This window comes from Canis lupus, chromosome 12, assembly GCF_048164855.1.
Source record: "Canis lupus baileyi chromosome 12, mCanLup2.hap1, whole genome shotgun sequence".
Taxonomy (NCBI): Eukaryota; Metazoa; Chordata; class Mammalia; order Carnivora; family Canidae; genus Canis; species Canis lupus.
The window spans coordinates 15,056,421-15,328,186 of record NC_132849.1 but is presented as its reverse complement, the minus strand read 5'-3'; the positions used below and the strand labels follow the sequence as shown (position 1 = coordinate 15,328,186).

Here is a 271,766-nt window from a genome sequence, read left to right as displayed (position 1 = left end):
ATTACAAAAACAATTCCGTTTACAAAAGCATTAAAAGGAATAAAAATACTTAGGAGTTAACCAAGGAGGTGAAAGACTTGTATAATGAAAACTACAAAACATTGCTGAAAGAAGTAGGGAAGACACAAATGGAAACATATTCTATGTTCACAAATTGGAAGACTTATTATTATTAAAATATCACTGCTACCCAAAGTGATGTATAGATTCATTGCAATCCCTATTAAAATCCCAGTGGCATTTTTCACAGAAATAGAAAAACCCATCCTAAAATTCATATGGAATTTCACCCCTGCATAGCCAAAACCATCTTGAAAAAGAAAAAAACAAAACAAAACAAAACAAAAAACTGAACGACTCACACTTCCTGCTTCAAAGCTACAGTAATGAAAACAGTGCTATTGGCTAAGGTAGACATATAGACCAATAGAATAGAATAGAGAGCCCAGAAATAAACTGTCACTTACATGGTCAAATGATTTTTGACAAGGACTTCAAGACCATTAAATGGGAAAAAGACAGTCTTTTCAAGATTGTACTTATTTATGAGAGAGAGAGAACCCGCACAAGCAGGGGGAGGGTCAGAGAGAGGGACAAACAGACTACATGCTGAGCAGGGAGCCCGACGTGGGGGTCAATCCCAGGATCCTGGGATCATGACCTGAGCCAAAGGCAGACACTTAACAGACTGATCCACCCAGGCACCTCAAAACAGTCTTCTTTTCAACAAATGGTAGTGGGAATACTGGATATCCACCGGCAAAATAATGAAGTTAGACCCTTACCTAACACCACATACAAAAATTATAAAAATTGATCAAAGAATTAAATGTAAGACTTAACACAATAAAACTCTTACAAGAAAACATGGTTCAAAAGCTTCACAATATTGTATTTGGCAGTGATTTCCTGGATAACACTAAAGGTACAGGTAACAAAAGGAAAAACAGACAAATTAGACTTCATAAAAATTTACCTTTTTTTGTGCATCAGAAGACTCTATTAACATCCACTTGTCAGGACGAACACCTATTGTATGTTGTATGGACCATATCACTATATTTACACCTGAAACTAATATTACACTGCATGTTAACTAACAGGAATTTAAATAAAAACTTAAAGAAAGACACTATCAACACAATAAAAAGACAACTCACAGAATGGAAGAAAATATTTGCAAATCATATATCTGATAAGCCAATTATGGCTAGGATATATAAAGAACTATTATAATTTAATAATAAAAAGACAACCAAATTAAAAAATAGGCAAAGAATCTGAATAGACATTTCACCATAGATGTACAAATGGCCCATTATCAACCTCACTAAACATTAGGGAAAGCAAATCAAAACTACAATGAGATATCACCTCATACCCAGTTGAGTGGCTACTACCAAAAAAATGGAAAATAATAAGTGCTGGCAAGGATGTGGAGACTTTGGAACCCTGTGCCTTATTGATGGCAGTTCCTCAAAAAATTAAAAAAATAGAATATGACCCAGCAATTCCACTTCTGGGTTTATGCCCAAAAGAATTGACAGGAGTGTCTGGAAGAGCTATTTGTATGCCCATGTTCACAACAGCGTTATTCACAATTGCTAAAACATGGAAGCAATCCAAGCGTCCATCAAAGGATGAATGGATTAGCAAAATGTAGTATACATACACAATGGAATATTATTCAGCCTTAAAAAGGAAAGAAATTCTGAAATATACTACAATATGGGTGAATCTTGAGGACATAATGCTAAGTGAAATAAGCCAGTCACAAAATGACAAATGCCATATAATTCCACTTACATGAAATATTTACTTAAAATCATAATGAGAGAAAGTATAATGGTGGTTGCCAGGAGCAATGTGGGAAGTATGGAGAGATATTATTTAATGGGTAAGGAGTTTCAGTTTTATAAGATGAAGAGTCATGAGAATTGGTGGTATGATGGTTGTACAACCATGTGAATGTATTTATTACCACTGAACTTCACATTTAAACATGGCTAAGATGGTAATTGTTATGAATATTTTATCACAACAGAAAAAAGTGAAAAAAAAAAGACAATGAATAGATCTCTTCAATGTATTGAGAGAAATTAACTGTCCATCTAGAAATTTATATCCAATAATTTGGTTAATTATAATTATATATCATAATATAAAATATAAACATAAAATGACAATTTTATATCATTTAATATATTAAACTATCATTTAAGAGAGAGGTAAAAATAAAACATTTTCAGACATACAAAGACTAAGAGAGTTTGCTACCCAAAGACCATCCCTTATAAGAGACATATTAAAGAATAGGTTAACAAGAAAAAAACAAAATTCAGGAGGCACAAAAAATATAAGCATAAAGGTCTATTAATTTGTCAATAAAGTTTCATCAACTATCAATTATTAAGAATATAATTTTTAAATTACAAAACTAAAATTTCAACAGCAGTAATAAAATTGAGCATATTAAACAATGGCCTGTTAAGGTGAATGACTAATTTTATTTATTAGTGGGCAAAATAATAGTTAAGATAATAAAAATATATGGGGGCACCTGGGTGGCTCAGTTGGTTAAGCATCTGCCTTTGGCTCAGGTCATGATCTCAGGGTCCTGGGATGGAGCCCTGCATGGGGCTTCCTGCTCAGTGGGGAGTCTGCTTCTTTCAGTCCCTCTGCTCCTCTCCTTGTTCATGCTCTCTCTCTCTCTCTCTCTCTTTTTTTCTTTTAAAGATTTCATTTAGGGACGCCTGGGTGGCTCAGTGGTTGAGCGCCTGCCTTTGGCTCAGGTCGTGATCCCGGGGTCGTGGGATGGAGTCCCACATCCGGCTCCCTGCATGGAGCCTGCTTCTCCCTCTGCCTGTGTATCTGCCTCTCTTTCTGTGTCTTTCGTGAATAAATAAATAAACTTAAAAAAAATAAAGATTTCATTTATTTATTTGAAAGTTATTTGCATAAGCAGGGGGAACAGGAGAGAGAGAAGCAGACTCCCCACTGAGCGAGGAGCCCAATATGGGGCTTGATCCCAGGACCCTGAGATCATGACCTGAGCTGAAGGCAGATGCTTAACCACCTGAGCCAGCCAAGAGCCCTCTTTCTTAAATAAAATAAAATAAAATCCTTTAAGAAATTTATGGACAAATACTGAAAGAACAGAAATACAAACCAGCAAAGGATTTTTTTTTTTTAAGACAGGGAGGGGTAGGTAGAAGGAGAGGGAAAGAGAATCCCAAGCAGGGTGTGGAGCCTGATGCAGGGCTCCATCTCACAACCCTGAGATCATAACCCAAGCCCAAATCAAGAATCAGACACTTAACCGATTGGGGCACCCCAAAACCAGCAAAGGATTTTAAAAGGGGGAGAAGAAAATCCAAATCAAAAAGCATTAACACAGCACGGAAGACAGAGAACCTTAGCCAATGTTGAAATGAGATGAGTGTTTCTAAACCAGAAGGGGATGGCAGGCTAGGATAGCTTTCCTAACTTCTTGGTTCTTGAATTTGCTCTTTTTTTTTTTTTAATTTTTTTTTTTCATTCATTTATGATAGTCACACAGAGAGAGAGAGAGGCAGAGACACATGCAGAGGGAGAAGCAGGCTCCATGCACCGGGAGCCCGACGTGGGATTCGATCCCGGGTCTCCAGGATCGCGCCCTGGGCCAAAGGCAGGCGCTAAACCTCTGCGCCACCCAGGGATCCCTTGAATTTGCTCTTAAAGATGTTTTTGTGGGGACACCTGGGTGGCTCAGCGGTTGAGCGTCTGTCTTTGGCTCAGGGCGTGATCCCGGGTTGTGGGATCAAGTCCCATATCAGTCTCCTTGCAGGGAGTCTGCTTCTCGTGTCTCTGCCTCTCTCTCTCTCTGTGTCTCTCATGAATAAATAAATAAAATCTTAAAAAAAAAAGACTAGCAATAAATGAATTGTGTTCAATTTAAGTAGGTGGGGAAAAAACCAATAGGGGAAAAAGTTAAAGAAAATAGAAGAAAAATGCAGATAAGAACAAAAAGTAATTAAATAGAAAAAATGATACAGTTAATAGAAAAAGTATAGTTGAGAAAAATCAACAAAATCCAAAATGCTTCTTTGGAAAAGATAATAGAATAAACAAGCCACTATCAAGACTTATCAAGAGTAAAAAGAGAAAAGACATAATAAAAATTGTAAGGAATGATGACAGAGTAATAGAAAACAATATACCACTAACTGTTCATTGATAATTAACATTTTATGAACCACTTCCCCCTTCCCCAAAAAAGAATCCAGTTCCAATAATTTTATAAAACAAGAAATCCTAATCTTACCCTGTTTCAGAGTTGAAAAAAGGGAAAGCAACCCAAATAATTTTTTTTTAAGATTTATTTATTTATTCATGAGAGACACAGAGAGAAAGAGGCAGAGACACAGGCAGAGAGAGAAGCAGGCTCCCAGCAAGGAGCCTGATATGGCACTCAATCCCGGACCCCAGGATCACACCCTGCGCCAAAGGCAGACACTCAACTGCTGAATCACCCAGGTGTCCCCAACCCAAATCATTTTTAAGGCTAGTGTATGTTTGATATTCAAACCAGAAAAAGATGGTTTATAAGACAAAAATCATAAACCAATCATCCTGTGATACTAAGGTGCTAAAATGCTAAATAAAATATTAGCAATTCAAATTTGGCAGTTTATATAAAAATAATTAATCATGATCAAGTAGAGTTTATCCTGGAAAGGTAAGGAAGTTCAGCATCATCAAATCTCTTAAGGAATATACCATATTAACAGATTAGAGAAAAATATAGAATGCTTTTAATAGATACAGAAGGAAAAAAATAGATTCAGAGGGAACATTTGATCAATTTCTACAATCATTTAAAAATGTAAAGTTTTAGGGGCACCTGGGTGGCTCAGCCAGTTAAGCATCTGCCTTTGGTTCAGGTCATGAGTCCAGGCCCTGAGTTGAGCTTCCTGCTCATGCTCTCTCTCTCTCTCTCTCTCTCTCAAATAAATAATTAAAATCTTAAAAAAAAAAAAAGTTTTAGTAAACTTAAGTGTAAAAGGTAGTCATCAAAGTAGTATTCTGTATAAACAGGTTGAAGAAAAGATATAATAATAAGTACAGAAAAAATTTTATAAAATTCAACATTAATTCATTTAAAAAGTATACCTTTTACAAAACTAAAGGGTAAAGGATAGTTGTAAAAAAATCTACAGCAATGATCATATTTAAAAATGAGACTTTGGAAGCAGTGCCAATTAAAGTCAAGAATAAGACACTGTTAAAAAAAAAAAAAGAATAAGACACTGTTACCACAGTGTCTATTTATCATTGTACTGGTAATCTTAGCCCATGCAATAAGTCACAAAGCTCCCAGCAAGGAACCTGCTTCTCCCTCTCCCTATGTCTCTGCCTCTCTCTATGTGTCTCTCAAAAATAAATAAATAAAATCTTAAAAAAAAAAAAAGAAAGACCTAAGAATTGGAAAGAAAGAGACAGTAGACAGTATGATTATCTATAAAGTAATTAAGCAAATCCACAGGGAAAGATTTCTGGAAATCTGATCAATATATAAGAATTGGTAAAGGTAATTATTATTAACAAATGTAATTAAAAATATATCTCTTTTGTAAGCACATCATAAAATACATAGGAATAAACTGAAGACGTGTAAAATGCTTAAACAAGAAAATTAGAAAGCAGTAATAAGGGCATAAAATAAGATCTGAATAGAAGGATGGGAAGACTCAATGCCAAAGATGACCATTCTTTCCAAAATTATCTTAAAATTAAATTTAAGTAGAATCTTAAAAATGTATGGAATTGTACAACTTGGCAACCTGATTCAAAAGCTATGTAACAAAGCACTAAGAATATCTAAGATAGTATGAATAAAATAAACAAGATGAAGGAATGAACTCTCCTTACCCAATATCAACACTGCTTATAAAGCTAGAGTGATAAACACAGTGTGATATCAGCACAGGGATAGGTGAATGTGCCAGTGGAACAGAATGGAGAGCCCCAACCCTATAGTGACCTTCCAAGTATAAACATGGCTGCTTCACTTCTACTTTTCAAATGTCATGCAAATTTCTCCTGTGGCCATTTTGCGCCCAGAACCATAAGGAAAGGGAATTCTAGGAAGTAGGATTTCAACTTAGCTAAGTTGACACTGTACAAAGCCACCATAGTCCATCCTTGGTCAACTTGGCATCCACAAATAGCCATTTTAACTATGCTTAACTTAGAAATAAAATTTGAACGCAAACTATAGCAAACTTGCACTTCTGCTTAGCATGATGTATCTATCCCTTACACAATAAAAACATGTCAGATCAATTGATTATCCATATGGAGAAAGAAAAAGTACATTCTTAATGGTCCCAATCAAAAGAAGATACAAAGTCACTTAATTCATAGTTCGGTGATTATTTCTCTTCTAGCCGAGTCACATTTCTCTTGTGATATCCTGTAACTTAACTACTGACAATGTTAAAAACTTCTTTAGACAGTAGAGGAATGGGGAGAGAAAGGATTTTTTTTTTATGAAGACACTAAAATATTTACATTGGAAATAAGAAGAAAAGTTTCATCCTCACTTCTGCAACTGATTGTGTTGTTTCAGCTGGTATTTTGTAAATACTCTTCCACTTCCCACTTTATACTCCCTGCCTGGTGAGGTGACTTTTGTTTCTAGTCTGTGCCTTTAACACTTCTTCCTGGATTGGCTTGTAGTAGTTTTGCTATTGACTTTAATCACCGGAAATGGGAGTACCAAGAGATTCTCCATTCTCCCCTTTGGAGGTCAAGACAGTCACCCCCGGCAGTACAATAACCTTCTTCTTTGCCTGTTGTGTCACTGGCAAGAAAAGTTTAAAGTAGCCAGGGTCAGTCTCAATGTCCAGTTCGGTGGAACCACTGCTGTGTTCCCCTTGGAAATATTTCTCTTTGCAGAACTAATACTTCTAGATCAGCAGAATCCAACGTTTCAGACATAGAAAGCAGCATTTTTTTTTTTTTTTTTTTTTTTTTTTTTGCTAGAAAATCACCATGTGTTATATTGAGGGAAGCTATTCTCATTTCTAACCTTTGCTTCCTGACCCACGAATCTCTGCTTTGGGAGAAGCAGCAACATATATCAGTTGCTGATTTAAAGAATATCTTGCATCCTTTACCCAAGCCTTGCAAGATGTTGCCACCTGGGTGGTACAATAACCGAGCCTTCAAAAGGCCATTCTACTGTTCCCTCAGGTCAGCTGTTTCAGGGTGATGGGGAACATGGTAAGACCAGTAAATTCCACAAGCCTGAGCCCTTTGCTGCGAATGAAATTCTTTGGTCAGCATGGAAACTTTCAGATGCCTTAAATGGACCTTGAGATGGGAATTTAAAACCCTGACTCATCATTACTTTTCCCCAAATTCTTCAGGGCATTTTAACAATCCACCAATCTTATTCTAATTCTATCCAAGCAAATACTTGGTCAATCAAAGCACTGACTTCCATAGGCATCAAATTACGATTGTCTACAGGTGACCATTTAAAGAACATTTTTCTCCCATTCTATGACACTGAGTACCAGTGATCCCTGTACTGCTGGTAACCCTTGGTAATCCTTGGTAAGGGTCATTTAATGCCCTTAAATATAATTAGATCACAGAATCAATTCTATTATCCAGACCATATTTGGAGAACCCATCACTCACTAATGTTCTGATCTTAGTAATCATGTCTGGTAGCATATTCTGTATTAGGATCCTATCTAAGAAACAGGGCTACTGGGCAGCCCTGGTGGCGCAGCGGTTTAGCGCCGCCTGCAGCCTGGGGTGTGATCCTGGGGACCCTGAATCGAGTCCCACATCGGGCTCCCTGCACGGAGCCTGCTTCTCCTCCCTCTACCTGTTCCTCTGCCCCTCCCTCTCTCTGTGTCTCTATGAATAAATAAATAAAATCTTTAAAAAAAAAAAAAAAGAAAGAAACAGGGCTACTAGGAATGACAAAGAGCAAGAATGCTATTCTGGGCATGTGTCCCCAGTTACGGGAGCTGGTTATTTAGTCTGTATATAAGATTATTACTCAAAAAAAAAAAAAAAAGAAGAAGATTATTACTCTAGGGCTGGGGACTGAGCACAGGGGCAGGCCTTTGGGAAGGAAAGATGGATGTGACATGGGATGTGACGCAAGGACAAATTGGAACCCAGGAGGAAGAGCAAGAATAAGCTGGAAAGTGCTTCAGCCTCATGCCATTGGTAAGCCTCTAACTTTGCCCATGCAGGTGACCTGCCAAAGAATCTGGTCCTTTGTTTTAGGACTAAATCCACACATAGCTCAGGAGTTGGGGAAACTGAAAAGGCTCTGATGGAAAATAAAGGAACTTTGTGCTCTGCTGCTTTCCCCCCTCAGCCCCCATTGGCAAGGTGAGCCAGCAAATCTGTCATAATGCATGAGCCACCACAGGGCCTGCCTTACACAGTGTAAACAGGCAGCTGCTGCTTCACTTCTGTTGCCAAGTATCATGCAGATTTCCCCTGTGGCCAGCCCTAGCCCACAACCATGCAGGGAAGGAAATTCTGGGAAATGTAGTCCTAGCTTAGCTAAATTGACACAGTACAAAGCCACTACACTATTTATAAAAAGGTTTAACCTAAGGCATAAATATGTGGTACAAGCATGAAGACATTGTTAAGCAGGAAAACTATGGTAATTAAAATAAGGATTAGGGGCACGTGGGTGGCTCAGTCAGTTGGACATTTGCCTTTGGCTCAGGTCACTATCCTGGGGTCCTGGGATTGAGCCCCACATAGGGCTCCCTGCTCAGTGGGGAACCTGCTTCTCCCTTGCCCCTCCTCCTACTTGTGCTCTCTCTCTTTCTGTCTGTCTCTATCAAATAAATGAATAAAATGTTAAAAAAATAAATAAAAAATAAAATAAGGATGAGCACTGGGGAGGAAGATGGGAACAGGACTAGCTAGGAAGTGTGCATAGGCCTACCATTCTCTGTGACAGTTTATTTCTTTTCATTCTGTTTTTTTTGTAAATGGGCTCTATGCCCAGGGCAGAGCCCAAGTGCAGAGCTGAGATCAAGAATAGGACACGTAACTGATTGAGCCACCCAGGTGTCCCTGTGACATTTTATTTCTTAAAACAACTGTAGTAGAGATGTTTGATAAAGTAGGTGGTTGTGGGCATATGGGTATTCTTTTTACTATTCTTTATACTTGCCTATAGATTTGAAGTGTAGAAGGAGGTAAAGGAGGGAAAGGTGTAACAATACTAATTGCTGTTGTTTACTGACCGATAGGCTTGACCCTTGGATTATGTGACTTACGTAGAGAACAGGTTTCTTTCTCTGCATTGAGGGAAGAATCACAGCTATAGACACTAACATTTTGAGCCCTACTCAGGGTCCCAAGTTGGAGAAGATGTGGGGGTCCCTTTGCTGCCCTTTCTCTCAATAGCCTTGAGAAACCTTGTCCCTTTTTTCCTTTTTGCCCTCTCTTCTGCGGGGTGTCTCTCTATCTTTTGCTCTCTCATCTTTCCAAAGGAAGGCTTTTGCATCCAGGAGAAAGGTGCTAAGTGGGGTAAGTGCAGGTCTTTGGAGCTTCGATGAAGGACTCACACACATCAGGCTCCAAGTGAAGCCCAGCCCACAGGATGAGAGGGCCTGGGGCTACTGTGGGGAAGCCCCACACCTCCTCCCCATGCTGGGCTGCCTCAACTCCAGCCCACACCTGTTTTTCCCCTCCTCTGCCCCCTCCTGCACCTGACAGGCCAAGAGCAAACAAGGTTGTTGTTTGTTCCTCTCTCCCTGGAATGCACAGTGACACAGGGGAGGCACTATATATGCTGACAACACACATTACACTTTGCAGTTACATACTGTTTCCTAAATTTTTCTTCTGTATGCTGCTTTTAAGACTTTCTCTGAAATCCTATGCTCTTCAATCAGACTGAAGTTAACAAACATGTATTTGAGGGCTATTTTATGTGCTGGGTTTATGAGAGGTACAAAGGAATGAAGAATACAGTTTCTTCCCGTTGAAGACTCATGATCTCACGACAGGGGCAGATTCACAACTGTCAAATGAAAAGGGCAAACTCTATGGGAGTATGAAGGACAGAGATTAGTTATAACTTCAGAGATCCAGGAAGTGCTCCTTGGAGGAAACTTTTCTCTGCAGATAACCTTCAAAGAGAGGGAAGCCTAGGAAGGGAAGGGGTAGGTGACATTAGGCAGACAGAAAATGCTGTGGGAGCAGAGAGAAGGGCTACCTCACATGGACCCCTTGGGGACTCCCAGATTTAAGGTAGATGAAGACAGAGGCAGGAAGGAATGATCAGACAGGAAGGATGAGGCCTGGGGCAAACAGCTAGTATGCAGTGACACTAGTATGCAGTGACACTAGTATGTTTTCTACCCACTTAGAGCACTTTAGAGCTGGTTGGATCCTTAGCAGCAAACTAGCCAAAGCCCTTTCTTGTTCTAAAAAGGAAGGACATTAAGGCCCAACCAAGTGGAGAGTGATTTGCACAAAAGGAAACCTGGGTCCAGAACTCAGCTTCCAGCTCACCCTACACCATGCCCCTGTGACAATCCAGGACCTGAGTCAGCACCTTACTTGTCATTCTGTCCAGCAGCCATGCCTGTCACAGTGCCTGGCACATAGTAAGCACAAACCTATTTGCTCAACTGAATTCGGTTTCTTATTCCTCCAGTTTCTGAAGAAGTGGCCAAGAAAGAGGGATGGTCCTCTATTGAACCCTGTCCTACCACAGTCTCTGTTCAGGGTGCATATTGATGCTACCTTCTTGATCCCTACCGTCATGCTATGATTTCCACTTTACAGAGGAGGAAAATGTATCTTGGAGGAGGAAAATGTATCTTGGAGAGCTAGGTGCTCCATTTTATGGCTAGTGAACTGCCTGAATTCAAACTCAGGTCCATCTGACTTTAAATTCCACGATGGGGGGTCAGTGTAAATGGTTGAAATTGATTTTAAGGGCAGCCTGGGGGGCTCAGTGGTTTAGAGCTGCCTTCGGCCTAGGGTGTGATCCTGGAGACCTAGGATCGAGTTCCATGTCAGGCTCCCTGCATGGAACCTGCTTTCTCCCTCTGCCTGTGTCTGTGCCTCTCTCTCTTTCTGTCTGTCATGAATAAATAAATAAAATATTCAAAAAAAAAGAAATTGAGTTTCATTGAATTGATTTCCCCTCCATGCCCACCACCCTTGGGGCAGGGTTTTTTTTCCTTTGGGGTGAATGGGGGATGGCATTGTAGTAGAAGAGTATGTGTGAAAGAGGGTAAATCCTTTTAAGGACTACCTTGCTTTAACTGCTCATAATGGACTGAACTTCCAACACCAAACAAAAATATCGATTTTTTTTTTAAGGTCGTTGCCCATCAGTCTTTAGCACCTCTTTGTATCATGGGCATTAAAACCTAGTCTGAGGATCCAGAAACTCAGGAAATGAGTTGAAATGGAAAGACATAAAAAGAACTGGATTATAGTGTGTGACCTCTCCAAGTGTCTTGTAAGCAGATGCAGTTGGAGAGGGGAGAGGATGAAAGAAGAGGTTTCTGTGCTCAGGTGAAAGAAAAATAGAGATGATGGTGATGGTGGGTGGGGGTGGGGGTGTATGTTTCTTGCAGGTAGATGTTGGGTGGTGGTGGGCAGGGAGAAAACAGACTTGTCACAGGCTCTGCATACCAGCACAGATGTCCCCCTCAATCTCACAGGTGGGCTTCTGGGGTTGCCACCTAGTGTTTGCCACCCCCTACTGAGGCCGGGGAAGTTGAGTCCAGGGTTAGAGACCGGTTGGGAGAGAACTGGGCAGGGAGGAGCACTGGAAGTCCTGGGAAACCTCACTTTCCAGGCCAGGTGCAGAGGCTAGGCCTTCTGCCAGCTGGAGGTCTAGAAGTGGGGCAGGGGCTCTTGCTGCCTGTTTGTTCAGCACTGAACTGAGGTTCCTGTTAGGAAATGCCCTTGTTTGTGTCCAGGCTGATTTGTTTGCTGTTCACACTTACTTGGAGAGCTGTCCCTTAGAGTCCCAGTTCACACATTGGAGTAAGCGTGGGAAGGGAGAACATGGGCAGAGCCCAGAGCCTGTGGGATCCAAAGGATAATCTGAGAAGAGTGTCTACAGTTCCTGGTGAGGAGAGGGAGGCTTGGACCTCACAGGAAGCTCAGCTCTGACTTTTTGCTTTCCAGAGAAGAGCCGTGTCAGAGTTCTGGCTCAGAAATGGCTTGGAATTTGGCTTCCTCACTCCCTATGGGAACTGTCTAGTGAGGAGTAAAGTTTAATGCAATTTCCACCTTGAGATGCTGATTTAGTTGGTCTGGGTATGGCCAGGCCATTAGGACTTATAAAACCCTCCCAGGTGATTCCGACTGTGCAGCCAAGGTGAGAAAGCTTCTCAAACATTAACATGCATTGGAGTCGCCTTGGGATCTCAATAAATTGTAGATCTGACTCAGTAGGCCTGGGTTGTTTCCTTAGCTTTTGCATTTCTGACACCCCCAGGTGATGCTAGTGCTGCTGGTCTGGGAACCGTACTCTGAGTAGCAAGGCTACTACTTTGGACTCCTCATTCCAGTTGTCCTCATTGTTCAGGGGGAAGGGGGTAGAACCATGAACCCAAGCTTCCTGCACCTGTTCACCTGGCCTAACCTTTGCCCACTACCTAACTTGGTGAGTAATTGACTTACGGACTCTCTGGTCAAGGCCAGTCCCCTAGTCATTCTAAGGGTCTATGTGGATGAAACAGATTCCTGACCCTACCTAAGACAAGCCAATTCAGCTAGCTCCAGTTGGGAGTATGGCACAGGGAAGGAGAGGGCAGGAGCAAGAGCAGCAGGCACATCCTTCTCTGTCCTGTTGGGAATGTTGGCCTGATGCACAGACAGGACACAGATGTCACATGTGCTGGGTGTACTTCTAAAGATGGGTGTAATCATAATTTCTACCCACATAATGTATTACAAGGAGGCCTTGCCACTTCCCCAGCCACTCTTCTTGGATTGAGGCTAGCCCTCTGACTTGTTTTAGTCTATAGAACATGGAGAAAGTAACACTGTGGAACTTCTGAGGCTGGGCCTTATCATCTGAGGCCTCCCTTTGCCATTTGGGATGCTCACTCTTGGGATCCAACTTTCATCAAAGAAAGAAGTCCAAACCAGGCATGTGCAGAGTTTGAGAGAGGTCCCAGCCTTCCAGCCAACCCTGCCAAGACCCTAGATTTGGGAATGGAGCTATCCTGAACGCTCCAGTCCCAGGCACTTGGTAGTGACCCAGACCAGCTACACAATTTGTGAAGCCCATTGTAAAATGAAAACATAGAGTCCCTTGTTAAAAAATGATTATGAATTAAAAAAAAAAAAAAAACAACAGCAGAACATTAAATCAACTCTAGGGCCTCTCTGAACGTGGGGCCTGGTGCAACTGCCTAGGTCACATGCTTGTGAAACCAGCCTGATTATAACCTCCTAAGAAATCCTAGCTGACTCTACATGAAGCGGAACATCCCTGCTGAGTTATGCCCAAATTCCTGACCCCCAGAGTGAGCAAATAATGTAGTCATTTCAAACCACCAAGTTTGGGGGTGGTTAGCTACTCAAAATGCATGATGCAGCCTGACTCTTTCTCAGAGTGAGAGAGCCGTGGCAGGAGGCCCTGGCAAGCCAGAACTTTGGACTGAGCACAGTGACAGGTCATAATACTTGTTCACTACATGGACTAATCTTTGACAATGCAGCCAACTGCAACAGGTTACAAACTACAGCTCCGTGTTCCGAGGTGATTTTCCCGGGAATATGCTGACTGTGGGGAAGGCAAGGAGGCAAGGACAGGCCCCTGTTTGCTTTGCCTTTTCTCTAGGAAGGCAGTGTAGGGGAACAACAGAAGAAAGATCTTGTGAGTCAGACAGATCTAGGCTTACAGCGGGTAGGTGCAGAGTCATATAGTGAGCCTTTGGGGAGCCTCACACCTCCCAGATCTATTCCCATCTTGCTTCCCTTGTGGCTTTTCTCATCCCTGAAACGGCAACTTCGTCCTTCTAGCTGCTCAGGCCAAAAAACTCAGTCATCCTTGGATCAATCTTCCTCTCATCCTCACATCCAATCCATTAGTATAATTCTGATAAGACTCTACCTTCCAAACACACCCGGAATCTGACTTCATCCAGCTACCTCACCTGATACTACAGTGGGCCAAGCCTATTGTCTCTTGCTAGGATCAGTATAGTAGCTACCTATCTGTTCCCTTGCTCCTGGCCTTGCCCCTTTCCAGTCTTCAACAATAAGGTTAGAGCATGCCACTTCTTTGCTACAGTATCCTCCAGTGACTTCCCAAGTCATCCCAGGTAAGGGATGACAAGGCCCTTGACAACTCATTTCTCTAATCTCATCCATTACTCTTCAACACCCTCCTTCCCATATGCATGTGCACACTCTTCTTCAGCCACACTGGCCTCTGGCTTTCCCTGGGCCAAATATACTCCTGCCTCAGGGCCTTTGCACTTCTGTTTTCTCTGCCTGGAACACATGTCCTCCAGATATCTGTATGGCACATTCCCCATCTTCTTAAGGTCCTTGATGAGATGTCACCTTTTTTTTTTTTTTAAGATTTTATTTATTTATTCATGAGAGAGGCAGAGTCACAGGCAGAGGGAGAAGCAGGCTCCATGAAGGAAGCCCAATGTGGGACTCGATCCTGGGTCTCCAGGATCATGCCCTGGGCCAAAGACAGGCACCAAACCTCTGAGCCACCCGGGTTGCCCAGATGTCACCTTTTTAATGAGGTGTTCCCTGACCTGACCTTCTCTGCTTTGTCCCATATTCCTTGTACTGCTTAATTTTTCTTCCACCATCCAACAAATGTGTATTTTACTAACTTATTTATTTTTATTATCCCTCTATACAGGAATATGAGCTCTCCAAGGACGGAGACTATCTGCTTTGTTTACTGCTTTTTCTCTTTGTGCCTGGAACTGAGCTTGTCACAGAATAATTAGCCCACAAATATTTGTTAAGTGAATAAACCAAATTAATGAATATAATTTATATTAGCTTCACCTAATATAGCCCACTTTGTTGGATTTAGTGAAATCTAAAATAAGTAATAAAGATATAGCTCCTGGCATAGAACAGAGGCTTGTGCATACATATATATGGGTATCAGGGAGGAGACGTGAACAGGTCAGAAAATACTCACCAGCCTGATTAGCATCTTCCCCTTTGGCTAAGTGTTCCTCTCAAGGACTTTTAAGGAGCTAGGTAGAGGTGCCTGGGTGGCTCAGTTGGTTAAGCGTCTTGACTCCTGTTTTCTGCTCACATCATGATCTTGGGGTCCTGGGATCAGGCTCTGCACTCAGCACTGAGTCTGCTTGTCCCTTTCCCTCTGCTCCTCCCGCCCCTCCCCCACCCCCACTCATATTCTCTCTCTCTCTCTCAAATAACTAAATAAAATCTTTTTTTTTAAAAAAAGAGCTAAGTAGGCTGCCATGAACTTGAATTTCTGGTTCAGGATCACCAGGGCATCAGCTTTCACCAAGGGAATTCTGGGTAAGGATTGATTTGGGCCAAATACATCACATATCACTTGAAACTTGTCACTTTTCTGAGCAAAAATAAATATCTGAACTCAAGTTCTTACAAAGCTCTCCCTGCCATCTCTCTGAATCATCTTATAATTCATCATTTAATCCAATGACTCTCATTTTTTTTCTGCATTTAAGATCATTTTAAAAAATTATTTTTTTTAATGATTCTTTTTCCCTTTTAGACTTCAGAAGCAGAGAGCTGGCTCTCCTACTCCTTTATGACCATTACCCTCAGAGGTCCATACCAGAGGTCCACTCCTCTTGTTGTTTGTCTTTTCCTCTTTATCCTCATCTTCTTGCCAGTTCCTCCCTCCTCCCTTGATCAGCCTCTTTTTCATGTATTTGCAATTTTTATTGGTTATCTTATGGATCCATGTAAAACGTGTAGGGCTGTTTCATATATATGTTTTAAATTTATATAAATAGTATTCTGTATAAATTCCTTCTTTCCTTTCTTGCCTTCTTTTCTTTTTCCACTCAAAACTATTTTAAAGGTCTCTCTTTGGTGCTGTATGTGCAGGAATTTCATTGCTTCTAATAGCTATTTTCTAGAATTTCACATTGTGGATGAAAGTCTGTTGTCAGGTTAATTTTTACTTGTAGAAAACCTTCTCTGTTGTTGAAAAGCTTGGAAGATTGTTTCCTTACATCAGCGTTCAAAAGTCTCAACAAGATGCCTTGGGGTGTATATCTTCTCTCCACATGGCTTTACAGCTGGGGCAACAAGCATTTGGAGGAGGGAATTCTGGATGTCTTGAAGATGAATTGTCTGAGAAACATCCCAGTGGAGATATTAGACAAGAAGTTCGATCAGAGAAGGTGTGTGGGCTGGACATAGATTTGGGGGTCACATGCATGTGGATTCTAGTTGGAAAAGAAAAACATCAATGCATGAGATGAAAGATGGAGGAGAGCAGTCAAGTGGGGAGATGAGTAGGCTGAGCTCCTGAAAGCAGGTATCAGAGGGCCTGTTGTTAGCTAAGCAATTGTTTTCTTCCCCTTCATTTACAAAATTATGATCAAATATTTCAAACACTAAGAAAATTATAGATAAAAATATGATAGATGGGCACCTAGGTGGCTCAGTGATTGAGCATCTGCCTTCAGCTCAGGTCATGATCCCAGGATCCTGGGATCAAGTCCTGCATCAGGCTCCCCGCAGGAAGTCTGCTTCTCCCTCTGCCTATGTCTCTGCCTCTCTCTGTGTGTCTCTCATGACTAAATAAAGAAAATCTTTTAAAAAAACGATAGGGCAGCCCAGGTAGCTCAGCGATTTAGCACCGCCTTCAGCCCAGGGCATAATCCTGGAGACCTGGAATCGAGTCCCGCGTCAGGCTCCCTACATGGAGCCTGCTTCTCCCTCTGCCTGTGTCTTTGCCTCTCTCTCTCTCTGTGTCTCTCATGAATAAATAAATAAAATTTTTAAAAAAATGATAGATACCTAAGAGGCCTCCATCCAACGTCATTGACTGTGGCTTTTGCCACATTGATTTCCATTTTTCTCTTTAAAAGCACATTACAGACACGTATGCAGCCCCTTTGAGCCTCTCTCCAGTCCAATTCACTGGAGTTAACTACTATTCTAATTTGGTGTTATCATTTCCCTTCATGGTTTCATGCAATTGCTCCATGGTTACTTATCCATAAACAACATATAGCACAAGGTGTTTAGCATGCTTCTAAACTTGATATATGTGGCATCATACTAGACTTATTTTTCAGCTTGCCTCTTTCACGCAGGACTATGTTTGCATATTTTGTATATGTAGCCCTAATTTATTACTCCTTGTCGCTGTAGAGTATTCTAAATAGGAATATACTGTTATATTTATCCATTATACTGTTAAAGGATGTTTGGATTGTGTCCAGTTAGTCAGACAGTCCTGCCAAGGACAGCACCTGCTGTTCTGGGCTAATGGCCACCCTTGGGTAGTTCTGGGGACTGACTGAAGATCCTCTGAGGATGTATGGAGCATCTGCTATATGCTGGATATGGCAAAATCATAGCAGTGAATCCTCATCACAAGCTGTGAAAAGTCAATACCTCTTTACAAATAAGGAACACAAGGCTCAGAAAGGAAGGTAAGCCACTTATCCAGGTGATGCAGCTAGTCCATGGTGTAAGAGAGGGGCATTCTTTTCTCCAAGCTCCTGTGGCCCTGACCTGTCCCTCCTTCCTCAGGGAACTCACAGCTTCAGCCCTGGGGGTGGGGGTGCTTCTAGAGCTTTCCTGGTTTCTGCTGGCTGGGGCCACACGTGTACTTGGTGCTTGGGAGAGTCCTATCAGTGTTCACTGCCTGGGTAGGCTTGGCCCAGAGACAGAATAGATGGGCCCACCGTGCTGACCACTGGTCTGTGCAGACCACAGACTTAGGCCTGCACCTGCCCTGGGGCTAGACGTTTCTGGGAGGCAGGACCCAGTTTTCCCAGTCTCTGCAGAGCTCACCGTGTGAGCTCCAGGAGTGCCCTGGAGAATTTAAGCCCTCTCTTCTGGCAGTGGTTTGTAGGGGCCCGGACTTGCTGTGAGGAAACCTAAACTCTGGTCAGGTCCTATTTCTAACTTGCTGTGTGGCGAGACGCAGGAAAGTCACCGAGGCCCCTTGTGAAGTGAGATGGTAGCCTCTGGGGGTGGTGACCCCATTCCCGGAGGCACCATTCTGCTTTTTAAGCACCTGTTCCTCGTGGGCACCGCCAGGCGAGGCGGCAAGAAGGCACCACGCCCTGGGGCTGGCGGGCCTGAAGGGCGGCCCACGGAGCGCGTCGTCTCCCGCGGCGGGCGGCAGGGGGCGCGCGCAGACCGTGCGAAGCGGCCGGGAGGGCCCGGGCGGCCCGTGGCAACCGCACCCCCGGTGTCTGCGCAGCCTGGGCGGCGCGCGGGAGGCCGCAAGGCCCCGTGCACAGGAGCCCAGGCGTTAGGGGTAATCCGGCCCGCAGGCCCCTCAGGAACTCCAGGAAATGAGACCTGAGTCGGGGGGTGGGGGCTGGGGGGAGGGAGGTGGAGCGTGGGTTGGGAGAAGGGACGCCGTGTGGTTCCACCTCGGCTCTCAGGCTGGTGGGGTCAACATTTTCTAACTGCGGGGCGGGGCACGCATTTCCTACCTCTCAGGAGAAAGAGTGTAACGTCGAGTCAATTGCAGGAGATCCCCAAATGTCAAAAGGAAAAAGACCTCATTTGTCCTCTGATTCCTCTCCGACCCTGAGGGGTGAGTGACAAGGAAAGCGACCCTCCCCCTACGCAGTCCCGCTGGGAGGTGGCGATGCGCCTGTAGGAGGCCCATTTTCCTGCTCCCAGACCACGACCCTTGCCAGCCTCAAACGTCCAACAGTATAGGTTCCGTCCTGACAGTATAGATTCTTTCCTGATTCCAAAACTAATATATACATGTTGCATAAAAATAAGACAATACCAAAATTACCATTAAGAAAATGAAAGCCCTCCCATAATCCCTTAACAAAATCACCACTGTGAATGGCACTTTTCAGGTTTATTTCTATTCTGTACATACACTAACACGTTTATTACAATGATTTTTACAAAAATCTTTGACTCAAACAATAGCACTGTTCTTTAACTTGCTATATTTCTCACTTAGGATGCATTGGACATACCAAGTGTCCATATATATATATAGCTCTGCCTTATTATTTGTTTGTTTCTTTATTTATATATTTACAAGAGAGAATGAAGGGGAAGGGGAGAGAGAAGGGGAGAGAGAATGTTAAGCAGGCTCCACGCCCCGCACAAAGCCTCATTTTGAGCTCCATCTCATGACCCTGAGCTGAATCAACAGTTGGATGCTCAACCAACTGAGCCACTCAGGTGCCCCAGCTCTGCCCTGCCTTTTTTTTTTATTATTATTATTTTTTAAGATATTTATTTATTTATTCATGAGACACACAGAGAGAGGCAGAGACACAGGCAGAGGGAGAAGCAGGCTCCATGCAGGGAGCCCGATGTGGGACTCGATCCGAGGACCCCGGGACCACGACCTGAGCCAAAGGCAGACTTGCAACCACTGAGCCATCCAGGTGCCCCTCTGCCCTGCTTTTAATAAATGGTTGTAGAGTGTTCTGATATACTTACCTGAGCCAGCTCACCACTGGTTTTCCATTTCTCTTCATGACAAGTGTTCTTACAGGTGCTGTGCTACCTGCAAGTTACTCTTTAGGAGAGATTCTTAAATATGCACTTTCTGGGATGAGAGAGAGGCTTGTTGAATGTTAGCTGATGTTGCTGCACTGCCCTCCACAAGCTGATTACCTGGCTAGTATGTCCACCCGCAGTGAGGGTAAGTTCCTGGTGAGTTTAGCCACAACCTCTCTGGAGGTGAGGCTGGAACCCCTCAACTCTTGGAACTGGTAGTCGCTTGACTTGGTTACTTCTGGAGGTCCCAGCAGCCCCCTAAGGAACCTTAGGGGAGGATGAAGAGGAAGGGGGCACACAGGTCAGGGAAGGGGATTTGTTTGTTCAATTCAGAAATGTCAATGGCATGAGAAAGGACTTCATAACCTACAAGAAGAGCAGTGATTCCAAAGTGGCTTTATCTTCTAAGGAGTGGGAGTGTAGGCAGAAGAGACAGTCATTGGAGTGAGGAACCAGTGGGAGACCCTGGGAGGGAAATTGTGTTACTCTTGAGGGAAAGGGGTCCATGTGGGCACAAGTGCATCAGGGACCAGTCCACTGCCTTTTCAAACTCCAGCATCTGCCTGGAGGTGGAGGGAAATTCTCTCCCTGGCCAAACCTCCCGGTTCCAACAGAACAGATAACTTGTCTTTGAAGGAGAAGACAGATGGCTAAGGCCCCTCACAGAGGGATCCTAAGACCAAATCAGATAATAGACTGGTTCAAAGAGCCTCTGAACTGGAGAAGCCCTGGCGGGCTTTCTGGAGGAAGGGGTGGAACATACTTGTGCCTTGGTAGGTGGGCAGAATGTGGGCCCTGTGAGAAACCTGAGCACAGGCATTTGAGGGAATGACCAGTCTGTTCAGGGAATAGGAAGGAGCAGGGATTGAGGGTGAGTTGGGTGGGCAGGGCAGAAGGAGCTCTAGCTGGGGATGTGGCAGAGGCTGATGTGGGGTGTTCTATGGCTCCCGGGAGAGGATTTGCTCCGGAGTCCTAGATTGTCCTTCCAACCTCTGGAGCCCTGGAGGATGGACTCTGGATATGTCCCCTGGGGCTGCTGGGAGCCCCTCAAAGGCTGCCTTCCCAGAGCAGCGCAGGACGTAAGAGTTGGGATCAAGCAGCGCGTTCAAGGGAACACCAGGAGGGCGCCCACCCGGGACCACTGGCACTGCCGAAAAGCTGCCAGCCCCCGGCTGAGGGGCCCATCACTCTCCTCGTCACACCTCCACCTTTGGCTCTTTTCCCTTCCCCAAACCCCACATGGGGTTCCTCACCCCAGCAGGCAGACGGTGTACTAGGGGTGCGGGAGGCGGGAGGGTTAGAGCCAGCCCTGGGGGAGAGTCAAGGAGGGTCAGAGGGACTAAGGGCGACCGTCACCAGGTTTCCTCCGTCCGCCCGTCTTCCCCCTCCGCGCCCCCTTCCTGGCGCCGGGGCCCTCCGCTCCGTCCTTCGCGCCCTGACCTTTTGGGCAAGCGGGTTTTTACGCTCCACGTTCACGCTCCTTAAGGAAAGGGCGCAAAATTCTGGAGGGAAGGAGAGAATGCTCGGCTCCCCGCTGCCCCCGCCCCGTGCCTGTCTCCGCCGGGCGGCGCGGTGCTGCTGGCGGTCCCCGGGGGCGGCCGCAGAGGTGCCCCCGCCCCGGCCCGCGCTGCCGCGGGCGGAATCCACGCCGGGGGATTGAGGCGGCCGCGGCGTGTTTGCCCAGCGTCCGCCCCCGCCGCCGCCGGCCCTAATCTCCGATACACTTGCGAGTTGGTTTCCTGCCCCGCGGCCCCGACTCCCCGAGCAAACAGGCCGAGCGCGGCGCTGCATGCGAAATGTGGCATTTGAGGCGCAGGGCGGGAGGAGGGCGGGAGCGCGGCCTCTGCGGGTAATTGCCCTTCTCGGCGCCTAATCCTCCGGCCCGGCCCTCCCGCCGGCTGCGGCCCATTGATTAGCGCCGGAGCCGCGGGCTCAGCCCGGCCCCGGGAGGGGCGCCCTGCATCCCACCCCAGGCCTAGGAGGCGGCCGGGACCCCGCCCCGGCCCCCGCTCCCTTCATCCCCGAGCCCCTCTCCACGGCGCAGTCGGTACTTGGAGGCGGAGAATGTCCCTGGAAAGGGCACCAAGGTTGCCAGGGGACAGATGGGGTGGAGGGAGGAGGGGAACAGCCGCAAACTTGCCCAGGCACACCTCGGGCTGGGGGAGGTGGGGCCTCCAGACCACGCTGCCTTAAGCATGGTGAGGGAGGGGTGCAGAGGACCCGCAGGGCCTGGCTGGACCGGACATCCTGAGAGCCCAGTGTAGAGCCGGGCGTGGGGAGGTCCCTATTTACGCCAAGCACTGTCGGGTTCCCAGTACTTCTGCAGTGGCCAGGGCCGGCTTCCCGCGGTTTGCCCAGAGGGGAGCAGGCCTCACACTGGCCTCGTTCCAGCATTCACTGAGCCCGTAGTAGAGGTAGAGTGCGGAGCCCCAAGTGCTCCAAGCCGGAATACACATGGCCTGTTCTACAAGTCCTTAAGGAGAAAGGCCAGTGCAGGGCAAGAGAGAAGTAGGGTAATATGGGAAGCTTTGGGGGGCAAATCCACTGAGGCCTGAGTGGTGGCCTCACAGGGACAGAATTGTTCTCAGCTGGGGTGAGTTTTCTTCCCTTTCACTTCCCAGTTTCCCATCCAGGCCTCCAGGATGCACCTCTTCCTCTCCAGAATGGCCATCCCAGGCCGGGGAAACTGAGACTTGGCCTTCTGAGTGACTTCCTGGGCCTAAGCCCGCAGTTCAAAGCTTGGCTTCTCTGTGTAGGGACAAGTCTTGTTGTTGTAGCTCTTGGCCCCCCGAGGTGGGGGAGCAGGTGGGGAGTGTCCAGGGATCAGAGGCCTCCTCCCACACCCTGAGGCCCAGGGAAAGAAAGCTAGGGCCAGGCAGAGGGTGGGCCAGCATAAGTGAAGGGCTGCAGAAATAGACACAAGAGCCGAGCTGTAGGAGGGAAATTAGGCTAAGAGGAATGGAGAGGAAAAAAAAAAAAAAAAAGAGGAATGGAGAGGGACCTAGCACCTCATGCCTGGGTACCTCTCCTCCCATTAACATCTTTGCACAGGGCTGGGATTGGGGCAGGCTAAGGGAAGGGCACAGAGTTAAGGAGGCTCGCCCTCTTAATATTGTGCAAATGCAGGGGTAGCACCCAAGGGGGAATGCCTCACCCTGGTCTCACCCTGGTCTCCTGCCTGCCCTTATTGCCCTAAGAGAACCCTCCACTGGCCAAAGGGAGCCCCAGTCACTGTCCATGACCTGCTGATTTGCCTCCCAGCCTCGCACCACCTTGACATCATCCTTATTCTTCTCTTGGTTGGTCCGGATCCTCTGATTATCTGTCTCGGAGCTGGCGTAGAGCTGCCCAAGGCAGGGATAGTCTCACCCCTCCAAGTCAGTGCCTAGGTAGACAGTGAGTGCTGAATAAATAAAGAGCTGATGAAAAAAAAAAGAGCTGATGAATGAATAAATGACCCAGAATCTTCCACGCTCCTCACCCTCAGTCTGAATTTTTCCCTCTAGACATGGCCAGCTGCAGTGGCCACCCCGGGGTTGCTTGCTTTACCTTGAACCCTGTTTAATCCTCAGGCCTTCTGCCTGAACGTGAATTTGCACAATTGGTGTGTGTTTGTTCTCACATCCTCTCCTACTAAGCCCTGCTTCTCTCCAGCCAGACACTGACTCCCTGAGGACAGGGCGCAAGCCTGGCCCAGAATTCCTTATCTGGCCTGAAGCACTCAGCCCAGGGTGGCACTCAATGTATGCAACACGGTGAGCACCCAGGGCCCTCACACCCATCCTACTGCCTTATTTCTGGTTGACTCGAAGGTGATTCAAGTCACATGTCTCTACAGTGACAAAGCTGGGCTGAAGCCCTAGGGCCTGTGTCCCAGAAGCAGAGGAATCTCCTCCTTGTGTTTAATGATTGCATCAGGCAAATTATGAGGGTGCAGCCCTGCCTCATGTGTGTAGGTGTGGGCTGGGGCGGCGGGGAAGGGAGGAGCAGGGGGGGGCTTCTCAGCTTTGTTGTATCATACCCATTCATACCATGCTCTGTCACATTCACTGGAGTTGGTGGCCATGCATGTGCTATCTGCTGGGGGTGTGTATGTGTGGTGTCTGCTGTGTGTGGATGTGTGTGTGCCTGGGGAGGTATGTGTGTGTGGTGTCAGCGGAGGGTGTATGTGGATTCTGTTGGATATGAGTGTAGGTTCCTGTGGGGAGGGTGTTGGCTGTGTGTGTGTGTGTCTGCTGAGCGTGGGCGGGTATGTAGTATCTCTTGGGTTCTGTCTGTGTGTTTGTAGTGTTTGCTAAGGGTGAAGGTAAGTGGTATCTGTAGGGTGTATCTAGTGTGCAATGCTGGCTGGCATATATGTGCGTAATGTCTGCTCTGTGTACATGTAGGTGGCTGTAGTGCCTGTAGGCTGTATTGTGATACTGCCTTCCAGAAACTTCTGTGTAAAATGCCTAATGATATCCCCAGGCCAGTTACCCTATGCCTGGGTAGAGGCTGTTGCTCCAGTGCCTGGGCTGACCAGGGGAGACATGCATGGAGGGTCTGGGAGTCCAGTTACTTGGGAGGTCAGGAAGCCAAAGGACAGCAGTAACTGTTATGACCAGACTCATGGAAACCAGGCTGGGACAGGCACTGGCTGCAGTGAAAGGACAGAGGCAATGCCTGGAGGTCTCAAATCCTACTGAACACAGATGGCAAGGCCTCCTGCACCACACAGATCCCAGTCAGGGAAACAGACTGGACATATCAAGTCTGGATCCCAGTCCAGGCAACATATTCAGTCTTAGCACAGTTTAGAAGGAAAAGAATGCTGGGAGAAGGCTGAGCTCAGATGGTTGGGCAGGCAGGTTAGAGAAGTGAGCCAGCTCTGGACAGCTAACCCCATTGGTGTCCTTCCCGGCAGAGGCAGCTCCATGTCCTACAGGATGCAGGACTCAGTGAAGAAAGCAAAAGCTGAATCTCAGCCCCACTGCCCACCTGGGTAGGAACCTTCCCAACTGTACCCAGTGACACTGGGCCTTGGCCTGGGAACATGCAACTTCTGCTTCTTCTGGAGAAAAGAAGAGGATATCCTCCCAGGCTTTGGAGTTGGGGGAAGGCCTGACTAACTGGGGTGGGGATGGCTTTGGAGCAAGATAGCTGGAGTCCTGCTGGCTGGGCATACTATCTTCTGGGCTAGCCTTCACAGTGAAGGCAGGGCAGAAGGTACAGCAATCCAGAAACTTACTGCTCCACAGAGTGCCAGAATGGCCATTCATTGCCCACAGAAGAGCTATGACAGGGAAGAGACAACAAAAAGAAAGTAGAAAGATGGCTGACCAAAGAGAGCATTCAGGAAGGAGTCTGGGAGAGGAGAGGAGAAAAGCCTCCAAAGAGTAACCCGAGTCACCAAGATGACCCAGAGCTAGGTTTGTAACCTCTGAATGCCAACTTCTTTCTGGTCTCAGTTTTGTCATTTGATTCAGGGGATTGGGATAGAATGATTTTAAGGTTCTTTTTTCCCAGGACTTTAACCACAGACAGAATTGGCCCAGTTTTGGGCTGTCCCAGATGAGGGCCACACTAGTTCCTGTCCCCATTCATAGGAACACTGAGAGGGGGATGGAGGTGGAGAATGTGGATGGCTCAGTGCAGCCCATCCTCAGACTGAAAACCCAGCCCAGGGCCTCGTCTTGCTGTCTGGAACACAGTGCTCATGTGTGAACAAAGACTCAAAAGGGCTATTAGGGACTTTTAGCTCCGAGGAAGGCTATGACTTTCTAACTCAATTCCAGAATTAGATTTGGAGCTGACATCTATAGATTGTCAGGGCTGAGATTCTGGGAAACTCCAGCCAAACTCCAGAAGCTGATGTGAGTAGCCTGTGACCACTGTTTTGGTTACAGGGGCCTGGAGGACAGAGAAGGGCAAGAGGCAGAGAATTCAGGCCTTTGGAGGTCAGGAGAAAGTGGAGGAGGAGGAGGAGGAGTAGGAGGAGGAGGAAGAGCTGGCTGCCTCAGTGAGGAGGAGGGAGGGAGTGATGAGCAGATTTTTCATCCCTTCAGTAAAACAAACAAAAAAATTATTTCTCCTATTTCCTTCTCTGAGATTAATGATAAACTGTCTGTCCCCTAAAAGAAAATGATAAAGACTCTAATTTTACTTGGAGGCTTAGAAATGCCATTTCTACGCAAAACAGGGAGCCCATAATCAGACTTGAGCTGGGCAGAGCTTTGATAGAAAATGTTTTCCTCTCTCCCTCTATTTTTTTTCCCTCCTTTCCCTAGCAAAGCAAGATGCCCGACAGCTAAGAACAATGCTCAATAAAGTGAAATAATATTTTAGTCAAAATAGGCCGAGACTGCTCCCAGCCAACTGTAAATTAGCATTTTGAGGGCAAATATGCAGACAATTTGAGATAATGAAGCCTGATTATTCAATCCAATGAATGTTAACTAGGGAGCAGAGGCTCCACTGCCTTATCTCACTCCCTTCGATTTATTTTTTTAATCGTTTCACATTTGAACTCTTTATTTGTTTCTGTTTTATGTGCCCCCCTTCACACACACACACACACACACACACACACACACACACACACACTCATACACTCCCTTCTTTCGCCTCCTGTGCTCCCGCCTAGGCTGCTGAAGAGGACTGTGGGAGATAGCCAGTCTGTCCACCCAGGATCCCAGCCTGGCCTTCTGATTAGCTCAGCACGGAGCACCCACTGTGTGCATGGCCCTTTGTGGAGTCAGAGGAGGGTGGGGTAAGGGGGTGATATGCACTAAATAGATGGATGACACAGGCCCTGCTTTTCAGGGCTTAGAGCAAGGCTGGGGCCAGAATATGGGGAAATCACACAGGTTTACAAAGGAATATGCCTGGTATGTGAGGTGTAAGAATCAGAGACAGACATGAAATCCAAACAACAGGAGGAATTCCTTTCAAGGTCTTCAACCCACGCTCCCTGAAAGATCCAGAGGGAGCTTCATTCTAGGCAGGACTAACTTCATAGTTTGCAGGGACTGGTGCAAAATGAAAATGCAGGGCCCTGGTTAAAAAAATTATTGTGAATTTCCAGATGGTGATAGCAGAGCATTAAACCAAACATGGCAGCCTTTTTCTAAGGGATGGGGCCTGGGCAACTGTGCAGGCAACTGTGCAGCCCTGGCTCCAGGAGGACTGAGTGGAGGTAATCTAGGAAGGCTTTCTGGAGGAGGAATGAGCCAGGAACCCCTGGTTCCTGAATACCTTCACTACAGCTCTGTTTCCCCTTGATAGTGACTGTTCTCCAGCCCAGAAGTGATGTTTACTTGGTGGTGGAGAAAACAGCTCCCAGCTGGGCAAGGGACCCCCCCCCCCCTGCGAACCCCTGTGCTCTGGTGCTCACCTGAGCCTCAGCTTTATCCTTAGGCCTTGGTCCTGTTCTTTCCCTCACCAGTCCTGCCCCATTTCCCATAGGCTCCTGCCCCTGGGCCAGACCCTGCAGCTCCCCTTCCCTCTGCCTGCTGAGTGTCCCTCATGGTTTACGCATGCAGGGAGCCCCACGTGGGACTTGATCCTGGGTCTTCAGGATCCTCCTTCAGGAGGATCCTCCTTCCTCCTCAGGAAGCCTCCTCCCAAACACTGCCTCACCCTTTTCTGCCCTCCTCTTCATTAAAAAAAAAAAAAAAAAAAAAAAAAAAAATTATTGAAGTTCAATTTGCCAACATATAGCATAACACCCAGTGCTCATCCCTCCAAGTGCCTCCCTCAGTGCCCATCACCCAGTCACCCCAACCCCCTGCCCACCTCCCCTTCCACCACCCCTTGTTCATTTCCCAGAGTTAGGAGTCTCTCAGTTTTGTCACCCTCACTGATATTTTCACTCATTTTCTCTCCTTTCCCTTTATTCCCTCTCACTACTTTTTATGTTCCCCAAATGAATGAGACCATATAATGTTTGTCCTTCTCCGATTGACTTACTTCACTCAGCATAATACCCTCCAGTTCCATCCACGTCGAAGCAAATGGTGGGTATTTGTCGTTTCTAATGGCTGAGGAATATTCCATTGTATACATAAACCACATCTTCTTTATCCATTCATCTTTCGATGGACACCGAGGCTCCTTCCACAGTTTGGCTATTGTGGACATAGCTGCTAGAAACATCGGGGTGCAGGTGTCCCGGCGTTTCACTGCATCTGTATCTTTGGGGTAAATCCCCAGCAGTGCGATTGCTGGGTCATAGGGCAGGTCTATTTTTAACTGTTTGAGGAACCTCCACACAGTTTTCCAGAGTGGCTGTACCAGTTCACATTCCCACCAACAGTGCAAGAGGGTTCCCCTTTCTCCGCATCCTCTCCAACATTTGTTGTTTCCTGTCTTGTTAATTTTCCCCATTCTCACTGGTGTGAGGTGGTATCTCATTGTGGTTTTGATTTGTATTTCCCTGATGGCAAGTGATGTGGAGCATTTTCTCATGTGCTTGTTGGCCATGTCCATGTCTTCCTCTGTGAGATTTCTGTTCATGTCTTTTGCCCATTTCATGATTGGATTGTTTGTTTCTTTGCTGTTGAGTTTAAGAAGTTCTTTATAGATCTTGGAAACTAGCCCTTTATCTGATACATCATTTGCAAATATCTCTTCAGAATGCCCACGCCCCATCACACCTTCTGCTCACATCAGCCCCGTGTTCCCTATGCCCAAACCCCTCAGGGCATCTGTTCATGCTGGAGCCTCACCTGGAGGCTCTTCCTTCAGCCCTCTCCCACTCCCCGCCCCGCCCCGCCCCCATCTAACCTGTTTCCATCCCTCTCTTCACACCCAGCCAAATAACTTTATTTATTTTTTTTAAAGATTTTTATTTATTTATGAGACACACACACACACACACACACACACACACAGAGAGAGAGAGAGAGAGAGAGAGAGAGAGGCAGAGATACAGGCAGAGGGAGAAGCAGACTCCATGCAGGGAGGGAGCCTGACGTGGGACTCGATCCTGGGTCTCCAGGATCACACCCCAGGCTGCAGGCTGCACTAAACCACTGCGCCACCGCCACCGGGGCTGCCCCACAGCCAAAGAGCTTTAGTGTCAAGCAGCCTGGTTCACACCCAGCCCCGCCTTTAACTGACATGTGCTCCTGGGCAGGTTATTTCCAAGCCTCAGTTTCCCTGTGAGTAAGTGGGGATGTACTCCACCCTGTCCCCTGAGGTGCATGAGAAGGAGCACCAATATAGAATGAGCTGGTACAGGGGACCAGCCCTCCTAAATGTGCTTACGTTAGCTTACGACTCTGGGAGCCAAAGGGTGAGCTGCCTCTCTCAGAACTACTGTGCTAGTTGGAGTCTCAAAGTCTTGTGCCGTTTCTTCCACCTGGCTGAGTTCTTCCCCAGTAGTGTGATGGACAATGAAGATAGGCTCCTTCAGCCCCCTATGCCACCTCCTTTTTGGCTGGAGAGGTTGGAAAATGAAGAACTGCATTTCCCAGAATCCCTTGCAGCTAGGGTTCTGGAAGTGTGTAAGATTCCACCGGTCAGTTGCACCATGCAATCTGGAAGGTAGATATGAAGCTGAGGCTGTTTCCTGCCTCTGGTGGTTTCTGATTCTCTGTTTTCTGCAGCAGCTTTCCATGATCCATTCTCTAGCTTCTGGGTATCACAAGGCAAAGACAGTGGTGACAGTGTCAGTAGTGGCTCAATTCTGATTTTGTGATCTCTGCATTGCAGGTACAATTGTTCCAAATCCATAGTTCAAGGGATGGTTTCAGAAGTGGTAGTGCCACCAGGGTTAGTTCAGAATTCTTCTGAAAATCATTCCTGGATGTTTAGGTTAAAACCCACTATTCTGGGGCGCCTGAGTGGCTCAGCGGTTGAGCATCTGCCTTCCGCTCAGGACGTGATCCCAGGGTCCTGGGATTGAGTCCTGCGTCGGGCTCCCTACATGGAGCCTGCTTCTCCCTCTGCCTGTGTCTCTGCCTCTCTCTCTGTCTCTCATGAATAAATAAATAAAATCTTTTAAAAAATCCCACTATTCTGGGGATCCCTGGGTGGCTCAGCAGTTTGTTGCCTGCCTTTGGCCCAGGGCACGATCCTGGAGTCCCTGGATTGAGTTCCACGTCGTGCTCCCGGCATGGGGCCTGCTTCTCCCTCCTCCTATGTCTCTGCCTCTCTCTCTTTATGTCTATCATAAATAAATAAATAAATAAATAAATAAATAAATAAATAAATAAATAAATCTTAAAAAAAAAAAACAAAAAACCACTATTCTGACCCCTCCAACAATTTTGAAAGCACCTGATTCTCTGTATTAAATGTCTCCTTGGTGGGATCCCTGGGTGGTGCAGCGGTTTGGCGCCTGCCTTTGGCCCAGGGCACGATCCTGGAGACCCGGGATCGAATCCCATGTCGTGCTCTGGGTGCATGGAGCCTGCTTCTCCCTCTGCCTGTGTCTCTGCCTCTCTCTCTCTCTCTCTCTGTAACTATCATAAATAAATAAATTAAAAAAAAATATCTCCTTGGTTAAAATGCCCAGAGGGGTTTTCCACGCAGAGCCTTGGCAGGCACAGGTGCAAATCAGGCCTTCTTCTTCTCCCAGATACCCACAGCATAGCACCTAACATAGGTCTCCTTCTTAAAACAAAACAAAACAAACAAACAAAACTTCTTAATACCAGCAGCCTCAGCTCCAGGGTCAGCCTGTGAGCTGCCCAGCTCCTGTGCGGGTCATTGCCTGTTTGCATTTGCATTCACTTCCTGCCCTTCCCCTGCTCTGTTCTGCACGTAAGGAGCCAACCCTGTGAGTTGCATGTCCCAGGCTGCTCTGTCCACTGTTTTCCTATTGGGTTCAGGCAACGCAAGGCACTGGAGGTCAGGAAGAAGGAAAGGGTCAGAGCATTTCTTGTTCCCTCTCTCTCTTTCCTAGCAGGGGCATCTAATCTCTTGCAGCCAGCTTCTGCCAGACACTCCTCGCTAATGGCTCCAGCTCCCAGCTGGTGGCCCCTCCAACTTGTAGCTCTGACCTGGCAGTCCCAGCTCGGGGCTCTGGGAAACACCCTCTCCTCCATTGTCTGGCTCCAGGGGTAGTAGCAACTTCTTGCAATTGTTCATCTTGAAGTTGCCTTGCCTTCCCCTTTTCGGTTTTTCTAACATTCCTGTAACTGGATTCTCAAATGAAATCCCCTCCGGAGTGAGCTACCTGGCCAGGGAGTGGGTTTCCTGACACTGCATTCCCCATTCCTGCCTTGTCAGTAGTGGGGGGCCCCTGAGCCACAACTTCCCACTTCATGGACACAGTCTGTCTCAGACACCAGCCTGGCCAGCCTGCCCTGGCTCAGCCAGGGGAAACATCTGGGCAGAGTCCTCCAGGGTCCCATTCCCCTGCTGGGAAATGGGGGGTGGGGGAGGAGCCAGGGTGAATGGCAGCTTTCGCCAACACCTCACTTTTCTCTTCTCTTCTCGACATGTTTACTCACAGGCTGTCTGGAAAGTGAGAATCCTCCCTAATGGATGTTTCACCCAATTAAATAATTAACTCAGAGTGTTGCTAAGCATCCTTAGCAAATGTCTTCCAGTCCTGGAGGCTTCCTCATGCCAGGCCGTGGTTGCTGCCAGTCTGAGCCTGGCCAATATCGACCCAGAAGAGGCTGATGGGAGGAGCCAGGAGGCTGAGGGGTGTCCAGTGTTTCCAGGCCTGGGTGAGGGAGACAAGAGCCCTGGGAAGAGAGGGACAGGAGGGGTGCTTAGAATGTGGGGGCTGAGACTCATGGGAGGGGCAGTAGGCCATGGACTAAGGTGCCTATAGGAGAGAGGCTAAGTATGTTGGTTATGGTTCATTCATACTGTGGAATATCACTCAGCCCTTAAAAGAAATGAAACAAGTTTATGTGGAATAGACAGCGAAAGATCTCCAAGATATAAGTGGAAAAAAAACTCCACAGATACCAGTGCAGATAGTTTAACTCAATATAAGTAAAAAATAACGTGCACATGAATGCATATACCTTCACATCTATGAAAGAAGGCCAGAGGGAAACACACCAAACTGCTCCTAGTACATAGGAGTGGAGTGAGGAGAAGCGAGTGTTCTATTACTCTCTGCGCTCCTGAAATGCTAGACTCTTACAACCAGAATGTATTCTTCTATCACTTCAAAATTAAAACAAAAAAAAAAAATGTAATGAAGAATACTGTTAGAAATGTAAAGAAAGCTATGTTAAAAAAATGGCACAGTGCAGGATGTAGGAGTTATGATAAATTGAAGAAAACAGATTCTCAACCCTAGGGGATAGCTTCTTGAATCAGTATTTTCCAAACATTTTGGCCTCATGTCATGGTGAAAAATCGATTTTCAGCAGATCCTAGTACATGTATATGTATTTGAAATAGAAATTCTGCAAAATAACGATTGCATTTGGTACATATCCTGCACCTTAGTATTTTCTTTTCTTTTCTTATTTTCCTTTAAAGATACTACTTGTGATCCTCCAAAAAGGCTTCATGAGTATTAATGAGTTCTAAGCTAGTTTGGAAAACACAGCTTAAATTGGTGGGTCTCTTAGGAGAGGCTTGGCCATCAAGCTCTCAGGCACTACTACCCCTCCCACCCCCCACCCCCACCCGGCTATCCACCTAAGAAAAACAGAAAGGAAGAAGGAAGGAAGGAAGGAAGGAAGGAAGGAAGGAAGGAAGGAAGGAAGGAAGGAAGGAAGGAGGGAAGGAAGGAAGGAGGGAAGGAAAGAAGGAGAAAAAGTGAGGGAGGAAGGAAGGAAATAGGATGCGGGAGGGAGGGGAGGAGAGAGAGAGAGAGAGAGAACCAAAAAATTCCACATGAGTGAGACCTCCTCCACTGGAGTAGCCCAATCTTAAAGATGGAAACCAAATCCTACCCAAGTTCAAAACCCAGGTCCTCACTGCTAGCTGTGTGGCCTTGGGCAAGTTTCTTAATCTCATTGCCTTCAGTTTGTTCATCTGTAAAATGGGCATAGATAAAAATACCTCCTTCCCTCAAGGAGTCATAAAGATAAAATGGGTTAATACAGAGCCCTAAGAACAGTGCTAATGGTCAGTAAGGGTAAGCTTTTACTATTCTGCTTTCCCTCCTGACTGCTCCCGACACTGAGGTTTGGCAGGTGAGTGGGTGGGAAGTGCATTAGAGGTCAATTGCCTGCAGAAATGAATGAAATCTGGGAGAGCCCATTTCCACCCTCTCCCCTCAGCCAGGCCAGCTTGGGGGGAGAGGGGAGTGAGATGAGGTGTAGCGATCTCTGATGGGGCTGATAAGCCACACTCCTTCTCCCTTGTGACTGGGCCCTGGAGGCTTGGCGGCTCCCCCCCCACCCCACACACACACTCCCAGAGCCAGGCCTATCTCCATCATCACGGGTTGCCAAGCCAGCCCCACCTGCCTAGTGACTCTGAAGGGCAGGGGGTGGTGGGGTGGGGGGTGGGTGGGGAAAGAAATCTGTGGTGGATTCCAGAACTGCTCACCACACCCTCTGGACCAAACTCCCAACCCCCCCTCCCACCGCGGAAGTGGGGCGCCTTCCTCTCTCCTCCTCCACACCTAGGCCTCCTCCCCTGCAGCAGGTGCATGGCTCTGGCCAGCCTCCCTCCTTCCTTCTCCAGCCCAGCAACAAAAGCCCTTCCTGTGACCTGGGTCTCTAGGCACACCTCACCCGGAACCAGGCCTATCTCAGCCATCCCTGGGCCGCCAGCATCTTCAGCTTGGTTGCCCAAATATCAGGGCATGGTGCTGTCTATTTAAAAATTTGAAACCAGCATCCAGAAGTATTAAAAGGAACCTTCAGAACGGCCATGTCTCTTTTTTTGGACTTAGGTCAATTGAGACAAACAACAAAAGGGTGGGACAAATCCAGTATACAGTAAATTGACACTTTTTGACATACAGTTTTATGAATTTTGACCAATGCAGAGAGCCCTGAAACCACCACGAAAGCCAAGATATAGAACACTCCCATCACCCTCCAAGATTTCCTCCATCTCCTTTTTACCCTCCACCCAGCCCCTCATGTTGGCTCCTTTGCACTTCTTCCCTGAAGTTTTACCTTTTGCAGAAATGTCATGTAAATAGAAAGCTAGAGCAGGTGGCCTTTGAAGTCTGTCTTCTTGCACTCAGTATAATGCTTGGAGGCTCATTCATGTTGTTGCATATATTTGGTTTGCTCCTTTTTACTGCAGAATGGTATTCTGCTGTGTGTGTGGACCACAGCTTACATATCCCTTAGAGGCTGACAGATATCTGGACAGTGTCTGGTCCAGGGCTGTAATTTAAAAAGCTGCTATTGGCGCATTGGTGTACAGGTTTTTGCAAGAGCATGAGTTTTCTCTTCTCTTGGGTAAACTACCTAGGACTGGGGTTGCTAGGTCATATGCAATTATTTATTTAAAAATAAGAAAAGAGAGAAAATCTCCTTCCCAGTCTTCTGGCTCTCCAGGCAACCTCCCTTACCTCCCTCTTTGTGTTTTTCCAAAGGGGTGTGTGTGTGTGTGCATGTGTGTGTGTGTGCATGCAGGTACATGAGAGAGAGAGAGAGAGAAAAAAAAAGTATAATCTTCTTTAAAAACACCGATGGTGGGCAGCCTGGGTGGCTCAGCGGTTTAGCGCCACCTTCAGCCCAGGGCGTGATCCTGGAGACCAGGGATCGAGTCCCAAGTTGGGCTCCCTGCATGGAGCCTGCTTCTCCCTCTGCCTGTGTCTCTGCCTCTCTCTCTGTGTGTGTCTCTCATAAAGAAATAAAATCTTAAAAAAAAAAAAAAAGGTGAACGCTGAGCATCATCTTTAAAAAAAACCACCAATGATCAGATAATACGCATAATTTGCTTTTGTTGCCTTTTTCACTTATTGGATTCCAAAGATTATATTCTCTTAATTCGTGTACCTCTGTCTCATTCTTTTCTCTAGCTATATAGTATTCCATATATGGGTGTACTGTACTTTATTTAGCAAACACATATTGATGATTTCTGATGTTTTTGAAATTACAATATTATAATGAACATCCCTGTATATGTTTCTTGTGCCAATGTTGAGTGGAACTACAGAATAACTTACAGGTGGAGCTCTTAAAAGAATAACATACACCCCAATCACTGGTTGTTCCCCTCCTCCCCTCCTCTTTCACCCATAGCATTTTGGCCTGTGCCCCCACAGCACTAGTGAAACTGCTCTCATCAAGGCCACCAAGACTTCATCCCTCATCTTCCTGGATTCTCTGAGGCAGACAATGTTGCTGACCCTTGTCATTCTGTTTAAAATAATTCCTTTCTGGGGCTTCTCGTGTCTCTTGGTTCCTCATGTCTCTCATGTTCTCTTCCCTATTTCCACTTCCTCCCAACCCTGCTACAGACATTCAGCAGGATCCACTGAGCTCTCTACTGCCTCCTCCCTCCCTCGCCCCACCCATCTTCAGCTACAATTGCTTTGAGGGAGCTCCCACTCTATGTCCACAGTTCTGACCTCTATTCTCAGTTGTCAACTTTCTGTCCACACTGGGAAACCAAGTCCTCACCTGTCTGCCTTGGCTGTATTTATGGGCCTGCCATGCTGCCAGGAAATTGGGAGACTTTGTGTCCGCCTCTCATGCACTGACATGCATTGTATCCCCTCACTCTCTTCTTCCATTAATTTGTCACTGAAAGTTGCCCATCTCATCGTTCTTCCTCTTCTAATCCCAGGATCAATCACCCCTAGGCTGGGCTTCCCATAGCAACATGCCAGGCACTGTGCAAGAATTACCAATCAAATGTGCACCTCACATAGCCTTATAAAAAAGATTGTATTAGCCTTTTAAAGTTCAGATTCAGGGCAGCCCCGGTGGTGTAGCGGTTTGGCGCAGCCTGCAGCCTGGGGTGTGATCCTGGGGACCTGGGATCGAGTCCCGCATGGGGCTCCCTGCATGGAGCCTGCTTCTCCCTCTGCCTCTCTCTCTGTCTCTATGAATAAATAAATAAAATCTTTAAAAAAAATAAAGTTCAGATTCAGTAACACATCTAGAAGTGGTGGACCCAGGCTTAGGTCCCACAGGTAGCCTGTGCTTGTGACTACACCATTGTACCTCCTGACTCGTTGTATTGTCTTGTTATAGATCATATGGCCTCTAGGCCTTACCAAATCCAACGGACACTCAGCTCACAGATTGGTTTTCCTAAAATATTGCTCTGAGTACACCACAGCTCTGACCAAATAAATGACTTCACTGCCTCCAAATAGAGCCCCGATGCCAGGCTTGCCATTCAAGGCACACATTGGGCCCAACCTGCCCATCTGCCCTGCCATGTGCACCTAAACCTCCAGCCATTCTGGTGTGTCTTCTCATTCCCACATGTCTATCTCGGCTCACACATTCACTTGCTGGGGGTGTCATCACCCCTCATCTCAACCAGGGTAAATCTATTCCCTCCTTTATGGCTTAGGTAAATGCCACCTCTTCCAAAGTCCCCCACATCACAGAGAAAATACTACCTTAAAAACAGAATACCCTCAGATCTTGCCCCAAAACTTCTCTCTTCTTTTTTTTTTTTTTTTTAATTTTTATTTATCTATGATAGTCACAGAGAGAGAGAGAGAGAGGCGGAGACACAGGCAGAGGGAGAAGCAGGCTCCATGCACCGAGAGCCCGACGTGGGATTCGATCCCGGGTCTCCAGGATCGCGCCCTGGGCCAAAGGCAGGCGCCAAACCGCTGCGCCACCCAGGGATCCCAAACTTCTCTCTTCTTTAACATGAATCCCAGCCTTTCCTCCCACCACAACCAGTATATCTTCCCAGAGATCTTATTTTAGAAGTTATGCTGAACTGAAACCAGTTTGGTGAAAATCAAGCTGAACAGAAAAACTATTTGGTCAAAAAAAAAAAAAAAAAAAAAAAAGGAAAGAAAGTATATTCCAGAGTCCTTTAAAATTCAATTTCTTGGGGTGCCTGGGTGGCTCAGTGGGACCTGGGATTGAGTCCTATATCAGGCTCCCCACATGAACCTGCTTCTCCCTCTGCCTCTGTCTCTGCCTCTGCCTCTGCCTCTGTGTCTCTCATGAATAAATAAATAAAATCTTTTAAAAAATTCAATTTCTTCATGTTTGGATAATGAATAGGTTTATCTTTTAAAAATTCTAAAGATAGAAAGGATACAAAATAAAATCTCCCTCCTTTCTTTCTCCCCGCCATACAATTCTTTTCCTCACAGGAAACAAGCATTATTAGTATCTTGTGTATTTCTTTCAGATATATTTTTGTGGTGGAACTTTCTCCTCCTTTGAGTTTAGGCTGGACTTAGGGACTTGTTTGTGGTATTGGGAAGACTTCCAAGACTAGGGCATGAAAGGTATTATAACCTCCCCCTTGCTGTGCTCTCACAGCTGAATCCAGTCGCCATGTCACAAGGACACTCAAGCAGCCCTCTGGAGAGACAAGGAGCTGAGGCCTCCTGCCAACAGCCATGTGAGGGAGCCATCCTGGAAGCAGAGCCTCCAGCCTCAGATGAGCCTTCAGATAATCACAGTGCCCACTGACATTTGACTGCAACCTCGTGAGATACCATGAACCAAAATCTCCCCAGCTGAACTGTTTCTAAATGTCTGGATTACAGAAATTGTGAGATAACACAGTTGATCATTTTTTTCACAGCAGTTAGGTTCTTTTTTTTTTTTTAAGTTTTTTTAATTCATTTATTTGATACAGAGGTAGAGTCAGAGTGCAAAAGCAAGGGGGAATGGCAGAGAGAGAAAGAGAAGCAGGCTCCCTGCTGAGCAGGGAGTCCAATATGGGGCTTGATCCCAGGACTCTGAGGTCATGACCTGAGCCAAAGGCAGACAGTTAACCAACTGAGCCCCTATGGTCACATTTTCAATTGGTCAACACATAACCTTGTTTAATGTCTGTTTCTGTTTAAGAACAATGTACTTAATATACATCATTGATTCATTGACATTGAACTCATGGCCAACAGCCCTATAACTTATGTCTGAACAAAGGTTACCTAACACACATTTTCTCGATAAGTTTTTTTTAATATATTTTATTTATTTATTCATGAGAGACAGAAAGAGGCAGAGACACAGGCAGAGGCAGAAGCAGGCTCTCCACAGGAGCCTGATGCGGGACTTGATCCTGGGCCCCAGGATCACGCCCTGAGCCAAAGGCAGACGCTTAGCTGTTGAGCACCCAGGGTGACCTCCAATCCCCTTTTGGATATTTAAATAATTCTATCTCATCTCAAACCATATCATTACTCCTGGTCACATTGTTTGGGACCACATGTTATACTACCTATTCTATCACCCCTTGTCCTTTATCTTCAAGTTTTACTCTTGATTCTTTCCCAAACCTTGCCCTGATCTTTCCCATTGAAACAAACAACCATCTTCTTTCTCCAATAATGCCTACATTCACAGCTTCCCCATCCTCACCCCCAAACTCTTGGCTCACTGTAGTACACCTTCTGCTGGCAGCCATTCAGCAAAAGCGCTCCCCCCTCTCCTTGTGGCTAAGTCTGATAGACACTTCTTGGCTCCTTTATTACCCTAGGACTTCCAGCCGTTGTCCCCACCCTCTTTCTTCTGTTTTTCCACACACTCTCTCCCTTTTCCCCTGTCTACCTGCTCCTCTGTGGACCTTTAGAGCCAGTCCCCTTGAGGCTTCTCTCTCCTAGGTCCTCTTCTTTCCTCACTCTATGCCCCCTCTCAGAGGAGCTCACTCACCCCTTGGATTCAGTTAAGCTGGTGTGTTGAGGATTCCCACCAGGTCCCATCAGCTATCTGATGCCGTGCTTGAGCTCCAACCTGTCTCAGCTGTCCTCTGGGCCTCTCAGTTGGATGTTTCAGATTCACTATACCAGGCTTGGCTACACAAGGCCCATCATCTCCCTTCCCTAGTCTCTCCTGTCTCTTCTTCCCTGTCCCCATTTCAGTTTCTTATGCAAGGAACTTGGGAGTTACTTCCTTCTCGTCCTCAAGCTCCACACAGTGCCTGATACTGAAGCATTCAATTAATATTAATTTAATGACCTTAATCAACAACCAAGCCCGGTTGATACCACCTTCTGAATGACACCATTAACGGGTGGCCTCCCTCCACCATCTTTGATTGTTATTTCTGTTTCTCCATTACTCTCTAGGACCCATCTCAGAAGTGGCAGAGCTGGGAACCCAGGACATCTTAATAAGATGTTATGGGAGAATGAAATCCAGCCTGCTCTCAGGCCACCGGGCTGTGAAGCCTGATACAGGGCTTCCCCTGGTACACCTAGTCCCACCCTCCTCTATCCCAGTGGAAGGGGTGCCTTTCAAGCTGCATATCCTCAGGACTGCATCCAAAGGGGGCACTTTTTTCTAAACACTTAAAAGCAAGATGAGATCCAACCATGTCCAGTGTCCGGTCCAGCAGGATGCACGTCCACCTTACATTGGCTCAGGAGGCCTGAGCCCAAGAAAAGGGGCTCTTGCCTTCCAGAGATCCCATCTCAGCTGCGAGCCAGGAAAGGAGGGAGGAACAGCTAGAGAAAGGGATGGAGGGGTGGTGTGCATGGCAGAAATATGGGGGCAGTGAGGATGGCCAGGGTCTGGGAGAGGAGGAGATGACGAATTTCCTCGTTGTTCGCCGACTTCCCTAAAGGGCAGCCTTGCCGTGTGGGGCCAAGCAGCCTTATCCGGCGGGGACACTCCAGGGCAAGAAGCCCTATTGAGGCCAGCCGCTCCGGGAGCGCAGCCGCTCAAAGGAACTGTAGTTCTACAACTGGGCAGCAGAGGGCGCGCTCAGCTCGCCTCTGCTCCGTGCTGGGCGGGCTGTAACCTAAGCTCTGATCCCGAGGTTCGCTGAAGCCGCAGAATGTGGGGAGCAAGTATGAGAGAGAAATGAGACGACTTCCACGCTTCTCTAAAGTATGACCGCAAAAAAAATAAATAAATAAAATAAAATAAAAATAAAGTATGACCGCCCAAACTCAGGAATGCCGGAGAGGAGCGGTGTGGTGGTGGTCAGGGAAAGCGAGTGGGGTTTGAACCTGTGCAATGTGAGGTCCAGAGGGACATCCTGCGGGAGACGCGTACCGGGCAACTAGTATACCGTTCTGGAGCTATGGCGGAGGATTGGGGTTAAACCTGCAGATCAGGGGTCACATTGCAATTGTGAAATGCCTGAAGTAGCTGAGATTGCCCAGGGAACATGAGCAAGAGGCAGGCCAGAGGCAGAGGATTTTGGCGGGGATGTTGGGGAGCATCAGGATTTTCTTAAGGGGCTGGGAAAAGAGAGAGTGGGCATATCAGAGAGGTTGTAGAATAACCAAGGGACAGTGTGGTGGATGCAAGGGATGAGGGACTTTTAAAGTGTACGAGTGTCCCCGTTGCCAGCCCTCTAAAGAAGAGACTTTGACAGCCTGGTCCCAGGATCTTTATGATGTATGGTCCAGAGAGTGGGAAAAGAGAATATCAAGAGGCTGGATGGTGGGACCCTTAGCTAGAAAGGCACTAAGTACTTAATAGAAACAACACATTAAAAAAAAAAAGTCATTCTTGGGATCTGGGTGGCTTAGCGGTTGAGCGTCTGCCTTGGGTTCAGGGCATGATCCCAGAGGTCTTTGCTTCTCTATGTGTGTCTCTCATGAATAAATAAATTTATTCAGAGAGACACACAGAGAGAGAATGAGAGGCAGAGACACAGGCAGAGGGAGAAGCAGGCTCCATGCAGGGAGCCCGACGTGGGACTCGATCCAGGGTCTCCAGGATCATGCCCTGGGCTGCAGGCGGCGCTAAACCGCTGCACCACCGGGGCTGCCCAATAAATAAAATCTTTAAAAAAAATCATTCTTAACAAAAGGAAACTCCCAGAAATCAAAAGCAAACTTAGCGGTAAAATGTTGAAGGCAGTCCAATAAAATATAAGACCTGATAAAAATCTCCTTCGTTGCTGTCATTTTTCAACATTGTGCTACTTTAACAAGAAAGACAAAAAGAAAGTGTAGTTTTTGGAAAGGAAAAAACTGGAATATCATGATTTGCTGATGTTGTTATTATGGAGCTAGAGAAGAGAGCCCCTGGAAAAACTATTATAACTAACAAGAGAATTAAGTGGCCAATATAAAATCAACATACAAAAATCAACAGTTCTCCCACATACTGGCAGTAAGTGATTAAAAAAACATAAAAGTCAGAATATACTATTTCCAATAGCAACTAGAAACTATAAAATACAATTAATATATACACTTAAAATAGTTAAAATGGTAAATTTATGTTATGTATATTTTATACAATAAAAAGATAGGAAATACTCTAGGACTTAAATTAATTTTTTTTAAATTAATTTTTTAAAAAAGTGCACCACCCATAATGAAGAAAACTCTTAAGCATTGCTTAAAAGAAGAGAAGTGAAACAAATGAAATACACCATGTTCCCAGATGCTGTTATTGTTTGGTATTTTAAGTTTGTTTTTACGCCCCATGAACTAGACATTACTAGAATTATTTTATACCGACCACGTTACCTACCTGTTTACCGATTTCTCTGCTTACTTTTCCTTTTTGAGTCTCTGACTTTCCTTGTAGGATTCTTTTCTTTCTTCCTGAAAGAACATTCTTTAGCAGTCCTATAGTACAGATTTACTAGTGCTAAACTCAGGGGTTTTTTTAAGTCTAGATTTTTCCCTAATTCACCTAGTTCTTCAAAGGGTAGGTTTGCTGAATATATAATTCTATCATGACCATTATTTCCTCTTAATTCTTTAGTATGTTATTTTGCTATCTTCTGTTCCACTCTCGAGGTGACAAATCTTTGTCAGCTTAATTGCTGCTTATTTGCAGATGATATGACTTTCCTTTCTGTTGGCCTTTAAAACTTTTCTTTTTTAATGGAGAATTTCAAATGCCTCCCCAAGGAGAGAGAAAAGTTTAATGAGCTTTCACATTCCCAACACCTGGCATCAACAGGTAACAATATTTTGTCAACAGTGTTTTCTCTAGTCTGCCTCCCCTTCCCTGAGGCATTGTTTTGTTTTGTTTTTGCTGGAACCTTTAAAACAAATTCCATGGGTGCCTGGCTGGCTCAGTCAGTAGAACATGTGACTCTGATCTCAGGGTCGTGAGTTCAAGCATCACATTGGATGTAGAGATTACTTAAAAACAAAACAAAAGTTAAAAAAAGGAAAAGCAAATTCCAGATGCGTATACAGATCAGATTGTGTCCTTGATAGCTAAGGACTTTTTGCTTTATTTTTATGTTAATCTCTTAATATCATCTAATTCTTCATGCATGTTCAAATTTCTCTGATCATCTCAGAAAGATCTTTTTACAGTTGGTTTGTTTGACTCAGCACCCAAATAAAATCCATATTGTGCTTTTGGTTGCTATGGCTACTAAGTCTGTTTCCATTAATCACAGCCCCACTCCACCTCCTTTTTTATGCCTTTCATTTATTCATAAAAAACAGGCCACCTGTCTTCTGAAATATCCCACAGTCAGGATTTGTCTGCTTCCTCATGGTGTCATCTCACTTGTTCCTCTAGCTCCTGTATTTCCCATAAATTGGTAGTTCTATCTAGATCTTTGGTTAGATTTAGGAAATTGTTTTAGTAGAATGCTGTCATAGGCGGCATTCCTATTGCATCATGCTAAGAGGCACATTGTGTTTAGTTATTGCTCTTTGATTTTAAATGTATCCATTACTGAATTAGAGGGTGCAAGATGGTGATTTCTTTCTAATTTTGTCATTCCTCCATTTATTAGCTGTAATTAATCTATTAGAAATCTTTTATCAACTGCTTAATTGAAGTGCAGTTGATATCGTATCAAGGTAATTATTGAGGGGTGTGTGTTTAATATTATCAAATTATGGAAGTTTGTATATTTCATGTGCTCAATAAAATGCAGTCATTATTATTTATTATTATTTTTGATGCTAAGATTATCCCATCTTTAGCCAGTGTCCCTTCAGGCTGGTTCCTATATCCTTTTAACATTACTCTGGTAGTCATTGACAACTTTATTACTTTATGAGTCAGTAAAATCTCCCATGTTCATCTTGTATATATCCTGACCTACAACTGGAATCAGTCATTTCTCCAGGGAGCCTTGGTCCCTTTTAGAGAGAAATGGTATTTAGAGAGCAAACTTTGGTTGTTGAGGGCACTTATTGCTGCTGGGTTGTCATTTCTACAAAGAACAGAGCTGGAAAATACCTATTATTTAGAAAGAAAAGTAAGCCCTGTGAGTTCATGTTGATGTTTCCAATTAAATTTTAAGATTACACAAGTTTTTAACTGAACCCCAAAAAATTTTAATCTCTGACTTCTTTTACAACTCTCCCTTTGTCTTTAGCATTCTTTAGTTTCCTTATAAGCATCTAGGGGCAGATTTCTTTTTATTCACCCTGTTTGCTATTATATGGTGCATCTTCTATTGTGAGTTCATTTATTTCATCAGTCTGGAATACTCTTCCTTTTTCTCTTCATATATTGCTTCGCCTTCACTCTTCCCATAATGTCCTCCTGCAATTTTTTTAAAAAGATTTTATTTATTTATTTATTCATGAGAGACACAGAGAGAGAGGCAGAGACACAGGCAGAGGGAGAAGCAGGCTCCATGCAGGAAGCCCGAGGCGGGACTCGATCCCAGGTCTCCAGGATCACACCCTGGGCTGAAGGCTGTGCTAAACCACTGAGCCACCTGGGCTGCCCTCCTCCAATTTCAATTAGACAACTGATAGGCCCTTTCATTCTGTGCTCCATCTTAAATCTTCTGCCATGTTTTTCTTCTCCTGTTTCTCTTTGCCCTGTGTGTGTGTGTTTTAAGATTTTATTTATCTGACAGAGAGAGACAGAGCACAAGCAGGGGACTGGCAGGCAGAGGGATAGGTAGAAGCAGGCTCTCTGCAGAGCAGGGAGCCTGATCCTGGGCTTGATCCCAGAACCCTGAGATCATGACCTGAGCTGAAGGCAGACACATAACTGACTGAGCCACCCAGGTGGCTCTTTGCTGTGTTTTAAGTAATTCCTTCAGCTCTTTCTTCACTATTTCTCTGTTCAGCAGTGTCTAATCTGTGTTTAGTATTCAATGCACTCAATGAAGTGTTTTTTTTTATTGTGGTATTATTTATCGATGAAAAACTGGAGGAAGATTACCTTTCATCATTGGCTGAATGCTTAAGTGAACTATGTACATAAAATGATACTATGAAGTCTTTCACACGGTATTCACAAAGTTTAAAAAAACAATGTATAAATAAAAAATAACAAAGAGGGATTGCTCTAGACTAAGAAATTTAAGAGACACAATTACCAAATGCAATATGTGGGTCCTAATGCAAATAGACCAACTACCAAAAGAGACATTTTTTTATTTTAAGAGAGGGAGGGGGCTAGGGGCAGATTGGAGAGGGAGAGAGGGCTTTAAGCAAGCTTCATACCCAGCATGAAGCTGGTCATTGGGCTTGATCTTACAACCCTGAGATTGTGACCTGAGCTAAAATTAAAAGTTGGACGGTTAACCAACTGAGCTACCCAGGCGACCAATGAAAAAGACATTTTTGAGACAACAGAGGAAATTTGACCATGACCCTAGTATTATGGAATTCCAAGGAATTATTGTTAATTTTATTAAATGTGATAGTAGCATTACGTCTATATGAGAAAACATCTGCATATTTTAGAGATACGTTAAGTGTAGAATTTATTTAAAAATACTTTGGCCGTAGCAAGCATACATCACACACATGGAAAACATGATGCAAGTTTGACAAAATTTTGGTAATTGTTGAATCTGGGTAGTACTCATATAGGAATTTGTTAAACTGTTCTCCCTATATTTTGGGTATTTTTGAAATTTTCCATAATAAGCTATTTTTAAATCTTTAAAGAAGGATATTATACTATATCCTGTTAATATTTACAAAATCTCCCAAGTCTTACTGTTATAGAATGCTTTATAAATTCTGTCTGAACAATTTTTGCTTAGTCTTTTTTATTCATTTTTCACAGTAATAATTGATGCTTATAAATACTGTGTAAAATTCTCAAAGTGTCATCACTTCAGGATCACTGCAATAATATATGTGGTAGATTTCGCCATCCTTATGCAAAACAAAACAAAACACATTGCCTTCTTTTATATGAAGACGAGTAAAACATCTCACCTAAATTTTCTTGTTTTTTTTTTCTAATATTCCAATATGAGGCTCATTTCTGAAAACATTAATGCTTTTGCTGCCAACTTTCCAGCTCAGCTAGGAGACTTTTTTTCTGATATATGTGATAAAAGTGATATCCGTTCACTGTACAAAATGTTTATGACAGTTAAAAATATAGACAAGGGAGAAAAATCACATTTAATTAAAATGCCCATATGCAGCACTGAATATTGCTTAAATATATTTCTTTTCACTCTTTTAAATACATGGCCTTATTAAATACTGACTAAATACAGAAGAATATGTATTACATATGTGTAAAATACAAGGAATAAAAGCAAAAAGAACATCACTGCATCCACCACCCAATTAGTAAACCACAGCTTTTGAAATCCTTGCTGCTCTTTCCAGATTCCAGTCCCTTTCCTTCCCAAGGACATTAAGGGTGTTTTGGCTTTTGCGTTTTCACTTCTTTACTTTCCTTTAGAGTTTACCACATACGGATTAAGCAGTTTCAAATGGTCCAACTTGATACCCATTCCTAAGCAATATGTTGTTTTATTTAGTTTGACTTTTCTATAAATTACACGGAAGGTATTTTTCTGCAGTTTACTTTTTCACAGTCATGAGATTTGTTCATGTTGGTTTGTGTAGTTCTATTGCTTTCTTTTTCCCACTCCAATGTTGTTGAATGGGCTGCTATCTTCTCTATTTTTCTTATCTCTTCCACTGACACTGGATTACACTTATTTCTGTGCATAATTTATACATAATTGAGATAAGAGTATATATATGGTTGATATTTCTTTTTTTTTTTTTTTTTGAGATTTTTCTTATTTCCAGTGAGCTGAGCAAAAATGTCTGGTTTGTATGGCTTCTCATTATTTTGTAGTGAGAGGGCCCTTCTTAAGTATCCAGTAGGGTACAATCCTGGTAGTGGGAGCCTACAGCACAATTTGTAGAATTCAGGTGGAACAGCTTGAATGTCCATCGGTAGGGCAACAATTTAATGAATTATGGATTACCAGTACAATGGGACACTATGAATAGTTTAAATCAAGAACAGATGGATCTACGTGTAATGACATGGAAAATTGCTGATGCAGTTAAATGAATAAAGCAAGCTAAAACTTTATGTGGCATGATACAATTTATATGTTAGAAAAAATCCAAGTGAGAGGTGCCTGGGTGGCTCAGTCACCTGAGCGTCTGACTCTTGGCTTCAGATCAGGATCCTGAGATCTAGCCCCATACTGGGGCTCTGTGCTCAGCAGGGAGCCTCTGCCCCTCCCCCTGCTGGTGTGCTAGCTCTCTCTGACTCTCTCAAATGAATAAATAAAATCTTGGAAAAAAATAAAAGAAAAGTTCCAAGTTGATATATATGGATGGAGGCAAATAGAAACAGGCTTTGAAGAGTCCCCAGGAATCTGTTAATAATAAGTTACCTCTGGGGCAGGAGGAAGCTCAAGTAGGGGTGGGGGATAAGGCTGAGTTTTACTCTTTATGTACATCAGTATGGTTTGATTTCTTCTTTTTTTTCTGGTACAATGACAATATACTTACCTATTACTTCTGTAAGTTCCTGTTAAAAAAGAAGTTGTCTGCAGTGTCAATTGCCTCAGAGAGGCCAAGGCAGGACTGCAGAGTCCACTGAATTTGGCAACCAGAGGCTATTGGTGACTTTAGGAAGAGCTGGTGAGGTGGCTGACAGGCTGCAAGGGTGAGGAGAGAGCCAGAAGGAGCATTGAGATGGGAAGTTCACCTGTGAAAAGGGGCAGGCAGGCAGGGAAGATAGTAAATAGGAGCAGGAGAGTAAAGGTTCTAATAAGGTGGCATTTGGGAGCGAAGACATCTACCTAAACCAGGTCTGAAGGGTGAGATATGGTCCTGAACAGGAAAGCAGGAAACTAGAAACAGAGTCTGAAGGACCAGGAACAGGGTGAGAATGGTAGATGCGTCAGGATGATTTGTTCTGGAAGCAGCCTGTGAATATTAATCCAGGACATCAGTGGCTCATTTATCTGAGTATGTGTGCTTGTATGTGATGCCTTGTGCATGTTGGTGCCTGACTAAAGGAGCATTGCAGAGGAGGATGGTTGACGTTGAATGGTGGACCTTGTTTGAGGCAGGTGCAGGGGTTCCTGAGTGGCTGGGTTGAGAGTGCTGTCAGAGAAAGGTAAAGTGATGCCACTTGGAGTCCAGTTGAGTCCAGCTGAATAAGGAAGAAAATGAGGAAAGAAAGCACCCGATCCCGTACCTGCCACATACTAGATGCTCTATCAGTATTTGTTGACTGTTGTCAAGGGATTAGAAGTCTCAGTAAGATGGAAGAGCAAATGTTGTGAGACTAAGGGTATAAAAATTGGAAGGGTAGGAGGTCGTGGTCAGAAAGTAGGATCTTCGGAGGTTGTGATTTCCACAGTGGGATGGTTTTGGTCATGATCAAAGCTCAGCTATGGCTTGATGGAGTGGGTTGGGGGACAAAGCCTGTTTAGGACATCACAGAACAGTGAGGGTTTATGAGTGTTAGAAGATACTAAGAATTGGAGTGTCCTCCCTTTCCTACCAGGTCTCTGCTTTTTGAGGCTTTTGACTCTGGCCTCCCTACTCATTGGTCTTTGGTTGCATATTCTCCTTTCCCAATGCCTTCACTCGCCCTTTGGTTAACTTCCTGGCTGAGCTGGAGACAGCCTGAGCTTCCGGGCAGTTACAACACACCAGTAGTGTTCCTTCCTCTGTCTCAGGATCTGTTGTCACCTGACTCATAGATCTTCATACTGGGCTTATGCATGGGCTATTTCCCAAGTCCTTGAGTGTCTTGTGATGATGTAAACACCTCTTTGCCCGCTCAGAGAGAGAGAGAGGGACCATGACAGAATGATTAGGTATTTTACAGTTGTTCAGAACTTATGACTTGCCAAAACTTTTTCATAAGCACCACTTTTTCTGCTCCTCACATTATCTCAGGAAGTTAAAATGATACAGCAAGTATTAACAGAGGGAGTCTGGTGGGAACAGGAGATGGTGCATATCCATGGAGACTCTATAGGTCAGAGTCCGAGTTTTAGATTTGCTGGACCAGACACCTGAATGTTGTGGGGTCCCCAGAGTGAGTAGTCTCACCAGGACTGATTCATACTGACCAAACTGATAAGAGATTGATATACAAACAAGATCTAAATTTTCATTTACAGTAAGGAGTGTATTTTTCAAAAGGTACTTCCTATACCTACAATCCTTCCCCAGGGGATGTCATCCAGGCTCATGCCTTGAAAAACCATATATGTCCTCATGACTCCCAAATATGTATCTCTTGGCCAAGTCAATTCTCTTCCTTATCTATCCAATAGTCTAGTTTATCTCTCCTTTGATTTGATTAATAGGCATCTCTTGGCTGTTCCAGCTCTTGCCAAGATGAGAATTCACTTGGGCTGCTGGTTTCCTCCCCAAACTAAAAACAGGAGGAATTATAGAGGGCAATGAGAAGTCCAGGAAATAACAACAACAAAGAAGAAAGATCTGGGGAGCTAAACGACCGTTTAGAACTAGATGGCATGTGCTTGTGGTATGTGTGTGTGTGTGTGCATAGTAGTTGCAGCCTGAGGCAGAGGTGACAGTAATCATAAGGATAAAAGAAAAGTGATGGACTTTCTGCTTTTGTTTCTCCCCACACCTTTGTATTGGACAGACATTGCTTGCCTTTCACTGCAGAGCTGCAGAGGCAGTGGTTCAAGCCACTGGTCAGGGTGTCCGTGATGATGAACTCAGAGCAGCACAAAAGCCCTGTCAGGGTCCAGAGTGGATAAATTAGGGGAACAACTGTTTTTTAGTATATCCTCACTCCTTCACCTTTCACCCTCTAAATCCCCAGGTTGGCCCTTTCAATCACTGGAGGCAGCTTCCTTGCAGCACAGGGTGGAAAATAAAACCAAGACTCAAGGAATTTTTGGCCAGGTGTAGACAAGCAGAAGTGATGCCATGTGATTATGTGATGCCTGGGGTGCCCCACTCAAGATCTGAGTCTCTTTTCTCTCCTTGAACTTGACAGCCTACTAGATACCGAGTGGCCTCTGTCCATCCCCAAAAGGCAATATGGAGCAGAGCAGACAATACCCTCAGGGAAATTGGGCTCACAAACCTAAACAGTAGGATGCTCAAAGCAGAAAATTAAACCAGAAGAAAACTGAAATGCACCATGCGTAGCATCAGAAACAGGAGGATGGAATCAGGAGTATTAGTACACATGGACCAAGGATTTCACAGCAGGTCTATAAATATACAAAAGTAATATTAGCAGTGTAAAACAAAAACAAGAAAAAGTTTAAAAGAACCAAGTGAAAATATTAAGTATGAAAAAGATACTAGTTGTATTTCAAGAACACAACAAGTGAGATATATAACAGATGAAAAATAAATTATTTCAAGATTATCATTTTGAGAAACACTCCAAGAAGGACTTTTTTTTTTTTTTTCCAAGCAGGACTCTTTAAAGACAAGGAGATAAAAAATAAAAGTTAGGCGATAAGGAAGGTAGAGGTAGAATGCCCACATCCATAGCAGGAAATCAGAAGGAAAAAAAAGAAAAGGGATTGAAGAGTATACTTGAAGAAACAATAGACACATATATTTCAGGTTTAAAAAGAATGAATGATCAAATAAATAAATAAAATTTTAAAAATTAAAAAATAAAAAGTAAAAAAGGATGAATGACCTCAGACTGAAAAGGCTGTAGAGTGGAAAATAAAGGAGAGAGGGAAAATTCACACAAAATACTGGGTGGTAAAATCTAAAAACACCGGAAGCTCTAAAAGTATTAGATTGATATTAAATCTCTCAGCAGCAACATTAGGTGTAAGAAGATAGTGGGATAATATTTCTTAAATACTAAAAGAAAATAAATTTAAATTTACAATTTTACATCCAGCCAGGGTGTCAGTCAAATGTGAAAAAAATTCTTAGGCAGCCAGGCTTCAAAATACTCGCAATAAAAAGAGCCATACTGAAAAACATCTCTGGGGGACCAGAAAGTAAGCCCACATGAAAAGTTAAATGGAATGATTTCAGATGGTTTAACCTAATATATAAAGCAAACTGTTCAAAAGATGTTAACAATTGTTACATCTCAGTGGAGGAATATACTGCTGTTCATTGTACTGTTGCTTCTACTTTTCTGGAAGTTTGGAAACTTCATAGTAAAAAACAGTTTAAAACATTTTGGAGGCAATATGCAAATAAGGAGAGACACAAATCCAGGAAACTTTGCAAGAAATTATATAGAGTAAGAGTGATTCGATACATTGGTAAAATTTTCTGTTGTCTAAACAACAACAGCAAGAACAACATGTCTCTGCCTCTCTCTTTGTGTCTCTCATGAATAAATAAATAAATCTTTAAAAAATTGCTTAAGTGCCTTGAAAAAAAATCTCATTCCCAGAATAATATTTCACTGGTGAATTCTATCAGATATTTAAAGATGATATAGTACCCATCTTTCATAAATTATTTTATAAAGTAGAAGAGAGGGAATACTTCACAACTCACTGTATGAAACTGTATGTTCTTCATAAACATAGATACAAAAACCCTAAACACAATATTAGCAAATAAAATTAAGCAATGTATGAATAGAATTATATATCATGACCAAGTAGTCTTTATCCCGAGAGAACAAGGTCAATTTAACATCTGAAAATCAAGTAAGGTAAATCACCATATTGGTAAAATAAGGGACAAAACCCATATGATCACCTCAATAGATGTAGAAAAAACATTCAACAGAATCTAACCTCCATTAATGATGAAAGCTCTTAGGCTAGGAATGAAAGACGACTTTCTCAACTCGATAAAGTGTATTTAACCAAGACCTACAGTCAACATTATATCTAAGGGTGAAAGACTGAATGTTTCCCCATAGGGACAAGGCAAGGATGTCTGCTCTTGCCACTTTTAGTCAATATCATACTGGAGGTTTTAGACAGTGTGACAAAGCTGAAAAAAAAAAAGGCATTCACATTGGAAAATAAATAAAAATGTATTCACAGAAGACATGTCCTATATATGGAAAATCCTAAGAAATCCACAAAAAATTACTATGGTTAAAATGGTAATACTGCCCATATTGATCTACAAATTTTTAAAAAAGATTTTATTTATGTATTCATGAGAGACACAGAGAGGCAGAGACATAGGCAGAGGGAGAAACAGGCTCCCTGTGGGGAGCCCCATGCAGGACTGGATCCCAAGACCCCGGGATCACAACCTGAGCCAAAGGCAGATGTTCAGCCACTGAGCCACCTAGGTTCCCCTTATCTACAAATTTAATGCAATCCTTATCCAAGTCCCAGCTGCCTTTTGTGTAGAAACTGACAAACTAATTCCATAATAATGTGGAAATGCAAAGGATCCAGAATAGCCAAAACATTCTTGAAAAAGAACAAATTTGGAGGACTCATGCTTTCTAAATTCAAAACTTACTACAAAACTACAGTGATTGAAACAATGTAGTATGGGTAGAAAGATGGACATATAGACCAATGGATGAGAATTGAGAGTCAGAATTAAGCCCTCACATGTAATGTCAATTTATTTTTGGCGGAGTTGCCAAGGAAATTCAATGGGAAAAAGATATTCTATACAAGTGCTGGCAAGGATGGGGAGAAACTGGATCACTCATACATTCCTGATAGGAGTGTAAAATGGTACAGCCACTTTGGAGAACAGTTTGTCAGTTTCTGAAAAAGTTAAAAATAAACCTACCCTTTGACCTAGCAATTCCATTCCTAGGTATCTATTGAGAGAAATAAAAACATGTCCACACAAAAACTTGTACATGAATATTCATAACAGCATTATTCATTATACCAAAACCAGGAATCAATCCAAATGCCCATCAATAGGTTAATGGATAAACCAGATGTGGTATAATCACAGTGGAGAACTACTTAGCAATAAAAAGGATTAATTACTGAGTACTGATACACACATGACATAGATGAACCTCAAAAACCTTATACTAAATGAAAGCTAGGCACAAAAGACTATATATTGTGTGAACCCATTTATATGAAGTATACAGAAAGAAAGGGAAAATCTATATAGATAGAAGTAGATCAGTGATTGCCTGTTCTGGATCTGGGGATAGGGACTGATTGCAAATGAGCACAAAGGAACTTTTTGGGGTGATGGAAATGTTCTAAATCTGGATTATTGTGATAATTGCACAACTCCATAAATTTACTAAAAATAATTGAATTGTATACTTGCTATGAGTGAATATGCTATTTCATGGTATATACATTAAACTCTAATAAGGCTGTTTAAAAAAAGGTAATAGGTTCAGGAACCAGAGTATTGGAATAATTTAGGAATATTTTATTCTAACTGTGGGAAAATCAGTGATAGGTTCAAATCTGAGGGCTATATCCAACTATGATCCTGTGATGGGCTGAATAATGGCTCCAGAGATATTCAGATCTTAAATCCCTGGAACCTGTGAGTATAATCTTACATGGCAAAAGAGACTTTGCAGATATGATTAAGTTAAGGGTCTTGAAATGGGAAGGTTCTCTGGATTATTCAGGTAGGTAGGCCCTCCATGTAATCAGAAGTGCCTTTGTAAAATGCAGGTAGAGAGGAATTTGACACAGAGGTAAGAGATGAGAATACGGAAGCAAGAGGCTGAAGAAGGGGTCATGAGCCATGGAACTTCCTCCAGAAGCCTGGAAATGCAACAAAACAGATTCTCCCCTAGAACCTCCGGAAGGAATGTGGCCCTGGCGACCCCCTGACTTTAGCCCAGTAAAACTGATGGTAGACTTTTGGCTTCCAGAACAGTATGGGAATACCTTTGTTCTGCTTCAGGTCACTAAGTTTGTGGTAATTTGTTACAGAGCCATAGGAAACTATATAATATCCAACCTTAAACAGATTTGGTATATATTTTATAAATTTTGAATTAGTTGCAAAAACATAAACTTTTAAATTTCACATTATATCTGGATTTATGTGGGGTTTTTAAAATTTAATTTTATTATTTTTTAAGATTTTAGTTATTTATTCATGAGAGACAGAGAGAGAGGCAGAGACACAGGCAGAGGGAGAAGCAGGCTCCATTCAGGGAGCCTGATGTGGGACTCAATCCCGGGACTCCAGGATCAGGCCCTGGGCCAAAGGCAGGCGCTAAACCACTGAGCCACCCAGGGATCCCCATGGTTTTTTTTTTGTTTTTGTTTTTGTTTTTGTTTTTTCCTTAAATGGGAAAATTAGGCAGCCTAGATCTCCCTATCAACATAATAGTAATTGCCTTGAACTGGGTCATGTTCCATCAGCTTCGCTGTCTTCCGGTGATCTGCTTGCTTCTCTGTGTCTGCCTGGCTCCTATAGGCATATGAGAGTTTGTGCCTCCTATTTTAGAATGGTTACCATAGCTTTCTGCATGTGAGGACCTGGCCCTGAATGTGGCATCTTCCTCATTAGATTATTGCTATCTCCTTTTTGAGAAGGTCAAGGAGGAAAGAGGGGTCCATTATGAAGCTGCCCAATTTGTTCATCCTGTGTCACTTAGCTTATTTGGCAACTGAAAAGCCCTTGCCCACGTTATCGCGGGGACTCATTTTGTCTGTCAACCTTCTGGCCTTTCTAGAATAGAAAGAGTGGGGGAGTCTGTCCCTTTCACACCTGGGTTGTTTTTTTCACTTTACCATGAACTGACCCATTACCTCCTGGGGTTCCAGCATGACTACTGGCTCTTGAAAGGTGCTGTTAGAGTCTTGGAGGCCTCAGAAGAGAGGCAGGAGGGGGCCACTTAAGAAAGCTGTTCTTAAGTCTGAGATGTGAACACAGACCCTTTTGGTGAGTCACTTCAGTGCAGGTGAAAGGTTGGCAAACTTCACTGAGGTCTTGGGTGAATTACAAGGCACAAAAAAGAAAATTTTATTTTATTTTTATCTTTTTAAAATATTTTATTTATTTATTTATTCATGAGAGACACAGAAAGAGAGAGGCAGAGACACAGGCAGAAGGAGAAGCAGGCTCCATGCAGGGAACCCGATGTGACTCCATCCCAGTACTCCGGGGACCACAACCCTGAGTTGAAGGCAGATGCGTTTAACCGCTGAGCTACCCAGGTGTCCCCCCAAAAAAGAAAAATTTTAAAGTAGATATTAGAATGTTCTAGTACTCAAAGCCAAGTGCCAAAAAAAAAAAAAAATAGTCAAGTGCCTCCACTTCAGCTCCTCTCTGGGCACTCCTCTCCTATCCCTCACGAAGATGAGACTGACAGCGGACTCCCAATGCCATGACTGCCTGGCCCATCTCAGGTCAGATGCTAAAGTCAATCCTCCTAACTCTGGCCATGGCCCCTTCCGGACAGACTCACAGCTTTCCAGAAACCTACCCACTTGCGGCATCCCTTATGGTTAGTTCCCCACCCAAGAACACCCCAGTCAGTGCACCTCCCAGCATCTGGACTGTAGCTTGTGCACAGCCTCAGGAAAGAGCCTGCAAAGGCTCCTCGGCCCCTCCAGTAGAGACCTCTCAGGGGTCCCCCTTCTGAAGGAGAAATTTGCCTCAGGGTAATGGCTTTGACCAGGGCATAACCACTCCCTTGCCCAAAATATGGCTGGTATAAATATTTATTTGTTAAAAAGAAACATCTTCCTAATCCACACATAGTTTTGCATTGCCTTAGTAGAAAATTGCAGGTAAGAAAGAAAGAAAAAGAAAGAAAGAAAGAAAGAAAGAAAGAAAGAAAGAAAAAGAAAAGAAAGAAAGAAAGAAAGAAAAGAAAGAAAGAAAGAAAAGAAAAAAAAAGAAAAAAAGAAAAGAAAAGAAAGAAAGAAAGAAAGAAAAAAGAAATTGCAAGTCATTAAAGTGGCCCAGAGATCTGGAAGGGGAGCTTTTGCCTTTTCCTCTTGCCATCCACTCAATGCTCAGGCCACACCAGCCTTAATACTCATAATGGCATAAACACTCCCAGCTGTTTGCCTGTCTTGGGCCTTTGCACAAACCCTTCCTTCTTTATGCAAACTCTTGTGGGATTCTTTTTCCACTCTCATCTCTCTCTGGTCTTGCCTAATGTAATTTCCTTGGGAAAACCTTCCCTGACCTCCCAACTGAAATGAAGTTCCCCTATTATTCCCTGTATAGTTCCCTACATACAACCATATACTATGGACTCCCATAATCCTATACTCTCCTTCACAGTGCTTATTGTCATTTACAGTTTTATATTTTTGGTACTATGTGGTTAATGGGAGGAGCTTCTTGAGAGGCTGTGTCTGTCTGTCCCCACATTTGCTGTGTCAATAAATAAATGAAAGGGGGGCGCTTGGGTGGCTCAGTTGGTTAAGCATTTGCCTCTGTCTCAGGTCATGATCCCAGGGTCCTGGGATGGATCCCTGCATCCCTTGCTCCATGGAGAGTCTGCTTCAACCTCTTCCTCTGCCTGCCACTCCTCCTGCTTGTGCTCTCTCTCTGTCATATAAATAAATAACGTCTTAAAAAAAAATGAATGGAGAGAAACCATTTATAAAGATACTTTCTCCCCCTCCATCCCCAATAATTTAAAATATGCAGAGCTCCTTACTGTTTTGAATCTTTGTATTTATTTATTTATTTATTATTTATTTTGAATCTTTGTATTTAAAATAGGATGTTGGATATATCTTTATAATTTGCTGAAGCAGAAGGCCCAAGCCTTAAGTACCTTTTTCAAAATAAATGTGAAGTCAGTCAGTCAGCAGAGATGACGTCCAAGAACACAAAGAAACCCCAGTGCTTGGAGACCACAGCTCCTTCTGCTTGGGGACTGATGGCCTGAGTCCCCTGGGGACTCTGATGCCAAGGTCTCTGCAGAGGAAAAGTTTTCCCTCAGCACTGGGCCCAGGGTGAGGGAAGCTGAACACTTAGCTCCCCTTTCTCAGCAGAGGAAGCAGAGTTCCTGGCCTTCTCTGATGTGCTGTAACCTCTTTGTCTCTGTTAATGGATAGTTGGGCTCTATGCCAAGTGGTGTGCTGTTTTAAATCATCCAGAATGAACATCTTTGATCTCTGAACACTTGCAGAGGGATTTCCACAGGGTCAATTCCTAGAAATGGAACCGCCAGACTAAAAGGATGACCCATTTTAATTTGTTGATAGATACTGCTAAATTGATCTTCAAAAAGGCTGTACCAGTTCATACTCAGACCAAGGGTGTCCTTTGACTCCCCTACGCTGGATACCACCATTGTGCTAATTTGTAGTTTTAAAAGACTGGTAAGCTTAAGCATTCTTTCTTTTAAGATTGATTGATTGATTGATTGATTGATTGATTTATTCATGGTGGGGGGGCAGAGACACAGGCACAGAGAAGCAGGCTCCACGCAGACACAGAGAAGCAGAGACAGACACAGAGACAGACACAGAAGCAGATACAGAGAAGCAGGCTCCACGCAGGGAGCCTGATGTGGGACTCGATCGTGGGTCTCCAGGATCACGCCCCGGGCTGCAGGCGGCGCCAAACTACTGCGCCACGCCACTGGGGCTGCCCTTAAGCATTCTTTCATACGTTTAATTGCCCCTTGTTTTTCCTCTGTGAACTGTTCAAATTCAAATTCTTTGAGCAGTTCAGGTAGAGCTCTGGATATTTAAAAAAAAATTACTATATTTTATTCTATTGCTTGAGTGAGGTTTTTATGTCTAGATCTTTAATCTATAGGCATCATTGTTTTATGAGCTGCAACTCGAACTTTGTATTTAATATTTATTACTATGATTTTTTTAAAGTTTATTTATTTATTTATTTTTAAGTAATCTCTACACCCAGTGTGGGGTTCGAACTCAAAACCCCACCGTCAAGAGTTGCATGCTCTACTGACTGACCCAGTCAAGGCACCCTTATTACTATTGTTTTTTACAGATGAAAATTAAGGTTGTCCTTTTCCCACATATTTGAAATACTATCTTGATAATAGATTAAATTCTTACTAGTGTAAGACTGTTTCCAGACTCTATTCTGTCCTTGCTGACTGTCTGCCTGCTTCTGGCTCTACCCTACATTGTTTTAATCATTGCAGTTTTGTAACATGTACCTGGTACCTAGTAGGCACTTAGCAAATACTTGTTACTCTACATCTACTCTTTTGGATCTACTTTAGAGTCAATAATGTCAAGTTTAAAAACTCACTGAGATTTTCATTTCTTCTACTCTCAAACCCCTTGAACAACTTTGTTTTACGTATATCTTTTATTGATGGTGTATTTTTGCATTTTAAACCATATCTGAAAATATTTTGAGTTGACAAATTTCTCCCATTTAGTTATTGTTATAAAGATAGATATTCTCTTGTCACCTTTTATAATTTCAGATTGTTTTAAAATATGCCCTTGCTGCTTTCCATCATTTGCTTCCTGGTCTGTTTTCTTTATTGTGTCTCCCTACCCCCAACAATTTGAAAAATATATAACTTTTAAATATTAATCTTCATCTTTTTACTTTTAAATAAATATCCTTTTTAAAAAAAATCTTATTTATTTATTCATAAGAGACACAGAGAGAGACAGAGAGGCAGAGACTCAGGCAAAGGGAGAAGCAGGCTCCATGTAGGGAGCCCGACATGGAACTTGATCCCAGGACTCCAGGATCACGCCCTGGGCTGAAGACAGGCGCTAAACCTCTGAGCCACCCAGGCTGCCCTTAAATAAATATCCTTAAGCCTATATAACTGCAGTCACTCCTCTCAGAAACCAAGAGAACAAGCGGACAAAAAGTAGAGATACTGAAGATCTAAAAATACAAGTAATACATTTGATGTATTAGGGATAATGGAACTCCACACCCAAGAGAGAAATCATATTTTTTTTGAGCATGGGAAGAACATTTACATTGGCTATAAAAGAAGCTGTAATACATTTCACAGAATCCATTACGTACCAGTCATGTCATCTGCTCATAACGCACTAAAATTATAAATTAATAACACAAGTAAGGCTTAAAAGCGCATGCCTCTTACAATTTTGCTTACTTTGCCATCCCCTCAGATCTCTCCTACCTGCCCTTCCCCCCCTGGATTGGTAGATGACTCTGGGAAACTTGAAATTCTCACTCTACACAGCAATTCAGGTTCTCCAGGTCTCCTCAAAAACTCAACTCCTAGGCCAAAATTCTTCATCTGGAACTCCTCCAAGTACCCAGCAAAAATGATAGGATCATCTTCTGATTTACAGGGATCTACCCTCCTAAGAAGTTTTTAATGGCAACTTCACACACAACTACCATCTATTGGCTTTCATCTCCATCTCCATGAAAAAGCAATGAGTAAGCTACAAATACTGTGGTAATTCCTTTTTCCTCTCTCCTTTTCTCCCCTACCTTTTGGACATGTTTTATGCTTTTTGTTAATTTCTGAAATCAACAAATATTTTGAGTACCCACTACATGCCAGGCACTGTGGAGGAAGCCAAGGATAGAGATGAATTAGACAATATGGTCCCTGCTCTCATGGACCTTATAGTCAAGCAGGGAGAGAGACATAAAAGCAAAATAGCCACCCAAACCAGTGGAGCATTGCCCCTGTGGGCACTAATGAGAGCCTGTGGTAAGGAGATTCTACTCAGCTAGGGACGCCAGGCAAGGCTGCACTGATGGAGGGATGCTGGAATGATATCAACAGAGGAGTAGAAGCTACCTAGGCAAAGAGGAGAGGAGAGTGTACCAGGCAGAAGAAACAGCAGGTGCAATGGCCCTGTGTCAGAAGGGAGCAAGGTAAAATACAAGAGACTGGAAGAAGGTCAGCTTTGACTAGACCACTGTGAAGCAAGGAGAGGCTGTAGAGGTGGGTCTTGCTGGCCAGGCTGTGGATGGCTGCCCTTATTCTGAAAGCAATAAGAAACCATTACAATTTTGTTTTATTTTTAATTTGTTATTGTTAAATATAACATAAATTCTGGAAATCAAATAGAGCAAATGTACCCTTTAATGAATTGTTATCAAGTTAACATCACAGATGAGAGGAGACTGATGAAACTTGATGACCAAATGCAGTGTGGGATCCTAGATTGGAAGCTGGAAAGAAAAAAAATATGTTAATGGAAAAATTGGCGTAATCTGAAACAAGTTTGTAGTCTAGTTAATGATATTGTTGGTTTCTAGTTTGGATAAATGTATCTGTAAAATGTTGACATTAATGGAAGCTAGATGAAGGATGTACTGGGAACTCTCTGTACTATCTTTGCAACTTTTCTGTAAATCTGATACTATACCAAAATGTAAAACAAAATTTCGAGCCATCGGCATCCCAGACTAAATTGAAGGCTTATTATCATGCCCCAGCCATCTCTGTGCTGTTTTGTTTCCTCCTTCTTTCCCACATCTTCTATGACTCTAAATAGGCGATGTCGTGTCCACATCCAAATTCCTACTGTCTAGTCTGTCCTCTCTAGCTACCAGAAGCTAGGAATGCAACTTAGAAATTTCTCTAGCAGGAGACCAAAGTGGTAAGAGGCTTCATTCCTGCTAGGCCATTTTCAAGTTATAGGAGCAAGCAGGACCTAGAGCAAAACTCTGCCTTGGTTTTAGTCATCTGAAATAAGCAAACTGTTCTCATTCCTGTACCACCTTCATGATTTTTATTTGCCCTATTCCTGGAATCATTTCTCAAAGTAGTCTGGTTCTTTTCCCAAAGAATGCGACTTAGAAACCATGATCTGGGTGGTAGATGTGGTCATTGCTATTGGTGTGTTTCCTTATTTTTTTTTAAGATTTTATTTTTATTTTTGAGAGAGAGAGAGAGAGAACAGGGGGAGGATCAGAGGGAAAGGGACAAGGAGACTTTATGTTAAGTGTGGAGACCCACACAAGGCTTGATCTCACAATCTGGAGATCATGACTTGAGCTGAAACCAAGAGCTGGATGCTTAATGGACTGAGCCACCCAGGCACCCCATGTTAACTTATTTTTTTAAATGTATTTTTCTTATTTCTAGGTTCTTCTTCTAACTCTTTTTTCCTTGCATTGTTCTTTTTGGAAAAACTGGGTTGTTTATACTGTGGTTTCCCATAGCCTGGATTTTGCTGATTTTATCTCTGAGTTGTTTACATTTTTCTCTGTCCATATAGTTCCTATAAAGAGGCTTGATCAGATTCTGGCTAGATTTTTTGGGCAAGACTACTTCATAGTTGGTGGTGTGTTCTTCTATTAGGAGGCACATAATTCCTGGTTATCTCTTTTGGTGTGATTCAGCAGCCATTGATAATCACTGCCTAGATCTATTTATTCATTAGGGACTGGATGTGGTGATACTCCAGTTCAATCATTTCTTTTTCATTCATTTGCTGGAATGCTTCTATAAAGAGAGTCTTCTCATTTACTATTTTGTTATCTAGTGTTACGGTTCCTATAGAAGAGGCAGGATTCTTTCTCTTTATTTAGTAGTTTTCAAAATAACACAACATATGTCACCCTATTGATCACCAGGGTAGATTTGTCTAATCTGGCCAGTTAGATGGGTGTCTCCTTTCTCCCTGAGCACTCCATGTGTGTGCCTCCTGAAGCTGTGCACTTGGTCACTCAGTAGAATAGGATGACCTTCCCTGACAGAGGAGGACCATTCTTCTGTCAAAGGTATATGAGTAGCTGTGCTAGTATCTCCAAACAAATTTTCTTAGCATCTTCTAGTGATGAGAAATTTAACTTTAAAACATCATTATGAAATCATGGTTTTAAGTATATTTAATATATTTCAATCCATTGATTGTTATCCTTGACTGTGCTCTATTTGTTGTACCTCTGGCCAGTAGAAGCTTCTCAAGTTGGCTTCTAAGGCTTTTCTGACAATCCTAGTAGTCTTTGATGGCTTTCTTTCAGTATGGTATCTGGGAAGCAGGCAAAAGGCAAATGCCCTCTGAAGCCTCTAGGTTTGGTGAGAGCCTTCTAGGTTTCTGGTTAGGGTGTTGAGGGGTTCACCGAGAGGGACTACAGAAGGAGCTGCTGAAGGTGGGGAAGACTTCAACTTTTAACTTTGTCGTGGGCTGAATTGTGTTCCTCACAAGTTTCTGTGTTGAAGTCCTCAACTCCCAATACCTCAGATTATGACTGTATTTGGAGATAGGGCCTTTACAAAGGTAATTAAGGTAAAAAGCAGTCACATGGATGGGTCCTACCAAATCCAAAGTGGCTGGTGTCCTTTATAAGAACAGAAGATTAGGACACAGATAACACATAGACCAAGAGATATCCATGTGAGAATGCCACAAGAAAATAGCCACTCATAAGCCAAGAAGAGAGGCCTTGGAAGAACCAACTTGTCAGCACCGTGACCTTGGACTTCAGGCCTCCAGAACTGTGAGAAAAAAAGTTTGTGTTGTTTAAGCCACCCAGTCTTGTCGCATTTTTGTTAGGGCAGCCTAAGCAAACTCATATTAACTTGTTGAGTTTGAAGCATCTATAGATGTTGCCTGGCAGTTGGAAGTGTGGATCTGGGGTTCAAGAAGAACGATTGGTCTGGAGGTAGACATGCAGGAGTTGGAAACACATATAGGGTGGATAAAACCATGTGTGTAAAGGTGACTCTCCAGGGAGAGTCTGAAGAGGGAAAAGGGAAGAGGGCTGAAAAATAAACCAATATTAAGAAATGGGGGAGGAGAAGCCCTTGAAGGAGATCCAGAGGTAGTGGGTTGAAGGAGAGGCAGGAGCAAAAGCATGAAGAATGGAGCCTGAGGCAGAGTGGGAGGGTTGAAGGAATTTGGAGAAGGCAGTGGTTAACTACTGAATGCCAAAGAGAGGTCAAGAAGGTAAGGACTAAGGGAGGGCCTTGGGATTTGGCAATTATGAATGGGTGGGAGCACTGGGAGCCAGGCTTTGGGGTGTGAATGGGGAAGTACGGGGATAGAGACCAGGAGGGTAAATCCTCTTCAGGAACCCTGATGGAGAGGAGGACATGGCATAGGCTGATAGTGAGAGGGAGTTTGACATTTTCTCTGTTTTCCTTGGGAGGGACTTAAGCATATTTATATGATGTGCGAAAGGAGCCCATGGATGAGAAATCCTGAAATGAAGGGGGAGATGGACTGGAAACTGGACTGCCTCAAGGCAAGAGAGGGAAATTAAGCACATGGAAACACCTCTTCCTCTGAGATGGGAGACATATAGCCAATGATTGGTTTTTAGGTTTGGGGCAGGAATTCAGGAATGAACTTTTTATGTGGATGCCTGTTTTCATTTCTCTTGGGTGTATGTCTATATATTTCTATTCTGATGAAATTTTTGGGTCATATGGTAACTCCCATATTTAACAATTTGAGGAACTGCCAAACTGTTTTGCAAACCAGCTGCACCGTTTTACATTCCTACCAGCAGTGTATGAGGCCTCTAATGTCTCCATCCTGATAACTTTTATTTATTTATTTATTTTTTGTTATATCCATTCTAGTGGGTATAAAGTGGTGTCTCGTTGCAGTTTTGATTTACTTTTCCTGATGGCTCATGTTTTCTTTTCATGTGCATATTGGCTATTTGTCCATTTTCTTTAGGAACTATCTATTCAAACTCATTTGCCCTTTTTATTTATTTTTTTATTTTTATTTTTTTTTAATTTTTATTTATTCATGATAGGCACACAGTGAGAGAGAGAGAGGCAGAGACACAGGCAGAGGGAGAAGCAGGCTCCATGCACTGGGAGCCTGACGTGGGATTCGATCCTGGATCTCCAGGATCGCGCCCTGGGCCAAAGGCAGGCGCCAAACCGCTGCGCCACCCAGGGATCCCTCATTTGCCCTTTTTAAAAAAAAGATTGAGTTACCTTTCTATTGTTGAATTGTAAGATTTCTTTATATATTCTGGATACTAGTCTCTTATTAGATGTATGATTTACAAATATTTTCTCTCATCCTGCAAATTGCCTTTTTACTTTTTAAATTTTATTTTATTTATTTATGAGAGACACACAGAGAGAGGCAGAGACACAAGCAGAGGGAGAAGCAGGTTCCCTGCGGGGAGCCCCATGCGGAACTCAATCCTGGGACTCCAGGATCATGCTCTGGGCCAAACGCAGGTGCGAAACCACTGAGCCACCCAGGGATCCCCAGCCTTTTTACTTTCTTAATGGTGTTCTTTGGAGCACAAAAGCTTCTCTTTTGATGCAGTCTGGTTTATCTATTTTTTTCTTAGGTTGCTTATGGTTTTGGTGTTCTATCTAAGAAGGCTTCCCCTAACCCAAGGTCATGAAGATTTACTCCCTTTCTTCTGAGAGTTTTATTGTTTTAGTACTTCTATTTAGGTCTATGATCTATTTTGAGTTAATTTTTGTGTATGATGTAAGGAAGAGTTAACTTAATTCTTGTGCATGTGAATTTCTAGCTGTCCCAACACCAATTGTTGGAAAGGATCATTGAATGGTCTTGGCACCTTTGTTGAAAATGAATTGGCCATAAAGATAAGGGTTTATTTCTGGACTCTCAGTTCTATTCCACTGCTCTATTATGTCTATCCTTATGCCAGTATCATACTATCTTGATTTGTAGTTAAGTTTTGAAATCAGGAAGTATGAGTCCCTCAGGTCTTTCTTCTTTTTCAAGATATTTGGCAATTCTGTATTCCTTGCATTTCCTTTTTTTTTTTTAAAGATTTTTAAAATTTATTCATGAGAGACACAGAGAGAGAGAGAGAGGGGCACAGACACAGGCAGAGGGAGAAGCAGGCTCCACGCAGGGAGCCCGACATGGGACCCTGATCTCCGGTCCCCAGGATCATGCCCTGGACTGAAGGCGGCGCTAAACTGCTGAGCCACCCGGGCTGCCCTACCTTGCATTTCCATATGATTTTAAAGACCAACTTGTCAATTTCTGCAAAAACAGCAACTGAGATTTTGTTGGGGAATGTGTTGAATCTGTAGATCAATTGGAGGAGTATTACCATCTTAACAATATTGCCTTCCATCTATGAACATGGAATGTCTTTCCATTTATTTAGGTCTTTGTTGATTTCTTTCACTGATATTTTATAGTTTCCAGTGTACATGTTTTATACTTCTTTTGTTGAACTCATCTTTTTTTAAGATTCTATTTATTTATTTGAGAGAGAGAGGGAGAGCAAGAGCGAGCAGGAGTGGGGGGAAGCAGCAGAGGGAGAAGGAGAAGCAGGTTCCTCTGCCGAGCAGGGAGCCTGACTTGGGGCTGATCCCAGGACCCAGGACAACTGAAGATTTTTGCTCCTCTGTTGTAATAATGCATGAAAAAGGCAATAACAATTAAAACCAAATGGCATTGGCAGCAAGATAGAAATCTCAGTGGAATAGAATACAAAGTTCAGAGTCTGTCTGCAATACATACAAGAATGTATATGAGAAACCCAATGGCAAAAGGATAGTGATTGGCAATAAGTATTGGGAAGCATGGACTGCTGTTGAGGGAGAGAGGGTTGGATTTTCAAACCATTCCCTAAAAGAGCATATAGAATAATTTTTAAAAATATTTATTTATTTATTTATTTATTCATGAGAGACACACAGAGAGAGGCAGAGACATAGGCAGTGGGAGAAGCAGGCTCCTTGCAGGGAGCCCAATGCGGGACTTGATGTGGGACTCAATCCCCAGACGTGGGATCAGGCCCTGAGCCAGAGGGAGATGCTCAACCGCTGAGCTACCCAGGTGTCCCGCATATAGAAGAATTTAAACATAATAAAAGAACAAAAAAATAAATAAATAAATAAAAATAAACATAATGAAAGAACAAAGAAGTTAAACAACCTAAAAACTAAAGAAAATATGAGCAGATATTATTGATCTGTGAGGGTGGAAGAATTTAACGATGTTGAAACAATGGAAGAAAGTCAAGGATTTGACAACATAACCTCTTTTGTCAAACTTATTTGCAAAAAATATAAAAGACAAAGTGTTACTCTTTTTTTAAACAATATTTATTTATTTATTTGAGAAAGAGAGCAGAGTTGGGGGGTGGGCAGAAGGAGAGAGAAAAGCAGACTCCCTGATGAACAGGGGGCCCTACAATGCGGGGCTGGATCCCAGGACCCTGAGATCATGACCTGAGCTGAAGGCAGACACTTAACTGACTGAGCCACCCCTGGCACCCAAGACAAAGTGTTATTCTTACTTGGAAAGCAATAGTATAAATTAATAAGAAATTAAGACTTCAAAGACAAATGAGCATAGAAGATAATTCGGAGAATAGACAATTCAGTAAAAGGAAATATAAATGACTAGTAATTGAAAAAAATTCAATCTCATTGGCAATCAGAGAATGCAAAAGACACATGGATGTACAAGTTTGCTTTCAGCAAAGATTTCTAAGGTTACAATATTCGTTACTGCTTAGTGTGTGTTGAGATAGTTCTCATATTAACCCTATGAGCTGACTTCTATATTAGGCCCATTTTATAGGTGTGGAAACTGAAATTCAGTGGGCTTTAGTGATTTTCCTAAGCTTATAATGTTGGGGAGTGGTGGCACTAGAATTTGAACCCAGGCTGTGTGACTTTATTATGGTGAGGGGTCTTAGAAAACAAATGCGGGAAAGGGGAGGTGAAGAACAGGAGGAAATGTAGTCTGCAGAGCCTGGTAAAGTTATTTGAAGTACCTATGTGAAGGGCCAATGGGCTTTTATGGTATTGCAAAGAGAAGCAACAAGTGGGCATTTCACAAAGGAGCACTTTTTTATAGCAAGAACTATCTCTACAGACTAGAGAAAGCCAGGAACGCAGGAGCACACCCAGCCCTAGAGAGCCAGGTAAGCCAGAGGATCCTCTGACTAGCCCTCATGGCAGGCTGCAGGCAACGGGGTCATCTTATGAGGAGAAAACACACCTCTAGGTGATCAAGACTTGTGTCTTCAGTTTCCGCTCTTTCTCAACGACAGATAGCTAAGAGACCTTACCCCTTCCTCCTCCTGCCAAGTGACCTGCAGGGGAGCCCTGCCTGGCTTCACTGTCCTGTGGCTGCAATCCCAGGCCAGCAGGAAGCCTGAGCTTGCCAAACTGCGTGGGTCAGGGCAGGAGGAAGGAGAGCGGGAGTAGCCCATCTGAGTTCTCTTTTGCCCTTTCCTGCAGCCTTGCTACTGCAGCCCAGTGGTGTAGAGAACTAGGAAGCAGGTGAAACTGAACCATTAAAGAAGGGTGACTAATATATGTTAGTTGCACTTTGGTAAAGATGTCTTCATCTGCAAAACCATCAGGGAATCCATTCTTGAAGTTGGGACTCCATTCTGAGTACAACCTTGGTTAAGTCTGTTAACATTTTTTTATACCTCAATTTCTTTATCTGTGAAATGGTTGTATGACAACACTTCCTACTTTATCAACCTCAAATGATGTAGTGCCTATATGATCAACAAGCTAGTGTGAGAGTAGAGGCCACAGGCAGTCGTCAGACTATTCTCTGCAATTTTCCATTCTCTGCAATTTTCCAGTTAGAAACTTGGAAAAAATTACCCAAGCTCTCTCTGCTTTAGTTTCTTCATCAGTGAAAATGAGGGTAGCAATAGCACTTGCCTTTAATGATTGTTTTCAGGGGTAAATGAGATAATACATGTAACTGGTTGAACCAGGACTCCAATGGCCACTCCAAAGCTACATTACAGTTGCCTCACAACCATAATGCATACAAATCAACATCAGAGCATAGAGAAAAGATTCAAAACAAATTGTTAACAGTGTTTATTTCTGGATGGTGAGATTATGATCTATTTGTTTTTCCTTCTTTGTGTTTTTCTGTATTTTTGAACTTACTTTAATAATCAAAAGAAAAGCTGTGTATGATGTTCAGATGCCTTGAGATCATTTATTATGGTCTCCACTGCATTAAAATCTTTGACAATATTTTCTCACACAATCTTCTCAGCAACTGCTTGAAGTAGGCATCATTATCCCCATTTTCTAGATGAGGAAACAAGGCTGGTAGAGGTCAGAGAGCTGGTTTAATCTTCAGATTTTATTACTGCTAAGTGGCAGACAGCCAAGATCCATAGGCAGAGCTGGCTGTCTTGAAGATAGGTGCTGTCCACAGGCATGCTGGACTGTGGAGCTCAGTGCCCAGGACTCCTCCACCCCAGTCATCAGAAAGCAGGGGCAAGACTGTCAGGATTGGGCCTGTGGTGGGTATGTTCCCACAGATCCCCAGTGACTGGTGTACTGGTTCCCTCCATCCATATTCTGGTGAAGGACATGGCCTGCAGAGTTGGGATTTTTGGCCTCTTCCTCTCACTGCACAGGAAGTCAAGGGGTACTGCAGAGAGTCTTCCCAAGAAGAAACACAGGTTTCCACCATAAAGGTATCCAACAAAGAAACTAAAAATAATAGGATAACCACACAAGATTGAAAGAGGGATGTGGGTGTCAGACACATGATCTATCATAACAGGAAGGCAATAGATAATGGCTGTCCTGCTAAATCCACATACATAAGCATTTTAGGTAGAGAAGATGGAGCTGTCACCAGGCTTGAAAACACCAGCGGACATAAGTGGGTTTTCTCCCCATCCAGGGTGAGAGGGAGACTTTTGCTTTTTCATCATAAGTGCTTCCGTCCTATTTATTTTTTTTTAGCTGTGTTATATTTTATTTAAAAATCATGAGTTTAAAAGTACAGGCTGTGGGGTCATTTGTGTGGAATCCCATCCCACCTTTGCCAATTATGGATCTTGGGCACTTTAGCCTCTCGGAGCTGCAATTTAATCTTCTGGAAAACAGGAATAAAAAGCACTCAGAGGGTTGCTCTGAGGATAAAATGAGGTAATGCATACAAAGTACACGGACCGGCACTGGCTAAAATTCAGCATCTATAATTACTAACCATTGTTATCACTATTAATAATAGGCCAAGCGTTCAAATAAGACCCTGTGCTTTGCACACAGGCACATAGTAGGCACTCGATGGGTGCCTAAGTAATTGTTTAAAACCCTCAGCAGAGCCTCTAATTTCCACCAACCGGTGACGCAGGAGCCCCGGCTTAAGTACTGATGCGGTTACTTATTCATCATTCGCTCTGCGCCGCAGCGCCCGCCGAGGGCAGGCACGCCCGGCTCTCCCGCCTCCCGCCGCGCAGTCTCGCCGTCCCAGCCCGCCCCCGAGGCGCGCGGAGGTCGCCGGCTCGCTGGTGCGGGGCTGTCGCGCGCCGGGGCGGGAGTCAGTTCTGCCTCCGCTCCCGGCGTCCCCTCCTCCCAGGGCGGGCCTGAGGTCGGGGAGCGCCGCTCGGGACGCGCGGGGCGGCGGGGTCCTGCGCCACCCCCGCCTGCCCGCGCCCGGGGGGCGGCCGGCCCAGGAGGGGCGGGCCGGGGCCGACATCGCAAAGAAAGATTTGGGATTGGCCGGGAGACGCGGAGCGGGCTTTTCGGACCGGGCCGAGGGTGCTGAGCGCCCGCAAGCGCGGGGGGTTCCGCGGGCGCCGCCAGCCGGGGGCGGAGCCCACGCGGGAGCCCCGCCCACCCGGCTGCAGAGGCCGCGCGCCCCACCCCTTGGGCCGCGGCGCCCCCTGAGCTCCCGGCGGCGGTGCGGAGGCCGGGGCCGGGGTCGGGTCGCGGGGCGGGGCGGGGGGCGGGGCGCTGACGTCGCGGCGCGGCCGGCGGCCGGGAGGCGGGGAGGCGGGGAGGCGGGGAGGCGGCTGCCGGCTCGGCCCAGCCCATCCCGCAGCTGCGGCGGCCCCGTGCCCGCGTCTGGGCCCGCTCCTGCCGGCCGTCGTCCGCCGCCGCCTCCTCCGCCATGGCCCTGGTGCGGGGCGCCGAGCCGGCGCCGGGGCCCTCCCGCTGGCTGCCCACGCACGTCCAGGTGACGGTGTTGCGGGCCCGCGGGCTGCGGGGCAAGAGCTCGGGAGCGGGCAGCACCAGCGACGCGTACACGGTGATCCAGGTGGGCCGCGAGAAGTACAGCACGTCGGTGGTGGAGAAGACCCCGGGCTGCCCCGAGTGGCGCGAGGAGTGCTCTTTCGAGCTGCCGCCCGGTGCCCTGGACGGCCTGCTGCGGGCGCAGGAGGCCGACGCGGGCTCGGCTCCCTGGGCCGCGGGCTCCGCCGCCGCCTGCGAGCTGGTGCTCACCACCATGCACCGCTCGCTCATCGGCGTCGACAAGTTCCTGGGCCAGGCCACGGTGGCGCTGGACGAGGTCTTCGGCGCAGGCCGCGCCCAGCATACGCAGTGAGTGGGGGGCCCGAGGGCGCGGAAACGGTTAAGGCAGAGCTCGCCGGGCGGGGCTGGCGGGGGAGCGGGACCCCGAACCTCGGCCGCGGCGCTGCGCCCTCGCCGCGCGCTCAAGGGCGTAAACCGACCAATTGCTCTTTTTGCGTTTGGGGTCCGCTTCTTCTTCTTCTTTTTTTTTTTAATAAATTTATTTTTTATTGGTGTTCAATTTGCCAACATATAGAATAACACCCAGTGCTCATCCCATCGAGTGCCCCCCCTCAGTGCCCGTCACCCAGTCACCCCCACCCCCCGCCCACCTCCCCTTCCGCCACCCCTAGTTCGTTTTTGGGTCCCCTTCTGATCCCCGTCCTTGCGACTGTCTGTGCTTGGCTGCTGGTGTGTCCTTGTGTAGCCTGGGGGGAGGTATGATTCGTGGCCCAGCCCTAGGAGTAGATTACCAAGTAAAGTTAGGAGTGGGATCCAGAGGCCCTTGAACTGTGGGAACCTCAAGAAGGAAAATTTTGGCCATTTTTAGGGCCTGTCTCCCTTTCCTGGAAGGAGAGGGGCCCTGCAGCCTTCTGTCCCAAGCCAAGCCCGCAGGGCAGTGGAGAGGTGTTGCCTAGCCCTGTGGGGGAAGGTTCAGTGTTCTGCTTGAGGGTGAGATTGACCGGACATGCCCCACCAGATCTCCAGACTGCAGAGAGTATCTGCTTCTTGCCTCCTATTTGGATGCCCTCTGCCGCCTAGAGACAGAAGCCTCTGGAACCCAGCACCTCTGTGTCCCTGTTCTGAAAGCAAGAGAACCTCCAAACTGAAGGAAGAAAACCCTTCAGTCAGCCTTCAAATGTCCTGCCTGTCCTGCTTGAGGTGAAGGCAGCTTCATGGTTAATGCACAGCAGGAGATAATCTCCAGCCACTTCCACCCAGAAGGGCCTGTGCATTTTTTAATCATTTATTTTGGCAGTGTTTAACCTTGCCGGTGTTAAGATCAAGGCTTCAGACTTGGAGCCCCATTTCCTGTTTGGACTTGGACAGGATCTGAAAGCCAGTCCCCATGGCTGACCCTCTGCTGTGGACCATCTAAGGGGTTAACCAAGGTGACATGTCCCCTGGACCCAATGGGCCCTGGATGGGGAGCATAAGGGGATGGGGGCAGGGGTGTGCCCTAGGTGGGGACAGGTGCCAAAAAGGTTTGCCCATGTGGAATGGCATCTAAATGAGTAAATCTAGGAGAGCTTGTTGATAGAGAGGGATGAGACTGATTGCAGACCCATGTGAGAGCAGGATTTGATTAGAAAGGATCTGACCTTGAACGTTTTTCAGAATATGTAGGAAAGGGCCTTCACAGCTCTGCGCTGTTTGGTTGCTGGGTGTGGAATCATGTGGTATAGTTTGGCCGTTGTTTTGTTTTTTTCCTCCCCTTTTCTGTCCTCTCCTTCCTTTCTGGCCGGGGGTGGGGCAGAAAGATCTCTGGATCTCTTAGCCCTGTCTTTTCCTGAAGAGGCTCCTGTCCCCCAATTCTTTCCACCCCTTTCTTTACTAGTCTTTCAGTTTTCATCACTCGACTAATCTGACCAGACTGGTAGATGATGACATACCTGGTGGCTGGGGGCAATGGGGAGACAGAAAGTCTCTGGGTTTGTGGGGGAAAGGCCTCTGTGAAGTCAGTGACTTAGGGTGAGGGGAGCTTTGATTTTTTAAATTTATGCCCTTGCTTTCTTCTTGGCCTTTGGATCTTCCTGAGCTGAACTGCCTGCACTTGTAGGTCCAGGTGGGGGCCTGTTTTCAGCCAAGGACAGGCCCTCTTGGAGAATTCGACTTGCTACCTCTTGATCTGAGTGGGAGCCTTAATTTACTTGATAGAAGTCATCTTTCCCACCAGGATCTTTCCTTACCTACCCACTGCTTTTCTTCTGTTGGGTTGACCTGGGTTATAGATAGAACCTGGAGAGGGCAGGAGAGGCGAGGGGCACTCCTGTTGGGCAGAGGAGAAGTCTTTGAAGTCTGCTTGGTCTTCTAGTTCACCAGACCTAACGGCGTACCTACTGACAGAGGGCGAGGGCTGCTGCTCCCACTCGGGTCCCCATCTCCCACCTCTGATTTTAATGGCCACTCCTGGTGGTGTTTCCTGAGAGCGCCCTGGCATGAGCTGCTAAGATAGTGAGTCTGCACATTTCCTAGTGGAGAGAGGGCAAGATGGGGAGGACCAGGGTATGCCCTCCTCAGCTTTGGGTAGCAGTGGGAAAGAACAGTATCCACTCTAATACCATGAGCCAGCTGTGGTGGTCTCAGGGAAGACAGATGGCAGCCCTGTGTCACCAAGACAGAATCTGACTGGGGAAGGGCTGCCTCATGGTTATGAGGAAGGGACTGTGGAGTTGAAAGAAATAGATTCCAGTCTCAAACTTGCCACCTTATGGTGAGTCAAGTAAATAAACTCTTGGTCCTCAGTTTTCTCATCTGTAAAATGGGGCTAGTGTTATAAGATTGATGTAAGGTCTGAAATGAGAATGCAATTAAAGCACCTAATGTAGTCCCTAGACGTGGCTGCTGGTCAGGAACAGCAGTGATAGTGGAGGGAGGCTTTGATTACAGTGTCTGGTAGCTCTGGTGTGACAGATGTCCCCTCCCCTTGAAGAGCCTCTCATGTGATGGGCAGCGAGAGGTGGGTGGGGCGACAATACAGAATTTAGAGACGGAGCCTGAGAAAGCCCCAGGACTGCTGGTGACAGTGTACATACCAGAATGTGAGAGCTCCTCATGAATAGGCCCTTTGCAGGCCTCCATTTTCTTTGCTGCTAGAAGTTTGAAAATTAGGGCTGGGCTTGGGAGGCCTCAGCAGTGCTCAAGCCAGGCTCAGATCCACTTGCAGCCCTCCCCCAGCAGCCTGGGCTGAAGCTGCCCCTGCCCTCTGGGGTAGGTAGGACAGCACAGTGTCTCAGAACCTAGAGACGGCTTTCATTCCCAGTTCTGTGGCTTACTAGCAGGCAAGTTACTTAACCTGTTTCCTTTTTTCTACAAAGATCACAATAATAGTTATGGAATTTTAAGATTAAATAAGACCATGTCTATAAAGGCCTTCGTATAGTTCCAGGCCAAAGGAAGCCTTTAAAGTATGGGTGTTGTGGTTACTCTGAGTACCCTGCTTTGTGTGATGATGGTGTGGGGGTGGTGGTGGGAGGTGTCTCAACTGCCCCTGATGCTCCTTTGTCAAGAGGTGCTCTCTGAGGTGAGGGATTTCACCAGAGGCTTCCAAATAACTGAAGAGGAAATTCTCAAAACAAAATTTAACATAATACCTGAGCAAACGGATTATAATCCTCTCCCCTCAGTAAATCCATACATGGATCATCACAAGTCTGAAAATCCTGAGATGCTTCTCCACTGTTTCCTTTCTGACTTTTATCAGTGGGCACTGTGTGTGGAGTGGGTGTTATGTGTGGAGGAAAAGAGTGCCTGCCGTGAAGAACCTCCATCCTGGGCCCATCAAATTGATGGTTAGAGCCTGGCCCCTTGGGAAGCCTGAGTCTGGGCTTAATTTGGGTTGGGATCGGTTTGTCCTTTTTCATCCCATAGAGTAAAACTGTTGGGGCCAGGGCCAGGCTGCTAACTGTGGCACCCCGAGAGGCTTTGTCGGCCCTGGTCAAACCTGTGCCATTGCTTTTATGGAGGGCTTCCAGGAGGCCTGTGGCTCAGGACCACCTAGGTTTGAGACTAGTGTACTGCCCGAGATCCCCTGGAGGATAGGGAGTTTAGGGACACTGGGAGAGGCTCTGGAGGGAAAATACAGCCTGTTGGCCTAGGATTGGGATGATTTTTGAGGGCTTCTATTCATCTCTCAGCCTCCAGACTACTTGACATTCCTGTGCACGTAATCCCACAGCCTATCTCCACTGGTTTCCAGGTGTGACTGCTCCTCAGGAGGTGGCTGAGGCCATAGAGTTCTTGGTCCAACCTTAAGGCTCAGCTTCTGCTCCAGCCCCAGACTTGTGGGCTGCTGGGAAAGTCTGCTTTGGCTGTGGGTGGGGGGTGGGGAGGAAAGGTATGGCCATATTTAAAAGTCAGTCATTAGGATTCAGGAGGCTTCAGCTCCCTTAGTTATGGAGTAGTTTTTATTTGGGGTTGCTTGAGCCGCAGTGCCTGGAGGACAGGGAGGGGTAGGAAGTGACTCCTCCATCAGACCGGGCGGCTCCTGGTTGGCACAGAGCTTTCTCTTCCTTCTGCATCTGGCCCTGGGTGAGAACCCTGTCTCTGCCCTACTGTCCTCTCCCTGTAGCCAACCAGGAACAGGCATACCTCAGCAGATCCTCCACCCCAGGGGACCATGAGGACTGTCCTTTCCTCTGATGGGGGCTGGCCGCTCCACTTGTTATTGCTGCTCCCCTGGTGCTGTGACACTCTTGCTGATGCTAAATGACTGGTCTGGCCTTGTCCAGATGTTTCCCCTGCCCTTCCCACCCTATGCTGGGACAGATAATTAACACAATGACAGGAGCTCTCTGTGCTCCCTGGGAATCAGTACTCTATCTCTGCAAAATGGTGTAGTCATGAAGAAGCTTTGCCCTTTTCCACAGCCAAGTAAAAAAAAAAAAAAAAAGTCTGCAATGTAAGGTCCTTTATACACAGGGCAGTCCTTCCAGGGAAGAGTCGAATGACTTTGCTTTCACTGAGCTGGCCAAGAACCCCTTAGGTTATTGCTACCCTCAGGACGGATGGCAGCTGGTGAGGATAGCTGAGCCTGGCAGGTCAGGCTGAGGCCTGAGAGTGGGGCTGGGCCCAGGCCTCTACTTAGTGAGCCTCTTGCTTATAAAGCAAGCAGGGACCCTCTAAGTTCCCTCCCAGGAGGCAGAGCTTCAGAGGAGCTGCACAGGGGGAGGGGCTTTGTCACAGGCCACCTGGACCTTCAGCTGACCCAGGGGTTGAGGGGCTGGTAGGGAGGGAAGCACAGCCCTTGATTGCGGAATTCTAATGTCAGAGCTAGCAAACAGCTTAGACTTGTGGGGACCAAGGCTGGGGAACGGTGGGGCTCTGTGTGGTCTCTATGAGGCCCTGCTAGCCTGCAGAGCTGTAGGATTTAGGGTAAGGAAGAGATGGCATTTGGGGCCCCCGTGGGCATCCCAGGGTTTCTGTGGAAGTGCCCATGGGGTTTTAGAGAGAGAGAGACACTTTTCTGCTGGGATAGAGGAGGTGGCTTTGGGGCTTATCTGTAGACCTGGAGGGGCAGTCTCATCCAAAAACTTTTTTGGAGTGCCTGGGCAGAGGCCTACAGGGGCCGCTGGCTTGGGTAGTGTGGGTTTAGAGGTGGGGAAGACATGGATATCCCAACCTGCATGCCTGGAAGCTATGGCTTTGTTAGGAGGATTATCCCTACATTTGGAAGAAGGGCCATAGGCAAGTGCTGTATTTTCAGGCCTTGCCAGGCAGCTCCGGAAAAGTTCAGAGCAGACAGAGCCACCCAGCTTAGCTGTGGTCAGGCACCCCTCCTCAAGGAAGAGACGTCCACTGAAGACCTGTGAGGTCCACTGCTCTGTTTTTGGGGGGCCGTTATTGCCAGATTAGCGAGGCATATCATTGATTAAGCCTCTTCTCTGTGCTGCCTAAGGCCTTGACTTCTTAGCTCACAGGAAGCCCTTGAGGTTTTGATACTATTACTGTGTTTAAGGGATGGAGAAACAAAGGCACAGAGAGGTGAAGTGACTTTTCTAACAGCACACAGTACAAGGCAGAGCCAGGATTTGGACCCAGGCATTGTAGCTTCAGATTCTGTACTCTTCACCACCACTCGGTACTACCCACCTTGGTTTTCCCCCATATCTTCCATGAGTTAGCTCGGCATAGGACCAGGGCTCAGCCACTGCCCTCCTGACGGTTCCTCTGTCCCCCCAAAGCCGAGCTCTCTGGTAAGCATGGCCTGCTGCTCCTGTGTGAAGCCTTGGCTGATTGGGGTAAATGTGTTTGATCTGCAGCTCCAAGTCCAGTCATGTCTGTCTCCCAGACATGGGTCGGGGTGTTGTGTGGTACTTTGGGAAGGAGGGTATCAATGCCATCAGAGTTGTCTCCCAGGAGCTGAGGGGAAGCCTGGCAGGCTCTCTGTCTTGGCCCTGGTCACCCTTACCTGGGGTGGGGGTGCGGTGGAGATTTGCTCCCATTGGCTTGTGCAGTAGAGCAGAGCTTGGGAGCATCCACAGATACAAGACTTCCTGACCTTTCTCAAGAATCGCATGCTTGTGTTACTGTGACAGAACACTCTGAGCCATCTAGCGCCTTACATCAATGCAGTCATTTCCTTTTTTTTTTCTCTTGTTCAATATCTAGGAAGCAGTTGCTAGGCAACCGCTGTGCCTAGGTCAGGGCTTTGGAGAAAACAAGAGAAAGAAATATATAGCCCTTTCCCCAAAAGGGCAAAAAATATGTTTGCGACAAGACTTATCCAGGAGAGATAATTAACCTACAAAACAGCATATACAAATGTGAGAGAAGAAAAGGGTCAGGAGAAGGGTGTACTCAGCAGGGTTGGAGTGATCAGAGTGGGCACTCTGGGGGAAGCAGGTTCTTGAATGACAGCTGAGGCTGGGATGGAGACTGGGTGAGTTTCAGAGAGGGAGACTGCCTCCAGAAGGGGAAGTGAGTGTTTTGGGGCTGGGCCAGGAAAAGGAGTGGAGGGGAGCCAATCGTACTTTTCCCTGTGCCTCTCTCAGCAAAAGGGCCTGAATTTACTTTTTTTTTTTTTTTTTTTTTTGAGTAGTTCACCTGGTTCAAATTCTCAAGGTACAGAAGGTATGCAATGAAAAAATCTCCCTTTCTGTGACCTTGAGTCATCCAGCTCTTCTCTTCAGAGGGAACCAATATTACCAGTTCTTGGGTATCCATCCAAAGTTATTCTGTGCACTTAACATTTGTTTGTACAAATGTAGCAATCTCTGCACACAGGTTGTACCTCTGATCAGCCTGATTTTCCCACACAGGATGTTTATTTATTGTTTATCTCCACCTGTTGTGCATCTAAACCAAGACCTGGCTGAGGTACCAGGCACTACTTAGCTTTGTCCTCTATGACCCAAGACTCTTGTTTTAGGTGAATATGGGGTTAGGAGTAAACTGGGGAGGAGGTGTAATTAAGTAGAATTTCTTCCTATTTCCTACCCCTGCCCCCCCCCCCGTCTGACCAAGACCACCTGGGAGAGGTCCTCTTGCTGGTTCTCTTCTTCCTGGGGAGGGCTATCACTTGTTGGTCCTGGGCCACCTGCTCCCATGGGCTGATGACGACTTATAAAAGGCCCTTGACAGACAGTGAACCCAAATCATTATGTGTGGTTTGGCCTATTTTTCAGAGTGCTTTCCTGGCATCACCTCATTTCATTCTTCCCTGAGGGCAGACAAGGTGACACCCCCCCCTTTTTTACAAATGTGGAGGCTGGGGTCTCAGGAGATGAAATGATTTGTCCAAGGTCACATGACTTACTAGTGGCAGTCAGATTTCTGACTTCCAAGCCCAGTACTTTTTCCCCTACATTGTGCTTTTGGCGGTTGCATATTTTCTGCTGCTATCAGGGTGGTTAGATCTGTCTCTAGGTATTTTCATAGCTTTTCCTCTGCTGAGTGAGTATGGTCACTGGCCAGCCTGAGGCAAGCTGATAGTGACAGGCCTTTGGAGCCCATGGCAGTAGGGGGCATGAGGATTAGCTTGAGGTGTTTATGCCTAGAGGAGAGGGGAGCTGGACCTGGTTCTGAAGTAAGGTGAGCAAACCATGCTCACATAGGCTGGGGTGGCTCACAAAGCGATAGTTCTGGGCTCTGAGGACCGTCTGTGCTAGGTTGGGTGATAAAGATCATCTGCTGGCCTGATAAGAGGCAATATCCTGCCCTATGACTGTGTCTGGCTGGCAGTTTTGCTGTAGATACCAAACCAAAGGGTGGGTTTGATTGTGGGTGTGGGGAGCCAGAAGATGGCCCTGAGGTCCTGCACACCTCCTGTCTGATGGTGTGTGAGGAGGAATGCTCTTGTGGGGGACGTGGAGACGAGCCAAAGCATCCCATGGGGGAGACTCTGGCCAGGAGGTTCCCCTCTCAATCCCTGAGTAATAGCAGTCTTAGTTATCCCTTCTCCCTGTCCCTAGCCGGATTGTCTTATTGCCCCACTTTTTCAGAGATGAAATGGCTGGTTTAAAGCCTCTTAGTAAGTCAGATCATGGATTAGAACCTGTGTCTCCTGTCTTCTCGCTATGCCCTTAAAATCATTTTTTCCCAACTTATTTTTGGGACTAGCCAAGCCCTTGCCACTTCCATGTCATTTATCCAGCGGGTATTGGAAGGTGTTCCATATATGAAGCCGCACCCCGGGATTTGGGGGATAAAAGGTGAGTGGCAGCCCCTACTGTCACGGAGTGCTGAGAGTGGTGGCGGAGGCCTGCTGGCTGAGGAAAGGGGCCCCTCCTGCCTTCCCCACTGCTCCTGTCCTAATTTAGGAAATCTTTTTTTTTTACTCTTGTTCCGGACTGTTATCAGAGCTGCTGCTGCATTTTTATAAATCACAATGCCAGCTTATAATTTATGATGAGAAAAACTGCCGAGGTGTAAGGAGTTTCTGAGGTCAGCCCTGCCACGGGACCTGCCCTGGCTTATGTCACCCGTGCCTGTCACCTCCGCCTCACCTGTGTGCATGTGGTCCCTCTCCCTGCTGTCCAGCATGGTGTCCATCAGGCCCCATTCTTGTTTGTACCCTAGAGTGAGTGCTCTTCAGGGCTCAGAAGAGAGGTACAGCCCTTGTGTGCGGTGTTAGAGGCAGCTTCCTGCCTGCCTCAGGGCACCTTACTGCCTGACTTTCCCTGTGGGCCCTGGCATCTGCACATTTTATTCCTTCCACCTAGAATGTCTTTCTCCCCAGCTCCTTGCCTCTTCGCTCTGTTTTGCTCAGGGCCCAGTATAAATGTCCTGTCCTTACCTGCCCCCTCTGCCCTGCCCCTCCCCCCTTGCCGGCACTCCGCCGAAATTGTCTTACTACTCCATTTTATTATTATTTTTAAATTATTATTATTTTTTTACTACTCCACTTTAACTTGCCTCTGTAATTGGAGTGTTTGTGTGCTGTCAATCACTTTCCTGATTTATGTGGCTCTCTTATTTCTCCACCAAGCTGTGAGCTTCTCAAGAACTCTTCCTTTCTTGTTTCTGGCAAATACCTGAGAAATGCTTTGAACAGAGGCCTAACTGAAGCCTCCCATGGTTGGGTGGGTCGTCATCGTCATCGTCATCTTCTTCTTCTTCTTTTTTTTTTAATGCTTTATTTATTTATTCATGAGAGACAGGCAGAGAAACAGGCTCCATGCAGAAAGCCGGATATGGGACTCGATCTGGGGACTCCAGGATCACTCCCTGGGCTGAAGGCAGATGCTTAACCGCTGAGCCACCCAGGCATCCCTTCTTCTTCTTTTTTAAGATAACTTGTTTATTTGAAAGAGAGAGAGCACGTGCACAAGCAGGGGGAAGAGGCAAAGAGAGAGGCAGACTCCTTGCTGAGTAGGGAGCCCGACTTGGGGCTCAATCCTAGGACCTAGAGATCATGACCTGAGCCGAAGGCAGATGCTTAACCAACTGAGCCACCAGGTGCCTGGTTGGGTTGGCATCGAGTGTCAAGATCCCACATGTCAGCCCTGGTGCTGAGGTGTGGCCATGAATGGGAGGGGCCACAGGTCAGCACAGGACTCAGAGACCCAGAGCAGGGCTTGGTCATGGGAGAAGGAGAAAAAGCCTATGTCCCTGGCCTAAGGCTACCCCCGACCTCTGGGGTCTAATGGAAATGCACTGCTAGTCCCAAGTGGGCCCAGAAGGAGAATGTAAATGAGTCCGTGCTCCCTAATGTAACCATAATGTCTTTATCACACATAAAACTAGCAGTTCCTTAATCATCATCCAGTGTCCAGTCCATATTCAATTTCCCCTGATATCAGAACTTACTTTTCACAGATGTTTTGTTGAGTCAGAATCAGGACTGGGCTCCCATCCTGTGCCTGGTTAGGCCTCTCAGTATGACAGTCTTTGTCTCAGGCCCCTAGCTGATGGAGGAGCTGGGTCACCAGTCCTTGAGGCTGGCTGACCCTGTGGCCCCAGCTGAAGAACTCCTCATGCTGCCCTTCACCCCAGTTTTCCAGCCCCTGAGCACTCATGGTTGGGTTTGGAAGGCCCTGTCCCTGTCCCCCACCTGCTGGCAAGAGCAAGAGTCCTTCCACGTGGGGTGGCTGATGCTGCTCCCATGGCCTCGCTGTCAGCGTCTTTCCATCAGTGAGACCCAGGTTGAGTAGCAGGTCCTGTTTACGAAGCTTGCCATCACTGTGGTTTTAGCATCCACGGGTGAGCGCTGCCTTGGTCCCCCGTTCTGCCTCTTTCTCTGTATCTGTCAGGAACCTGGCATAAGGAAGAGCTTTTCTTCTCAACTCTTTGGTCGCTCTACATAGGAATGGGCAGAATGGCGCCGTTCACTGAGGAATACCGGGAATGACAGTTCTTTGCCATTATTTTTCAATTAGTGATGACTTTCAAATTAAAAACCCACCCTGCCCCCATGATAGTGTTATTATAGATACTAGTTATTTACACTGCAGGAATTTCCTGCCAAAGCAGAGATTGCAGGGCCTCATGAGCCCTGGGATGGTGGGGACAGGGTAGCTGGTCTCTGGGGCATCTTGAGGGCAAATGGTTCACTCTGCACATCACTTGAAGTGGCTGATGGCTGGCCTGGAGTAGGAATAAGGGGGCAAATATTGTTAAGGATGGATATTTTAGTGTTTTCTCCTGCAGTTTTCCCCAGCATCTACTTTTTGAGTCGCATGTCCTCTCCACTCCAGAGCCCTGCGGCCCCCCACTTGTACTAAGTCTCTAGATGGGGCAAGGGAGGCCAGGAAGAGAAAACTGGATCTGTATATCTTTCTCTCCTTTGTGCTGGCCCCTCACTTTCCCTTCTGGAAGATTCTCTAGCCAGGACAGCAGGCCTCTTAGCTTCATTTGCCTCAGAGGGTGGGGTCTGATGCCAGCAAAGGTCAGCTTTACAGGACCCCTCATCCCCAGTATGGTGGTGGCTCTTCAGTAGCCTGATGTGAGACCTGTCTCTGAAGAGAGCAGGGTGGCATCCATAGCCATCAGAGAGAAACTGCACACCTGATGGGTTATAGCTGTAGCAGGTGAGGAGCAGGTGAGGATCAGGTGAGGAGCAACCCCGTGGGATGTAGAGTATGTGGTTTTGGGGGTGTGATTACAGCAAACTTGCCTGTTCCCTAGCTAGCAGGTTTACTGGCTGTTTTTGTTTTGCTGGAGTCACCTTCACTGGCATGCAGGATATCCAGGGTTAGACTGAGCACTGTAGTGTAATGCTGGAGACAGTCAGGGCCTTGAGCCAGCTTCTGGCCCCTGACTAGGCCCTCCCAGGTCTCTGGGTAGGAAATGGGGAGAAGTGCTTTGAGATCTCAGCCTGGGTGCCATGCAGTGGGGCAGGAGGACCTCAGCCTGGGTGCCATGCAGTGGGGCAGGAGGACAAGACCCACGTTTCTGTTGCCTTTATTCTCTCCATACTCTAGAGCAGGTGTTTTTAGTTCCTCTTGTACCGTGGACCACTTGGGTATCAGCTTGAAGCCTATAGATCCTTTTTCAGAAGAAGATCTTCAAATGTACAGGATTACAAAGCACACCAATGCTATTGAAGTTCATTTATTAATATATGAAAACATTTGCTCAAGTACCATGTCCTTTATCACTGTATTAAGTGATGTAGTCTGTGGTTGTCTAATAACAAAGTTCAGAGTACAGATGAGTATAAACCATGTTCTGTGACATCTACTACAACTGTAAATAGGATATAAAAGTGTCTAGTGTCTCTTGGTGACACACTTGTAGGTACTGCTACTATACTATTACTGTTGCAACAACTCATACTTGACAGAAAAGCTAAGTTTCGGTTAGAGGTTAGGGAAGTAAAGATGTAACTTGCCTTCCATCTAACACATACCCCTGCCCTAGAGAAGTAAGGGGGGGGGGGACTTTGGATTCCTTGGTTGGGCAGGGACATGGGGTTTCTGGGCCTGTGTGTGTGTGTGTGTGTGGTACTTGCAGAGAGGGGCAGTCTCATGCAGTGATCAAGGTCAGGGGCTCTAGAGTCAGGGAGTTTGAGTTCACATCCTGACTCTCCTGCTTACCGAAAAGAAGTGTGTGACTTAACCCACACTGTGCCCCCATGTCTGCATCGGCAAAAATATGTGAGCTGGCACTTGTGTGGTATTTCCCATGTGCCAAGCCCCGTTCTCTGAGTGCTCCACAGATAGCCCACTTCATCCTCATAGTGGTCTTGTGAGGAGAGCGGATGTGCGTTACCCCCACATTATATATAGGTGCGGAAGCAGAGATGTAGAGATATTAGTGACCTGCCCAAGGTCATACAGGTGATGGGGCTCAGGCTTAAACCAGGCCTGGCTCCAAAGTCCATACTGTAGCCACCCTCAAGGTCTGTCTCCCACACCCACCTCATGGGGTTGTTAAGAGGATTAGTAAGATATCATCCAGTGTGTTGAGAGCTTAGTATAGTGCCCAACATACAATAAGAGAGGTGTAGCTGTAAATGGTGATAAGATTAGTGTCCTAGTGATGGGCTAGAGTGGGGTCAACACCCAACTTCCCTTCACTGACCTCCGTTCACCTGGCTGGGTACTTCCCAGATCTGGCCGGGTGCCTTCTCTCTCAGGGAAGTGAATGAGACTCTTCACTCAGAGATGGGAATTGAGGCTCTCAGGATGAAAGAAGGCCCCCCTTTGGAACTGTCCCCTTTAAGCCTGTCACTTGGGCCTCCTGCCCTCAGAGGGCTCCTGTCAGAGATGGTAAGCAGGGAGCACCCTCTTTGCTTTTTGGGAGCCCCTGGCCTCATGGGACAGACCCGTGGGTTTGTAATGAGAGCAACATTATACACAATTATTCAGTTGTGAACAGGGACAGACAAGTTCCTAAGTCAATTCATAGATTAATCTATTAGTTCATTGAATAAATAATTGAGTGTCTGCTATTTTTAAGTACTCAGGTTGCAGAAATGAGCAGAATATAATTGCTGCCTGTAGAGCAGGGGAAGACAGACATCACACAGCCATGTACATGTACATCATACTATGTGGGATACACACACACACATACACGTGTCAGATAGTGTTAAGAGTGCTGAAGAAACAGAATAGGGTCAGGGGCACTGGCAGTAGAGGGACTCGGGGAAGACCAAGGAGGATCAGATGAACTGACACCTGATGTGAGTGAGTGAGTCAATGAGTGGACCGTGTCCTCAAGACCTGAGCCTGTGTCTCAGGCAGAGGGAGAAGCAAGTGCAGTGACTTTGGGGTAGGAACAAGCCTGACAAGTTCAGGGACATCAAGAGGGCCAGTGGGGAATGAGTGACTTAGAGGAGCCAGGACTCAAAAGATAGGACCTTTCCACCATTCTGAGGAGCGGGGTGTGATGTGCCTGTTTGTCGGTGGAGCAGAGAAGTCAGAGAGCAGGGAAGTAGGGGATTGTCCAGTCCAGCAGGGAGATGGTGGTGGACTGGACGGTAGGGTGACAGTGGTGAAAGGGGTAGAATTCTGGGTATAATTTGCACATAGAGCCAACAGAATTCAAAGTTTAGATGTAGGATATGAGGGGGGAAAAGAGAGATGCTTCTTGGGTTTGGGGACTGAAACAAATGATGTGTTGGGGCTTAGAAGGGACACCATCATTTGGATCATAAGCTGATTTGGGGACCGATAAGAATTGGAGATGAGTCAGGTGTGCCTGGGCCTATGTGTCATGGCCCCTACTGCCCCTGGTCTCTGACAGGAGCCGCCCTGGCTCTGGCATGCCTGAGTTTGACATCAGCCCGAGGTCAGTTATGGTGTGTGGCAACTGTTAGCTCAGCTGCCTTGTTCCCTGAGAAACAGGTGGAGAGCTGGGTATGGTGGGCAGCGGTGCCCCACCAGCAGGAATAACGATAGCCATCATCTTGGTAACAGGTGGGGCAAGTAGCCCCCTAGCCCTTCCATCCCACCTTTGTCCTCTGCCCCGTAGGTGGGTGTATTGTGGGGTGGGGTGCGTCTAGCAGGGGAAGAGGCTAGGGGCTGAGTCCGAAGTCCAAGCTGGGCCTGCTGAACTTTTGTCAGCCACCCTGGGAGGTTGGGGGAGGTTTGGCTGATGAGCAAGGGGCCATGAAGGCTTCCCCATGGTTCTGCCCCTTGTACCCCCTCCCCAGGAATTCTGGACTCTGATGGCCATTGGAGGAGGCTGGGCTGCTCTCAGACAAGGTTTTAATGGCCTGGGAACAGGACAGAACCCCAAGATTCTCTCAATGACCTTTCAGGGCTGCATCGTCCTGGGATTATGACAGCATCTGTGTTGTACTTCCAGGTCTTTCCCAGCCTCTGTGCCTTCAGAGTGTCCAGAGGCCTGAGTGTTTGCATTCAGCTGTATGAGAAATGCTACCTCTTAAAGGCTGAGGGATGGGCTGAGTTAAGCATCTTCATATTCAGGTACCAGGCTCCATTGCCTACTCGCTGTATGACTTGGGCAAGTGACAAACCTTCTCTGTAGGTTTGTTTCCTCAACCACAGAATGGGATTATGGTATAGGATCTTGGATTATGTGGATAGTAAAGGAGGTACAGAGCCTGGGACATGAGCATGTTGTAAGGCCAGCTCTGCTGGTTCTCTAGCCCCATCACGTGGCTCCCCAACTCACGTGTGGTCCGCAGGGGCATAGGCATTCCCTGGAAGCTGGGTGGAAATGGAGCCTCTCAGATGCCCATGGCTGTAGTTCTGCATTTTAACCAGATCCAGTGACCCTTTTGCACTTTGCAGTGTGAAAGCACTGGTGGCCATTACTCCTGAAGAGCAGCATCCGTAGCTGTGCATACCTCTGCAGGGGCAAGGGATTTTCTCTCACTCTTCGTTTCCTCTTCATGCCTATCATGGCTTGGCTGCTGATGCATCTGGGACAAGTCCCAGATAATGATCATTTTTGTCAAACCCTTGTCTCCTGAGTACATGCTGCCTGGGCCTTGGAGAGTTTAGGTGCTCCACCTACCACAACTCTCACACCATCTGAGAGTAAGTGGAAGCCTTGGATCTGCACTGACTAGCAGCCCTGATAAGATGGTCTCCCAATGGGTGGCTGAGGAAATAGAAGTTTAGGGAAGGAATCTGGAAAGTGTTGGGGTCGGGGTGTGCACTCAGGATGCAGAGCCCAGCTCTTAACCACCATGCTTTGCCACCATGGGCATCCAGATGAGAGCTCCAAGCAAGGAGTGGGCAGAGCAAGAGGGAGATGAGAGGAAGTACAGGGAATCATTGAGGCCTTGCAACATCTCAAAATTTACTGCTATGCACTGTTCATTTGCTTTGTAGCTCTCTACCCTGGGGGATGCACAGTAAGTATCTGCAGGGAACCCAATCCAGCTAGGGAGACCCCAGGCACCCAGAAAATGACAGTACCAGGTAGCCGAGGAGCAGAGTGCAACTGATCTAGTTGTAGAGTGACTTTGGTCCAGAGTACATGTGCCTGGTCAGAAAGAGAGGAGATTGGGCCAAGCCAGGAAGGTGGCAGCTGTGAGATCTTCCTAGGGGAAGTGGGACTTGAGCTGGGCCATAGGACCCTGCAGTCACATTCCCCGGGGGAGCCCCAGTTTGTGGGGACGGGTTGCCCAGTGTCTATTTGCTCTGGAGTCTGCTGCATGTGGGGCTCTGTAAAGAGAAAGTCTCCAGTGTTTCACTAAGGGATCATCAGCCCACATTGGTGATGTCTGTGGCCTTCTAGCCTCCAGGGGACTGTATGTCACAGTGCCTAGTGGGTCCAGGATCTCATAGGAGGCCACCGGGACAGCAGGAGGAAGCAGGAGCAAGGGGTTTGGGGGAAGGATGTGGTCTTTGGGAGCTGGTGGTTGTGTGGCCTTGCCATCTCAGGCTGTGTGAGTCACACTCCTGGGAGAAGGCCTGCTCTAGTTGAGTCCCAGGGCACCTGAGGTGCCTCGCAGGGTCCAGTTCAGTCCTGTCCCGGACTGGTAGGTGGGTAGCTGGGTGACAGCGGCTGGGGTCCAGATGCCATTCTAAGCCTCACTCTGCTCTGGATAGAGGAGTCTCAGAAAATGGTAAGGAAAGTCTTTTCTCTTTACTCCTGGCCTTCCTGAAAAGCAGGTCAGAGACAGAGAGAGAGAGAGAGAGAGAGAGAGAGAGAGACCCAAATTCCCTGGGGAAGAACAGGAGAAGCAGAGAAACAGAGGTGACCTTATAGGGGAGAGGGTGGAGAAGGGCAGGGGCAAGGGATCCTCAGGCAGAGGACCTGAGTGTCACTGTGGGCTAATGGTGTATCCTTCCTTTCTCTGAGGGTGGGAGAGGAGAAAGAAAGGATGTATCATCCTTTCTCTGGGAAGGAGAGGTCAGCAGCCTAGCCTGTGTCTCAAGCAATTGAGGAGAGAAGATAGGAGCCGGTGTATTCTTTTGTCTCTTTTCTCTATTGAGACAATAATGTGTGCTCCATATAAAAAATTCAAACTGGACAAAAATATTCAATGTAGGCAGTCATTATACCGCACCTTCACCACCAGGCCCCTGCCCCCCTGAGGTAGGGAGATATGACTGCTAACGCTGTGACTTGTGGCGTGTGAGCAGCTGGGACGGAGGGCCCCTGACCTTTGTGCCCTGACAGAAGATATGTGTGCTCGCAGATTCCAGTTACCCAGAGCACAGTGGGCGTGGGGGGAGTCCAAACGCTTCTCTTCTGCCCCACCTCCCTGGATCTTCCTGTGCTAAATAGGGCCTAGTATAGGTTTGGGGAAAGTGACTAGGGCTTGGCCTTTAAAGGGTTGAGTGTCAGGCTCAGGGTGGGCATTGGCTTGAGGAAGCAGGGGTGTGAGGAGGCTGGTTTGTTTTCTCCCTGCACTCCTCTCACCCCCTCCCCCCCTGCCCCTGCTTACCATCAGAGCATGGAGATGTGCACCCACATTTTGAGCATGGCCCTTCACCTTCCCTGGTTGTACTATCTGTCCTGAGGCAGGCTGCCCAGTAGATGGACACTCAGGTTTAGTGGGGTAACCAGCAGCCCCTCTGCTTGGGCTATAATGTGGGTTACCCAGGAGAGGCGAGGCACATAGCCCAAAACGGGCACAGGACGGTGCAATCTTGATGGACTCTCCCAAATGGGTGCAACCACACTTGCCCCTGGGAAGACCCTTTTTTCATGCAAAAGATCCCCCATTCAGAACCTGTTTATGTCTCAGAAGCTCAGGGAGCTGGTCCTATTGAGTAGGCAGATCTCAGGGTTGGGGGGTGGTGTGGCATGTGTAGTGTGGGAGGGATTTGTGTGTGGTGTAGTACAGTGTGCAATGTTGGGGGTGGTGGTGTGTGAGAGGGTGGATAGTATAGAGTGTATGTGGGGGTGGTGTGTGTATGCACTGAGGGCCTTTGAGCCCTTCAGTGACCAATCAAACCATCTCCATCAGGCCTTAGTCTACTTTCATGCTTTATTGGCCAGGTCTAGAATTCTAGGCTGAAAACTTTTACCTCAGAATTTTTTTTTTTTAAGATTTAAAAAATTTACTTATTTGAGAGAGAGAAATAGAGACAGCAAGATCGCATGAGCAGGGGAGGGGGAGAGGGAGGAGACTCTCCACTGAGCAGGGAGCCCGACACGGGGCTGGATCCCAGGACCCCGGGATCCTGACCCGAACCAAAGACAGATAAGATACTTAACCAATTGAGCCACCCAGGAGCCCCTTCCCTCAGAATTTTGAAGTCATGACTCCTTACAGTACCCAGTGTTGTGAGTGAGGATCCAATGTTATTCTAATTCCTGAGCATATGAACCTGTGTCTCCTGTTTGGAAGCTTTCTGGCTCTCCGTTTAATGCCTGGTGTTTTGAAACCTCACAGTGAGACCTATTGGCTGGATCTTTGTTCACTCTGCTCATGTGCGTGGGTCCTTCTGTGCTGATAGTCATATCCTTTAGGTCAGGAAAACTTTCTTATATTATTTCTTGGACAATTTCTTCCCCCTTGTTCTCTCTGTTCCCTCCTTCTCCCTTTCCCCTCTCCCTTTTTTTTTTCTTTAAAATCAATAGCGGTGGGACGCCTGGGTGGCTCGGCAGTTGAGCATCTGCCTTCGGCTCACGCATGATCCTGGAATCCTGGGATCGAGTCCCACATTGGGCTCCCTGCAAGGAGCCTGCTTCTCCTCCCTCTGCCTATGTCTCTGCCTTTCTCTCTGTGTCTCTTGTGAATAAATAAAATCTTAAAAAAAAAAAAAACTAACTAGATAAGTAAATAGTGGGGGTTTTTTTAAAACAGTTTTCAGTTTACAGAAAAACAAATAGAAGGTACAGAGAGTTCACATATATTCCCTAACTCTGGTCTGCCTTTCGCTGCCCCCAGCCCACTGACCCCCATTCTTCTTTGATTAACATCTCGTATTAGTGTGGCACATTTGTTACAACTGATGAACCGATACCAATGCATCATTTATTTAGAGCCTGTAGTTTACATTAGAGTTCACTTTTTGTGTTTTGTATTCTGTGGGTACTGCCAGAAGTATAATGGCATGTATTTACCATCAGAGTATCATACAGCATAGTTTTACTGCCCTAAAAGTCCCCCGTGAGTTGTTGATTTTCAGCTTGCTCTGCTTTTCTCTTGTTTTGTGGATGGGAGAGAGGACTCCCAAGCCCCTCACACAGGGGAGCAGTCTCTTTTCTCTTTCTTGACTCTCCAGTTACTTGGTGGTGAATCTCCTTGGACTGACCTTCAATCATCACCTCATCTTTGCCCTTTTACTTTCTGGGAGATTTTCTCCAACTTATGTGGAGCACATCCTTTGAATGTGATACGAAGCTCTTCTGTGCTAGGGAGGTTATTCATTCTGGGTGCTGGTGTGAGAAAGGGGCCGATTTTCACTCACTAATGTTTTCAGCCCTGCACCAGAGCCCATCATTTGGGCTTGGAGTCCCTACGTCCAGAAGCTTTCTGGCTCAGTTTCTCTGTGGAATCTCTGTGTTCATACCTGTAGGAGATGGGTGGGGTGTGGACTGCCAAGCAGAATGAGAGGGGACCCTGGGTAGGGGCGGTGTCTAACCGCTCCGCGTAGATGCTGTATGATGCTGCTGGCCAGGCAGACTCCTATGAGTCTGATCGGGGAGAAGGATTTGGGCAGCAGAGGAAGGAAGAGCTCCATGCACACCCTATGCAGTGGACATGTGTGTTTGAGGTCTCTAGGAGCATGTAGCGGGAAGAACATGGCCTTTGGACTGATGAGAACTGGCTCTCAGTCTCCTCTCTCCTTTCTGGCTGCTTGTTCTTGGAGGAGTTACTTTACTCTGAGCCTTGACCTCCTGCTGTATAAAATCAGGCTCTGACCCTCCGGGCTTGTTGTAAAGTGTGAATAGGAATGACGTGAAAACCCTTGTAGTCCATCGTGACACACAGGAGATGCTCAGCAGATGTGAACACTCTTGCCCTTCCCTGGGTCTCTTGCTTGAGGCCCCTGAATGCTGTTGTCTGCTCTTCCATCTTGCATAGGTGTTTCCGGGGGGGTGGGGGTGGATTGGATGAGTCAGTAAGTGAGTGAGGTGTGTGTGTATGTGTACTAGTGTTCCTGGCTTTGGGCCTCTGGATGAGCTGTTCTTTCCTGGGCTCGCCAGAGGCTCAGAGCAGAGCTTTGTCTGGGACTAGCCAGAGGAGATGATGTAAACAGGGAGAAATGTGGGTAGGTCTGTCTATCCCAGGGGCCTGGAGGGTTCAGAGCCCCTTCCACGCTCAGCCTTACCTCTCTGGCCTCAGGGTTTCAGATGTAGTGGGGAGTGGCAGAGGGGAGATCTCTGAGCTTCAGGGAATGGGGGGTGAGAGGGTGGCATGGAGTGGTAACTACTGCCCTGCCCAGTAGCACTAAAGAGATTCCCCCACTCAGGATGTGGTTTTCTCCATCATGGAAAAGTTGTAGATAGTTGCTCAGCTATGCCTGTGGCTCAGAAGGTTGGGCTTGTGTGTTAGGGCAGGAGCCTGTGGGGAGAGGCTGTGTGAGGTTTCTGGCAGCAGTAGAGGGGGACTCCCTGTGCCTGTGACTGGAGCTCCACCCTGCCCCCCTTCTCGCAGGTGGTACAAGCTGCACTCCAAGGCAGGCAAGAAGGAGAAGGAACGTGGGGAGATCCAAGTCACAATCCAGTTCACTCGCAACAATTTGAGCGCCAGCATGTTTGACCTGTCCATGAAGGACAAGCCACGGTCCCCTTTCAGCAAGATCAAGGACAAGATGAAGGGCAAGAAGAAGTTCGATCTGGAATCTGCCTCCGCCATCCTCCCGAGCAGTGCCCTAGAGGATCCCGAGCTAGGGAGCCTGGGCAAGATGGGCAAAGCCAAAGGCTTCTTCCTCCGCAACAAGCTGCGAAAGTCCTCCCTTACGCAGTCTAACACCTCGCTGGGCTCAGACAGCACCCTGTCCTCTGCCAGTGGGAGCCTGGCCTACCAGGGCCCGGGCACTGAGCTCCTTACCCACTCGCCAAGCCGCAGTAGCTGGCTGTCCACTGAAGGGGGTGAGTGAGGGAGGGCCCTGCTGCTTGGGGGGCAGAGGAGGGTGGCGGGGAAGGCCCGGGCCAGCATACGGGCTACTCTTCCTGCTACTAACTCCATGGGTGCTTCCTTTTCAGGCAGGGACTCCACCCAGTCCCCTAAGCTGCTCACCCACAAAAGGACCTACAGTGATGAGGCCAGCCAGATGCGAGTGGCTCCACCCCGATCCCTTCTGGACCTCCAGGGCCACCTAGACGCCGCCTCCCGCTCCTCGCTCTGTGTCAATGGGAGCCACATTTACAATGAGGAGCCCCAGGCCCCCCTGCGGCACCGCAGCTCCATCTCGGGCCCATTTCCACCCTCCAGCTCCCTGCATAGCGTGTCTTTCCGGCCTGCTGAGGAGGGGTCTCGGCCCACCGATGACTCCGGGGGCAGAGGCAGCCGCAGCACCAGCAGCTCAGAGATGCTGCCTGGACAGGAGGAGCTAAGCTCTCAGGCCAAAGTGCTGGCTACTGGTACCAGCCGCTCTGGAGAGGAGGAGGGGGCCCGGCTCCCAGAGGGAAAGCCAGTGCAGGTTGCTACACCCTTGGTGGCCTCCTCTGAGTCTGTGGCTGAGAAGGAGGGAGCCCGGAAGGAGGAGCGGAAGCCCCGGATGGGCCTCTTCCACCATCACCACCAGGGGCTGAGTCGGAGCGAGTTGGGGCGCCGTGGCTCTCTGGGGGAGAAGGGAGGTCCCACCCAGGGGGCCTCCCCCCATCATTCATCTGGCGGGGAGGAAAAGGCCAAGAGTAGCTGGTTTGGCTTGAGAGAAGCCAAAGAACCAACTCAGAAACCTAGGTATGTCCTTGGCAAAACCAGCTTTGCTCCTTGGGGTGGATGCTGGGGTATTGCAGCCTGGATCCTGGGGCAGGGAGGATGGAGCAGATGGGGCCCTTGGGCAGGCTGCTGGGGCTCTGGCTTTGCATGGTTGAATGGTGGGGGTTACCATTTCCCTAAGCCAAGGCTCGTTGTTGGCACATGGACACAGGTAAGTTGCAGGGGCACAGAGTTCTGGGGGCCCTGTGGATTGTGGTGTCTAGTCTCCTTCTCATGGGTCTCCCTTCGTGAGTTGCCATGCCTACCCCCTGAGGGAGGGGGAGAAAGGGGAGAAAAGCAGGGAAGGACATTTTTTGTGTGAATTCTTTGCTTCCCAGCCTATACCTCTTGCCCTCTGGCCTCAAGGTCAGGAAGCTTTGGCAGGTGGAGATGGGGCCTGTACCTCAGATCCTCTACCCCACCCCAGCTGGCTCTGTGACCTCTTTCCCCTGAGAGATGGCAGTCAAGTCATTGATGCTCCCACCTCTCCTTTCATACACTTACCCCTCCCCGGCAAGGGGCTATGTATAACTCCCTTGAAATCTATGACCGGCCTTCTGTCCTTGGACACTGTTGGGGCTCTGGTCCTCTTTGTTATTTCTTGCTCTTGGGGTATGGCAAGTGCTCATGACAGCTGCTCTGTTCTGAATGTGCTGAGTCCCACCACAAAAGGGGTACAGGAGTCCTTGAGCTCAGGCCATGGCAGAGCTCTCAAGAGGGTCCTGATAATAATTAGGATTAGGATTCTGCACCCAGTTCCAGTGTGGGGACTGCTTTCTCACACACCCAAGAGATTCTCTGACACTAGCTGGATGTCCTACAATTCAACTCAATTCTGACATTGTTGACCTGGAGACAGCATCAGACTCCACATAGATTCGGGGCTACAGGATTGGCCCTCCCCACCTCCACCGCCACTAGTCAAGTCAGATGCCTGTTGAGAGTCCAGGTTGTTGACTGTGCTACTGACCAACCAGCTATATGGATCAGAGGTTCCAGGGACCCTCCTGCTCCTTCCTTGAGTTTGATTCATGGCTCACAGAGCTTGGAAATATTTTGCTTATACTGGTTTATTATAAAAGGATGTAACTGAGGAACAGCCTGATGGAAGAGATGCACAGGACCAGGTCTGGAGCAAGGGCATAGGGCTTCCATGACCTCTCTGAGCATGCTACTCCCTCCGCATGTCTGCCTGTTCATTAACCCCGAAGCTCCCAAACCCCATCCTTTGGCATTTATGGAGACTTCATCACAAGGTACAAGTGATGGGTATAAGTGATTAGGTACAAGTGATTAAATCATGGGCCATTGGTGGTCAATTTGACTTCCAGCCTGTCTCCTCCACAGAAATCAGGGTGGGACTGAAGATTCCACCCTCTGTTCACTGGGGTCCTTAGGGGCTTTGTAAAAGCCACCTCATCAACACAAACCCAGTTGTGGTGGAAAGGGGCTTGTTATGAATAACAAAGTGCCCATTTCACTTTTCTGGCTCTGAAGCATTTCAAGAAATGAGAACAAGAGACCAAATATTAACAGATACTCTTATTGTTTGGGAAATTCCAAGGGTTTTTGGAGCTATGAGCCAGAAACTGTGGATGAAGACCCATATACATATGAGAAATACACATTTGTTCATTCAGATGAACAAATCTCAGTATCCCAGCCCTGACCCCCCACCCTGGCTCTTTATCTTCTCCTAAGTCTGACCATGGGAGGCTGCTGCACCGTCCAGCAGGTTGAGGGAGGGCCACCAGGTGTAGGTCCTAGGAGCCGATGTCCCTGCGTCCCAAGGGCCTGGAGCTGGCCCTGGACAGGCAGCATCGTGGCAGCCACAGCCATTGTGGTGGGGCAGCTGTTTCTGCTCTCAGTGAGCCTGCCCCTTCCCTGCTGATGAGTCTATGGGCCGGAGGTGGGGAGCGAAGGAAGGGTCGAGAGAGGCTCCTATAGCCATTCCTCAGCAGAGGGGAGAAGACTCCTGTAGTCCTGGTTCTTCTCTTTCCTTGTGAAATTCAAGTCCACTGAGAGGGGCAGGGAGAGAAATGGCAGGCCTTTCTGGGTTCAGGCCTGGCCACCTGGCAGCACCCCCGTACACCTCACAAATGGGCAGGTGCGGTGAATCAGTCTCTGGGTGATGACGCCCTTTGCCTCCCCTGCTGGGAACATCGCTTCTGTCCCTGCTGCCCGGCCACTGCTCACCAGACCTCAGGGCAACTGCTGGCCACCTGCAGCTGAGGGAAGATAGGGAAGAAGGGGATGGGCCTGTCTCAGAAGCCCAGGCTGAGCCTGTAGCCCTGTGACAACTTAGAGATATTTGTGGGTGGTAGTATGGAGGGAGGTGGCATCTTCTGGGTGGAGCTGGAGGCCTGAGTCAGATGGAACACAGACCACGGGCCCAGCACTGTTGTCTTTGGATCATCTCAGCACCCCCCCTCCCCCCTCTTGTGAGGTCATTTGTATGCTCATGCCCAGGCTTTGGGCTTAGACTCCTGTAGGCCATGACTTTAAGTGATGTTGGGGTTGTTATCACTCCTGCTTATAGCCTCTGTTTTCCTTCTCCTGTGTCTCCATGTCTCCCATTCACCCTTCAGAGTCCAGAGAAGTTGGGTCACTGATGGACATAAGGAAGCTGAGGTTTTTGCCTTCTGGAATTCTGAGGTTGTCCTCAGCAGGATGGAGGGCATCCAGGGATTCCTGCCATCCCTGGGGCTCATTTGAGGGCGTAGGCTGCAAGGGCAAGGTTCTTTGGGTACAGGGGGCTGACCTGAACAGGTGTGAGGCCTGGGCATGGAGTCTGTCCGCATCACCCTGGCCCTGGGCCTTCACAGAGCTGGGAAGGTGGCCTGGAAGAAACGACTATTGGTACTTGCCCGGGAGGTTTGCTCTGGGCTTTTGAGGAGAGAATGAGAGATGAGTTCATTGACATCAGGAAACTGGAGTGAGTGAAGATAGCTGCATCTCCCTGCTGGGGCTCCAGGGTCTGTGCGCAGACCCAGGGGCTCGTGGTGCCTGTGCCCCCCCGGGCTGCATTGGGGATTGCTGGGTGTTCCTCACTGGAAAGGGCAGCGGCGCCCTCTAGTGCTCCCACATGGCACTGGTGCCCCATGGAGAGGCCTGAAGCTATCATGTGTTGGGTGCACAGTATCCAGAAAAAAGCTGCTGCTTTTGGAGCGGTCAGTGGTTGGAAGAGAAAGAACGGGAGTATAAGGCACCGAAAAGATGGCTCTCATTTTCGTCCTGACTTGGTCCTCACTGGCTGAATCCCATGGCTGCGTGTGCCTGGGCGGGACAGGGGGTGCTGTAGTTGAGACTAAGATCTGGGCCAAGGGACTCAGCCCTGCTCATGGGCCCCTGCCGTGAGCCATGCATTCTGAGCTGCGGCACCAGCCACTTACCGTGTGTTTGAGGACTGTCATGACCAACCGTGATAAACTCACCAGAGCCAAACAGGGTTGTCTTTGTGTCTGTCCCGCTCTGACCCTTTCAGAGTATAAGCTCCCTGTGGGCAGGCCACCAGAGCCCACCTGCCCCTTCCTCTTCACACTAACCATAAAACCCTGTGTACAGGGGGGGATCAAGTGTTGGATGCAAATATTTTTTAATTGGAGTAAATGTGGTACAACATGGGAGCAGGTGTCTCGTGGTGGCCTTTGGTGGTCTGTGCATCTGTCCCAGCCCCTCACCAGAAGTGGTGACATTGAGGTCCTGATGAGCCCGGAATGTGCAGTGGCTGCTGAAAGCTCAGTCTTGGTGGCATTCCCAGTGGGGTAAATGAGGGACATGATATGTGACCAGTGGCCTCAAGTTAGTGTGGTCATCCATCCTGTTCGTGCCTGTTTTCCTGGCACAGTTAATGTTGCCCTTGTACTATATTAAAAATGTCCTGGTATGGAAGATAAAAGATGTGGTGTCCCTACTTAGAGCTTCCTGGGCGTCTGTCACCTCTTTGTGCTCAGATGATCGGGGAGGATATGTCCAGCCTCTTGGACACCTTTCCTGGGTGTCAGGCACATTTCAGGAGGGCAGCAGGAGACCAGACCATGCCTTAGGAGGGATGGCTGAAGGGCATGTGGGCTGGGGACATATGCCTCCAAGGCTGGCTTGGGCATCTTGAGGGACTGTCTGGTGGAGAGCCTTTGCAGACCCACCTGCTGCCTTTGGGACCAGTGTGTGAGAATAACAAGGACACACTGCTCATGTGAGCCTAAGGAAGAGCTGACCACCAGTGAACCCTGGCCTCCAGCCACAGAGGCCACCCGGTGATGTAGTAAGTTGCCCAGCAACGGCAGTGTTGAAGCAAAGGGGGCCGTCAAGAGAGAACAGGTGCTTCCTGCATTAAGGGACAGGTTGCCGTAGGCCCCGAAGTTTTATTCCCTCAGGTTGCAGGGGCAGAGACATTTGGACTTCTGATTTCTTCCCTCCACTTTGTTCCTAAAGGAGAAGACAAGTCAGTACCCATTGAAGTCTTCTCTGCATGGTGTGGGGATGGTGCTGTGCTGGGCTGCCACAATGGGTGCTGCCCTCAGAGCATAACATGCTGAGACAACCACACATAGGAAAGTGTCTCTGACCTGTGCCAGATGGAGGGCAGGGAGGGGACGTTTTAAAGTAAGAACGTTCAGAGTATGTACCTGGTGTGGAGCAAGGCAAGGGAGGCGGTGGGTGGCGGGGGGGGAGGTTGTTACTGGGTAGGAGGGATGGACAGGATGCTCTCTTGGGAATCTACTGGGCCTGGCACCTGGAGTCCCTTCCTCTAGGGAAAGCCCTTCGCTGGTTCCATACCAACGGGTTTGTGTGTACCTCTGGGGAGCCCGTGGAAGGGAGAGTCTCTTGCAGGTCTCTTGCCTTGCAGTTCCGACTGCTAGCCAGATCATTGTAAGACCTCAAGGGTGAGTAGAGCCAGACCAAGGCTGGGGGTGGAGGGAGCAGTGTGCAGAGCTAAACTAGGTGCCATTTAGTGTTGATGGAGCCTTCTCCCTTCACACTCCTCTGGCCACTTGTAATGAAGGGGACTGGAGAGAGGTGGCTTAGAGTAGCCCAGTTTCTGGGGGCTGGGTCCTGCTGGCAGGTCTGGGCTGTGTCTGCTATGGGTGCTCCAGTGTATATGGGGGAGTGGGGGGCAGAATGGCGGCAGGGCCAGGACCCACATGGCAGTGGTACGTGGCTCTCCGTGGTCCCCGAGGTCAGCACCGATGCCTGGGTTTGTCTGTGGCCCTACTTGGAGCAAAGGGAGATGGGACATTTGTGGGGTTGGGACTCTGGGCCCAGGATTTGCCCTTTTTCAATATCTTTGCCATGTCAGGACCACAGAGGCAAAGCTGTGCTGGGAAGCCTGGTGGGGTGGGAGTCAATGGGACTCTCTTACCTCACTGCCCCCCCCCAATCTCTAGGTGGTAGTATGAGGCTGAGAAGTCATCCTGGGATGGGGAGTTATAGGGCAAAAGAGTCAGGAGGGTCTCTGGAAGCTGGATTCTTAAGAGAAACCCAGGGTCTGGAACCTGGTTGTGCCCTACCTGTGAGGCTGAGATCACAGATGCACAGACTATCTTGGGAAGGCCACCTTTGCTGCTGGTTGAACTAGACTCCTTCCTGTTACCTGCCCCCAACCCCTCTCCCCTGGTGTTTGTAGACAAGCTGGCCCTGCCTCTGCCCAGCTCTGTGTGTGGCCTGCTCTATTTGGGCCCTGGTTCCCAGAAGAATCCTGGTGAGCTCCAGACTTCCTGGCCTCCTTCTAGAGATGCCCTTCCAACCCCAACCTGCATTCTTTATGGGCTGGCTGGTAAAGCCTGGCTTCTGTTACCCCCAGGCTTGCCCTCTGTTTCCCCCATGAGAAAAGCAGCAGCTTGAGTGGAGAAGATGGAGGCATAGGAGTTCCCCAGCATTTTCAGCTGGACAGGGATCATGGAATGGAGGTCTTGGGCCTTAGAGTGGGGGGCTGGAAGATAAGAAGCAGGCAGTAGGCGAGGCCACCCAGGTCTGGGCCTGACAGGTGGGCCCAGCTGCAAGGCAGCTGCAAATCACTGTCAGAATGCTAAAACTGGGAAGTGGGGCCCCCCTTACCTGCACTGTCTCCTGGGATTGTCCAGGGGAAGCCAAGAGCTCTAGTTTCAGAGTCTGCTCCTGCTCACACCCCTCAAGTCAGCTGTGCACCATAGGTGAAAGGTGAAGTGCAAGTGCAGGGGATGCTCCCTCCTGGAGAGGACCCTGGAGGGGTCCTGAAGGCTAACCAGTGTTCTCTAGTGTCAGTGAGGGTGTAGGTCCACTGCCATGGAATGGATTTCCCAGGGGAATAGGCGGTCCCTCTGTGTGTGGGGGGCACCCAGGAGGCCCCTGGTGACATCCAGAGTTGCTGCTTCTGCCAGATGCCAGCCTTCATCTCCCAAGCAGCGCTGCCTTCAAGGCTGGTCCCTTGGTGAAGGGTACCCTTTGTGGGGTGCTGGGCCATGTGGACGCCTGATAGTAGATATTCTCAGCAGGTTATGGTACCCCTTCCAAGAAACGAGAAAGGCGGGTTCTTTTTAATTGACATTTTGTCATGTCTGATGCCTGCTTCATCATTACCTCCTGTTTCTGCAAGGGGCCAGTAGAACCCATCTGTTCCAGCAGTCGGAATTCCAGGGGCCCTGCTGGGTTCGATTAGCGCTGGATTTGTCCAGTGTTCTAGGCCTGGCCTTTCTCCGGTCTTTTTATCCCCTCCAAACAGCTAGTATTTCTTTCCTCTCTTAGTCCTTAAAGGGATATAAGGCACTTTCTGATTAGTTCTGTGGGCATAAGTCTGGTGTTGAGTCAAATCTTCAGCCTATGGGTCAGTGGAAGAGCACTTGGTTGAGGCTGGGATCCTGGCTGCAGATGGGATAAAATGAGCTCTGGCCAGCATCTTCCTCCTTCGGCAGCACCTCATAATATTACATGTTGGGGTCTTCCCTTTGTCCTTTGGCTCACATGCCTGAGCCCAGCCCGTGTGGGTGTGGCATGTGGTAGCTCTGCCAAGGCGGGGGTGGGGGTGGTGGTTGGCAGGTGCGTGGTGTTCAGCAGGGGCGTTTCCAGTCTTGGCATTAACCAGGAGGCTCATGGTTTTGTCTCCCTCCACAGCCTGGACGTGTCTCCTCAGGTAGAACCTGACCCAGCTGCTCTTCCTCACCACCTCCCCTGCTCCCCCTGTGCTCCGGTCCTCCCCACTCCTGCTCCCACCGCTGCTCCCATGCTAAGCACTAACCTTTTTGCAGCCGCCTCCCCCGCTGCTGCCACTGCTGCTGCTGCCTCTGCCGCCGCCCCCGAAGCTACCCCATCTGGATTCTTGGGTCTCACCAACCCGTTCCTCACCTCCATGCAGAGCAACCCTTTCTTCGAGGAACTCCTAGCTGACATAGCACTAAACTCTCCTTCACCTGCTCCCTCTCTCCCCAGTGCCTCCAGGGCCAGCCCCACCCCCCTGGCCTCCCCTGGGAAAGCCCCGCCTGAGTGGGAAGACACCTTCAACGTCTTTGCTGCCAGCAGGCTGCGTCCAGAGGCCAGGAGCAAGATCCTGGCCCCTGCAGGAGGAGTGGGGCTGGAGGTGACTGGGCTGCAAGAGCAAGGCCGTGGGGTCATGACAGTGAAGGCATCTGAGCCCCGGGGGGACCCTGGGGGAGGAGGAAGAGGTGGGAGCAGTGTGCGACTGGAGCCCAGGATGCCTTTGGACTTGGGACTGGACTGCCAGAGCTCCAGTGTGGCTGACCCAGGGCCCCTCGGGTCTGTAGGGCCCATTCTGCCCTCTACGTCAGCCCAGCAGCACCTGAGAGCCTCAGACTCTGAAGCAGACAGGGAGCCGCCGGCCCCAGGAGGGGAAGCAGGGCAGAGTCCAGCAGACAGCGCGACGTCTCTGTTTAGCTCCCCAGAAGTGATCAGTGTGTGGGAAAGGCTGCCTGGCACAGATGACACCCCTGAGGGCCAGGAAGAGGCCTCTCAAGGTGAAGGCCAGCTTTTGCATGAGCTCAACACAGTCGAGGATTCGTGGCCTTGGGATGTGGTCACCATTTCTCCTGCAGCTGAGATGTCCTCACTGGTCCTGCGGGGAGAGTCCGATGAGCTGCCTCCTCCCCAGATGCAGCCAGAGTCACCAGAACCTGTGAGCCCCAGGGGGAGTGAGGGGCCTCCCCCACTGAAGCTGGAGCCGGAGCCGGAGCCGGAGCCGGAGCTGGAGCCTGAGGCAAAGTCCAAACCAGAGCAGGTGTCCGACCAGGGACCGCAACCCAGCAGGCCACCTCCCAAGCCACCACGCCTCTTCACACCCTCAGATTCCCAGGAGAAGGAGGAGGATGAGGCAGCGGCAGTGGTGGCAGCTGCAGGGGGGCTGAGAAGCAGGGGGGCAGAGACAGGAGGAGAAGACGACCTTCCAAGTACACTGGTTGCTGGTCCACAGGAGGCCGAGGAGGAGGGCGAGACACCTGGGTCAGAGTCTGACAGCCATTCTTCTGGAACCCTGTTGGGGGGTCCAGGCCTGGAAGATGTAGTGGAGGGTATCAGCCCTCCTGTGTCTGGGCCCTCCTTATCCCTGCCCACTGGCTGCCCTGAGGGTCCCACCCCCAGACCCAGTTACTCAAAGCTCTTGGCTCCTCAGAGTCAGCAGATCTGGGGGGCTCCGGAGAAAGGAGAAAGCCCTGAGGGTCCTGACACCCAGATCCAGGGACCAGTAGGAGAGGGGCTTGAGTCTCTGCCAGGTAGCTCCCAACACACTGGCCTCTGCACCTCAGAGGAGGATGCTTTGAATCCCTTCTTGTCTCAAAGGAGCCAAGACCCCCCCAGTCTCCCATTCACATCCCCTCCAGGGTCCAGGGACTCTTCCATCGTCTCTGGTCCAGAAGAGCTGCCCACCCCCCCAGAGCCTGCCTTTCCACCACCCCCTCTGCCACCCTGGGCCAGCCACTGCCATGGGGGGCCCAGCCCTCCATGCTCTCCTCTGCCTGGAGCTCGGCCTCTGACTTCTTCCTCCCCAACCCTTGGGGAGCCAGCCTCCTCCCCTGGGGGCTCCCCTGCCCCACTTGGGGAGGACCACGCTGCAACTATCCCAGCCTCCCCGCTTGTGCTTCTGCCCTTGGAGACACGACTAGCTGAGGAGCCACAGTCCAGTGCCAGGTGAGCTGTCACCCTGAGAATACTCTACCAGAGGAGATGGGAGGAGGGGGGCAAAGCAGCCCAGGGGCTGAGGTTCACATTTCAGCCTCAGCCTGTCCAGGAGCAGATGAAGGGCTCCTTTACCCTGAGGCAGGAGAGGTGAGGCTTTGAAGAAAGGAGCCTTTCTGTGGCACCAGCTCTGAAACTGCTCTTTGGGTCCTCAGACAAGCAGAGTACCCCACCAACCAGGGGTTTGGAGGAGGATGTGGGTGAGGTGCAGGGAGTGAGGAATGGAGTGGGCTGAGCCAGTGCGGGCTGGCAAGGGAAGGAGGATAAGATCTCAGGCACTCAGCTGCAAGGGGAGCTGCGTGCTGGGGGCAGTGACACTTGTTACATGGGGGCCACATCATCTACAGCAGGCCCAGGGCAGTGGTCTGTGGAAGGCAGCCAGAGGAGGGACCAATGCTGAGGTCAGAGACAAAGCCCAAGAGCTATTTAGAGAAAGAAAAGAAAAGAAAAAGAAAAATGAAACTACTGTGCCCCCACCCCCAGAAGAAGGGGTCTGTAGCCCCATCGGGTGCCTTATTGATTTGGGTCTGTGCCTGCCTTTTCAGGGGGTGGTCCCAGTGTGCTTAGGACTATGCCAGGTGGACTCTGGATGCTTGTGTGATCACCGTGGCATTGGTCTGTTTGGGAAGAATTATGAGGCTATGACCTCACGGGGTTTACTGGTGAGGGGTGACTAGAGCTGAAGTCTGGAGACACAGGTCACTTGGGGCTTGTAGGGGCAGCAAAGTCCAGAAAGACACTAGTCCCCTAGGAGCCCAGTGTGAAGAAGTGGGAGGAACAGAGGGGGCCAATTTTTCTGGTGAGGGTCTTGGGGAGCAGGACAGGCTCCTGGCCTGTAGGCTTATACATTTAGTTGTCCAAATTCACTGCGCATCCGCTAAGTGTCAGGCACCGGATAGAGATGAAAGACACTGTCCCCGAGATAGGCTTGGACAGTTCCCAATCCAGTGAAGAAGACAGAAGTGCACCCATGAAGAGCTGGGCCAGGGGCCCATGCTGATATATGAGAAGTGGGAGGGAAGGAATCTGGGCTCCCCTTGGCTGCTGCTCCAGTGGTGGGTGGAGAAGCAGTTCCCAGAGGTGAGGGAGAGGAGGTGGTTACAGCTTCCTTGCTGTGATGACAGTGTCCTTAGCTGGCCCTGCTGTATTCCAGCCTCACTTGTAATTATACTCACTACCTTGGGAAGGTTTATTGCCCTCAGAGTTGGCTTCATGTCTGAATTCAGCATGTCCCTTCCATCATGAAGTGGATGGGCCAAATAGAGCTCTTGCCATTTCTCAGAGGAGGAAATGGGGTCCTTGAGAGCTTTGGGGTCCAGGGTCCCTCCAATGTTTGGGGACAATCAGGTTGAGAGCCCAGGAGACGTTCAGGGTTTCTTTATGCCACCTGGCTACTCCTCCCCTCCCTAGGCACAGTACATAGGTAGCATTAGAGCAGCTTTTAAGCTCCCATCTCTAATGCAGACTCTTAGGTGGGGGGAGATATATTGTTTTCCCTGTTGTCTGCCCCCTACCTGGCCTCTCTGCCACCCTTCCCAGCTGTGAGACTGAATCCAGGGCCCTATCTGAGTAGCAGAGCTGGCCTCTCTGGGCCTGGGTTGTCCCTCCAGTGGAGTTCAGGGCCTTGGGCTAAGCCATTTTGCTTCCTATTTCTGAATGGTCCAACTCCTCTGTGAAGTAAGCATAGATTTTAAGAGATCCCTTGGGGAAAGATTAATTGATTCGGGGGCCTGATGCTTGCAGTTGGCATACCTGTCATGGACACAGGGTGCTGGGGGGGGGTCACTTTAGTCAGCATGGGGGAATCAGGGAAGTTTCCTAGAGGAAGTGGCCTTGCCCTTTGAAACATGCCGGCCATGTTTGAGTTAGCAGGCCAGCAGGTGAAGGGCCAGTGGTCTGCAGAGGGACAGTTTTTGTAAGAGCCTGAAAGTGAGAAAGAGCACATTTCCTGGTTTGCTGCACTGTGTGGAGGAGAAAAGGCAGAAGGAAAGGGCAAGACCGGATGCTGTTAAGGACTATGTTATCTTACCTGGTAGGGAGCCAGTAAAGGCCGCTTAAGTGTTGGAGAGGCTGAGATCATCAAAGCCACAGCAGAACAGAGTGGTTGGAGGTGGGCAAGACTCCCTCCAAGGAGGTGAGTTAGCACTTGCAGCTGAAGGAAGTTTAGCTAGCACTGGCTTGGAGAGAAGGGGATGGTGCGAGGGAAGGTGAGAGGCAACAGGGTTGGATGTTTCTTAGCCCTGGAGCAGAGGTGGGGGAATGAGACGGGTTCCCACGTGTCTGGCTGGAGCCACACACCTACTGAGAGGGACACAGGAAAGGACAAATGTGGCGGCAAGTGTGAGGTGCCCAAGCTGGACCCGGAGTGGAGCGAGCCAGCCTCCAACTCTATATGAGCCTACTGCTCAGGGCTGAGGTACAGGCTGGAGATGGGAGCTGTGGAGGGGAAGGGAGGGATCCAAGGGCAGGCTAGCAGTTAAGACTGAGAAGAGACTATCAGAGGTCAGAAAACCAGATGGAAGTCTTGGGGGGGGGGGGCGTGGGGATGAGGGAGAGCAGGCCAAAGGAAGTAGTGATCCAAGTGTCAGCTCCGAAGAAAGCTCAGTAAGTTGAGGGCTGAGGGGTTGGCAGACTTGAGCAGGAACACTTGTGATGGGCTGGCAGGGCCAATGTCCTGTTCGGATAGGTTGAGGAATCAATGAAATGTAAGAACTTCTAGAGACAGAATGCAGTCTACATGCTTGGGGTGGGGGGCTGGGTGAGGAGGAAGGGGAGATGGGACGTGGCTGAGGGTGGATGGCTGGTCGAGGACCAGTCCTGTAGCCTGGAAATCTCCAGTCCTGAGAGAATGGGGAAACTGGAAGGTTGGTCAGTCCCCCAGGGAAGGGTTATAATATGGAAGAAGGAGGGGTGGTATAGAAGTGGCCCTGGTAAAGCCTGGCGGTAGGTGCAGGGAAGGCTGTGGGCCAGCAGGCTTCTGAGGAAAAGTGGATAAGGGGGGAGGCAGTGGGGTGAGTGAGGAGAGCAGTGAGGCAGGAAGAGGGGTGCATGGCCTTGGCCATGTAGGGCGGCCACCACCAAGTGGTGGTTTCTGTCCAGCAGGCCTGCTGGCCCGGCAGAGAATGTGGCCCCATGGTTTCGTTGTGCTGCCTTACCCCTTCCCATCATGCATCTCCTTTCTGTCTCCACAGCCCCCACCCTGTGAAGCCGCTCAGTGCCGCCTCCCTGGAGGGCAGCCCAGACAAGAAGCAGTCCCGCTCCAGTCTGAGCACAGCTCTGAGCAGTGGGCTGGAGAAGCTCAAGACAGTCACATCTGGCAGCGTTCAGCCGGTGGCTCCAGCCCCCCACGTTGGCCAGACTGTGGACACTAAGAGGCTCAAGGTGAGACCCAGCCCAGTGCCTGGGGGTGTCAGACCAGACACGTGGTACTGTGGAGAGAGGTCAGGCGTCCTGAGGGCAGGAGCGGGGTGCTAGGCAGAGTGGAGGGAAGAGCAGGCCTGGTCACCCATGCCAGAGCTCTGAAGCCAGCTAGGCTGTCTCTTGCACTGGAGGCAGAGGCCGCTCTGGGGGTGGGGAGGGGCTTGTAGGGGTGAAGCCTGGGTGTGAGTGGGCAGGTGGGCTGGTGGGCCCGAGGCTGCCCTATTCACTCTCATCCCTGGCCTCAGGACTCAGGTGTGCTGGACCAGTCGGCCAAGTACTACCACCTGACCCACGACGAGCTCATCAGCCTGCTCTTGCAGCGAGAGCGGGAACTGAGCCAGCGGGACGAGCATGTGCAGGAGCTGGAGAGCTACATTGATCGGCTGCTGGTGCGGATCATGGAGACCTCACCCACACTGCTGCAGATCCCCCCGGACCCCCCTAAGTAGCCCTCCTCATCCCTGCCCAAACAGGACTGGCGTGCCCTCCCTCCCGCTGAACTCACTCTACCTAGGCAGGCTGCTGTCTGTCCTCCGTTGTCACTTGCTCCCCTCCCTCCTGCCTCCATGAGGGTTGCCAGAAGGGGGACCCTTTGGACTCCGATTGGAAGCATCAGGTTCCGTGTACAACGTGTGTGTCTTTGGGAGCCCTGGGTCTCTCCCACCTACCTATTTTCGTATCCCTTAGTTTCGGGGGTTCCAGGGAATTGGAATGAAGGCTTTAGCCCTCAAGTCAGAACAGGGGGGTGCTGCAATTTGATGCGGCATCCGAGACACACTTTATTACCCCACAACAATGGTCAGTCATCTCATCCAAGGCTAAATCTTTATTCTCATCTGCCTCCAGCCCCTGGAGGGATTACTGGGGCTGTGGTAGGAACCAAGCTGCCCATTTTGCAGTTACGGGAGCCTCATGTCTGTTCCCGTGAGAGCAAGGAGCCTATGTGATCTGGTCTTGTGTCTGCTGTGTCCTGATGATGTGTGTTTCCAGCAGTTTGCAGAGCGAGTGCCGTGTGGATGGAGGGAGATGATGTGTCTTTCAGGCTACCCCCTCCTTCTCATCTTCCCAATGAGTGTCACGTGTGAATGTGTGGAGAGCTGGGGCAAGTGTGGGGAGAGCACCTCCTTGCACACCTCCAAGCTGTGGGCCCCTCCATGGGCCTCAGGGCTTCGGGGTGCTTATGCTGGGGATCAAGCCTCCACCTTTGTTTTTGTTGCCTGTCCAGATGCCAAAACTCTGATTCTGCAGGGTTTGAACTTTTGGAAACCAATTAAAATGTGCCTTTTGTGGGTGGGGTCAAGAGCCTCTGGATGTAGACCTCTCCCTCTGCTTGGTGGCCCCCTCCCTTCCTGTTGAGCACATGGGGCCAGATCTGTCAGGGCCCAGAAATGGGAAAGGAGGATGGGTCAGCCTTGCTGTGCCCTGTGCCCCTCCCCTTGAATTAATTTCTGTTAAGGGTTTGGCGAAGCTGCCACTGTTCCTTTAACTTTCTTGCCACCTTCTTCCTCCTCCCTCAGCCCCAACTAAGAAGGGCTCCTGTCATCCACTAGCTGCTCTCCCAACCTGTCCCTCCTGCCCCATGGCCTTGCCTGGCTTGGCTGCAGTGCACCTTGAAATGAAGTGTCCGTCCTTTGGCCCAGCCCCTGGTTTGCTTGCAGAAAACATGGCAGGCTTCCCATGGCATCTGAAGGGAACCTTTAGTGACTTGGGGTACTCTGCTTTAGCAAAGGTTTTGGGGTGAGGAGGTGCTGAAGGAGGATACTTCTGGCCCAGCAAGGAGGTAGAAGCTTCGGACAGCCCCTCTAGGACTGCCTCTTCTTCCTGAGAGGGCCTCTGTGATCTCTCTGAAAGCCTTGGAAGGAGATACGCTCTGTGGGTGACTACTTCTGCCAGGATGAAGCAGAGCAGCTCCCCACATGAGGGGAAAGCCCCTATGTTATCTACTCTAAAATTTACCCATCAAAGCTGAGGAAAGTGTCCACAGGTGTCTAGGTCTTGGGTCATGCTTTCTGGGGGTTCATTTGGGGTCACATAGGTGTCTCTTCTGGGGGGAAGGGGAGCACTCTTCCACTACATATTCTTTTGGGATCTACTCATTACCAGCCCTGACCCCATCTTCTGCTCGTCTTTGTGAGCCTCCAAAGTGCCCGGGGCAAGGATGTCTCTGAAAGGGCTTTGAGTTGAAGCCCAAGATTCTGGTTGGCTGTCTCTGCTCCTGGCCACAACTTTGAGATTTGCAGGTGGGGTGGGCAGAGAGCAGGCACGATTCTGCTTTGCTGTTTGTCTTCCTGGTTGTAACTCCTGTTGATAAAGAGCTTGTTCTTCATGTTTTGAGCACTTTATGAAGAATAAAAAGTTCATATACTGCTGGTGACTCTCTTGTGTTCCTGCTGCGATTAATGAAGGAAAGGAAGCTTCCCTGGGGGAGAAGGCAGGTGATGGGGTTTTGGGGATGTCACCACCTCCGTCTTAACACCAGGGGCAGCAGCACAGTGTTGCCCAGTGGCTTGGATTCAGTCTTTTCTTTGCCAACATACCCACATTTATGGAGTACTGTGGGGGAATATAGGGGGAAAAAGACTTGGTTCTTAATTCTGAGATCACTTAGTCTAGTTGGGAGCATGTGCTTCCCATGACTTCTTAGCACCTCTCTCCAGCTTTAGGAATATAGTCTGTTTCTGGTAGTCCTTGTTGATGGATGAGGAACTGACTTCTATAGATCATGCATTGTTCGGAAAGACGAGCAGGCATGGGCCAACACTGTACCTCACCATGAGATGAAGGACCTAAAACAGGGTTCCCTAAGGTCAAAATTATTTCTACTGACCTCTTGGACAGTAAAATAGGCAGCTTCCCCTTCCCTCCCCCCAGCCTGGCTTGCTGACCAAGTAATTCAGCTGGGAATCTTCTACTCTGTTCTGCACAAGTGTAGTGCTTGCTTCGGCAGTACATATACCAAAATTGTTCTGCACAAGCGCGTTCATTATCCTTGCTAGTGTCTTGCTCTGTGATACGGATTACCCTCTCTTACCTAAGGTCCTTGTAGTGTTTAATAAACACTACTGAACCCGACTCCCCACTCCCAGTTCTCTTCCTGCTTGGGAATTAAGCTGGGGAGGTATCTTCCTTAGTTAGACAAAGGAAGTGGAACATGCCGAGGCTCTTGAAGCTCCCACTGCTTAACTCACATAGTCAATAAATATTTGAGTCCTTGTTTTCGAGTCCTCCTAAGCTTGGCACTGAGTACTTAGCAGTAAATCAGAAAGTCACACCTCCTGTCCCATGGACCTTATACCCACACATATGGAAACACATATGTAAAGCCATCAATGACTGTTAAGTGTGCGGGCTGCAAAAAAGTGTCAGATACTATAGGAGCATATAGTGGGTTTTGTGGCAGTAAGGTAACGGATCGGGAAACGCAATGTTTAGGCTGAGGTCAGGAGAGCCAGAGTCAGGCAAAGATAAAAAGTTAGAGTTTTCTGGGTACAGAATTGTTCAAGGGTCAGGGGCGGGGAGCACGCTCCTGGAACTGAGTGCCAGGGTGGCCGGAGAGCACAAGGGGAGGGGCAGGGTAGCGACCGAGGAATCTGCACGAGGATTGATTCCGCAGTGCAAGTCCTTGCAGAAAGCCTTCCGGGAGTGACCCTACCCCTCGGGGCCCGGGTCGGACCCGCTTGAGTAGGGCTCTTCTGGGCTAGAGCTTCAGGAGAGATGCCCTCCGCGGCCAAGCTTCCAGGGGCAGGTAGCCGGCGAGGGGAAGCCCCGACCTTAGAGTCGTACACGCACACTCTTCCCATACTGCCGAGCCCTGCAGAACCGGCGGCGGGAACCGAGACCGGGTCTGAGTCCGTGCAACTCTCCGCAGTCCAGGGTTGCCAAGCGCCGTGACGAGAAAAACTACGCTCCCCACAAGCCCTTGCGCCTCCGGCTCGCTGCGGTTGCTTATGGCCAATCGGGAGAAGCAGCTGTGGCGGGGGCCGAGGAGGGACATTTTAAAAGGGCCGGAGATTGCAGGCGTCAGTGGCCATGGCGGATACAGCGACTACAGCATCGGCGGCAGCGGCTAGTGCCGCTAACACCTCGACCGATGCACCTCCTTTCCAGCTGGGCAAACCCCGCTTCCAGCAGGTGAGGGCCGGGCTACGGTCTGAGGGTCGGCGGGTGGCCCAGGGAGGGCGAGCAAACTCCTCTCCAAAACCCCCTTTAGTCCCGGGGTCTCTGACCCGCGGCCACCGGGGAGCCGGCAGCTACTGCCTCGGGGACCTCGGCTACAGCCGTCCGTCTCCCATTGGCGAGCGGGAGGGGCGAGGACTCCCACCGCGGCTCCCCATTGGCCGCCCGCGCCGTCACTCGCCGGCCGCCCGCGCGCTCCAGCCTTGCCCGCCCGAGGCGCTCGGCGATTGGCCGCTGCGGGTCGCTGCCGGGGCTCGGGGGCGCCCGGGTCCGAGCGGCTGCTGCAGGGTCGCTTTGGGCTGTGCGGCCCGCCGCTCGCGGCGGAAAGTTCGGCCGCGGCCCCGGAGGACGACTTGGCGTGACAGAGATGCCTTCCAACTTTCCCTGGGTGGGGGCTGGCATTCTTGCGAGCCGCTGCGGAGCTCCCCGGGCAGCGCCCGGTGCACCCCGCGGTCCTGCTCCCAGCCCTCGACCCCACGCCGGGCCCGCAGTGCGCGACGGTTTAGGGCCCCCGGCCGAGGGCACCCCGCGGCCCGGCGACCCCTGTCCCTTCCGGCCGGGGGTTCGCTGACGCAGCGAGTTGGTCGGCAGGTGCCGGCGGGGATGGAACGAGGATGTGCGGGGAGAGGCGGGTGCGGAGGAAACGCTGTGTCATCCTCGGGGGCCACGGGCTGTGGCGAGAGTCCGCGTACCCGGGTCCCTCCCCCTCCCCCCCGGAGCCCCCTCCCCCGCGGGTCTCGGCACCCGGGTCCTGGCGCCGCCGAGCGCGCGGCTCCGTCCGGCCCGGCCGGTCTCTGCGGACCGGGGTGACAGTGGCCCTTCTATTCGGGGGCCCCCGACGGGGCCACGGAGATGGGGCTCGAACCCGCGGGCGGGACCTGCGGCCGGGACCGAAGGCTCGGAGGGGCCGTTCCCACGCCTCGGGCAGCCTCTCGCCCTCCGGCCTCCACCGCCTCCAGCGCCGACCAAGCGGACTTTAGTAGGAGGAGGGCAAAGAGGCTCGAAAGACGCGACCAGGGCTTGCCTGGGGTGGGGGCAGCGGAGGTGGACGGAAAGAAGTTTGCAGGAAGAAAGAAATTGTACAAAGGTCGGTGTGGTGGTTTTTTGTCTGTGTGTGTTTCGTGTTTGCTTTTTTTTTTTTTTTTGGATGGTGGTGGTTGTGTGGGAGAGCGACTGGTTCCAGCAAAGTGGTGCACCGAGCTTTGCTGATAATTAAGGAACTGCCCCCGCCCCCGCTTCCCCAGCCTTCTGAGAGAATGTCCTTACTGTTTTTAAAACAGGACTTTAGTTCCTTTAAAAAAAAAAAAAAAAGGAAAAACCATCTCAGCATGTCGATGTCCGAGGCGAGACAGGCATCTACCTGCCAGTGTAGGATGCCGCCTTGGGCCGGACTGTCAGGGGTGCTTCTGCCTGGACCCCGGCGACCCTTCATTGGCTGTCCCCCTTTCCCAGCCCTCCACACACACATTCTACTCATTCTTCAAGGATCATGCAGGCCCCCTTCTCTGGAAACGCTTACTCCCTTTTTCCTGTGGTGTTACCCCTGGTGGGAGATCACTGACTCTCTCCTGCTTCCCACTTTGGCCACCCCAAATGGGATCCTGTTAGGGCACCCTGAGTGACACTCTGTCCGGTGTTCCTCTAATACTAATGTGTGGTTACTTGTTCTCCTCAACACTGGTGTGCATCTTTTGAGAGAAGGAGCTGATCTTGCCCTTCCTTGTCTCCATCTTACCCCGAGGTGGGGCTAGACACATGGTCATGTGCTGAATAAAGATTTCTGGGTTGTCTTTGTTCTGGTACCTGTTCTGGGACATTCAGTCACACAACACACAGTTGTTAAGAACTTCCCAGTGGCTTTGGACTGAGGCCTTTGCTGTGATCACTGCTAGAGCCATAAATGCACATTTGAGATCACTCCATTCGGCCATTGTTGGTCTATCTCTTTTTGGCACAGTTCTTGAGGGCAGTAAAAGTGTTCGTTGTATTTGCTCTGGAAGCTCCCTTCCTCCAGCATAGTGACCTGCATAAAGCACAGTGGAGGTGGTTGTCCATGTTAAGGAACTTCTCTCCGCTCCCTGGCACCCCCCTGCTCCTCCCATACCACTCCCTGCTGTGCAGGCAACCCAACTGCCACCCAGTTGACTCCCAAGAAACTTGCGAGTCCCTGCATACTTCTCTTTCTCTTCCTCACCCTCCAAATACAACCAGAGGCACAGACTTCTCGTCTCTTAAAACAGCTCTCAAATTCACTGGTCTCCCCTGCTGGAATCCTAGACCAAGCTACCATTATCTATCTATGTCCTGAGCCACTGTGGAAGCCTAACAGGTCTCCCTGCTTCCACTCTGGGCCCCTTCCAAGGCCTCCTTCTACTTGGCAGTCTCAACAATGCAGGTCTGATCAGGTGACTCCTTCCCCTCCACCCCCACCACACGCTTAAACACTCTCTAGTGGCTTCCCCCTGCTTCTGAGATAAAGACCTCACTTTTGAAGGGGCCCCAAAGTCCCTCATGGCCCACCCCAGGTGACCTCTTTTTCCTGAAATCAGACCCCCACCCCCACCCTGAAGCTTCGTTTCCACCATACTAGCTGCTTTCAGCCACTAGAACCCTGAATGGCTCATAATCCAGGGTTCAATTCCCAGAGCCCACTCCAGGGATACCACCCTCAGTTCCCAACTGGTCTCATTGCTTTCTGCAAGCCTGGGTGCAGAAGTCTTTTCTTACCCCCGTAGTGTCACCCCAGGGCCTTTCTTCCATCCTTCAAGGATCTCTGTGCAAGAGGGCTGGGGGAGAAAGGATGTTGAGTAGTGTCAGAGGGTAGAGAAAGATGGCTTGCCTTGCTGGGCTTTGGTCTCTGACCATCTTTTCCTCCATAAGATGATGATAGTAGCCAAACATTGTTCCAACTTTTTGGTATATTGAACTTATTGAACTTTCACAACAACTCTATGAGTCAGATACAATTATCCATTATATGATAGGTGAGGAACCTGCAGCACACAGGCAAATTAACTCACTTTCTAGGCATTCTGGCTCCAGGATCTTTGTTTTATTAAGGTTTGCAGACATTCAAAAGTGGAGACAGTCATCAAAGAATGATCCACTCGTCACAGCATCAACAATTGCCACTGTGAGGCTAGCCTCATTTCATCTATATGCCCCCAATCCCAACGAATGAATTATTTTATTTTTTTAAAGATTTAATTTACTTGAGAGGGAGAGAGAGCACGCACAAGCAGGGGGGAAGGGGCAGAGGGAGAGGGAGAAGCAGGCTCCCTACTGGGCAGGGAGTCCTGAGTGGGGAGCCCAACTCACTCAGGGCTCTATTCCAGGACTCTGAGATCATGACCTGAGCCAAAGGCAGCTGCTTAACTGACTGAGCCACCCAGACGCCCTCCAACCAATGAATTATTTCAAAGCAATGCCCAGTCAATCATTTAGTTGTACCTGCTTGTAGGTATCTTTAAGAAATAAGGACTCTTTTAAAAACATTTTTTTTTTTACTTTAGAATAATTTTAGATTTATGGAAGACAAAAAGATAACAGAATTCCTGTATAACTCGAACACTATCATTTCATATGACCCTGGTATAGTTGTCAAAACTAAGAAACCAACTTTGGAACATTGCTATTAACTATACTTCTAGACTTTACTGGATTTCACTATTTTTTATGCTAATGTTCTTTTTCTGTTCCAGGATCCCATCCATGATCCCACAGTACATTTAGTTGTCATGTCTCAGCCTCCTCTGGTATGTGACAGCTTCTCAGACTTTTCGTTGACAGTTTTGAGGAGTAATGGTCAGGCAATTTGTAAAATATCTTTCAATTTGGGTTTGTCTAGTGTCCCTCATGGTTAGACTGAGATTGAGTTTTAGAGGAAGAATATCACAGAGGTGAAATGCCTTCTTTCTCACATGGTATCAGAGGGTTTTTTTTTTAAATTAATTTTAACATAAGCACAGTGCGATTAACACACCTAAAATAATTATTTTAAAACCAGTCACAATTTGTCTTTGTCTATTTGGGCTGCTATAACAAATACCTTAGATGGGGTAGCCAACAAACAACAGAAATTTACTTTTCACGGTTCTGGAAGCTGGAAGTTCAAGATCAAAGTACCGGCAAACTCTGATGAAAGCCAGCTTTCTGGGACACCTGGGCGGCTCAGCGGTTGAGCGTCTGCCTTCAGCTCAAGGCGTGATCCTGGAGTCCTGGGATCGAGTCCCACATTGGGCTCCCTGCATGGAGCCTGCTTCTCCCTCTGCCTGTGTCTCTGCCTCTCTCTCTCTCTCTCTGTGTCTTTCATGAATAAATAAATAAAATCTTAAAAAAGAAAAAAAAAAAAAAAAGAAAGAAAGCTGGCTTTCCAGTTCATCAGCTGTACCTTCTAGCTATAGCATCACATGGTAGAAAAGTTGGAGAGATCTTTCTGGGGTCTCTTTTATAAGGGCACTAATCCCATTCATGAGGGCACCTCCCAAAGGCCCCACCACCTATACCATCACTTACACTCATATTGGAAGTTAAGATTCAACATATGGGGGGATCCCTGGGTGGCACAGCGGTTTAGTGCCTGGCTTTGGCCCAGGGTGCGATCCTGGAGACCCAGGATTGAATCCCACGTCGGGCTCCCAGTGCATGGAGCCTGCTTCTCCCTCTGCCTGTGTCTCTGCCTCTTTCTCTCTCTCTCTCTCTCTTTCTCTCTCTCTGTGTGTGTGTGACTATCATAAATAAATTTTAAAAATTTAAAAAAAAAGATTCAACATATGACTTTGTGTGTGTCTGTGTGTGGGGGGCAGTACAAACATTTGGTCCTTTGCAGTATTCACATTTCCATGATTGTCATACCATTTTTTAAATAATTGGTTTGTTTGAATCAGAAACCCAGAAGTCCACACATTATATTTGACTCATGTATTGGTCCTCCTTCTCTGTCTCTTTCTTTTTTTCTATTTGTTGAAGAAACTGTGTTGTCCGTCTTGTAGAGCTTCTCTCATGCTGAACATGGCTAATGGCAGTTCTGTGGTATTATTTAACTTGTTCTTCTGTCCCCTGTTGTTCCTATAAATTAAAGGCCATGCCTTTTATTTTTTAAGATTTATTTATTTATTTGAGAGACAGAAAGAGAGGGAGGGAGAGAGGAGGGGGAGGGGCAGAGGGAGAGGGAGAATTTTAAGCAGAGTCCACCCTCACCACCCTGAGTTCATGACCCGAGCCGAAACCAAGAGTTAGATAATGAACCGACTGAGCCACCCAAGCGCCCCTCAGTCCATGCTTTTAACCACTGCCCCATATTGTCTAGTGAAGGGGAAGAAGACAATAGGACAGCTCCTCAGGAAGCTCTGTGACCTGTGTTCTTCCTCCTTTCCTTTTCCTGCTCATTTGCTCTCCTGAACGTGCTTTGGGCCCAGACAGCATTTTTGGCAAACTGGGTCCTAGGACAGGGAGCAAATACATGTGCTGCTTTCCATTTGTGTTTTAGTCTACCCAGAAATAAGTTGGATTTTTTGGTTTGCTTTATTTTTCAACTTCCTTGCTCCTTTGGGAGAGTCACTTAGCTGCTAGGCTGACAGGGGGTGTGAGTGTGCTTTGTGTGTGAATGGGAGACTCAGAAATGAACTGAGGCTGCATAGCAGGTGGGTTGCGCAGGGCTCCTTGTGGGGGAGGATCTGGCTGGAACAGGAAAGTGCACTCTTCATGTCCAGGATGAGAGCTGTGTGAGGGCTGAGAACTGGAAGGTGGGAAGGAGGTTTCTTATACAGTTTGCCTGAACTCAGGTTCCAGAATGATGATGCCTTGCAGGTAGTTATGTGTCTTAATCATTTACATCCTATAGGCTGGAGAGTGACTGTCTCCCAGGCTGGTCCTGGAGGTGGTTTGTGCTGCAGATAGGGTCAACATCTTCTAGTCCAGTGACTCTCAATCCCTGCTGCCCATTAGAATCACTTGGGCGGGTTTTAAATGGACACCAATGCCTGGAACCCACCCCAGCCAATAGAAGTTGAATCCCTGGGTGGAAGACCTCCTTTGGGGCTGCCCAGTGTTTCATTGCACAGCCTGGCTAAAGACTGCTGAGGTGGCTCAGCCTTTTTGCATTTGGGCTATATAGGTTTAGTGCCTATTTTACTCCTGATCTGGAAGAGCTGTGACTTCAACGTCTGGTATAGGTATATATGGAGGGCTGCCAGTTTCCTTCAGGCCTTGGCCCTCAGCTGCTGCACCCAAGGCCTGCTGTTCATGTCACAGGTCCTGCTGAGAAGAAGCTGACTCACCTTTCTTGTGAAGGGAAAGAGAAGGAACCACTTGGCTGACTCCTTGGTCCGGTAAAGAAGGCAAGGGAAAAACATCCACTGATTGATAGGGAGAAAGATGGGAGCTGAATTTTGGAGGGGAGGAAAAAAAAAAGCAGACACTGAAAACTTTCAAGAAAATAAAAATGAACTCATCCTGAGAGACTAAGACCCTTCTCTGCCATTTTTCAGTCTGAAATGACAGACATCTGTCTGATTCTTCTACAAAGAATCAGCAGTTCTCACCAGGACCTGCTGCAGCTGTAAAGTGTCCCAGTTACTTACTTCTTTGAGTGACCACACCTCCTTACTCATCGTGCATTTGCGTTTCCCAAGACTAAGGGTTGCCAGCAACTTTGCTGTTTAAAATAATGAATAGGAATGAAACATCCCCCTCTTGATAGGTGTGTCTAAGTCACTAGGACTCAGAGAATTAACCCAAGGGCAGTGCTTCAAATAGGCAGTTTCTGGACACAACATTCCACATTTATCTTAATTTTATAGTTTCCTTTTTTTTTTTTTTTTAAAGATTTTATGTATTTATTTGTGAGAGACACAGAGGCAGGGACACAGGCAGAGGGAAAAGCAGACTCCCTGTGGGGAACCTGATGTGGGACCCAGGGATGATGCCCTGAGCTGAAGGCAGATACTCAACCACTGAGCCATCCAGGCATTCCAATTTTATAGTTTCTAAGGAAACCAGACCCTGTGTCCATTTCTCAGTCCAGACCTAGATGGACCCCCTTCCCCAAAGCTTTGCTTTGCTTTGAGCCTATTTAAAGCACTGTGTCCTTTGATTTTTACTCCATCTTTGCCCAGAATTCTATACTGACTCGATTTTTCCTTTTGCTTGGTGATGCGTCCCACAGTTCCTCTGCTGTGTGGCCTCCCTCACTGCAGTGAGTCAGGAGACGTGACTTTGTCAGACTGTAAGTTTGGCCCTGGGCCATACCTTTGATGCTTCATTTAAGTTCTCATCATGGTATTTCGTAGTTCTTTGTTTTTCTTGAGGGACCCGGCTTCTCGAACACTTGCTCACTGTGATGGATCCTGAGTCCAGCTCAGAAAAAGGTGAGGATATCTGTGGAGCAAAGTGTTTGACACAGGACCATCTCTCAGTGGCCATGGTGGAGAGTGATGCAGCGGGCCAGCAGAGCTAGGACGGGATGAAGACAGTGCCAGACCACAGGGCAATCAGAGGCTAGACATCTCCCCTGGACCATCTTCAAGAGGTTGCTTCCCACTGGCTGCTCCCCTTCCAGGCCCTCACCTCTGGCCCTGCGTTCCTCTTCCCTCCTTGGGCCACTAACTGCCATACTGTTGCGCCTTTCCATCCCTAGTCTCTCCCTCGGAAGCCCTGCCTGGGCTCCATCCCTTCTAGACAGCCTTCAGGCCACAGGCTGCTCACCTGCCCACTTATTCATTCTTGTGGCAGGTATGCTGCTGAGGCCCCTTCTAGGTGTGAGACAGGAAACTAGGAGCCACAGAGCATGAGGATATGGAAAGAACATCCAGAAGCCTACCTCCTTCAGGATCTTGTAATCAAGTAATATATTAGATAGTATTTTAAATTAAATATATATTTTTAAAAAAGAATATTCTGTATATTATACAGAATGCTGATTCTTTTTTCATTTTAAAAAGAAATAAAAATCATCCCTATTCCTGTTACCCATGAGGAACCTGCTTCTCTGTCTGCCTATGGCTCTGCCTCTGCCTCTCTTTGTGTGTCTCTCATGAACAAATAAATAACAAAAAAATCTTTGAAAAAATACCATAGACTAGGTGGCTTATAAACAACAGAAACGAGTTTCTCACAATGGTGGGGAAGTCTAAGTTCGAGGCACTAGCAGATTCGTTGTCTGGTGATGGCTTGATTCTTATGTCACAGGCAGCAATCTTCTGTGTTCTTACACGGTGACAGGAACCAGGGGGCCTTCTGGGGTCTCTTTTACAAGGGCACTAATATCATTCGTGAGAGCTCTGCCCTCATCTAACTGCTTCCAAGAGGTTCCACCTTGAAATACCATCACATTGGGTGTTCATTCGTGAACATGTGAATTTGGGGAGGGGTACAAACATTTGGTGTCTAGGAATAACCTCAAGTATAGTTATGACATTCAGAAATCTAATATTGATAGAACACTTTTATTAATCAATGATCCCTATTCCAATTTTGTCCATTGTCTCAGTAATGTCCTTGAGAGTATCTTCCCATGATACAGTCCAGAATCACATATTACATTTAGTTGTCTTTCTCTTTAGTTTCCTTTCATGGGGACCAATTCCTCAGTTTTTGTCTTCATAACATTGACATATTTGATGAACAAGGCTGGTTATTTTATGGAATGTTCCTCAATTTGGGTTGGCCAGATGTCTACTCATGATTAGATGCAGTCCCTCCAGAATACTATTTGAGTGACATCATGAAGTTCCCAGGTGTCACATCCAGAGCCACATAATGTCCATCTGCTCCTCTTTTGTCCTTTTAACATGTCCCCATCATTCTGTGGGCTGGCAGTTTCATTACTTTCTGGGACAAAAAGATGAACCAGTTTCATCTTGTCTCTTCTCTTCCCCAGCTCTGGAGTCTGTCACTTCTCTAAGGACCCCTGGATTCATTCTAGTAGAACAGGGTCTGGATGTCATTCTGTGTCTTTGCTATTCACATACTGTCCATCTAGCTCTATTTATCTCCTTGTTTTTTAAATTGGAATTACTCTAGTTGTATGCATTTCATGAAACCATAATCATTTTTTCATGTCATAAATTCTGAAAATATGATTTTAGGTGGCTTCATAGTGATCAATTGTATGAATGGACCATTACTTACTGAACCATCCATCTTTATAAAGAATGCAGTGGTGGGCATCGTCAGCATGTACATCTGACCACACCTTTGAACATCTCTAGTTGTTTCCTTAGACTAAATATTTAGGGGGAAATTTTGCTAGGATGGCAGTGTGAGCATTGTGTATAAGTGGGGAAATGGTTTAGGCCATTTGAGTTATAAGATGTTAGAGCAGCAACTGTTGTAGTTAAGGACTAGTGCCAAGGCTTGATCTGGTCTGTGAATGTGGAGGTAGGGGGTGGAGAGGGTGGGTGCTCCATGCAAGGGGTGAGCAGAGAGTGGAGGCAGCATGGGGCGTGGTATGCACAGAGGACTATTGCAGGATTTTTATTGGGAAGAGAAAGTAGCAGAAGTTGGCTGTAGGGTCTGGTGTCCTAATGAGCAAGGGAAGGGAGGGAGTGTAGAGGCTTCTGCTTCCTTCACCAAGCAGAGGATGGTGCTGAGGGAGCTGTGGGGTTCCAGGGAGGATTTGGGGCAGAGCCTGGAGTGTAGTGAGGCATGAACCCCCAGTGTTTGCAGCTTCCCCTTTGTCCTCCAGCTTGGCATCTTCTTACCCCCTTGAGCTTGGCTTTTTCCCTATGGGAAGAGGGCCCAGTAGCAAGGTTACTCGTTGCTCGGTTTCCTTTCATTGTGGGCTAATGTCTGTGGCCTGCTTTGCACAAAGCCCTCCTTTTCAGGGGCCCCTGCTCTGGGGCGAGGCCAGGGCAAGCAGGCCCCTGTCCTGAGCTTCATAGCAGCTCCAGGCCTATGGGTAAAGAAGGGCTTGAAGGCTGTGAGCTGGGTACTGTCATGCTTGAGTTTTACCTGTGGGGAGCTTTCTCTGGGGGCGGAGCCTAGGCTGCACCTTGGAGAGGGAACTTGCATCACTTGAGAGGTCCAGAGCAAGGTAGGGAGGCTGTGGTACCCAGGAAAGACTGGAGAGGGCTGGGCCCAGACCTCACCTTCAGCCTGTGTGTTTACTAGTGCTTGGGAACTGGAGAAGGCTTAGAGCGAATCTCAGGGATTTGGGAGAAGGGAGAAAATGGGAGACCTTTTGAAGAGGACCTGGGACAGTCATCCAGTGTCTTAATGGTCTGTATGAGTTGACATTAGAAACCCTTCAGACCTTGGAAAGCTGTCCTCAAGTCACTAAGAAGTGAGGCCTCACTGGCAGTCATCAGTGGGGAGTCCTGGGGGCTGTGGGACCCCAATGGTAAGGGTAAGCTCTGGGGTGTGGTCCTTAGGGGCTGGAGGATGGTTGATGGCAGCTGATCTACTTTCTTCTCCCACCCCTTCTCCAGACATCGTTCTATGGTCGCCTCAGGCACTTCTTGGATATCATCGATCCTCGCACGCTCTTTGTCACTGAGGTAAGTCATGGGTGTCACTCTCAGCGGAGGCCCTTTGTCACTGTAGAAGATCCATGGGTCATCTCTGTGTATACTTTATACACATTGTCTCATTCCATTTGCATCTTACAACATCCCTTCAAAGTAGATATACAGCATCATTATTATTTCCAAACTCTAATAAAGTTGTTACCCAGTACATGAACGACACACTCATTACAAAGTTCAGATGGTACAGGTGTGTTACAGTGGAATGAAAAGTATCCTTTATATACTCTCAGTACCCAATTCCCTCCTCTTGCAGCTAATGTTAGGTTTCTTAAGGTGTAGTTTACCTTTTGTATGTGCACCGTTCTGAGTTTTGACAAACATAATCATGTATCTGCCACCACTATGAGACTGTAGACACTTCCATCACCCTATGATGTTCGTGCACGCTCATTTATAAAGTTGCTCTCCCCTGCTCCTGCCAGCCTCTGGCAACCACTCATCTGTTTTCTGTCCCTACCATTTTCCTATTTTAAATGTCATATAAATGGGATCCTACAGTATGTAGCTTTGTACATCTGGCTTCTTTTCCTTAGCATGATGCTTTTGAGATTCATCCATGTGGCTGCATGTATCAATAGTTGGTGACCTCTGATTGCTGAGTCGTATTCCGTTTAAAGGACTTTGCAGAATTTGTTCATCTACTTGTTGACGAACACCGAAGCTGTTTCCAGTTTGGGGCTGTTATAAATAAAATACTATGAGCATTCTTTGTGTGGACATATTTTATTTTATTTTTGTTTGATGCTAATATTCTATCTTTATGACACTATTGCAACCAAATTGGCTTTACCATCTTGGTTTTAGTAGATATAGAAGACAATGGATTACCATCTTTATTGCTGTAATGTGTTAAGCATTATATCTTAGTAGAATCTAGTTTAATTGTTTCAGGTAGAAAAGTAATCTGAGTTTCCTTTTTTTTTTTTGAGTTTCCATTTTGAATATGTTTGGACTAAAACAATAAATTACCAATGTCTGCAGCAAAAAAAAAAAAAAAAAAAGAAAGAAAAAGAAAAAAAATTCTTTTAAGTAAATAACTAGAAAGGGACTGCTAGCTCATATGGTAACTGTGGTAAATGTACGTTTAACTTCATAGGAAGCTGCCAAACCATTGTTGAGAGTGGCCCTACATCTGCAATGTTCCAGTTGCTCTATATCCTTACCAAGATGTAGAATTGTCAAATTTAAATTTATTGCCAGATTTGTTTCAGCCTTCATAAGAAGTATGTTTTTATAGGTTTTGTATGTGTATAGCAGTGCATGCACATATAAAATATGTGAAATATTTTTGAGCACTTGAGCAAATATTTGTTAAGCACTTACTGTGAGCAAGGCAGGTTTGCAAGTGTTTTACATGCATTAGCTCATCAAGATTAACTCAAAGCAACCCTACAAAGTAGATATTCTTTTTTTAAGATTTTATTTATTTATTCATGAGAGACACAGAAAGAGAGAGAGAGAGAGGCAGAGACATAGGCAGAGGGAGGAGAAGCAGGCTCCATGCAGGGAGCCCGATGTGGGACTCAATTCTGGGACTCCAGGATCACACCCTGAGGCGAAGGAAGACGCTCAACCACTGAGCCACCCAGGCATCCTGGTGAATATTATTCTAAGTTCCATTTTACAGATAAGGAAGCAGAAGTTAAATCATACACACATGGTGCTGGCTAATGGTGGAGCCAGTGTATGATCCAGGTAAGCTTATTTCCAGAACCCTTATTCTTAACCAGTTTGCATGCTGGTCGGGTAACAATCCCAAGATTACTCAGGTGGCAGAGGGCCTGAGCTCTCATGCTGGGTCCCCACATATCCCAAGGAAAGACATTGAGCCTTTGAGTTGGCTTACCGTGTTGGCAGCACTTCTCCACACATCTTCTCTGTATTGAGCACTGGCTTGCCTCAGCCCAGGAATGGATCCCTCTGGGAGGTAAAAGTCATGATAGAAAGCAGCAGAAGGCCTTCTGGGCACCTGGGCCTAGAACAATCCCAATGGGGCCTGGGAGAGTAGCCCAGTAATGTGAAAAGTGGGAATTACCCTGATATGTGGTTTACTACTGGAACTCAGCATGGACAAAGGGCTCAGGTACTTTACTGACTGACTTTACCTGCCCCTTTTAAGGTCAAGGCTGCTGTACTCTGAGCTCTGTCTGGATTCTCCTAAGGAGTCATCAATGTGACTATATAAAAGTTTGGAAAAGCACCAAGCTAGAGAAACTACTTACCTGGCCTAGGTTATGTGTCTTTTTAGAAAGCTCTGGAATGGTGCAAAACTAGATACAGTTGTAACATAAATCCCAACAAAAATGCCACCTGCTTGATGGAAAAGACCACAGAGGCCAGTGCTTAGCTCAAAGGATAGGTGCTAAGGGTGTGTTTGAGGCACAGTGAGAAATGGTGGAGAAAGACAGAAGGTCAGGAGGTACTTCAGGCTCCCCAGATTACTACAAGTAGGCAGGGGTTTTGAGGATGGTTGGACAGCTATAGGGCGGTATGCCAGCTGTGCCAGGGGCCTATATTCTCCTTCCTCTCCAATCCATCCTCTTTTCATTCCCAGACCATTTCATTTCCTCTTCTCCTTGTGCCACATCTTTCTTGCATTTTGAATGGTCCCAATATTCCTGTATATCACTAAGCCCTTTTTGACTTGTTTCTCCTATCAGCAATTGACATGACAAAGCAACTTAACTATTTACTGGCCAGAAAATAAACAGTACAGCTTTAATTTTGAAATATTTTTCAAATTTCACACGTCCCCTCCCCTCATCAAAGATTTGGTTAGGCTTCTCAGAAAGACTCACACCCCCCATCCCCTTGCTCCCTGGTCGGGGACTGTTTCCAGCACTACATGCTGGTCTTTTGGAAAGTTTTTGTCCATAGATCATCATCAAAGCCTAAAAACTCTGGAAGGTCCATTACTCACTGGTTCTTGCCCAGGCAGGTTGCTTAGTAAGGCCATCTACAGGGAAGCAATGAGAAATTAGAAGCAAAGAGGGGAGTTACCTGAGGCTGTCCCCCATGAACTGTGGCACTTCCAGGAGGGTCAGGTTCCTCTTCTGCTGGACTCAGTCCATAGACCATGACTAGTATCTACAGAGCACTGTTTCTCTCTCAGGGTCCTTGGCTGGTGCTCTGGGAGGGAGTGTGGGGTGGCAGGCACCCAGCTGGAAGAGATCTGGACAGACCTGTTTTCCCGTGACGGGGATAGGTTTGTGGAGACATGAAAAGGTGGTTCAGGAAACTGGAGATTCTTGAGATAGAAAGATCCTGGGCAGCTTGAGCCATCTGGTGACCTGGTTCTGAGAGGCATTTGCTGAGTCGATGGATAGACACATCTTGAGAGACTTTTGCAGCAATTTGTTTGTCACTTATAATTGACCAAGCTTTAAAAAGATTCCAACCCTTGTATGTGTAATGAGGCGTAGGAAATTTTATTCACCATAATTTCTCTTAGGAAGAAGGCTGTCTTTGTCATAAGAACGTCTTGAGCAAGGCGTCAGAAGAGGAGGTTGGTCTGCTTGACAGAGGGGGAAGAATTGTGGTTTTCGATCCTGCCAAGAGAGGAGAGAGAAGGAAGGAGAGGGAGAAACAGTGGGAAGGAAAGCAAGCATCTGGGATGAGCTGAGAGGCCTGTGACTGGGGCTATCTTGAGACTGGTCATGACTACTGGGTGGTGAAAGTTGTTGATGTGTTGTACCATTCTCCCCTCCACCATCATTCCTGGGAAGTTGCCAGTAAAGTCTGCTTGGTTCTTGAAATTTCTGCAAGAGTAGACTATTTAGGGGATGGATCTTGAGGAGCTGTGAGTCTCCTATCATGGTGCAGTGTGTACAGGATCAGCCCCAGCTTTGGCTTTGCACCTAGGTCATGGAATTAGATCTAGATCTCTAAGGGCAAGGTTGTACCAGCTGACATCAAAGTTACTTTTAATTATGGGCTGAAGATGAAAGGAATTTGCTCTTCTAAATTCAATAATTAAAATAAATAAATAAATAAATTCAATAATTATTTAAGGGAATGAATGGTTGACAGATTATCATCCTGAAGGTCAGGGAAAACTACCTGGAATATTAGTGTTAATAACATGAACTCAGTGTAGGATAGACTAGATAAGTAATTATATTGATGTTGGAAACCAGGGTTCTCACCATGAAATTAGGAGGATATAGATCCGGAGGAGGGGAAAGGACAAAGGATTACATGATATTATATTGAATTGGAAGTGTGGAATATGAACTCGTGGCACACACACACACACATTTATGTTTATAATTTCCCAGTTTCCTGGCTCTGCTCATTGAAAGGGCATAGAAGCAATGGTACCTGGTAACAGTGAACACATTTAGCACTCAGATCTTGGTTTCTAAATACCGCTACCTACTAAAAGAAACTGAAGCTTCTTGGAGAGGTGGCCAAATCCACATCTGGGACAGGGAGAGCTGCTACAGAAAGTAGGAGGGCACTCATGAAATGATGGAGACGCAGGAACTGGCTTGAAGGGACCCCCCCTCGTGACATTTGGGGAACTTTGAACATTAAGAAGAATGAAAACAGTGGTTATAACACACTAAATAATCATAATAGTAATAATAATAAATCTGCAAGTCAATAATAACAATAACATGAAGGAGGAGGAGGAGAAGTCCATGAATCTGTAGTAATACTAATAATTACTAACTTTTAGTAATACTAAAAGTGTGGGAGAGGAAAGCTGGTCTTCATCGAAGAATGTCAGCTGATAAATGTAGAAGGAAAGAACCATTGTGTAACGCTCAATGAACTCACTGACTCTGACCAGAATCATCAGTGGATGCTACTTGCATAGAGCAACGAGTTGTAGGGAAATGGGATATGCGTATGCTCTCAAGTAAGTCTCACCCTGAAGAGGAGTTAGCAAAGAGGACAAGTTACCTTTACAGTAAAGAGCTCAGAGGACACCACTTTAGCCAGGTGACCAAACTTAGCATCACTGGTGAAAAAATCTGACATTATGTGCCTTCTGATGTGATATGATTCTTGCAGTAATCCCTAAATACTGGAATACATGAAAGGCTAAAGAAGAAAATAAAAACAACTCATAATCCCACCTGCCAGAAATTGTCACCATTGACATTTTGCTGTATGCATATTTGCAAAATTAGGATGATTTATATAATATGTGTGTGTACGTGTGTGTGTGTGTATACTCTTTATATAGAATATGTACAGAGAATCATATGATATATATGTTTGCATAACACTCTTTTTTCCATGTAGCATATCATGAGCATTTTTCCTTGTTATTAAATGTTATTTCAAAATATATCTAATAATGACCTAGTAATCCATCATGTGATTATTCTGTAAAGTACTTAATAATTTTCTCTATTGTGACCCACTTGGGTGGTTTAAGTCTTTTGCCATTATAAATAATATTGCAATAAATATCCATGTACGTAAATCTCCCCATATTTCTTTTTATTTTCTTTGCATAAATTCCTGGAAGTAGAATTTCTGAACATAAGACATTTTAAGGCTTTTGATATGTATTGCCAAATTGCCCTGTAGATTATGCCAACCTGTAGCAAGATCATATCAGTTTATAATCTCAATAATAGTGAGTGATGATGTCCATTTATTTATTTTTATTTTTAAATTTTTCACCAACTAAATTTTTTTTAAAGTAGGCTCCATGCTGGGCATGGAGCTCAACGTGGGGCTTAAACTCATGCCCTGAGATCAAGACCTGAGCTGAAATCAAGAATCAGATGCTGGGCAGCCCGGGTGGCTCAGCGATTTAGTGCAGTCTTCTTCAGCCCAGGGCGTGATCCTGGAGGCCTGGGATCAAGTCCCACATCAGGCTCCCTGCATGGAGCCTGCTTCTCCCTCTGCCTGTGTCTCTGCCTCTCTCTCTCTCTCTCTCTCTCTCTCTCTGTATCTCTCATGAATAAATAAATTAAATCTTATAAAAAAAAAAAGAGTCAGAAGTTTAACCAACTGAGCCACCCAGGTGCCCTTCAACTAAATACTTTTTTTAAAATACTTTTTAATTATAATGTTTCTCTACACTTTAAAAGAATTTCAGTATAGTTAATATACAGCATTAGTTTCAGGTGTACAATATAACAATTCAACAATTCTATACATTACTCAGTGTTCATCATGATAAATGTACTCTTAATCTCTTTGAGGATGTCCATTTAAACGCCTTCTAGACAGCATCGATATTCTAATTTAAAAATCTTTAATGGAATTTTTAATTAAAAAATAGCCAAATGTCAGTACCTTTATACATTTTAAGCTCTTGCGTATCTGTATGAATTTTTTGGCCTATTTATTACCCTGAACATTTCTTACTTGCTTTTTTTCATTAATTTCCAAGTCTTCATAATTTTTAATTTTTTACTTATTCTTATTTTTTATTTTTTAAAAAGATTTATTTATTTATTTTAGAGAGTGAAAGAGAGAGATCACGAGCAGGAGGGGCAGAGGGAAAGGGAAAGGGAGCGAGAATCCCTAGGAAGACTCCTCGCTAAGCACGGAGCCAGATGTGGAGCTCTATCCCTGGACCCTGAGATCATGACCTGAGCCAAAACCAAGAGTCTGGATGCTTAACGGACTCTGGAACCCAGGCGCCCCCTTTATACTTTTTAAAAATCAAAATTTAAAGTCTATATAACTGTCCCTCTTAGATGCTTAGATCTAACACATAGGTGGCTTCCTATCTTTTGCTTTTCCAAGAAAAATAGTCTTGGACCTATCACTTTTCACTTCTGCTACATTTATTTTCTAGAATAAATTCCCCAGGGGTGCCTGGGTGGCTCCATGGGTTAAGTGTCTGTCTTTGGCTCACTCAGGTCAGAATCCTGGAGTCCCAGGATCACGACCCACCTCAGACTCCCTGCTCAGCTTGCTTTCCTTCTCTCTCTCAAAATAAATAAATAAAATCTTAAAAAAAAAAAAAAAATTCCCCAGAGTAGGCTACCCAGGCTGGAGGGCTGATTGTTTCTAAAGTTTTTGAGATAACCAGACAGATTTATTTTCTAAAGGGTTGGACCTTCTATTATGCTGCCAGAATTATATCTGTTTACCTCTCATGGGCCACCTGAAAGTGACCACAGGTCAGCCACAGGAAAGCAGAGCCTTTCCCTAGGTGCCCCTGGTTTCCCCTTCCCTTGGGCCTCCCTGAGGGTGCCTGGGGCCATGGGGAGCCAAGGACCAATCTCAGCACAGATGTTTAACCCTGTGGGTCCCAGGACTGCCAAGAGGAAACAAGAAGGGGCTTGGGAAGGCTAAGGGAAGACAAGAGAAGGGCTTGAGAGTCTATCTGCCTATAAATCATCATCCCCAAGTCAATCATGCCCCAAGTCCTAGCGTTTAGAGCCACAATAAAAATGGTTCAGGCCATCATTGTGGCCAAGGTGAGAATGATGGTTCTGCCTTGGGCAGGTGCAAGACTGACCCAGGTGAGAACAGGTACTGAGCAATCAAGGCATGATGTGACATCAGCTGCTGCCCTCCCCTCCCCCTGCCTTCCATCAGCCATCCCTGCTTCGTTCTCTCACGCATTCACCATTGTCAGTTCATTCCCCCGGCCCCTGATGCTGCCTTTTTTATTTTTATTCTTTTAAAGTTCTGCAAGCATTGAGATTCCCAAAGTCTCCCTTTTGCCTGAAGTGCCCATGTTTGAATGCTTGTTTCTCTGTGTCAGGCTGGGCCTGGCTTTGAATGAGAGTAAAGAAGGCCCTTCCATTTCTTACCAGAGGTGCCCTGCCCCCCTAGCTCTGGGGGATGTAGGCATTGCTGTGAAATCACTGGGAGACCACCCTTCTTTCTATTACTGTTACGAGAATAATAAGGTCTTCCATGCTGATGTTTTGTGGAAATGGCCCAGAACTGGGACTGAGGGGATTTGGGGTTTCTAGGTTGCCTTCTGCCTGCCCCTCTGTGACCCTGGGCATGGAAATGCCCTTCCTTTTTCTGGTCCCGATTATTTCAGAGAGGGGGTGGCCTAGATGGTTCTATGATAGATGCATACAAAGGGGTGTTCTTATCCATATCCTATGTGAATAGGGCATGGTCTCTTGTAATTCTGGGATTCTGTCCAACGAGCATCACCATCGAGCGACTTTGGTCTGTGGCTTTGGAACCTGGATTCCTAACCCTGACCATAGCCTTCACCTCTCCCCCAACAGCCTCAATGACTCATTTTTGTTAAATCTCTCTTATGCATAGCCCCATATAAGAATGGACAGGGGTGAATGGGTCCTGTGGATCCGCAGATGTACCTGAAACCAGCACCCCCGTCACTGCACTGCACAATCTCTGTCAGATAACGGGGACACACAGGTGCTTAAGTGGTTGGGAACCTCAGAGAGATGCAAACCAAATAAATGCACTCTGACTATTCAGAGGCAAAGGAGAACATTTCTGGAAGATTCGTGAAGATGGCACTGAGCCTGGAAGGATAGATGGGGATGGTCATAGACTGTTGGGGAGCAAGAGGGTCCTGATAAAGTGAACAGTATGAATCAGGTCAGGAGGTGGGAACCTGCAGGCACCACCCGGACAGGGAATGGTCCCTTACCGGAAGTGGAGGTGAGTGCTACTCATCCTGTCAGGTGCTATCATGGCCAACATGTATTTAATATATTAAATATTATTATAATACATTTTTATATCATTTTGACATCCTCTCTTAGCCAAGCAGGGATTCCATACAGTCTGAATTTAGTTTGAGGGTGGGCTATGGTGCCCCTCTCCCCACAAAAAAGATTAGTTTTGTTTTTGATGACTCTTTCCCCAGCTTTCCTTTTTGTGTCCTGCTCTCTCTGACCACCACCCTAACACCCCATGCCTGCCCCTCTGCTTCCTCCTACCTCTCAGGACTTTGGGGCAGGACCCTTGGATCCAGATTTCTCCTCTGTTCAAATTCTCTGCCCTGGAGCAGACCTTCCAGGTGCCAGTGTTTCCAGAAGGACCTTCTGGAGACCATGCCCCAGTCAAATACAAGTAGACAACCTCAAGGTGACACTCTAGCAGGTGAGCTAGAGGCAGGCAAACCAAATGAGGGAGTCTGAGAAGCAACCTGGGCCAACCCTTCCCCTGGCCCAGGGCTCTAGAGAAGGGCCTGCAGCCTTTCATCGGCCCTAGCTCCTAGCTGCCTTTGCATTCAGGGCCTGGCTGCCTCTTTGTTCCTAGTTGAAAAGACTTCCTGCAAAGTTCACCCGACCACAGACCTCCAGCTTTCCCCAGCCCTCAAGTGCCCAAGGCTCCTCTTTCAAGCATCACAATGCATGGGGGTGAGAGGAGGGTTTAAAGCTGGGAAAACCCTCCTCCCATTCCTCAGGGCTCCCCAGTAATGTCCCCATTCTCTGCCATGAAGAGCCCAGTCCTGAGAACAGTGAGGCCGGGCGAGCTCTTAAAGCAAGTGTGTCCTGGGGGCTTTGGCTGCCCCACAGGGGATCTGAGCCCCAGCCCCTCAGCTTCTGACAGAGGGGCCTGGCTGAGCATTGGGATGGCAGAGCAACAGAAAAGCACGTTCTAGCTTCTTCCAGTCCTAATTTCTCAGACTTGTCTTCAGGAACTTTGGATTTAGTTCTCCCTCAACTCATGCCAAGATCAGAGCTCTTTGGAACTCATTCTTGTGGCAGGAGGCCTCCCTTTGATGACTGTGTCAAATGAGATGGAGTTTGGCCAGGTTGTTATAGGAACTCGGGAGAATCCCTGGAGTGGGAAAATAATGAGAACATGCGGCCATTCACCATTCAGCGCTGGAAAGTAGAGCATTCATTGTCCCGTGGCAGAGGCTGCGGCGTGGGAGGAAGCTGGCCTGGGGTGGGGAGCTTGCCTCGTCCCAGGAGGCTTTCAGAGGGGTGGGGGGCACCCAGCAAGAGTCTGACTAAATTCTGGGTACAAACACTAAACTTTTCACTTTCCAGCCATGTGACCTTACGCAAGTTAAAACAAACAATCAACATGGTCCCGTTTTGTTGAAAAACAAATGCATTAAATCTGGAGGAAAATCATCCTCAGTCTTTTTAAACCATCCTCACTTTTGCGGTAGTTAACTCAGTGGTGTGTTTATGAGTGATTTAAAATTACCTTTTGTGCTTATCTATTTTTTTCCGACATTTTCTCTAAACGGCATGGGTTAAGTGCCCTCTTTACATCACCCCCCCCCGCGCGCCCCCCACAACACACACAAATATCCCACCAAGCTATTTCCAATTTGGAAAGAGATTCTGGGGAGAGACTCTGGAATTTTGGAGTTGATATGCATACATTTGAAAGGGGAGGGGCAGTACTTCCCAGCAGTCAGGCTGCTCCTACGTGAGAAGTTTCCCTGCCCTTGATGCCCTGGATTAGACCAGTGTTGGTCACAGGTACTTCACAGACAGGCCTGACGGGTCAGCTGGTCTGGCTGGCTGGTCTGGACTGGCAGTGAGTCCTGCTCTTGCAGTACAGGAAGTGGCTGTTCATTTCCCATCCTACGGGACTGTTCATCAGCTGGCTCAGCAAACACCCTGGCTGCCCTACTGGATGCCCTTCCTGGTACTGCATCCTGCAGTCAGACCAAGGGGCTTCTGTTGAGGTCTTTGCATTTCCATCCTCAGCTAGCCTTGTCCTTCTACTAAAAGGGGAACAAAAAAAAAAAGGAGGAGATCATGGGGACGCGGCAGCTTCACTGGGTTTCTTTGCCCATTCTGGACAACCCTGATGTCTGAGTCCCTTGTCTCACCTTGACATAGGCTGGCTTCTATGACTGTTCTCTGTTTCTTGTTAATTTTTTGAGGTATAGCCTGCATATGGTAAAATGCACAAATCCTAAGTTAATGGCTTAATACATTTTGACTTCTGTTTTGTTTTTTTTTAAGATTTTATTTATTTATTTATGAGAGACACACACAGAGAGAGGCAGAGACACAGGCAGAGGGAGAAGCAGGCTCCATGCAGTGAGCCTGATGCGGAACTCGATCCCAGGACATTGGGATCATACCCTGAGTCAAAGGCAGGCCCTCAACCACAGATCTACCCAGGTGTCCCTGACTTTTGTTTATACCCACGTAACCACCACTCAGATGAAGACATTGAACATTTCCATTACCTTGAAGGGTTCCCTCATGTCTTTTCCAAATCAGCACCCTGCCCCCTCACAAAAGTAACACTGTCATGACCTACACCAGGTTAGTTAGATTAGCTTGCCTGTTTTTTAAATCTATACATACTCTTTGGCATCAGACTTCATTATGTGTATCAGCCTTTCATTGCCGTATAACAAATTGTAGTGGCTTAAAACAATACTCCATTCCTTTGCTCACTGATCTTCAGTTTGAGCAGGGCTTGGAAGGGTTGGCCCATTGCTATTCTGTGTAGCATCTGCTGGGGCAGTTTGATGGGGGACTGGAAAGTCCATTTCAAAATGGATCACTTGCATGGTGGGTGAGTTGCTGCTCAGTTGTAGCCATGAGCCAGGGCCTCAAACCTGTCCAGGTGAGTCTCTTCATATGCAGCTTGGCCTTCCTCACAGTATGATGGCTGAGTTCCGAGTGACTATCCCAAGAGAACAAGGTGGAAGTGCAGGGCATTTTTATGACACAGCCTCAGGGGTCACATAGCCTCACTTCAGCTGTACTCTGCCCAGGATCAGCAGGAGGACACATGGACTCTACTTCTTAATGGGGCTGTGGGAAGGTTCTAGAAGAGAATGGGGCATGGAAGATATTAGAGCATCCGTCTCTGGAAAATATGTTTTGCCACATTCTGTCTGAGAGATTCATCCATGTTGTAAACTGTATTTGTAGTTTGCTTTTTAAATTGTTGTGTAATTTCCATTGTGTACATATACTATAATTTACCTGTGCATTCTAGTATTAACATTTGGATTGTTTGCAATTTGGGGCTTTTTGAGTAGTGAAGCTATGAATAATTCTTATACAAATATTTTGGTGGACAAAGGCTGCCTTCTATTGCCTTGCTGTCTCTTTTTTTTTTTTTTTTTATGATAGTCACAGAGAGAGAGAGAGAGAGAGAGGCAGAGACATAGGCAGAGGGAGAAGCAGGCTCCATGCACCGGGAGCCCGACGTGGGATTCGATCCCGGGTCTCCAGGATTGCGCCCTGGGCCAAAGGCAGGCGCCAAACCGCTGCGCCACCCAGGGATCCCTCTTTAGCTTTTAAGATTTTACAGATGAGGGGATCCCTGGGTGGCTCAGCGATTTAGCACCTGCCTTTGGCCCAGAGCATGATCCTGGGGTCCTAGGATGGAGTCCTGAATCAGGCTCCCTGCATGGAGCCTGCTTCTCCCTCTGCCTGTGTCTCTGCCTTTCTCTGTATCTCTCATGGAAAAAAAAAAAAAAAAGATTTTACAGATGATACAATTCTAGCCTCTTTTTTTTTCTCTCTCTTTCCACACCAGTTACTATAGCCATATGCACTTTAGTATGTAAATCTCTGCTAGTGTTTTAAAAATGTTGAAAAGAAATTATATGAGTATTACATAAATATGTTATCTTTATAAAAACTTTCAATATTACAATTAAGATTAAATTTCCTCCTGACGCCCCTTGTCAAATCTGGAGCTGTTCCTCCTACCCCAATGTAACTCCTGTCACTAGTTTGGTGGGTCTCCTTCTAGAGCTTTTTTGGTGGATTTACACATATAAATATTCTCATAGAAAATATTGTTTTCTATGTGTGTGTGGGCTTTGTTTGTTTGGTATAATGAATGGCATCATACTGCTCTGCAATTCATTTTCTCACTCAAAAAAATATGTTGGAGATGGAATCACATACAGATCTACTTCACTTTTTAAACTGCCTAATAATGTTCCATGCTATTATCAGAACACTGTCATGTAGCCATTTCCCCATGGAAGGACACTTAAATTGTATCCTTCCTTATTGTTTGCAAAGGAGAGAGTTGCAGGAGTCTTGGATCTGTGCCGCTCAATGTCTTTTTTCTTTCTCCTGTAGAGACGTCTCAGAGAAGCTGTGCAGCTGCTGGAGGACTACAAGCATGGGACCCTGCACCCAGGTGTCACCAATGAACAGGTAATTCTGCTAGAGGTAGGGGGTGGGGAGGAAGGTGGCAAAGCTACATCCCCTTCCCTGTAGCAGAACCACTCTCTTGCCTTCATTATCCACTTCTACTGCTACTACATAGCCGTGTGGACTTCCGGCTTTTTGGAGGAGACTTTGAACTCTCCCTCATACCCTGAACCTCATGGAAAGCATGGATGCTGATAAGGCAAGAGAGGCGCAAATACCATAATTTCCTGGAGCTGATATGTATATATATTCTCAACTCACATTCGGTGATGTCAGAGTGGTAGCTTGAAATCAGCCATGTGGAAGTATTTTACACCATGGAAATTGGCAAATGCTATAAGCCAGGACTTTCTTCCCAAAAGAACTAATTTTTAAACATTTACTAGCATACCACTACTCAAAAGTTCAGGATAAGGATGGGAAAGACAAGGGAGTATGGTGGGGATTAGGCTAGGACACTGATTTTATTTTTTAAAATATCAGTTAGGACTTTGAACTAGAGCTAAGTGAAATGTTAATGGTTGTTTTTGGGCTGGAGGAAAGGTAGAGGGATGCACTATAGGGCTACTTTAATGATTATAGGGACACACGGTTAACATGTCAAAGTTTTTCTTTTTCAAAATCTTAAAAATTAATTTCACACTTTTTTTTTTCAAAGTAATATGTATGCAGGGGCACCTGGTGGCTCAGTCAGTTTAGCATCTGCTTTCAGCTCAGGTCATGATCTCAGGGTCCTGGGATGGAGCCCCATGTTGGGTTTCTCCCTCTCTCTCTGCCACTTCCCCTGCTTGTGCTCTCTTGCTCACTCTGTCTCTCTCAAATAAATAAAGGCTTAAAAAAAACCCCTCCAAAACAAAGTAATATATGTGCATAGTTCAAAAAGTCAAATAGTACTAAAATACCAGAAGGAAAAATAGTATGCTGCTCCCATCCCCCTTCAATTCCCATTCCTTTTCTCTAGAAACAAATACTTTTAGTTATTTCTTCAGATAGGAATCTATGACAAACTAATATGCTTACCTATAGTCCTATTTTTCAACTTGTTCTTTTGTATTCAGCTGGATTCAGCTCTCTTGTTATTTACCCCCATAAAAAACCACATGTCTCTCCCCCATCCTCATCACTCTCCCAAAATAGTTGTCATGGATTTGAGGGTTTGTGGATATTCAGTATTCACAATGATATAAATAGGATTTACTGTTTTTTGTTTTCTCTCTTGTTTAATTTTATATTTTACCTGGAATTAATGATTCCCTAAGTTTTTCACATTGGCATGGTTTTCTTTATACCTTCTTGATCTCTTACTACATCCTAGCAGCATTTTGATACTTTAAGTGCCTCCTTTCAATCTGAAGACCTCTGTCCTTCAGTTCTATTTTTTTTCCCTTGAAATTTTCCCTCCTCCAGCTCTAGGTCTTCCTGTTGGTGTACACTTTCATTTTGGTGGAATACCTCTTTCAGTAGCTTTCTAAAAAAAAGTAAATGTAAAGAAATTTTTTTTAAGATTTATTTGTTTATTCATGAGAGACACAGAGAGAGACAGAGACATAGGCAGAGGGAGAAGCAGCCTCCCTGTGGGGAGCCTGATGCAGGACTTGATCCTGGAACCCCAGGATCATGCCCTGAGCCAAAGGCAAATGCTCAATAGCTGAGCCACCCAGCTGTCCCTGTGGGAAGAAAATTTTGAGTTCTTTTAAGTCTGAAAATTGTCATTCTGCATTGTCTTTTTTTTTTTTTTTTAAGGCTTTTTGTTGGTGGGGGAGGGGGTGGGGTAAAGAGAGAATCTTAAGCAGGTTCCATGCCAAACACAGAGCCCAATGTGGGGCTTGATCCCATGACCCTGATAGGACCTGGGCAGAAATCAAGAGCCAGATTCCAACCAACTGAGCTACCCAAGTGCCCCTACACTTAGTCTTAACTGACAGTTTGGCTGAGAAGAAAATCCTAGGCTTACAGACATTTTCTTTCAGAATTTTGAAGACCTTGTTTTACTGTCTTCTCAGTATTGGAAAATGTATTCTCATTGTCAGCTGTTGGAAATCTGATATATTTAATTTCTGATTCTTTGTAAGTAACTCATTTTCCCTCTTTGGAAATGTTTAGTATGTTTTCTATTATATTTATTTTTGAAATTCCACAATGCCTTCTCTTAAAATTTATTATTTTGGGTTCCTGGCAACTCCTTTCAATCTGAAGACTCCTACTCTCAATTCTGGCAAATTTTCTTATACTGTTTCTTTGATAATTTCCTCTTATTCTGGGACTCCTATTTGTCAAATATTTGACATCTTAGATTGACACTTATATTTTTTTCTCTTCCATCACTTTGTCCTTCTCTGTGGCTTTGCAGGAAATGTCCTTGAGTTTATTTTCAACATATCGATTGAAATTTTAACTTCAGCTACTATAATTTTAATTTCTAAGAGCTCTTTGATTCTTTTTAAAATTGTTCTTAATAGAATTCTTTTCCTGTTTGCAAATACAGTAACCATCTCATTTCTCTGCATTCTGGAAGCCAAGTAGGGGAAGGAGGCTGGATTCCCAATAGTTGCTTTGCAGACTTTAATTAATTTCCCTACTTTGAATCTCACCCAATCCCATCCTCCACTGTGTGGATGTTCCCAAGTCTGGGATCACTTGGATTCAGTTTCTCCAGAAGGCTGATAAGCCCTCAGCATCTGGGGAACACAGGTGATGGTGGTTAAGAGTCATCTTGTGGGGCACCTGGGTGGCTCAGTGGTTGAGCACCTGCCTTTGGCTCAGTTCGTGATCCTGGGGTCCTGGGATCGAGTCCTGCATCAGGCTCCCTGTAGGGAGCCTACCTCTCCCTCTGCCTATGTCTCTGCCTCTCTGTGTCTCTCATGAATAAATAAATAAAATCTTTTTTTTTTTTTTTTTTTTTAAAGAGTCACCTTGCTGTATGGTGAAGGTCTTGGGATCTTATTACTTTGAGGATAGACTTTTAACCAATTCCCTGTGTTTAGCTTATGATTAGCCTTTTTTTCCTATGGTACCTGGTCTCTCCAAGTCCTGAGTTTTGCTGGTGTTTTGAGGGCAATCAACTGTCTCCTTAAGCATGCACTCTGCAGGCACTGAGGGGGTGGTTACTTCCTCTCTACTGGATCAGTTACTAAAACTTGTTTTCCATTCAAAAGCATAGTGCTATCCCTACTCTGCTGTTGTTTCCTTTTCCATTCTTTTGGTAACTTTATGAGGCATTAACTCTGCTTTCTAACACCTTTAGGTGTAAAGCCCATGCTGAGGCTCTAGGCTGCCCATGACACACTGGTTGGATGTTCCTGGGGTAGGTGGCTTAGTCATCAGCTCTCCCCAACCCAGTTCATTTAATATGTCTTTATGGAGCACCTGCAGGACAGTTGTGATGCTGGAGCCTGAGGGAGAGAACAAGGAAGAAAGTAGATGAGGATCTTGTTTCACGGACCCCCAGAATCTAGGGAACAATTATGAATAGCCACAATACTATAGGAGAGCAGAGGAAGGAGTAATGTGCACAAACTGTCTAGAAGGGATTTCTTGGCTGGGATTTGAGGAATGAGAAGGGGCTGGCCAGGAGAAGCACTGTGTAGGAGCCGTCCAGGTGAGGAAGCACATCATGAGCAGAGATAGCAAGCTCCTCCAGGGGAATTCTAGATGAATGTGCTCAATTGCGGCCTGGCCACTTGAAAGGAGGGCAAATGTGTGAGTTGATTGGAGCACCTTGGCCAGACATCCTTGTGCAGGGCCCTGGGGGGTGATGGGAGATGAGGCAGTGATGGCTAGGCAGGTCTATCTTCAGGCATCTGTGCTGCCATTAGGAAGGACAGGCCATGACCAAATCATCCCTGAGCACAGTACTTCCCTCTGGCACAGGCACTGAGGAGCCTGAGTAGCATGACCTGACATGCTCCTCTTTAGGCTAGAGTAGTCCTCAGACCTTTGCAGTTCCTCTTGGACCCATCAGAGGTGAGTTCAGCCCCCCAAACCTTCCTTGTCCTCTGTCAGCTCCCAACCCAATCTCCGTCTGGCTGAGGTGGCCTCTTGGGACTCCCTCCAGCATCCAGAGTTTGGGGAATGTGGCCATGTATTTCCCCCTTATTTCCTTCAGTAGCCTTAGATTGCTTGTCCTGTTTCCTGGGGCCTCTTTTGTTTTCTGTCCTAAAAGCCCCCATGTGCCTCCAGGGAGCTGGGAGGAGGGGTGGTTGCGGGGATCTTGGCGCTAGTTCTACTTCCCAATTCTGGCTCATGGTGATGATGCCTGTAGTATCTATCTGGTGGCAGGGTAGCACATTGCTCTAGGTGGGAGCCTGCTGCTCGGCCCCTTTACTAAGCAGATCCTCCCTCTCCTTCCCTTTCTGGTCCTCCTGGCTCTCCGGGGCATCAGGGATTGGGCTCTGGCAGCTCTTACAGTGCTTCCCTCCCTGAGCCCCATCTACAAGCCACACACCTTCTGGCCTCATAGACAGGAATTGAGTGGGTGGGTGATGATATATAAGCCCAGGATTTGGGGAAGCCTCAGCAATCTGGAGTTAAGGATAGTCCCCTATTCCTGGTCCAGGCGGCCCTGCTCACAAGTTTTATCCAGGCCCAGGGTAGCTTGTGATCTCAGTCTGGACAGCTTCATCTGCCCTGGGCTCTGTGCCTGCTCTGACATCCTTTTTTAGGCATGTGGATCAGAAGCCCCTGGCTACCTGCTATTGCCTGCAGACCTGTCTTGATGTCATGGGCAGCCCTGGGTAACCTGCGTACCAGTGTGTTATCTAACCTGGCCTCTGGTTATGACATCTCACCAGTGGGTATACACAAGTGGATTGTTCATACCCGATGGCCTCTATTTGGTCTTCTGTTAGTGGGTAGCTTATATCTCTCCACCAGAGACTGTTAACTCATTAAAATGTTGCTATTCCAGTGAAAAATTCATCCTTAGGATAAAATAAAAGTAAACATAATTTACCCTTTGGGCTTGACAAGTAGAAATTTGATATGTGAGGAGCCCTGATAAAGACTGGAGCTATCAGTTAAACAACAAAGCCATAGATGAGAGCAAAAGTATAAGTATAGGCAGCTGGACTAGATTTCTAGATATTGACTCTGCTGTGCTCACTTTATATGCCACGGTGTTGTTGCAGTAGTTTGTTATGCATGGAGATGGGTGAGGTTAAAGGTGAAAGATTCCCTTGTGCTAATGAGCCACCACTCACTTGGTGTTTACCAAGTGCCAGGCATTACACCAAGTCTTAGCACTTTATACATATTTCAGTTGATATTCACAGGAACCCTATTTGGTAGGTGCCTGTATTAACCCCATTTTACAGGCAAGAAAACTGAATCTCAGAGAGGTTACATTTCTTTTTTTTTTTTTTTTTTTTTTTATATTTTATTTATTTTATTCATGAGAGACAGAGAGAAGCAGAGACATAGGCTGAGGGAGAAGCAGGCTCCCTGCAGAGATCCTGATACAGGACTCGATCCCAGGACCCCAGGATCATGACCTGGGCCAAAGGGAGATGCTCTATCACTGAGCCACCCAAGCATCCCAAGAGGTTACATTTCTTACCCAAGGTCCCATAGCCGGCTAGATCCAATGCCCACCTTTCACCTAGAACTTGAAGGTGGATTTGAAAGGAAAGGGGATACTCTGTGGAGTGAACTCATGTGTCTAAACATGGCAGGCAGAGGAGCTTAGCATTTGTGAAGGTCTGCAGCCCATGCACACCTGTGCAGTTCACACAGTGAGAGCAGGCTTCAGGCATCTGCTGAGCATCCTGGATATAGTAGGTGCTCTGGGAGGTGGGCCTGAGCAGAAGGTGAGCATACCCTAGTCCTGCCCTCACACTGCCAGCTCCCAGCACAGGTGAAGTGACCACATGGAAGCGGGCACTAGAGACGAGGCTGGAGGCTAGTCTGTGTGAAGTTCATGTGGAGGCAGGTAGGAGTCCAGTGGGGAGAGAATCTTGAGAATGCAGAGGGTGAGGAAGGACTCAGGGAGGGGACACAAGGGGTTGGTGTAGAGTGTAGACAGAAACCCACCACAATGAATGGGCCCCGAGAGAGAAGTGGAGTGGAGCAGAGAGAGAGAGAGATGGGATCAGGGGAGGGAAAGGAGCAGGGAGAGAAGATGAGACCAGAGAGAGGAAGCTAGAGAGGCAGTTGGGAAGTTTCAGATTGCAAAAGTTTTTGAAACTCCAGTAGAGTTGCTAGATGTGTTGGGGCAAAGGGAAGCTATGGGCAGCTCTTGAGCAAGGGAGTAACCTGAATATGTACTGGGGTAGCATCAGTCTGAGTGCCATATGGCTGGGGAGGGTAAGTGCTATTAGGGAAACCAGCTTGGAAGCTACTGGAGTTAGCAGGAGTGAGGTGGGCCAGTCCCTGGGAGCCCCTGTTGGCTTCTGAGTGGTTGTTCTTGCCCATCATTTCACAACCCCCAGGGGCTGGGGACCGGCTCACCTTATTAAGTGCCTACTCTATACCTAGCATAAACTATTGGCCACCCAGGGGCCCCATGAAAGGTGGAGTCTGCCAGCAATCTACCAAGAGAAAGGGCAGCTGATGGAAGAGATCCTGCAAGTCTCTTCCTCAGGCACAGTGGAAATGGGGTCAGCTGTGTTTGGACTTCGCTGAAAATAGCAGAGAAAATACCAGGGAATTAAAAATACTTGCACCCCAAATCTTCTCTGGGTGTCAGCAGGTTTGTCAGAAGCTAGCTGAAGGGCAGCCTTGACTGACACCTCCCCTTCCTTACCCTGACCCTTCGCCTCAGACTTCCGGGATCCTGGTCAGGAGTCCACCCTCTGGCTGGCCACAGTTTGACCCTTATCATTGGGCCTGGCAAGTGACCGATCCTAGCTGAAGCATTTGCAGGATGAACTGGGTGTTGTACTGGGCACTCCAGATGCATCTCTGGGCTGGACCACTGTGGTGGCCTCCTGGTGCTCTCCCTATTCCACCTGGGTCCCCCTGTGGCATTTCCAGGACAGCACCCAGAGTGATCTGTGAACACATACACTATTTTACTTGCTCCTTGGTTCCAGGGTCTCTCAGCCTTGGTGCTGTTGGCATCTGAGACCAGGTAATTCTTTGTTGTGGGGGCTGTTCTGTGCACTAGGATATTTAGCACCAGCCCTGGCTCCTACCAATTAGATGCCAGTGGCAACCCCTCCCAAGTCGTGACAACCAAACATCGCTGAATGTCCCCTGGGTGCAAAATCAACCCCCATAAGAACCACTGCTCAGAAAGCTGCATCGTGTCCCTGCTTTCCACTCAGTAAAAGCCACAGTCCTTAGCACAGCCTGCAGAAACCCAGTTTCTCTGTGATCTTGTTTTCTACACCTCTCCCCTTATTCAGTCCACTCCAGTCACACTGACCTCCTTTGCTGTCTCTTAAATATGTGGAGCAGGACCACTTTTGCCTCAGGGCCTTTGCACTGGCTGTTCTGGCCGTCAGATTAATCTCCCACCAGATATCTGCATGACTCACTCTCTCCTTCAAGTATTTCCTCTAGTGTTACCTGAAGGACAACTACCCTGACTACCTGTCTCTTCCTTCTCACTGCCAACGCACACACCTTCCTACCCTGCACCACTCTTCCAGGTTTCCTGAGGCGCCCATCCTTCTCACATATCAGAGAAATTACTTATTATTTTTATTTGTATTATTTTTAGTTTATGTTCGGTTGCCAGTGGACTATGAACTCCGCAAAAGCAGGGATTTTTGGTCCATTTTGTTCATTGATGTGTTGTGGGTGCTCAGAGTAGTGCCCAGCACATAGTAGGTGCTCAGGGAATATTTGTTGTTGAATAAATGTATTTTCTTTCATCTTTGCAATAACCTTGAAAGTCAGTGTTCATACCCCCATACTGCAAATGAGGAAGCGGAGGTGCAAAAAAGATTGAGTAAATTGCCCCAAATCACATGGCCAGCAGGTGGGGGATCTGGAATTCAAACCACGGTTTGACTCCAAGGCCTGTATTCTTAGGGAAGCTGCACATATACAGAAGAAATGACTGCTGCTGAACCAGTGGTGGGGGGATGTTCTTTCTCCTTTTATGAATCTATAGGACTGGGGGGGGGGTACCTTCACCCCACATAGACTTGCATATGTACATATTACCTGGGAGTAACCATGGCAACAAAATTAATGGTAAGGAGTAATGGGATTGGCCCAAATGATAAATTAGGAAGTTTTTTTTGTTTGTTTGTTTTATGGAGGCATCCTTTGCTTTACAGAAGGATCCCCTTCGGGCTCTGTTTAATTACCTTCTGGAGGTTGTTTTAAATAGGCTCTGTCTTTGCTGCCTTTAGAGGTTTGGAAAAGCAGCTTGGAAGGAGGCAGAGGGGAAGGGGAGTGAGCCAGACTGGGGGCGGTGGCTCCTCCATCTGGGGTCTGGGTGCTGGGGGTATGCCCTACTCCTCCCCCAGAAGCAGGGCTTTTCCTTCTGCCCACCCTCCACTCCTCTCTGGCATCTCCACTGGGCTTCTAATATTCTAATATTCAGATAGCAGCTCTGCTGAGACACTGGACATTTCTGAAAGCAGCAAACTTCCACATTGTTCCAGCAACCTCTCACCCAGACTGCTTCCCCTACCCCCACTCTGTCCTCATTGCCCAAGCTGAAAAATCAAGCAAGGTCCAAAGTCTAAAGTCCACACTGGTTTGTTGCTGCAGCGAGTAAGCTTCAGAGGATTGGGGCCACACATTTTTATGTTCCACCAGAGGCATAGAGTGACATGGGCTAAGCCAGAAGAGACATGCCATGTTGAGGAATTTGCTGGTTAAAGTGCAGCTGCTTCACAGGCTGAAGAGATGCCAGGACTCCCTGCCCTAGATTCTCAGGTGGCTGAACTGTCCACTGGACCTCCTTTGCCTCTCATCAAATGCTTCACATCCCAGGATGATCCTCGCCTGTACTCTGTTTGCAGGACTGACTTGGGAAACTTCAAGCTAGCAACCAGCTCTTGGCATGTGCTTCTGCTGCCATTACTGCCTCCAGCATCTGACTCATGGGTCCGGGGGGTCCCAGGGAAAAGCCCAGACCCAGGGTTCAGATCCGAGTCCTTGTTATGCTCTCTCTACAGGCTGAGTCTGGTGTCACACAGGAAGGGGCCCTTCCTTCCCTGCCTGATTAATTTTTTCAAACATTTTTATTTATTTATTTGAGATAGAGAGAGAGAATGAGCAAGGGAAGGCAGAGGGGCAGAAGGAGAAACAGGCTTCCTGCCCAGCAAGGAGCCCAACGCGGGCCTCAATCCCGGGACCCTGGGATCATGACCTGAGCCAAAGCCAGACGCTTAACTGACTGAGCCACCCAGGTGCCCCCTGCCTGGTTAATTTTTAAAAAAATCTAAGTCTACAGTATGCAATGGCTTGTACAAGAGACTGCAAATTTGTGGCTGAGTCAAAACCAAAAGCTATGACTCTGACTGTTGTTGCTGCAGCCTAGAGATGGATAAGTGCAAACAAGTTCAGGTCATGACTAGGAATTTTAGTTTAAATGAAGATGTCCCTCCCATCTCACCTGCCTCCTGAGGTGGGAGCATTGCCAGTTGTCACAAGAAGAGCCTCAAACACTATTTTAGTTTTCATTCCTTCTTCTGTCTCTGGAAAGGCCTCCCTGATATCATGGGAGGCAGTTTCCTGTAATCCCAAACAGGTTATCTTAGAGTTATACTAACTGTTATAAGAAAATATCTCAAAATGTACCAGCTCAAATAAGGTAGAAATTTCTTTCTCTCCCATGAAACAGTTCAAGTTCCAGGTGGGCAGATGGCTCAGCTGCACAGGATCATTCAGGGACCCAGCCTCCTTCCATCCTATTTCTACACCATCTCCCTGGACTGTCTTCTCTGCATGGCCCAGGGTGGGCTGCAGCCATATACCTGTGCCAGCTAACAGGAAGGAGACAAAGGCATGGTTGAGGGGTGGTGGGTGCTGGCCAGGGAGAGGCACATTTCATTTCCCCTGAGATGCCACTGGGGGACTCAGTCCCCTGGATGAGCCAAACCACAGAGGAGGCCGGGAAGTGCAGTGCACTAGATCTGCCACCTGCCCACCACTGTTCTGTTATTTTGGAAGAAGGGGACATAGATTTTGTTGGACACTTAACAGTCTGTGCCATAAGAAGTCAATAGAGAGTTTAGAAGTTGTACACCGTATTTCTATTTCTCTAGTGGTTACTTGTGATTTTTTCAACAATTTTTAAAGAGATTTTATTTATTTATTCATGAGAGACACAGAAAGAGAGAGAGAGGGGCAGAGACGTAGGCAAAGAGAGAAGCAGGCTCCATGCAGGGAGCCCACACGGGACTCAATCCCAGGTCTCCAGGATCACGCCCTGGGCCGAAGGCGGTGCCAAACCGCTGAGCCACCCAAGCTGCCCTAACAATTATTTTGAATGGGGAACATATGAACAATGTACAGACTTCTAAAGATATAAAGCAAGTAGAGGATAAAAAAACAAGTTTCCTTAATTGCTGGTTCCTCTCCCTAGAGAAAACTTTAGTTTCTTCTGAATCCTGCCAGAGATATCTGCCTACCTGTATTCTTTTTTTTCTTTACATACTGATGATATAATAATGATAGGTTCAGAGGAATTCACTGGAACATGGTTATGATAGTAAAAGATGGCATGGTCAACAAAGGACAAATACCATATGATTCCACTTATATGAAATACCTAGAGTGGTCAGTTCAGAGAGATGGAGAGTAGGACGGTGGGGCCCAGAGCTGGGGGAGGGAGGAATAAGGTGTTAGGACTTACTGGTTACAGAGTGTCAGATGGGGAATATGAAAAGGTTCTGGAGGTGGATGGTGGATGGCTGTACAACAATGTGAATGTACTTAATGCCACTGAACTGCCACTTAAAAATGCTTAAAGTGGTAAATGTTAGGTTATGTATATTTTTCCACAAAAAAATGATGGAATATAGTGTCAAAGTCCACTCATAGGGTACAGTTTATAATATATTCACTCAAAATTTCTGTTAGGAAGAGGAGGGTAGCTCTCTGTGCACTGGTACGGAAAGGTCTCTGAAACACATAGATGCCGAAAGGGACAGAACAGCATGTGTCGGTGTGCCAGCACTTACAGATGGGTGCATGTGGTGGTCAGCAGTGGGGGGTCTGGAACCACGCTGCTTGTGTTCAGATCCCAGTGCTACTGTGGGACTTTGGGAAAGTCACGGAAGTTGTCTGTGCCTTAGTCTCCATATCTATGAAGTGAGGGTTAGTCCCTGCCTCATGGGGTTGTTGAGGAGATTAGTTTAGTTAGTACATTCAAAGCCCTCAGAAGGATGTCTCATACATATTGCTTGTTCCCTAAATGTGAATGAATGAATGAGTGAGGATGAATGGAACCGAGTCAGAGGTCATGAACTGTAGTTCTGGATCTGCCCGGGACCTTGAAGGTGACTCTGAGCTTTGGTTTCCTCACCTCACCTATAGAGCAGGTTTCTGCGTTTGAGAATGAAATCATTAATGGGAGAGAAGGTGCTCAGCCAAAGGGAGAAGCATGGAAATACTGTGTGAGACTTTGTCATCGCCTCTTCTCTGTGACACCGGCCTCCCGGGGCCATGGGTGTGGTGGTGTCACCACAGGGTGGGGAACACCTCTGCGGCTCTGGGTCCCTGGCCTGACCCACTGACACCCCTGCTGAACTTCTGCCTTTGCTGATGAGCACCTCTGGCTGCCACCCCCACCCCTGCTCCTTGGTGGGTATGGAAGAGGCAGTCCTTGAACCTGAGAGCATGGATGTGCCTATGGGTTCCAAGCCCTGTGCTGCTGAGCTGGACTTTGGTAGGAGGGGAGCAGCAGATACTGGCGAGGGGCATCAGCCACAGGGCTGCAAGGAGGAGGTCCTGGGGCCCCAGGATGAGGTCAGCAAACTCTCTTCCTCTTCTTGTGCCTCAGGCTTGGCAGTCACCCTGACCAGACCAGACATTGAACTGGTCCAGAGGCCCCTGGAGGGTAGGGAGAACATGTGAGCCTGGGGGCCCATCTCCATCCTGCCACCAGCCCCTAGGGACCCTGGCTAAGTTACTTAATCTGAGATGAGTTACCTTGTCTGAAAATAATCTATCCATCTCACAGGCATGTTGTAGGAATGACGATAGAGATGAAGTTGCTTTGAAAAATAATTAAATACTGGGGTACCTGGGTGGCTCAGTGGTTGAGTGTCTGCCCTTGGCTTGGGTGTGGTCCTGGGGTCCTGGGATCAAGTCCTGCATTGGGCTCCCCATGGAAAGCCTGCTTCTCCTGTCTCTGCTTCTGTTTCTGTCTCTCATGAATAATAAATAAAATCTAAAAAAAATAATAATTAAATCTGTTAAAAAATATTACTTACTTGAATGATTTCTCTATTTTAGGCATTCATGGCACATGTCCTATGGGCTGAGTATTTTACATATACACATCTCATTTAAACTTCTGTATTAGGCAGGGTGAGCCAAGTGCTGTAACAAACAACCCCAGATTTCAGCAACTTATGTCCTAAGGTCTGTTTCTATCTCATGTCAGAGTCCAGCCCTGCTCAGGAACTGAGCACATGCCGTTGTTCAGGGCCTGGGCTCCTTCACCTCGTAGCTTCGCTGCCTTGCCAGCCTCTACTGGATCCTCTGCAGGAGCCCACAGTCCATTAGCCAGCACCCCATCACATGAGCCTACCTGACTATGAGGAAGGCTGGAAATACAGTCTTCACTGTTTGCCCAAAGGGAAATGCAAACTGCCGAGGAGCCCCAGCATGGTTCTGCCCTACTCTTACAACAATCCATGTCACTGATGGAGAAACTGAGGCACACAGGCAGAGTAATTTGCCCAGTGCCACACATCTAGTAAGTGATTTAAACACAGGCCTGCCTGGTTCTAATACCTGTTCTTTATACTGTTCTTTGATGTCTTAGACCAGTGTTTTCCACTCAGGCTGTTCATCAGAATCATGGAGAATTAGTTAAATCAATCCTTCCTTCCTTCCTTCCTTCCTTCCTTCCTTCCTTCCTTCCTTCCATCCATCCTTCCTGAATTGTATGGAGAGATCTTTAATTTTTTTAAATAAAATTTTAATTTTAGAATAGCTTTAGATTTTCTGTGTGCCCAGCACTGTGGGAGATGCCAGGTGACAGCCTTGGAAGACAAGACAAGGAGCTGGACCTGGAAATGGAAGATTCTGATCCCAGGTGGGAAGTATAGGGTGTCAGAAGTCTGTGCACAGGGCCTGGGGTCACACCAAACATGGTGCTAGGACTGGAGGTACAGTGCATGAAGGCATTTTCTGAGCAAAGGCAGATCGGCCTTTTATCCTTTTGTTTTACCTCTTTGCCATTATGCTCTGACTTACCTTCTTTGGCCAACAATGATTCTGCAATTGATTTTTCTCTCTTCAGTCCCCTTTTTCCATAGTTATTATTTCTTAAAAATTGACCACTTCTAATCTTTGTGGGTCTGGAATCGCAAACAATCAAACATGTTTGACATATATCTAGGGATACCTGAAACGCTCAGTGGTTGAGCATCCGCCTTTGGCACAGGTTGTGATCCTGGAGTCCCGGGATTGAGTCCCACATTAGGCTCCCTGCATGAAGCCTGCTTCTCCCTCTGCCTGTGTCTCTGCCTCTTTCTCTGTGTGTCTCATGAATAAATAATTAAAATCTTAAAAAGATGAAATGTATCTAAAATAAAGGTAATTAAGCTGTGAATTAAGACTGGAGGGACCCTGTTGTGAGTAAATGCATAAACTTTTGAACATCAATCTTATGCTTCTGTGTCTGGTATCCAGTGGCCTTCTGCAGCTTAATTTATATTCCAGATGACAACATTGCCATATAAACAAAGCATAACTGAACCATTCTATTGTAAAACTAACATCAATTGCCGGCTACCTCCTCCCTCTCACCTCATACTTTCTTGCTCCTTTAAAAGTGCCCACATGTAAATTTTTATTTACTACGTTTTCTTGATTCCAAAAAGTTTATCTGTGTTTTAACATCTCTCAAATGGGGTGACTCTTTTAATGGATGGAGGTCTTGGGATTATGTTATATTTTTTCTTCTCGGCGGTACATGATAGTGTACCTTAGAATCGATGAAATGCAGTATTTATATCATTTGAAGGAATTGTTGATGGTTCCGTCTGTCCAGCCTGTCTCCCATACTGTGCTGGAGAGACAACCTCACTGTTCATTTGAAAGTAACTTTCAGGAAGCCTGGGTGGCTCAGTGGTTGAGCACCTGCCTTTGGCTCAGGGTGTGATCCTGAGGTCTTGGGATAGAGTCCTGCATTGGGCTCCCCACAGGGAGCCTGCTTCTCTCTCTGCCTATGTCTTTGCCTCTCTGTGTCTCTCATGAATAAATAAATAAAATCTTTTAAAAAGAAAAAATAAGAAAGTAACTCTCTCCTCCTTACAACCTTCTTATAACAACTACAACAAGAGGGATAATATACCCTCAGCAGTCAGCAGGGGTTGGTGCCCAGTGCTGCCTCAGGGCACTTATCTATACATCTTCCACAATGTTGGAAGCACGGCTGTTATCCACATTTTACAGATAAGGAAATGGAGGTTCCAAGGAAGAAGTGGCAAAGCCAGGAATCCAGACAGCCTGTCCAGCTTTGAAAAATCATGCTATGCTGCCTTCTTCAGTGGGAGACCATTGAAGTATCTCCAATGAAATCAGGGCTTCATGCCTGGCTACACCTTAGAATCAACTAGAGAATTGCTGGAAGAATTTTTCAAGTAACTTTAGAGCAAGCCAGAGTAGAGAACCCTTGGTTTAAATGATCTACACGAGATCCCCTGGTTCTGCTGTCCTGGGATCCCTGATGTTGGAGCCCCGGGGAAGCTGCCAGACCTGGGGATGCCAGAACAGCCTGAGCCTCTGTGCCCTTTGGAGCTGGATCTCTTAGTTAAAAGATGTGGCTTATGAGACCTTCAACTGATATATGCCTTTAACTTTTGTCCTTTCTTTTCCTTTTTTTCTCCTCTCTCTCCCACCCTTCCTTCTTTGCAGCTCTGGAGTGCACAGAAAATCAAGCAGGTAATTCAGTTTTGGATTCGTTTCCTTCCCTCCTCTGTGGACCTTGCCCTGCCCTGTCCTGGGGATTTGTGGCTGTGCTGAGTGCCAGAGCTCAGGCCCCTTGCCTTTTCCTGGGCCCCTGAGCACCTTCCCTGTGGGGTCCTTCTACAAATCCTTCTTATGGGCCTACTAAATATCAGGCATGGGGACAGAGGACTTGCCAGGTAGACACAGTCCCACTACCCTGCACTCAGCTTTGAGGGTTAGTCAGGAAAAGCCTATTTGTGGCACGTGTTTGGTTTTCTCTTGCGTTGAATGATGGGACAGGACTGACTGGGTCAGTCCTTCTGGGGGAGCTCTTTTCCTCCTTCCTCCCTCTGCCTTCCCCCTGCCCGCTCCCTCCCCTTCCCACAGTCACCCTGTGCTCTGTTCCCTGCTCTTGCCAGGCTATTCTACACCCAGATACCAATGAGAAGATCTTCATGCCCTTTAGAATGTCGGGTAAGTTCCTGGGACCCTCCTGTTTCTGCCCAGCCTCAGGGGCTTACCATGGTCACAGCTCCAGGAGCATCCAGGTGCACCAACTTGAGGAAGGGCCGAACCCGTTACACGCATGGCCACATTTGTACCTGCGTGTTCACCTTGGCTCGACTGTATAAGTCTCTGGCCAGGCTTCAGGATCACCTATGGGGTTTTACAAAAAAAAATCCCCATCTGCCTTTTCTGCCTGAGCAGTTGGGGTGGAGTGAAGGCCTCCACAGGTGAATCTGGAACTCCTCCCAGGTTATACGCTACTCACTTAGTGGCAGCCTCAGGGGTGACACCAAATTCGGGCAAGCCCTGCATGCTGTGAGTCACTCCTCTCTTACCTACCTGTGCACACTGCACTCTTTCCTTCCAAACCATGCTCCCTTGGAGGCACTCAATCCCCAGGTTCACCTGTACTCCAGAATGCATGCACTGCATTTGTGCTACTGTGACACACAGGGAAGACAGATTCCCATTTTCTGGAGACCAGTGGCAGAAGGGATGGGGTGGGAGAGTGGGCATGAGATCCCTGCCTCCAGGAAGTGCCTGCCCTTAGGAAGTCCCTGCTCTGTGGTCACTAGAGGGATAGCTCTGTAAGCATGAGCTTAGTAGCCTGGAAAGTGTTTGCTCACATGGGGCCTGGGGTTCGCATGTTTGCCCTACCTGTAGTTCTGAGAGGCTACAGGTCTTGTCCAGAGTCAGGCTCACACCAGAGAGCTGATGCCTCCTCCATGCCATTTCTCAGTGGACTGGACACTTTTGCAGGCTGGGTGGAGGACTGCTGGCCACTGCCTTGGAAGTCCTCAGGTGACTGGAGAATGGGTCTCTGTCAGGGGGTATTCTCAGCTGGGTCAGTCAGGATCCCTAGCCCCAGAAAGCCTGACCTCACATGAGTGAGAGAACAACCACATGACCTCACTGTGCTAATGGAGGCAGTGAGAGCCCAATGATCCTCCTTGCTTTGCTGTGAGGAGCCCCAGGCTGCCAAGGCTTGAGCATCCTGTAGCCATGGCTGCAGGTCCTAGCCCCTACACAGGGCCACAGCAGGCTCTCACCTGGAGCCTAGATTCTCTTGTAGTTCTCCAGACAAACCTTGGATCTGTCTCCAGAGGAATGTGGGTAGGGGAGTGACAGACAGCTCCTGTGCATGCGTAATTACCACACTCAGGAAACTTTGCTTTGGATAACCCAGATAAGCATGGTTCTCTGCTGTCCCACATCCAGCTGACTGATGGCCCCGAGTGAGAGGTCAGGCTGCCTGCTGACTGCAGGGTGGGGACAATGGGCAGAGCCTCCCGTAGTCCAGGGGAGTGAGCAGTGAGGCAGTGGTGCCCTGGGGCCTGGCTGCGTTTCACATCAGCTCTCTTCCACCCTACTGATGACGTCTAGCGCGGTATGAGAAAGTCAAAGAGTACCTCTGGCACATAGAGTTACACATCTCAAGTGTGTGGGGAGTTCCCTTCCCAGAACTGGTCATGATGCTGGGGAAGTAAGGATGTGTGCTAGAAAGGCAAGATGAGAGGAGGAGGACATTCCAGGGCCTTTGAAGAAAATGTATTGTGTGTAGTGAGTGTGGGCAGGGGACATTGTACCTCATGGGGGAAATCATGGGACGAACACCAAGTGTAGCATGGTGGCCCTCCCAACAATGGGCAGCCCTGCCCTTAGCAACCAGCCTCTGAGTTTTGGGGAGGGTAAGAAATGTCTGGCTATAGGGGGACAGAGAAAGAGCAGCTGGGGGACACAGGGGAGCCCTCTATCCTGGGGAGGGCTGAGCCAGGAGAAGATCTGGAGCCTGGAGGGGCCTCCTGCCTTGCTGACCGGAGCTCTCTCACTGGGCCATTGAAAGGCAAACCCAGAAGTCTCTTCTGGTGTCTATCCTTTGAGAGGTGGATGGGGTGGAATGGGGTGGGACTGTAAGACCTGACCCTTTTCTCTCCTTTCTCAGGTTATATTCCTTTTGGAACGCCAATTGTAAGTTATTACCTCAAAGTGTTTTCTTTTCCAAAAAAATGTTTAATGTATGACTTTATATCACTATTCATAAATATTTGAGATGTTGATTTAAGATACAACCCTGGAGCGGAATTATCAGATAAAGTGGACAATAAGTCTTTTTAATTCTCTTGATGTGTATTGTCAAATTTCTTTTCATAAAGGCATGGCAATGTGCACCCAGCACGGGGCCTCGAAGTACGTGTGTCCCTGCACACTCCCATCCCAAGTATTGTCACTAAGACATGCTAGTTACAGGGAAGTTTCCCCAAAAAGCTTAGGGAGTCAGAAAATAAGCACACCTTTTAAAACCTAAAGTCTAAAATTAGAAAGGATTCAGTATTCTTTTTGCTTAGTTTTGGAATCAGGGTTATATTTGCTTTTTTAAAAAATATGTATAAGAGCAAAACTAATGTACAGAAAGGTGCATTCATCATGCATGTACAGCTTGGTAAGTTTTCAGAAAGCAAGCACATCCAAACACTCAATTAGATTTAGAGCATTAGCAGCATCTCAGGAACCTCTCCTGGATTCCTCAGTGCCACAGGGAATCACTTTTCTGACTTTCCCTCACTACGTTCCAGTTTTGCCTATCACTGAATTTTATATAAATGGAATCATCAGAATGTCCTTTTTTTAGTCTGGCTTCTTTCACTCAAAGTTGTGTGTGAGACTCATGCACATTGTTGTACATAGTATTAATTTGTTCTTTTTTCATTGCTGACTGCCTCACATCCCCATTGTTATAACTATATCAAAATTTATTTATCCATCCTGTTTTTGGTGAACATTGGGCCAGTTCCAGTTTGGAGTTCACAACACAGTGCTGCTTTGAACGTGAATGTAGAAATCTTTTAGGGGATATTTTCCCTCATCTCTCCTGGATTATACTACAGGGCTAAAGAGTGAACAATGGAATGCAGCATGTGATCCTAGAACCTGGATCAGGACTGGGGCAGGGGTGTGTGTGAAATGGTATGCGGTCTCTTGTAAGGGGAAACATACGCTCATATACGATGTGGGCCAGCCACTGTACTTTTAGGGATTTACTTCAAGAGGAATGAATACGTATGTCTACATGAAATCTGTACGCAAATGTTTATAGTTGCTTTCTTCATTTTAGCCTAAAACTGTAAAAAAAAGAAAGAAAAGAAAAGAAAAGAAAAGAAAAGAAAAGAAAAGAAAGGAAAAGAATGACCAACAGATACTAAAACCATGAGTGAAAATCTGATTGGGAGCAGAGTCATTACCTAGTCTTGAAGTTTCCTCTATATTTCATAGATATCCTTCCTTCTATATTTATTTGCGGGCCCCCTCCTGTAAACAAGATTTTTTTCCTTCTCCCTCTCCCTTTAATGTTTTTAAAATTATCAGTATGGTCAGTACATTTTGCATAGTCGGTTGGTAATGATTTACTTCTGTTTTTATTCATTTTGATATAAAAATTGTGCCTAAATGTGACAAGTAGGAAAACTCTAAAGCAGTTTCTTTATCCATTTGACATGCCCTTCTTCTCCTTTGAGTACTTCAGTACTTTTTTGGCACAATATATGGATATTCCAGACTCATCTTGTACTTTCTGTGCCCCAGTCCTACAATCATGCATTTCTTCAAAGAGCTCTCATTCCTTTCAGAGGGGAATGGCATTTGGATACCAAGATCTGAATTTGAGGTGTGCTCACCATTGCTGGAATGTCATTGTTTCTAGGCCCTCTTAGCATTCAGAGCTAGGAGATGGAGCTTCAGAATGATGAGTTCATGCCAACATACCAATCCAGCATCTCAGAGGTCTTGCCCTCTTCCTATTCCATATTTATATCTCCCTCTTTCCCAAATGAGAATCCAAGAACCATATATGTACTCGCTTACCAAATCTTACACACAAATGAAAGAATTTCAGAATCGCTACATCAACACTACTCCCCAAAAGTGTATTAAGTGAAACTCAAGATTTCTTTGAAGTTCTTTTTGTTCTTAGACTATATCCTGCCGAGAGTATTCACAGAATTGTTTTCAAAAGTTATTTGAATTAATGTGTTTCTTCTGTGTGGTTATGTTATTTGTTTGATATATAGTTAGGTTTATTTATGTTGTTGGCATTCAGTTTCCCTATTCTTATTGATTTGGTTTTTTTGAAGTATATAAAATATCAACATCACTCAAAAGTTAAAGCTATATAAAAAAGCATTAAAAAGTTCCATTCCCCTCCTTATCCCTTCTATCTCCAGCCCATCCATCCTCTGTAGGCCAACATTTTTATCCTTCCTATTTCTCTTTGTAAAAGTAAGCAGATACAAACATATATCTCCTTTTTCCTTATACAAAAGGTCACATTCTACATATACTCTTTGCACAATCTTTTTTCCATTTAATGACATATTCTGGAAATCATGGCCTATCAGTTATAGAGATCTTCCTCAGTTTTTTTTTTAATAACTATATAGTAGTCTACTATATGGAAGTACCATAATTTACTCAGCTCATTTCCTGCATGTGGACATTTGGACTGTTTCCACTGTTTTGCCATTATGAATAATGTCAGAGTGGGTAATCCTGTACATGTTGTGTTGATACTGTTAGAGATGTTTTGTGAGGGTAAATTTCTAACTTCTATGAAAGGACTAATTAAATAGACATTTCTGGAAACACTGAGAATGAAAAAAGAGAGAAGATGCAAATAATATTAGGAATAAAAAGTACAATAGGGCAGCGCGCGTGGCTCAGCGGTTTAGCGCCACCTACAGCCCAGGGCCGGATCCTGGGGACCCGGGACTGAGTCCCACATCGGGCTCCCTGCATGGAGCCTGCTTCTCCCTCTGCCTGTGTCTCTGCCTCTCTCTCTCTCTCTGTGTCTCTCATGAATAAATAAATAAAATATTTTTTAAAAAAAGTACAATAACTATAGATACAATAGAAGTTTAAAAGATCAGAATACATTGAACGATCTGGGGTAATAAATTTGAAGATCTGAAAGAACAGGACACCTTTCTGAGAGAGTATAGCTTCCCAAAGATCACCAAGAGCAAATATAGAATTTGAATAGACTATGAATAGAGAGAAATTAAATAAGTTGTTTAAAATACATGCACCAAAGAACTAATAAAACATCACCAGTAGACTTGCACTATCTTCAAGGTGACTACTCTCAAAAGAATAGCCAAATTCAATTTTTGTTAAACTCCTAAAAGAGAGTAAAAAAGGGAAATATTCCCCAATTCATTCATGAGGTACTTTGAGACAAATACCAAAGAAGTAAATGGAAGAAAGAAAAAATTAAAGGCAAATATCACTTATGAAATTACACATAGTAGTCTAAGTGAAATAACAAATTGAACCCAGCAATGCATTAAAACACATCATCACCAAATAATTTTTACCAAGAATGGTAACATTAGAGAATGTATTAATATAGTTAATCACAGGGCGCTTGGGTGGCTCAGTCATTTAAGCATCTGCCTTGCCTCAGGTCATGATCCTGGAATCCTAAGATCGACCCCCATGACCCCCATGTCGGGCTCCCTGCTCAGTGGGGAGCCTGCTTCTCCCTCTCCCTCTGCCACTCCCCCTGCTTGTGCTTGCTGTCTCTCTCTCTCCCATCCTGTCAAATAAATAAATAAAAATCTTTAAAAAGAAATATAGTTCACCACACTAACAAATTGAGAGGAGAAATGTGATAATCTTGGTAGATTTAGAAAAATCATTTGATTAAATGAAATATAACTACATTTATGATTTTTTTTAAAAGGCAGATTAGATTCAGAAGGGAACTTTATTAACTTATAGAGGTCTATTAAAAAAAATAAAATCCCAACCGCAAAACAAGCATCATTCTCAAAGATGAAACAGATAAAGGTAAATCCTCAATGTCTGGAACAGGGTACAAATACTTGATATGCAGCATTTCCCTAGAAGACTAGCAAGTACACTAAGATATGAAAAAATAAATAAGTAATAATAGGATTGGAAAGTAAGAAACAAAATCATTCGTGAGGATAGTCAAACTATTACAACTATTACTTTTAAAAGATGTCTAGATGTAAGAACACTATATTAAAAATTGTTGGAGGCCCATGAACCTGCAAAAAACATAAAAAAATATGATATTAAAAAAAAGATAACCTTTACAGTAGCACTTAAAACTATAAGATACTGTAGCAACATTTTTCTAGGTATGTCTCCTAAGACAAGGGAAACAAAAGCAAAAATAAAATCTAGGGATTACATCAGAATAAAAAGTCCTCAACTCACCTGGCCCCATAAACTTACCTAGGTAACTTTCAAAACATCCTGAACACCTATGAATTTGACCTGAGATATAAAGACAGAACAGCTGGAATGCTACAGAGAAGAGTTTTCACTTCTATCAAGGTAGAAAGGTGAAAAAAGAAAAAAGAATAAAGTGGGGGAGGGGCACCGCGAGTGGCTGGGCTAAAGCAGAGCTGTGAGACCCTCCGGGGCAGGAAAGCCCAGCCCCAGCGAGGCGGGAAGGTTAAAAATCTGGGCAGGATTTTTCCCAGACAGAAAAGTGCTTAGCAAGGAAATCGGACAAAAATCCCAGGAGGGGTAGTGATGCCTCCAGTTTCCCAGAGTCACTGTAAAAGGAGGGGCGCTCGGGGGGGAAAGCATACCGCAAACCCCGGACCAATCTCGGTAAAGGGCCCCACAGCCCCTGGGGAATTTGGGAGAAGCCAGTCGGTTAGGCGGGCAGCTCCGGACGGAGGTGGCTAAGCCCGGTTCCCTTCGGGAGAGGCGGCCCCAGGAGCACGATTCCAGCAGTGCAGGCCCCGGATCCCAGGGCGCCGGGTGGACACAGCCCACGATCCTGCGTTTCCCCCAGGACAGGTGGGGTGGGCACAGGACATCGAGGACTCTCCTGCCGCTGGGCGCCCCCAAGCTGTACAGATCAGTGCACCCGCACCGGCACAGGAGCCTCTAGGCCAGTGCAGACTGGGAGACTGAGGTAGTTACTGCAGGGAGCTGACTCCAGGGCTGGAGACCTGGTCAACGTCAGTGTTGTTTTTCCGCCTTGTTCCACTTTGTACCTGGGAGAGATGGGGCCACCAGGGAACAGAGGCCTCACGGGGTAAACAGCTCCCACTGAGCCTGGCACCCGGCAGGGGGTGGGCATCTCCCCCAGGTACACACACCTAAGAATAAGCACAGCAGCCCTCTCCCAGAAGATCAGCTGGAAGAACAGGGGAAGAGCAAGTTCTTGACCAAATAGCACTGGAAAGCTCCAGGACTGAAGGAAAATAGTATATAGAACTAGAGGGTCCTTTTTTTTTTCTTTTTCTATTTCGACCCATTTTTATAGCAGACTAAAAATTTCCAATATTTTTTCTCTTTTCCTACTTTAACTACAATATTTTACCAGCTCTCCATTTTAAGTTTTTTCCTTTTTGACTTTCATATTTCTACATTTACAAGTCTTAGATATATTTTTCACTTCCGGATTCCCTTCAACATATTCAATTTAATTTTGGTAAATATATGAGATATGGGCTTTTGTTTTTTGTTTTCTCTGTCTCGTTTTGTTCTACAATGGCGGAAGTTAATACCTTCTAAAACATGACCAACATACCCCAAGAACCAAGTGGAACACTGTGTTGTTTCATTCTGTGAGATTGTATTCTCTCTTCCTTCTCATTCTGCCCCTCTCTTTTATCTTGTTTATCTTTTGGTGGTCAATGTTGGAGCTTTCTATAAGTATTTCTGGTTAATATAAATTTGGGATTGAGTATTATCTAATATACAGAACAAAATACACTCAGAACCAAGAGGATCACCCTCTAGGACCCCTTAGGTAGACTACATTCTCTCTCCACTACCACTTCCTCACCACCACCATCCCCGTCTTCTTTCCCCCTCTTTTTCTTTTCTTTACTTTTTTCTTTCCTTTAAAAATTCTTTTTCTTCTTTGGTTTTTTAATTTTTACTACTTTGTTTTAATTTTTTTTTCACTTTAGTGGTCCTTTCGTTTTATTTTGTTCTGTTTTTTCTCCTTTATTTTCTGGACTCTGACCTCTTTGGAATCATCTAAGATATTTTAACTAGGTCATGGTTGATATTTTTGACTCAGCCTGCTCGTACAGCCACTCTGCACTGGACAAAATGACTTGAAGGAAGAATTCACCAAAAAAGAAAGAACCAGAAACAGTACTCTCTGTCACAGAGTTACAGATTTGGATTTCAATACGATGTCAGAAATTCAATTCAGAAGTACTGGTAAATAAAGCTACTGGTGGCTCTGGAAAAAAAAAAAAAAAAGCATAAAGGATTCTAGAGACTTTGTTCCTGCGGAATTCAGATATAATCAGGCCGAAATTAAAAATAGATTAAATGAGATGCAATCCGAACTGGATGTTCTAACTGCTAGGGTTAATGAGGTGGAAGAGAGAGTGAGTGACATAGAAGACAAGTTGATGGTAAGGAAGGAAGCTGAGGAAAAAAGAGAAAAACAATTAAGACGCCATGAGGAAAGGTTTAGGGAAATAAATGATAGCTTGAGAAGGAGGAATATTTATCTAATTGGGATTCCAGAAGAGGCTGAGAGAGAGAGAACCACAAAGTATATTAGAACAAATCATAGCTGAGAACCTCCCTAACCTGGGGAAGGAAACGGGCATTCAGCTCCAAGAGATAGAGAGGACCTCCCCCCCCCAAAAAAAAATCAATTAAGGGACGCCTGTGTGACTCAGAGGTTGAGCATCTGCCTTCAGCTCAGGGCGTGATCCCGGAGACCCGGGATCGAGTCCCACATCAGGCTTCCTGCATGGAGCCTGCTTCCCCCTCTGCCTGTGTCTCTGCCTCTCTCTTTCTCTCTCTCTTTTTCTCTGTTTCTCATGAATAAATGAAATCTTTAAAAAAAATCAATAAAAACCATCCAACACCTCAACATTGAATAGTGAAACTTGCAAATTTCAAATATAAAGAGAAAGTTTTTAAAGCAGCGAGAGACAAGAGATTCTTAACGTATATGGGGAGAAATATCAGATTAACAGCAGACCTCTCCACAGAGACCTGGCAGGCCAGAAAGGGCTGGCATGATATATACAGGGTACTAAATGAGAAGAACATGCAGCCAAGAATACTTTATCCATCAAGACTGTCATTCAGAATAGAAAGAGAGATAAAGAGCTTCCAAGATAGTCAGAAACTGAAAGAATATGTGGCCGCCAAACCAGCTCTGCAAGAAATATTAGGGGGATCCTGTAAAAAAAAGAGGGAACCCAAAGAAACAATCCACAAAACAGGGACTGTATATGTAATATGATAAAACTAAATTCATATCTTTCAATAGTTACTCTGATCATGAATGGGCTAAATGATCCCATCAAAAGATGCAGCATATTGGACTGGATAAAAAAGCAAGACCCATCTCTATGCCATCTACAAGAGACTCATTTTAGACCTAAGGGCACCTTCAGCCTGAAAATGAAGGGATGGAGAACCATTCACCATTCAAAGGGTCCTTAAAAGAAAACTGGGGTAGCAATCCTCATATCAGATGAATTAATGTTTATACCAAAGACTGTAGTAAGAGATTAAGAGGGACACTATATCATACTTAAAGGGTCTAACATACAAGAAGACCTAACAATCATGAATATTTATGCCCCTAATGTGGGAGCTGCCAAGTATATCAATTAATAATTAAAGTAAAGAGATACTTAGATAATAATACACTAATAGTAGGAGATGTCAACATGGCATTTTTCAGCAAATGACATCTTCTAAGCAGAGCATCACCAAAGAAACAAGGGTCTTAAATGATACACTGGACCAAATAGATTTCATAGATATATACTGAACTTTTCATCTGAACACAAGTGAATACACATTCTTCTCAAGTGCACATGGAACTTTCTCCAGAATAGACCACATACTGGGTCACAAATCAGGTCTCAACCGATACTAAAAGATTAGGATTGTCCCCTGCATATTTTCAGATCACAGTGCTTTGAAACTAGAACTCAATCACAAGAAGAAATTTGGAAGAAACTCAAACACATGGAGGTTAAAGAGCATCCTACTAAAAGATGAATGGGTCAACCAGGAAATTAGAGATGAATTAAAAAGATTCATGGAAACTAATGAAAATGAAGATACAACCATTCAAAATCTTTGGGATACAGCAAAGGGGTTCTAAGGGGCAAATACATCGCAATACAAGCCTCCCTCAAAAAATTGGAAAACACTCAAATACACAAGCTAACTTTGCACCTAAAGGAATTGGAGAAAGAACAGCAAGTAAAACCTACACCAAGCAGAAGAGAGATAATAAAGATTCGAACAGAACTCAATGAAATAGAGACTAGGAGAACTGTAGAACAGATCAACAAAATCAGGAGTTGGTTCTTTGAAAGAATTAATAAGAGATAAATAGCCAGCCTTATTAAAAGAAAGAGAAAAGACTCTAATAAAATCACAAATTAAAGAGGAGAGATTACAACCAATACCGAGGAAATACAAATGATTTTAAAAACGTATTATGAGCAGCTATGTGCCAACAAATTAGACAATCTAGAAGAAATGGATGCATTTCTGGAAAACCACAAATTACCAAAACTGGAAGAAATAGAAAACCCGAACAGGCCAATAACCAGTGAGGAAATTGAAGCAGTCATCAAACACCTCCCAAGACACAAAAGTCCAGGGCCAGATGGCTTCCCAGTGGAATTTTATCAAACATTTAGGGAAGATATAATACGTATTCTACTAAAGCTGTTTCCAAGAATAGAAAGGGAGGCTTCCAAACTTGTTTTATGAGGCCAGCATTACCTCGATTCCAAAACCAGACCAAGACCACACCAAAAAGGAGAATTATAGACCAATATCCCTAATAAACATGGATGCAAAAATTCTTACCAAGATACTAGTCAATAGGATCCAACAGTAAATCAAAAAGATTATTCACCATGACCAAGTGGGATTTATCCCTGGGATGCAAGGATGGTTCAATACTCATAAAACAATCAACGTGATAGATCACATCAATAGGAGATAAATCAAGAACCTTATGATCCTCAACAGATGCAGAGAAAGCATTTGACAAAATACAGCATCCATTCCTGATCAAAACTCTTCAGAGTGTAGGGATAGAGGGAACATTCCTCAGTATCTTAAAAGCCATTTATGAAAAGCCCACAGCAAATATCATACTCAATGGGGAAAAACTGAGAGCCTTTCCCGTAAGATCAGGAACACGACAGGGATGTCCACTCTCACCACTGTTATTCATCATAGTACTATAAGTCCTAGCCTCAGCAATTAGACAACAAAAAGAAATAAAAGGCATTCAAATTGGCTAAGAAGAGGTCAAACTCTCCTCTTCGCAGATGACATGATACTGTATATAGAAAACCCAAGACTCCACCCCAAGATTGCTAGAACTCATACAGCAATTTAGCAATGTGGCAGAATACAAAATCAATGCCCAGAAATCAGTGGCATTTCTCTACCCTGACAATGAGACTGAATAAAGAGAAATTAGGGAAGCAGTCCCATTTATAATTGCACCCAAAACCATAAGGTCCCTAGGAATAAACCTAACCAAAGAGATAAAGGATCTATACCCTAAAAACTACACAACACCCCTTAAAGAGATTGAGGAAGACACAAAGAGATGGAAAAACATTCCATGTTCATGGATTGGAAGAATAAATATTGTGAAAATGTCTATGCTACCCAGGGCAATTTACAGATTCATGCAATCCCTATCAAAATACCATGGATTTTCTTCACAGAGTTGGAACAAATAGTCTTAAGATTTGTGTGGAATCAGAAAAGATCCTGAATAGCCAGAGGAATATTGAAAAAGAAAACCAATGCTGGGGGCATCACAATGCCAGATTTCAGTTTGTACTACAAAGCTGTGATCATCAAGACAGTATGGTACTGGCACTAAAACAGACACATAGATCAATGGAACAGAACAGAGAATCCAGAAATGGACTCTCAACTCTATGGTCAACTAATATTCGACAAAGCAGGAAAGAATATCCATTGGAAAAAAGACAGTCTATTCAATAAATGGTGTTGGGAAAATTGGAGAGCCACGTGCAGAAGAATAAAACTAGACCATTCTCTTACACCATACACAAAGATAAACTCAAAATGGTTGAAAGATTGAAATGTGAGACAAGAATCCATCAAAATCCTAGAGGAGAACATAGGCAACACCCTTTTTGAACTTGGCCACAGCAACTTCTTGCAAGATACATCTGTGAAGGCAAGAGAAACAAAAGCAAAATTGAATTATTGGGACTTAATCAAGATAAGAAAAACTTCTCCACAGCAAAAAAACAGTCAACAAAACTAAAAGACAACCTATAGAATAGGAGAAGATATTTGCAAATGATATATTAGATAAAGGGCTAGTATCCAAGATCTAGAAATAACTCATTAAACTTAACACCCAAGAAAAAAAAATGCAATCATGAAATGGGCAGAAGACATGAGCAGAAATTTCTCCAAAGAAGGCATACACACTGCCAACAAGCACATGAGAAAATTCTCCGCATCACTTGCCATCAGGGAAATACAAATCAAAACCACAATAAGATACCACCTCACTGGGGATCCCTGGGTGGCTCAGCGGTTTAGCGCCTGCCTTTGGCCCAGGGCATGATCCTGGAGTCCTGGGATCAAGTCCCGCAACAGGCTCCCTGCATGGAGCCTGCTTCTACCTCTGCTTGTGTCTCTGCTTCTCTCTCCGTGTGTGTCTCTCATGAATAAATAAAGTCTTTTTTTTAAAAAAAAAAAAAAAGGTACCACCTTACACCAGTAAGAATGGTGAAAATTAACAAGACAGAAAACAACAAATGTTGGAGAGGATGTGGAGAAAGGGGAAACCTCTTGCACTGTTGGTGGCAATGCAAACTGATGCAACCACTCTGGAAACAGCATGGAGGTTCTTCAAAAAGTTAAAATATAGGGGGTGGGGGCCAAAAAAAAAAGCTAAAAATAGAGCTACTCTATGATCCAGAAATTGCACTACTGGGTATTTACCCCAAAGATACAGATGTAGTGAAATGCTGGGACACTTGCACCCCAATGTGCTAGCAGCAATGTCCACAGTAGCCAAACTGTGGAAGGAGCCTTGATGTCCTTCGACAGATGAATGGATAAAGAAGATGTGGCCTATATATACAATGGAATATTACTCAGCCATTAGAAGAGACAAATACCACCATTTGCTTCAACATGGATGGAACTAGAGGGTGATATGCTGAGTGAAATAAGTCAATCAGAGAAGGAGAATCATCATATGGTTTCACTCATACAGGGAATATAAGAAATAGTGAAAGGGATTATAAGGGAAAGGAGGGGAACTGAGTGGGAAAAATTAGAGAGGGAGACAATCCATGAGAGACTCCTAACTCTGGGAAACGAACAAAAGGTTATAGAAGGGGAGGTGGGTGGAGGATTGGGGTAACTGGGTGACAGACACTGAGGAGGGCACTTGATGCGATGAGCACTGGGTGTTATACTATATGTTGGCAAATCGAACGTCAATAAAAACAAATTAAAAAAGAATAAAAAGCTTCTGCACAGCAAAGGAAACCAATAAAATGAAAAGGCAACCTACCAAATGGGGGAAGGTATTTGCAGTTGATATATTGAATAAGGTGTTAATATCCAAATATTTAAAGGACTTATATAACCCAACACCAAAAACCATATAATCCAAATAAAAATTGGGCAGAGGACCTGAATACACATTTTTCTAAAGAAGACAACATGAAAAGATGCTCAACATCACTCATCATCAGGGAAATGCAAATCAAATCCACAATGAGATGTCATCTTACTCCTGTCAGAATGGCTAGAATCAAAAAAGATGAAATAACAAGTGTTGATGAGATGTGGAGAAAAAGAAATCCTCATATATTGTTGGTGGGAATGTAGACAGGTACAGCCTCTGTGGAAAATAGTGCAGTTTCCTCAAAAAATTAAAAATAGAATTACCATATGATCCAGTAAGTCTGTTTATCCAAAGCAAATGAAAACATTAATTCAAAAAGATGTATGTGATCCTATGTTTATTGCAGCATTATTTGCAGTAGCCAAGATATGGAAACAATTCAAATGTCCATCCATAGATGAATGGGTAAGGAAGATGTGGTATATATATATATATATATATATCACGGAACATTACTCAGCCATAAAAAGCACGAGATCTTCCATTTGTGACTACATGGATGGACCTAGAAAGTATTAAGTGAAATAAGTGAAATAAGTCAGATAGAGAAAGATAACTACCATATGATTTCACTTATATGTGGAATCTAAACAAAACAAAACAATAACAAATGAATAACAATGAACAACAAATGAATAACAAATGAACAACAAATGAATAACAAATGAATAACCAAAAAGCAGAAGCAGACCTATACATAGAGAGAACAAACTGATTGTTAGACAGAGGAGAGGGGGTGAGGGGATGGGCAAAATGGGTGAAGGAGAGTGGGAGATGCAGGCTTCTAGCTATGGAATGAGTAAGTCACAGGGAAGAAAAGTACAGCATAGGGAATATAATCAATGGTATTGTAGTGATGTTGCATGGTGACAAACGGTAGCATCTCTCTTTCTCTTCCCTTGTCTCTCTCTCTCTCTCTCTCTCTCACTCACACATGCACAAAGTATCCCTGTTTCAGTGAATACTGTCTTGAATTCTACTTCATCTCATATCAGTATTTCTATTCCTGTTTGGTTTATTTGCCTTGTAAATCATTGCCTACACCTTTGTATGAGTGACATTTAATTTCTGTGTCATTTTGTATTATATGTCTCTTGACAAACTATAGCTGAATTTTACTTCTCCACCCAGTATGAGAAACATGTCTTTAATTTTAATGATAAATGGAACCCACTCATATTTGTTCTGCCACTGGTTATTGTGACCACTTATCCCTGCCATTAAGCAGTTTGTTGGTTTGTTTATCAAGCTTTGCTACTATTTCCACTTCTTTTCCTGATTTGTGCTGGAGTGATCTTTCTAATGATCCTTTGGCTTCTTAAGTAGTTTGGAAGGGGAAGCATTCTACTTTTCTCTAATTACTATTCATCTGTCATATATACATATGGTTCCATTATATTTACCCTGTCAATATCAATAATTGAATAATAAATATGACCTTCTTAACCCTTCATACATAGGAAGAATCTTTTCTTTTAAAAGATTTATTTATTTATTTATTTATTTGAGAGAGAGAGTGTGTGCACATGCATGAATCGGGGGAGGAGCAGAGGGAGAGAATCTTCAAGCAGACTCCCTCAGTGTGGAGCACAACTTGGAATCTTTTTTTTTTTTTTTAATTTTTATTTATTTATGATAGGCACACAGTGAGAGAGAGAGAGGCAGAGACACAGGCAGAGGGAGAAGCAGGCTCCATGCACCAGGAGCCCGACGTGGGATTCGATCCTGGGTCTCCAAGATCGCGCCCTGGGCCAAAGGCAGGCGCTAAACCGCTGCGCCACCCAGGGATCCCCACAACTTGGAATCTAATCCCATAACTCATGAGATCATGACCTGAGCCAGACACTTAACAGACTGAGCCACCCAGGTGCCCCAGGAAGATAATTTTAACATACCATTTACTCTTCTCTCTACCATTTTACCCATATACACCTGCCAAGATTGTAGAAATAATCCAAAATCTCATCAGGTTTTTGAATCCTCGCTTAATGAACACCTGTATGAAATTCAAAATTATTTAGGCTGTGTGTGTGTGTGTGTGTGTGTGTGTATTCTATGTTTGGCTGGTGCACTTCTTTGAATAATATTCAGAGTGTGTGGGCAATATACTTTTTGAGTCCTTGCATATCTGGAAATGTCTTTTTTTCTCTCTCATACATGAACAATGGTTGGCTTGATTCTCTTTTCCTTTGTAGGTAAACCTCCACCACTCCTTTTGGGATCCTTTGGTATTTTTTTTTCTCTTTGTCTTTTGGAGTTCAGAAATATCCTCAGGATTAAAAAAAACTTCTCTGTATATTTTATAAAATTATACAAGTAATACATGAATATGTTCTTTGGAATTCAAAAATACCACCAAGACTTTTTTAAAGAATATTTTAAAAGTTATACAAGTAATACATAAATATGTTCTCTCAGCTCAGAATTGAAACAATACAAAAAAAGTAGAAATTCCCCTGACAAGGCTTAACCCCAAATCTGCTCCCAGAAGTAACCTCTGTAAGAACTTTGGTGTGAAATTTCAGTTTTTTTCTAGGCATTTGCATACATGTGAACCATTTAAACATTCTTTTCTGTTTTGTAATTTTTCCATTAAAAATATAACAGTATATTTATTTATATACAATTAGCTTATTACACTTAGCAGTGTGCCTACATAAAGATGTGCTTCATTCATTTGTTTCTTCCTGCTGAGTAGTATTCTCCCCACTAGCCATGGATTTCGATTGTTTCTGATGATTTGGTATTAGAAATAACAGTGCTGTGAAAAATCCTTGTGAAGTTCTTTTTGTACAACTATGAAGACTTCTCAGAAACCCATTTTAGAAAGTGAATTTGCTGTGTGAATGGCTATGCCCATTTACATTTTTGAGAGCTATTGCCAAATTTCCTTTCAGGAAGGCTATATTTCACTACATCTTAGTAACATTGGTATTCATATTTTTAGATTTTTCTTGTGCACTAACCTGATGGAAGAAGGGTCGCATCTTACTATGGTTTTAATTTTTATTTTCCTGAATACCAAGAAGATTGTGCTTCTTTTCATCTATTCATTTACCATTTATATTTCCTTTTCTGTGAATTACTTGTTCACATCTTGTCTATGCTTCCATTGGCTGTATTTTCCTAATTGATTTGTAAGCGTTCTTTTTATATTTGGATACTAATTCTTTAAATTACATACATTGCAAATCTCTTCTCCAAGCTATTTCCCCTTCACTCTTTGGTGTCTTTGTTGTGGACAGTTTTAAATATTGATGTTTTTAAATATAATGGTCTTCTCGGGACTCTTGGGTGGCTCGGTCAGTTGTGTGTTTGACTCTTGATTTCAGGTTGGGTCATGATTTCAGGATCCTGGGTTCAAGCCCTGCATCGGGCTCCAAGCTCAGCTTGGAGTCTGCTTCAGATTCTCTCTCTCCCTCTCCCTCTGCTCCTCCTTCCTCATGCTCTCTCTCTTTCTCTCTAAAATAAATAAATAAAATCTTTTATATATGTAATCTTATATATAATATAATTAATAATATAATCTCATATATGTGTGTGTGTATATATATATATATATATATATATATATATATATATAAAATTATCTTTCCTTGGATTGATTTTGAGTCCCATCCCCCCTTTTCACCTCCAACCCTTTGTTAAAATAAGCAGATTTATGAGAGTTGTATCCAGGAATAAGCTCTTGGATGTATTTATCAATTCTTCTGCTTTTATTTTCTAATTTATTCATTTCTGCTTTTGTTTTATAATACCCTTTTTTCCTCTTTTCTTTGGTGTGTTTATGGTGTTTTTGTTTGTTTGTTGTTTTTTACTTTTTACCTTGAATACTTTATTTATTCTTTCTTTGTAATAAAAGGGCTTAGGGCTGTGAATTTGCTTCTGAGTATATCTAATGCCTGGCTGTATCTAATATGTAATCATATATAGTGATCTATATTTTTATTTTATAAATGAGTTTGGAATTAGTTTTGAGTCATCTTTAATCAATTAGTCAGAAGAACACATTTTATTTTGTTTTAGTTTTTTGAAGATTTTATTTATTTAAATATTTTATTTAAATATTTATTTATTTAAAGAGAGTGGGTCAGGGAAGGGGAAGAGGGAGAGAAAGAGAATCTCAATCAGACTCCATGCTGAACACAGAACCTGACATGGGGCTTGATCTCATGACCCTGAGATCATGACCTGAGCCAAAATCAAGAGTCAGACGCTTAACTGACTGAGCCATCCATGTGCCCCCAGAAGAACATATTTTAAAACACAAGTGATTGGCCTTTTAAAAATGTATTCTTTTGTCATTATTTTCCACTTTGTTGTATTTTCAGAGAGAATGACCTCTACAGTTCTGCCATTTAAGATGTATTATGGTTGTCTTTGTAGCATACTATGCGATTAGACCACTTAGGATTAGGACCATCTGCATGTTAAACAGTTCAAAATAAAAGTCCCTTACAGAAAATAGTTTATTACTTTCCCACATCAAAGAAGTTTGCAGGTAGGCAGATCCCTATAATGCTACCAGGAAGCCAGACTTCCATTTTTCTACACCATTTTCAGTGCTGGTTTCTGTCATCAAAATCACTTCATAACCCGATGTAATTGTCAGATTTCCAGCCATCACATCTACATTACAGGGAGGAGAAAGATGAGAGGAGTAAAAGGATATACTTCCCAACTGCATCAGTTCCCTTTTTTTTTTAATAAGATTTTTTAAATTTATTCATGAGAGATATATAGAGAGAGGCAGAGACACAGGCAGAGGGAGAAGCAAGCTCCGTGCAGGAAGCCTGATGTGGGACTCAATCCCAGGTCTCCAGGATCATGCCCTGAGCCAAAGGCAGGCACCAAATCGCTGAGCCATCCAAGTGTCCCTGAGTCAGTTCCCTTTAAGGAGACTTCTTCAAAGTCTCACAACACAGTTCTGTTTACATTTCATGTAGAATCCCCCAATTATGGGGATTCTGTTACTAAGAAAGAAACGAATGGTTAGTATGTAGGCAAACAAGAATATGCCATAATAATTTTAATAAATATTCTATCAACACTTGAAAAGGAAAGATACATCACTTAGCAATATCATCTCTTTACCAAACCAGAAAAGTTGAATTTGGGGCTCATTTCCCCACACGAGGCCAATTGGACCCTTCTACAATTAATAGCTGCCATTAACTGGGATGAATTAGCTAACCCAAGGGATACCAGCACTGTCTCTGGTTCACAAGGTGTTATTGATGACACTTCATCATTTCTTCTCTCTTCTTCCTACTCAAGACAAGTCAGTTATTTCAGGGTCACTACAGCCCTGTTGGGAAGTTGGAGGCTGTCTACTCTTGTGTTGTCTAGGTGTTTACTGCTGAAGCAGATACTGCAAATGTCCCCTGAAGACCAATTCTCTCCCAGCCTGGAACAAACATCCCTCTGAATAAATGTGTAGAGTATGAAAATAGGATGCCCTGGCCCTGAGATTGTGGATGAACACTTGAGGGAGGTGCATGGGCAGCATAAGTTGGGACATCTCTCAGTAGGCCTTGGTGGCAGCCAGAGCCAAAATGACAATGCTCACCTAGCCCCACTTCCTGGTCCCAAATATTCATATTCCAGGATTCAGAATAGCTGGCCCAGAGGCCAGATCCTGAGAGGAGTCATTAGGCAAGGAGAACCTGTAGCCTTCTCTCTTGGTACTTTAATGCAGATAAGCAATCAGAGGGCTCATTGTCCCATTCCTTCCTGGGCCACTGCCTTGCTTTACGTAGAAGGAGCACTGTTCCAGTCCTTCTACCAGAGCCTGGCCACTCCCCTATGGCCCCCACTGTCACCTGGTAGCACCGAACACCTCAACAAATGCCTGGTCTGAAGGAGAGTGAAGGTTCCAGTCCACACCTTAGGGAAGCCCCTGATGTGATACAGTACGTAAGAAACATATACATGCAGAAGCCACTAAAGTGCTTACCAAAATAGAAATGGGGTGCTGGCGAATGTGCTAGGAACTGGGTCCCTGAGTGATGAAAGAAAGGGGTGATTAAGGCTGGCAGATGCCTCAACTGAGATGCTTCTGGAAACAACCTCCATGCTTCCTGCCTAGGTGAGCATCCCGGGTTTGACACCCCCCCCTCCCCATCCGTGTTGTTCCCCGCCTTGCCTGAGAGTAACCCCGCCCCCACCCTGCTCACTCTCCAGAGCTCAGGAGAAACGAGCTGGTTTTCTCCCAGAGGCTGGTGCCAGTTTAGTCAGCAGATTTCACAGATCCACTGGCACCCATGTAGTGTCTTATTTTAAGCTTAACATTTAAAGATGGGAACTTTTCCCCCTTCGGTGTGTGGCAAAGAGATCCCAATTTATACATAAGCATGGTGGCTAAGCCAGTGCATCGAGGCTGTTTCCGAGGCTAGTGCAGTTCATGGCACCTCTTCCTCAGGGCCTTCCCAAAAAAACCCCACCAACCATGATTGCCTGTAACTGGCAGTTCTGTTCCCAGGTTTGCCCTAGAGGATGTGCAGCACAGTCCCTTTCATGCACGTGTAGCTGGGGAGAGGCAGGGCCTGTGTTGCCGTCCCTGTCCTATCCTCTTTGCATCTGCCTACCTGCTGGCTACCTGGCCATCCTGCACCCTGGGCTACTGTAATGTCTCAGATGCCAGGAACTGGGCTTCTCTTGTGGGCCTGAGCTTCTCCCAGGTGCTATCTGTGCCTCCCCACTCTGAGCCCCCTGGGACACTGCTGTCTTCCTCTCCCCTCCCCCTGTCATTTTTGAACGCTCAGAATCCAAGGCCCCCATCCCCCATATCCAGCTGGGAGACTGAGGAAGGCAGACCAGGAGCATCCAGTCAGTGAGTCCAGCGGCCTTACATTACATCCAAACCAGATACCCGTCTTGGGACATTTAGAGCTTGGATTCCATACTCTGAACCATGTGGTTTTAACATGGTAGATGTGTTTGTGGACTTAGAAATCTCCGAAGGTGCTGGTGTGGGTCACTTCATCTCCAGAGGAAGGAAGGGTAGACCACAGACGATTCACTTTGCATGAGGATTTGGCTGTGTCCCAGAACCTTCCTGGTGTCTCCCAACCTTCCTTGTCCCAGACTCTGCTTTTTCACACATTTAAATGCCAATCACAATTTTCTTCCTGGCCTACCTCCATTGTAACCCGACACTAGTCGGTTTGGCCTGGTTTGTACCATAAAAGAGGTGTTGCTCAGTTAAGTTAGAATTGACCTGTCGGGGACAAACATTCATTTGACAAAAGATATTCTATTCCTCTTTAACTGGTTGGAATCCTTTAAATAGCACCCCTCGCGCACTGCAGTGTTACTTTTCAGATCGTTAGCCACATAAATCAGAAGATGGAGACAAAGTAGAAGGAAAAAACAGGCAAACTATTGAGTACTGGGGCCCTTGGCAGGTCTTTAAAAACGAAGAGGAATATTTTAGAATTGAGTGAGTCAATATGGAGGAAATGGGTATGATGCCAGAGGACTGTCACTTTACCAGCGAGGACTCCCAGGTGTGTGATAACTGAACATTGATGTTCTCACCCCTCTGAAGTCTCTGGAAACTCGAGAAAGATTTTAAACAGATTCCTACTACTGAGATGAATACTGCAAAGAAGGCAGGCAGGGTACTAGGGGACTTAACTCATCTGGAGGGCCAGGGAGGGCTTCCTGGAGGAAGTGACAACTAAGCTAAAACCTGGAGGATGAGGAGGGATTAGCCATGTAGATATGAGGTGACAGGGACAGTTGCCGGACCCTATACTCATCCCCTGACTTGAGTTTCACCACCCCATTGTTTTGACACAAACTGCTTCCTCTCTGGATTTTCTGTGCTTTTAAAACATCTTTTCTCCTATCACCCGAGTCAGTTTTGCATGGGTGGTAGCCAAGGAAGTGGGAGCTGCTCAGTTCTCTCTTTCTGAGCCCCAGTATCACAGGACATAGAATTGTGACCAGCAGCCTTGCTCCCTTGTCTTCATCTCCAGCTGCTCACATCCCACCTCTGGCCAAGAGCTTGGGATATTTGGTGGTGCCTGTCTCCCAGATGGAGATCTTACCTCTCTGCAGAGGTTAGAATACTATGAAGAAGGAGTCCTGAAGTAAAGATGTGATTTTTCTTGTGTGCCAACTGCCATATGGGTGCCGTTGGCCCCATTCTGGATTCTGTCCTGAACAAGACTCAGGCCCAGGGGTCCCTTCTTCCCTGACTGACTGGGGCAGCCCCAGAGTTGGGCTGTTGGTCACCAGGTGGAATGATAAGCTAGGCTGTTCAGGAACCAACATCACTAGTGAAGACATAATTCCAGTGCATTGGTAATCGTACAGAATTTGGGACCAGAAAGCACAGCATATTCAGACATGGCAATCCCTGTCTGTATTAAACAGCTATTGCTACTACAGTGCTGTGTAACAAACATCCACAAAATTTCACTGGTAACCATAAGCATTTATTGTTAGGGGGTCTGTTATTACTTGGGTGTAGCTGGTCTAGATCATGCTTGACGGAGGCCTGCTTCTTATTGCAGGCCTGGGGTCAACTGGGAGTCTGCTGGCACAGGTTGTCCTTTGCTGCCCATGCCTCTCATCCTCCTTTGACCAGGACACTAGTCAGGGCCTGTCTCCTCATGGCAATATTAGAAACACAAGACAGCCAGCAGAAACACATATGCCCTCTGAGGCCTGGGCTTCGGGCTGGCCCACTGCCACTTCCTCCCACATGCGCTTGGCCACAGCAAGATATATAGCCAAGCAATGGAAAGAGTTCTTCCCATAGCAAGGGTATGCATGCAGGGAGGAGTGAAGAATCAGGACCAAAAACCCAATCTGCCCCCCTCCCTAAAGGTCAACACCCCTCTGTAAATGGGACTTTAATAAAAGGAGTAAAGAAGAAATGAGTGGTGGTGGTCACAGTCCATCATAGATCTTTTCCCAGACCAAGAATTAATGTTCCTTTTTTTTTTTTAAGATTTTATTTATTTATTTTAGAGGTGGGAGGAGGAAGAGCAGAGAGAGAGGGACAAGCAGACTCCACACTGAGCATGGAGCCCGATGTGGGGCTTGATCCCACAACCCTGAGATCATGACCTGAGCTGAAATCAAGAGTTGGAGGCTTAACCTACTGAGCCATCCAGGCGCCCCCAAGATTTAATGTTCTTAATAATGAATTAGCGGTATTCTTCTAGTACATACAGCACAGTGTGGGCCCAGCTTTGTGCTGAGTGCTTTGGAGGACCTCAGAGAGAAAAGCCCCAATTCTACCTTTCAGGAGCTCACTATCCTTTGAGGGATGAGGCTTGTGTTCAAAGACAAGATGGGGGCAAGGTGATGATGCTCGATTATGTAATGCAGATTGTGGAGTTCAGAGAAATGAAAGACCAGCAAAAACTAGAAATGAATGAGATAGGAGGAGAGGAGCCATACTGACACCTTGCACCTAATGAGTACTTGCTGCACGCCAGACATTGGGCAAAATTCTTTCTATGCCTTGCCTCCCCCCATGGCCATCCAGAAAACTACCAGGGTGGCCCCATTTAACAGATGGAAAAAATGGGGGTACGAAGAGCTCAAGTAACTTGTGTGCAGTCACATGGCTGGTAGATACTAGAACTAGGATTTAAGTCTGGCTCTTTCTGTGACCAGAGCCTGTGTGTTAATCCCCAGGGCCTATGGATGGCCACTTGAGGGGAAGCAGAGCAGCAAAAGTGGACAGATGTGTGAAGAGGACAGCTGCCATGGGGCGGGAGCCGTGGAGGGGACCCTAGCTGTATTACAAACTATAAATGGGAGCAAAGATAGGATGTGCGATTTGGCCAAGGTCCTGCAGCAAGATAGCGGGGAGGCTGGGCTGGAAATTCTGGCTGTTGGCTCTCCTTCCATTCTCCCTGGTACCAGCCACTTTCTGGGCTCTCTCCACCCGTCTGCGCGGCCACGCCTGAAGCGTTTCCCTCTTGGAAGAGGTGCAATCCACTGGCATTGAAGCCGGGTGGACTGGCTCCCTCTCTATCCATCTCTTTCCTCCTTTCCCCTGCCATGTTCTGGAAAGGGCAGCGTGGGGGAATGTGGGCAGGTTGCACCAGAGATATACATCTGAGAACTGAAGGAACATTTATTTTTAATTTAGACTTAAAAAGAAAAAAGGAAGTTATAAAATATCTGCTCTTGCTCCTGGGACTGTGCAGATGGTGCTGTGTGTTGCCTAATAGGGAATGGGGCTGGCACCCATGTGCTCCTGGCCCCAGCCAGCAGCTTGACTGTAGGACCTGGAAAGTGGGATCCCTGTTCCCCTTGCCTCAGCCTCAGATGCTTCCCTTGGGCCCCATTTGGGGGCACAATGCAGCATGGCTTTCCACTGCCCCTAACCTCACCCGGGTCTGATTTTTCAAACCTCCTCCTTTAATAAGGCCAATCTCTTGGCTGTCCCTGCTCCTGTGAGCGTGCTCTCTTGCCCCGCCCCCACACGCACACATACACATGCACTCATTTACATAAGCATGCGTGCACATCCCAGCTCCAGCCTACCACCTCCTTTGGCACATAGCCCAAGCACTCTGACCTGTCCTTCCTGAGCTCAGGGTTTGGATATTTGCATTTATCAACTTGACATACCCAAGTACCTGATTAAACCACCTGGTCATTTTTGTGTCCAAATGTGAGAAAGGATATTCTCATACATTTTCCTGTTTGGTCTTCATGTTTATTGTGGTTAGGTGCTGTATGGTCCTCTCTTCCTGTATTGTCCATTGGGAGCACCATGGAACTTGGTGCTTGGAAGATGTTTGAAAAGGGGCATAGAGTGTGACTCTTCCTTTGTGCTCAGGTGAATAAGCTGGAAAAGGAACCCCAAAATCATAGAGTTGGAGCCCTTAAGCCAGGACTCAGGAGAGCTTTCTGACTTTCTCTAGCTGCAAAGCCTTGAGCAAATCACTGAATTTCTGTAAGCTTCAGGTTTCCCATTTGTAAAATATAGAAAGTAATCTCGGGATCCCTGGGTGGCGCAGCAGTTTGGCGCCTGCCTTTGGCCCAGGGCGCGATCCTGGAGACCCGGGATCGAATCCCACATTGGGCTCCCGGTGCATGGAGCCTGCTTCTCCCTCTGCCTGTGTCTCTGCCTCTCTCTCTCTCTCTCTCTCTCTCTGACTATCATAAATAAATAAAAATTAAAAAAAAAAGAAAGTAATCTCTATTTTGTGTGAGCCCCAGAGTTCTGATCAGGATCATGGTAAGTGATATAGGGGAAATGCTTAGCAAAATCAATCAATCAATCAATCAATCAATCAATCAATCAATCAAATAAGAACGTATAAGGAGGGGCACCCGGGTGGCTCAGTGGTTGAGCATCTGTCTTTGGCTCAGGTCATGATCCCAGGTCCAGGGATTGAGTCCCATATCAGGCTCCCCACAGAGAGCCTGCTTCTTCCTCTGCCTGTGTCTCTTGCCTCTCTCTGTGTCTTTCATGAATAGATTTTTTAAAAGAGAATATAGAAGGAGTCAGAGGTGCTCAGCATGGATATCAGGCCCATGTTAGAGCAGGAGGTTGGTCGGGTTTGGCCAACAAGGGAAAAAGCTCACAGGTTACAAACTGCGTTTATGTATATGTGTGTGTGTGTGTGTGTGTGTGTGTGTGTGTGTGTGTGTGTTACATAGCCTAGGTACTGTTTCAGTTTAGGTTAGTGCTATGGTTTATTCTGGAAAAGACTTGATGTCACATTAAAAAAATGCCTGCCACCAGAAAATACAAATAAAGACAAAAAATGAGAGAGAAGTTTAGGAAAGGGAAGAAGCTAGGAGTGAAGTTTGGGCACAAAATACATGCAGTGAGGGTCTGTATACTTGACAGATATGAGCTGTGGAGATCTGGCCTGAGCTTCTCAACAGTCAGTGAAAAGAGACCCAGTTAAATGCTCAATGTCTGCAAGACAGATGCAAACCAGGTGCTCAGAAGTATGAATTCCTGACCCCAAGACCAGAAAAATTTCCCCCAGGAGGATTCATAAAGGGGATTCTGCGATGTAAAGAGCAATGAGTGTCCTGGACAATGGTTATCTGGTAAATGCAGTGAGTCCCAAGGGGCTGTATCTTATGATGCTTCTGACAGCCCAAGCTCAGTTAGGAGGTCTAAGGGAGGTTGAGGAGGAGAAGACAATGTTGTCCATAATACACCCAGGCTCTATAAACCAACAGATTAGGAGAATGAATTCCTGAGTTCAGTTCCCAACAGTGAAGAATAGCTTTTATCTCTTTAGGCTTTGAGAAGCTGTTAGACATGCATATGTGTACATGCATCCACACATGCATGCACACACACACACTTTCTGGGATCACATTGTCAACTCCCAACTTCAGACCTCTCTTCTTAGGCTCAGCTTCCTCTCTGTGGTCTCACTCCTGGCTGACTAGGGGGAGGTCCTGGGTCCCCAGGGATATTTCTTGGCCAGGCTGGGTGAGGAGGGATTCCCTTTACAGGCACTGAGGCTATCTCAGTTGACTTAATACTTCCTATTTGAACCTTGAGAATGGGATTTTAAACCAAGGTAAGAAAGCTAGCGCCCTAAAGGGGACCGTCTTCTGCTGGAGACACCGTCAGCTAGAGATCACACAGGAATGGGCTGAGGCTGAGCTCCAGGCTCTCCTGATTCTCATTCCAGGACTCTAGGCTGTTGCTGCAGAGAAAAATTGAACTGAGATCTCATTTTGGGGAGAAAAAAGTCGTAAGATAATTCCTCATTGGAGCTATGGAATGGCTTTACATTATATAATTTTATTCAAACTGATATGGGCCAATAAATATAAATGTGTGTGTTTGCTGTCTTAAAACATTTTAATGTTTAAAACATGATTTACAAATGCTGCTGAGGATGTCTAGAATTTGATTTACTGTGTAGTATTGAATGTTTATACTTGTTCCTTACAGAAATTCTTGCCAAAGAGCCATTTTATCTACAGGAATAATAAATAAGTCAATATGTGGATGGTTGTGCACATTTTTCCCATATGCATGGTACTTGGTAGATATTATTTTGCACACAAGCACTCAAAAGGTAAACTTGAGAGAGACACATGGATTCCTGAAGTCCAAAGTTTGGCCAGTTGTCCAGATGAGACAATTAATCTTGACCTAAACCGAAAAAACAAAGTCAGCAAGTCTACCTCTTAAGTGACATTTGGGCTTTGGGCATAATGAATCCATACCTCGGCACCAGTACTCAGCCATGTGTGTGCTTGTTCATCCATTGGTCCATTTGCTCCCTTAGCAAGTATTTATTAGACATCTGTGTTTCAATTGATAGCTTAAGCTTGTATATGGTGTGGGTTTTCTTCGTGGGGGCTCAGAGATAACAGATATAAATTCCCCCTGCTTGAATTTATAAAGTATATAAGGCCCTGGAAATGATTTTTATCATCATATTTTATTTTACTTTTTAAAAAAAGTTTTATTTATAAATAAACAAAAGAGAGAGAGAACATGAGTGGGGGGATGGGCAGAGGGAGAGAGAGAGAGGCAGGCTCCCTGCTGAGCAGAGAGCTCAACACCGGACTCGATTCCAGGACTCCGAGATCATAACCTGAGCTGAAGGCAGACGCTTCACCGATGGAGCCAGCCAGGCACCCCCAGCATTATATTTTAATCCTCACAAAAATCCTATGGGATGGCAAGAGTATGAAAGACCTGGGTTAGCTAAGTGGAAGTAAAGATGTTCCTTTTGTTTACTTGTTTGTTTTTATCGTTCCCCCTCCCCTAGTTATGGAAGTAATACATGTCCAATATTTAAAAGAATACAGGAATATTCAAGAAGAATGTGAGAAAGTACTGTAGCCTGACCTCCAGAGACATCTACATGCTGGGGTATAGATTTTTTTCGTGGAGTTACGTATATGCCTATGTCTGTGTATATGGTTATACACACGATGTGATTTCTTTTCTTGACAAAAATGGGATTGTACTGTGATATAATTTTGCAACCTGGTTCACTTCCATCACATACCATCTCACTGTGGTTAGCAGTTTATATACCCATCATCCACCTCAGTTTGTACAGATCCAGTTTACTTTTGTTCATGGCTGTGTCATTCTTCTTTGCAAAAGTATAGGATGTTTCTTTTGCTTTATTCAGGTTTTCCTCTCTTTCTCTTGTAGGTAGTTGGTCTTCTTTTGCCCAACCAGACACTGGCATCCACAGTCTTCTGGCAGGTAACAGTCCCTGGCAACAGAGGGCTCCTGAAGGAAAGACCCAACAGTGCTGGTTAGAGCTCCCTGTCGAGGCCCCTCGGGGAGAGTCAACCCACTTCCCACCCCTCCCTGACCCAGTAGCCACTGGGGAGCCCCAGGACTTTGGATTTTGCTGAGCAGGTCCTAGTGGCCCATGCCTAGGCTATTTTATGTGATTAATTTTGTTTTTTTAAGATTTTACTTATTTATTCATGAGAGACACAGAGAAAGAGGCAGAGATATAGGCAGAAGGAGAAGCAGGCTCCCTGAGGGGAGCCCAATGCAGGACCCAATCCCAGAACCCTGGGATCATGACCTGAGCTGAAAGCAGACACTCAACCACCTAGCCACCCAGGTGTCCCTGTGACTCTCTAATTTTTGCATATGGGGATGAGGGCTTGTTTGTGGCTGCCTGCTGCTCCTTGGCTGTTGTCCAAAGGCCTCTGACCTTGAGGCCCCTGGCCTCATTCAAGTCCATGGGGAAGGTAAGTCCATCAACAACCTTAAGGTAGCAAGTATTTATGGAAAGGTACCACAGACCCTGGTGTCCATTCTTAGAGTCTGGACCGTGGCTCCCTAAAAACAGTTGAAGCCTTTTGTGTGTGTGTGTGTGTGTGTATTTGTGTGCCTGTGCAGAAAGTAAAGCAAGAAGAAAAACCTGTCTTCAGGAAAAAACATCAAAGTTTTCCCTAACAAAACTTCTAACAGTGTCCACATCTGGGCACTACAATAGTGCAAGACACTGGGCTGAGATGTTTTTGAAAGAGGTTCAGGGCTGGCAGTCATTCGAGGGGTGAATGTTGACTTTCCCCAATAAGTAATATAACAAGGATGATGTGTGTTAACGAAAGTGAGGCCCGTTTGGGACAATGGATGGGGCATGATTCCAGGAGAGGTGACTGTCTCTGGGTTGGGATGAGCTGCCGGTATGGGCAGGATCACTTTCCTGGTTTGCCTAGAATGGAGGGGTTTCCCAGGGCTCCAGTGCTGCCACTGGCACAATGTCAGGCAAGCTGGAACAGTTGGTCCTGCTGACTTGTGGGGTGGACAGAACCACCTGTGCACCATGTGGACAGCACCCCATGTCTCTCTGGCCTCGATGTCACACCTTCCCTGACATCTCCTCTCCCCCATTGCCTTTCAGTGGCTGAACCAGAGCCATAACGCTTGTGTCAACTATGCAAACCGCAATGCTACCAAGGTGAGCACCACAGCCCGCTGTGCGGTGGCAGGGAACAGGCTGGGGTGACCCTCATCCTCCCTACAGTATGGCGAGCCGAAGCAGCAGGGGCTGCTTCCTCTGAGTTAAGCACTGTCCTCCTCAAAGCACCTGATTTAAAACTGCCCACCCTTCAGGAAGGGACCCACCAGGGAGGGGCTGTTCACATGAAGTGAAGAGGACCCAGAAAATGGGAATATAGTGGAGGCGGTGAGAGGGATGAGCTCTGTTGGCTTCAAAATCCTCCTTGGGCAACTCTTATCCCCAGATCTTGGATTAGGATGGCATCAGCCACATGGGGACTGAATTCCCCTAAAGCTTCCTCCAAGCTTGCCTGGAAGCTGCCTTGGTGCCCCCAGACTGTTGGCTGTAAAGTTGAAGGGCTGCTCTCGACGGGTGAGGGGTCTGAGGGTACCGGCACCTCCTCCCCAAAGTCCCCTGCACTTCTGGAACAAGCTCTTAGTGGAGTCCCTGTCCCCCTTTCCTTGTCTAGGGCGGAGCTAGGCCCCTGCTTCACTGGCAAGGCTGTCCGTCCTGTACTTCTGTCCAAAGCCAGTGAGAGAGGAGGAGGAGTCTGGATCTCCCTGGGAGGCTATCACCTGGGGGAGGAGAAGGTGTGGGCATTCTCTAACCTTGGGGGAGACAAAAGAGAGTTAGGGGCTGGCCTGGGTGGTAGGAACTTTGGGTCCTGAAACTCTGAGGATGCCTCCCCACCCCCCCATCTAAACCTTCAATCTGCATCTTGGGCATATGATCCACACACGTACACCTCTACCTGGATGGCTCCCATTTACCTTAACCCAAACACCTCCAAAATTACCATCAGAGCAGTTAGAGGCAAGTTCCGTAGCCCTTTCTTAATGTTGTCCATTGCAACTGGGTTGCATTTTCCTGTAGAAATGTGGAGCAACTGTCATCTGCTGGATTGGCAGCCTGGTTGCTGTGCCTGGGGGTTGACAAGGCACCGGAGAGGCCACCAGGTGTGCCAGCCATGGCACTGCCATTTCCACCGGGCGGTCCTCCAGGTGCCAGCAGCCCACTTCCAGCGCTCATTTTTCCTACATTGGATCTGTTCACCCTCACCATAAATGACCCATTTTGGCCCTTGCTGTTGCCTACCTCCAGCCAGCAGGGTCTGCCAGTGAGCTCTTTAGAATGGGGCGAAAGTGCAGCAGGCCCTTTGGCGTCCCCTTCGCTGCCCTGTATGTCCATGAAGGGAGCTGTGCTGATGGAGGCCCAGATCCCCTTGGCTTCCAGAGGGACCTCCTTCTCACCTATTGGTGGGCAGGAACATCTCTTGCTGGCTGGGGCTGCTTGCAAGGCAGGGTATGGCAGCTTTGGGCACCCAGTGGGCCTGGAAATTTCTCTCTGCCTTCCAGCCTTCCCCGGCGTCCAAGTTCATCCAGGGCTACTTGGGAGCTGTCATCAGTGCCGTCTCCATCGCTGTGAGTAACTCTGTCCCCACTTCTGTGTCCTGCAGCTCTGGCCAGACCTGTCTGAAGTCAGGGCCAGGTGAAGGTGTAGGAGACAGAGGTTTGTGTGGGTGGGCCACCAGGGCTGGCTTTCTAGGCAGAGAAGAGAGTAGATTCTGCTGACATTTTAATAGAGAGACATGAACTTTATTAGAGAGAGTGTTGCAGATTTTGGAGAGCAGGTGGGGAGGTGAGGTGGTGCCCTTGAGTGATGCAAACGGCAAAGGGCTGCATACTCCAGCTGAGGGCAGGATGTCTGTCGCTAGAGGGGCCCATGTTCATCCAGAACCCTCCTCAGAGGAGCTGCTCTCCACTCTGAATAATGTGGTTGATGCAGGAAGCAAGGGGCTTGGGAACAGTTGTAAAGCTGGCCCACATGTTAGCTCCCCTTTGCTCTGTGCCTGAGCTCCCAGGACATTCTCATCCCATCCCCATCTTTGGTAATGGGGTCATATATCCAGTTCCTCCTGGAGGCCTATAAGCTCCTCAAGACAGGGGCAATAGGTTTATTTGAATCCCACAGGACTTTGAGAATAAAGCAGCTATTAAGTAGGCTAGGTCTGTAAACTGACTATGTGAGCATAAGGCTGCATCCCAGATGAGAGGGCTGAGTGCAGGCGACACAGTGAGGGGCCTGGGCCGGAGCCAGAGTGGAAGCTCAAGTTCCCAGGACCTTCACTACACTCGTCCCACTCATGAGCCCACCCTTGCATCTCCATCTGTACTGTCTAGATCCTAGCTGGGTAGTCTCCTATAGCTGACTCCAGGGGGTAAAGGTCACTTCACAACTTTGTTATTTTACCACACAATAAATACACTTAGAAAATGCAAAATTAAAAATTCATATATAATGAAGGAATTCACATATAATAATCCCACTTTCCTCATTTTTCCCATGTCATTAAATATAATAATTATTCACAACTCTGTACTAACCCACTGTACCATACACCATCATTTATTTCACTGTTCTGGGAAAGTAGGGATCTGCGATTGTTTTGGGATGGCTTCATTGATTCTGCTCCCATGTAGACCGTGTCCTCTCCAAATGACCCGTTGGGGAGTGATCCCCACTTTGTGCCCAAGATCAAGCTCCTCCGCGAATCCTTATCTTACCCCAAGCCAGAAGCCAGACATTTCCAAATCTATTCAGATGGCTTTTGCCAGGAGACCTCAAACCCCACCCTGGTAGTCTGCAGCCCAGCAGAGACTTCACTTAGGGTCACACAAATCAGCAGTCCCTGATTCTGGGGGCTACTGGCAAAGATCAGGGTTCTGGTGAGAGAGGGGAAGGGGCTCTCCTCCTTGCTCTTCATAACTAGAGGAGTCTAGTTTAGCAGCTTGAAAATCCCATTTTCCTTCTTTGAGATTTAAGGGTGAGGTAGGGCAAAGCTGAGGGAGGAAGTCACATCAGGGATTATACTGAGTGGCCTGGACTGGAAAGGGCTGGAGTAAAAAGGACCACTGTCATGGTGGGCCATCCTCCTCCTCCTACAGGCATGGCGCTCCACGCTCTCTGCCCCACCCAAGGGGCCCTTGGTTATTCCATCCCTACCACTTCCTAGGATCAGAGCCAACCCAGATTGTGGCTGTGGTTACTGGGGACTGGGGGACCCTCTAGGCTCTCAGAAGCATAGTCTTACTTCAAGGACCGGGGGCCTCAGGGACTGTGCCTGTGCTGGGGACACCCTCCTTCCAACGCCCTGCCAAGCTGCAGGGTGCTCAAAGAGGCTTTTCCTGACCATGCCAGTCCAAACTATGCCCCCACCCCTAAGTTCCAGAAACTTCTGTCCTTCCCACACGCTGTTACGCCCCATGTCCTGTCCTGTCATTGTTCCCCTAGATTACAAGTTAACCAGGGACAGGCCCTGTGTCTTCTCCCCCACCGAGGGGGCACAAGCTCTGCTCCATAAATACTTGTTAATTAGGTTGCTGATTGATTGCTGGCCTCGGGAGGCCCCTCTCCGACTAGACCCATGGTCTCAGCCGTAGCGGCGTCCCTCTGCCTGACGTCTTCACACAGTGAGGGGCTAGCTTCGGCAGATGGAGCGGAGTTTCTGACTTGGAAAATCTGCAGCTTGCTCGCTTTTCTTTTGTGTGTGTAAATCACAAAACCTCCAAAGAAAGAAGCTTTATTTTATTTTCCTTTCCCTTGTTCTCTGGAACCCTGGGCCCGCGGCCTCATTAACTGATCTCTGCTTCAATTAGTGACAAATCCCCTCCCAGGGAGAACCTGTTAGGAGGAGATGACCTGCAAACAAGTGTCACGGCCCCAGTGGTTGGCCCAGCTCTGGCATTAATTAAAACGAGTCCCTACAAGCAGGCGGTGCGGATGGGGGGGCTGACAGGCTGAGGGCAAATCCCAGGGACTGGGGACAAGCTGGAGTGAGGCCAGGCCCCAAGAGTCCAGCCTCCTCCCTGGACCTTTCCTCTCCCTCAGAAGACCCAGAGAGCCCTGACCTTGGCCAGCAACCCCCAGCGTCAAGGACCCCCAGTCTGTATGGCCCCCTGAATGGAGTCTCGTGGTGGTGGGACCACCAGCGCAGGGGTAGCAGCCTTTTGGTGAACTCTCTAAATAGATTTGGCAATGTCTGGCTTCTTGCTCGAGAATAAAAAAGAAATTTTGTCTTAAGTTATTTTTGAAATCTAACAGTTTGCTGTCTTTTAACAAAGGAAGCCTCTGTCAGCCCTCACTGTATTTGAGTTTGGGGGTTCACGCTGAGCACATCTCTGGTCAGCCTCCCCAGGCCCTGGCTACACAAGGGTGAGACGCTCACTCCTGCCCTTCAGAGGTGTTTGTGCTGGGGGTTATACAGATTGGTATGTCCTTCAAGATGCGGAGAGGAAAAGCTGAGGATACTCTGTGGTAGAACCAGAATTATGATGAGGTGACCCTCAGGTGTGGTGGGAATTATGGAAGGGGCCCCTAAGTCACACAGAGCCAACTCTTCCAGAATAGAGCAGAGAGAGCTGAAGGCAGGATTGGGGGTTCCAAGTAGAGGGCACAGCACGTTGAGAGGCATACAAGAGAAGCACATGACGGACTCCAAAGCGGTGGGGAAATGAGTGTGGCCATCATGGGATGAGTGATGAGGATGAGGTGATGGAGAACTGGGGAGTAGCAGAGCCACTCATGAAGCACGCACAGTGCTTTGGACTCAGGGAGCTGGGGTGTCGCAGGGGGTGCAGGCAGAGTGGGTCGGAGAAGTCATGGTGGGGTGGCAGGCCCAGCAGATGACCTCCCTCATGGACTCCAGGTCCTGGCTGAGAATGGACCTGTGGCTGGAAAGGAAGGCTCAGGCTGAAGTCCTACATGCTGGTCAGGAGCCAGTTGGAGGAGCCAGAGTATGAGAGACACTTCATGCCTGGTCCTCAAACCCCTCACCTTCAGCCAGGTCTTAGGTGGCCGAGGCCTTTCCCTGTTGGGACATTGCTGATCTCCATTCCCAAAGGGTCTGGGCCCTGAGGGGTCCTTTTTGCATAAGGACACAGTGATTGTCAGCTAATGTCTATAAGATACCGGAGTACAAGGAGGTGTCCCAGGGGCCCCTGGGCTGAACCCCTACCCCTCCAGTTCCTACGGCTCACTGGCAGCTCCATGTCCCAGTATTAAAACAGGAAATAATCACAATATCCATAATGGCTAACATTTCTGGAGTGCCTTCAATGTGCCAGGTACTGCATAGGTGCTCCTTTCGATTTTATACATGAGACATAGAGGTGAAGCCAGTGACAAAACTAGGATTCAAACACAGACTGAATCATGCACTATTCTAATACAAAGACCCTTTTTTCTTCCTGCTCCCATTGTGGTAAAGAGGAGGGAAAAGCCAAGCAGTGTTGTTGGCTTCCAGTTTAGAGGAACTGTTACTGTGCCTCCTGGCAGATAGGTCTGCCCTCAGATACCCTGGGAACAGCGGGGACTGGAAGAAAATTTTTGAGAGGCTCTTTAGGTGTAATGCGGTTAGACCCTCTATCCAACTTCATACTTGGTTTCTGCACCTGTGTTTTCTGGCCAAGGTTGAGCCAGTAGCATATATTTGTCCCTGGTCTGTAGCATGCCCCGCCTCCTGCCAGATCATGTCTGGCTGGTTCTGTGGTCGAGGGTGTACCTCAGAGTGTTCTTTGTGATCAAGGGTGTTCCTCAGAGTGTTCTCTGTGGTTGAAGATGTGCCTCAGGATATTCTCTGTGATCCAGGGTACCTCAGGCTGTTCTCTGTGGTTGAGGGTGTACCTCACGGTGTACCCTGTGACCCAAGGTATACCTTAGAGTATTCTCTGTGGTTAAGGGTGTACCTCAGGGTAGTCTTTGTGATCCAGGGTGTACCTCAAGGTGTTCCCTGTGATCCAAAGTGTACTTCAGAGTGTTCTCTGTGGTTGAGGGTATACCTCAGAGTGTTCTCTGTAATCCAGGGGTACCTCAGGGTGTCCTCTGTGGTTGAGGGTGTACCTCAGTGTTTCTTGTAACACAGGTGTACCTCAGAGTATTCTCTGTGGTTGAAGGTGTACCTCAGAGTTTTGTCTATGATCAAGGTGTACCTCAGAGTGTTCTCTGAAGTTGAGGGTGTACCTCAGAGTGTTCTCTGTGATCCAAGGTATATCTCAGGGTATTCTCTGTGATCCAGAGTATACCTCAGAGTGTTCTCTAAGGTCAAGGGTGTACCTCAGAGTGTTTCTGTGATCCACGATCCAAGGTGTACCTCAAGGTGTCCTCTGTGATCTGAGGTGTACCTCAGAATATTCTCTGTGGTTGAGGGTATGCCTCAGAGTGTTCTCTGTGGTTGAGGGTATACCTTGAGTGTTCCCTGTGATCCAGTGTGTACCTCAGGGAGTTCTCTGTGGTCAAGGGTATATACATACCTCTGTGTGTTCTCTGTCAAGGGTGTACTTCAGGGTGTTCTCTGTGATCCAGGGTGTACTTCTGGCCCTGCTGTCCTTCTCTGGGCCTAATGAAGACAGGGGCCATTAGCCTGAGAATCCCAGACCAGACTATTGTCTCACTGCTTTTGCTATGATTGGCTTTTGGGTTAGAGGGCCCATTGCATGGACCCTGTAGCAGAATCTGAAGTTTTCCAGAAGCCTGCAGATGGTGATATTGGCAGTGGTGAATCTGACATGAATATTGGTTCTACATCTATTCTATTCTGGGGAGGACAAGTTGTTGTCCCCTCCTACATGTGAGGAGTCTGATGTAACTGGTTTTCTAGCAGGTGGCCCTCAGGTCCCTGCAGGGCATGGTTCAGAGGTCAGGCTTTGCTAGCTGTTGCTAGCAAACAAAGCCACTTGGCTACAGCTGAAGCTGATTGGCATTTTAGCCTGTGTATGACTCGTCCCAGCCACCTTGGCCCTTTGCCTATGGAGGACAATTGACCTCCATAGAGGGTCACCGAGTCAACTTGGTTACCAAGAGATTATTCTACTACAGGCGCCCTCTGCTGGGCATTTTTGGCACCTCAAAGATTCTTTGAACTGCCTCATCCCTTGCCCCACCAAGGCTCACTCAAACTCCTAACCATCTGCTTACATTATTATCCATCACCCAAGAGTATATCTAGTTTCTGAACCTCATGCCATCTCTCCTTTCAGGCATGTCTTCTTCTCCATTGTTCTCCAGGGCTCCTCAGATCCCTGTAGGTGCCAGTAGAGTTCACAGCTGGCTATGGACGACCTGGTACTTCATGCTTCCAAAGCTCTACTGAGCCTCCTCCCTTCTTATCTGGTTGCCTACTACTTATGCTTCAGGGCTCAGTCGGGCATCCCCTTTCTCAGAAACCTTCACGGCCTTGGGGCCACCCCGTCAAGGCAGAGTGATAACCATCTGCTCAGATGGACTTAGACCTGTGTGTGTAGCGTTTAGCACCATAAAGCTGTGTTTGTTAAGATGGACAGCAGTGAGTGCACAGGAAAGGTCTCCTTTGTGGCTCTTTTTCTCCTGTCTCAGAAACCACTCACTTGACTTATTCTAGAATATTTTTTCAGCACCTACTCATTTTCCCAGACACCAGGAATTCAGTGAGGAGTAAGAGAAACACAGGCCCTGCACCCAGTGCTTAGGACCTACTGGGAGAGATGGATATTGAGTAAAGAGGCCACAGGTAAAAATAGTTCTGTGCTATTCAGTTTTTATATATTAAATATGTATTACTTTGATTCCCAACATTTTAGGGAGGTAAATAAATATATACTTTGAGACTGTGATAGGGACAGGGAAGAAAGAGATCTGAGTTCTGTGAGAAACTGTAAAAGGGGAGCCCCAAGTGAAGAGTAGGCCTCTCTGACATTTAAGCTGAAAAGTGAGGAGGCGAAGGGGGAGCAATGCTTGAAGGCTCTGGGGAGAAAGGTGATGGAGGGTGGAGGACAGGAGGGAGAGAAGGAGAGAAAGAATTGGCTCATGGAAGGAGTGGGCCAAGGCGAGGTGGCTAGAGCCTTGCAAGCGGGGCCCTGTGGATCTCTAAGTGCAGTGAGAAGCCCCTGAAAGCCTAAAGCAAATTGATGCCCATTTTAAGAAGATCATTCTGGCTGCTGTGTAGAGAGCAGACTGGAATGAGCAAGAGCAGAAGCAGGGAGCCAAGTTAGGAAGTGGGCAGTTGTCCAGGGAGAAGAGATGGGTGATTAAGGTAAGTGGCCAGAGCAGAGAGAAGTAGTCATATTCAGAATACCCAGAAGACAGGACAGGTAGCCCTGCATGCTGGGCTGCATGTGGGGAGGGAGAGGCTCCTGTCCAGAGAGACTCATGGATTTCGGGCATCAGGAGCTGCTAGGAGTTGGAGCGGGCAGGGGGTGGGTGAGGAAGAGCAAGGCCTTCATTTGGGGTGCGTGAAGGTGAGTGGCTGAAGCCCCTTTAGCTAAACGCACCCTGCAGGGGTTTGCAGATATGGGCTGAAGTGGAGGACCCAGCCTGCATGCCTTGCTCAGGCCCCATCCCGTGTGTCCTCGCTGGCCTCACAGAAGGGAGGCTGCTGTTGGTCTGGGAAGGACTTTGGTGCTAGGAGACAGCTCATAGCTGCACAGCTCATGACACCGGAGATCTTGTGTCACGAAGCCCCCACCGCACCCTGGTTCTTGGTGCTGGTCAGCACTTACCCCGCCTTGGGGATGATCAGGAGGCTAGTCTTCCCTCTTCTGCTCCTGTACATGCCCATGGCAAATTCACTGGCTTGGGAGCCCCAGCTTGGAGAGAAGTGACCAGAGAAGCTTCCTTAGGCCATTGCCAACATCCCAAGGGTCCTGGGCTCTTGCTTCTCCCAGGACTCCTGTCTGCTGATCACAAGGGGAATATCGTGTGCAAAATCCATACCCTGTTTGTTTTCCTCTCCGCCAAAATGGAGCCCCTGTTTGGTTAAATTCTATTTTGTGGCTTATTTGGAGACTGTTAAAACAGACCCTGGGGGACCCTCAGCAGTGATTGTTCCATATCTCATTATCTTTCCCGAACCCGATTATTAGCTCAGATTTTTCTGATCGCTAGCTGCTGTTCATGATGAGTTGTGTGCCATTAATGCCAGCTGGTTCCCTTAAACAGGACCCACCATGCCAGGGAAAATGAGCTGGCATTCAGAGCCACCAGCCACTTGGCTTTTTAATTTTAATGGGCTCCACCAAATGTTCCAGGCCAAAGGGCCCCTGAGGAATCAGAACAGACGGGCTCCCAACCCCGGTCTGCAGCCCACCCTGGTTCCTTCCCAGGCTGATGCCATCCTAGCTGCTGGGACAGTAAGACCTGAGTTGGGGGCTGGGGGAGGAGTGGGGATAAGTGGCCATTTGCCTCCCCCGTATTTGCACCTTCCTGTTATCTGGCTCATCATCAGTGGGTGAGCAGGGTGACCTCACCAGCCTCTAGTCTCCCCACTTTGCTGGTCCCCAGTCCCTTCCCCAGCTCAGGCATGCTGGCCATGCTCAGGAATGAGTATGCTGGGAAGACCTCAGTGAGCTTCAGGGAAGGGCAGGCCAGAAGAGATCTGGAACCCAGGCTTTGTTTTCTCTCTTCTTTCCTCCCCACTCCTGTGGCCTCCCACCCAGAGTTGGGGAGACAGGCTGGGACACTCACTCTGGACTGTGCCAGTCCTAGCCAGAGGGAAGGACAGCCAGTCAGGGAGGCTTGAGGACAAGTCTGAGTATTTGCTGCAACCAGTGGCCACTATTTCTTGTCCTTCCACCACACTCTAGCCCTGCTTGCCCCCAAGAGGCTGCCAGGGGAATGTCCCAGCTGCCTGCTGGCCACCTGAGGGCTCTTGCTCTTTCTAAAAGACTGTAGGGGGTGGGGCTGGGGTTTGAACCTTTTGTCTTATAGCTGAGGTAGGTGCAGGCAGGGCTGGATCAAGGGCCCTATCTTCCCTCACAGGAGCTGCCTTCCACTCATCTGGGCCACAGCCTCAAGCTGGTCTTTTCAGGGAAGCTTTTGCTACTCAGACAGTTTTAAATGGCACATTAGACATGAAAGCATCCCTCATTGAGATGGAAGACACTTGGAAATAAACGGCACAGTTAAGAGCAAACTTTTGGAATCAGCAGACCCCTTGGTTCAAATCCTAATGTTACATGCCTCATAGTAGCTGTGTGTCCTTAGGTAAAGTTACTTAACTTCTCTGAACTTGTCTGAACTTCTTTGAATCTGTAAGGAGCAGAAGTCTAGGAGTCTTATGGCAGGCATTTAATTTAGACATTTAATGTGACATGCTCAGCTCATGGCGTGGCACCTCCCCTCCTCTTCTCCATCACCAACACCTGCCGGTGTGTCCTCCTGCCTCCTTCTGTACTTTCCCTCCCTGTACCCTATAGTAACATGTTCCCTGGCATTTGGGGGAGGGGGTCACAGAAATAGAGTCACTCACTGCTGAGAGCTATGGAGACCTGGATTTGAGGAGTTCCATCTGCATGGCAGGGCAGCCTAGAAGCAGGGCAGCAGGGCCTAGTGTCGGCTAGCAGCTCCCTGGCCTGCCCTGGCCTACCAGGGAAGTGTGCCCAACCTGCCACACATCTCCCTGCCTCCCAGCCTTCCCTTGAGCAAGCAGAAAGAACAAGAGTTGGACTCTGAGGATCAGCTTGAGGCTTCCAATATAGACCAGACACTCAAGAGCCCAAACTGGGCTTGCCTGGCAGCATTCTGGCTCCATGGGGTCCTGGGATACCCAGGGGCTGACAGGGTGGCACTTCCCAGGTCACTGCACCATTCTTGCTTTGACTGCTACAGTCACCCTGCAGCCCCAGAAGCTTTCCCAGGGCTCTGCATCTTCTCCAGCGACCTAGAAGGTTGAGGTCAGGGCTGCAGGTACAGGGTGGCTTGCTAGCTACCAGGTGTGCCAGAGCTGAAAGCAGGCTGCCCCAGGCACCCTTAGGCCAGAAGCCCTGTGGCAGCCCCTGCTGCCCCTCCTCCCAGGAAAGATCTACAGGGCAGGGGCTAGCTCTGGCCTCAGACTGCGGAGCAGTGGCCTCTCTATACCGTTTCTGGTCTGACACATGCATCTCGCCTTTTCTCTCTCTATGCCTGTGCTTGTGCTGTTTTCCTCACCAAAATTCTTTCTTCTGCTCTAACCTCACCTTTCCCTCCTCCAAGAAACTCCCCTCTAGCCTTTGCTGATCTCCATCCATCCATTTATTTGTTGGTTCATGTGTTTATTCCTCAGTTACCAGTTTATTGAGCTAATACTACATGCCATTTACTGTCCTAAGTGCTGGTCATACAAACATGAAAAAGGCGGGGTCCCACATCCCACTCCAGCAGGGGCATCAGATCATGAGCAGTGAACCAAGCGCTGAGACATGTGAGGGAGCAGCTTCCTGCCTGGGAGAGGTGACATGCTTACATCGCTTCATTTATGCTCCAAGCTCATGCTAAACACTTTACATACATTCTTATAGCAGCCCTGGGATGCTGTAGATGTTACCATTCCTTTTTACAGACAAGGAAACTGAGGGAGGGAAAGGTTCAGTGACTCCCACTGTTAGTAAAGTCACCGGAGGTAGAGCTCAGAGGTGGGCCTTACAGAACAGATGTGGGCTGGGTAGAGAAGGCAGACATTCAGGTCCCCAAGTAGGAAAGCCCCCATAGCATCTGGTGAACAATAAACTGGATTCCTAGAAGGAGAAGGTGGGGTGTTAGGGGAGTGGGAAGGCTGTGTGAAGGAGATTGTGCCTTTTCACCCAGGTCGTGGGGAGGAGTTGGTTGTGGCCAATCTGGTTGGACCTGTGTTCCAGGACAAAGGACAGCACAGGGGAACGGAATGGAGTGGGGAGACAGGGGAGGGAAAGGTGAAAGCAAGGGGAGCCCCAGCATCCCAGGCTGCGTGAGGGGGCTGGGGTCTATGGGAAGAGGGCAGTGAGCTCAGGAGGTCCACTGCACCCCCTGTCCTGTTCTGGGCTGCTCTGCTTAGCTCAGCAGCCACTTGTGGCAGGTATGCCAATGCCCTTCTCCTGAGTCCTGGTGGTTAGGTCCATGCCTGAGGCCATAGTGGGGCCTAAAAAATGGAGTGCTCAGTGGCTGAGGCAGGATGAGGGTTCTCACATTTAATTTACTTGCTACTTATGTGTTCATCTAACAGCAACCTTTCCTTTCTCCCTCCTCAGAGAGATTGTGTGTGTGTGTGTGTGTGTGTGTGTGTGCTCAGTGTGTGTGTGCACGCGTGGGCATGTGTGTAGCTGAGGCTTTCCCCTCATCCTTCCCCACGGGCTGGTTAACTGGGATGTCAGGGCAGTGGTGCTTTGCATAGTGGCACTGGAGCCCAGCCGAAGCAGGTGGCGCTGAGGATTTGGGGTCTGGGGCTGACAGTGCCGCTCAGTCTCCACTCCTGCCCCAGCCTGCCAGGCCCCTGCAGCACCACGCACTTTCTCTTCTCTCTTCCTAAGGTGGGCCTTAATGTCCTGGTTCAGAAAGCCAACAAGTTCACCCCGGCCACCCGCCTTCTTGTCCAGAGATTTGTGCCGTTCCCTGCCGTAGGTAAGACTTGCACTTTGCAGAGGTGTGCATGTGCGCGTGTGTACAGGCATGTGTGTGTCCCACCCGGGTGTGCGGGGCCGCAGGGCTCTAGGGGAGCTGGACTGCCTTTCCAGACCTCCTCTGACATCGGGGGTCTCCTAGTGTTGACAACTAGGGCAAAACACGTGTAGACAGAAGTAAGGGTGATGGGGCCCTGCTGACGAGCTCTGTGAGTAAGGTTCTGCTTTTAGCACTGGGATTCTTAGCCAGGGCCCTAGCTTCCCAAGGGGCAAGTAGATAGAGTGCAGTGGATCCTATGGTCTTGGCTGGGGAAAATGACTACGCTAGCCTCTAACTGAAATTGAACATTACCTTCCATTGTGAATGTAGGCAGCAAACCACAGTATCAAGCAAGAGCTGTGGCTCTTTCACCCACAGAAACCACAGATAATTTCAAGTCCTATTACAGTTGTTATAAGGATTTTAAAAATACTGTTTATGTGTAATACTAACTCAAAATTATGATATTTATTTAATCCGCTGGTAGGTCTCGTTCTTTAATTCATTAGTTAAAAAGCACACCTGTTACTGTATCACAATTAAAAAAATATTTTGATCATGTATTCCAATATAATCCCTTTATAATCCCGTGTGTTCCATTTCATGCATTTGGAGACGTTATTTAGAGTGGGGCACATAGGTATCTCCTGGCCAGGAATCACAGGGATTCCTGGTGCAAAAGAAGGCGCCTGCAAGTCTAGTGTTCCGAGCCCTTGGGTATTTTTTTTTTTATTAGATTTCAATTTGCCAACATATAGCATAACACCCAGTGCTCATCCCATCAAGTGCCCCCCTCAGTGCCCGTCACCTAGTCACCCCCACCCCCACCCCGCCCACTCCCTTTCCACCACTCCTTGTTCGTTTCCCAGAGTTAGGAGTCTCTCATGTTCTGTCTCCCTCTCTGATATTTCCCGAGCCCTTGGGTATTGTGGACCGTTTAGGTTCTGTAAGTCTCCATTCATAGTCAGGTAATTGTGATGCATGCGTGTGTAGAGGGGATTTCACTGCCTTCAGCCAAGACTTTGCTGGTCTTAGAGCCTTTGAGCTTCCAGGAGCTGCCTTGGGCCATCCCATCAAGCCCAACCTAACTCTTAAGAATCCCACACTGGGGCGCCTAGGTGGCTCAGTCAGTTAAGTCTTTGCCTTCAGCTCTATCCTGGGGTCCTAGGATTCAGGCCCATGTCTAGCTCCCTGCTCAGCTGGAAGCCTGCTTCTCCCTCTCCCTCTGCTCATGCACTCACTCTCTAATGAATAAATAACATTTTAGGGCAGCCCTTGTGGCTCAGCAGTTTAGCGCCACCTTCGGCCCAGGGCCTGGTCCTGGAGACCCGGGTTCAAGTCCCATGTCAGGCTCACTGCGTGGAGCCTCTTCTCCCTCTGCCTCTCTCTCTCTCTCTCTCTCTCTCTCTCTGGAATAAATAAATAGAATATTTTAAATAAATAAATAAATAAATAAATAAATAAATAAATAAACTCTTAGAAAAAGAAAAAAAAGAATCCCACGCCTTGCCTAGGGAGTTTTTAAAAACTAAAAAGAAGGTGGCTCCGTGGTACAATGGGTAGCACATTGGATTTCTAAAAACTAAAAAGAAACATTGACAGAAGCATAAGGCTGTGCGTGATTAGTTGTCAAAAGAGGCTTGAACCATCATACCAAATTTCCCATTTGATGCCAGAGCACAAAGATGAGGGCATACCACAGAAGTGGTGTGAGGTCCTGTGACCTCCTGGGTGCCAAGGCTGAGTCTGAAGAGCCAGAGTCAGACCCAGACTCATGGTCCCAATCTCATTCTTCACCTCCAGGGTTCAACCTCCTCATCTGTAAAATGGGGACACCAGTACCTTCCTATAGGCCAGAGCTATAGGAAGATCAGACGAGACCACAGACCAGCTCCCATTCATAGGGAAGTGCTTTGGAGCACCTGAAAAGCCCCTACGTGAAGGTGGGAGATCATTACCTGGCAGCCCCACCTCCTCGATGGCCAGGGGTTAATGAACTCCCAGGACCAACTGCCCAGTGAGCGTCAGCTGACCCAGATAATTGCTATAGCAACTCCACACTTTTAATGAACTCTCAGCTATTTCTGGCATGGGCCCCTAATGGAATGACTCTTTAGATCTGACTTTGTTAAGGGGCCTAATTTAGCAAACAAGGCTGCCGATCTTGCACTGCTCACTACCCTGGGCTGGAGGGTCTGATGCAGCCTCGGAAGGTGGCAGCTGTTAGCTGCGCTGGACCGGATGTGGGACTCGGCCAAGATGTAATCTGTCCTTGAGCCAAGGTTCAAACAAAGACTTTGCCAGGGGTCCATTCCAGCCTTGCCCTGCTGGCCATCTTGCTGTATGACCTTGAAGGTAGTCTTAACTTCTGGGGCCCCTTCAGGAGGAAGGTCCCTCCTTTCAGGTTTGACCCTGTCTACCATCCCTACCTGAGACTTTCTGTCCCTCTTTGGGCTCCAGCCTGATTCTCTTCCTGTCTTATCCGAGAGGAACCTCCAGGTCCAGCCACTGTTGAGAGGTCTTGAGATCCCACATATCCCTAGCCAGTTACACAGGTTGCACACAATGTGGTTTGCAGTCCTGAGAGTCCTTTGTTTGCCAGGATCCTCAGAGCAGCAAATCCTTTCTGGCTGCTTCCTCAGGTCTGCTGCCTGAGTCCTGGCCGTGTGCCTGCCTCCCTTCCATCTCTCTGGCCCCTGATGTCCTCCCAGGCTTGTCTATAAATGGGTACCTGCTGACCCCCTCCTGTAGTGTGCATACACGGTGGTGTGTAAGATGATCAAACATGCCCCTCACCCCCTTCTGAGCCCTTTGTCCTCTCAGGCCATCACATAGCCCCTGCACTTGGCTACCCTTCACTCTCTTCTCAGGCTTAGACAGCCTCTCTAAGCCTCACTGCATGCTGGCAGGGTCTAGGTCCCTCCAGGCATTCACCCTGTTTTCCATGGCAGGCTAGGCCAGGCCAGGCCATGCCAACATCAAGGCCATCAAGAAGCTTGCCCAGGACTTGCTTTACCTTGTAGAGGGTCCTCTGCCCCTTCAGACCCCTGGCCTGTTGGGGAGACAGAATTCACGGAGCCATGAGTGCTCACAGGAAATCCTTGAAGCAAGTGGAAATGATGGGATTAAGCCCCAGTTGTTGGGATGTGTGGTGGGGCTTGGTGAGGTGAGTAGGAAGCAGAAGGGGATCTTGGGGGAGGATGGGTTCCTGAAGGGGCCTGTGTGCCCTGTGCTCAGAGGCCATATCCCCACTCCCTCCTTCCTGGCCCGGCTGGGAACTCAGGCTCAGGGAAGAAGGAGGCTCCCAGGACTTGTGGCTCCTCCCCGCTGCCCTGCCCAGCGAGTTCTGCCCTACTCCAGCCTGCAATCTGGAAGATAGGAGGACACCTCTCTTCACTGGGCCCCACATGCTGCCCAAGAGAGGGACCTGGGCACAGGACACCTCGTTTCCCATCCCATCCCTGACTCCACTGCTCATACCCCTCCCGGCCTTGGACCAGACCCCACTTCAGCCTCTTCCCCCTGGGATGTCTGTGACAACACTACAGGCCTCCCCTGGGTTTGCAGGGGCCCCACAGCTCTCCCTGGCTTCCCCAGCAGGTTTCTGCTCCCCTTCACACCCCACATTCTCTCTCTCTGGGAGGACCCGAGGCAGAGCGAGCCAGAATAAACACATTCAGACTCTCTGAAAGTTATCCTGAGCTGGCCACAGCCCGAGCCTCAAAGGCCTAGCCCACCCTACCCCAGCCCACTTCGATAACCCCTCACCCATGTAGCTGAGAAACAGGATGTGGTCCAGAGGTGCCCCACCAGGAGCACCCTTCCTTCAGGCTGACCCTGGTTTCTCAGCCGTGGTTGTATGTGCATGTACCCGCGTGCTGAGTATGTGAGAAGCCCCGAGGACGCCCACTGAGCCCTTCTCTCCCTCATGGTGGTTTCAGAGCCTTGCTGTGCCCGGTCCAGAGTAGCAATCATGTGGGAAAACTCAGTTTCTATTTATACATGGAGATGTTAGGAAAGACGGTGAGCTCAGGAGCATGTGTGCTGGCATTGGAATCGATTGGGGACTGGTAATTAATTTGTTTAGACCTTAATTAATTCTCCAGTTCTTTCTTATTTGTGGACTGCCACGCTTAATTGTGTTCAGGAGCTCGAGCTCAGAGCAGGCCCTCCATTAATTGATGGTTGCTGTGAGGTGGGAGTTAATGGTTTGGGGAGCTGGGCAAACAGTGTAATTAAAGGTCAGTCGAGACATTGGAAAAACATACCCCCCTCCTCCAGGTCCAACTGCCAGTCTCCACTAGCGGAGTCCATTCCAGGGAAGTTAGCCCCACAACAGCCTTCTCATGAGGCATTGGGCCGGGAGCTGGCTGGAGTGGCCAGTGGGAGGAATGCAAGGTCACAGATGCCGTGAGGGCGCCCTGGTGAGAGCAGTAGGCCCATCTCATCAGGCATGTGTGGGGCAGGGCCGTTAGCCAGGGGCCGAGAGAGAAGTAGGGACCCCCAGGTGTCACCAGTGAGCACCCAGCCTCTGTGTATATGTGTGCAGGGCCTAGGGAAGGAAGGTGACCTGCAGATCTCCTCCCCCGTCTCTAGCTGCCTGGCCACATCCAGCAGGGGACAAGCTGGGTCAGGTGCTAACAAAGACCCCCGTGTGGGCTTTGAGCTCCCTCAGGGGAGGCCCGAGCCCTAGCTCCAGCCAGCCGACCCTCTGCACAGGGAGTAACCTTCCTGTATGGGCCAAAGTGCCAGCCTCATCATCCCTTTGCCGGGAAGCGACTTCTCCCTGTGCTGTCTGCGACAGTCCCCTATGTTAAATGTCACAGCTTATTTCATCAGGAAAAAAACCTCTGCATTCACCAGGGGTCTGTTCTTCAGGAGGTTGGGGCCGTCTTCTGGAGAAGGTCTTCTGTTCACACATCTGCCCCACCCCATCTCCTCACTCCTTTCACCCCCAGGCCACAGAGGTCTTGGTGTCACTGATCCCCCTTCACAGCCCCTCCCTTGGTGTTTGAGCCACCTTGCTTGCCTGGTCTAGGAGGTGGCCACGACAGTGTGCCCATGCCCCAAAGCTCAGTCCTGACCTCCTCCAGCCTCATCCCCTGTGGTTAGAGGATGGCAGGATGTGTCTGTGCCAGCTGGGCCTCATGACGTATGCTCCTTCCATCCAGATCAATGATAATATGGTGTCCACAGCCCTTAGGCTCCTCTGGTCCTTTCCTTGACCTGGGCCCTGCTCATACTCCTTTGCAGCTGTGGTGTATTTTGACCTCCTGTCTGCCTTTGTCAGGAGCCCCAGGCCTTTGCACGTGACCATGTTTGCCTGGAATCTCCATTCTTCCCATTACCTCAGCCTCGTCTTCTACCTTCTCTTACTGCCAGGCCTTTGATGCTCAGCTCAGACACCACCTCCTCCAAGAAGCCCTCCCTGGTAGCCCCAGTGAGGGTTAGAACACAGCACCCTGTATGTGTTTATGTGTAACCCAGAACTGCCCACTTCGTTTCTGAGTTTGCCTCCTTTATCAGACTGTGAGCTCCCCAAGACAGGGACGAGATCTCATTCATCCCCAGCCCCCAGGCTCACTTTATGCCTGGCACACAGTGTTCAATGTGGGTTTATTTAGTGATCAAATGAGTGCTCAGACAGAAAGGCTTTGAAATTGGATACCCACAGTGGAACCCCAGCATGATGATGTTGGTGGCCACATTTGATGGCTGCTTGGACATTTATTCTGTGTTTTTTTTAACTCTTATTTTTAAAATTATTTTTTGAATCTTCTGTTTTCTTATGTAAGTTTTCACTAACACTGTCATTCACACTTTTAGTTGGCAGGCCTAGGGTGGATGACCAATAGGCCACCTAACCAGGTCATCCAGGTCACATTCTCCAGCCTTTCTGGGTTAGATCTGGAAAGATAGGTGCGCTGGTCTGGGTACCATAAGCATGAGCAGCCCTAGAACTGACATGGGCCCCCACTGTGTGTCAGCTTCCAAGAGGACATGGGTAGTGAGGCCAAGTTAGCCAGACAGAAATCTCTAGTGGTGCATTTCTAGGGCTCTGTCATCAATCTTGTCCTCTGCAGTTAAAACTGCCTTGGTCACATACAACAGTGGGTCGCATTCAAGGAACAAGCATAGCAACTTGGCAGTGGTTGTGAATTCGTGGGTAAGAGGTGTAGGATCTAAGATTGCAAGTTTTGATATAAGGTTTGCTGTTCAAAAAATGCAGCTACACGAGTGTAGGCTTGCTGAAGACCTGACTTGGCCAGACTACTTAGGATAAAGATCCGGGGATTGTGGGCCGTATGCTCAGAATATGTCTGCAGTGTGGTGTATGGCTCTGAGGAGGCCCACTCAGACTTCAGCTACATTACTAGAAACAGAGAACCCAGAACAAAGGAGTCTGTTTAGTTCTGGACTCCACATGTCAAGAGATGCTCCACATCTAAGGGGGAGCCCAGCAATGGTTTCAGGATCTTCTGAAAAACTGACCGATTATTATTGCAATGAGCTGCCTGACCCGTCAATTAGGGAAGCGTCCAAGTAGCAGCCTGGCCCAAAAAGCTGTGAAGGGGCATTCCTGTGTGATCAGGTCACCTGTTCCTGGGCAGCTGGCCCAGGACCTGGCATACAGTAGGTGCTCAGTGAATGCATATTGAATGAATGGCCTTCTGGGTCAGAGATTTTATAATGACTGAAATCCAGATAGTAGAGAAATCCAGAGACACAGAAGGTAGGAAGCCCAAGGCAGGGGAGCGGGTTATGAATGCAAGAGGAATAGAGCCAGTGGGAGTGGGCCGGGCTTGTGGGGGAAGGGCCCATGCAGAGGACCACTGGGGCCTTGGATGGTAGCTTAGAGTTGGAGCTTTACCTTATGGTTAATAGGGAACTGCTAAAGAATTTTAAGCTAGGGAGCAGCTGTGATAAAAGGGAGTTTTCCAGAAGATGAATGTGTTAGCAGGAATCTTTTGTGAAGAGATCCTGAACTTCAGAGTCAGCCTACACCTAAATTTACAGGCTGATTTTTCAATCCCAAAATTCCCAGTCCTGAGCCTGTGACACTTTAGTTGGGCTGTGAAACCCATACTAAAATCCTCAAGCTATTTAAAAGAAAATCTGTGTCAGATAGCACTGCCTTTTGGGTGGAATATTGGGAAAGATCATGAAATCAAGCATTAGGGTGTACATCCCCATTTGATAATCATCCCTCCTCTGAAGGCAGGGCTGGGGCTCTCTTCCAGTGTGATTCACTTGAGTGTGTGTGTATGTGTGTTTCAGGTGGTGATGTGCATACATCTCCACTTGTACATACATCGACTGTGTCTGGCAGAGACATGAGAGCCTGGCTAGAGTGACTGCCTCTGGGGAAGGCGCAGGGGAAGCTAAGAGTCAAAGCTTGGAAGGAGCTGGTTTTATTATAAGGGTAAACTTGTATACGATTTGAATTATTTACTGTGTGCACATATGACCCACAAAATAGGAGAGAGAGAGAGAGAAAGAGAGAGAGGAAGTAGAGTGGAGAAAACTTTATCTAGCGTCAGTCCGGACCGAAGATGGAAGCTCGTCTCCTAGTTGCCACTGGAATGTTTTTGTATCTGTTTTAATAAAAATGATTCTACTTTTTTTCCTGATAATACATGATTGTATTATAAAGTAAACAATCCTACTTTGCTCTCCAGAGTAAGTTTGTGCATATCCCTCCAAATTTGAGCTAACATCTAAAAATGTAGGGATCTCTATTTATTATTGTATCTATATATAACATAAATATGCCTATATAAATACATATGTAATACCAATGAAATCATACCATGGATACTGTTCTGTAAACTGCATTTTAACCTCAATAAATTATAAACATCTTTATAGGGCAGTCCTAAAATCTCAGCTTATCCTTTTTAAGAACCACAATAGCACCGCACTACACAACATTGTAGGTGTGTCCCTATGTGCACGAGTAGTAGGAACTCCTCCAGGGCAGAGGTTTTCAAACAGCCATCTGGGGGGCTTTAAAAAATGCAGAGATCTGGACCCAACCTTAGATTTAGTTTCAGTTATGCAGCCAGTGTTGAGAATCACCAGTCAAGGCTCAGTACCTAGAAATGGAATGGCCACACCAGAGGATATGTACATACCTCGCTTTGCTAGGCATTGCCAAATGAGCATACTGGCTTTTTACTCTGCCTACAAGGTTTAAGTTTTTGTTTCCCTACATTTCGTGTTATCAATCTCAAAGAAAAACTTCTGTCCATCTGAAATGGTTCTTTTCTCATTTTAATTTGTATGTTTCCAATTCCCAGAATGGTTGAGAATTTTTTCTTAATTTTATTGGATGTTTGGGTTTTCAGATAGAAAAGAGAAAAAAGGAGATCCCTATTTCATACCACACACAATAATAAATTCTAGAGAGGTTAAAGACCTATACGTGAAAAGTACAATGTTAAAGCTTCTAGAAGAAAATAGAGATGAACATTGGGGAGCGGCAGCATTTCTTGATGACACAGACAGTGTATACCAGAGGGGAAAGGACTGCCTGTTTGATGACATGTTACACTATATGCCAGAAGTCTCCATCAACAAAGTGAGATAACAAGACACATACTATTTGTAAACCATTTTACCAATGAGGATTAGTCTCCAACACATCCAGAGAACACCTGCAGATTGACTTTTCTCTAGATTAAAAAATCTATCTTTGACTATTATTAGTAAGATCAAGTTCATGTTCATTGAGTTTTTATTATTTCTTTTATTAATTCCTACTTGAATATTTTTGGGGTGTTTTCAATGACTATATTTTTTTTCTTAATAACTGTTAAGGCTCTTTCTACGTTTTATGAATGTTTTGGCCAAAGGTACCAGACTCACACCGGCTTAATTAAATACATAAATGTATCACTTCACAAAGGTCGAGTGCTGTGTGAGGCATTGGTGGCCCTTCCTTCCATCTCTGTGCTCTGCCAGGGACTTCATCTGGGGGCTAGTCCCTTTCGTGTCCTAAAATGGCAGCAGCAACTCCAAGGACCACATACAGGCCCACCATGGCCCAGAGGACAGGAGGCTCTGCTGCTGCTTCCTCAATGAGAAGAGACCTTTCCCAGAAGTCCCCTGCAGACATCCCTCACTGGCTAGAGTTGGTCACATGTCCCTTCCTCAATCAAGCACTGGCAAGGGAGGGATTTATTTTATATATATATTTTTTAGATTGAGAGAGCACAGGCAGGGGGAGCAGCAGAGGGAGAGGGAGAAGCAGGCTCCCCATGGAGCAGGGAGCCCGATGCGGGGCTGGGTCCCAGGACCCCAAGATCATGACCTGGGCTGAAGGCAGACACTCAACCAACTGAGCCACTCAAGTGCCCCAAGGGAGGGATTTATTATAATTAGTTAGGACTAGCCTTCCTGGGGTAGAAAAGCTTTGGGAGTCAGTCATCATGACCCTCTGTTGATGAGTAGTAGCGGCTCTTTGTCACATAAAATACATTTTCCCACTTCCCATTTCTTATGATTCACAGATATCAAGGGCCATATTTCTCAATGCTCAGATGCCTCCGTTATAAGGGGGCATTAATACAATAGCCTTTCAGAAGAGGAGAGGACTGTATTTCCTGCTCAGGTGAGGAAATAAACAAGCCTTCACTACGCATCCAATCTGAGTCACTTTCTTCAAGATCACAGAGTTTGAGTCTGAGCCTTGCTCACATTTTCCACTTCTCTTTTGGACATTGGTTGTTAAACATAGCGTCACGGCTACCACTGCTTTTTGTAACTCTACGTCCAATCTTGACCCTTCTTGACCCTAAAACCAAGAGTATAATTTCAAAGCACATAAAAGAATTTGGGGATTTTTTGGTCTGCATTTCCTACTTGGTTATACTTGTGGCTTCATTTTTTTTCTTTACTTGAAGATAAAACTCTTCCTGAAGTTAATCAGCTTCTTTAGGAAGTTTCTCCCCTGTACACACCTAAGTGTAGGAACTGCCAGTAGGTCACACCAATCCTTGCTGGTTTTCAAATTTTTGTGATCTACTTTAGGAAGTTTGGCAATTTCTTTTCAGTTCTTAGACAAGTAAAGCATGGTTATGTTCTCATTGTAAAAATTCAAATGGTGTTTAGAAAAAGGGGGCAAAGAAAGTGGAAGACTTTCAACAACCTCTAATTTCTAAATTTAGTTCCCTTCCCAAGGGGATCACTGTGTGAGGTGTGAGCCTTCCAAAACATTACCTGCGGATTTATGGGTACACGGTATGTATACACCAATGATCGGGTTTTACAGATAGTGAATCATCCTGTACATACTCGGTAGCTTTTTTCATATAAGTTTGTTTTGGAGATCTTCCCATGTGAGTTCCCTAATGGTGGACATTTAGGTTGTTTCTAATTATTTGCTCTTACAAACAGTGCTATAATTAACATCCTTGTAAATGTCTCTTTGTGCATATGGGCAAGCATTTCTTTAGGGTAGCTATCTATGGTTTGGCAATTTCTGCTGTCTTTAATTGCATTGCCTGGTATCTGGCAGACGATCTTCTGCATGTACAATAACTTTTCATGTCCGTGCTCCATTATAGTGTAAGTTCTAAAAAGATGTTTTAGGCAACAATTAGGAATCTAAGTTTAAGTTCAAATTCTGTGCAGACTGCTATGGGTAGCTGAGGTGACACTTGAATGAACCTCTACACGTGGCAAAGTTTACACATGCACAGGCGGTCCCAGGGGGGAGCGGGTAAGGTTTCCTCTCCCCCCCACCCCCAGCCCGGCGTCTGTCGTAAGGCACATCATGATTTTTAAAACATTAAAATATGGAGAAAGCATCATAGAACCCAGGACTTGAGATATTTTTGTTTTCTCCACATGAATAGCCCAATAGCCCATTGCTTCACCTTCGTGTTTGAATGACCCTTTGTTGTGAGTCATGGAGCTGCTTTACCACAAACTCATTTCGCCTACAGGTAGGTGTGTTTCTGGACTGTGAACTCGGCTGATCTGTGTGTTTGTTCCTGTGCCAGGTTGGGGGGCAAGCGCCCCTGTAGTCTTCTTTTTGAGAACTTTTTTTTTTTGGTACATTTGTCTTTCTGTCTACTGCTCTTTCTTCTTCCCCGCACTGTCCCTTTTACATGGGGTGCTTCATTAGCTGTTCACAATCTGCATGATTTTGCATCACGATGGGTCTGATGTGAGAACATCTGCAGCAATCAAGAGCATATTTTCCTCAGGACTTGACACTGAGCTTGCCATCAGTGTGAAATGATCTCTCTCTCTCCCTCTCTCTCCCTCTCTCTGTCTCTCTCTCATCTCGTGACATCTCTCAGCATAGCTTCTCCAACGTCAGTTATGCCTGAGTCTTGAATGGTGTCAATCTGAGTTGAAAATGTGCCAGCTTTCTTAACATTATCACTAACAGACTGCTTAATTAACCTGCTGATACTGTCAATAATAGATATTGCTGGTGTGCTAGAAAGGAGACCCATGGCCTACGGTTGGTCTCTCTTTCTCTCTCTTTTTCATTTATGTAGGCTCTCAGTGCTTGTGACTTAGGAGCTGGACTTGCCAGGAGTGGGATAGGAAGGACCAGGGAGGTTTGAAAGGAATACAACAGAAATGAAAGTTCTGGATGAGATCATGGAAATGAAATCACTGAAACAGTCGCAAGTTCTCATTGCTCAAAGACAGGGAGATAGCTAGTAACCTGTGCATACAGCAGGTGCCCAATAAATGCACCACCAGTGTACAGTCAATAGAAAATATTACCGGGCAGGTGTCATTTGAGTAGGCAGTGAGAACTATGGGTGTTTTGAGGGAGGAAGAGCTTGGGGTGCCATCATTTTAGGGTGGCTCTTCGGGTTTTCTCTTTTTTCCATCCAAGCAGCTGAGATGAGAAGAGGGCTTTCTCATGCCCAAACTGTCCTGGAGGGGCTGTTAGAGGGGAAGGGCATTGGGTTTTCATTTCTTTTCCTGCTTTATGTTTCATCCTAAGTAGTTTTGTGTTTGAACCAAAGTCCTACTCTGTCTGCTATGACTACATTTCACATTTGGAAATTGCAGAGAGCAAGCAAGATGCCACCATAAATCTGGGACTGGTTGGCCACCACCTCCAAATACTCTCTTCTTTGTCTCCTGCACCTGTGCACACGCGCACGTGCACATGCATGCAGCAAGGAGCTAGACATATTTCAGCTGTCCTTGGCTTCCCCTAACCTGGTGGGGGCTTGGGTGCAGAAGTTGACATTCCATGTGACCTCAGCTAGTGCCCAGAGGTCCCATAGAGATGCTAAACACAGCACCCCCTTTTACATCCAGGGAAGCCTGGTAAGGGTGGCTGCTTCAGGCCGCAGAATGAACTGGTGGCTCCTGACTTTAGGCAGATGCCGGTTGCCTGGACCACATTCCTTTAGCTTTGTCTTACCTGCAGTGGTGGTAGTGTGGTGGTGTGGCAGTGGTGTAAAGGGTTCTCAGAGGGCAGAGATCGGTGTCTTTCAGGGCAGAAAACCCCAAAATCCCCTCCAGTGGTTTTGTTGGGTCTCCTAGGAACCAAGGGCTGGGGCAGCCCCAGAGGTGTGAGTAATGCAGAGTGTTCCTGCCGCCACTAGAGGGCGAGTCACTAACACACAGGCCAGGTGTCTGCTTCCCAAGGCCATTCTGGGGGCCCTTCTAGGCCCTAAACCTGGGAAGCACCCAGGGCTGGCAAGAGTTCACCTCTGGGAGTGAAGGGGACAAGAATCAAAGCCATGACTGTAACTCAAGCCCAGCTGGCCCCAAAACCAGGCCCCAACCTCTCCTTCTTTACCTCAGATTCACCCTCTTCCTTCTGCCAGACAAGGGTTTCTCAACGTCACTACTTACATTTTGGGCCAGATCATTCTTTGTGGCGAGGGCTGTGCATGGTAGGATGTTTAGCAACACCTCTGGATCTAGCACCCGCTAGATGACAGCAGCAACCCCCAACCCAGGTTGCGATCATCAAACATGTCTCAAAACCTTGCCAGATGTCTCACAAGCCCGTCCCTGGCTGTATAAGACAGGTGAGTGTAGCTGCTGGGAGGACAGGAGGGAACCAGCACAGAAGAGGTCTGCCCATGGTTACCACTGCGGCTGAGTGTCGTGTGGAAATACAAGAGCTACTCAGAGACGGCATATGTGCTGTAAATACATTTTAAAACCGTATTTGGTCTCCTGCTTTTCTTCTCCAAAGACTGCAGAGCATCTTGGTCTTCCCCTCTGTTTATTCCACCTCCCCACTTCGTTGAAACGGGAGACTGAGGCTCAGAGACCCTGAGGGTCTCGAGCCACCCCTCACCTGCAGAACCCTGTCCCCCAGCTGCAAGCACCCTCACCGCCTGCTCCCCAGCCTTGGCTCAGGCACCAGGAGCATCTGTGGTCCTCCTCCCACTCCACCTGCCCACTAGGCCCTGCAGCCCTGCAGCTCCCCAAACCCTCGTGCCCCCCCACTGGAGGGAGTGGGGAAGCAGCAGGTGTTGATGCTAATCAGCGTTCACAGCCCAGAACTGCAGTCGCTCCCAGGCTCACACACTCCCCAAAATTAAACACTCATTATACAAAATTAATTGACATTAATTAGCAAAAATTAAAACTTTAAACACAGCAAGGCGCTTTTGGGGGAGGAGTGCAGCAGGCGGCCTCCACATTTGTCACCCCCCCCATTCCCCACCCACCCACCACCCTCAAGTCCCCCCACTTTTATCCTGGAGCAAGGCTGAAGGAGGTCAGGCAAGGTCAGCACCACAGCCGCCCTGCCCCCCAGGGCCCAGGCTCAGGCCCCTGGGCTCCAGTTGAGAGGAACAGAGGGAGACTCCTGGGGCTAGTCACCAGCTGATGAGTGGCCCCCAAACTCTGGCACCCAGTGTCTAACTAAGAAGCCAGGAACCCTCCCCTCAGCCCAGATCTGTCATGATCTCATAGCCAAGGGAGGGAACCCAACCATCTGAAGCGAGAATGGAGAAGGTCGGCCTTTAGCTCTGCCTGACCCCACCCCAGGACCCTCCATCCCCAAACCCTCCCATCTCCTGAGTACCCAAAGGACTAGCTCTGTCCCACCTCGCTGTGTGACCTCAGATAAGTCACCCCCTCCCCCGAGCCTCCTTTTCCATCCATATGATGAGGGGGTGGTGCTGGGTGAGCACTGAGGTTCCTGCCTGCTCTGGCACCTGCTGTCAGAGAAGCTGATCTCTGGGAACTTGGTTCACTCTGAGGAGCAAAGGGCTGAATATGGGGGGCTGCCATCTCAGGAAGATACCCAGAAAGGCAGCCCAAGGGCCTGAGTTGCTGATGGTGAGACATTGGGGGCTGGTGGGGGTCTTGCAGCAGGGAACCCTCCCAGATGGCCTGCCTGCCAGGTCCACCCCCGGAGGAAAAGAAAGCAGCTCCCTTGATAACTGGTCACTCTTCGGCTCCTGAACCCTGTCCCCATCCTCTCTCACACTGATTAGTTTACACCTTTGCTCACCAGGTTCTTAAGGGCCCCCAAGTCCCTTAACAGGCTGGTGGTCAGCCGGGCAGGTGGGCACCCGTCACCCACGGCATCTGAACGCAGACTAGACACTTACTCAGGACTGTTGTTGCTTGGGGTAGGGGGGCCTGGGTGCAGCCCAGTGGCTTTCTCCACTAGGTGGAATGGCATCCTCACCTCTCACTCCTGCCTCTTTGCCCCCCACCCCCCGCCTCCAGCCAGTGCCAACATCTGCAACGTGGTCCTGATGCGGTATGGGGAGCTGGAGGAAGGGATCGATGTCCTGGATGGTGACGGCAACCTCGTGGGCTCCTCCAAGATTGCAGCCAGACACGTGGGTCATCCGGGGTCTCAGTGGGGCCAGTGGGGAGGCCAGCGACAGGGAGAGGGTTTTGTTCCTTAGGGGCCTCTATGCACAGCGCCTTTGCTTTGTCCTCTCGATCTGCACTCCCGACCCTAGCCTGCCCCCCATTTGGGCCCCCAGCCCTGGCCCCGGCCACGCCTATCCTTGCACATCCCTCCTTCTTTCCATCCATCGTCACCACTATAAGACATCCCATCTCTTGTCCCAGCCCCTCAGGACCTGGCTTCTCTGATCTTTTAATTGGAAAGGGCAGAGGAGACCCCCCAGAGCTTTCTTTCCCCTACCCTGGGACCTGGGGCCCTGCTCCCTGGGCCTTTGTGGCCTCCTGGGCAAGAAGAGGAAGCGTGGCTGCGGGTGGCTCTCGGTTCTGTGCTGATAGGCGCATCTGCAGATGATACCTCCCCAGAGACCGAGGGTGGCTGAGGTGGGGGTCTGGGGAAGAACAGCTTGCTGCAAGAAGGCCCTCTTTTACTCCTCATTTCACCGGCCTCACCCACTCCGGCAACTGTAATTTCTTAGAAAATTCTAGGTCTCCTCATGCTTTCTCTGCCTTCATCCTAGTGGTAATGAGCTGCTTGTCTTGCTCCGGCCTCTGAGTGCTGGTATGGGGAGCCAGGTGCGTGTAGCTGAGCATTCCCCTCTGCTCCAGCCACTGCCCCTCATCAGCTCCCACGATGGGCCCCAAGCTTCACCTCTGTCAGTGAGACCTTCTCTATAATCCTCTGATGAGGGAAGACCCTTCTCTTGTCCTGGTGCTCCCCTCTCCACTGGTCTCAAAGAAAGTGAGTGCCATCCCAGGCTTAGGAGGGGCAAAGCTGCTGCTCAGGGGTGCCAGTGCCAGCACTGCATCTTCTGCTTTCTGCATCATTCCAACACCTAATTAGGAGACTGGAGGAACCTCCTCCCAAGCCTTCCAGAGGCTGATCATACAGGACTCAGGTTCCTGGGAGAAATTTTCAACCCTGAACCTATCCATCATTGAAGGGGATTTGGCCTCAATTTCCTACCTGACCCCAACCTCCCATCCAACCTGACGTGCTGAGAGGTAGGCCAACCATGGGCGCTCTCCTCATGGTGCAAGTGGCAGGGAACCCCAGGCTTCTCTGCAGCCCTGGGCTTCCCTCAGCTTGGCGGGGTCAGCCCCTTGCTGTCTAGGGGAAGGCTCCTGGGGTCTGTGAGCTATGAGCCATTCCTTGAGCCTTCCCTGAGGGCCGGGAGCCCCTGGGGTTGAAAGAACTCCCCATGGTAACCATCAGAGTGCAGAACTGCCTCTGAGCCATGCCTTGACCATGCCCCCACTCCCCAGGAATCCTGAAGGAACCCCCTGGGCAAGGACCCAGGCAACCCCATATGGAGACACAGCAGACACTCAGCAGAAGCATGTCCTGCTCACAAAGCCGACCTCTTATCACTAAGAAAGGGTCTCATTCAGAGCCAGGAGATGCAAGATCTTCCAAATTTTTGTCTTTAAGGGTGTCAAAAAGAAGTAAACCCCAGAATCTCTGTCCTCCTTCAGCATCAGGAGCCTCATGCGACTCAGCAGGCCCCAGCTGTTTGCCCTGGTCCTCTCAGTGCCTGCTTTGTTTTTAGAGCATCTCGAGTCCTCCATATGCTTCCTCCCCAGCCCTGCACCCGCTGTCGAGGTACCTCCCTGGGCACAGGCCCCTTCCTGGGGCCACTTCTGTGTTGCCACCCCTCCCCCACACGTGGCAGGTGACAGGGATCTGCTCTTTTTGAATCTGTTTGGTGGGAAGATGGGGGTGGTTTTTTTCTGGTATTTGGAATAAGGCTTCCTGAGCAACTCCATGAATTATTCTACTCAGCCAGATGTGCTTAGCAGCAGTGCACACACCTACGGGCTCCAGAGAGGGGTTCACTGCCAGGTGGCTGTGCCCCCCACCCTGGGAGCTCCACTCACTACAGCCTCTGCTTGCCCCTCAGGCCCTGCTGGAGACGGCGCTGACACGAGTGGTCCTCCCCATGCCCATCCTGGTGCTCCCCCCGATCGTCATGTCCATGCTAGAGAAGTGAGTTGGGGCAGCCAGGAGAGAGGGGCCACCACTGGGGAGGAGGGTGAGAGGGAAGGGGAACCAGCTGGCCCGGGGCAGGGGACAGGGGAGCAGCTGGCAGTCTGCCCTACCCCAGTTTGTTCAAACACTCCCAGGCACTACTCCTGGAATCATGCCGTGAGTATTCATGGGCTTTTACTATGCAGGATCCTGTGCTAGGTGCTTCGAAGGATATTCAGATGGACAGTGCTGGCCCTGCCCCGAGGGACTGACAGTTCTGGGGTGTGCATGTTTGTGTGCACACATGGGCGTGTGCGCGTGTGCATGTGTGCTATTAGTGTGCGGTGCAGGGCCAGTTGTGAAGGGAAAGTATGAGGATTGTGGCAGGAAGACTCGATTTGGGATCAGGGCCCACCCTATTCAGGCATCCAACCACAAGGCAACTCGCTAACTCACTGAGCCTCAGTTTTCCATTTATAAAACACAAATAATACAAACCTCCCTGCCTTCCTTCAAAGCATGTTCTGAGAAAACCTGTTTGTTGTGACTGTAAAGATGTTGTAAGAGAACACAATAATAAGAACAACGATAGAGTGATCCTATAAATTAATGAGCTTGAGGTTAAATCGTGAAGCCAGAAACGGCTGCTGCCAGGGCAAGGGGACAGAGGGAGGAGCCAGAGCTGACCTTCATGTAGGTTTGGGCAGGCTCTGAGGGTGAGGGCAAGTCTAGGAGGCTGGCGAGGAGCAGGGAAGCGTTCTGGGTGGGGTCAGTAAGATGAATACAATCCTGGAGGTGCAGACCCCTGGCTCATGCAGGTAGAAGGGAGGCGCTGAGCACTTGCTCTCTCCTGGCGGCCCGGAATGGGAGGGGGCACCTCAAGGCGTAAGGGTGAGGTTAGGGCCACCGTTGGGGGCTCGGAGCAGGCTCATCCGCCCAGTCTGAGGACTTTCCTATTGCTGCAGTACGAATTATGGTAACAGCTAACATTTAGTAAGCACTTCTACCTGCCAGTCCTCTCCCAGCCAGGTCTCTGCCCAAATGCCAGCACCGCTACTCCCCCTTCCCTCCCTTGCCTTATTTTTATTCATAGCACTTAGCAGCATCAGAGACTCTATCTTGTTGTCTGCTACCTGTCTGGTCATCTCCTTGGAGGCAAGTACATTCTTTTTATTTATTGCCCTGCACAACATCTAGCCCAATTCCCGGCACAGAGTAGATGCTTAGTGTTTGTCGGATGAACAAATGATCTCATTCAACCATCACAGCAGCACGGCAAGGTAAGCATAAGAATTCCATCTCACAGATAAGGAAAGCAAGGCAAAAAGAGGCTCTGTCATCTGCCTATAGTTATACGATAGGAAATGACAGAGCCAGGAGTGACCTAGGAGTGCAGCTGCAAAGCTGGGCTCTTCCTACCACATGAGGGGCCTCATGTCTTCGGATCGGAGCACATAATCAGCATGTCTTTGGGTCTTGTCCTGCAAGAAGACAAGGGAGGAGCAGATTTGGGGTCCTGGTGTCAGGAAGCCTGTATTTTGGTAGGAGACACGGGCTTGTCCCATACACAGGCCAGCTGCAGGTGGGGCTGGGCAGTATGTAAATGGGCCCAAGGTGACCTTGAGGGGAGGGAGCACTATGGGCCCATCAGCCAGGTGGAATGGGAGAAGGATTGCAGCTGACTCTAAGAGCACGGTAGGATTTCTGTGGAAGGCAGGCTTTCTGGGCAGGCTGTGGGTTCCACTGTGTGGGAAATTGAGGAGGCTAGCCAGACCAATGGATGAGGAGCCCTGAGACCAGACAAGGAGATATCTCGATCCCTTCCTCATCATGGAAGAGGGGGAGTTGTGGGAGAAACCTGAGCAGTGGTGTGGCATTCTGAGCACCGGCATTTGAGAAAATCAATCTCGTGTGGGAGTTGCAAAAACAAACAGATCCTGGGAGAGGAATTGCTTTGGTGCCCCTTGTGTACATCGCTGCCTCGTGAACTGAGGCTTTCCCCAAATACCAGTGACTGTGAGTGCACAAGAGGAGACCACCAGGCAAATGAAGAAGGGAGGGCTTCTGTCTTCAAGGCTACTGAATCCTGGGCCTGGTATTTTCTGGGGAAAACGTCTGTGATGCCTTTCCACTTGCCATCTGAGTTGGGTTTGCAGAAAGTAGAGTAGAGTGATGGTTAGTTTGAGGACATAAAATAGCTTTGGGAAGTTGGGTGGGATCATTCTGGTTCTGAACCTCCCAGGCTGGGATCTGCCCAGAGTCCAGGCTGCCATGTATGTGGCTGGCTCAGCTCAGAGGCTGAAGGAGGCCTTCAGGTAGGCAGAGGTTAGCAGAGGTTGGACATTTGGTTCAGGCATCCTGTATTGGGTCAGTCCTTTTCTGAAGTTCCTGAGCAGGTCTCCAAAGAAGAGAAAGAGCCCACACAGTTCAGGATCCCTCAGCAATATCGAGACCCAGTCTGTGCCCTCAAAGACTTACTGACCTCACATCTGTTCAGGGATGCACAAGACTGATGGGAGAGGCAGGGCAGTGTCTCAGTGCTGGCTGAGATCCTGGTAGGAAAATGAAATCTGGGTTCCCACTCCAGCACTTTAAGGCTATGCTGGTCGAGGAGACTCCCTCAGCCTCAGTTTCTCACCGGGGGAACAGTGGCACTGCCCTCTTCACCTCCTCGTTTGCCAGGGCTTTGCATTTCACACCCTTCAGCAGGAGTCTTTGCAGGGGCTCTGCTAAGCACCCTGCAGCCTTCCACGCAGGGGTGCCAATGGCAGAGGCCTCTGCTGAGATGGCTGATGGGGGGGGCGAGCCTGCTCCCACCCTCTGGGAGCCCATTCGGGTGAGAGAGTCAGGACAGCCAGGGGAAAAGACAAAAGAACACTTACAAAGCAGCCTACTTGCAAATTAATGGAGTGCAAACTAAGATTGCTCCAAGTGCTGAGGGAATGCACGGCAGTGGGGAGACAAGCTGTCGTTTGGTACAGAGGCTGGGGTTGGGCTTGCCCTGCCTCTGGCCTCAGTTCCTCCTCGCAGGGAGGAGCACTGAGACACAAGGTCCCTGGGTTTCCTGCTAGCATTAAGAGAGGTAGGAGGAGCCCAGCATGTCCAGGTGTCCCTGTCTCTGAGACTGAAAGGGAAAGTCAGATGGAGTGGAGTGGCCGCCCCCACTGCAGAGGGAGCACTGAGCGTGTGCCTCCCCCCAGCGCGTGCGCGTGTGCGCACACACACACACACACACACACACACACACACACACCTTTCCCTCTGCTGCCCCTTACCTGGGGCTGAGGTCTCCCACTTCTCCTGACGAGGAAGCTGGCTTTAGTCTCCTGGCTGGGAGATCCAACCTCCTCCTAATCCCACCAACTGAGAGGCAGGTGCAGCGGCTCTCTCCCCCCACAGCTCTGCATCCCTCACCCTGGAGTTCGCCTTCCAGCCAGGTGGGGTCTCAGCTGGATAGGGGTTCAAGCCACATCCTCCACAGTGGTTCCTGAGGCCGCTCCCCAGCCTCCCTCATTCCCTGGGCTCCGGGTCTTTCCTTTCTCCAGGCATTCGCACACGCACATCTCTCCATCTGCATATTTCAACTCCCCCAGCTGCCTTTCCCTCTCCTCTCCCCTCCCCCCATCCTGCTGTGTTCACTCTCTGGGCCTCCAGGCTCAGGGCTGGGACTTCAGGGGTTTCTGTTTGGCTGAAGTCTGGGGTGGGGGGGCGGCTGCCTGCTTCCTGAGTCAGGAGCAACAGGCCTGGGGCTTCCTGGACCATTTTTCCAGTGCAGACTCCAGCCAGCCACCCCTGAGAGAGGTGCCAAGGTCACAGCCCCATGTGGAAGGAAGCTGCCCCAGGGTCCCTGCCAGGAGCACACCTCACCTGCCAGGGAAGGAGCTTCATGCCTTTCTCCCCATCCCCCTCTTTGGCCTTGTTGACCTTCCAGTCTATGCTTCCAGGGACTTCACACTCTCCTGTCCCATTCCCCCTCCTCTGATTCCCCACTGGGGACTAAGGGGACTGAGGTCACAGTCAACTGCCACTGGGCAGGAGGGCAGCCCCGCCCTCCACAGCCTCTTCAGGGCAGGGGGCCTCCTATGGAAGCAAGTCAGGAGAGTGAGGTTCTGGGTACTCCACCTCCCTGTCCTGCTGGAGAAGTCGATCTCAGCTGAAAAGGTCTCAGAGCCCATTTCAGCTGTCTGATTCCCATGGAAGCCAGCAGGCCTCAGGCTGAGTCAACAGAGGGTGTGAGGCTCACCTGGAGGAGAGGGAGATGATGGGGGCACTAGGCTCAGGGGAAGGTCAGATAGGTTAGAGCTTGATTTAGGCACCTTTGCCTTGCTGCTCTTAATCCTGTGAAACTGCCCTCCAGTAGCTCAACTCAGGCTTCATTCAACAGCTGGGCGGGTCTTGGGGTCTGGGCCAGTGGGAAAGGCTAGAGGACAGCCCGTCACTAGGATCCTCCCTCCTTTCTGCCCTAAGAGCAAAAACAGCCGTAATAACCCACAGTGACTGAGTACTTATTGAGGCTAGGCCCTTTATTTGCATATAATTTGCAAGTAATTGGAGCTTTATTGGTACCTTAGCAGGAACTTCCTGGGCCAGGGTTTCTCAGAAGTGTGGTCTGGAGATGACCTGTTTAAGACTCAGGAAGGTTGTTTGAAATGCAGATTCCCAGTTATAGTACCAACAGAATGGGGATGTCAGTGGGGTGAGGGGCTCTTGGGGGTCTGCATTAAGCAGATGCTTGGACACATGAATTTGAGAACTGTGGCTCCCAGTTTTGCCGCCTGATCAGGGCTAGGTGCTCTAAGGATTCTTATCCAGAGAGGTGAAGGGGGGTGGGGTTTCCCTGCCCCACACTGAGGCCCTGCCCCCAGAAGGGTCTCTCCTCTGCCTGTGGCTGCAGCCAGCTCTGTTCCAGCAGAAGGACAAGAGCCTGGTTATATATACTCATCACACCAGGAGCCAGTCCCAGTCGTGAGGAGGTGACATAGTTATTGAGGTCAGATTTACTGCCCACCCAGCATCCCCTGGCAAAGAGTCCAGTCACCCATCTGCTGGCACACCTACCCCAGGCCTCACCAAGGAGGTCTTGGTGGTTTCCACCAAAGGGCCTGCCAGATATAGAAAATGTAAAGCTCTGATGGACAACATGGTGAAGGTATATTTGCCAGCAGGCACAGCCCCAGTCTGTCTGGGGAGCCTGTTTTAATCATGGAGCAGAGGGGCCCAAGGCCTGGAAGGATACTTTTCATACACTTCTCCTGCCCAGGAATCCCACCTCCAAGGCTTGTCATGGGGTGGGTGAGTGCCAGGTGTGACACACTGGTGATGACACTGCCGAAGGGTTCTGAAGGCAGGAGCTGGGTGCAGCATGGAGCCGTAGCACTGGCAGGGAGTCCAGAGTCCAGGCCGCAGCCCTGCCTGCCTCCAGCAGACTTGGCCATGGCCTTGGACAAGTCACTGCCCTTCTCATTGTCTTTTGGATCAAAGTGGACCAGGCAGTTGGGTGTGGTCTGTTTCCATACACAGAAGAGGATGGAATCCTCTCTGTGGAATCCCTTCTCAGCTGTGTGTGTGTGTGTGTGTGTGTGTGTGTGCATGCGCACGCATGTATCCCCGCGTGTATAAGTATTGTGTGTGCTGTTTGCCTCCTCCCCTGGACTTCTATTCTGGTTTGTTCAGTTTTTTATTATGTGCTGCCTTCAAGGACCATCTTTCTCTGCTATATGTCTCCCTGGTGGGGGAGGGGGCAGTTACAGCCTCCTCTCTTGTCTCCCTCACACGTGGCCTTCTTTTCTTTGCACAGGGCTGGACACAGGGTGGGATGAGTACCCCACAAGTACCCATTTACAATGAGTGGTTGAGAGTTCAAGCAGCAGTGTCCTTCAGGGCAGGGCCTGGGGACAAAGGTGCCAACTGGAGAAGGCCCCAAAGACGGAATCCCACCACAACTATATAGCTATGGGCTGGCACTGGCTCAGGACCACAGTGCCCTGGCCCTGGGACTGAGTGGGGCCCTGCATGGTGGCTAGCAGCCAGCTCACTCCTTCTTCGGGTCTCTTGTCTTCCCCACAGGACGGCTCTCCTGCAGGCACGCCCCCGGCTCCTCCTCCCTGTGCAAAGCCTTGTGTGCCTGGCAGCTTTCGGCCTGGCCCTGCCGCTGGCCATCAGCCTCTTCCCGCAGATGTCAGAGGTCAGTGTGGGGAGGGCAGGAGAGGGAGGGGTGCAGTTTAGCTGTTTATTAACAAACACTTATTCAGTGCCAACTCCTTAGCCCTGAGCTAGGCACTGAGGTTAGAAACATAGATGAGACAGGTCAGTCCAGGCTCTGACCTCTCCCAAGCTGAGGGCCAAGCAGTGAACATGACAATTATACAGCGACTAGCAGATGAAGGATTAGGACACGGAGGAGATGAGTCCAGCTGGATGTGGGAGGATACAATAGAGGGCCCCAAACCCAGCCTAGAGGGAAGTAGCATTTCATGGGGCCTGGAGGATGAGCTGGAGTTGGCCAGGTGCCTGGGGGAAGAGGCAGTGGGTAGGGCTGGGGTCACCTGGGTTAAAGTTCTCAGGTGAGGCAGCACACAGCACGTTCCAAGAGCAGAGGAAAATCCGCAACATAAGCAGAGAGCACAGTGAAGTGGGGTAGGCCAGGGGGCCCAGGGCAGGTGGAGCTGGAGACTTGGAAGCCAAAGCAGAGAGCGTAGGTACCCTCAGAAGGGCTGTGCAATGGAGGACTGCAGATTCCTGACTCTGAGTCTGGGCTGGAGCTCTGGAGGAGGAGCCATCAGGAGGCGGTGGCGGGTGTCCAGCAAGAGATGGTGGCGGCTTGGACCAGGCTGTTGGCAGTGGGCAACAAGAAGTGGGTCCTTTAAGAGAGAGTTAGGATTATGAAGAACTGCGAGTGGTGGGAGGGGAAGGGAGCTGGTAGGGTGTGCGCCCATCTTTCTGCTTTTGAGCAACCAGGCAGATGTAGGCACTGCTTAAGAGGATGGAGATGCAAGGAGGGGCAGTTTGAGGGAAGATGGTGTGTTGAGTTGGGTGGACACGTGAGGTTTGAGGAGCCCATGGAATGTGCGAATGGGACTGCCCTGTGGGAAGTCGGCTTTGGGTCTGGAATCCAGGAGAGAGGCCTGGGCTAGAGGGACAGAAGTAAGGCCACCAGCATAAAACCAGTAATGGAAGCCAGCGAATGTGTGGCAGAGAGGCCCTGGGGAGGAGTGGTGTTCAGGGACAAGCGCCCCGGGCGGCAAGGACAGAGCCAAGTGGGGTCAGAGGGTGATGGGCCATCCACAGGGCAGATGCTCCTGATACATGGAATGCCACGAAGCTGAGAAGTATTGGTTGGTATCTGAGGCAATGAAGGCAAACCGTCTCCAGCTGAGGGGTGGACCCAGCTGAGGGGTGAGGAAGTGGGGTGGCAGGACTGACCACTCTGTCCAGAGGCCTTGGTGTGCCCGGGGAAAATAGAAATAGACCTGCAAGGGGTTGGTGGAGAGGGTGGCTGAGTGAGGACGCAGGTCTGTGGGTGGGGCCGGAATCTGTGTATCTGAGGTGCTGGGGGCTGCAGGGGTCACAGGGTTCAACCAGCAGGTCGCATGGGGCTGGGTGGGGCATTCAGGGAGTAGGCCCTCAGGAGGAGCAGTGGGCCCAGCATCTTAGCGGGGTGGGGGTGAAGATGCGCAAGTAAGCTGAGTGGGGAAAGCAAGGTTTGATGGACAGGCAGACCCAAGGAGGTCAAAAAATGAACGTGGTATTTGGAGTCACTGAGCTCTGGGGAGATGGCAGCTGGGGCCACAGACCGGCACCACTGAGTTTACGATTGCAGGCCTGACCCTGCTCAGTCCTGAGAGGGGGTGGGGGTGGGGGTGGGGAAGAGGCAGGTTCCTGGAGGGAAGTTGGAAATGTGAAAATGAGTGGCCTGGACCATGGGGGCTGAAGACCCAAGGTCCTAAGTAGGAGGTGGTAAGCCAGCCTCCAGGCCCTGGGGTCCTGGGAGGTGAGGCTTGGAGTAACTTACCTCCACTGAGCCCCAGGGATTTAGGAGGAAACTAGGATGGGGTGGGACTCCTGTCTTGGAGGGCCAAGGCACAGTATGGTGGGGAGCCTGGAGTGCCCTCATGCCCATAGGGCCCAGCCGTGCCATGAAACCAGGGATATCTCACCCCCCACGAAAGCTGAAGAGCTGTTTTCTGATATTTGGGGACTCTGAATGGTACAAGGGCTCCAGATCACCTGGACGTTGTGAAGTTGGGAGGGAGGGCACTGCTTGGTGGTCTTGGCATCCCCATTTTGGAAGGGTAGGGCGCAGCACTCCCCAAAGCAGCGGCATCTCTCTATACAGTCAGGCTAAGTGTGCAGTTCCGGGCGAGGGTCAGAGGCACCTGGAGGCACCACGGTGTTCAGAAGCTTTAGGTAGGTCCCATAGCTCTGCCTGTCTGCACTGGGAGGGCCCCAGGGCAGAGAAGCCTCAGAGTACAGAATCGGGGACTGACCTGTTGGAAGGCTTGCTCGGGGTCATCCTGTGTACCATCCTCCTGGCTCTGCTGGGGATGTGGAGGCCCAGAGCAGCCCAGGCACCAGCTCAAAGTCACAGAAGGCAGGTGCTGATATGAGAGGAAACCCCAGAGGCCCACACCTAGGCCAGAACTCCCAGGAAATGCTGCATCTGCTTGTTCCACAGGATTTTCTCTCCTCCCTCAACCACTTTGCCTGCCGTGGGCTAGTGGAGAGAGAAGGGAGCTAGGGGCCACCCTGTGTGTGTGTGTGTGTGTGTGTGTGTGTGTGTGTGTAGTGGGGAGGGTCTAAGAGTGCTGTGGGCCTTTGGCCAGTGTTCCTCTGGGGCAAATAATGGCGAGATGGCCACAGTCCCCCCACCCAAGCCTCTGACTGTAGCTGCAGGAGGTGGTCTCAGCAAGCAGGCCTGGCCTCACAGAGGCTCCCTGTCAAGGTCCAAGCTTCTCTCTTCCCTCATGCCTACCTCAAATAGGCATGGAAATTAGTTCATCTGAGTGTCTAACCAAAGTACCTCTCATTGAAACCCAAACCTCTTTTCTAGACTGGGAAGAGTCTGCACTGCATGAAAGTCTATTCTCTGAGAGAGGGGGGTAGAGACTTGGTCTTATGTGCCTCCTCCTCATCTGCATCAGCTCCACCAGGATGCAGGCAGCCTGGGCCAAATGGAGGTGTTTTGAGGCCTATCTGTGACCTATGGCACCAAGGCCATCAGCCAGCTAGCTGAGAGACCTCATTCCCCCTCATTCACCCTCTCAATTAATTCTCTCTAACGAGGTACCGCTCCTGCCGTATGGGGATCATGTCTCACATCCCAGAAGCCGGTGGGATTTGCCACAATAAGTCTGGACTTGCTTGGGCTGACCCATCCTTGCCAAGAGCCACCAAAGTTGTCAACAGGAGTAATAGCTGGAACACTAATTAATTAATTAGGGGACTTGGAGATGGAGTTTAGGAACTTGTTTCTAGAATGGCTGGCCTGCAGTGATTGGTGTGGAGTTTCCAACCCACTCACCCCAGAGGTTGAGAAAAGAAACCTCAGTCCTCCCTTCAGTTCCTGGGAGAGAGCTTTGCCTGCTCTTTTCAAACCCGTATTCCTGCCTATTAAAGTGATGCTAATTTTAAAATGAAAACTGCAAATAATAATACTGGCTGCCGCTTGCTAAGCTTCTACTAGACTGGTCAGCATGCTGGTGACTACGCAAACCTTGGCGGGTTAAGTCCTCCCCCTGCTCTTCAAGTCTGAGGTATTAGTGACTCTTAAGGGACGTCACCTAAACCATTGGATATGTGTATCTCAGACTCTGGGGAGACGTTTTGGCTGGAGATGTGGAACCTTTGGTGCACGGTGGGAGCTGAGGCTAAGGAAGGGGTGAGGTCATTGTGGGAGGAAGGAAAGGTATGAGGAGGAGGCCAGAGCAGAGAGGGGCAGGGGGAAGACACTGATGGAGTGCCCTCATGGACCTTAAAGACAAGAGTGTTTCAAGGAGGAGGGGTTCTCGGCAGAGTGAGCTACCATAAGGGGAACCAGGAGTTGATGAGACTTAGCACCTGGGGGGTGCAGTAGGCAAAGCAGTGGAGGCAATGGTAATCAAGTTTCTCTGTGTTCAGAGAAGTGAGTTCACGGATGGGAAACCACTGGAGAACAGCAAAGAAAGCTTCCCTCCCTGGATATTCGGCGAGATGGGAGTGGGAGCCTGGAGAGGGAGACTATGGGGAGGAATGCACAAGCGGGGATGCACAGAGCCCAGAGCAAAAAGGCATGGCCCTCGGGTCCAATAAGTAGAGCAGCCTGCTTGTTTAGGGAGGGGGAACGGGGTGGGGGGGAGCAGAACATGACAGTCCTATGAAATAGAGGCACCAATATTATTCCCTGTTTACAAATGAGGAAACTGAGGCATGCCTTGCCCAACATCCAAAGTTGGTAATGATGAGTCATTTCTGTACCCACAGAAGGATTTTATACCCTTCCCCAGCCCACCTCTACCTCACTATAAAATGAGAAGGCCCACGTCTGAGCCCCAGATGGCTCCCTGCTAATGTATCAGTAGGAACATTCCAGCACCCTCAGCCAGCTCTCCTACCTTTCTGGGAGGATCCATGTCCATGTTCACAGGGACCTTCTAGAGTAGGTGTTTGTGCCTTTAATCTATAACCAGAGCTAGTGGTAGGGGAAGGGTTGGCCAGTAGGCCAGCAGGTGGGGCAGGGAACTTCCTTAGGAAGTTGGGTGTGAGAACAGGGGCGTCAGGTCTGGCCTTCCAGACCCCAGGCCCATCACCATGCAGGGAGTGTGGGGTCTGCCCTGGCAGACCCTGTGACCTGCAGGTTAAGGCTGTGGGGCCGTGGCCATGGCCAGCTCCATCAGGCTGTGCCCAGGCATGGACCCATCCACACCTAGCTTCTGTTCCCCACCCTAGACATATTGAGTGGCTTTTCCCTTCTTCTTGTACCTGGGAGGGCCTTGGTCTCAGAGAGCTTCCATTATGATAGGATGGACAGAAACCCAATGAACAAGAAACGTCAGGTGCTGGGGTAGTCACATGAAAATAAAGTGGAGGGCTGTGCTGGGGTTTGCCCTGGGGCAACTCAAGGTCACAGGGATTGTTAGAAGCCTCCATGGCATGTGGGGCTTGATTGTTGTTGGCCTTTCTGGCCATGCCTTCTCTGGAGATTGGGGTCCTGGGTTCCAGCACATGTGGTCATCTCTGTCCTCCCCCAGATACACGCATGTTTACACACACACACACACACACACACACACACACACACACACACTCTGCATCCCAGGTCCCTAGAGGGAGATGTCCAGGGTCCAGTCTTGGTGCTCACAGGCTTGGCTACTGCAGGAGGCTGAACCAGGGGATGGTGAATGTCCCTCCAACTCTGACAGCAGTGTTCCCCACCTGGGAGCGCTTCCAATCCCATTTAATGAACCTCATGTCTCCTTGGAGCAAGAAGCAATACCTTGGCCAAGTCCTCTCCCCGTGTCCCTGCCCGTTCCTGTCTCTCTTTGTGCCTCCCTCTCCCTTCCTTGATTCCTCTCGGGCTCCCCCCCTCCCAACCACAACCCCATTCCCCTCTCTCTTCCCCACTCTTCCCCCCGGGAGCTCAGGGGCTGGGGAGCGGGGTTGCACATACAAGCCGGAGCCATTGTTTGACAATCTGTTTTTGTCTTCATCTTGTTGGCAGGCGGCAGGAGAGGAGCGAAAGGTTAATGAGGCACTGTGCAGCGGGATTACTGCGCGGACGGGCGGGCGGCGGGCAGGCGAGCCAGCCGTGGTAACAGGGAACTAATTAGGAGCAGTTTAACAGGAGGAAAAAGTGAAATCTCCTCTTCACCAACTGTCAATAATTAGCTGATTTGGTGAGGTTGAAACGTGTCCACAGGAAAAGGTGGAGCTTTCCTGGGGACAAGTGAGGCGTGGGGGAGAGGCGGCCACTGCAGGCTCTGGCCCGTCCATAGTGGGGTTGGGGCTGGGGGTCACTGTGCAGTCCCCAGGCCCATCCTCCTCCCTCAGGCTCAACTATCCATAAGACTTTGTCCTTAACCTCAAAGGCCTCAGTTTCCCCAGCCATAGGGAGGTAGAACTACGTTTCTTCCTGGCTCTGGCCATTAGGATTCTTAGAAGTGAAACCACAAGACCAGGCCTGAGTTCTAGAGCCCAGTTGGAAGAGCCAGCAGCAGGCTGTGTGATCTTAAGTCAGATGCTGACCTTTCAGGTGTCTTGTCTGTAGCGTGGGCTTGCCCTCTGAGAGCCCCCTCCTGTGGCCTGGCATGACTCAAGAATGCTGCCAAACAGTATTGAGCAGAGCCTCGCCTTCCTGGGAACATGCTTTGTAGCCCCGGGACGCTCACTCAGATCTTCTGGCCTCCCAGCAGCAATAGGGACTGGCATGGGGTCAGGGGAAAGATGGGCTATGTGCCTCTGGCTGGCTGCAGGTGGAGGAGAGAGCTCTGGCTGCTTCTGTGGGACTAGGGGCTCTTGAAGTGTGTGTGTGCCTCTCCTCCCTGCACTGGCTTTGCAGGTGCCAAAGGAGGAGGCAAGGAATCAGGTTCACTAGTAGGTACGGTTGTATCCTGCCAGGCCTGTTTGTTCTGTTGGTCTGCACTGCAGTTGTTGGTTTGTTGGCCTTTGCTCTTTTGCTATCCCCTGATAGCTCAGCAGGCTACCCCCTCTTTCACCCTCCCTCTGCCAGACTCCTTGCCTGGAAGAAAAGAAAAGCCCCCAGGGCTTCCTGCTCAGAGCCTCCCATGTCAACCCTGCCAACCCCACCCCCACCCCCAGCCAAGCCTCTCCTCACCTCAGCCTTAGAGGATCCAGGGTGCCAGAAGGCATGTTCTGAAGAAGGCTAAGACCCTCATCATATCTTCATACCACTTACCAGCCCCATCTCACCATGGCCCCAGAGGGTGGCTCTTAGGAGCCACATTCATACTGCAGAGGAGGTACCTGAGGGTCAAGTTCAGCTACACCCTTCTCATTCCCTACCCTCTACCCATCCTTGGTCTCCCTTGCAGTTTGAAGAGTTAAGAAACAAAGGCATGCCCTCCCTGTATGGGGAAAGAATATGGGTAACGCCAGTGGGCATCAGAACCTCTTCCATCTCTCTCCCTATCACCAGCTCTGAAGAAAATGGTAGTTTTCATGAACCAGCTTGGCTGGAAGCTGTGACTCACCAGAAGCCAATGTCTCCCCCAGCTTGCCTCTCTTTCTCTGAGAAAGCATTCGAACTCCCAACCAAGAATGAGGAAGAGTTGGGAATGAGCTCAGTTCTACATTTAAGCTGTGCTAGAAATGACTCCTCCAGCAGGAAGTCTTCTCTGATGAGACCCACTAGGATCTGTCTCACCTCACACATGTAGACTGTGGTGACCTGTGTTTCCTCTGTCCCATGTATCTCCTCAGGACAATTGTCCTTTCTCCCTCCCTCAATGCATAGGTGTCCCTGAGGCTGAGAATTAGCACTCCATCAACACCTAATAGGAGCATGGCTCCTCTGGGCTTGCCTTGACTTTGCTGGTCCTTGCTTCTGCTCTTCCAGTCCCCATGTGAGGCCAGAGGCAAAGTCTAGGGGGCATTGTGTCCCTCCTGAGTCCACAGAGGTTCACCTTCTCCCAGAGCAGGGGCCTTTTCCCCTCTAATCTCAAATCCATCTCCCACTTTGCTTGGAGATGTTTGTTTGGGGTTTTTCTCATTTACTGGTTTAATCAGTCTCTACTGAACTCAAAGTGGGCTATTTTTGCCGTCAGAAATCTGCCACTTCCCCGCCCGCTGCTTTCTTGGAGTTTGCCCACAGGACCCCCCAGGAGGGATGGATGGGAATGGCAGAGCCACTCAGAGCCCAGGAACGCCAACGCCACCTGTCATGTTGCCTGTTCCCCACACCCCCGGCCCAAACCTGCACGTGCACACAGGCCCACACATGAACATGCACACACATGCCCCAGTGACAGGCCCCAGCAGGGCCACCTCTCAGCCTATCCCTCCTGGTTCTTTCTAGGACCTTCTAGAAAGCCTCTCTGAATTCAGGACAGGGAGGGAGAAAGCTTGGTTTTGCAAAGCTCCTGCTGAGAGAACTAAAAGCATTAATTTGTGTGAAGGATAGGACGTACCTGGCCCACCAGCAAGGGCTCAGCCTTTTGAACCATGAGGGGATGCCAGTGAGCAAGCCTGGGCTCTAGGATAGCCATGGGGTCCAGCCTTCCTTATGCAGCATCACACAGGTTTTCTAAGCTTCCACGGGGCTCTCTTACCTATTTCTTGATATTGTCCTTATCTCAGTCCCCAGAAGTAGAAAATCTTCCCACCACACTCACGAGGAAACTGAGGCCTCAAAGCCCAGAAGATGGAGGAGAGAATGATTCTGAGATTGGCCCACCAGGGGGCACCCAGGAGCACAACAGACCTCCAAAATGGGGAGGGGGTCTGAGCCTCCCGGGGTACACATTGCACAGGGGCGATGGAAGAGTGTTAAGACTGGATCCCTGCTCCTGGGGAGCTTTGGTTCAGTTTGATTTGACTTTTATCAAGGACCAACTGGCTTAAACGGGGGTGAGGTGGGGGACTGCTGTGTTCAGACGATTAGTGAAAAGATGGCCTGTGACTGGGGATGTGAAGGAGATGGAAATAAGTGCCAGGGGAACCAGAAGCAGCAGCACTGGCTTTGGTCTGAGAAGGTCAGGGGAGACTTCCTGGAGGAGGCAGCCTTAGAAGGTTAGCATATCGCTGGATGCAGGCCTCAAAGGCTAAACATACAATGTACTGGAAACAAAGAGCATCCAATAGGTGAGGAACCTAGAGAAGGTCCCAGAAGGCCTTTAGTGTCTTTAGGCCTAAGGAAGGAAGCTGATGTTCATTGGGAAGGCAGCAGGAGCCCAGAGCCCGCATCAGAGGGTTGACCTTAGGGGTCCGGGCTCAGGCCTCAGCTGCTCCCCAGCCTTGTCCTGACACCCCTGCCCTCCAGGACACCTGGAACAGTTTCACCAAAGATGGAGCCTGGACTTAAGTGTCTGAGCAGGACCTGAGGCCAGCTCAGCCCCAGAGAGAAAGAGGGGGTGAGGTGTGCTGCCCAGTAGGTCCCAGGCCCGAAAGAGACCTCAGGCGCTACAGGGCCAGTCAGGTGCTGACCTGGACACTGGACCCCATGTCCATGTCACCACCACCTGCAGATGCTCAGAAGCCCAGAACCCTGGCCAAGAGCAGGAGGCAGCTTTGAGCTGTGTCACAGGGTCACACTGAATAACCCCCCCCTCCAGCCCTTGCCTTTGAAAAGGAGGCAGAAAAGCCACCAGAAGAAAGGCAAGGAGGAGGAAGTTCTTTGTAGTAGGTAAAAGCCCCTGAGAATGGGGCACAGGCCAGGGATCCAGTTTCCTGTTTATGTCTCAGCACCTTAGCTCCAGGTTCAAATATGTAAACTATCTGCTGGCCGCTGGCTGCAGGTGTGTGTGCTCCCAGGCTGTGTGGAGGCCCGAGGTGGCCCCACATGCATTCCTGACTCTGGCCCCCCACCCTAATGAGCCAGGAGACAGAGGCAGCTAGCTCAGGGTTAACCCTTTCTGCACCACCAAGGAAGGCCCTATCAGGCTGCTCTGGGGGACTCTGGGGCCAGCTGGCCCTTGGGGGTGCTTGGGGGAGGCTGGGGGTTTCGGGACACGGTGCTTCATGTTTTCTGCCTCCAACTTTAGATGCAACCCAAAGTTGGGGGCTGTCTGCTGTGAGGGGCAGCAGAGTGGCTGAGTGTAGAGGATGGGTTGGGGCTCTGATATGAGGGGCACCTGGATGAGGCTCTCAGGGGGCCAGGGTGCAGGTTCTGCGCCAGGGTCAGGAGATGTTAGCTGGACAACACTGCTTTTCTCGTGGCAGGGTGGGCATGTCCCCAGCAGGCCCACAGCTTCCTAGCACTGCCAGTCCAGGGGCTAGGGGGTCCATCAGACAGTGCCGATAACTTCAGCTTCCTCACTGGTCCCTGCAGCCCCCACCCTCCAGGGCTCTGGCTCCCTGTCCCCTGCTGACTGACTGTCAGGTGCCTGGGAAGAGATGTCTACCAGATAAACAGAGGGACCTGCCTGGGGCTAGGTCACCCCTGTGACCACTCCTTGCCCAGCCCCCTCTCTCTACCTCACTTTCTCCCTGGAAGAGGCCCCTCTGAGCTTGTCTGTGGTCAGAACCAAGCCCCTGCCCTCAGCCCACTACCCTGGGTCCTCTAGCCTTTGCTGGGCTGCTACTGGTAGCCCCTCCTGCGGCACCCACTCCCCTTACTGGGTACCTCCCTCACTCTGCAAGCCACCCATGAGCCTCTGTGACTACCACAATATTTGTTCTGCTGTCTACACGGCACATAAAGCCAGCTTCTGCTCCTTATTTGTCAGCCCCACTAGCAGTGGAGACACCCCAAGACAACAGCACAGCCGTTTGTCTCTCTCCCTGGTTGAAGCAGCAGCAGGGCGCTCTGTTGCCCTCACCCAGTGGCTGAATCACGTCCATTTATCAGCAGAGTCCTGGATGTGATTTCTGTGGAGGAGACCCAGCACCCCCACACCTCAGAGAGATGATCTTCAAGCAGCGCAGGGTCCCCCCTGTTCCAGCCTCCCACTGAGCCTAGTGGTAAAGACCCTCAATGGTCCTGATACCAATGAGACCTGCCATCGGCCAAGCCCAAGCCAAGACTAGGGGAGTCTTAATGAACAGTCACTTAGGTTGGCCCCAGGGATGGAAGTAAGTCTGTGCTTGGGCCGGGTACTGAGTTGGGGGGTAGGAAATCAGGCCTCCAGAGGTCCCCAGATCCTGCTGCAAAGGCCAAAGCCTTCCAGCCCTCATTGGGACCACTCAGAAAGCTGCTTGCCTGGTATCCATGCTGCCTGGTGCCGTGGCTCCCTCTGACACCACTTCTTCCTGGGCTGTCCCTCAAGGCCACCGTCACAGGCTTGTTCCCCTCACCCGCCCCTCACATGTGCCTGGCGCCCTCCCCTTCCATCTGCTCTCCCGGGCAAGCTCCCCCACTCTAGGGGCTCCGGCTGTGCTTACACGTCCCGGACTCACTCTCCCACCCAGACCCCTGCCCAGAGCTCCAGAACCCACGCCCTGCCTGCCTCCCAGGCCTCTCCACCCCAGGGGATCTCAGCATGGCCAAGTCTGAGCCTGTCCCCCTCCCACCCTGACCCATCCCCCTCCCGCACTCCCTGCCTCAGAACGGCGTCACCAGCCACCCCAGCTCCTGAGCTAGAATTAGGAGTCATCCAACGCACAGTCATCCTCGACACCTCCCTCTCACCCCCACATGGAATTGGTCATCAACTCCTATGGATTTCTCTTCAGAAAGGATCCCAGTGCCGCCCTCCTCACAGCCCCGCTGGCAGCCTCATAGGGCAGGACCTGGCACCTCTCTCTTATTCCCACAGCTGCCCCCTCGCTCACCCTCCAGTCCGTCCTCCACATCCACTGCCACCAGAGAAGCATTTCTAAAACAGAGTCTGGCTCATGGCCCCACTCAGAAGCCTCCCGTGGCTCCCCATGTCCCCCACTGACACATTCATGAGGGCCTGCCTGTCCTAACCCCACCTCCATTTCCTGCCACCTTCCCTACACGCCCAGCATTGCCCACACCATACAGGCCGTGCCGGCCAGCCGATGCTTTTCCCCTTCACCCACCAAGCTTTTCCTGCCCTCTGGTATCAACATCCTTCATTTTCTTCCTGGCCTACGTCCTCTGAGAAGTCTTTCTTCCTTGTTCCTTCATCAATACATGGTAGCCCCCACCCCCTCCCCAGTTTCCATGGCACCTCGTCTCTCTCCATGTGCTTTCATATCAACTCCTCCCCTAGACTTTGAGCTTCCCAAGGGCGTGGAGGATATCTCTCGTCCATTCCTGTGTGCCCAGCCCTGGTGTATGGTGTTGGCGACCATACACATCCGACTTGAGGACTGATTAAATTGAAATAAGAGGAAAAGCCTCGAATGCCACTCTGCCCCCAAGCTCCTGAGTACCTCAACCACCTGCCCCTCCCCAGAGCCCTTCCTCTGCCCGAATCTCCCCCCTGCATCCCTCCTACCTGCTGCCCTCAACACAGTGGGGAGGCTGGGGGGCCCTGGGTCTGTGACAGTGCCTGCTGGGAGGATGATGCTTGAGTCTGCATCCCGGGCCAGCGCTCTCCAGGGAGTGGGTCGAGCAGGTCAAGTGGGCCGTGGCCCTGGCCCATGGTCCTCCACTGTGGTGGTGAGCAGCCTCTCTGATTTTAATGCGGGCCTCAGTGCTTCGGTGAAAGCCGGCATGGGAAGTTGCTAATAATGGCACTAAAATAAAATATGCTACATCTGTTATGGGTAGCAGAACAAAATTAGCTGCTCACACCTCTGACATCCAAGATGTCTTAACTTAAAATACTCCTTGGCTTACTTTACATCATTTACTGATTATATTTAAAAGAAATACAATTTTGCAATTACTGTTCTTTCCAGTGTGATATCTGTGCATCATTTTCCTTTTATGTTTATATATTTCTCCTTCATTAGTGCAGTCTGAAGGGTGATTAGGATTCTTCAAACATTTTACAGAGGTTAAACGTTGATTAAGATTTAATTATTACTGTAAATAGCTTGGAATGACATATGGTGCAAAAGCCTGACATATGTGCATTTGAATAAATGAAGTGCTATTTCCCAGGATGCCTCAGTAGCTGTTTAACAGCTTTCCCGAAGGGTTATGTTACACCTCATGGTAAGATTGCTGGGATGTTATATTTTGTTGGTTTTTGCAGCTGAAAGCTAAGAACAGTTTTCCAGTTTTTTAAAAACATTGAATATTTTAAATACCTAAATTGTTTTGCACAAATTTTTGCTAATTTGTCTAACTAGGTTAAACATTTTCAAAAGCATTTAGATTTTTAAGCGTGGGCGCTGTGCATTGTGTCAGTGGCAGCATGGGGACGAGGGGAGCCGGTGGGGTGGAGGGGACTCGGAGGCCGGCAGGGGTGGGGAGGGAAGAGGTGTCTTGATGAGAGGGGGTGGGGAAGAGGCCTGGGCCCCAAGCCTAGCTCTTGTCTCTTTGGCCCTCTCCAACGGCCAGAGCCCAGGTATTGGGCTACCAGGGACTACAGGGCAAGGGGTCCCCCTTCCCCAGGGACTGCACCATGCCCACCAGCTCTAGTTCCCACTGACCTCCCTCTCCCCTGGCCCCTGACGTGCGGCCCAGGCACAGCTACGTTCTCTGAAGGCAGGGCTGGTCTGTGGCATCCTCTGCCCAGCCCGCTATGTCTTGAGGTAGAGCAGGTTTCAGCTGAACTAAGCCCCAGGGGCCCGCACTTCCCTGACTCTACCTAGGGTGGAGACCAGGCCCAGGGCCCCTCAACTCGGTAGCACCTCCCTCCCAGACTCCTTGGGGGGGGGGGCGGCTCAGGCATCCCTACTGGCTTAGTTCCTGGAGCTGCAGATGGACATCTGGGCTGCTGTAGAGCTTCCAGGGGGACCCTCTCCTCCCCGTGCCTCCTGCCTCCTTTCTTCCCATTCATTTATTCAACACTTACTGAATACCTCCTGTGTACTGGCACTAGGCCTTGAGGATGCGGGGATGAACACGATCGCACATGACGCTTGCTGCCTCATGGAGCTTGCGATCTAAAGTGGAGAGGGGGGAGACGAGTGGACAGTCAACGTCGCCAACAAGTGATACAGCTGGGACGTAAGAAGTCCCAGGAGCTGTGGGGCCCCGGGGAAGTGGCCATGCCCAGGCTGGAGGAGAGAAGATGTCTAACGCTGCTGCCACGTGGAAGAGAAGGCCAAGGAAGGACAGAAAGTGGGGTGATGGAGGCGCCATTTCAGGCAAAGACTCAGGGTGGGGAAAGCCCTGTGTGTCGGACAGGCTGCAATAAATGGTGTCTCCAGGCCAAGGGGCAGGGTAGATCAAGGCAGTGGCTGGATAGCACAGGAGTCTAGACTGGGTCCCTGAGGACAGTGGGGTCATTGAGCCATGTTAAAAGGAACACAGAGGGGTAACCAAAATTGTGGTTGAGAAGGCTCACACTGCCTGAGGTGGGGGTGGACTGGGGTGTCTGGGACTCCAAGGGAAGGAAGGAGAGAGGATGTGAGACAGTGCCTGGGCCCCCACTGGGTGGTGGTGTGGAGAGGTGGGCTGGGGAAGAGGGAGATGGTGACTTCAGTTTCGATTTGGATTTCAGGGTTGAGTTCTAGCGCCTGTAAGGTATCCACGAGAAGGTCTAGGAGGCAGTCTCTGCAGGCCCAGGACCCAGGGCAGAAACATGGCTGGAGACTCCTCAGATCTGGGAATCACCAGGAGGGTTGAATCACCCCCCAGGGGTTGTGCACCCAGCCAGGGTGAGCCCCAGTGACCCTGACAAGTGTCCAGTGGATGTCACGAAATGTGGGGGCGGCAGTGAACTTGGAGAGAAGGATTTTTGTGGAGTATGATGGGAACAGAAGCCAGATTTGCTGTGGGTTGAAAAGTCAGTGGGAGGTGAGGAGGTGGAAAGGCCAGTTGAGACAGTGCCTTAAAGAAACGTGGTTGTTGGGGAGGAGAGACAGACCAGGCAGTAGCTGGAGTGTGATATGGGCTTGATGGGACATTTTGGCAGATGGGAGGTCCTTGTCAATGGTGAGATGCTGATGGTCAAGAGTCAGTGGACTGTGAAGGTGGGAGCCGAGGAGGACGGTCTGGCAGTGGGCTCCCGGAGTGGGTGTCGGGGAGGTGGACCCCAGGAGATTGTGCCTTCTGAGGGGACGAGTGGCAGGAGCACAGGCGTGGAGCAGTATGGACAGATAGTTCATGGGGTTGGTGGCGGGCTGCTGAGGGGTTCCTTCCGTCGTCTTGTGCTTTTTCTCTCAAGTAGAAAGAAGGCTCTTCTGCTCAGAATGAGTGAGGAGCTGAGGGTGGGTGGCTGAGGAGGGTGGCATGTTAAGGGGGTTCTCTGTGGAGAACGGGAGGAGGAGCTGACTGGGCAAAGTGGTCAGGAGGGAGAGGTTTGCCGGTCACTGTGGGGGGCAAGCCAAAGTCAGGGACTGACTGGGAATGTTGAGTGTCAGGTTCTAGTGGAGAGAATGTGGATGCCTGTTTGAGTTCCTCCAAAGCCGGGCTTCTGCCAGTCAGGGCTGGAAGGACTTTTGGGCTAGAGATTAGCTGGAGTCATGGTCCCTGGTGTCCGGGTTGGAGGGGGAGGATGTGAAGACTGAGCTGCAGGGAGTCTGGGGCCTGAGATCTTCAGGGTCTAAAAACAGGGAGAGAAGGATAGGAGACTGTGGAGTCCAAGAGGGTGGAATTTGGATTTCAGGAGCGTGGGTGGAGCAGCCCTGGGTGGTGACCGGGGTGTGGTGTGGGGCCCTAGCCAAGGCCCTTGGAGATGAGGAAGACATAACTCGGAGGTCAGGGTGTAGGACATACACCTGCACGGACATGGCGCCAGAGGAAGAGACAAGACCTAGACGGGAAGGGTGACTGTGAGCCCCTTGGAAGGAGAGCAGTAAAGAGGGGTGTGTCAGTAGGTGGCAGAACTGTGGGCACTGCGGTCCTCCCAATTTTCCTCCCAGTTTCCACACTCACCCCTCCCCTCCTGTCCCCCCTCACCTTTCTTCTCTGTTCTCACTCTCTCCTCAGATTGAGACATCCCAGTTAGAGCCAGAGATTGCCCGAGCCACAAGTAGCCGGACAGTGGTATACAACAAGGGGCTGTGAGTGGCGGCCAGCCGGCCTGGGGACGGAGCACTAGCCAGGCCGGGCAGCTGGAGGTGGGGAAGGGGTCTCATGGGCTGGGCCTGCAGGGGGTGGGCAAGCTAACCCCACCCATCCTGAGCCGCCTGGGGGAGCACTGGACCCACAGTTAGGGAGACTAATCCATTCACATGTTAACATAAGGGAGAGGAATTCTGATACATTTCCTATAAAAAATAATCAAGTGCATTTCTGGGCCTTACGTGGGGTTGTCAAAACTCTACTCAGCACAATCATGTGTGAAGCTGAAAATTTGTAGAGTGCCCACGGGGTAGAGTTAGGATCCTTTTATACTTTGGTTTTCTTTTTTATTTTTCTTTTTTATCAGAATCAAGTCTGAGCCTTGGTTAGAGCTGCCCAGATACAGCAGCTGACCAGCGGTGGCAGGAGGAGGCCTGGGGGCTGGTTGCTTTGGCAGCAGGGCTGGTAGATTCAAGATATTATGATAGCCAGGCCCAGTGGCTCCCTGGGCTGGGCTGGGCTGGGCTGGGTGGTGGGGGAGGGAGGGAAGGCAGTTTGCACCTCACAGGATGGACCAACAGCAATGACCGAGGTCCTCAGAAGGTGGCCCTGGGAGTCAGGAACACTGGAAGCCTCGGAAAAGTTTTATGGGCAATTGCCTTTGAGCGTGGCCAGCCCTCATCCATGCCACAACCTGCAGAACCAATCTCTCTGCATGAAGCCCAGTGTCTGGGGCTGGGGTCACCCCTCATGGAACCCTGAAATGACCCCAGCTCCAGGCAAGAAGCTCCAAGAAGGAATGATGTTTGGCTGGAATTATGGGCCTGCATGTCAACCTCTGCAGGAAGATCCTCCTTGTAGTCACCAGGCTGGAAGCTGGGCTGAGGGTGGAGCTGGAGCTGGAGCTGGAGCTGGAGCTGGAGCTGGAGCTGGGCTGACTGCCATCTGGGGGGCCTCTCCAGCCCCCAAGGCTGTCTGCCCCATCCCACTGCTTCCTGAATGGAAGGGTCTTCTGCATGAGTGCGGAGGCCAGGTTTGTAGGCACCTATCTGAGAGTCAGCATCAAGCCAGGAACCGCAGGCCCTGGCTGTGCCACGAATAGGCTGTGCGACTGTGGAGGATCCACTCCCCTCTCTGAGCCTCCACTTCCTGTCTGGAACCAGAGGACTGGATCAAGGGGTTCCCACTGGCTCTTCCAGCTGGACTGCATCTTTGCCTATCCTGCTCAGATGCTGGTCCTCCCAGGCACATCCCCACTGTGGACACTGGACTGGGAAAGGGGCCCCCTGGGGATGGCCAGCAGTTGGCCTCTGAACTGGACCTTAACTTTCTATATGTGAGCCCACATCCTGGGAACACTTGACCTTTGCCAAACACTTTTCAGTTCTGAAGGAGGCGATAGCTTGGGTGGCTGTGCCTAAGTGTGGCTCCATACCCACATGCCACCTCCCACCCTGCCCTGGCCTTCGATGCCACTTGCTGCTGGCTCCTGCTTCCTCCTCTTTGTGGGCCTGAGATGGGAGTGAACAGGGCAAAGAGGAAGCATGGGCCTCATTGTACCCCTCACCTAACAACAACCTGGGGAGAAACATGGCTGGAGGTGAACACATGTTCAGGAAAAGAGTAGTGCAGGGCAGCAAGGGTGGGGCCTTGGGCGACTCTCACCATCCTCAGTGCGGGGGTGGTTGTGACAAGGTGGGTCTTCCACAGGCATGGACTCCAGGCGCCCCCTCAGAAGCCCCTGCTGCCCTCACCTCCCAGCCAGGCCCTGCCATTTCTATAGGATGCTGCCCTGAGGCCCCCCACCCCCCACCGTCACACTGAGTTGCTGAGGAGCAGCACTCCCTGACCAATCAGGAAAGGGAGAAACAGAGCAAGTAGGGAAAACAAAACAGTAGAGTGAAAGGTTGCCACAGTGTTAGAGGGGCAAGTATTTTTGAGCTGATCCTGCCACAATGTGACTGTGCCAGTGACAGGCTGGGCATGTCCGGGTCCCCTCTGGAAAAGCTCTCTTCTACTCCCCCTGCCCCACCCATCATTGAGTCGTGTTCTCATGCACTCTGCCTTGAGACCAGAACTGTGCACCCCAGTCCTCCTCCCCCCACTCTGGAGGCCTGGAAGAGATGAGGTCTCTCCCCTGCCCCCTCTGCGCTGGCTGCCCTGGCCCGGACCAGCGCAGCCCCGGCCCTGTAGCATCTCATAACCTACTTACTTTGTCTTCTGGATGATTTCTGTTCAGGTTCCCAAATGCAGTTTCAGGTGAGCTAAGGGGACTCCTCTTTCAGGAGGGGATGGCAAAGGATCTGGATAGCTCAGGGGGATGGTGACAGGGGTTCAGGGGGCCACGCAGGCTTGGCTGTGGAGAACACCACGAGAGAAAACTCTCGGCCAACATCCATCCCCCACTTGGCTGTGGGCAGACTGGCTCATGACTGGCGGGGAGGCTGAGCCGGGCCCCACAGTGAGGATGCAGCTGGCCCAGCCGTGCCAGAATCCAGGGCATACTTGCAACTGGTTCTCTAGCCCTGGTGTACTGGCCCAGCCTTCTGGTCACTGCAGACATTCGCTCAGGCTCGGGGACACCCTTCTCCCATTTCCAGAGAACAGTCCAGTGGTACAAGGACCAAAAGCCCAAGATGTGTAGATGACTGCTGGGTCGAGGCGGCCAACCGCCTCCTTTCTGCTTCCTGATCAGGAGCCGGTTGGTTTTCTCTCCTGAGCCCCTGGCCTGGGAGCAGAATGGTTCTGAGAGAGGAAAGGCCAGAGGCCAGAGGCCAGGCAGTTTCCCAGCCCTGGGCCAGGTGTGAGTGAGGCACCGGGACGCATGCCTTAGCCACACCAAGGAGACTTTGCGGTGTCTTTTTAACCTTCTCAGAAAACTTCTCAGTCTCTGATTTATGTAATACTAACAAGCTGTGCGCAATAAATGATGGATTTAAAGCATCAGGGCTTGGCTTTGTGGATTGCAGGTGGAGTGACAGGGGTACAGAAACATAGTGAGGATGAGCCAGGGCTGCCTGAGGATTTTGTGGGGAGGGTCCTGAGAAAGGTCTATGTAGACCCAAGCTTCAGGAGGGGTCAAGCCCTCTCGGAGGCCCGGAGGGAAAGGGAGAGGAAAGGATGGAAGAGCACGTGAGGGCAGGAAGCCGGACAGAGGAGGCGGGCTGACTTCTGCAGAAGGAACCCCTTAACAGAACAGGTGCAGAACACTCACTAGGCCCCACTGCAAGAACCTTGAGGAGACAGGGATTTGAGTAGATTCTCATACTGTTAAGACCCAGGGGACTAGGAGAGGAGTGCAGGGGGGTGGGTAGTTCTGGCCTGCCTGGGAGCCCAGAGAGGTTTCATAGGGAGGCAAGGTTTGAGCTAAGTGGAAAGGTCGCCATGTCTGCAGCGTGCACGGCACTGACCCCAGGGACTCTCCCCCTTCCTAGCTGCCCCACAGTCCCTCAGGGCCAGGCCTTAGCTGCCTCCTGACAGCACTGGCTCCTCTTCCTCTAAGCAGCCCCCAGAACTCCTGGGGGAGTGAGGACTGAGCTCTTCTCTGGGACCTCTGAGCATCTTTTACCCTTGTAGGGCCTCCCATGCCAGGGGGACCATGTAGTAGAGGTGAGGTCCATGGTTGGGGTCAGGCTGACCCAGGTTCCAGCCCCAGCCTGGCTCCAGCGTGACTCTGTGACTTCCAGCTAGTCATTTCCTTTATTCACCCATTAATCCCGTCAGATGTTTATGAAGCATCTTCTCTAGCAGAGTCATGGTGTCTGTAGCTATAAAATGTCAAGAACAGCATCACTTGCTGGGCTGGTGTAAGGACTGCAGAGACCAGGTAAGGAATGCATCCAGACTCTTCTCTCATGCCTCTCTAGGAGAGTGGGGGAAGGGAAAGGGATGGGAGAGGGGTCTGATCTCAAAGGGATACTTCTAGGTTATGGGGCTTCTGGTCTCTGGGGAATTTCTCTGTGAAGAGCCCCACTCGCCACAGCCCCCATCCGGGCGGAAATCCTCGACTCTCAGGACAGACACAAATCCCTCCTGGGAGCCATTTGTTGTTTTTAGCTGGTTTGGGGGCTCAGCTCCTGCCCAGCCGGAGATCATTAACACTCCAGGAATGTGGCTTCCCCCGGCCCCATCCCCACCCCCTGGCCCCTATGGCCTCCCTCCTCCCACTCAGGCCATGGTTAGAAGGAGGGTCAGAATGCTAGGGGGATGAGGACAGTGATGAGTGACCCTTTCTCAAGGCCCCAGGGTCATTTTCAGAATGGAGCTCCCTCGGCCTCCCCGAGCTGCTGCTGCTCCTGCCATCTCACTCACACCCCTGCCACTGATTAGCCCCTTAAACAGGAAAGTCTCAGCCACTCCCAAAAGGCCTAACCCCCATGTGCCCTTGCTTCCCTGCAGTACCAGGTGTCTCTCAGGGTGGTGGCTAAAAAATGTTCATTCCCTTCTTATGCCCCTCTCCAAGGTAGCTGCCGACAATCTTGTCTAAGCTCAAGAACAAGAACATCTCAGAATCTGGGGCCCCACCTCACCCCGGTTCCCTGGACCTCGTCAGGAGGGTGAAGAGAAAGGAGAAAGAAAAGGTAGACCTCCTTGAAGACCCCATACCAATCCAGTGAGGAGGTGAGGGAAGGAGGCTTTTCTCCATCCCTGGCCTCCTGGGCTGGTCCTCCTCCTCTTCACATGTCAGCGTGGCAGAGGAGGGACAGCACACCAGGGCCCCCACTCAGTCCTGGGGTGAACTGCAGGAAGCTCAGTGTCAGGGAATAGGGGGCAAGACAGGACACTGAGACCTAAGTGGGTCAGCTGGCAGCCACTGGAGGCCTTAAGTAGAGAAGTGGACCCATCTGGCCATAGAGTAGAGCATGTTGTGGACACAGGCAAGTCTGCTGGGGAGAGCAGGAGAGGGTTAACGTGGGGGAAGATGGAACCTAGACTATGTGGTGCAACGGGGATAGAGGGAATAAAGAGATGCAAGACTGCTCAGCTCTTGGTGACTGATGGTGGTCAAGGTGGCAGAGAGAAGTCAGAGATGGCCCCAGGTTCCTGGCTTAGGCAGCTGAGGACATGGATGGTGTGCCATTTTTCAGAGCTTAGGAACAGAAAAAGAAGACCAAATCTACAGGGAAAGTAATACAATCTGTTTTACAGGTTATTAGAGGCTCCTGTGAAAGAGCCAAGTTGAGATGTTGGGGGACAGTTGGGTGTGCTTGTCGGGAGCTCAGGAGGTAGGTGGGGACTAGATGTTTAGCTTGGTGTGTTATCCATTTATTGAGAGCACTTGGAGCTAAAGGAGCAGTGGCAACCACCCAGGGGGGAGTGTGTCGGGTGAGAAGAGGGAGACCCAGGATGGAACCTTGAGGAACCCCCACCTCTGGGGCCTGGCCAGAAACAGGCTGCTAAGAAGACTGTTATGGGCTGAATTGTGTCCCACTAAATTCAAATGTTGAAGCCCCAGCACCCAGTACCTCAGAATGCGACGGTGCTCAGAGGAGGGTCCTTAAAGGGTTAATTAAGGTAAAACAAGCTCATGAGGGTGGCTCCTAATCCAATATGACTGATGACCTTATAAAAATTGGGAATTTGGGCACAACATCCATTGAGGGGAAACACCCTGGGAACATGAAGACAGGCATTTTCAAGCCAAGAAGAGGAGCTCCAGAAGAAAGCACCCCGGCTGGCACTTTGAGCTCGGACATCTAAGCCTCCAGAACTGTGAGAAAATAAATTTCTGTTGTTTAAACCACCCCATCTGTGGCGCTTGTCCTGACAGCCCTAGCACACTAATGCCAGGGGAAGAGGAAGACGAGGAGAACGTGGTATCCCAAAGGACAAGAGACAAGGCTGCTTCCAAGAGGGGAGGCTCTCCATGTACTGAACAGGTGCTGAGGGACACCTGGGTGGCTCAGTGGTTGGGCGCCTGCCTTCGGCCCAGGGCCTGATCCTGGAGTCCCAGGATCGAGTCCCGTGTTGGGCTCCCTACAGGGAGCCTGCTTCTCCCTCTGCCAGTGTCTCTGCCTCTCTCTCTCTCTCTCTCTCTGTGTCTCTCATGAATAAATAAATAAAATCTTTAAAAAATAATAATAAAATGAACAGGTGCTGAGAGATAAGAAAGATGGAGACACAGCATGTTCCTTGGAAGGACCTGGAGAGGGTAGTCTCAGTGGAGTGTAGTCCAGCAAAAGCCAGATCTCCGGGTGCTGAGAAGTTAGTAGGACTCCGACTGGCTGCCAGTGTACAAAACAAAGAATTTCCAAGAAATTGGGCTTTGAGACATGACAATGGCTGCAGGACAATGTGGGGCTAAGGGAGGGCTTCACAAGGAAGACTTGGGCATGTGGACACTAATGGGTGAGAGGGAAGGCGCCTGGGGAGGCAGAAAAGAGGAGTGAGGTCCCCTGGAGAGGGGCGGGCCAATGGGAGAGAACAGTCTCAGGGGCAACAGGAAGGAGGTGGAGGAGATGGGCTGGATGGAGGTGGTGTGGGTTTGAGGGCGGGAGGTTGGGGGAAGTGAGAGGCTAGCTTGCCTGAATCTTGAAGATACACTCTGCACCATTCTCCACCCGCTCTCTGTCCCAGAAGGCAGACTCCTATGGACTTGCTGGCTGGCTCCTGTGATTGGGTGTCCCCAGTGAAGGATTTGAGGAGAGTGACACTGGGAGATTCATTCCCCTGGCCTCCCCTGCATCCTTAGGCCTCCCGCTATGGAAGACCACAGCTCCTATCTGGGGCCATCTCCATCCATCTGTCCTCTCAGGGTCTGGTAACTGCCCCTGCCTTTTTAAGCCCAGGGCTGTGGGCCATTGTCGTACGCCTTGGGGCACTATAACATCTCTTGTTGGGTTCCCAAAATTTCTGAATTTTTCCTCTGTCCAACTCTCCTCTGACTGCCTCATTGGAAGAGACTAAGTATCTCTTTCTTCCCAGCCCCTGACTGATATGAAGGTGTTCTCTTCCAGAGCTTCTCATTTCTCTCTGGAGATGGAAATAAGGTCCTCTGTCGAGAGTAAGCAGGAGAAGAGGTCTGAGGAGAAGGGTAACCACTTGAGATATCCCCCGTGGAGAACAGGAATGGATTTATCAATGGGGATGAGGCCTAGACTGAGGCTGGGACCTTGGGTCCGTCTAGCTCGCTTGCCAGATGTCCTCACGGACTCAGCTACAAGGGCAGATGGGGAAACTGGTTCAAGTGAGTTTGTGATTTTGCCAGGCAGGTGCAATCAAGGAACAGTGGATACCAGGGGATGTGGGAGAGAGAACAGAGGGGCCCGTGGCCAGGAGCGGCCTGGGAGGAGGTCAACGCACGGTTGTAGAAGAAAATTGAGCAAGTGAGAGGGAAGACCATGCGGTCTGATAGGAAAGGACATCTGAACGTGTGATTTGAAAGAAGGCGTGATTCTGGACTCTCCTAAGCCCTGGGAATGCGTGGTGATAAGGGGAGCCCGGGGCAATGGGTGGGCTGTTCACGGAGACCCCCAGGTCTTGGGGAGACAGGAAGACCAGAAGCTGGTGGCCATAGGTTGACAAATGAAGGGGTACGACTGAGACAGGCAGCATACTCCGCCCACGTGCACACCCGCACACCCACACACACCCACACAGTCACACTCGCGCACACACGCCCACAGCCCTCCCAGACACTCCCAGACACCCTCACATGCACTCACCCTCACACACACCCCAGACAGCAGATGGGGCGCTCGGGTAATTGGTTAAACCTGTTCCCGATGTCTGGCTCCGCATTGGCAGCGCCTGTCTGACAGGAAAGCTGGCTGGGCCTGCACCACTCAGCCTGCTGGCCCCCGCCCCTCCCCCTGCAGGGCTGCCCGGAGCAGGGGCTCTGCCAGAGGCCTGGGGGCCCCGCCTGGCTCCCTCTGGGGCAGAACCCAGTTCCCTAGGCAAGGGCTCCACGAAGCCCTACGGGAAGCAGTCGCAGCACCCCTGAGGAGGAGTTGGTGAAAACCAAGTGCAGAGATGCTGAGAGCACAAGCCACGTTGCTACGGAGCCGTGGGGACTAATCTCGGAAAGTTCCATGGAGGAGAGGAGTGTAAAGATCATTCTCTGAAGCTGAGGCACATGGCCTGGGCCACGAGAGTTAAGAACAGCTGCCCCGTGTTCCCTCCACTTAAGCCACATGCAACATGGGGTTGTCGCCTGTCATCAGTACGTCAGCCATCTGACTCTGCAGGGCCCGGGAGGCCAGCCCAGCTGAGGGGACATGACATCACCAGGTTCATTCGGGGAAAGCCTGGCCAAGCAGCCCCTGCCCCCCTGCCCACCTGTCCACCGACTGGGCCCTGATCTCCAAGAGGAAGGAGCAGTCGAGGGAGGGACGGGAGAGCATCATTCCTCGGCTTCTTCTCCCCTTCCCGGCTGCATCTGTGTCTCTTCAAGAGAAACTTTGGTTTGTTCCCTGGAGAGGACCCAAAAACTCCCAAATTAGCAAACCTGGCAAGCCGGCAGCTCAGAAAATAGTTCATCCTGATTCCATGTTTTTCAGGCTCACAGAAGCCTTTATTAATGAAGTCACAACACCAATATTTACCGTCTGCAGGGAGAGGCACAACACGGGGGGGTGGATGGGAGTGCGGTGGGGACTCCCGCCCCACCCCTCGCAGGCCTGGCCTAGGAAGATTGGCAGGTTTCCTTGGGTCCTTTCCAGCCCTTTATCTGGATGGCAGGGGCTGCTCTGCTGTGATCCTCATGCACCCCCTCCCCCACCAAGTGAGAGAATCTTGAGAGGAACAGCTCACCCATTCCTCTGCCCCCGCCGGTGCCAAAAGAATGCCTCTCCTTCTCGACCTCACCCTCCCTGTGTGTGCACGCTCCCCAGGGGTTATCCACCTGCTTGGCAGTGAGAGAATGCACCTTGAAGTTAGGACGTTCAACATGTGAGGAATGTGTTTCCTGGTTGATGGGGAGGGGGGGCATTGGGATGGGAGAAGCCCTTTGGTTTCTAGCATTGACTGGACCCAAGTGAGATGCTGACAGTCCCAGCAAAAGGGCCTTCTGGGCTCGGATCCCTGTGTGCCCCAGGCATCAAGTCTTCAACATTGACATCAACATTGATCAAGCCCCCAGCACATTCCAGGAGCCAAGAGAAGCATTAAGTAAAGGCACAGCACAGGCAAAACCCATGGCTCACTGGGGGACAGGAATGACATGGGCAAGACTGAAGCAGAGGACACCAGGAGTGAGGTAGGAGAGGCCAAGGTGGGAAAGAAGTAGGGGGTAGAGTGGAGGGCTTAGGAAGGGTGTGACACAGTCCTGCTTGGGTTCAAGGAAGAGAAACCTAGCCACTCTATGGAGGTCCTCCTTTGAAGGGGCCTCATCTTTGACACCCACACAAACCTCATTCTGTCTACCACTCCTTCCCTCCCCTCCCAACCCCCCAAGAGCCATGCACATTGCTTCCCAAGGGAGAAGAAACCTTGGCCCCGAGGTGGGCAGTCCTGGAGGAGAATGGATGGGGAGATGAGTCAGCTGTGTATGTGTTGGGTTCGAGGGGCCGAAGGCCTGAGTGCAGCAGATGTGGGCAGCTGGCTCAGTGGGTCTGCAGCTCGGCATAGGTCTGCTGGAAGGAGTCCAGGGAGCCAGGAGAAGTCCTGGACGTGGATGTGTGGCCCGGGAGGGCACAGTGAAGAGGCAGGAGGTGCAAGGACTGCCCCTATGGTGGGCAGGGGCAATGAGGCCAGGATGAGATGGGAGGACTCGGAGAGGCCAGAGGTGACAGTGTGAGAAGTACTGGGACTAAGGCAGGGAGGGGTGCGGGAGGGAATGGCCAGAAGATCGGCGGCGTGTAGGTGAAGCCAAACAGGAAGCAGCTGAGTTTGGCCCCCAGGGGTGGTGATGATTGGTGACTGGTGAGGTGATTGGCATTAGTGGAGAGTTGGGGAGCACGTGGGAGGTAAAGAAGTGAAGACAGGTCTGGATGTCATAAGGGAGAGGTTGTTAGGAATACAGGTTTTGCTTTTAAGGAAAGGCAAGGGGATGAGCAGAAGGGCTGGTGAACTAAAAGCTCAGTTGGGCCCTGCCTTGTTGCTCTTTCCTGACTAGAGACCCTGCGTCCCTGGGGACAGGTTGTAGGTTCAGCCTTACACCCATCTCGGAAGCTTTCATCTGCATAGGAGGGGTTCTCCGGGGATGGATGAACATCCTGGTGGGGCCAGGACCTGGGGCTGGGATAGTCAACTTCTGTGAATGGTGCTCTATCCCTTAGCTCCCAATATTCTCTTTTTTCTCTAGTTTCTCCTCAACTGGAGGAGCCACCAGAGTCTCTCAGTATGCAGAAGTGCACCGGTTCTCTCTCCTTAAAGCCACATGGCCCTGTTTCCCATTACTCTAAAAGCCTGGGAAGACCTGAACGTAGATAGCCTCCTTTAAGCCACAGGGTTGTCCTTCCCCATGTCCAGCCTCAGTGTCTCTCACTAGATAGCTGGAGCTGGAGCCAGGGTGGACCATCGACGAAGGAGAGAAGTTAATGAGCTGAGTCTCCAAGGCCCCACCCTGGGCTCCCGGGCACTGTACAAGCTTGGTCTGCCAGTCCCAGCTGGTCCCCAGAGCCGGAAGCCACCTCCCAGGCTCCCAGGCTCTGGGGGTGGAGCTGGATGCCCGTGTCATTAAGAGAGAGACTTTTATTATTCCCATAGGGAAGGGAGATACAAGGGGATCACTAAGAACTACAGCGAGGGCCTGGAAAATAAATTAAAACAGAAATGCATCAAAACAAACAGGAGATCGGAGAAGTGGAGAGTGGCTGGGAGGCTGCTGAGGCTGGCGGCCTGCCCAGGCAGGCGGGCTCTCCGAGGAGAAGGTGGAGTCCCGGGCCTCGGCCAGCCCGTTTCTTGTCCCTCTGTCAGTGGTGGCCCCAGGCTCCAAGCCCTGTGGGGCCGTGACTCGAGGCCTCCCTGAAGCCTGGCGGGGGAGCGGCCAGAGTCCAGCTGGGCCCACCCGGGGGGGCCTGGCCAGCAGCGAGCAGAGGCTCTGCCCTCCTGGATCCGTGGCTGCCCACCCTAGTCATTGGAGGTGACATCAATGTCCTCCCCGTTGGCCTGCTTCGTGGCGATGCGCCACCGGTTGATGTGGTGGGAACCTTTCTTCTTCTGCTCAGACTCCGGTCCCTCTTCTTCCAGCTTCTGCCGCTTGTACTTTGTCCTCCGGTTCTGGAACCACACCTTCACCTGGGCCAGGGAGGGAGGGGTAGAAGTAAGAAACACCCAGGAGGCCCCCAAGGGTAGCTACTGGGGCCTCGGCACCCAGGCTGAGCTGGGAGCCAGATGGGGAGACCAAGGCCAGGGTCCTCTCCTCTGGCTTGGTGCCACATGCTGGGTCTGAAAGACTAACTTCCAGATGTGAAGGGGGTGGCGCAGGGAGAGGACACAGTGGGCCAAGAAGCGCCATCTTCTAGTCCCTCTGGCAAAGGAAAGGGAGCAGTCATGGAGCTGCCAAGCATCCGGTAGCCCGAGCACAGTAGATGGGAGGAATCCAGGCTCTGCAGCCCAGCACATTTCTAGAGAAGAGATAATAATTGCTCCTTTACGAGGTTGGGGTAAATAGTAAGTAGATGAACAGATGAAAAGTCATCGCATGAGTCCTCATGAGCCTCCCCTCAACCCCCGCTGCCCAGTCACCCCATGCTCTTTGCAGCGCAAAGAGGCAGAGTGGACATGGCTGCATAACCAGGAGGTGAGGTCCACAGCAAGAGCAGTGCCCAGGACAGCCAGGGCACTCCTAGGGTCACAGACCCCGCCACTCAAGGCTCCAACACCACCTAGGTCAGTCTGTTTCTCCAGGGGACCCTGTGAGCAATGTCAGGTGAAATAACTGTCATCCCCCATCAGAGGCTGAGCTGGGCAGGTAAGAAGCCTGGCCGCTCAGGTGGTAGCTACTCAGGGTAGTCTGAAATCCACCGATGGGGCCTCCTCCTCCTTAGACATAGGGGTGTCTGAAGCCCCACCTGGGGCAGTGCTCTAAGCTTCCTGCCCCCAAAGCACTGGCCTCTGCATCCCATCCAAATAAGGGAATAGGTGATATAGGAGAAATCGCAGGGTACAGATGTGAGCTCCTCTTGAACAGAGAAGGCTCCCCACTTCTGTGTCAGTCAGTGAGACTCCTGACGAGGGGAAAGTTCAAAAGCAGACAACTGTCTTCTGTGATGGGTGGTGGGGGCTTGGAGGGAGGGACAGGTCTACAATGCTATACCCACCTCCTCCAGGAAGCCTCCCCAGATTTAGTTGAATCTCTAATCACCCCTCACTTCTCCCACTTCCCCCAGCATTTGCTCAGTGTCCAGGATACAGCTTTTAACATCCTCTTGTGCATGATCTAGGAGGGCTACCCCAGCTCCCTAACTAGTCTTAGTGCTTGAGGACTGTGGAGAAAGCCTCACCCAGTCTGTCAACTCCTCCTGACCCTGCAGTTCTCTCCTTGCAGAGCCTTGCAGAGCCGTGCAGAGCCAGGCCATCCGCCCCATCCTCAGAGCTGGTGAAAGTGAGGCTGGGTGCTGATCCTTTGCTAAGTCCCTTCCCCACTCTGGGTTTAAGTCCCTCATTCATAGGAGAGAGGTTTTCTGGGGCCCTTGCAGCTCCAGGGCACCTCTTGGGCTTTTGCTCCAGAGGGTCCCTGTGGAAGGTTATGCAGAGATGGCAGGGTTACAAGACGTGGATGGTTTCCTGAAAACAACGGCTTATTTATATGGCAAGTAGGTGCTGTCAGCGACAGCTGGGTGATACACGGTGTTCTTGCTGGTGGTGAGGGTATGTTGTGAGTGTGGAATGATGATGAACACCTTGGTTTTGGCAGCAGCAGTGGCTGCTAAGGGAAGATCCTTGAACCCGGGGTGAGACCAGAAACAGTCCTCAGAAGACTCCCCAGTCCAGCGGCTAGTCCCTGAGAAGGGCTGAAAAGCCCAGGCCTAAGCCATAGAGCCAGGCAGTGGCAGCCAGTGGCAGGCCTGGCATCTGGGCCCAGGAAGGAGTTTCCTGCCCAAGACACTCTACCTTTGTACTACCCAGACACTATACCCTGTCCCGTTCCTGGAGCACAGCCAATCCAAGGCTTCCCCTAATAGGTCGGCCCTGCCCTTTGATTTTAGAGCACCAGAGGGACTTGGGTGAAGGCAGCCAGCCAGGGACAGGAAGAAATGAGGCACCTGGCCTTAGTAGATGGTGTCAGAGGAGATCTTCTTCCCTCATTTCTAGGGCAGGGTGCAAACCCATCGCCTGCATAGACAAGGGAGAATGGTAGACACTCTGAGTTCAAGACTTCTAGATTCCATAAATGCCTTTCCGTGGGCACAGGGCTGGCTGGGCCCTGGGTGATTCTCAGCACAACTACATGGCAGCCTGCCTGGCCCCCACTCCCTACCCTAGAGCCCCCTGACACTATGCCAGCCAGTAGGTGGGTGAGCTCCTGTGCACAGCATGTGCGTGACTCAGGCCTAGATGCGGGCTGGAGCAGCATTTCTGAGAGCCCACGGGGTTGGCCAAGGGCTAAGCACCCCCAGCCTAGTGATGGGGCAACCCTGGGAAGCTCTGGGCAACACCAGGGCCAAGGGCCCCTTTCTGCCCCTTCTCCCTCCCACACACACTCCTAAGTCTCCTTCTAGGAAAGAGACTTATCTGTAGTGGAATGGACCCTGCCTCCTCTCCTTGCCCCACAACACTGGCCCAAAGAAGCCAAGTCTCCAATGGTGGAACTCCAGGCATGGGATATGCTCTCAGGCAAGGGCCAGCTTCCTGGCACACCCAAATGAAAGGTGATGCTGAATATTTTCTCCATAAAAACAATTGGGGTCAAGGAGGCAACTTTCTAGAAACAGGGATGTAAACTGTCTCCCTCAGCAGACTGGCTATCCTGTGAACAGCCTTAGGCTGGGTGACCAGATGCTGTTTACAAAGACTGTAATAACAGGGGAATCTTATGACTTAATAATATCAGTGGAAATGGCAGGATGCAGTTTGGGCACAGTGTGATCACCACCATAGGAAAACAAAATGCATGGGGGGGAAAAAGACTAGAAGGAAACATACATAAAGTGTGGGTGACATTTCTTTCTTCTTTTCACTTTTCTGTCTTTTCTTTAATGTGTTACAGATAACAATTCATAGTTATTTTTTACTTAAAAGAATTGGGCTCTGAGTGTAGTAGGAGACAAGAATCAACACGGAGCAGGGCAATCTGGGGTCACCCCAGAGCCCTCTCCCTAGAAGACAGAGGCCCTAGAAAGGAACCAGGTCATGTAGTGTGGCTACCAGCTCCGTGGGAGCCAGCTTTACCAGGGTCTGCTCCTTCTGCACCTGCCTCCCCGCAATACCCCCACACTAGACCCCAAAGACACAGTTGGGATATTGGCTAAAGGAACCCCCTCACCCATCCCCGACTTCTCTGGGTTTGGAGAGAGGTTCCCTGTGGTCTCTGAAGTCCCCATTTCACTGAACATCTTAGTTTTTCAGAGAAGCCAGATCCTTCCCAGATTCTCTATTTTTGCCTGAGTTACCTCATCTGGGGTACTCTTCCTTGGCCTTCAAAATCCTGCTCAGCTGTTCCTGGCCTGGACCTGCCCCACAGCCTGTTTGTGCTTCCTTAATCATTTTCCGTTTCAGCAACAGTGACCCTAGCAGTGCATTAATTTGTGTACTTGAACCTCTGTCTCCTCATCAGGCTATGGGAACCTGGAGAACTCTACCCTAATGTCCCAGTGGGCACCTCCCAGTCTGTTCAGCAAGTTGGGCGCAGGTGAAGTGACCTGGCGCTATGCTATTGGCAAGGGAGAACTGGGGAGCCCAAGAAAATCAATGGTAGGGGGACTGAGGTCTCATCAGAAAAGGGGTTTGGGAAGTGCAACTACTGGAGAGATGGGATTCTTTTTAGGCTGAGTACAGTGAACACTTCTACAACAGGGTCAAGTCTTAATTCTCCATGTTGTGGACTGGATTAACCACTTCCAGGGAGAATGTGGGGGAGAGAAAGAGACCTATTGTTGAGAGGCAGAAGGGTCCATATGAGTCAAATGAGATGAAGAAGATGCTGTGAATGAATGAATGAATTAATTAATTAATCAATATATTAGCGGACTGACGGATGTATGTATACAGTAATGACTGAAGGTATGCATGTATTAATGAGCAAATGAATGGACAGAGGAACTAACACACAAGCAAACTACAGCTCCATCCAGCCAAGTATTTCGGACTTGACTTTTGAATAACCTGCTGTTTGAATGACCCAGATTTGTACCCCTTTGTTTCTACTAGTCCCCAACTTTAGCCCACCCCAAAGGGAAGAGTCTGTGGCTCCTTCCTGCATACTTTCAGGAGAATACTTCTCGAGGAGTTCAAACACCCTATCATACCCCTCTCTGCTGGAGATCCATTTCCTATTATTTGAGCTACTCCCACTCTCAGGGTCAAACCCAATGTCATGCTAGGCTCAGCCCTCACCCCACCAAACTGAGGCCATCTCTGACTCACCATCAAGCATAGCCTAAATCTCCCTAAGCCTTCTTATCTCCTCCTCTGTCAGACCATCCTGGATGCTTGCCCTCACTCTCAGAGAGATGTCACAGATTCATTTGCCTCCTCAGGACAAGGCCTTAAAGAACCACTCCAGTCTCTCTTACCTCCCCTGCCCTGTCCTGCCTCCCACTGGACTCCTGGAACTTGAGTGATGCAGAAATCCTTGGAGAAGAGATGAATCCATTTCAGAACCCACAGTGAGCTAACAAAGGCTTCTTGACCTTTCCCTAAAATTCAAGTCATTTGGATATCTCCTTTTCATCTATCACCTAAAAAGCAAAGCTTTTCAGAGCAGGAATGGACCCCAAGAAGTCTCCTTACCAATGCCGCTGGGGGAAAAACCCATAGGCAGGTAACCATATACTCCTTCTTTCTAAGACCTCCCCACCTGTTCTTGGGCCCCAAGATGGTGGCCAAACTTGACAGCCCCTGCTCTGTTTTAATCCACCCACTTCAAATCCTCCCCTTCCTTCCCACCAACCTAGAATCCTATGCATCCCTCCAAGCTCTCTGGGCCTGAGGTCTTTTGGGAAACTTCCACCCATGCAGGTCTCCCCTCACTTTCTTCAGCCCACAGTGTGACTTCAAGGAGACTCCAGTCACTCATCCTGTGCATGTTCTGCAAGTGTGCACACTTTACATTTTACCCCCATCGCTAAATGAGGAATCTCCAAGCTTTCCCTCATAGCTCAACTGAACTCAGAGCCAGAGAAGGTGAAGAAAAACCTGCTGAACTGTTCAGAACAGGAGGGGCAGCTGGAAACAGTGACCAACAGTCAGCCTGGAGCAACCAAATGCTTTCTCCATTCCCCATAAAAATAACGTGCCACCCCACACATGCACATAAGCACCTGAGCTGCATTCTACACCAAGTGTATATATGATATCCACCTGAGCTTTGGGCATCAATCACACTGCCTGTATGTGGCCCACATTGTAGCACATACATGTTAGACACACCCATTACACACACACACACATTCACTTTCACTCACAGCTCTGATCTGACCCAAATCTGGGTCTGCCTCACGAGAGCTGAAACTTAGATGGACATCATCCAGTCTTCCAGGTCAGACTCTGAGGCCGCACCATAGACAGCAGTGAGGAGCGAGTAATCAGTCAGAAAGGAGAACCAGCCCTTTCTCAAGACCGCTCCCTCCACTTCCTGGATTGACCTGTGGCCATCCCAGTATAAATACCCAACTCTCAACCAAACATACAAACCTGCCTCCACAAAGAAGTTCAGGGTGCCCTCCTCCCAACACTCCGTACTAAAGCTTTGAGCATACAGAGACCCCTGAGCTCTGGGTTAAGATCCACACAGTGATTTCCTTAACCCTCACAGAAGTTTTATCCATGAACTGGTGGATAAAACTAGATCATATAAATTAAAGTGCAAGAGAAAGACAGAAAACAGAGGGACAGGGAGGGGCCGGTGACTACGGAAAGCAAGGGAAACAGCTGAGAAGTTAACGCATGGATATGTGTACAATCAAAAGAAATTTGCCTATTCGTTGAATACATGTTTATGGAGCATCTACTCCTTGCTCCTCACTGAGCTGGACCCTAGCATAGGGAGAGAAGGAGGAACGCTTGACCTCTGGCTCCCAGAGCTGACTTGTTCATCACCCAGAGAGCTGTTTTAAGTACATTTCCTGGATCCTATCCTGGAACTCCTAAGAGAATCTCCTGAATGGGGGTCTGGGAATCTGCATTGTAAGATTTCTTTGGGAGATAGATCTAGCCAGTCTACAGAATGACATTTGGACATGGTAGATGATTTAACAACAGCAAAGTCCTGTGCATATTATGATACATGGGAGATGTGCTGTGAGCTCTGAGAACTTGGAGGAAGCATCATATAGAAACAGAAGCGGAATATAGATGAGCCAGAAACTCAGGGGGCTGGAAAGAACCACGGAGTTCGTTTCATTAAATCTTACAGATACAGCAACTGAGGCCCAGAAAGAAGATAAAGGGAGAGCTGATGACGTGATAGGTAAGCACTAGCAGACATATGAATATGCTGTCAGTAGCTAACTAGACCTATAGAGATGGAAGCTTGAGATGGATGGTAGATACACAGAAGAGAAAGCAGAATAGGTGATAAGGCAATAATAAACAGTTGGATAAGTGAGAGCTATTGTTAGGAAGAAGAAGATTGTAATCAATAGAAAATAGGAAATATAAATTAACCTGCTTTGGAGCGGCAGTTTAATGAGCTCAGACAGAAGTACGTTGCTAGATATAAAACAGTTATCTGTGCAGGATGGATCAGAGAGCTCCAAGAGACAAATGCAGACACTGACAGCAGAAATCGATGGCAGGGGGCTGACGGCAGACACGCGCTTGACAAATAGCCAGGAGCTGGAAATGACAGGTAAGCTTGCCCAGAAAATACTGCAAGATAGGTGATTCGTTAGTAATATAGCCTAAGTCCAAATGATAAGTTTACAAGAGGGACAGAAAGACAGCTATGATGATGATGGACACCGGGTATGGCAGAAGGAACTCTGGACTACTCAGGACGCCCAGGTAAGGGGCTTATTGTAACACTAACTTGACATACTACTTTAAACAGAGGGAAGGGAAAGACTGGGGATGAGAATCAACATTATTTGAATTCCTTTTGGAAGTCTTTGATCTTTAAACAATCTGTTTTCCAGGTGAGAAAACCAGAGCTCAGAGAGGTTGAGTAACTCGCCCAAAGTCACACAGGCAGTCAGCAAGGGGAAAGATAATGAAATCCAATTTGCCTGCCTAGGGAGCCCTGCCCATCCATCTCTATCTCAGAGCCCTAACCTGGAAAGACAAACCTCTACAGGGATGTGTCTCAGGCTCAAACCTCCCAGAGTTCTATTGTTTTTTGTTCTATATGCTAAAACCAGCACATCTATAGATACAAGATTAGACATGAATTTTGGTAGTTAAGCTGGATATATTACATTATTCCATCGGGTTTTGTTTTAGATATTTTTGAAACATAATAAAAAACGAAGGAAACAATCATTACATTTACTAACTGGCATTGTTGGGAGCAAATAGGCAGCTAGATTCGGTTTGAAAGAAAGTTAATTAAAAATGCTCTTACTGAGCTAAAAAACCAAAAGTTTAAAAACAATGACATTATTTCAACAAGTGTTAATCTGTGGGTGGGAGGATTATAAACCATTTTGTTTTCTTACACTTTTGCAATTAAAATTTAATAACTAATACTTTTTAAATGATGTTAACTATAAACACCATTCTTTAATTGATGCTTTGTTTTAGACAACAATTTTAAAACACGGTTTGCCAGGAGGGAACGGAGTATTATTTTATTAACCTGGGTTTTTTTTTTTAGCATATATTTCTTTAAAACATTTTAAAAACTAACTCCGCTGTGTTGTAAGCTTTATCTGTGCAGTTAGAACAGCCCAGCTAGCAAATCTGAAAAAGCACAGGTCCTGCAGAGGCGTGATTAAATGGGGCATCAGACAGATAAGACGACAATAGAAACCAAAATAGGACGCTTGGACTGGTGGGTGATGCTGGCCAAGGGAGCTGGGGAAGCATTTAGGGTCTGGACCCCCCCACACACTGAGCCCCCTTCACTACTCCCGCGGAAAGCCCCAGGCTGCCCTCCCCCCGCCAGGCACCTCCTCCGAGGTCCTGGACTAGGAAGGAAGATGGTGGTATAGTGGAGACCTGACCAGCAAGAAAGGGGAGAGGCTGATAAAAAGCGGGCGGGGTGGGAGCCGCTGCGAGGGCAAGTGGACCTTTCTCATTTGCAAATCTGGGAGCTGTGAGGGCTGGATGGGAGTAAGGTCTCCCGAGGCCCATCCAGACACCGAAATCCACCTCCAGGGCAGCAGCCAGCCCCTACAGCACGTCCTACTCCCTGAGACCAAGAGCTTAGGCGGTGCTTCCAGGCAGCATTTATTTATGGCAAAATCTTTACTTACAATAAACCCAAATCTGCCTCCCTATGACTCCAATCTAGTTCTTTAAATCTTTTTTTCCCCTTAATTATCTATCATAAAAATGCTACGTGGTAACCACAATTTCCCCCAGTACAAAACCTCTCCACACCTTGGGAGTTTGTTCCCTCCCCAACTCAACAGCCCTTTAAGTGTCTGAATACAGTCCCAGAATCTACTTTCCCACCATTCCCAGGTTCCTCACATGTCTGTGTGCCCAGACACCAGTTTCCAGAGCCCTACCAGCCTGCCTGCGCAGAGATCAATGCCACCCTCGGACCCCAAGCAGGGCTGGCCCCTTCCTGGCTAATCTCCTCTGCTTTTGATGTTGGTAGCCTGAGGCTTTCTCCCCACAGCACATCCGCTGGTGGGCAGCCCAGGCCTCCCCCAGCTCTGCCCGTGAACAGCAGCAGGGCCGGTACGGGAAAGGCCCGGGCGATCCACAAAAGCGTGAGCACCCCAGAGGAGCAGCGGGAGAAGAGCTGCTGTAACCACGGGGCTGAGACGGCTCCCGGGGACACTAGGACAGCTCGGGAGCGGCTGTGGCGACCGCCTCCCCGAGATATCCCGGCACCTCCCATGGGCTCGGGGAGCAGGCCAGGTTGTGGTTAGATTCCAACCTCCCGGTGTGTCCTTAGTGCTTGACAGAGGTCCCTGCGGCCTCGCCGAGGCCAACCCCAGCGGGAGGGAAGGGGCTCTAGAGACCAGCTTTGCGGGAGGGCCGCGGGGCGGGGGGCGGTGGCTTGTGGAACTGGCTGGGACGGAGCCTCGGGGAGGCCGGCGGGGGGCGGGGGTAGGGTGAGACTCGGGCCCCTCCTGCACCTGCCCGCCCCCACCTCCACCTGGGCGCGCGGGCAGAGCGCGGGCCGGCGCGGTGGTTATTACCTGCGTCTCGGAGAGGCTGAGGCTGCCGGCCAGCTGCTTCCGCTCGGCGCCCACCACGTAGTGGTTCTTCTCGAAGGCGCGCTCCAGCCGCAGGAGCTGCGAGGGCGAGAAGGCCGTGCGGATCCGCTTGGGCTTGCGCGCGAAGGGGCCGTGCAGAAGCAGCCCGTCCTGGGGCACGTCGCTCGCTGCGGCCGCGCCGCCGACGGCAACACAGCAGGTATAGACAGAGAGAAGGGGCGCCGTGAGCCGCAGCCCGGCCGCCCGGGCCGTCCCGCGGGAGCCGGCCGAGCCCAGCCCTCTGGCCCCGCTCGCAGGCGCCCTCGGCTACCCTCTCCGATCCTGGACTCCCGCCCCCGCTTCTCCCCTTCCCCTGGGGCCGCCGCTTCGCGGAGTCCGCTCCTCTCTCCTCCCGAGTGCTTCCCTAGGTCCAGAGCTACCCCGTCGGTCGCCGGAGGCGGGGAGTAGCTGAGCTGCAGATCCCTGGGTTAGGCCAGGAGGGCCCGGGCCTAGCGAGGCGCCCGCCGGCCCCAAAGCACAGCGCCTGGAGCAGCGGAGCCGCGGAAGGGGCTGGGGGGTGAGGGGGTGGGGGTGGGCAAGGTCCCTCCTGAGCTCTCTTTGTCCACTGACCCTGTCCTAGCTCCCTCAAAAAGGGCCAAGAGTAGGGACCGGGCTGGGTGTCAGGAAGGTGACAAGGGCAACAGTGAGGCTGCTAAGCACCCTCATGCCAAACACATTTTCAGGAAGTAGAAGGTACCCAAGGCACGCTCTTTTCACACCTGTTTAAACCAGCCTTGCAGCTAGATGCTCAGGCTGCTAGCCCTTTGAAAATTCCTGCCAACCGACCCAGGCTCTACCTTGCTAGTGGTAAAAAATAGGCTAGCCGCTAGCCCAAGGTCCAGGCAACACCTGAAGGTCTGAGGTCAGGCTTTTCCTTCCCCCTTTCCCACCTCTCTCCCCCAGAAGACTCCTCCTGCTCTCTGGTGGGAAAAGGCCTTGCTTCATCCCTGAATAGTCCCGTGCTGAAGAAACACGTGTATAAATATCTAGATGTCATCTTTCTCTCTAATATATATAGATATAGATATATTGGTTTCTGCATGGGCGTGTGTAAATATATGCTCCAGCCTCCCTACTGTCTTTTTCTCCCATCTACCATACAAGATTTTCAAAGAGTGTGATTGTCCCTTGGCAAATGTTGGCCATCATGGGAACTCAGCTCCTACAGGCAGGAGGAGGGGCTGACACTGGGTTGGATGCCAGGGTGGTTAGGTCAGGAACTACAAAAGCCAAAATAAGCTTCCACCCACAGCCCTACTCTCCATAAACCCCCCACTAGGCCTTCACACAATCACACAATCTCTGGCTTGGTTGCACATGCTATCAGACTTGAAACAGGCCCTGATGTCACCCATGGATTCTCATGCAGTGGCACATATCATGACCCCTGAGCCACTGACAACGACGAAGAGCCCTAGATGGAATGTTTTCACATGGTTAGCTGTTGAGATTGACTGGTCCAATTAATTTCTTCAGAGATGGCCACTGGTTTTACCCTATTTGATGTGTTGTTCTGTTCAAGACAATTGTTTGGATTTCAGTGGAGATCTCCCATCTCTGGAAACACCTCTCTAAGTGAAATAAGGGCACATAATTGAGATGCTATTGCTAAAACTCTCCTGGTAACTTCATGTCCCTCTGGTGGTGGAAACTGACTGGCATTACTTTCTCCAAGTCCTTCGGCTTCTTTGGGCATTTACACAGGTGAACTTTATTGCTGGGGTTTCTTGTTAAGCGAGGTGGCTAGAGGGGAGATGAAATCCCCTGACCATCACTTTTCTGTTTCAAGTGGCTGGATCTGTGCAGCTACAAAAGGGGGGTGGCATCACATCATGGGGAGATGGAGGGGCACCCTGCCCAGTAGATCCTTCAACGTGGGGGCCTGGTGATGGTGGAGGGGACAGATGATCACAGGAGGTGGTCTGGCAGACAGGAGTTAAGAAGGAATGAAAGGAGGAGCCTGATCCAAGTAGGAATAAGAATTAAAGTCCTAAGTGGGTACCAGTGTGATAGGCCACAGAAAGGTGGACTAGGTGGGGGCGGGGGGGGGGGGGAAGCAAACACTCTTTGTTGAGGTTAAATTGCTTAAAAAGAAAAAAAAACAGCATTGTTCTGGGCCTGGGTGAAGTCCCAATAGTGTTTTCCTCTGCACAAGTGAGCTGGACAGAGAGAAGGCCTTGCTCTATCCCAGAGTTCACAGGGTTTGGCCTCAGCAACTCAACTAGCCCAGGCTGGTTAAATGTGAGGTGGCAGCCTGGAGAGACCCTGTAGGTGGGAGTAAATGGGGTGCAAGGGGTGTCAAGGGCAGTCTGTGGCTGAGTGAGCAGGCCTGCAGTCTGCCTCCGTGTGTGTGTGTGTGTGTGTGTGTGTGTGTGTGTGTGTGTGATTTGATGACTGTTTTGTAATTCTGGGACTGTGTGTTGGTCACTTGTGTGGTGGAGTTCTCTGTGTTTCTCTATAAAACCAAAGTGGAGGATGGAAGCACCAAGCATCTCTGTCCTTCTGACATACACACATCCCTTTGCCTCAAGTCTGGCTATTTTAGGAAAAGCTAGGTTGCTTTGGTTTATTATAATGTCCTGCCGGGGCAGATAGAATGTATCCTTCTATCTATGTCCACATGTATGTGCAGAAACACGGACAGGGGTTCTTCTGACCCACCCATGAAGAAGCAAGGGGCAGGAAAATGACTCAAGATACTGAAAAGTGATGACACAGTTGGATTTCAAAAGAAGCAAGGCTTTTCCCTGTAAGGAAGAGGTGGTTTCCCGCAAAACTAACCATCGGGACAAACGGATCAATAGCTCTATGTTTCTGTATGGACAGAATGATGCCTTAGGTGCCTATGCTGGCACCCACGATGGGTAGGGGCCTCAACAATCCGTCTACAGCTTCCGTTTCCCTTAACTGGACCACAAGAGCAGAACAAGCTTGGGGCTGGGGCCAGTGTGGCCTGTTTCCAGGCACTGTGGGAGTGGGCGTTCAGTTTCAGACAAGGATGGGGGGAAGAGTGGAAGGAGGCTGACTTAGCCTTCCCTGGAGCCAGGAGGAACTGAACCCCAACCCGCTTTCCTCCAGCCTCTCAATGCGGGTCCTTTCAAGGCAAAGACTGGCAATAGAAAATCCCAGGTCTGAAGTGGCTGGAAGTGGGAGCCAGGGATCCGAAGCGCCGGGCTAGCCGCTGCGCTCGCTCCTGGAGAGGCCGCGGCCGGCCGGGGGGCTCGAGGTCGGCCGGCTGGGCGGAGGAGCCCGGGGCGACGGGTGGGAGAGGCCGGCCAAGCTGCGGAGATGGCCTCGTTCCCCCTCCTCCTGCCGGAACAAAGGCGCCCTTTGAAGTACCGGCCCATTACCGACGCCGATTCCTGCGGGTTGGGGCTTCCCCGGGGCCCCCTCCGGACGCCGTTCCCGGGTCTGGAAAGTTGCCGAGTCCGGGGGAAATGGCACCGAAGTGCGGCCCGGTCCCCGTCCCCGCCGGCTCCTCCCCTTCAGGCCTCGCGGGCCAGCGGCTTCGGGATCCCGCCGCCTGACCCGGGCCACCCGCGCGGGCTCGTCCTCTTCCACCGCCGGGCTCAGCGGAGGAGCCGCCTCCCCGCGCGCCGGCCCGCGCTGCCGGAGGGCGCTGCGCCCGGAGCGCAGACATGTTCCTTTTCGTCCGTGTAGGGTTTCGTTGCTTGCATTAAAACGGGGCTGAAATGAGCATCGAAGAGACCCGGTTCTCTAGAAAACACGGCGCCGGAGGGCCTGGGACGGCTCGGCCCGCAGCCCCGAGGCCTCGCTGTGACCGCAAGGCTCGAGGCTGCCGGGGCGCGCACGGCTCCGCCGCCACCAAGACCGGACCCAAAGCCGCAACGTCTCGGGGTCGGAAAAGCCCTTCCGTGTCCAACGGATTTCCGAGTTCAAAAATGCGGCCACGCACGGCTCCATCTCCGTGTCCAGACACGGTTCTTGAGAGAGAGAAAAAATCCAACCGTTTTTGCAACTCGACAACGTGCCCGCCGGGACTGATGGCTCAGGGAGCCGCAGCAATTTCTGAGAAGGTTTTTCGGAGAATTCATCCGGCCTCGCCGGGCTGGGAACGCTCTCAGAGCCGGAGCCGGAGCAGTCGCGAGGTGTCCCCGGCCCTCGGCACCCCGCGCCGGCGGGGACGAGGCCAGAGGCGGGAAAAGCAGACGGTGGAGCAGTCCACAGTGAACCAGCGGGGCGCCGGGTCCGAAGCCAAGGGCGCAGCCGGGAGGCCAGCTCCGGAGGAGCAGAGAGTCCACGGGACTTAGGACCGGCCCTGCCCTGCCCTCTCCTCGGAGCCCCTGTCCCCGCACCAGCCTCCTAACCACAGGTCCCCCTACTGCCCCGGCCCGACGGTTCAAAAATAGCCCGGGACTCTCAGATCAGCCCACGGGTGCCAGATTTTGAGACCCAGGCAGGGCTGGGCCCATGGAACCTCGAGGTGATTCAGTTTTGAATAAAACTTCATTTATAGCAGTAAACAATGATTGTAATCGACAGGTTTCTTGCCTAAAGCGCCTGACACCATAGACTCCCTCCCTTCCGTCGCCCCCCCCCCCCCAATGATTTTGGGAAAATCTTTGGAATCCCAGGGGGGAAAAGTCTGCCCACAAAAAAATTCTTGTTCAAGTAATTACATTCTTTTTATTTTGTGGGATCTGCTGGGTCAGTATCTACTGGTCAGATGGAACTAAGCAAATTGACAAATTGGACCAGGAAAGCCATTTTCCGTGAAACAGTTCAGCAGCTACAGCCAACACCTCAAAAGATCATTTTTCTTCTGTTATCTAAATAATGGTACCAAACATCTGGTTTACTTTGACTGTGTAGACCACGGTTTATCCTCAGACTGTGTAGAGACCATGGTTTATCCTCAGATTAGGTTGGCAGCTGAAGCTCTAGCTCTATCCTTTTCATTTGTTTCACTAAAAAGCGGGCTACCTAGCTCTGAGGCATGGAGGCTCAAAAGGCTGAGGTCCAGTCCCGTCTACAGTAACAAAATAAAACTGGAAAGTAAAGCAATTACTGCACAAATTAAGGCCATTCTTAAAAAAAAAAAAAGACATGAAAAGAGAAACAAACTTTAACAAATTCAAGGAAGAAAACGAACTCCAACAAATACAACTCTCTTTCCTTCGGGAAAGTCAGATAATTGAAACGTGTGTGCGCGCGTTTGTAAGGCCAGTGGGGGATCTTCATTAGCAAATTGCCCGGTGAAGACACGGGAGCTCCACTTGCTACGACCTTAAAAGCCCTCTGCCCCCGCCCCCTGCCTGAGAGGACTGCCGTGGGTCCCGCAGCAGCCGGGTGGGCTCCCAGAGTCGGCGCAAGGAGGAGGAAGCCGGCTGCTATTGCAAACCTTCCCGACCCTAGGTCCCAGAGGCACTTGTGACTTGAAGAAGTCGGATCGAGGTTGCTGGGAAACACCCCAAGACGGTGCAGCACTCCACAGTGAACATTAACTCTCCAGTTTGCCCTCCCCGCTGCCCCTTCTCTCCGCAGACCCGGGGCACGCAGGTGGACTTTACCCTGCTCGGACGCGCCAGAGGGCAGATATCTGGGAACTGGTGGTGGATGTGCGAGCGAAGTAGGTAGGGTCCCAGGTCCAGCCCGGGCAGAGGGAGGGGGCGGTGGGCGCTGCGCACTCTGGGCTGGGACCCGCTCAGCAGGGAGAGATTCCAGCAGGCCGCGGGCAGGATCCGGAGAGGCACCAAGGATGCGCCCGGGCTTGGCGTCCGAACCCGCAGCGTTTCCGGGAAAGCCTGGAGATCCCAACCTGGCTCTCGGGGAGGGAACCCAACGCCGCAGAAGCGCGAACGGATCCCGCGCGGCTACTCCCTGCTTGGGAACCGGCCTCTGCGGACCCACAGCCTTGTTTCAACAACTTCTGAACAGCCCCGCGCGCCCCCGAGCCTCCCCCGCGCCCCCGCAGCGCCGGCGCTGGCCGGCCGCCGGAGCGGGCACAGCATGGGCACTCACCCTGGAAGCGGTGGCCGAAGAAGCGGTTCCGCAGGACCCAGGGGTAGAAGTGCAGAGGGTCCCGGTGCTGGGCGCCGAAGAAGGAGTGCGGGGGCTGCAGTGGGGAGGCGCCCAGCTGGTGCGCCGGGTGCACGGTCAGCGCGGGGTGGTTCATGGCCTCGGGGAACACAAGCTCGGGCCCACCGTAGAGCGAGCGGCCCGCGCCCGCGGCGGCGGCGGCGGCGGCGGCGGCGGCGGCGGCGGCGGGGAAGCCGCTCACGAAGGCCGCCTCGGCCGCGCCAGGGTGAGGGTAATTGAGCGCCGTGGGCCGGAGTGGCTCCTCCGAGGCGGCCGCCGCCAGGGGATGCGAGCCGGCGCCGCCGCCGCCAGTGCCCCCGCCGGTGCCGCCGTCCTTGGCTACCAAGGACTCGATGGTAAAGCCGCGCTTGGCTGTGGGCTGGAACATGGTCGCGGTCGCCAGAGCCGAGGGAGGCAGCCGGGCTCCGGGGAGCGCTCCGCGTCCTGGCGCCGCCGCCGTGCGGGGTGTGCACCCAGCCAGGCACATGCACACACACCAGCACCCCTCACCTCCCCCGCCCGCCCGCCCGCGCTCAGACCCTGCCGGCGAGCCAGGCGCGGAGAGGCGAGGGGCGCGAGAGCAAGCGAACGCGGAGTCTGGCCACGGCGCGCGGCTAGGCGCGCCGGCCTCGGGGGCCGAGCGGGCAGCTCCCGGAGCGGGCACTGGCGCGGCTTCCCGGCGGTGCTGCGAGCTGCCTCCACGGCCTGGGGGCTGAGCCCGGCCCCCTCCCTCCCGAGTCCGGCCAGGACCGACCCCCGCCCCCGGTCCGCCCAGCACTGCCCCGCTCAGCCTCGGCCGCAGCGCCGCGAGGCGCGACTTAGCCAGCACCTGCCCCGCGCTCGCCCATTGGCCGCCGCTCACCTGCCCCAAGGTGGGGGGCGGGGCGGGGCGGGGCGAGGGACGGCGGGTGGGGAAGGAGCCAGCAGTCGGAGGCAAAAAGCGGACTGGAGCCTTTGCCGGGCTACCTAGGCCTCCCCCTACCCCCCATCGGCCCCTAGCCTCAGGCTCCTCCTCGCGTCTCTGCCCTTTAGCGGAGTCTGGCGACCGCCCCGACCGTCTCGGCCCACGCGGGAGCCGAAGAGGGCGTCCGAGGGGCTTGGGGCTTGGCAGAAACTCAAACCCCACTTCCCGATGTGTAACTCAGTTGAAGCCTCTCCAATTCATTCTGGGATGTCGGTTCGCTTCTCAGGCAACTTCGATCCGAGTGGAGGGAGGGTGGTTTTCGCCCAATAAATACGTTCTCCGATAACCAGGTCACTGCTCCCCCGGCCTCCGGGACCCTCCCGCTCACCGGGTCTGAAAGCCGCGGCCTTGTTCGTGGGGTTTCGCGTTTTCTGAGTGTTACGGGGGGGCAGCTCCATACGGGGGACGCCCGACTCCTTTCACGAGGGGCCAGGCCCAGGACGGCGCTAGCGGAGTGGTCACTTTGCACACTTCAAGCCGCAGATCCGGATTCGGAAGCACCTCCTTGGCCCAGCCGCGGCCGCCGCGCCCTTGCTCACCCCGGGAAGGCCGGCGTCAGCACAGGGCGATCTGCTGCTTTGCTCACCTTCTCCGGCCGTGGGGCTCAGGTGCAGGCGGGCCGGGCCAGGCCCGGGCCTCGGGCCTTAACTTGGAGCTGGCCGAGCAGTCGACCCTGTCTCCAAGAATACACACCTGCCATCCCGGGAACGCAGCGGCCGCCTGGCCTCCCCGACCCTCACCTTCCACCTGCGGCCGCGGAGCAGCGGACGACCCTGCTCCGTCAGGTGTCCACGTCTTGCAACAATTTCCCGGGGTTGAGAGGGTGAGGAGAACCAGTACTCCGCAAACTTTTTCACCGGGGCCTTCCAGGCCGCAGGAAACGGCGCAGCGAGGCCTAGGAGGGCGCGGGGCGGTGGCGGGCAGGCTGGGACCCGGACCCGCCAGCGCACTGCGAGGAGGGGAAGGCCGCGCGCTGCGCTCCCTGGCCGCCGCCGGGTCGGGGTGGGTCGCGGCGGCCGGCGGCGCGGATGCGGGCTGGGCCTGCCGGCGCCCTGAGGCCAGGGGTGCGGCGCGCCGCGTGCCGCGTGACTCTGCAGGGACTCCAGGCCGGGTCTTGGGAGCGGCCCGCCTGAGCGCCGGGAGCCCTGGTCCGGGGGAGCGCTTCGGGCGCCCTCGTCGCCACAAAGCGGGTTAAAGTCTATTTTCCACTCGACTGCTCCGAAAAGCCCCCGCGCGCCGACGCCGTTCCGGCCCCCTTGGGCGAGGTGGGGAGGGGGCGGCGAGAGGGGGAGGTGGGGCGACCGCACCCTGCAGCCCTTCGCGACCCGGGCAGCCCGCGGCCGAGCGCGGCCGAGCCCCGGCAGACACGCCCGCGGGGGAAATCGTTACCGAGTCCGCGGCGAGCGCCTGTGCCTCTTTCGCAACCTCCTCGGCTCTTTTTGGTTCTGTGTCCTGGCCTCTCCCTCCGGTTTCCGTCTCAGGCTGTCTATCCTCGCCCCTGTCTTGCTGCTCCACCCTCCACCCCGACTTTTCATTTATTTCCACCCCCCCTCCTCCGACCTTGCCCCAGCCTCGGTCCTGGAAAAGGGGAAGCTCCGCCGAGAGGAGACCTGAGGGGGCCACAGCGCCAAGGGCGCGAGGGCGCAGAGCCGGGCAAAGACACAGCTCCCGGAGAGGTTCGCTTTATATAGAAGGAGATGCCTGGGTATTTTGTTGGAGCAAGATCCCCGCGGGGACGCGGGTTCAGTTGGATGAGCATTGCCTGGGCCTGTGCTCTGCGGCGACAGGGGGCTGCCGAGGAGAACACACGAGTCGAGTCGGAGCAAGTTTAACCCTGCCCGGGGCCTTGCGCCCCTAGCCGGAGATGAACCCCATCTGTGCAGCCGCAGGCCCTCGTCTCCTACCCCGCCGCGAGGCTGGACATTGGCCACGAACTCGCCAAACTGGGCAGGTAGAGGAGCTTAGAACCTACCGGGCCACTTCTAGACTTGCCGTCCACACTGGCCACGTGTATTTGCCTCTGTGTGGTTCTGGGGGTACATATTCTTATTAACTCGATAGACCTTTATCATATAATAACACCTTGCCTTGTGGTGGTGCTTGTGAAATATTTTGACACCCAGCTGTCTGTCGTTAACCCCATTTTACACATGAAGAAACAGAGTCCACAGGACCAGTGACCTAGTTGCGGTCTGGATTGAGCTGGGACAGCCCAGGGATCCTGGTCTGGCTCGAGTTCCGCCCTCATTTCATCCCCACAGGGCAGCTGCAGCTAACCCCAAGACAGGTGGTCACAGCGTAAGGGATGGGTGCTCTGGGTGACTGCAGTTCTACCTTCATCCTCCCTCCCCTCTCCCTCTCCCAAGCCTCTTTTCTCTGGTTTTCCTCTCCTGTAACTCTCTAACCTCCCTCAATCCTCTCCCTCCTTCTGCAGATTTTTATCCCTTACCTGGTTTCCTCTATTTCCAACTCTTCCAACATTGTCATTTTTTTCTGCAGTAGGTTAAGAGAAGACCTTGTCGCCCTCAGGGGTTCTCTAAGCCTGCCACTGTGTCCTGGATCTAGCATCAGTGCTTCCCACCTGGCCTCTGTGTCTTCCTCTGCCTCCTCATCTGCCGAGTCTCTGCCAAGTTCTCATACTTCTCCCACTACCTCCCGGTGCCCCCTAGCCAATCAGGTCCACAAATGCCTCCTCTCCTCACCTGTGGACAGCAGCCCACCTTAAACCAAATGTACTGCCCCCCCCACTTCTGTTCCCCAACTCCACTTTCCACCTGCCTGTCCTCCCTCCCAGGTTGCTGAGTTTTGCCCAAAGACAGTGCCATCCTCAGGCTGAAGGGCCCTATCATCCCCCACAACTGCTTCCCTTTCATTCCCCACCTGCCTGACCCCACCCCACCCCATCCCTCAACCACACATCCTAGCTCTGGACCCTCGTCACTTTTTCCCTCCTTCCCTCCATCTCTGGAATAACCTGGGCTCAAATCCTGACTCTTCCACTTATTAACAGTGAGACCTGGGGCCAATAATCTTTCCTCAGCTTGCACATCTGCGGAAGGCGAAGCATTATATGGGACCTCTGTCAGGGTGACTGAGATTAGTATGTGGTGCACAGAACCAATGTGGGACTCCAGGGAGGAACTCCGTAAAAGTTACAGTCTCTAGAGGCCTTTGCCTATGCAGGAAACTTGGAAATTGCCCTCAGATCCTTGCTCTCTCATTTTCCTCATCCAGTCACCCCCAATCTTGTAGTCAAGTCCTTCTCAAGCCTATAATCCCTCCCCTTTTTGTTTCTTTGCTGGCTGACTTCATTCATCACCTCTCTGTTCCACTCCCCCCAGGGAGCCCCGCCCCCACTCTGTCCTAACATTCACCTGCAGGATGGAGTTGCCTGGGTCTGCCCCCTGCCTCCTTGCTAGGACACTCACCTCCACCCCCAGCTGGGGAGCAGCGGCAGCCATCAGGACTCTTGCACAGGCCAGGCAATGTTTATCCAACAGAGCCGAGTGGAGTGCTAGGTCTGACATCCCTGCCACTCCCCTGACTCTAGGCTCTCATCATCCTCCCTTCTCTTTAGCCCACTTCATTTTCAGATCTCTCCGCCCCACAAAAAGCCTTCTGTCCTCATGTTTCTACTAACTTTTCTACACCACCAAACTTTTTGAATAAGTTTTCATCTCTCCAACTGCCTCAGTTCTCCTTGACTCCATAAGCCTTTGCAACCTGACTTGTGCCCCCATCTCATCAGGGAAATGGCTTCAAAGAGCTTGCTTCTACCTCTGCCTATGTCTCTGCCTCTCTCTCTCTCTGTGTCTCTCATGAACAAATAAATAAAATCTTTTTTAAAAAGCTCCAGAATTTTTACTGTGGTTTTATTATGATAACAACCTGTGCTTATGGAGGCAATAATAATCATAAGAACCTTAAGGAGTTATTGTGAGATTGAATGAGTTATAACCCCCACCTAGTGGGTTTACAGCAGTGCCTAGCACATAGTAAGCAGTTGATAAATATTAGCTATTAATTTTGTACAGTTTTACTGTCCAATATGGAAGACATATGGCCATTAAGGTGCTTAAAATGTGGATGGCCCAAGTCGAAATATTCTGTAAATGTAAAAGACATACGAGGTTTGGAAGGCTGTTTTTGGAAAAGCTAAAATATCATTAATATTTTCTTGAGTTCATTACATGTTATAATAATAACATTCATATATTGGGGTTAAAAAAGTTATTAAGGTCATTTTTATGTTTTTATTTTTTCAATATAGTTACTAGAATGTTTAAAATTACGTATGTGGCTCACATTATATTTCTTGTTTTAAATATTTTATTTCTTTGAAAGAGAGAAAACGAGCTGTGGAAAGAGGCAGAGGTAGAGAGAGAGGAGCAAACTCCCTGCTGGGCAGGAAGCTCCTTGCATCTTGGCTCCATCCCAGGACCTGAAGATCATGACCTAAGCTGAAGCAGCTGCTTAACCCACTGAGCCACTCAGGTGCCCCTCACATTATATTTCTATTGGACAAGGTTGTTATAGAAGATAAAGGTAATCCAAAGCAGGGAGGGAGGGAGGATAAATGGGTATGTAGGAAGGGAAAACAGAGATCTTATAACTATCATATCCTACCAGCCAGAAACAACCATCATGAAATTCTTGCAGTATAATCGTCCAGTTCTTTCTCTATTGCCTTCCTTAAACAGGGATGGGATAGGGTGGGAGAAACACAGTTTTTGTAACCTGCTTCTTTATCACTGATCACAGTCCTCTTTGCACCTGTTAAATATTCTCTATTGTTGGATGTTTGTACTGTTGACAAATTTTCACTATTTTATTTTTTAAAATATTTATTTATTTGAGAGGGAGAAAGCATGAGCAGGGAGAGGGGGAAGGGCAGATGCAGACTCCCGGTTGAGTAGGGAGCCTAACTCTAGGCTCAGTCCCAGGACCCCAGGATCATGAACCAAAGGCAGACACTTGACTGAGCCATCCAGGTTCCCCTTCACTGTTTTAAACAAAATTTTGGCCAACAGCCCCATAGCTCTATCTTACTGCATCTCCATGAGTACTGCTTTTCTATGTACATTTCTAGAAGTATAATTTCCAGATATATAGTATTTAACTCTTCTGATCCATATTGCCAATTTGTCCTCTGGAACATGTACCCATGTGTTCCCCCATGAGCAGAGTTTAAAGGGTTTCCCTTCATTCTCTGAAATGCTCATCAGGACTCTGTTTCCAAATTCCAATCTTTCTTACTAATTATCTGTGGGCTTATTAGCATTTGATTTCAACTCTTTTTTTTCTTTTTCTTTCTTTTTTAAGATTTTATTTATTTATTCATGAGACACACAGAGAAGGGCAGAGACATAGGCAGAGGGAGAAGCAGGCTCCTTGCAGGGGGCCTGATTTGGGACTCTATCCCAGGACCCTGGGATCACAACTTGAGCTGAAGGCAGACACTCAACCACTGAGCCACCCTTTTGTTTTAGAAACCTTCTCTTTTCTCCATTTTCCTAACAAGGTACCTGGCTGGCTCTGCCACCATAGGAATTGCTCCTCTGTGGGTTCCTCTTTCTTCTCCTTTACTGTGGATATCCACTAGGAACCTTTGTCTATGCTCTCCTTCCTATCTATTTGTCTATCTATCTATCTATCTATCTATCTATCTATCTATCTAATCATCCATCATCTATCTTTACTCCCACAGTTTCAAGCAATACCTTACAGAAACCCTTTACAGGTTTGTAAACCCAACTTTATTTTCCCCCAGATTAAGTTGCTAGTTTTCAGTGCTTGTGAGATCATTTTCTTGGGGGGGGGGGTCCCATGCACTCCTTGGGCCTTCACTATATCCCAAAACTGAGCTCAAAATCTGCACCCCTCCCTGGCTCAGCCTTTTCTGAAGACAGACCTGCAGACCCAGGACATCTAGTCTCAGCAGCTGAGAGGCATCTGTAATATCTTCTCTCCATCACCACCCAGCACATCCACTCCATCTTCATATCCATTCCTTTCTTGCCATTCCCTCTGCCACTGTTACCTTCTGGTGATTCTCTCTCTCTCTCTTTTTTTTTTAAAGGTCTTATTTATTAATTCATGAGAGACACACACAGAGAGAGACAGAGACACAGGCAGAGGGAGAAGCAGGCTCCATGCAGGGAGACAGACGTGGGACTCGATCCCGGGTCTCCAGGATCACACCCTGGGTTGAAGGCGGAACTAAACCGCTGAGCTACCTGGGCTGCCCCATTCTGGTGATTCTCTTACCATAAACATTTGTGATGTCTCCTCTCTGCCATTCATCTGATTTGCAGGTTGCCAGATTTCTACGACACAACTCCACGTAAAAATGTTTTCACACAACTGTGAAACTGTGCCAACCAAGGGCACAGTTTCTTTACCTCTCTGTGACTCAGTTTTTCATCTTTAATCTAGAGACAATAATAGTACCTGGAGAGTCCTTGAGAGAATGGAAATAAGGCAATTCATGTATAGCTCTTAGCGCATAGAGTGAGAGCTCCATAAACTCCCGTAGAGTCACTATTTCCAATAAAGTTCAAACTCTTATCCTGACATTTGAGGTCTTCTAGGGACAGCAAGTGCCTACCTTTCTAGCCTCATGTCCTCTACTCACCTCCGGGCAGCCCTCACTGTAGTGATACTGCTACCACCCAGGGTGTTCATCCAGGGATTCCTTCCCCTGTGCCTCTCTGTGCATGCCCTACACATTTCCCCTACAAAACCTGACTCAAAAACATTATAGCATGTTTAAGGAAATTGGCAAACGTACATGAAGTCAACTATATAGAATGCTAATGTCACAAGAACTTCATTTTCTTTGCTGCTGTGTTCCCAGCACTAGCACAATTGCCTGGCATATAATAGATGCCCATTAAAGATTTGTCGGCTGACATAGGAATTTGAGAAACGTAATTTAAGATTATTTGTTTGTTCTGGGGCTCCTCAGTCACTCAGTCAGCTGAGTGACTGACTCTTGATTTTGGCTCAGGTCATGCTCTCGGGGTCCTGGGATCGCGCCCCAGGTGGGGCTCTCCTCTCAGCACTGAGTCTGCTGGAAATTCTCTTTCTCTCTCTCCCTCTGCACCTCCCCCTGCTCATAAGCATGCCCACAGGCTATCTTTCTCTCTTTCAAAATAAATAAATAAATACAATCTTTTTAGAAAAGATGGTTTGTCCTGAGACATGTAATAATGTAATATTTCATCACAGTAGAACACAAAAAGGAGACCGTCCATGCCCTGTGAGGTTTGCCATGGGAAGAGAATTGTTTCAACACTTTGAAGTTGAACACTGTCTAATAATTGGCTAAACTCTTGGGTGGGGAGAACTCTAAATTAAAACTTTCCACTGTCTCTCTACACGGTAAGATGTGTGAACTGGAGCAAATATCTCTTACCTCTGGGTCAACGGATGCTTTGCTTTTTTTTTTTTTCTTTTTAAAGATTTTATTTATTTATTCATGAGAGACACACACAGAGAGGCAGAGACAGAGGGAGAAGCAGGCTCCTCCCAGGGCACCTGTTGTGGGACTCCATCCAAGACCCAGGACCAGGACCACTCCCTGAGCCAAAGGTAGCTGCTCAATCAGGCATCCCGGCTGCTTCACTTTTGCAAAGATAAACCAAAGACTTACTTCTTAAATGGAGCAGTTAAAGAGCCCATGGTTCAGTGTCTCAGTGTTTTGCGTAACAATATAAATGTCTTCTCTAAAATGAGATGTTATCTTTGCAGATGACTATTACTTCAAGAAAATGTTTCTTTTCAACATCTGGGTCTATGATGTTCTGTCCCTAAAATTGAAGCTCTTTCTTGACTGTGTGGATGTGATCTTATTCAAATAGTTCTCCGTAGAAGTGGAAAATGAAGGGAGAGGGGCCCTTATTTTCACTTCCTACTGGCCGAGGGGTCTTGACCAAAATTGCCAAACCCACTGTTAGCTATTTATTGTGCTGAATTCTCAGGGTTTCAGTCCAGAAGGAATTCTCATGATTTGGGAAATGTATTCATATCAGATAATTATGTAGTAGTGGTTTGTCCCAGTGGGGCTCCAGGTAAGACCAGCCCCTGGGAGTTTTTGAATGGACATGGTGATTCATAGGCATCCTGTAAGGCAGCAGAAGGGGTTAGGATGGGGGCACTTAGACAGCAGGTGAGATTTGGGCTGGAGCTGGGTGACAATCCCTCCTCCCTCAAACCAGACCCATGGAAAGGGGAAGCTAGATCCTACTATTACTTGGATGGGGCTACAGCAGATAATTGAGTCACAAATGAAAACTAAGCCTTGTGGTATAGCTCAGTGTTAAGACACGTTGGCAGGCCCATCCCTACTTGATTGGTGTTCTGCCAACTTGTTCACCTTCCTGCTTCCCCAGTTGTCCACTCACACAAATTTATTTGTTCAAATCTGGATCTAAACAGCTTTGCAACACTGTACATACATTTCTTCCTTTTCTTCAGTTGTTCAGTTGTTCAATTTGGCCAGGGTCATTTGTAGATTCTTTCTTTGTAAGTATAATCATGGAATATGATGCCATATTTGTTTCTAATAATGTGGTAGGCTAGATATCCAGAGACCCCTTCCAGGACAGAACACCTAAGAATTCTTTTTGTCATATTTTGACTGTGTATTATAAAAATTTCCAAGCATAAATAAAGTAGGCAAAATAGTATGAACACCTGTTATCATAATCACCAAAACCTTTATAAGTATTAGCATTTTTCCATTTTGCTGTATTCCTTTCCTTCTGAAGTATTTTAGAGTAAACTACAGCCATCAAGATATTTTACCCCTAAATATCTCACTGTGAATCTCTATGGAGAATTCTTTTTAAAAACGGACTTTTAGGGTGCCTAAGTGGCTCAGTCAGCTAAGTGTCTGTCTTCAGCTCAGGTCATGATCTTGGGGTCCTGGGATTGGCCTGCAATGGGCTCTGTGCTCAATAGGGAGTCAGCTTGTCCCTCTTCTTCTCTCTCTCCCCCTCCCCCAGCTCATGCTCTGTTTCTCTCTCTCCCTCTTCCCCCTCCTCTCAAATAAATAAATAAAATCCTAAAAAAAACCATACCAGGACTTTTTATTATGTGAAATTTCAAACATGGTTTGCAGTGAGTGGTATAATGAATCTCCACATGTTTATCACTCAACTTCAATTATCAATCTTTTGCCAGTCTTAAAAACATCTTTTTGAATGATGGCTGAGCTGGCACAAAAAATAAGGAAAAATCCTCAAATGCCCAGAAATTACAGAAAGCTTGAATTGAGACAAGGAAGTGGATTGTGAAGCTAGAGTTTGTGTTGGAACAAACCCCAATTTAGTGGTGGCACAGAGCTTGGGTCTTAAAGGGCCACAAGTGAGAGGGATAGGAGACAAAGTTTGAGACAGGAAATCTGATCAGAGACCCCTGAAAAGTGACATCTTTACTGAGTGAATGAGAAAAAAATTCCAGCCCTACAAAGGGAGGTGGTGGACATATGTGTCTGGCTTAGCTTTGGCTCTGTGTGGAAGGGAAAAAAAGAAAACATATTTTCTTGAGAGTTCCTAACCACAGCCTCACTTTACTTGGATTTAGGGCCAGAAATTTTAGGAGGCCCTAAAAGATTCCAAGCTGAGAATTTAGTATCCACTGGCAGAAGCAAATAAGTATATTTATCTTCCTTTTTAGAGGAATGTACTTGAAAGCCAAACTTCAAATAACTTCCCCAGACAAAGTTCCAAGGAAGATGAACTCACAATCAGAAATCACAAAATACATGGGGATATGAACCACCATGAGAATTAGTAGAAACTACAAGCTGCAGAATCAGACCTGCAGAGACAGCATATATTAGAATTATCACATGTAGAACATAAAATACTTATGTTGGGATCCCTGGGTGGCTCAGCGGTTTAGCACCTGCCTTTGGCCCAGGGTGCGATCCTGGAGTCCCGGGATCGAGTCCCACGTCGGGCTCCCGACATGGAGCCTGCCTTTCCCTCCTCCTGTGTCTCTGCCTCTCTCTCAATCTCTGTGTCTATCATGAATAAATAAATAAATAAATCTTTAAAAAAATACTTATGTTTACTGTATTTAAAAACTAAAAGAAATAATATTTAAAAGAACGTAGCATGCGTGTGAAAAGTGGTGCAACTTTGGAAAATTATTTGGCAGTTTTAAATAAAGTTAAAATATACTCACTGAGGGGCAGGCACCTGGATGGCTCAGTTGGTTAAGTTCTGCCTTGAGCTCAGGTCATAATCTCAGAGTTCTGGGATCAAGCCCCACATTGAGCTCTCTGCTCCGCAGGGAGTCTGCTTCTCCCTCTTCCTCTGTTCTTTGTCTCTCTCAAATAAATAAATAAAATCTTTAAAAAAATATATACCCGGGCAGCCCCGGTGGCCCAGTGGTTTAGTGCCACCTTCGGCCCAGGGTGTGATCTTGGAGACCTGGGATTGAGTCCCATATTGGGCTCCCTGCATGGAGCCTGCTTCTCCCTTTGCCTGTGTCTTGGCCTCTCTCTCTCTCTCTCTCTCTCTCTCTGTCTGCCATGAATAAATTTTAAAAAAAGTTTTTAAAAATATATTCCTGTTCAGCCATTCTACTCTTGAGTGTATACTCAAGAGAAATGAGAGTGTATGTCCACACAAAGACTTTATTCACAATCATCAAAACCTCATAACAATACACATGCCTATCAACCATAGGATGATTAAGTAAATTATTAGATTCATACAATGGAGTGCAATAAAAATGAATAATGGATGCATGCAATAACATGGATAGATCTCAGATACATTATTGGGTTGATAGAAGTCAGAATAATTACATTTTATGGATTATTGACTAGAAAGTGGCACAGTGGAATGTTTTGAAGTCTTAGAGATGTTCTATATTTTGCTATGGGTGGTGTTACCACAGATGTACACATGTGTAAAAATTCATCCTGATGTACACTTAAGATTGATGCATTTTACAATATGTAAATTATACCTCAGTATATAGATATATTTAAAAAGGACCCACCCAATTTGGGAAGTACCAAAGAGCAATATAAACTATAATCACTAAAATTAGAAACTCAATTTGTAAGAAATTATCAGATTAGACATAGCAGAAGAGAGAACTTGTGAACTGAAAGATCTAAAGAGTTGAAGAGGGCAGCCCGAGTGGCTCAGTGGTTTAGCGTCACCTTCAGCCCAGGGCATGATCCTGGAGCCCAGGGATCAAATCCCATGTCGGGCTCCCTGCATGGAGCCTGCTTCTTCCTCTACATGTCTCTGCTTCTCTCTCTGTGTATGTCTCTCATGAATAAATAAATAAAATCTATTTTAAAAATCTGTTAAAAAAATAAAGAGTTGAAGAAATGTGGCACAAAGAGAGGCACAGACATAAAATGATCGAGAGGCTTAGTAGTGATACGGAGGGTTATGTATAAAAGATTATATCTAGGGGCACCTGGGTGGCTCAGTCAGTTAAATGACTTACTCTTGATCTCAGCTCAGGTCTTGATCTCAGGATCATGAGTTCGAGCCCTGCATTGGGCTCCATGCTGGGGGTGGAGCCTACTTAAAAAAAAAAAAAAGGTTATATCTGATCAGGATTGTAGAAACAAGGACTAATGGTAATGGCACAGAAGCTTCATTTGAAAAGCTAATGGCTAAGAATTTTTCAAAATTGACAAGTAACACCAATCCTTCAATTAGGGATGCCCACCGAATTCCAACACAATCAATAAAAGAAATCTGCACATAGACAATGGAATTCCAGAACACCTAAGGAAAGGGGATCTTAAAAGTAGCCAGAGAAGACAGATTAGACAAAAAAGTCAGACACAAAGTGGTTACTATAGGACTGAGACTCTTAACAATGGATTGAGGCGAGAACAGGATATATCTTTATAGCACTGAGAGAAAAATAACTTACAACCCAGAATTACATCTCTAGCAAAAATGGTCTTTCAAGAATAAGAGTGAAATAAAGATAGAACCAGGCAAGCAAGAAAGGAAAATTACTACCCACCGACCCTCAATGAAGGAATTTCAGGCAGAAGGAAAATTACTGCATAAGGAAAGTCAGATGAAAGCATAAATGGTGGGTAAAGTTATTAAGTCCTGATTCAAAATGCGCAGAGACTCAAACAGACACTTCTTCAAAGAAGATACAGAAACAGCCAATGAACACATGAACAAATGCTTAATATCACTAATCCCTGGGGAAAGGCACATCAAAACTACCGGATGATACCACTTACACCCATTACTATGGCTACTGTCAGCAAAACAGAAAATAACAAGTGTTGACAAGAACATGAAGAGCTGGAGCCCTGTGCCCTGTTGGTGAGAGTATAAAATGGTGTGACCACTTTGGAAAACAGCATAGGAATGCCTCAAAAACTTAAAAAGAAGTCCCACAGGATCCAGCAATTCCACTTCTGGATATATACTCAAAAGAACTGGAAGCAGAGTTTTGAGGAGATCTTTGTACATCTGTGTTATGGTTATTGCAGCATTTTCCACAATGGCTAAAACATGGAAGCAATCCAAGTATCCACCAACAGATGAATGGATAAACAAAATGTGGTATGTGCATACCATGGAATTTTATTCAGCCTTAAAAAGGAAAGGAACGTTTTGTTAAACCAATCACAAAAAAGACAAATACTGTATGCTTCCATGTACATGATGTACTTAGAATAGTAAGAATCATAAAGACAGAAAACAGAATGGTGATTGCCAGTGGCTGTGGAGGAAGGGGAAATGAGGACTTATTGTTTAGTGGGTATGGAGTTTTAGTTTGGCAAGATGAAAAGAATTCTAGAGCTGAATAGGTCATGGTTGCTGAACAATATGGATGTACTTAATACCACTGAACTGTATGTTTAAAAGTCATTAAGACAGGGGCTCCAGGGTGGCTCAGTCGATTAAGTATCTGCCTTCAGCTTAGGTCATGATCCTGAGATCCTGGAATTGAGCCCCATATTGGGATCCCTCCTCAGCGAGGACTCTGCTTCTCCCTCTCCCCTTGCTCCTTCTTTCCCTCTCTCTCACTCACTCTCTCAAAATAAATAAATGAAATCTTAAAAAAAAAAAAAAAAAAACCTTAAGCTTCCCATATAATTTGTAGGACTAAAAACATAGAACTAAATATTGAACAATAGCACATAGATGGGGCAGAGTGGTGACCAAGTTTAAAGCATATTTGGATGATATATTTTTCTAAAGGAAGGTAAAGATAATGATTAACTTTAGGTTTGAGAAATTAAATATGCCTGATAAAATGTCTGGGGTAACCACCAAAGGAATAAGAAACAGAGTATTACTTCCAAATTAGCAAAAGAGGAAAAAAAATAGAATTAAAAAAAATCTAGGATGAATCTATTGTTATTAAATAACAATAAAACAGTTTCTTGATAAAAACTGTCATCAGTGGAAAAATCTGAAATCTGGGGTTTCTAGGCTCTAACGGTGATGTGCCACAAGCCTGAAAGAGCCTTGCTTTGGGACATTAATCCGGTTGGAAAATAACTGAGAGAACATGGAAAGTGTCATAACAAGAAGTGTTAGAGAATCTGTCACTGGCATTCTCTTCTTGGAGATGGAGCACAATCACTGAGCAATTCTAAATAAATACTGAAATCACAGGAATTCAAAAAGTGATGTCAAAACAAAAGTTTGAGTTTCTGTTTTTCACAAAAATTTCTAAGAGTTTACCATCAAATTATGGTGCCAATAGTATTGTGAGGGGTAATCGAGTGTTTCAGCCTCAAGAGTTAATCAGGGTTGATGAGTTGATACAGACAGTAACACATCTCGCCAAGATTCTGTACATGGTTTGAAATTTATGAGAGAAAGCAAGAGGCCTTATTTATCCAAAATTACCCTCAAAGTACGAAAACTTCGAAAGAATAGTCTTTTAAAACTTTTGTAGTTGACGGATGGAGGAGAGCATTATAAAAGATGAGTTATTCTGGTGCCCATTCCAGTTGTCCTACTAACAAAAAATTCAGGAATGAAAGAGCAATTAAAACTTGAAAAAAATTACTGGAAAAATTCAGAAAACCAGAAAAAAATGGGAAATGCATGCATTTGTATTGGTGTAGTTTTGTCACAAATATCTACTTTTTGGTGCCATTGTCTTTTGTAAAATTATTACCCAATTATTTGAATCCTAATGAGAAAAGTCTAAAGTTGAAAATATTTTATTTCTGAAAAAAACTGTGTCTACCAAGGACATAGGGAATCTAATTTGTGAACAAGGGTACATATTTTGAGTTGGAACTCAAAGAGAAATAGAGAACTTGCAACTAATTTTAAATTGGTTTCCAGAAATAATGCAAATGTTCTGTGAAACTTGGGCAAGTTACTTAACCTTTCAGTGCCAGTTTCCTTTTCTGAAAAATAGGAATAAATCATAAAACCTGCTGTATAGTCAGTCGAGAGGACTCAATGAGTATGTGAATGTAAAGCACTTTAAATAGTGCCTGGCACGTAGTAATCATTTAGAATTATTAATGAAATCATAAAGATGGATGATGTTTCCATAAATTACTCATGAGATACAATAAGACAACTAAGAGTGTTCTCAACCTGTGCAAGTTTCCTACAGCAAACGTCCCAAACTCTCTTAATTAAGCAGACACTCATGGGTACCATGGGTATGGTTAAGATCCCTGGGAGGCTCTTGTACCGAATTATTATGAAAGCTGATTTGAATAAAATGCATAGCTATGTCTACACAGGAGCTTGACATAAGTGAAAGATTTAATGTTGTTGCTACAACATTTACAGAGGATGAGCCAAGAGCTTTATACACACATTGTCATGCATGTCTTGGGGGTTTAATGGTGCTGGGATTTGTCGGGATATGAAAGTGCTCCACAGTGATCTCAGTCCTGTCAATTCTTTGTATGACACTATTCATGCATCTCTGAAAAGCTGGCAAATTTTCAAAACATTTGTAAGCAGAATGAAGGCATAACATACAGGAAGCTCCAAGGTTGTTGAAAACATGTTGGATTGTTGGTTGTGATGGAGGAACTTCGGCAGAGTATTCAAACACGGGAAGTCATGTCAAGCTATTCTCGAAATGTGAGGGTGGCTGGTGCCGTGAGGTCTTGGCTGACTTTGTTTTCCAAGTTTGAATTCACCTTCCGTTTACAAATTTTAACAAATTTTAAATAATGGGCCAAATATTGCAGGCATTTTTTTCCCCCTAAAGAGCTTCTAACTGAAGCTACAGACATTTTTCTCGTTGCCATCAAAGTTAGAAGCAAAATTTCATGGTTTATCATCTGAGAGAAGTGATAAATATTTCAAAGCCATTTGGGACAGAACAGAGAAATTATGCCAAAAAGTAATCCCTGAAGAATTCGAAGTAGGAAAAAAAAAATTACTTAAATGAAACAAAAAGTTCATGGTAATTCAGGTAGTATTTTCCCCTTACTATATCAGAAAAACAATTTATAGGGGCACCGGGGTGGCTCAGTTGGTTAAACTTCTGCTTTTGGCTCAGGTCGTGATCCCAGGGTCCTGGGATCAAGTCCCATGTTGGGTCAGGCTCTCTGCGCATTGAGGAGTCTACTTCTCCCTCTCCCTGCCCTCCCCTCCTCGTGCTCTCTCTCAAATAAATAAATAAAATCTTTAAAAAAAAACAATTTATAATAAATGTTTGTTTCTAATAAGCAGTGACCATAGTACTAAATTTGTGTCTTTGAAAGCCAGAAACAGCAAAATGAAGGAAGTTTCAGAAACACTGTTTTGTGGAACAGTATATAACACGAAGAAACAGCTGAACATGTGCAAGAATTTTTGGTGTGCTTGCCTGCCATGTCCACACCTCCACACACACCTGACTGCCATGGGTGAACTGCATGGCCATCCTGCTGACCACAGCTGATTGGATTGAGGTGGTCACCTTGAGTTTGCCAAGGACCTTGATTTGGAGCAGGCTCAAACAATGAGATTCTCTCTCAGGCATTTGAACTAAGTGACCCAGAGGGCAATGACACTTGGTAGTGAGCAGAAAAGCAGAGAGTAGAGCGAACCAGGGAGGTAGGAACAGTGCCTGGAACCCTCCTGGGGGCTGGGCCTCACTGTGAGCCCAGGGCAGCAGCCTCTATGGAGAGGCCACCCTGGTGTCAATCCAAAGGCCTGTTGGACTGAAAATCAGGAGCATAGCCTTTGTTGTGGAACTGGTTCACCCATGCCTGTCTTCCCTGAGCAGCTCTTAAGTCCTTGAGAGCTTGTGTCCTTGTATTTGTTATTTTACTTTTCCCTACAGTACATGTTCACCAGGCTCCTCAAGAAATGGATTAATTAGGGCAGCCCGGGTGGCTCAGCGGTTTAGCCCTGTCTTCAGCCCAGGGCCTGATCCTGGAGACCCAGGATCGAGTCCTACGTCGGGCTGCCTGCATGGAGCCTGCTTCTCTCTCTGCCTGTATCTCTGCCTCTCTCTCCCTCTCCCTGTGTCTCTCATGAATGAATAAATAAATAAAAATCTTTAAAAAAAGAAATGGATTAATTAGGATAAGAGGACAGTTAGGAAATCTGGCCAGCTGAAGGATATGGAGTGTGGAAGGCAGTGCAAGAGACGACTGCCAGCTTTTCACTGGATCCCCTGGAAGGTGGCCCGAGAACAGGTGGTGTCAGTGGCTGGGGAGAGGTCTGGAGGAAGGCCCTGAGAGAGCCCTGGGAAGTCTCAGGAGTTCGATGTTAATGATGGGGCCTGATCATGTGGACACATCCCCAGGAGGGCAGCTCATGTAGGCCCCAAATCCTCAGCCGGGTGCCTCGAGGACATCCATCATTTGCCTCATCCACTCCTCTCTAATAGACACTGGGCCACCCAACTCATTTATGTTTCTGTCCCACATGCCGTGCTTAGTCTCCCGCGCTGCCCAGTGCTTTTGCTTATGAGACTTCTGCCATCTAGCATGACTTCCTCCTCCCCACCAATGCCAGCTGTGCGCAAACTTCAAGGCCTGTTCTGGTCTCACTTCTCCTAGGCAGCCCTGCCCACATTCCCTCCCCTAGAGATCACCCTTTGGCATCTTCAGACCACCACTTACTATTGCATTTGTGTAACTCAGAAAAGGCATGTACCAGGAGCCTTGAACTCTCTGGGACTATGGCATGAAAAGAACAAGGCAGCCACTTCCCTTGGTTCCCACACCAGAAATACAGGCCCCCTCATCCCCCTTTGGCATCATTCCATGGCCCCAAAGAGAAAGGAGAGCCAGAAGAGGTTCCTTTCACCCACACCCTGCCTGGCTTTCCAGTACTCCTTGTGTCATGTCTAGGGGGCCTCTGGTTTCGGCTGTTCTCTCTTCTGCCTCCACAAAGGCCCAGAGATGCTTCTCCCAGGCTGCAACCCACCCACTCATCCCTACCCAGCTGAGGAAGACCCCTGTCTCTGCCCCATGCTGCAGCACCAGCCTGGGCTCTCAGCCCAGCACCTGCTAGCCAAGTATATTTTAATAGTGCTCAGGTGTGGCTAGCCCGGATCCTTGGTAAGCTGGGGCAAGCCTCTCATTATCCTAATGAGCTGCCTGGCAGCTCTTCTAGAGAGCCTCCTCTTCCTCCAGAGATCAGCCTTTTCCCCTTGGTTGCACCAGTGGATTCGCTTTGCCCTTCCCACCCTGATGCTACCTGCAGCTCAGGCCTCAATCTTGCTGCTCCCATTCCCTGTTTTCTGGGAGCCTGACTCCGGGCCCTGACCTGTCTAATGTCCTCAGTGCTGATGTTGTGATTGGCAGTTCAGACATGAATAACAAAAAAGACCAGAGCATGCTAAGCCAAGCTTTTTCTTGCCTCAGTGGAAGCTGCATCTCATTTCCTTCAGTGCAGTTAGTTTTTCCTCCAGGAAGCCTTCCCTGACTACTCTAGATCCAAATCACCTGGCTCTGCCAAGTCTCTCCAGAGAAGTCTGAAGCTCACAAATGACTCTATAACATGTGTTCACCTTTTGCATTTCTACAAGACCTTATAAATTTATAGAATGGTGTGATTGTATGATGTACTTTTCCAATATTCAGCAGGTATTTACTGAATACTTACTAGATACCAAGCATTGTACTCAGCATCGAGGACAAAGCAGTGAGTAAGGCAAACGTTGTTGCCCCT

The 271,766-nt window shown here is 48.4% G+C and overlaps 3 protein-coding genes and 1 long non-coding RNA gene across 18 annotated transcripts; 2 read left to right on the top strand and 2 right to left on the bottom strand.

Annotated features, from left to right (window-relative positions):
- Window positions 1-68,453: 68,453 nt before the first annotated feature.
- On the top strand, window positions 68,454-105,258 carry RAB11FIP5 (RAB11 family interacting protein 5). 4 transcript variants are annotated; one of them, XM_072769803.1, is made up of 6 exons: window positions 68,466-68,933; window positions 89,044-89,480; window positions 89,595-90,294; window positions 97,402-99,423; window positions 102,663-102,852; window positions 103,137-105,258. In XM_072769803.1, the coding sequence occupies exons 1-6, from the start codon at window positions 68,503-68,505 to the stop codon at window positions 103,338-103,340; spliced, it is 3,984 nt and encodes a 1,327-aa protein (XP_072625904.1). In that variant the 5' UTR covers window positions 68,466-68,502; the 3' UTR covers window positions 103,341-105,258. The 4 variants fall into 4 exon arrangements, with proteins under 4 accessions (XP_072625907.1, XP_072625904.1, XP_072625905.1 ...); XM_072769804.1 differs by having other exon boundaries at window positions 68,469-68,933; window positions 97,717-99,423; XM_072769805.1 differs by lacking the exon at window positions 68,466-68,933 and adding an exon at window positions 69,888-70,015.
- A 1,241-nt stretch (window positions 105,259-106,499) lies between these two features.
- On the top strand, window positions 106,500-229,176 carry SFXN5 (sideroflexin 5). 12 transcript variants are annotated; one of them, XM_072769808.1, is made up of 15 exons: window positions 106,508-107,022; window positions 110,769-110,822; window positions 117,495-117,563; window positions 130,544-130,621; window positions 145,613-145,639; window positions 146,065-146,119; window positions 148,095-148,120; window positions 173,980-174,033; window positions 175,196-175,252; window positions 176,650-176,715; window positions 187,585-187,675; window positions 202,397-202,512; window positions 204,484-204,569; window positions 210,618-210,735; window positions 216,247-223,500. In XM_072769808.1, the coding sequence occupies exons 1-15, from the start codon at window positions 106,921-106,923 to the stop codon at window positions 216,349-216,351; spliced, it is 1,104 nt and encodes a 367-aa protein (XP_072625909.1). In that variant the 5' UTR covers window positions 106,508-106,920; the 3' UTR covers window positions 216,352-223,500. The 12 variants fall into 12 exon arrangements, with proteins under 12 accessions (XP_072625917.1, XP_072625915.1, XP_072625919.1 ...); XM_072769809.1 differs by lacking the exon at window positions 216,247-223,500 and adding an exon at window positions 226,159-229,176 and having other exon boundaries at window positions 106,513-107,022; XM_072769819.1 differs by lacking the exon at window positions 106,508-107,022 and adding an exon at window positions 107,812-108,154.
- LOC140601186 (uncharacterized) lies at window positions 205,712-208,645 on the bottom strand. Its single transcript, XR_012004233.1, has 2 exons — window positions 208,419-208,645; window positions 205,712-206,032 (listed from the first exon to the last, which is right to left on the bottom strand). It is a non-coding gene; the product is annotated as an uncharacterized lncRNA (long non-coding RNA).
- A 7,671-nt stretch (window positions 229,177-236,847) lies between the features above and the next one.
- On the bottom strand, window positions 236,848-253,554 carry EMX1 (empty spiracles homeobox 1). Its single transcript, XM_072769801.1, has 3 exons — window positions 252,630-253,554; window positions 246,591-246,775; window positions 236,848-237,411 (listed from the first exon to the last, which is right to left on the bottom strand). Exons 1-3 carry the CDS (start codon window positions 253,171-253,173, stop codon window positions 237,244-237,246), a joined length of 897 nt encoding a protein of 298 aa, XP_072625902.1. The 5' UTR covers window positions 253,174-253,554; the 3' UTR covers window positions 236,848-237,243.
- Window positions 253,555-271,766: the final 18,212 nt, after the last annotated feature.

Coding starts and splice junctions, on each gene's coding strand:
- EMX1 (XM_072769801.1), bottom strand. CDS start 253,173: ATGTGCCTGGCTGGGTGCACACCCCGCACGGCGGCGGCGCCAGGACGC. Junction 246,776..252,629: donor CTTCGGCCACCGCTTCCAGG/GTGAGTGCCCAT, acceptor GCGCGGCCGCAG/CGAGCGACGTGCCCCAGGAC. Junction 237,412..246,590: donor TCAGCCTCTCCGAGACGCAG/GTAATAACCACC, acceptor TCCCTGGCCCAG/GTGAAGGTGTGGTTCCAGAA.
- RAB11FIP5 (XM_072769803.1), top strand. CDS start 68,503: ATGGCCCTGGTGCGGGGCGCCGAGCCGGCGCCGGGGCCCTCCCGCTGG. Junction 90,295..97,401: donor GAACCAACTCAGAAACCTAG/GTATGTCCTTGG, acceptor CTCCCTCCACAG/CCTGGACGTGTCTCCTCAGG. Junction 99,424..102,662: donor GAGCCACAGTCCAGTGCCAG/GTGAGCTGTCAC, acceptor CTGTCTCCACAG/CCCCCACCCTGTGAAGCCGC.
- SFXN5 (XM_072769808.1), top strand. CDS start 106,921: ATGGCGGATACAGCGACTACAGCATCGGCGGCAGCGGCTAGTGCCGCT. Junction 130,622..145,612: donor CAGGTGTCACCAATGAACAG/GTAATTCTGCTA, acceptor CCTTCTTTGCAG/CTCTGGAGTGCACAGAAAAT. Junction 145,640..146,064: donor GTGCACAGAAAATCAAGCAG/GTAATTCAGTTT, acceptor TGCTCTTGCCAG/GCTATTCTACACCCAGATAC.